The sequence below is a fragment of the Leopardus geoffroyi genome, chromosome B4 (assembly GCF_018350155.1).
Source record: "Leopardus geoffroyi isolate Oge1 chromosome B4, O.geoffroyi_Oge1_pat1.0, whole genome shotgun sequence".
Lineage (NCBI taxonomy): Eukaryota > Metazoa > Chordata > Mammalia > Carnivora > Felidae > Leopardus > Leopardus geoffroyi.
In genome coordinates this window covers 28,771,526-29,025,329 of record NC_059341.1, presented here as the reverse complement: position 1 = coordinate 29,025,329, position 253,804 = coordinate 28,771,526, and the positions used below count along the sequence as shown (strand labels likewise).

Below are 253,804 nucleotides of genomic sequence, written 5' to 3'. Positions count from 1 at the left end.
TGCTTTCATAATGTGAGCATTGTAAATAATGCTGCGGTAAACACAGGGATGCATGTATCCCTTTGAATTAATGTTTTTGTATTTTGGAAGTAAATACCCAGTTAGTGCAATTGCTGATCATAGGACAGTTCCATTTTTAACTTTTTGAGGAACCTCCATACTGTCTTCCAGAGTGGCTGTAATAGTTTGCATTCCCATGAACCATACAAGAGGGTTCCTTTGTCTCCACATTCCCACCAATACCTGTTGCTTGTGTTTTTTATTTTAGCCATCCCGACAGGTGTGAGATGATATCTCATGGTGGCTTTGATTTGCATTTTCCCTGATGATGAATGATGTTGAGCAAATTTTCATGTGTTGTCTGTTGGCCATAGGAGTCTTTGGAGAAATGTCTGTTCATTTCTTCCAGCCATTTTTTTATTTGGATTTTTTGTTTTTTGAGTATTGAATTGTATCAGTTCTTTATAGATACTGGTTATCAGATACATCGTTTACAAATATCTTCTCCCATTCAGTAGATCGTCTTATAGTTTTGTTGACTATTTTCTTTGCTGTGCTGAAGCTTTTTATTTTGGTGTAGTTGCCAATAGTTTATTTTTGTTTTTGTTTCCCTTGCCTCAGGAGACATATCTAGAAAGATGTTGCTACAGTCGATGTCAGAAAAATTACTGAGGATTTCTCTCTAGGATTTTTATGGTTTCCTGTTTCACATTTACATTCTTAATCCATTTTGAGTTTATTTTTGTGTCCAGTTTCATTCTTTTGCATGTAACTGCAATTTTCCCAACTCCCATTTGTTGAAGAGACTGTCTTTTTCCTATTGCATACCTCTTTGTTGAAGATTAATTGACCATATAGTTGTGGGTTTATTTCTGGTTTTCTATTTTGTTCCATTGATCTGTGCATCTGTTTTTGTGCCAGTACCATACTCTTTTGATTACTGCAGCTTTGTAATATAATTTGAAGTCTGGAATTGTGTTACTAACAGTTTTGTTTTTTCAAGATTGCTCTGGCTATTCAAGGTCTTTTGTGGTTCCGTACAAATTTCAGGATTATTCTACCTCTGTGAAGAATCCTGTTGGCATTTTGATAGTGATTGCATTACATTTGTAGATTGCTTTGGGTAGCATAGATATAACAATACTTGTTCTTCCAGTCCATGAATGTATGCAGTATAAGAGCACTTAACACATACATTTATAATTTGATCAACACTGATGTTTATTACTGTGCCTGTACATGCTTTCCTCCCCCTCTCCCCACCATGATGATGCTTCAGACCCCTGAGTGTCAGTGCCAACCCAGACTGTGTCCAACAGCCTCCCATCCAAAACATTGGATATATCTATCCCTCTCTCCAGTGTACAGTTCTGAGTAAATGGCCAGAATTCCGTTTGGGGTCAGATAGGGAATTGCTTTAGTCTGTGCATGCTGTGTTGTTGCCAGGTCCTTCCTCCTGGGTACCAAACCTCTTCATTTTGTGTTCTGGGTTGAAAAACTGGGTTGGGTAACTGGGAAAGGTATTGTGACTTTATTAGGGCAACTGCCCTTAGCTTCCTTGTTGTCTTCCATCATTAATATTCTGATGGTAAAAACTGAATAGTATCCTTATTTGCTGCCCATATATGTTGCCCTTAGACATACTGTGTTCTATTAGCCATATCCATAATTGTGAATCCAGGCCCCTAAGCTGCCAGGTCAGCCCTGCTACAGGGTATGATAATTATATCCTTCTGTCTTCTGGTCGTTAGGTATCACCACCTGGTCTTTATATTGGAGAGGGTAGGGAGAATTTTGTCATCTCCATCGCTATCAGTAATTCTAGTGGGTTTTTTTTTTTTTTTTTGGTTTTTTGTTTTTTGTGGGTTTTTTTTAGCTTTTTTAATGTTTATTTTTGAGAGAAAGAGAGCATGCACGCAAGCAGGGGAAGAATAGAGAGAGGGAGACAGAGGTTCCAAGGCAGGCTCCATGCTGACAGCAGAGCCCCTGTGGGGCTCATACTCCCCAAACCACAAGATCATGACCTAAGCCAAAGTAGGAGGGCTCAACCAACTGAGCCACCCAGGCACCCCAGTGAATCTTGTTCTATAACAGCCTCATTTACCATCAGGCATCGGGCCCTACCATACAGAAGAAAGTCACCGCTGAACTTTTTACCTTAACCAAGTGATCACCAATGATACATGTGGATATCCTGTACCCTTGATATGTAATGAGAGCACTTTCCTGTTATTCTCCCTCAAAACTCCTAACCCTAATCTGATCATGAGAAAAACATCAAACCAAATAGAAGATCATTCTACAGAATGCCTGACCAGTACTTTTCCAAAGTGTCAAGGTCATGAAAAACAAGGAAAGACAAACTCACAAATCACAGGAGACTATGGATTCTTGACAACCAAATGCAGTATGGTATCCTAGATTGGATCCTGGAACAAAAAGCCATCAGTGGAAAACCTGGTGAATAAGTAATGTATCACTTAGTTTCTTAATTTTGAAGCATTGGTGATGAAAGATGTTAACATCGGGAGAAACTGAGTAAAGGGTATAAGGGAATTCCCTGTATTACCTTTGCAACTTTGTAAATCTAAAATTACTCCAAGAGAAAAGGTTTACTTAATAATTTATAAAGCGGTAAGAAACAGAGATAAGCAGTAACATTCTGGAAACTAAAGCAGACTCCAGAAACCTGACATTGAAGTCAACAGTGAAAAGATTGCTAAGAAGCAACCCAATATCTCGCCTCCCGTAGAACTCCCAAGTGTTCATGAATATGACATCAGGTACCAGTAGAAGGAACTTGAATATAGGATGAGTTGAAAGTATTTAGGACTTTCAGTTTGATCCCCAGATGGGCTCTTCAATACTATACAGCTTGGCAACAGCATCCCAGCATAACCCTGTGTGTTTATTTAGAAGGGGTAAAACAAGGTCTCTATACTAGGAAACACCACAAAGAGTTGAGGGGAGCGTAACATACTGAAGACAAAGAGTAAGGAGCATGACAATATATCAATTTATTGCCTCTTATCCCCAAACTCAGCCTTCATTGCTAATAGAAGTTGAATTGTGCTCCTCCCCCGCCCGCCCAAATTCCTATATTAAAGTCCTAACCCCTAGTGCCTTAGAATGTGACCTTACTTGAAGATGGGGGTCTTTTCAGAGGTAATCAAGTTAAAGGTCACCAGAGTAGCTCTAACCCAATATGGCTGGGGTCCTTGTAAAAGACGAATTTGATACACAGAGAAGATGATGTGAGGAGACATGGGGAACAGCGATCTACAAGCCAAGGAGAGGTCTGGCACAGATTCTTCCCTAAGCCCTTAGAAGAAGTCAACCCTGCCAACACCCTGATTTTGAACTTCCAGCCTCCACAGCTGTGAGACCATAAGTTTCTGAGAAGTTAACTAGGCTGTGGTACTTGATTACGGCAGCCCTAGCAAACTACTACAATTGGCTACACTACAATATTGAGTTGGACCCTCAAGCATTTTTCCTTTTCTCGTTTCTTAGCTGGCATGCTTTCATTTGCTTTTCTTGTTAACACTATCCAGTTTTTAGTGGTGTGTTTGTGGTTTTGGATGGAGACATCCAGTGGCTCTCAACCCCAGGGTACAAAGTCTCTAAGCGAGCTTGCAGCCCTGCAGCATGTAACCACCTCTCTGGTTGGCAAATAGACTTCCAAAGTCCTGACTCCCTCTGAGCCTGCCCTTCAGCCTCGTGGAGAGGCATTTCCTGCTCACCTGTACTCTGGAGGGATGTGCTAGTCTCAACCCTGTTGTATCCCAGTGAGGTGTTTCCTTTTTCCCAGTTCCAGTCATGGTTCCCCGCTTGCCAACCTTGGCCTGACTGCAACCCAGAGGGATGGTTCTTGCTTGCCTGGCGACTGTGGTCCAGTTCTAGCCTGAGAACCCTAGCAAACTTCATTCAGTGGGCTGCAATCACCTTCACCAATTAAATCTGAATCCCAGACATGGGGACAGGGGGCCCCCTTCTAAGTTTGTTCCATTCTTGGGTACTCTCCCTTAGCCCTAGACTGTTCTTTAAAGTTCTCTGTACCCAAACCCATGGGGGAGGGGAAGGAAAAAAAAAAAGAGGTTAGAGTGGAAGAGAGCCAAAGCATAAGAGACTCTTAAAAACTGAGAACAAACTGAGGGTTGATGGGGGGTGGGAGGGAGGGGAGGGTGGGTGATGGGTATTGAGGAGGGCACCTTTTGGGATGAGCACTGGGTGTTGTATGGAAACCAATTTGACAATAAATTTCATATATTATAAAAAATAAATAAAAGTTATCTGTACCCATTTATACTTAATCCCCTTGGACCATGACTGATACAGAGAGTAATATGAAAGTTTATAATGTGAGTATTTAGAACCTCAGCCCTTTATTCCCTCACTTGGCTACCTGAATGCTGGCAGCCAGGCTTAGGCTCTCCATCCAGGAGATTAGAAGATTGCTCTGTGAACAATTTGACAGCTGATACTGGGGGTACCCAAGGAAGCAATTTCAGAAATGCAGGCAAATCCTATTCATACGAACCAATTGCTTCCAGTCAGCTTCTTTGTGTCCACATCTTAAATATGTACAGTCAAGGATCATCAGACATTTGAGGAAAGCCCTTAAAAGGTGAAAGAATCAAAACAAACAGAATTAAAAAAAAATATTATGACAGGGAGGGAGGCAAACTGTAAGAGACTCATACTGAGAACAAACTGCGGGTTGATGGAGGGTGGGAGAGAGGGGAAAGTGGGTGATGGGCATTGAGGAGAGCACCTGTTGGCATGAGCACTGGGTGTTGAATGGAAACCAATTTGACAATAAATTATATTTAATTAAAAATAAATATTATGACAAAGAGTGGCTCTATGAAGGGAGAATAGAATATTTTAAAGAAATGCCACTAATATTCTCAGGTTTTAAAATAGTAAAAAAGTTTGTCTCCACTAAAAAAGAAATTAAAAACCAAGGGACCATAAAAAAGAAATATTCAAAAAACAAAATATCTTGAAAATAGAAATGAAGGGGCACCTGGGTGGCTCAGTCGGTTAAGGTCATGATCTCACGGTTTGTGGGTTCGAGCCCCACGTTAGGCTCTGTGCTGACAGCTCAGAGCCTGGAGCCTGCTTGGGATTCTGTGTGTCCCTCTCTCTCTGCCCCTCCTCCACTCATGCTCTGTCTCTCAAAAATAAATAAAAATGTTTAAAAAAAAGAAAAGAGGGGCGCCTGGGTGGCTCAGTTGGTTAAACGTCCGACTTCGGCTCAGGTCATGATCTCACAGTCCATGAGTTCAAGCCCCGCATTGGGCTCTGTGCTGACAGCTCAGAGCCTGGAACCTGCTTCAGATTCTGTGTCTCCCTCTCTCTCTGCCCCTCCCCTGCCCATGCTCTGTCTCTCTCTGTCTCAAAAATAAATAAATAAATAACATTTTTAAAAAATTTAAAAAAATAGAAAATAGAAGTGAAAAACTCAATAGAAGGGTTAGAAGATGAAGTTGAGGAAACTGCTACCAAAATAGTACCCAAAAAAGTTGGAAAATAGGGGGAAAAAAGAAATTAGAAGACTAGAACAAAAGGACCCACATGGGAATAATTAAGCATCCCACAAAGATAGAACAGAGGAAATAATCAATGAAATAATTCAAGAAAGTTTAACAAAAGGTCATCAGTTTCTAATGTACAGCACAATGGGTAAAAATAGACCCACACTAAGGTACATCATTGTGATATCTCAGTACAAAGAAGACCTTAAAAAAACAACAGATTTCATACAAAGGACTGAGAATCTGAATGCATCAACCAACACTGGAAATTACAAGAAAATGTATTACTACCGTCAAAATTCTCAGGGAAAATGATCTCAATTCATATAAAGGAAGTAAAAGGTTTCCAGACACACAAGTTCTCATAATTTTACTTCTTAGAACCCTTTACTGGGAAACTATTGCTAACCAAAATGAGGGATTAAACTAAGAAAGAAGGTGTGGGACATGCAAAAGAAGGGTTCAACAAAAGAAGGGAATCATCAAGGTGACACATGAAGTGCAACCAGTCCAGATTGGGGCCAGTTAGAAAGCTACCAGCGATATGTTTCCAAAATAAAACAGATTAATTGATGTGTTTAAAGATTTGGAGAGGAAATTTATATAACTGAAGAGTAAGGTTAACCAAATGATTGGTACATAGAACCATGAAAGAAGGTAAATTACTGATTCAAAAAGGAACCCTAAGTGAGAAAGGAAAAGTTGCCATAATATTTAACATGGCTCAGCTGTGAGTGGCACATTTCATTGTCACAGTATATAAACACTGATTATTAAATTCATAAACATGAATTATTAAATTCATGATATGACCTTATTGAGAAGAAGAGGGGTTAAGGGTGTGGTGTGTATGTGTGTGGGGGGGTGTGGGGTGTGTTTGTGTATGTGGGGTGTGTGTGGGGTGCACTGGTGTGGGGAGTGTGGGGTGGGTGGAAGGGGTGTATTTGTGTGTGGTGGGAGGGGTGTGTGTGTATGTGTGCGTGTGTGTGTGTGTAGTAATGAAAAGGGTTCATTCTTCATCTTCCATAGTGATAACTGATGATGCTTAACCATGAATAATCAAGAAGTAGCAGGGATTTGGAGATGAAAAAAACGAAAAAGGCTGCTTCTGGAGAGTGGGAAAGAGTGAGGTGGGGCAGGGGACCACTTTTTAGTTTTGTTTATTTTGATTGGGGGGGAACCACCGTTTTTGAAACAAGTTTTCTACAGCACGTTTGACTTTTCGGGCTCAGCTCTGTATTCTGTCATCAACAGCTCTGCTGTGAAGATGGCTTTGGAGGCTAGCCCCAGGTTCTTGACCTAACAGACTTTAACTTGTTCATTTGTAGAACAAAGAATTGTCATTTGAAAACCGCAAGGTGACTCTTAGATCTCTTGTTGCTCTATAATTCTTTGATGCCAACTAACCTTTCCTGGAGATATAAATATAGCAACTGGTGCCTGCTTCAGCAGCACATATACTAAAAATTGGAATAATACAGAGAAGATGAACATGACCCCTGTGTAAAGATGACATGCAAATTTGAAGCATTCCGTATTTTTAAGTAAAATGCTTGTCTGAGTTCAAATATATATATAAGATAAATATATATATCTCACATCTGAAGGGTTCATTTTAAATTAAGCCTTTATAATCACTGACGATGTGCAAAAACAAATCCACAAGTTCTCTGAAATGGAAAGTTATTGAAATTACTTCTTTATGAAATAAATGTTTCTAAAGTTTGAAAATTTAGAAGGGAAATTTTGTAAATTGTGGTAAAATGCACATAAAATAAAATTTACCATTTTAATAATTGTTAAGTGTACAATTCAGTAGTGTTGGAAAAGAAGTGCTTTCTAAAGAAAAATGTATACGGATATTAGCTCAGGACTAGAATTATTTGTGTCATGATCTATACCAGAATATTTATTTAATGCTCTTCATATTAGTTTAATGAATTAATGTTAACATTACGAACTTTCAAATGTGTCCACTGAAGCTAAGATTAGAACCTATGACAACTATTTAAAATATCCAAGAAATTAATTCATTTTTTCACCCACTTAACAGTTGACAGCCATTTGAAATAAAAAATAAAGTAGCGTAACTAAATCTAAGCAATCCCAAATAAATGCTCATTGTTTCTGGAGAGATAGACAAGACATCACCAGTGTGAGCTACAGAAAACACCCACATTAACATCTTGGATATATTATTTTCTTGCTGAATAAAAAGTTAGGCACACAGCTTTTCTATACAATAACTGGAATTGTGCACAGTCCCCCTCCACACTGCTCTGAAAATGAACTTTTGTTTTATGCAGATGTAGGCGAGTTAGAATGAACAAAAGGCACACATTTGAAGGCTGAGAACATTCAACTGAAAGGGAAAAACAGATTTTTCTCTCATTAGACAGGAGACCAGATGCAAATGGTTTACAGATTGTTTTGCAGTGGGCAGGTTAGAGGCAGACCAGAGGTCTTCAAACTGTCCTATCTTTGACAGTGGCTGTCCACCAGCAAGTGTTTTCTAACTGCTCCTGCCAAGGTTCCCAACGTGGCCTATCTGAAAGAATACACAGGAACAAGCCTGGCCTCCTTTCTGGTCTCCTCTGGCCCAGTATCTGTGTCCAGGACCCTATACCCAGTATTGCAATACCTTGCTCATTTTGGGGTCTGAGTAACTTGCTAGAGGATTGAGCTCAACAGAGAGCTGATGGGACTGGAAAACTGCAGCAGACCCTTGAACTTTTATGGGAGAAGAAGCATGTATAACCCTTCTTAAGAAGACTGATGGAAAGATGCTTGGTTACCAGGAATGTGGAGGTCAGATCCCTGAGCCTGGACGCAGAGGCAACTGTGAGCCCTTCCTACCCCATCCTCCACACACGTGCTCCAAAAGTCTAAGTTCACTCTGACATCTGACAATAACTCCACTGAGAACTAGGAAGCCAGAAAAGTGTGCTGTGTCTTTCCTTGGCCACTGCTAGTGGTCACGGTCCAGAATGATCACACCCTCTGCTCCGTCCAATTCAAGCTTTCTTCTCCACATTTCTTTTTTTTTTTTTTTTTTTTGACGTTTATTTTTGAGACAGAGAGAGACAGAGCATGAACAGGGGAGGGGCAGAGAGAGAGGGAGACACAGAATCTGAAACGGGCTCCAGGCTCTGAGCGGTCAGCACAGAGCCCGACGCGGGGCTCGAACTCACCGACCGTGAGATCGTGACCTGAGCCGAAGTCGGATGCCCAACCGACTGAGCCACCCAGGCGCCCCACTTCTCCACATTTCTTGATCCATCCCTTAAACACTGATGTTCCCATTGCTCTTCTGGCAATGCATGGTTTCTGTTACAGGCTTTCATGATTCTAATGCAACCATTATCTATATGTCGATAAATGCAAAATCTGCTTCTCTAACCCTAAGCTCTCCCTTAAATTTCTAACTCATACGTCAACAGCATGCAGCCCATATATACTTGAAGACCTCACAGACACTAAAAATCCCCCAAGCATTATGTGTGTAAATAAACTCCACAATCTCTTAGTTGAAATCCTTGGGGACAAACATTTTATGGAATTTTGAGTTTCACGAATTTAGAAAAGATAATAATACACAGTATATAAATACCACCACCAGTGAGGTCTAGACCAGTATCTTATAATCAGTTTTTTTCTTCAGCAAAATGTACCACTACTCACATTAAGTGGAATTTACAAAGGCTAAAAGTAGTCTTATGTCAGCAGAGGTTACATTTTGTTATCAAATGAGTTTGCACCAAATTTACTAAAAACTTCAGAGCTTCTCAGATGTTGGAATTGTGAATAAGTGATTCAACCTTATTTGTTCCATATATGATATTAAAGGGCTAATGTCCCTAATATACACAGAGCTCTTAGAAATCAATAAGTAAAACAAAGATGAAACCTAAAAGGAAACTGGATGAAGGATACAAGTAGACTGTTTAAAGACAATATTTTTTAAATGTTTGACCATACTAACTATAAGCTGCAAAGATATGAAACCTGAAATAGTAAATTATTTTCTGCTTATCAGATAAGCAGAGACAAAAAATAAATAACTCAGCAGGGAACCTGGGTGGCTCAGTCAGTTAAGTGTCCAACTCTTGGTTTCAGCTCAGGTCATGATCTCACAGTTCATGGAATCGAGCTCCACGTCAGGCTCTGCACTGACAGCATGCAGCCTGCATGGGATTCTCTCTCCCCTTCTCTCTGTCCCTCCCCTGCTCGTGCTTTCTCTCTCAAAATAAATAAATAAACATTAAAAAAAAATAATTTAGCAAAGGTAGAGAAACAGGCACTTACATATACTATTAGTGAGCTTATATTTGTAAAAGCCTTAGAATATTGCCTAGCACATAGAAAGCTTTACATACGTGCTTATTAAATAAATATTGGTAGACATTTTTATTGGTAAAAACTTTTGGGAAGACAAGTTTTCAATAATTGATATTTATTAAAATTTTAAATGTGTATATGCTGATATCCAGCACCTCCAGTTCTAAGAATTTATTCCACCAAAAGACTCAAACAAATATATTTTACATAGAAAGATGTTCATCAAATCACTGTAATCATGAAATTTGGAAACATCATTTCCTTAGGGGAAGAAGAGAATATCTTCCTGGGGCTTACATTTAGGAGTAGAAAAGCTTTTCCCAGAAGCTTCCCAGTAGACTTTTCTCTTGTCTCATTGGACATTTTCGGAGTCCATGAACATTCCCATACCAATCCACAGCAAAAAGAATGGCATTCCTCCAGGCCAGTGGTTCTCAAACATTTTTATCTTGGGACCAACCCAGAGGCTCAAAAAAATTTATCTCCCCTGGTCGCGCTCTCTCCCAAACAAAAAATTAAAAAGAAAATAGCAACAATAAACCCGTTAAATGTTAATATAAGTTAACATAGTTATATTTTCCAAAGCAAAAGCATTTTTTAAATGTTCATTTTTGAGAGAAAGACAGAGCATAAGAGGGGAGGGGCAGAGAGATAGGGACACACAGAATCTGAAGCAGACTCCAGGCTCTGAGCCGTGCACAGAGCCCGACGCAGAGCCTAGACCCATGAACTGTGAGACTATGACCTGAGCCCAAAATCAAGAGCCAGATGCTTAACCGACTGAGCCAACCAGGCACCCCGAAAGCAAAAGCATTGTTAAAATAAAAACTGTAAGTATTTAAGGTGTACAACAGGATGATTTGACATACATATAAGTGGTGAAATAATTACTACAATCAAGCTAATTAATAAACTTGTCCTCTCATAGTTACCATTTGTGTGTGTGATGAGAGCACCTGAAATCTATTCTCTCAGCAAATTTCCAGTATTCAAGACAATATTATTAACTGCAGTCATCATGCTGTATGTTAGATCTCTAGACTTACTTATCCTACATACCTGCAACCTTGTACCCTTTGGCCAACATCTCCCCATTTCCCTTACCTCTAGACCCTGGAAACTACCTTTCTACTCTCTGCTTCTATGTATTTGCCTCTTTTAGAGTCAACATACAAATGAGATCATGCAGGAGTTTTTTGTTGTTGTTGTTTGTTTTTGTTTTGTTTTGTTTTTGTTTCTTCTGTGTCTGGATTATTTCACTTGGCATAGTGTCCTCCAAGTTCATACATGTTGTCACAAGTGGCAAGATTTCCTTCTTTTTTAAGGCTGAATAATATTCTATTGTATGTACATATCACCATTTCTTTATCAATTCATCTGTCAACAAACACTGAGGTTGTTTCCATATCTTGGCTTTTGTGAATAATGCTGCATGAACATGGGAGTGCAGGTATCTCTTTGAAATGACAATTTCATTTTGTGTGTGGGGGAGGCCGGGGGTGGGTGGGTTATACTCAGAAGAGGGATTTCTGGATCATATGGTAGTTGCTTTTAGCCATATAGTAAACATATTTGATGAGAACAGTGGCCTTGCTTTCCATCTTTGCAAAGCACCTTAATATTTGGTTTAGTGTAAGACAGCTCAATTCTCATACATGCTTTTGTATTCATTCAATCTGTTGGGATCTATCAGTAGTAGTATTTTTTTTTTTTTAATGTATATTTATTTTTGAGAGAGAGAGGGAGACAGAGAGGAGAAAGGAGAGAGGGAGACAGAGGATCCGAAGCAGGCTCTGTGCTGACAGCAGAAAGCCTGATGTAGGGCTCCAACTCACAAACTGTGAGAGCACGAGATGAACTGAAGTCAGACTCTTGACCGATTGAGTCACCCAGACGCCTCAGTAGAAGTATTTTTTAAAAATCCAGGCTCATTCAGGGGCACCTGGGTGACAGCTCAGAGCCTGGAGCCTGCCTCAAATTCTGTGTCTCCCTCTGCCCATCCCCCCACTTGCTTGCTCTCTCTCTCTCTCTCTCTCTGTCTTTCTCTCAAAAATAAATAAACATTAAAAATAAATAAATAAGAATCCAGGCTCATTCAGATATGTAGCCGGAAATGGGAGAAACTCACAGACCCTCGAAAAGGATCTCAGAAACCCCAGGGACTCCGGCTGCATTTTAGGAAGCTCTCCCCTGACGGGAGGCCCACCCCTGGAGGAGGGGGTAGATCATTAGGGCCTAGGGCTGTTAGGAGAATGGGTGGATATGTAAACTAAGTCACACTGTGTTGGGAAGGAGAGAGGAGAAAATAGATTCTGTCAGGAAGAAGAGAGGACAACCAGCCAGCCACGCCCCTCTACAAACTTTTCTCCAGAACACATCGAGAACAAGGTTTGGTTGTTTGTTTCTGTTTCCCAATTGTGGTTAAATACGCACAACATGCACTCTTCCATTTTAACCATTTTTAAGCATACAGGCGTCAAGTACACTCCCACTGTTGTGCAACTGTCCCCACCACCTATCCACAGAACTCTTCATCTTGCAAAACTGAAACTCTGTCCCCATTAAGCAACCCTCCATTCCCCGTTTCCCCTGGCCCCTGACAGCCACCACTCCACTTTCTGTCTCTAAGAGTTTCATGACTCTGAGTACCTCGCATAAGTGGAATCGCACAGCATTTGTCCATTTATACCTAACTTATGTCACTTAGCGTAATGTCCTCCAGGTTCATCCACGCTGTAACATGTGTCAGAATTTCCTTCTTTTTCAAAGCTGGAGAATATTCCATTTATGCACGTATATTTAGTTTATCCATCCTGGTGATGGGCAATGGGGTTATTTCCACCTTTTGGTTATTGTAAATAATGCTATTATGAACATGGGCCTACAAATAGGTATTCAAGTCCCTGCTTTCAATATTTTGGGGCAGACACCCAGGAGTGGAATTGCTGAATCCTACTGTAATTCTATTTTTAACTTTTTGACGAACAGTCATACTGTTTTCCATAGTGTCTGTACCATTTTACGTTCGCACTGACAGCGCACAAGGGTCTCAATTTCTCCACATTTTCACCAATACTTGTTATGTATTTATAAATTCCTAGTAAGTATGAGGTGGTCAGAGTAATCTTTTAAAAACATAAACCAGATCATGTCATTTTCCTGGTAAAACCACAATGCCTTTCAGCTATCTTGTAAAAGTGAAACTCCTTGTTATGAGTGCTGAGAAGGCCTTGTGGATCTGGCCCCATCCTCTTCTCCAACCTCCTCTCCTACACTGTCCCCTTGCTCACTGTCCTCCAGCCCATGAACTTTCTGGTTTATTATTATTATTATTATCAATGTTTATTTATTTTTGAGAGACAGAGAGAGGCAGAGCACAAGTGGGGGAGGGGCAGAGAGAGAAGGAGACACAGAATCCGAAGCAGGCTCCAGGCTCTGAGCTGTCAGCACAGAGCCCGACCCCGGGCTCGAACTCTCGGACCATGAGATCATGACCTGAGCCACAGTCAGAAGCTTAACCGACTGAACCGCCCAGATGCCCCCCTTCCTGTTTTTCAAACATGCCAAGGCGTTTCCACCTCTCAGCCTTTGCACAGCCTCTTCCCTCTGCCTGGAAACCCCTAGAAACCCCGACCCTTCCCAAGGCTGGCTCTCTCCCCCTCACTCAGGTCTGAGCTTAAATATAGGTATTTCCTGAGTGCTGCTCCCAATCACTTGTATCAGACATTTCACAAATGTTTCTTAAGCATCTACTATATGACAGGCCCTATTCTAACTGCTGGGGGTATAGGGTGGACAAAACACTAAAATCCCTACCCTTATGAGACTTCTATTCTGGTGACTGTCTACAAGGTGCTAATCACCACTGCAATTGTCTTGTTCATCTTTTCAATGTTTATTTTATTGGCTGGTCATTTTGGCATCATTTATAAAGCAAAAGTTGGAAACAACCCAAATGCCTGACAGTGGGAACTAGTTTAAAAATTTATCATTCATCCTTAATAATATAAAGTCATACGTCTGTTTTAAAGAATGAGTAGACCTATACGTACTGCCATGAAAAGGCAGCCACAATATACTTACATGGGACACATGGATGTACGCTTTCTGAGTTCCCTCTGCACCAGCCTCCTCTCAGACCCTCAGCTTCCTCTTCACCTCAGCACATGGTTCTACCATCTGGGCCCAACACATGGGCTCAATCCCTGGGCCTGGGAGAGCAAGGCTGTATCCTCTTGCTGCCTCTACACAAACAGGCCAAACACTTGCCCAGAGTTTACCTGCTCCTGCTACTTCTGCCCTTGGATGAGACCACATGGCAGGGCATGGGCTCTGACATCCTAAGTGGCCACACAAGAGGACAGGTGAGGCAACATGGAAATGTGGGGGTTAACACCCCCTGGGAGACTTTTGCCTTTACTGAGTATTTCAAAAAGCTTTTCTTCATATGGCTTACATCTCTCCATATTTATCATATTAGAAATTAAAAGTGAAAAAACATTTAAGTATTTATTAATTGATTTTAAACATCAGCAAACCATGCAAACATAAATAGCATATTTTATATGAAAACAAAATATATTTTCCAGAACAAAAAAATTAAGCAAGAAGAGTGGTATTGCTTTACACTTTAGCAGGTCTCTTACCAGAAAGCTCAATTCTCATATCTGCTTCTGCATTCAATCTGTTGCAGTATCTTACTTTTTTATTATTTAAAAAAAAATTTTTTTATTGATTTTATTTTGAGACAGAGAGAGACAGAGCATGAGCAGGGGAGGGGCAGAGAGAGGGAGACACAGAATCCGAAGCAGGCTCCAGGCTCTGAGCTGTCGGCACAGAGCCCAATGTGGGGCTCGAACCCACAGACTGTGAGATCATGACCTGAGCCGAAGTCGGAAGCTTAACCGAAGTCGGAAGCTTAACAGGTGTCCCTGTTGCAGTATCTCATTTTGGTTTAAGTTCATGAAGATAATCTGGCTGCAGATGTGCAATTGGAAAAAGCAGACATAGCATTTTCAGATAACTGGATATTCTTCTTTGATACTGCACCAAAACTTGACAAGTATTAGTTTCTGAAAGGTTAACTGCAACATGGAATCTAAAACCGTATCAATAAACTCTCTGCACTCCATTATATTAAAACACATTGTTCATTTGTACTTTGGGTGGATATTTCACCCAAGTGTAATACTGATCTTACAGACACCTGAAAGGGTCTTGGGGATTCTCAAAAGTCCATGGACCACACTTTGAGGAGTGATGATTTATTTATTTACTTGTTGATAGTTTGTTCTTCCCAATCCTACCCTCCAGAAAGTCAGCTTCACAGGAGCAGGAACATTGTTCATCTTCAATCCCTTGAACCTAGAACAGTACTCAACAATCACTAGTTCAATGAATGCACCTCAGTGATTCTTTAAGAGAGGCATCCCATAAAGTTATCTTATCACCCTACAGGGATGGCTCATGGTTCTACATGACTTGAGACTACATTAAATTATTTCCCCAGGATTTAAAAAATTGATGTCATAAAGATAAATTAATTTAAAACTAACTAGCTTTAAAATTCACAAATTTTGCCCTTAAGAAACAGATTGTGACTTTCCATAATAAATATTTATTTCCATAAACATTAAATAAAATACAGTATAATACAATGTCAAGTACCCTTTAAGAAATATGTGGTACAAAATTCTACATATGGGGTCTATCTAACCAATGCTTTATGAAGGAATTCTTCCTTCTTTACAGGAAGTATGCAGAAAGAAGAGTAAATGAGATTAGGCTAAAAGAATGTTGTAAGAAAAAGATGAAAACAAAATAAGAAAAAGTTACATGGCATCTTTTAAGAATATTCATAAAAGCTCTGGTATTTCCTGGAAGTTAGAAATGAAGAGTCTCGGGCCCCACCAGACCTACTGTGCAGATGATGTTTTCCAAATACAGCCGTACAATATGTTCCATTCCACATGTTGTGAAGTTGACCCTTCTCCCATCAAGTGATGGGGGCAAAGTCTCTTCCCCTTAAAAATGGGAATACCTTTTGGACTGACTCAACCAATAGATTATGGTAGAAGTGACACTAGGTGACTTCTGAGATTACATCATAAAAATGCCAGGCACTTCCACCTTGCTTTCTTGGGCCACTTGGTGAAACCCAGCCACTATGCTGAAGGGAGCCACGCATACACTTGGAAGGGATACACGTGAGCTTCTGGTCAAGAGCCTCATCTTGGGTCTCATTCAACAGACAGCATCAACCACTAGACTGTGTGAGTAAATATTCAGATGATTTCAGTTCCCAGCTGTTAAGTTATCCTCAGTATCCAACTTTCCCATCTAAGCATGTATGGGGACAAGCTTTCCCTACCAGGCCCTGTTCAAATTGCAGGTTTGTGAGCAAAATAAATGAGTAATCACTTAATGGCTGTTTTAAGCCACTAATTTGGGATGATCTGCTGTCCAACAGATAACGAGAACACCCACTGAATCAGTATCTGCATTTTAACACAATCCTTCAATAATTCATATGCACATTTCAAATGTGGGAAGTATTGTGCTCGCTTTGGCAGCACATATACTAAAATGTGGGAAGTATTGATTTTTTAAAAGTTTTTATTTAGACAGAAAGAGAGGGAGAGAGAGAAAGAGAGAGAATGCAATCAAGGGAGGGGCAGAGAGAGAGGGAGAGAATCTGAGTTGACAGTCTAGAGCCCAATGTGGGGCTCGAGCCCAGGCACTGTGAGATCATGACCTGAGCTGAAATCAAGAGTTGGCACTCAACCAACTGAGCCACCAGGCACGCCAAGAAGTATTGATTTAAAGTAAAATTGTGTGACATGTAATTCTCCTACTGCCTTTAACAACACTGATTGCAAATTATGAAAAACTTCATACTGAGTTAAAATTGTATTTACAGTAATTATTCCCAGAAAGCTAGATGTGCTGTGTTCTCTAGGTGTTAAAACTTGTCCAGATCATGGGTCTGACTCACAGTTGGAGGGTATTTTCTCCATGAGAGATGGAGAAAACTGGCTAAGTAATCGAGGCAAGTCAAAAGATTTTAGAAGCCAAGATTCCTGAAATGTTGTAAAGATGAGGACTGAGGATGTGTGACTGTCTAGCAAACTTACTCATGTCAAGTGCAGTAATCATTTTAATAGCAGGTGGCTTAAAACTTTTAAAAACAGATGGTGTCATGCTACCAAAATGAAATGCAGATGAACATATGCAGGTGTTTGCTATTGTTAAAGTATAAGAACAAAACTGTAATTCATCGCATTCTCTGGGGGCAGGTTTTAAAAGTGTGTTAGCTAAAGGCCTATGGTTTCCTAAAGCAGTGTAGAGGATAGCTTTCATTCCTACTTGTGCATGTGGTTAACATCACCATGGTTAAGTTCTTTGTTCAGTGAAGTTGAACATTTCACTCATAGTGCTCTAAGTTCTAAGTCAATCCAAATCACAAAGATCCGTGAATAATAATCATCAGCTGTCACATGATGTCAAACAACTGGATATTTGGGAACATCTAAATTTTTAAATTCGTTTTTCCAGTTTCCAACCAGATATTTGGCATCCTGTGACCACAGCCAGGTCATTTAGCATTTCCTCCTATCCCTATCAAACTCACCTGCGTTTAGACTATTCCTGCAAAGAATAGCCCTGCAGCTGCTGTTACATTAATGTGCAGCTTGCTTTATTCCTTTTCCAGTTATAAACAATAACTCATTAGTAAGGGTTCTTGGTTGCAAACAACAGAAACACATTCTGGCTAATGTAAGCAGAAAAGGATTTATTGGAAGACTAATAGGGGCTCATGAACACACTAGGGGGAGGAGTTCCAGGCTTGGGAAAGGGCAGGGGTCAAAGAAGTCCCAGCCCCACCCACTTCCTCACCTACAGTGCTACCACCACAGGGAGACTATCCTCCAAAAGATCTAGCGGCCTCCTGGGTCAAAGTCCTCCTGGCTTCTGTAAGAGAGAGGTGGATGTGAGATGGGCAAGCTAAAATTTCCCCTTCTGCTGAGATTCCTCACTGAGGAAGAAATACTATTTCCCATAAGAAAACTGGGATGTTATAAGGAAATAGGATGATGTTGGGCATCCAAAACCCTCTATACATCTGCTATAAATAATGTGTAAGACTTGTTTACATTATGAAATAATGCATGTTCATTGTGGGAATATATAGTATTGGTTTTTTAATGTTTATTTGAGAGAGAAAGTGTGCGTGAGCAGGGGAGGGGCAGAGAGAGAGAGAGAGAGAGAGAGAGAGAGAGAGATAGAGAATCCCAAGCAGGCCCCTCGGGGTCAGCCTAGAGCCCAAAATGAGGCTCTATTTCATGAACTGTGAGATCATGACCTGAGCTGAAATCAGGAATCAGATGCTCAACCCACTGAGCCACCCAGGCACCCCTATAGTATTTTCTTTCTATATTTTTTTTTCTAAAATTGGAATTATATTGAATGTACTATTTATAACCAACTTTTTTCTCCCAACACATTGTGATTATTTTCCATGTCATTAAACTATTCATCTGCTTTTCAATTGGTTTTCAGTGTTGGCATAGTATTTCTTCTCTGTATGTATTTTAATCACTTAGGCAATTTTTACTTTACCTTCTACTATTGTAAATAATGCTGAGCTGAACATACACTTCTTTTTTTTTTCTCTTTTGCTTAAGTATGTTGAAGGCTTACCATATATCAGGTAATATGCTAAGGTGCTTCGTGTGCATTTCCTCATTTACTCCCCACAATGCCCTGTGTGGTAAATCCTATTATTATCACCATTTTCCAGATGAGGAACATGCTGCTTAGAGGCTATAAAGAATGTGCCTAAAATGACACGGACACTGAGGGACACTAATTAATGTGAAGGTCACACAGCCAGCAGAAGCAGAACCAGCCTGCAAAGCTACATATAGCTCAGGCTCTGAACTTCTTAAGTTCCTTCTTATGTAGCAGTTGTTGGATAATCCACAAATAGTTCCTTAGGATAATAAATAAATCAAGAGAAGTGGCACTGAGGGAGTAAAGGCCTTTGATACATATTATGAGCTGCTCTCCTAAGAGCACCAATTTTATACAACCCCAGAAATCAATTAAAGGGCCTATTTTCCCACACTCTCGGGAAGGGCCTAGATGGAATACCTGCTAGGTATTACCTTTATTAGAGAACCTTTGTAAATCTACCTGGTAGGAAAAAAGGTACCGTGGTTTTTAAATTTTGCATGTTTTGTATTATATGATAATGCTACCTATGATTTATGATGTTTTACTATGTGTCAGTCAAATGTAAGCCCCAAGAAGGTAAAGATTATGTCTGTTTTGTTTATTGCTGTATCCCCAGCACCTAACAGAGTGCTTGGGACACAGCAGTCACGTGATAAAAATTTTCAGAGTAGAATAAATAAGGGAATGTGCCAGGCATTGAGTTTAGCACTTTATGTGGGTTATCTCAATCTCATAACACTCTATGCTTTAGCTAGTATTGACACCATTAATACCTTCACTAGTATGTCTGATGCAGTAGGAACTGCCAATGCCTTGCTTTGAACCTCAGGTTCAGCTGTTCTAAAGTAGGACTGCCCATCTCCCTCGGTCTTTCCCCAAATGGATTCCTTGTACAATACATGAGCTATATTTTAGGTCGAATCACCCTGAAATCATTCCAAACTTGGTGAAAATATGCCCATCCACTTTCCATGAAGTAGTAATGGAAACTTAATTTTTTAGGAGTCTTTTGCTTTTTTTATTAGTTAGAAAAGGTCCATTTTTTATTATTTTTTAAATTTTTTAAATGTTTTATTTATATTTGACAGAGAGACAAAGCAGGAGCAGGGAAGGGGCAGAGAGAGATGGAGACAGAATCTGAAGCAGGCTCCAGGCTTTGAGCTGTCAGCACAGAGCCTGACATGGGGTTTGAACTCACCAACCATGAGATCATGACCTGAGCTGAAGTTGTTTGCTTAACCGACTGAGCCACCCAGGAGCCCCAGAAAAGGTCCATTTTTTTAATTTAGCTTTCTGATTCTGTGTTTGTGCCTTCAACACTTTCATAATGATTTTCTGCTCCTCAATCAGAAAAGCACTCTTGATCCTGTCCTGGAGACATTTAGCAACCACGGAAGCGCCACAGGCCTGGAGGACCTGTTTTTTTGGTTTTAGACAGTATCATGAAAACTTTAGATCTCATTGCACAAACCCCTTGAAGTTGGCCTGGGCACATGCCACATGTGGATTTTGTGTACTGTCCCCACTCTTCTTGTTTTAAAGAGAAACAATTCTAATACCAGGGGCTCAGGGCAGCCTAGTTTTGCTAGAGGTTGTATTTGTAAAATCGCCTACAATGGTATGTCAAATGCTGGACCATTTGAATGCCTCTAGATACTATCCTTAAAAGGGAAAAAACAGAAACCTAATTTTATTTATAGAAGTTGGAAAGAACTCTCCATGTCTTAAAAACATTAGCCCTAATCCTCTGTCATCCTTTGTCATATAGTTTGCAAATACCTTCCAATATTTTTATTTGCCTTTTAGTTTTATTTATGGTATTTTTTTACTTGTAAATATGTTCCCTTTTTTGTAGCAAAATCTATCTGTCTTCCCCTTTATGGTTTCTTTCTTTGCTGTTATGCATAAAAATCTTTTCTACTTTAAGTAGGCTAATAATCATATATAATAACCATTTCTTGATGGAATTATCTGGATATAGAATAAAAACTCTGGCTTTCCAATTCAAAATCAAGCTGGTGGTGCACAGAATCCCTCTATTTCCATGTAATGGCATGAGATTAGCTTTGAAACTGCTCCAGGGCAATCTAACCCACTCAAGGGCCTGGGATGTCAAAGTTCTCTACTCTGGAAGAGAAGATGGGAGCATCAGTTTTGTTTCCTCTCCAGATCCTACAGACTGGTTATATGTTCTCCAAAGAGCATCTATCATCACAAGCACTACTTCAGTTCCTTGGAATCAATAACTTCGGGTATGTTAAAAAAGAAACATTAGGATTTCCAAAATGGAGCCATGTGCTAAACCCCACATCAGCAAGCCAAGAGAGGTTAATACCTAAACTAAGTGCAGTTTCAGCCCCTCCTAGGATGTAATCTTAACCAGTCAGTCTGAAATGTCCTAATCGGCACTAGTGAGGTAATCCTAGTGACTTTGACTTTGCTTGAAACAATCCATTCTTTTCCCCCTTCTGCCTATAAAAGCCTTCCATATTGTAGAGCTCCTTGGAGGTCCTTTCTATTTGCTAAATGGGATTCATGAATCCTTGAAAAAAGCCAATTAGATCTTCAAGCTTACTCAGTTGATTTTTTTAGCACAGTAGGAAATGAGAAGGGATGTCTGTATGTACATGTGTATATTCATACAATTTTCCTTATAAAGCTCAAAGGACTGAACAACAACAATAAAAATTAAATAGCATTAAAACAGTTCTCTATAATAGTGGAAAGTTAAATAAGGAAGAGGAAAAAAAACTCAACCAAATGTAATGTGTGAAAACGGAATTTTCTATGCACATGAGTGAGAATTGCTTAGGATGAATGAATTTGTACCATACAATGAGTTAACTGGTAACAAACAGTGAATTCCAGGTATTCACTGAATTCCAATGAATTCCAAGTAAAGGCCCCTGCTTCCAGTCCTGTAGGAGAAAACCTGGAGCCTGAAGATGGTGGCCAAGGAAGACCATGACTGAACTCAACTTCCCCCACTGATACCAAATCTATAGCTACAAAAGGGATAATTCCCTCTAAAAGAGAACAGAAACCTAGCTGAACAGCTCTCTCCATAATGAAGGATAAAGAGGCCACCCTGAGAAAGGACGGAGAGGCAGAAATACAATCTCACCAAAAACTTCATTCCCCACACAACACGCAGCAACCCATACACAATAGGGAGGGATCTCACAGGTCTGGAGTCTCTCCCTGAGAAGTGAGAGGTTTATGCCCCATATCAAGCACTCCAACCCTAAGGATCTGCACCAGAGAGATAAGACCCCCAAAACATTGACTCTGAAAATCAAAGAGGCTTATATCCGGGGAAACTGGGGGGCTGTGGGAATCTGAGATATTTCCTATGAGGGGCTCACATGCAGAGTTACTCATCCCAGGAACCAGCACAAAGATAGAAATTTGAGAGGTGACTGGATTACATGTGAAGGACACTCATTTGCTAACCTTAAAGCATCTGCCAGAGGGGCCAGGGATGAGTTGAGACATTCTTTGGGGATGGAGGCACCAGCTAGTGCCATTTTTGCACTCTCCCTCTATTTTGCTAGTACAGGCAAATATGTGTGGACACAGCCTCACTAAAGCCACCAACGAGCTGCACGCCCAGCATTCCCACATCTCCCTAAACCTGTGGACATGTATGGCCCTTGGCACACTCATGCAGCTTTCCCCAAGCCTGTGTGTGAGTGCAGTCTAAACAGGGGGTGTCTCTTGATGGTCTGGCCCTGGCAGCCTGAGTAACTTGTGTTTCTGAGTCCCAAAAGACTATAACAATTGGAAAGTTAGTTCTGGGCCGGCTATAGCACCCAGGGCACTGCACAGATAGCAAACTGAAATGTACTCTCAGTGTACCTGAGAAAAAGGCCCATCTACTTGTCCTGGAGCTTCAATCAGAGGGATAGCCTTCAACTTTGCCCCACTTTAGAGGTTACAGAGGCACTTTGAGGGAACATAGCAGGGAAACACCATCTTTGAGCCCTTCCTTGGTCTCACCACAGCTTAGCTGGTACCTCCCAAAAAGGAATTTATATACCAATCTGAAGCTGATTTTTGCAACACGGTTGATGATGATGATGCAGATGATGATGATGATTCTACAGGTCTGTATATATTTGCATACCTTATTTTTATTTTTTTAATGTCTTTTTTTAAATGTTTTTATTTATTTTCAAGGGAGAGAAAGAGAGAGAATGCAAGCGGAGGAGGGCCAGAGGGTGGGCAGAGGGTCCGATGTGGGCTCTGTGCTGACAGCAGAGAGCCCTGTGTGGGGCTCAAACTCATGAACTGCAAGATCATGACCTGAGCTGAAGTCAGACACTCAACTGACTGAGCCACCCAGAAGCCCCTGTCTTTTTTTTTTTTTTTTAAAGAGAGTCACTTCAGATCCAAGGACACACACACACAAACTGAAAATAAAGGGATGGAAAAAGATATATCATGCAAGAAAGCTGGTGTAGCTACACTTATATCAGAAAAAATAGACCTTAAAACAAAGACTGTAATAAAATACAAGGAAGGGTATTACATAATCATAAAAGAATCAATCTAGCAAGGAAATACAACATTAATAAATATGTGTGTACCCAACATAGGAGCACTAAATATATAGAGCAAATATTAACAGATCTAAAGGGAGAATACACCAATACAATAGTAGAGGACTTTAATACCTCACCTTCGTTACTGGGATAGACTACCCAGACATAAATTCAATAAGGAAACATCAACCTTAAAAGACACATTAGACCAGATGGATTTAATACATATATACAGAACATTTTATCCAAAAGCAGCAGAATACACATTCTTCTCAAGTGCATGTGAAATATGCTCTGAAATAGATCATATGTGAGGCCATAAAACAAACCTCAATAAACTTAAGAAGACTGACATTATATCAAATATCTTCCCTGACCACAAGAGTGTGAAACCAGGAATCAATTACAAGAAGAAAACTAAACAAAATCACAAAATGTGGAGATTAAACAACACACCACTGGACAGCCAATGAGTCAATGAAGAAATCAAAGGAGAAATTAAAAAAAAAAAAACCTTGAGACAAATGAAAATGGAAATACAACAATCCAAAACCTGTAAGATTTAGCAAAAGCAGTCCTAAGAGGAAAGTTCATAGTGATACAGACATTGCTCAGGAAACGAGAAAAATATCAAATAAACAATTTAACCTTACACTCAAAGGAACTAGAAAATGAAGAACAAATGGAGCCCAACATTAGGAGAAGGAAAGACATAATCAAGATATGAGCAGAAATAAATGAAATAGAGACTAAAAAAACAATAGAAAAGATTAATGAAACTAAGATCTAGTTCTTTGAAAAGATAAACATAACTGACAAACCTTTAGCTAGATTCACCAAGAAAAAAAGAGACAAGTTCAAATAAACACAAGGAGAAATTAAAGAGAAGTAATAGTTGACATCACAGAAATACAAAAGATCATAAGAGACTACTATGCACAATTATATGCCAGCAAACTCAATAACAAAGAAGAAATGGATAAATTTGTAGAAACATACAATATTCCAAGACTGAATAGACGAATTACTAGTACAGAGATTGAATCAGTAATCAAAAACCTCCCAACAAACAGAAGTCCAGGACCAGATGGCTTCACTGGTGAATTCTATCAAACATTCAAAGGAGATTTAATACCTGTCCTTCTCAAACTCTACTAAAAATTGAAGAGGAATGAAGGCTTCCATACTCATTTTATAAAGCCATTTTAATTACCTTGATACCAAAACCAGACAAGGCCACCACTACAAAGAAGTACAGGTCAATATCCCTGATGAGCACAGATGAAAAAATCTTAACAAAATAGTAGTAAACTTAATCCAATAATACATTAAAAGGATTATACACCATGATCAAGTAGGATTTATTCCAGGGATGCAAGGATTGATCAATATCCACAAATCAATCAACATGATACATCGCGTTAACAAAATGAAGGATAAAAATCATATGATCATCTCAATAGATACAGAAAAAACATTTGACAAACTTCAACATCCATTTATGATAAAGATTCCCAGCAAAGTGGGTTTACAAGGAATGCACCTCAACATGATAGAGGCCATATATGACAGGCCCACAACTAACATCATAAGCAATAAGAAGCTGAAAGCTTTCCAAGACCAAGAATAAGACAAGGGTGCTCACTCTTGTCACGTTTATTCAGACAGTATTGGACGTCCTAGTCATAGCAATTAGGCAAGAGAAAGAAAAAAAAAGGCATCCAAATTGGAAAGAAAGAAGTAAAATTGTCACCATATGCATATGACATAATACTATATGCATAGAAAACCCTAAAGACTCCACCAAAAAAACCTGTTAGAACTAATAAATGAATTCAATAAAGTTGCAGGAAACAAATAAATATACAAAAATGCGCTGCATTTCGATACACTAATAACAAATTAGCAGAAAGAGAAATTAAGAAAACAAACCCAATTATAATTGTATCAAAAAGAATTAAATACCTAGGAATAAATTTAACCAAAGAAGTGAAAGACTTGTATACTGAAAACTATAAGACACTGATGAAAGAAATTGAAGAAGACAAAAAATGTAAAGATATTCGACACTTATGGGTTGGAAGAATTAACATTCTTAAAATGTCCATACTACCCAAAGCAATCTATGGATTCCATAACATCTCTACTAAAATTCCAATAGCATTTTGCTATTGGAACTAGAACTAGAATAATTCTAAAATTTGTATGGAACACAAATAACCCTGAATAGCCAAAGCAATCTTGAGAAAGAAGAACAAAGCTGAAGGTATCATGCTCCCTGATTTCAAAGTATACCACAAAGCTACAGTAACCAAAACAGTATTGTATTGGCATAAAAACAGACATATAGATCAATAGAACAGAATAGAAAGCCAGAAAAAACCCACACATATATCATAAGTTAACTTACCATAAAGGAGCCAAGAATATACAGTAGGGATAAGATAATCAAGAAATCATGTTAGGGAAATTGGACAGCCACATGCAAAAGAATGATATGCCATATACAAAGGTTAACTCAAAACGGATCAAAGACTTCAATATAAGACCTGAAATCATAGAACTCCTAGAAGAAAAAATAGGTAGCAAGCTCTTTGACATTGGTCTTGGTGTTAACTTCTTGGATCTGACCCCATAAGCAAAGACAACAAAAGCAAAAATAAACAATTGGAACTATAAAAAGTGTCAGGAGCACCTGGGTGGCTCAGTCAGTTAAGTGTCCAACTCTTGATCTCAGCTCAGGTCTTGATCTCAGGGTAGTGAGCTCAAGCCCTGCACTGGGCTCTGTGCTGGGCGTTAAACCTACTTAAAACAAAAAACTAAAAAGAAACTAAAAAGCTCTGTACACCAAAGGAAACCATCAACAAAATGAAAAGGCAAACTACTGAATGGTAGAAAATATTTGCAAATCATACATCTGATAAGGGGTTAATATCCAACACATATAAAGAACTCAAACAACTCAATAGCAAAAAAAAAAATCCAATTTAAAAATGGGATAGGTTTTAACTAGACATTTTTTGAAAGAAGATATACAGATGGCCAACAAGCACATAGTGATATTCAATATCACTAATCATCAGGGAAATGCAAGTCAAAACCACAAGGAGGTATCACCTCACGACTGTCAGAATGGCTATTATCAAGAAAGCAATAAATAACAAGTGTTGGCAAAGATGTGGAAAAAAGGGAACCCTTGTGCACTGTTGGTGGGAATGTAAATTGGTGCAACCACTATGGAAAACATTTCACATGTTCCTAAAAAAATTAATAACAGAGCTAACATATGATCTACCTATTTCACTTTTGAGTATCTGAAGAAAATGAAAACACTAATTTGGAGAGATTTATGCACCCCTAAGTTCACTGCAGCATTATTTGCAATAGCCAATGTAAATAATTTCAATGTACATTGATGGGTGAATGGGTAGGGAAGATGTAATGTGTATATATATATATATATATATATATATATATATACACATAATATATATATTATTTTTTAGATGTAGCTAAAAATATTTTTATATTATTTGTTTATTTATATGTAAGTTTATAAATTATATAAAAATTTATTTATAAATAAATATATTCTATATATTCTATTATATATATTTATGTATAAATTTATTTATATTTATACATGTTTATGAATATATATTATATACATATAATATATATATGAGTTTTTCATCTATACAATGGATAGTAGTCCAGTGTGTGTGTGTGTGTGTGTGTACACAATGGACTACATGCAATCATAAAAAAGAAGGAAATCTTGTCATTTGCAACAACATGTATGGACCATGAGGGTATTATGTCAACTGAAATAAGTCAGACAAAGAAAGTCATGTGATTTCATTTATATATGGGACTTGGTGGTTATCTAAGAAGAGAGAGTTGGGAAGTGGGTGAAATGGGTAAAGGGGGTCAATTGTATGCTGATGGACGGAAACTAGATTTATTGTGGTGATCACTTTGTAGTGTACACAAATATTAAATTATTACATTGTACACCCCAAGCTTGTATAATGTTATATGCCAATTTTACCTCAGTTAAAAAAAATAACCTGTAGCCTACAAGTAGATGGGAGCATATTTTAGGCTCACTTTGAGACACTGATCTCCCAAAATAACCAAATCAACTTTGTTTTGGATTCTACATTGAACACACTATCTGCATATAGTTATATCTTACAGAAATTATAGCAAAGGTTGTGCCGTTCCTGGTGTTATGTAGTTATCAAAAACACTTTCAGAACTTGTTGGAGCCTCCATCTGTCATATTTGAAGACAAGGAGTTACAGCAGTAGTGTCAGGGTTGTGTGATGACAGGGTGGATTGGTAATTAGTTGCTAATTAGAATTTTCTGAAATATTAGGGTAATCATCACAGGAAAATCCCATTCAACATTATATGTAAGTTAAAAATGCCGCAGGGTAGCTATTAACTTCTGAAAATAGTAGCAGGTAAAAGTACTTCAGTTGAAGGTAATCAATATTTCTATTACCTACTTAGTTTTTAGAGATTAAAACTTGATTTTTTTTAACGTTTATTTATTTTTGAGACAGAGAGAGACAGAGCATGAACGGGGGAGGGTCAGAGAGAGGGAGATACAGAATCCGAAACAGGCTCCAGGCTCTGAGCTGTCAGCATAGAACCCGACGCGGGGCTCGAACTCAGGGACCACGAGATCATGACCTGAGCCGAAGTCAGCCGCCCAACCAACTGAGCCACCCAGGCGCCCCAAAACTTGATATTTTTTTATTGGGCTACATCAGTCTGGTGTTTATACCCAGGTTTATAAATCTATAAATTAAAAAATATCTTTCATTTTATTGTGAAGCTGCTGCTAATGAAAATTGGCTTTAATAAACATCATTTTGATATTGGACTTAGTCCTCTTTATTTTTCACTTGGAGATTTTTTTTTAGACTTTTCATCAGGGAGAGGTACTTAGGTAACCTACAAACATGAAGACATAAACAGATCTCAAAGACAAGTCATGTTGACCTTATTTGGACCTTAACTTCGTGGTGATTTATTTCAGATCTTTTAAACAATGAGTCAAAGGAAACTTGGCAAAATGATTCTTTTTTAACCTCAGATTACAATTGAAACCTCATTTGAACCACTAAAAAATTAGAGAAACAGCAAAGAACATAGCCAAATAATGTAGTCTAGACTTTACCTAGTTACAGAACGCTGTAATTACTGTATCTTAATTTAAGATTTAAATGTTTAATTTTGTAGAGAGATAGAGCAAGCAAGCAGGGGAGGGGCATAGAGAGAAAGAGAGAGAATCTCAAGCAGGCACCGCACTGTCAGTGCAGGGCTCGAACCCCTGAACCGTAAGATCATAACAAGCCGAAATCTAGAGTTGGATGCTCAACCGACTGAGCCACCCAGGTGCCCCAGGTATCTTCATTTAAGATTTAAATTTAGGGGTGCTTGTCAGTAGGTAGAGCATGTGACTCTTGATCTCAAGACTCGATCTCAGGGCATTGATATTACCTAAAAAATTTTTTTAATAAATAAGATAATATGCAGCTACTAGGTATTCAGTCTGTTCATGGATAAAAATAATACCTGATAGTTTCTTCTAGGGGCAGAAAGTTAGTTTTCTTCAAATTCAACACAGAAAATATTAAAACATGACAGAAGTCATATTTGACATTTTTACAGATTTTTTATTTTTTTTGCCTCATCCTGTAGGTTTTTTTTTTTTTTGGTCATTTGCACATAAGACCATAAATATTACCTAATAATGGATCAACCCCAGTGTATTAGTTGTCTATTGCTCTTTAACAAATATCCCCCAAACTTAGTGACTTATAACAACAAAAATGTATGATCTCTCAGTTTCTGTGGATCAGGAATCTGGGTACAACTTAGTTGGCTGCCTCTAGCTCTAGGTCTCTCAGGAGGTTGCAATTGAGCTGTCAGCCAAGTCTGTTGTCTCATCAAAAGACTAGACTGGGGAAGGATCCACTTCCAAGTTCATACACCTGGTTATTATCAGTCTTAGAAAACCCACTTCCAAGCTCACTTACAAGAACCTCTCCATGGGACTGACTCACAACATGGTAGCTGGCTTCTACACAGGGTGAGCGATCCAAGAGAAAGCCAGAAAGTCAGAACATCCAAGATGGAACCTGCAATCTTATAACCGAATCTCAAAAGTGACACACCATTACTTCTATCATACTCTTTTCTTTAGAAGTGAGTCACTAAATCTAGCCTTTGAAAGAGAGAGGATTACAAAAGTACATGGATACTAGGAGGTGGGGATTATAAGGGGGGGGGGGTGTATCTTTGAGGCTTCTATCATAACTGTAATCAGTCAATGATGATCTTTTAGAGAAGTAGATCATTTTTCTCTCTTATTTTTTGTCTGCCTGCCATATTTTTAGAAAATGATTTCTTCCTCATTTTCAATCTGTGTGGTTCTGAGAGCCTTACTACCTAACCTCATCACCCTGGTTTTTGTGGGAGGCACTGGGGTGCCCTGGCCTTGCCAGTAAGAATGCTTAAACTTTTTGGCCACAGTGAGTGGTACAGGGATGGGCCATTTGGTATCTCTTTTCAGGAACTGACACGGGTGCTGAGAGAAAAAGGGTTTCCTAAGATCCTAGGTGCAGTAGAACATTGAAAATTGGAATTTCTTCCATCTCCCATACCTATATACAGGCTACCTTTGCTCCATGTGGAAATATTTTTAGAATAATACCATACAGAATTAAATGGAACTCAGAAGTGGAAAGTGAGCGAGTTACACCAAGTTCTCATGACACCTTCTGCCTCTCTATACCCAGCTACACCTAAAGCCAGGCTCTCCTTTTTTTTTTTAAATTAGTTTTGATGTGGCTTTCTGTTGCTTCTGACAAAAATGGTCCTAATATACTAATATATCCAGATATTATGGGTGTAGCTCCAAATATTCTAGGCTACCTTAACAATACCATCACAGCAGTGCCTTTTATGAAATTATCTAAATATTGAGAATATTTATATGCTTCAACCTTATCAGCTTAACTCTTAGAACCTAAGCTCCAAGTGTTTCTTATTATGTGAATTACTTCCTTTATCCACCTTAAATTTACTTTTCTCAAGATTCAGGAAAAATCTTCTTGTTGTATTAAGTTCTCTAAAAGCAGGGAGAAATGCCTTCTTAATTATTAATTTCCTCCCCAAATTGCAGCACAATATCTGGCCACGTAGTCAATCCTCAATAAACCTTTAATGAGTGAATGGGTACATGAATATTCTAAGTACACTTCAGATTATTTTTGTCTAAGTTCAATACTTTATTTTTGCCCAAAGATCAATTCAATACTTTCTGCCTATTCACATAGCTTCATACTAACTTCAGATTATCCCCACATACTTGAGCTTTTCATACTCAGAAGAACTTGTTGTCATTATGCCTTCCCTCCTCCAAATAATTAATAAAAATATTAAACAGGGCAAGTTAGAGAGGAATGCCATGTTTATACTTCTTCCTCCAAGAATGCCCTTTTATCCTAAACCATTGTTTCTTGTCTCTAAGCAACTTCCCTGTGCATTACACCAGTCTCCATCATACCATGATGACTCAATTTTTAAAATAGCCTTTTGTGTGGAGCTCTGTGAAAGGCTTTTTGAAAATCTAAATAGACGCCATTCATGAGCTTTGTCCATATGCATATGTGCCTCCTAAAAGAACTTTAATAAACTGATGAGGCCTCATTTCCTCTTATGGAAACCATACATTTTTCTCCAGCTCCTTCCTTGCCTCCCCCAGTTATATTGCCATACAATTAATTGTCTTTTGGGGAAAAGTTCTTTTCTGTTGATCTGCTCTCATTGGGTCTTTAATCTTTACTAGGTATTGTAGAATTAAGCAGGGTTAAGATAGCGCAAATCTATCCTAAAAGAGATTCACATCTATGGTTAAGTTAGCATGTTGAGGTCAGAAACAGGGAAGTATGGACTAATGCGTGGTTAACTATGGGCAAAAAACCAGAAGTAAGTTTAGAAATGTTGGAAGCCAGGGGCGCCTGGGTGGCTCAGTCGGTTAAGTGGCCAACTTCGGCTCAGGTCATGATCTCGTGGTTCTCAAGTTGAAGCCCCATGTCGGGCTCTGTGCAGACAGCTCAGAGCCTGGAGCCTGTTTCAGATTCTGTGTTTCTGTCTCTCTCTGCGCCTCCTGTTCATGCTCTGTCTCTCTCTCTATCAAATATAAATAAATAAATAAATTTTAAAAAATATAAATAAGTAAATGATGGAAACCAATCAGAGTCAAGGATGTTTTAGGTCCTTCAGGAATCTGACAATGTTACTGATTTCTCTTTTTTTTTTTTTTTTTTTTTTCAACGTTTATTTATTTTGGGACAGAGAGAGACAGAGCATGAACGGGGGAGGGGCAGAGAGAGAGGGAGACACAGAATCGGAAACAGGCTCCAGGCTCTGAGCCATCAGCCCAGAGCCTGACGCGGGGCTCGAACTCACGCACCGCGAGATCGTGACCTGGCTGAAGTCGGACGCTTAACCGACTGCGCCACCCAGGCGCCCCTGATTTCTCTTTTCTTTAGATTCTCCCTTCCTTTGATTTCTCTACATCATGCTCTCACCCTGCCTTGGTAAACAGTCTTTCTCCGAGTCTTTCCCTGGATGCTCTTTTTCTTTTTAATATGATTGTTTTCCAGGTCCCATTATTGTTTTTGTGTCTCTTCTACATATTCTCTATTCTCAATTTCATATAATCCAATGGATTTAGGTAAACTCTTATGGATTTAGGTACTCTATTTATTCTGTAGAATCAAAATGTAAATTTGGGGCACATGCTTCTTCCCTGAGCTTCAGAGAAGTCTATTCACGTACCTAGTGGACATTTCCACACTGTTATTCCATAGACATTCCAAACATGCATCCAAAAATCAAATAACATTTTAACATGCCCAAACTCAAATGCATCACCTGTATATAATTTAAGACCTTTTTTCATTATATGTGACAAAACTTACATCTCGTGGAATCTGAGAGGGAGCTGAACAGACATGGATACAACTAAGCTCAGAAAAAACTGAACCTAGGACCTGGAAAACTTGATGATTTCTCTCTCCAAATTATACCTCTACTTTCCTCTGTATGTCTCTTTTTCCCCTTGTTACAGACTAACTTCTGCTTCTCAGTCTACTTGGTGGGAAATAATGAAGATTTCTATGTTCTTACTTCAGTCAACAGAATGAGACTGGCTTTATTCCCTTTGGGTTCTAAATTCAAAATATCAAAAAAGAAAGCCCTTGGCTCAGCCACGGCCAAGGTGTCCACTCATAAAGCAATCAACTTTGGCCTCAGGTACAGAGTTACAATGTATGCAACTTGAAATTTTCCCATAGCTCACTGATACTCTGGTCATTTTACTTTCAACACTTTTTCTCTGTTTGTTTCATTTTAGATAAATTTCTATTGCTATGTATTCAAGTTTACTATGCTTTTCTTCTGTTGGGTCTAATCTGCCATTAATCCCATTCAGTATATGGGGTGCCTGGGTGGCTCAATCAGTTAAGCACCTGACTTCGGCTCAGGTCACTATCTTGTGGCCTGTGAGTTCGAGTCCCACATCAGGCTCTATGCTTACAGCTCAGAGCCTGGAGCCTGCTTTGGATTCTGTGTCCTCCTCACTCTCTGCCTCTCCCCCACTCAGGCTCTGTCTCTCTCTCTCTCAAAAATAAATAAAACTTCAAGAAAAATTTAATCCCATTCAGTATATTTTTCACCATAGATATATTTCTCATATCTAGAGTTTATTCTTAATATCTCCCATTTCTCTACTTACTATGCTCCATGTTTCCTTTAGGTTCTTATACTTATGGAACATAGCTATAATAACTTTTAATGTCCTTGTCTACTAATTCTGTCTTTGTATAAATTAATATCCATGTCATTTCTGGGTTTGCTTCTATTGATTGATTTTTTTCCTCATCATTCATTGTATTCTCCTGCTTGTTTGCATGCCTAGTCCTTTTTCACTGGATGCCAGACATTGTCAATTTTACCTTCTTAGGTGCTATTTTTTATCCCTATAAATATTTTCTTGAACCTTATTCTGGGAAGTGGTTAAATTACTTGGACATAGTTTGATGTTTTCAAAGCTTCTTTCAGGCTTTGTTAGGCAGGATGAGCAGCCTTTAATTCAGAGCTAATTTTGCCACACTACTGAGGCAATAACATCCTTTTCATCCAAGGATTATTCCCTCTGTTCCTATCCTGGAGTAGTTTCCATATGCTCAGGTGCTGATCAGTACTCAGCTGAGGACTCTTGGGGGCCTCCTCTAGGAGCTCTCTCCCTGTGTGACACTCCTCTCCCTGCTCCTGTGCCTGGGAGCTCAAGATGCCATGGCCCCCTCGGACACTCAAGGCCCACACAGATTCCCACTCTCTAAATCGCACCGTGGAAACTCTCTCCAGGCAGTAAGCCAGGACCATCACAGGGCTCACTTCATTTGTTCTCCCAGTCTCAGGGATCACCATCCTCTGCTGCCTGGCACACAGCGCCTGAGAACAGTTGTTTTCTGTGTTTTGCCTCTTTTTAAAGTTGTGCCAGATGCGAGGAGGGTAAATCTAGTTCCTTCTCAATCCATCTTGGTCAGAAGTGGAAGTCCAGTTTTTCAGAACCCTGGGCCCTTGCACGTCCAGCATTCCACTTCTGTGCTCCGTGGCTTTAGACACACACCATACAGTTGGTTCCCCTCACAGAACTCTATGTCCTGTGCCCACAGATCATAGCTGATTCCTCTTTGTATTTTTGAACTGAGCATGGCTGAAGCATAGCAGGTGCTCCGCATATGCTTTGCAGAATGAATAAAACATTGTAGATAATTACACCAAAACAGAGAACAATCTTCACTGTTTTTTTCAGAGTAGTTTATGAGCTGTTACCTGAAAAATGAGTTATAACTTAAGCATCTCTATATTCTGAAGTTCTCGTATTACATCTCTGTGAGTCAAGTAAGTCATTAGCAAATTTCTCAGCCATTAGACACGATTCTCAACAAAAGTGGTTTAATTAGAAGTGTCTATTTGCCTTCCTTTGAGGAGGGCTGGGGATTGTTTGGCACATGACTGTGCATTTGGTTTGGTCGCATATACTGAGCATGAAATCTTTTCAATGTGTCATAGATTTTGAAAAAGCATTTGTGTATTTACAGCTCATGCTGACCAGAATGCAACCAGACTGCCAAACATACAACCTCATTATTTGCTTCTCATGATTGCCCTCTCTGATTCCAAACAAAGTCACGCCACAATCTGTAGCTGTGCATTGTATTTCATTTCAGTCCCATGGTCTTCTCAGTGGAGATACATGGAAAACTTTACATTACATTTGTCAAGAGTTAGATCTCTGAGATTCTGTAATAGGTCCTTCCCAGGCCACACATGTTCTCTTTTGCTAAAATGTGACACCTCTCTCAGCACTGCCTTCCCCAGATCTCTGGAGCATTCTGAGCTGAAAGCTACTTGACACCTTGGTGCTTTCTTTTTTGACCTAAAATGTTAAGTTTATAAAAAACTGACATAGATAGGACTGGTGTTAACTGTAAATGAAACTAAATATTTGTGTATGAGTAAATAAATAATAAATGTCACATATAATGATGCCAGTCAGAATGTATTATATATCACATATTATATATGTTGTATACATGTTATATACATTATACATATTATATATCTTATGTTGTATCTACTACTCGGTAAATGGTAATCTGTTTTCCATCCCCCCCATATCTTTCCAAGTCAATGAATATCTTTTTTAATTCCCCAAAATAAAATCTTTTACAAATATTACTTTTTGTTATGTTTCCACTCTTTCTCTTTCTTTCTGGAGTGTCTATATTTTAATAAAAAAGCCTTGAAGGCATAACACCTAACATAAAGGTATTAATTACTCTCAAGTGGTGGAATTTAAAGCAGGATGGGGATAGAATTTTGAGTGTTTTTAAGTTGCTGTATTCACTTCATTCATGCAGAAGGCCAGTTCTGCCATATTATGAGTAACCATAACAGTGTCATTGAATAAAAGGAGCAAAACTAGAAGAGACCATTGTAAAAATTCCAAACGTAATGTTCCACTATGTTCTAAGTGACAACTACTTTTAGTGACAGCAGTGATAGTTGTGAAACTTTACTACCTAAAGGAAAAGAGAAAAGAAAAATCTGTGGTTTGACAATTCCAACATTTTCCAATAGCCTTCTAAAGCCAACAGTGAGCAATTTAATTGATTTCTTAATTTTATATTTGTATCTTGAGTTGGGGCAGTGTGCAGCCAATTTTCTTGTCTCCTTTTGGGGGAAAATATCTATCTTTGAAATAGTCTAATATAGGAAGATAAAAGCATTAATGTTAAGGTCTCTTTGGTAAGATATACTAAGTTCCAAGATAGTAGGAATGATGTCTACCTCTAGTGTCTAACATGGTGCCTCACAAAGAATAGGTGCACAACACATATTTACAGAATCTAATCAAGTGTCAGTATGTTTGTAAGAGTCACTATTTGCATTTGAAAACAAAGTATCATCTAAAAATTAATTTTTTAAAAAAAATTTTTTTTTCAACGTTTATTTATTTTGGGGACAGAGAGAGACAGAGCATGAATGGGGGAGGGGCAGAGAGAGAGGGAGATGCAGAATCGGAAACAGGCTCCAGGCTCTGAGCCATCAGCCCAGAGCCTGACCCGGGGCTCGAACTCCCGGACCGCGAGATCGTGATCTGGCTGAAGTCGGACGCTCAACCGACTGCGCCACCCAGGCGCCCCTAAAAATTAATTTTTTTCTTACCCTTTTTTTTAGAATGACATTGATATACATACAAATTATACAAACACACATATCAGGGTTTCTAACCTTGATACTATTAACACTCTTTGTTGTGAGGGGCTGTCTGTGCACTGTGCACTATAGGATGTTTAGTCGTCTCTCTGGCCCCAACCCACTAAATGCCAGTAGCACCTTGCTCTCCTCCATGTTGTGACAATCAAAAAATATCTGTAGATATTGCCTAATATCCCCTGGATGGAGGGGGGGGGTTGCCTACACATACACACACATACACACAGACACATGCACACCCACATATACACACAAAGTCAGGACTGTTGAGAAACAATTACAATGACTCTTTAAAAAGACATCATTCAAGTGACATATTACTAGTAACACATCAATTCAAAGGAAAAATTACCCAGCACCTTTGCGGCTCAGTTGGTTAAGCATCTTCTGACTCTTGACATTGGCTCAGGTCATGATGTCTCAGTCATGAGATTGAGCCTGATTTGGGCTCCGCCCTGAGTGCAGAGCCTGCTTAATATTCTCTCCCTCTCTCTCTGCCCCTCCCCTGTCCTCTCTCTCTCTCTCAAAATAAATAAATAAACATTTTTTTAAAAAAGAAGGAGAAATTACAAGGGTGCCTGACTGTCTGAGTTGGTAGAGCATGTGAACTTGATCTCTGGGTGGTGAGTTCCAGCCATATGTTGGATGTAGAGCTTACTTTAAAAATAAACAGCTTTAAAAAAATAAATGAGCAAATAAAAATGAAAAGAAAATGAAAGATTACTTTAAGAAGTAGGAATATTTACCTCAATTTGCACAAAAATGGCTCGTTATCTTGACAATATTAACTGGGTTCTGAAAAATAAAAAGACCTGTACCATGTAAAAAAACAACCCCTTTGCAATAGTCATGCATTCGCATCCAGTTATGTACTTGAACTTTAAGAAAAATATCTGAAATCAAATCGGCACCAATATCCTAGTGATTCAAGTAGACTACTTTTCAATGCCTTCAAATTCAGATTCTTTCATAATTAATGGCATTCTTGTTTACTTCACTATGTAAAAGTTAATTCTCAATGATCCATGCATTGATTATTCTGGTTCTGCCAGTGACACACAGGGCCTCAGTTTCTTCATCTGCAAAATAAAGGTAATACTAATATTGACTCTTAATTGTGTTGTCAGACTTGAAAGAGTACCCACAAGTGCACAGAACAATGACTGACCCTCAGAGAACACCCGGTGAAAATAAATAAAATTATTAACATCTACCAATTTGTAACCAGTTTTTCATATCAGAGGACTCATTCTTCTCTGTCTTTGCCACACATTATTTTTGGCTAATCCATCCCATCAAATTATACTAAGCAAAGTAAACTTATTTCAAGATTATCTTACATAAAATATAATTGGATGTATACAGCTGTCTCACTATTCTATTAATGCTATTATTCTTTTCTTTAATATAAGTAAAAAATTAAGAATTCATGAGAAAAGGGAAGACTGGCTGGTTTAGTTGGTAGAGCAGGTGACTATTGATCTTGGGGTTGTGAGTTCAAACCCCATGTTGGGCACAGAGATTACTTAAAACAACAACAACAAAAGATTTATGAGAAAAGAACAATAGTCGCTATCCTAGATTCTCAATTTATTTCTCCCCAAGTTAAAAAGCAGTTTTAAATTCACTTTTTTCAGGTGATATGCTTTTTTTCTGTGTGAAACAAGAACAACAATAATGAGTACAATTGACACTTGAATAATATGGGTTCGAACTGCCAAGGTCCAATTATATGTGGATTTTTAAAAATAAATATAGTACAGTACTGTAAAAGTATTTCCTCTCATACTTTTCTTACTAACATTCTTTTCTCTAGCTTACTTTATTGAAATACAATATATGATACATATACAAAATATATTAATTTTCAATGTTATCAATAAGGCTTCTGGCCAATGGTAGGCAATTAGGAGTTAAGTTTTGGGGGAGTCAAAAGTTATATAAGGATTTTTGATTGTGCAGGGGGTTGGCAATCCTAACTGTTCAAGGGTCAATTACTTACACAGCATTTATCCTCTTTCAGGTACTTTCCTAAGCATAAAATTTAATCCTAACCCCTATAAGATAGGTATTTTATTATGCCCATTTTACAGATGAGAAGCTGTAGCAAGACAGATTACATGACGTGCTCAAGGACATTCAGCTAATAAGTGGCAGAACTTGTGGAAGAGTCTAGGAAGTCTGAGTCTGTGCTCACAAGTGTATATGACTGAAAACAACAGCAGCAGCAAAGACACAGACATAAAATTAAAAGCTCTTTTCTCTTGACTTTCATGTATCTTCTTAAAATAATGACTTCTCATTGTCACTGTGAAGCTGAATGACAATATCCCAATTCAATCACTTATTTGCAATTGAAATGGTTAAGTGAATTTTCGGTTGCAGCCAAGGGAGCAAAATTAGCTCTCAGTCCAAAAATAAGCACATTGTATTACACTTAAAAATAAAGCTCTAGAGGGTGGGACATCAGCAAGATGGCAAAATAGGAAGCCCCAGGCCTTTGTTCCCCACAGAGACACCAACTTAACAACAACATCCAGATCAAACTGCTTTTGTCAGACTTCCAGAAACTAGTTAAGAGTCTGTGGTACCTAGGCTAAGACAAAGCCAAGAGAGCCACAGTGAAGTGTGTAGGAAAGTTTGTTCCATTTTGCCTGCCCTCACTTCTTCCCTACCCACCCCACCCACCCTACAGTATGGTGCAATTGGGAGAAAATTCCCGAAGACCAGTTTTTCGTTCAGGAAGGAAAGAGAAGATTGGAACATTTGTCTAAAGATTTTATGGGGCTCCTTGAGGGAATATTCTGTCTCACTTGACTAAGTGCTGATGCGAACTAGTGACATAATTGCTTGCTAGGTTGGGGGCCATTGAGAAGAAAGGCAAGCATCAAGATGTTGTAGCAGTAGGGAGACTGCAGTACCTCAGGCAGACACCAGCAGGAGAAAGAGATTACACTCTCATGAAAAGAAATAGGAAAAAGACTTATTAAGTAAACAATCGCATGCAAAAGCTCAGAGGAGACATATCTCTAGAGAAATTTTGAGACGTCCCAGAATCTTTACTGGGTTGATTGGTGATGGTCTTCCCCTGCATAGAGGCAGTCTATAAAGACTGGGAGAGGTGACTTTTTTCAAATGCCAAAATCTCGACAAAAGATCACAAGGTATACAAAGAAATAGGGAAACATGGTCCAATCAAAAGACCAAAATAAATCTCCAGAAACTGACTCTAACGAACCAGAGATTAATGGACTACCTAACACAGAATTCAAAACAACTATCTTAAAGATGCTTAATAAGGTAAAAGAGAACACAGACAAACAAAATCAGGAAAATGATCATAAACAAAATGAGAATATCAACAAGGAGATAGAAACTATAACAAAAAAAAAACAAATAGAAATTCTTAAACTGGAAAATACAATAACTGAATTAAAAAATTTACTAGAGGGGTTTAACAGCAGACTTGATAAAGCTGAAGGAAGAATCTGTAAACTTGAAGATATTGAAATTATTTTTTAATGTTTATTTTATTTTTGAGAGAGAGAGAGAGAGACAAAGGGAGGGGAAGAGAGAGAGAGGGAGACACAGGATACAAAGCAGGTGCCAGGCTCTGAGCTGTCAGCACAGAGCCCAATGTGGGGCTCGAACTCACAAACTCATGAGATCATGACATGAACCAAAGGTGGCGCTCAACCGACTGAGCCACCCAGGTGCCCCATAAGATATTGAGACCCTCCCCAGAAGACCAGTGCAGCCCCTGCCCACACTACATCCCTAAATCCTGGAGTTTTAAAAGTCAGCAGGCTTAGCTGGGACAGAGGCAGGAGGGCACTGTACTGCTCCTGGAGAGAAGGCAGGCAAACAACCCAGAGGCAGACCTCATGAAAACCACCGTCTCAAAAACACTGAAACACACAGCAGGGAGATTATTCGCTCTTCTGGGAGTGCTTCCCTGAGAATAGGAAGCACGGAGACCCCTCTCCCAGGATGAAGGAGCTGGCTGGCACCATCTCCCTCCCCTGCCCCTCAGCATAAACACAGAATCACCTTCAGTAAACAGCACAGCACTGACACTGGCTGCCTAACTTGCTTGCGCCAGGTAACAGCCCACTGCTCTCTATTGGTACTGCCCAGTAAAGTGTACCTCAGTCCCAGCACAACAAACCCCCCACCCTAGAAGACCAGCAGAAACCTCCTGCTCACACCACATTTCTCAACATAAGAGTTTTTGGCAAGGCTTCAGTTCTTGTGGAAGTAGCATCAGGTCTCAGTTAACAAGCACACCAGAGAAAACCAAGTTAAAATTCGCCACATTCTGGCCAAGGGCCAAACACTGCCCACTGCAGGCAAGGAGAGCCTCTGTAGATGACTAACCTAAGAGACAGAGCAGCCAAAACACAATAGCAGAGTACATGTAGCACACACCAAAGATATTCCCTGAAGCACCAGGCCATGGACACTATATGACCTCTTCTTCATAAAGCCATAACTCTCAGGAGCAGGAAACATAATGGGCTTTTCTAACACACAGAAGAAGACAGATATTTAGACAAAATGCCAAGACAAAGGAATTCATCCAAATGAAAGAACAAGATAAGGTCATGGCCAGAGATTTAAGCAAAACAGATATAAGTAATATGCCTGATGGCCTGATGGAGAATTTAAAGATACAATCATAAAGATACTTGATGGGTTTGAGAAAAGAATAGAAGGCTTCTGGGAGTCCCTTACCACAGAGATAAAAGAGATAAAAACAATGAGTCAGAAATGAAAAATACAATAACTGAGATTCAAAACAGACTGAATGCAGTAAGCACAAGGATGGAAGAAACAGAGGAATGAATAAGTGATATAGAAGATAGAATAATGAAAAATAATGAAGCTCAACCAAAGAGAGAAAGAAGGATTATGCAACACAAAAATAGACTTAGGGAACTCAGTGACTTCATCAAACATAATAACATAAGTCCCAGAAGAAGAAGAGAGAAAAGGGGGCAGAAAATTTATTTGAAGAAATCATAGCTGAAAACTTTCCTAATCTGGAGAAGGAAACAACCATACAGATCCAGGAGGCACAGAGAACTCTTATCAACATCAACAAAAGCAGGCCAACACCAAGACATACTGTAATTAAATTTGCAAAATATAGTGATAAAGAAAAACATCCTAAAAGCAGCAAGAAAAAAGAAGTCCCTACCTTACAAGGAAGGACCTATAAGGTTAGCTGCAGATCTCTCCACAGAAATTTGGCAAGCCAGAGGGGAGTGGCATAATATATTCAATGTGCTGAAGTGGAAAATTCTGCAGCCAACTCTATCCAGCAAAGCTATAATTCAGAATAGAAGGAGAGATAAAGAGTTTCCCAGACAAACAAAACCTAAAGGAGTTCATGACCACTAAACCAGACCTACAAGAAATATTAAAGGGGACCTCTGTGACTGGAAGGGAAAGAACAAAAGTGACAAAGACAAGAAAGGAACAGAGATCTCTAGAAACAATGTCAAAACAAGTAATAAAATGGCACTAAATATATATCTATCATTAATTACTCTGAATGTAAATGGACTAAACACTCCAATCAAAAGACACAGGGTGGGGGCGCCTGGGTGGCGCAGTCAGTTAAGCGTCCGACTTCAGCCAGGTCACGATCTCGCGGTCCGTGAGTTCGAGCCCCGCGTCGGGCTCTGGGCTGATGGCTCGGAGCCTGGAGCCTGTTTCCGATTCTGTGTCTCCCTCTCTCTCTGCCCTTCCCCCGTTCATGCTCTGTCTCTCTCTGTCCCAAAAATAAATAAACGTTGAAAAAAAAAAATTTTAAAAGACACAGGGTGTCAGCGTGGAAAAAAAAAAAAGCATGACCCATCTGTATGTTGCTTATAAGACGGTCATTTTAGACCTAAAGACACCTGTAGATTGAAAATGAGGGGATGGAGAAACATTTATCATGCAAATGGAAATCAAAAGAAAGCTGGAGTAGCAGTACTTACACCAGAAAACTAGACTTTAAATCAGAGACTTTAACAAGAGACAAAGGACACTATATCATAATAAAGGGGACTGCCCAACAAGAAGATCTAACAATTGTAAATATTTATGCACCCAACGTGAAAGCACCCAAATATACAAATGATTAATAACAAACATAAAGGAACTCATTGATAATAATACATAATAGTAGGAGACTTTAACAACCCACTTACATCAATGGACAGATCACCTAAGCAGAAAATTAACAAGGACACAATGGCTTTGAATGGAGAGCAACACGCAGAGGAATGAAACTGGATCACTTTCTTTAATTTTTTTTTTTAATATTTGTTTTTGAGAGAAAGAGACAGAGTGCAAGTGGGGGAGGGGAAGAGAGAGAGGGAGACACAGAACTCGAAGCTGGCTCTAGGCTCTGAGATGTCTGCACAGAGTCCGATGCGGGGCTTGAACTCATGAACTGAGATCATGACCTGAGCCAAAGTTGGATGCTTAACTGACTGAACCATCCAGCCTCCCTGAAACTGTCTCACTTTCTTACACCATACACAAAAATAAATTCAAGATGGATAAAAGACCTAAATGTGAGACTTGAAACCATTAAAGTCCTAGAGAAGAACACAGTCAGTAACCTCTTTGATCTTGGCTATAGCAACTTCTTACTAGTTATGTCTCCTAGGGCAAGGAAAACAAAAGCAAAAATGAACTACTGGGACTTCATCAAAATAAAAAGCTTCTGGGGCGCCTGGGTGGCGCAGTCGGTTAAGCGTCCGACTTCAGCCAGGTCACGATCTCGCGGTCCGTGAGTTCGAGCCCCGCGTCAGGCTCTGGGCTGATGGCTCAGAGCCTGGAGCCTGTTTCCGATTCTGTGTCTCCCTCTCTCTGTGCCCCTCCCCCGTTCATGCTCTGTCTCTCTCTGTCCCAAAAATAAATCAACGTTGAAAAAAAAATTCAAAATAAAAAGCTTCTGCACAGTGAAGGAAACAATCAACAAAACTAAAAGGCAACCTACGGAATTGGAGAAGATACTTGCAAGTGACATATATGATACAACATTAGTATCCAAAATATTTAAAGAACTTATCAAACTCAACACCCAAAAACCAAATAATCCGATTAAAAAATGGGCAGAAGTCAGGAACAGACATTTTTCCAAAGAAGGCATCCAGATGGCCAACAGACACATGAAAAGATGCTCAACATCACTCATCATCAGGGAAATACAAATCAAAACTACAATGAAATATCACCTCACACTAGTCAAAAGGACTAAAATTAACAATGCAGGAAATAACAAGTGTTGGCAAGCATGTGGAAAAAGGAGAACCCGTTTACACTGTTGGTGGGAATGCAAACTGCTGCAGGAACTCTGGAAAACAGTATGGAGGTTCCCCATAAAGTTAATATAGAACTACCCTATGATCCAGTAATTGCACTACTAGGTATTTACCCAAAGGCTACAAAAATACTGATTCGAAGGGACAAATACACCCCAGTGCTTAAAGACGCACCATTAACAACAGCCAAATAATGGAAAGAGCCCAAATGACCATCAACTGATGAATGGATAAAGAAGATGTAGTATATATACACACAATGGAATACTACTCAGCCATCAAAAAGAATGAAATCTTGCCATTTGCAATGACATGGATGGAGCTAGAGAGCATTATGCTAGCAAAATAAGCCAATCAGAGAAAGACAAATACCATATGATTTCACTCATATGTGGAATTTAGGAAACAAAACAAAGGACCATAGAGGGGAAGAGAAAAGAGGAAAACCGAGAAAGAGAGCCTAAAGACAGAGAATTAAATGATGGCTACCAGAGGAGAGGTGGGTGGGGCAATGGGTTAAATAAATGACGGGTTTTTTTTTTTTAAATGTTTATTTATGTTTGAGAGAGAGAGAGTGCATGCACCAGCACAAGTGGGGAGGGGCAGAGAAAGATAGGGAGACAGAATCTGAAGCAGCCTCCAGACTCTGAGCTGACAGCAGTGAGCCTGATGTGGGGCTTGAACTCACACACCGTGAGATCATGACTGAAGCCAAAGTTGGACGCTCAACCAATTGATCCACTCAGGTGCCCCTAGGTGATGTGTTTTAAGGAGTGTACTTGTGATGAGCACTAGGCGCTGTATGCAAGTGTTGAATCACCATATTGTACACCTGAAACTAATATTACACTGTATGCTAACTAAATGGAATTTAATAAAAACTTGGGAAAAAAAAAGGATCACTGATTGTCTTCTGTCAGATTCCTCCACAGTGTTAGCAGTATTTGTTATGCTTTTTATTTGTTTAGTAACTATTTGTTGAAATAAAAAAAAACTGTCAAAAGTCACAGATAAAGAGAGGATCCTAAAATTAGCAAGAGAAAAGTGATTTGTCATCTGTAAGGGAGCATCTTTTTTTTTTATTTTTTTTTAAATTTTTTTTTTTTCAACGTTTATTTATTTTTGGGACAGAGAGAGACAGAGCATGAACGGGGGAGGGGCAGAGAGAGAGGGAGACACAGAATCGGAAACAGGCTCCAGGCTCTGAGCCATCAGCCCAGAGCCCGACGCGGGGCTCGAACTCACGGACCGCAAGATCGTGACCTGGCTGAAGTCGGACGCTTAACCGACTGCGCCACCCAGGCGCCTAAGGGAGCATCTTTAAGATTACTAGTGAATTTCTCAGCAGAAACCTTATAGAATAGAAGGGATTGTGATGATTTAATCAAGGTATGTAAGAAAAAACTACCAGCCAAGAATAACATATTTAGCAAACCTTCCTTCAAAAATGAAGGAGAAATTAAGATTTTCCTAGATAAACAAAAGCCGGGGGAGTTTATTACCATTAAATTTGCTCTAATGTTAAAGGGAGTCCTTTAAGTTGAAATGAAAGGACACTAGACAGAAACATGAAACTATATGAAAATATAAGACTTCCTGGTAAAGATAAATATATGAACACATACGGAATCCTGTAGTATTGTACTATTGGTGTGTCAGCCACTTTTACTTCTTCTATAGAATTTAAAACATGAAAGCATAAAAAGTAACTACAAACCTATGTTAATGAATACACAATATAAAAAGATGTAATTTGTGACATCAATAACATAAAATGGGTGAGGATAAACATGTAAAGGAGTAGAGCTTCATATTTACTTGAAGTTAAGGTGTTATCAGTTTAAAATAGGTTGTTATAACCTTAAGATGTTTTATACAATTGCCATGGTAACCACAAAGAAATTACCTATGTAAGTACACAAAAGGAAACGAGAGACCTACAGTTTCTGGTCCAGCATGTAAGAAGCTTAGAAGCATGTAAAGAGCTTAGAAGTTGCCACTTTCTCCTAACACATAAAGAGCTGAACAAAATGAAAAATCAACAATTCTTCTAAGATCTAGAAGAAAAGTGAGGTCACAGGGCAAATCACTGCCCCCAGGGTTGGAGAAACAGGCACATACAGAGATTCACAACTACTGGAGTAGAAATCCATGAGCAAAAATCTCAGCAGGAACCAGTGCCTAAGTAGGAAAACCTGAATAGTAATTGGCAATTTGCTGGAGACTCAATGTGGACAAGTATGAAAGTTAAAAACTATAGAGGAGCCCAGTCATTGGGGAGGTGGGATCTCATCCTTTTGTGACTTTTACCCCATGGAGCTCTACTGGATTGTCACAGTGAGCACTGGGCAAAAAACCTCTCATGCCTCATGGTAGGAGGAGGAGAAAAGTACGCATTCTGAAGGACACTAGAGCATTGTTTATTTTTCTTTTTTAATGTTTATTTACTTATATTTGAGAGACAGAGAGAGATAGACAGTTGGGGAGGAGCAGAGAGAAAGGGAGACAGAGATTCCCAAGCAGGCTCCGCAGCTGTCAGTGCAGGGTCTGATGTGGGGCTCGAACCCACAAATCCTGAGATCATGACCTGAACCAAAACCAAGAGTTGGACGCTCAACTGACTGAGCCACCCAGGTGCCCCTGGACCATTCTGTTCTTCATAATAAGGACTGTCCTCAGGAGAAGCTATCTACCAGAGACTAACTTGAATCTAGAATCTTGAATCTTGAATCTAATCTAGACTAACTAGATTAGACTAACTCTATCAGAGTCTAATCTATCTGAAGGAAGGGAAACATCCATTTCCAGCTATTTCTAGGCTTCCATTTGGGGGAAGGGGAATATGAAACTCTAACCCCCTCTTGCCATTTGTCCCAGGTAAGGGGAAAAAAACCCCTAAGAAGTACTGGTCAATTTCATAGTCTAAGGGCACAGGTATACCAAAAGACTGAGGCCTAGTCATACTGCCATAAAATACTTACCCTCCCCTCAACACCTTACCATCACATTATTAATGGCCTGTTTACAGTAGTTCTTTTTGCCCAGTACATCATGTCTGCTTTCCAACAAAAAATCATGAAACATGTTAAAAGGCAAAAAACAGTTTGATCAGTGAAAAAAACATCAGAATCAGAGTCAGATAGGGCAGGAATGTTGAAATTAACAACCTGGAAATAAAAAAAATTTTGATGAATATGCTAAGGACTTTAATGGAAAGAGTAAAGAATCTGCAAGAAGAGATGGATAATGTAGCAAAGAGATAGAATTTCTAAAAAAATAAATAAAAGAGAAATGCTAGAGTTCAAAAACACTGTAACAGAAATGAAGAATGTTAAGATGGACACTAAATTACAGATCCAGGAAGCTCAGAGAACACCATTGGCAAAAAAACTACACCGATGCATATCATATTAAATTGCAAAAAATCAAAAGAAAGAGTGTGCAGATAAGACAGAAAAATCTTCAAGGAAGCCAAAGGGAAAAAAAAAAAAACACCTTACACAGAGAAAAGTAAAGATAAGAATTACATTTTCTCCTCAGAAATCAAGCAAGCAAGAAGAAAATGGAATGAAAATATTCAAAGTATTGAGAGAAAACCCATCAATCTAGAATTTCATAAACTGTGAAAATATCCTTCAAAAGTGAAGGAAAAGTCTTTCTCAGAAAAACAAACACTGAATGAATTTGTTGCCAATAGATTTTTCTTATAAAAAATGTTAAAAGAAGTTCTTTGGAGTGAAGGAAAATGATATAGATCAGAAAGGAATCTATATAAAGAAAGGAATTGTATTAGATAAGGAATAAGTAAAAGAAAAATAAAAACTTTGATTTTTCTTATTCTTACTCTTATACTCTACCGACTGAACCAGGCAGGCACCCCTGATTTTTCTTATTCTTAATTTAACTAACAGATAACAGTCAAAATAATACCAATGATGTATTCAATCATGTATGTGTAACTACTTATCATACTTATGTATAAATGAAATAAATGATAACAATCAAGAGACAGGAGGAAGGAGTTAGGAGTATTTTGTTTTCATAAGGTACTTGCACTACCAGTAAAATGTTACAGAGCTATTTGAAAGTGGACTTGGATTAGTTGTATATAGCAAGCTCTAGATCAACACTAATTAAAGTTTAAAAATTAAGTATAATTGATATGCTAATAAGGAGGAAATAGAATCTCATAAAATGCTCAGTTAAAACCATAAAGGGCAGAAAAAGTGTTAAAGATAAAAATAGGAACAAAGAACAAGAGCAACAAATAGAACACAGTAATAAATATGGTAGATATTAATCCAACTATATCAATAAGCACTTTATGTGTCAATGGTCTAGGGGTACATGGGTGGCTCAGTTGGTTAATTGTCTGACTTCAGCTCAGGTCATGATCTCCCAGTTTGTGAGTTCAAGTCCCACGTCAGGCTCTGTGTTGACAGCTCAGAGCCTGGAGCCCACTTCAGATTCTGTGTCTCCCTCTCTCTCTGCCCCTCCCCCACTTGCGCTCGCTCTCTCTCTCTCTCTCTCCCTCCCCCAAAAATAAACATTGAAATTTTTTTTAATGTCAATGATCTAAATACACTAACTAAATGACAGAGATTGTTGGAGTGGATCAAAAAGCAAGATCCAACTATATGTTGTCTGCAAGAAACCCACTTAAAATATAAAGACACATATAGATTAAGAGAAAAGGTATGGACCACATGATTTCATTCAAATGGGGAATTTAACAAACAAAACAGATGAACATACTGGGGGAAAAAGAGAGAGGCAAACAGATTCTTAACTATAGAGAATAAACTGAGGGTGCTAGAGGGAAGGTGGGCAGGGGGATGTGCAGAATGGAGAGCCCAGAGATATACTCACAAAAATATACTTAACTAATCTTTCACTAAGAAGCAAAGGTAACACAATGCAGACAAACTGTCTTTTCAACAAATAGAGGTGGAAAAACTGGATATCTACATGCAAATAAAAGGATCTAGACAGACCTCACATCCTTCACAAAAACTCAGAATGAATCATAGAACTAAATGCAAAATTGAGAACTATAAAACTCCTAGAAGATAATATAGAAACTCCAGATGATCTTTAGTATGCCAATGACTTTTCAAATATAACAGCAAAACACAATCCATGAAAGAAATAATTGACTTCATTAAAATTAAAAATTTCTGCTCTGTGAAAGCATCTGGGTGGCTTAACTCGTTAAGCATCTGGCTCTTGATTTTGGCTCAGGCCATCATCTCACGGTTCATGAGATGGAGCCCCATATTGGGCTCTGCAGTGATAGCATGGAGCCTGCTTGGGATTCTCTCTCTCTCCCTCTCTCTCTCTCTCTGCCCCTCACTCACTCTCTCTCTCAAAATAAATAAACATTAAAAAAATTTCTGCTCTGTGTAACACAATGTGAAGAGAATGGGCAAACAAGGGACAGACTGGGAAAAAAATATTTGCAAAAGACATATACGATCAAGGACTATTATCCAGAACATACAAAGAGCTCTTTTAAAAAAAATTATTTTAAGTAGACTCCACACACAATGTGATAATTGAACTCATGACCCTGAGATCAAGAGTCCCAGGCTCCACTGACTGAGCCAGCCAGGAACCCCATACAAAGAACTCTTAGAACACAACACTAGGAAACAAAAACTTGATTTAAAAAATAGGCTAAAGACCTGAACAGACACTCACCAAAGAAATTAAGCAGATGTCAGGTAAGTGTAAGTATATGAAAAGATGTTCAGCATTATACATCATTAGGAAACTGCAAATTAAAACAACAGTGAGACACCACTACATTCCTGTTAGAAAGGCCAAAAAAACTGACACCATATACTGACATGGATGTGCAGCAACAGGAGCTCTCATTTATTTCTGATGGGAATGTAAAGTGATTTAGCCACTTTGGAAGACAGTTTGGCAGTTTCTTACAAAACTAAACACACTCTTACCATATGACATAACAATCGCTCCTTGGTATTGAAAATTTATGTTCACACAAAAACCTACACACAGATATTTATAGCAACTTTATGCATAACTGCCAAAACTCAAAAGCAACCAACATTTTCCTTCAGTAGGTGAATAGATAAATAAACTGTAGTGTATCCAGACAATGCAATATTATTCAGTGTTGAAAAGAAATGAGCTATCAAGACTTGGAAAGACATGAAGGAAACTTAAGTGCATAATACTAAGTGAAAGAAGCTAGCTTAAAAGGTTACAAACTGTATGATTCCATGTATGTGACATTCTTGAAAATGCCAAAGTATGGAGTCATTGAAAAAATTAGTGGTAACCAAGAGTTAGTGGGGGAGAGTGGGATGAATTGACAGAGAATAGAGGACTTCTAGGGCAATGAAACTATTCTGTATGATACTATATTGGTGGATACATGTCATTGTACATGCCCAAACTCAGAATTTGCAGCACCAATAACGATCCCTAATGTGAATATGGCCTTTGGATGACAATATATCAATGTAGGTTTATCAATTGTAACAATGTACCACTGTGGCGCAAGATGTCAATTGTAGGGTAACTTTTGCCTGTGTGGGGACAGGAGTATATGGGAATGCTCTGTAGTTTCCCCTCAATTTTGCTATGAACCTAAAAATGCTCTAAAAAGTAAAACTTTTTTTTCACAAAAGCATAACCTAAAAAACGATAAAAACCCAACCCCCTTGTAACAAAAAAGAAAATAAATGACAAAGCATGCCACTGCAAAAAATAAGTGGAGCACAAAGAAAGGAAGTAAAAGAGGGATAGGTTCAGACATACAGAAAATAATGAACAAAATGGCAATATTAAGTCATTCCCTATCAGTAACTATTTAAATGTGAAAGTATCAAACCACAATTAAATGACATATACTGGCTAAATGGATAAAAAAAGTACACACTGTCCACAAGAGACTCACTTTAGATCTAATGACATGCATAGGCTGAAAGTGAAAGGATGGAAAAAAGATATTCTACACAAATGCTAATCAAAAGACAGCAGGGGTAGCATGCTTATATTAGACAAAATATAATTTCAGTCAAAAACTCACAAGAGACAAAGGACATTATATAATAAAGGGTCAATTCACCAGAAAGATATAATGAAAAAATATATATATATATATATATCTCCGCCTAACATCAGAGCTCTTAAATACAGGAAACAAACATTGACAGACTTGAAAGGAATAATAGCAACACAAAAATACTAGGAGCTTTCAATACCTCATATTTAACAATGGATGGAAAAACCAGGCAGAAGGTAAATAACAAAACAGAGGACTTGAACGAGAATACAAACCAATTGTAATAAAGAGACGTATGCAGAACAATCCATCCAGCAAAAGAATATACCTTCTCACATGTACATGGAACATTCCCCAGAATAGATTACATGTTAGGCCACAAAAGAAGTCTTAAAAACTTCAAGAAGGTGGAAATTATACAAAGTATGTTTTCTGAATACAAGGGAATAAAATGAGACATTAATAGTAGAAGGAAAACGGAAAGATTTACACATATTTGGAAATTTAACAGCACACTTTTAAACAACCAATGGGTGAAAGAATAAATCACAAGGAAAATTAATAATTAATATATATTATATATGTAATACATATACATATTTATATATATAAATTATAACATCTAAAATATTTTTAGTGTTTCCTATTAAGGGTTACAATTTATATCTTTAACTTCTCACAATCTACCTTCAAATAGAATTTCACATAAATTTAAGAATCTGACAATAATTTATGTACATTTCTTTTTTCTCAATTTTTCCAGTATTAGTTATTCATTTTACATGTAAATATGTACTAAACACCAAGATTCAGTTTTACTACTTTTTCTTTAAAGAATACAAAATAGGGGACACCTGGGTGGCTCAGTCAGTTAAGCATCCAACTCTTGATTTAGGCTCAGATCATGATCTCATGGTTGGTGAGATCAAGACCCACGTTGGGTTCGGTGCTGACAGTGCAGAGCCTGTTAGGGATATTCTCTCTCTCTCTCTCTCTCTCTCTCTCTCTCTCTCTCTCTCTCTCTCTCTCTCTCTCTCTCTCTCTCTCTCCCTCAACTCCTTTCTGTCAAAATAAAGAAATAAACTTAAAAAAAAAAGAGTAAAAACTATTTACTCACATATTTACCATACCCTGTGCTCTTCATTCCTTTTTGTTCATCCAAATTTTTATGTGGTTTCACTTCCCTCTGCCTGAAGGACTTCTTATGTGGTTTCATTTCCATCTGCCTGAAGGACTTTCACATATCTTGGTGTTGGTGATGAATTCTTTCAACATTTATATGCCTCCAAATGTCTTTATTTACCTTCATTGTGAAAGATATTTTCACCAAGTAAAGAATTCTAGGTTGGCTATTTTTTAGTTTCATTACTTTTAGGATATTGCTTTATTCTTTTCTGGTTTGTATTGTTTCCAATGAGATGTTTGTGTACTTAATGTCGGTTTTCTCTGGCTGCTTTTAAGATTCTTTTTTCTCTTTATCAGTAGTTTTAAGCAATTTAATTATAAGGTCTTATAAACTGCATCATGTTTCTTGTTCTTGGGCTTCATTGAGCTACATAGATCTTGTAGATGTATACTTTTCATCACATACAGAAAATGTTTGGTCATTATTCTTTAAATAGTCTTTCTGCTTCCACTCTCCTATATCACATTCTCTTCTTCTGCGACTGTAATCACACGTATATTAGGTTGCTTGATGTTGTCCCACAGCTCACTGAACTGAACTGTGTTCATTTTCATATCCAATCTCTCTTCTCTTTGTTTTTTATTTTGGATAGGGTTTTTTTTGCTTTGTCTTCAAATTCACTAATCTTTTCTTCTGTGGTGTCTGATCTGCTGCTAATCTCATCTGGTATAATTTTTTGTATTTTCCATATTTGGAAGTTTATATGGGTTATATCTTTTATATATCTCTTTGCAATGCTTCTTTAAAATATGCAGAATATTTATAATAACAGTTTTAATGTCCTTTTCTCCCACTTCTATCATGTGCTCCATATGTGAGTCTGCTTCTTTCTATTGATTGATTTTTCCTCTCACTATGGGTTGTATTTTCCTGTGTCTTTTTATGTTATAATTTTGTTTAAATGGGAGACTTTGTGGATTTTACATTGTTAGGTGCTGGATTTTTTTTTTTAATTCTCTTAAATACTTTTGAGCTTTGCCCTGGGATGCAATCTAGTAAAACCTGAAACCGTCTGATCCTGTCAATGCTTACTTTTACACTTGCAAGGTAGAACCAAAACAGCCTTTACTCTAAAGCTATTTTGGCTTTTCTCCTAAAGCAATAAATACCCTTCTGAGCATTCTATTTAATGTCTAATAATTATGAGGTTTTCATTCTGGCTAGTGGGAACAATAACCATTCCCAACCCTGTTTGATCTCTGAAGATCATTCTGCCTTTTTCCTTCAGGTGGTCTTTTCTCTAGCCTCAAGGAGTTTCCTCTCAGGTGTGTGCTGATCAATACTCAGCTGGAGACCTGAGAGGAACCCTCTGCAGTTCCCTGTAGTTCTCTTTCTATATAATTCTTTCTTCTCCAGTACTTCACCCTGCAAATTCTAACCACCTTCACCTCAATTCTGTCATTTCAACTCTCTTTCTTCACTCAGGCTCTGTTTCAGTTTATCCCTCTTTGAGCTATGGCCTGGGAAGTATAGAACAGTAAGCTGAGACAATGGTAGGGCTAACCTCATTTGTTTTCCTTCCCTTAGGGAACACTGTCCTGAGCTTTCTGTTGTCCAATATCTGTGAACCAATGTTTCATATACTTTGTCCAATTTCTTATTTGAGGTACGAGGGTAAATCCGATTCTTGTTCCATCATGGTTGGAAGAAAAAACTACTTGGTGCTTTTTGGTTCTACTAAATGACTTTACTGACAGTCTGACATCTAGTAATAAGACAAAGAGGCCTATAATGAGAGTAATACACAGTCAAATATCCACTGTGTATCACTGACATTTTGTATTATGTGCTGATAAAGAAATACTGCCCCCTTTAAGGTTTTTTAAAAGAATATTCTCTTCAGTTTTGTGTTTTTTCTCTCCCAACTTTTGATTTTGAAAAATGTGAACCCTTTTTTGGAGAATTTGAAAAAAATTGAAAAATGAAAATCTGTAAGCTTTCACCTAGAATCAAAAATTAATATTCTACTGCATATGCTTTATCTCTGTAAATAAATTGAAAGTAAGTTTCACACCTAAATATTTATCCTTTATCTTTCAAGGAAAGGATATTCTCATACATAACCACAATAGTATTATTCTATCTAAGAAATTCAATAGGGGTTCCTGGGTGACTCAGTTGGTTAAGCATCCAACTTCAGCTCAGGTCATGATCTCATGATTCATGGGTTTGAGCCCTGTGTTGGGCTCTGTGCTGACAGCTCAGAGCCAAAGCCTGCTTGGTGTTCTGTGTCTCCCTCTCTCTCTGCCCCTCCCCAACTCGTGCTGTGTGTGTGTGTGTGTGTGTGTGTGCTTGTCTCCCTCAAAAACAAACATTAAAAAAATAAAAAAAAAAAGAAATTTAATACCAATACCGTAATATTAGGTAATACATAGCCCATATTTGAATTTCTCTAATTATCCTTTTCTCTTTCCACAATCACAATCCAATCAAAAATTACTCACTGAATTTGGTAATTATAGTCTCATTAATCTCTTTTGTCTGAAACAATCCCCCTGCTATTTTCTGTTATTTATGATGTTGGCATTTTTGAGGAGCTCAGGCCTGCTATCCTGTTTAATTTCAATTTTTAAAGATTGTGATAATCTTAGTAAATTTTATGACAACTGGGAAAGAGAAACTCTTCATTATTCTAGAATTATATTCATCCTGTCACTTTGAAGACTATGCTAAATTTTGAATATGAATAAAACTCATTTAAAGAACTAATACACTTGAAAGTTGCCCAGTGACTCAAATGTGCTATTATAGAATTTAGAAGTGGAAAATATCTCATAGTGCATTTCTCCCTGGCAAAGGGAAAGGCAATTGAGACATTTAGCTTCATTTTGTGTTGTCATGTTTGTTTTATAGTACTAGGGTTAAAAATGTAGCCCAACTTTTTCACAAGTACTATTCTTGGGTGATTGTTATAGAAAGTCAAATTTTTTCATCTATTCAGCAGCTGAACCTATTGTATACTCCCCCAAGTGAAATGGAAAAGGAAAATGCTCATTGATTTAGAACCCCAGAATATGCATGAGAGAAATAAATGCATATTTTCCCCTGATGAAAAGTATTTCACTTTACTTCTGGATATTTCAAAACTCCCATCTGGTAGTCCACCCTGTTTTTCCACCAGATGGCAATAATCCATAATGGGTGAGCAGGACAAATGGAATGTACACAAGGGCGTGAGCGTTAAAGGGCTATGAGCTTGCAATGTGGTAATGTAGGAAAAATGATGAGTCCCAGGAGAAGAGGATAAATAATGAGTTGCTAAGTCTGGCATGCTAAAAGCTAACAACCACCATCATAAAAGGGATCGTATCATTCATCTTTAATTTATTAGTGTAAAATTTAAGAAGAAAACAAGTTGTGGCATTGTTATATTTTTTTGTTTGTTTTTAGAATCACATAGGAAAGAAAAGCTGATAGAGTGGAGAAGTTGTTGATTTTCAAGTAGAGTTTCTCAAATTCAGCACCAAAAAGACACTGTATATTCCTAACAGAAGTCACAAATTGAGGGATGCCTGGCTAGCTCAGTCAGTAGAGCTTGAGACTCTTGATCTTGAGGTTGTAAGTTTGAGCCCCACATTGGGTGTAGAGTTTACTTGAAATAGATAAATAACCTCATTAAAAAAAAAGTCATAAGTTCAGAGCATTCAAAGAAAAGGGAGGGAGAAAGGAATCTGCAGGAGCTGCTCAGGAAACCTGGAGACCATTTCTCTTCCCCAGCACCATGGCTTGATGGGGAATCCTGCTGACACCTCACAAGTCTATCAAAATCTGTTGAACTGAATATTCCTTCTTGGTTTTGGTTTTAGGTGGTATCATACAAATCCAACCCAATGCTACACCATCTCATGCAAATAATTCCCAGTGTGTTATAGTGCAAAATTACTGTACAATTCTACACGTTGGCAGGTTTCCTTTCAAAAGACTTTTCCCCCACTGGATATCTGTCATTTTCTTCTCCTCTGGGTTCCTTTTTCTAAGTACTGAATATTCCTGTGATAAAGGCCAGGCTGCTCTTTTTGAAGACTAAATAGTACTAACTTTTATCATTGTTTTTACTATTTTCCTTTCTTTCATTTTGAAAAATAACAATATAGAGTTCAAAGGAAACTGGAAAGAATCTAAATGAAGTTGTTTATTGGAACACAATCATACAAAATTTCTAAGGAAACTGTTAGGAACATTTTGCTGTTGGTGTTTTGAGAAATTGATCAATTATCTATTTAACGTAGGTAAAGATGGTATATAAAGAAAAAAGACCAAGATAACAGTGAGAAGAGATGAAATCCAGGGAATTCAGTTTTTTGTTTAGACAATGCTTTTTTTAAAGGGGGCTATGATTAAAAAGCTCTTATCCTTTTTTAAGTACATTTTTGTCTACATTATAAGTGATCAATATAAAAACATTAAGAATGAAGAAAAGTAAAGAGTTACCAATCTGAAGACAATTGCTATTAACATTTTAGTGTATTTTCTTCCATTGTTTTTTTCCGGAAATAAGTTTATTTTTGTCTTTTGAAAAAATCTGTTTTCATGATTGTTTCATGTTTTTCATGAACTGATTTCTTACATTGCATGATAACGTATGTATTTTCCTATGTGATTAGAAACAATAAAATTATTTTATTTTTATTTTATTTAAAGGAATATTTAAAAATTTTTAATGTTCACTTATTTGTTTTAAAATTTTTTTTAACATTTTATTTATTTTTGAGAGACAGAGAGACAGACCATGAATGGGGGAGGGGCAGACAGAGAGGGAGACCCGGAAACTGGAGCAGGCTCTAGGCTCTGAGCTGTCAGCACAGAGCCTGATGCAGGGCTCGAACCCACAAACCGTGATATCATGACCTGAGCTGAAGTGAAGTCAGACGCTTAACAGACGAAGCCATCCAGGCACCCCTAAAATAATTTTAATTGCTTCATAATGCTTTGGTAAGGATAAGCCATACTTTAATTAGCCTATTATTAGATATTTATTTAGTTTCTCCTTTTTGATTTAACAAATAGCACAGTGATAAACATGTTGGTGTATACAAAATATTTTCCATATTTAAACTTTCTTAGAAAGGATTCCCAAGAGTGAAATCGCTAGTTCAACAATGATAAAATATTTTAATGCTTTAATTTTATTTGTATCACTGCCAATTTTCTTTTCAATAGAGCTAAGTCAGTTTACACAGCTAATCGCAGTGTGCAAGAATGCAGCTTTCACACTAATGTCGTTGCTGAGGATTATAAAAAACAAGCAACCAAACACTTTACTAAATGGCCTCTTACTAGTGCTTTAATTTGCATATCCTTGGTTACTAGTGAGATGGAACCTTTTCCCACTGTTTGCTAAACAGTTGAATTTCCTCTTTTATTAATTGTTCATCCTTTGATCATCTTACGTCCTTTGTTCATCTCTTGGGGTCTCTGTAATCTCCGTTTACAAAGAGAACTAACAAGCACTATCTAGAGAAAGGCCTTCTGTATGCAACACTGTGGAATTCTTCCTCTTTTAAGTCTTTTCAGAGGCAGCATTGGAACTGCAATGTGAAGAGGAATCCAGGAAGGGCAGGAAAGATATATATTTCCTGTGATATATTTCCGTCTGCTGTACCAGTGAAATAGAAGTCCATGTTACCGTGGTGAAATCGCTCTCTTCTTTATTAAGCCGGTACTCACTCGAAAACTGCATTCTAATAAGTTTTGACCACTTTTCCAATATCATGTTTATGTGTTATATAACACCAGAAATACACGTCATATAAGTCACTGTGGAGCCATGGTGGTTCCACAAAATGTTGCCATTCCAGAGTCTTTTAAAATGATTTACTTAGACATAATTTAATTTAACTTAGCTTGGAACCAAGTTATTATCCTTTATTCTGTAGCCACTTCCTGGGAGGCTGGCACTTCATATATAATTTTTTTTTAATTTTTTTTAACGTTTATTTATTTTTGAGACAGAGACAGAGCACGAACGGGGAAGGGGCAGAGAGAGAGAGGGAGACACAGAATCGGAAGCAGGCTCCAGGCTCTGAGCCATCAGCCCAGAGCCCGATGCGGGGCTCGAACTCACGGAGTGCGAGATCGTGACTTGAGCTGAAGTCAGACACCCAACCGACTGAGCCACCCAGGCGCCCCTGTAATTTTTCTTATATGGATACAACTAGAGCAAGTACTGAAAGGGGCATAAACACAGAGTCCTGTCTCTGAAGTGACAGTGGATGAGCTGAACTTTTCCCTGCATAGGTTGACTATCCAGACCCAGGCTCTAAGAACATTCCTCCTCCTGGCAATGACAGGGCTTAAGACCAGTGAATAGGACTCTAATGCTGACAGCGACTTGAAACAGCCTAAATTCCCTATATGAAACACCCAGATAATCATAGTTCCTCTTATCCAACGGATATTTTAAAGATTACAAAAGAAAAATCTTTGAGGTTGAAAGGAATAGCATTAAGTATTACTATATTGCAGTAAATGTTATTTTAAAACCTAAGTCAAGACTCAAAAATGATCTCCTTTGTCAAGTATCTTGAGATCATAAAGAGAATCAAGGAATATTGGGAATGGATAGGGTCATGGAATCGTCACAGCTAACTCTCTCCTTTGACAGAGGAAGAAACCAAGTCTCTGAGAGGTTTCAGCCAAGATGACACTTGAATAAAGTGACAATGCTAATTAAAGACAGAACTTGCATGCTAGTGTGGGGGTCCTGAGTTTCCTCCAGATATCTTTCTACCACCTCCCTCTTCATCTAGTGGGTAGAAAGTTACCATGCATCATCTTTAATAGAAGTGTTTCAAGCTCCCTCTTTATTCTGAGAGCTAATTTTTTTGAGAGAGAGAGAGAGAGCATGTGTGCACGCGAGCGTGGGGGCAGGGGTGGAGAGAGAGAGAAAGAAAGAGAATCGCAAGCAGGCTCCATGCTGAGTGTGGAGCCACTGGATCCCATGACCCTGAGTCACAGGACCCAGTGGAGCCACTGGATCATGATCGGAGTTGAACTCGAGTGTCTGATGCTCAACCTACTGAGCTACCCAGGTGCCCCCTAAGAGCTAAATTTCTGTTCACAGTAAAAATAATTACTTCAGGGGGACCCTGGCTGGTTCAGTGGGTAGAGCATGCAACTCTTGATCTCAGGATCATGAGTTCAAGCCCCACGTTGGGCGTGGAGACTACTTTAAAAACAAAAAACAACAACAACAAAAAAAAAAACAAGTGCTTCAATAGGCTAAAATATGTATATAAAGTTCTCTGACAAAAAGACTGTAAGTTTATTTAAAGATAAAATATTTTATGTCTAAAAGCTTAAGAAATAGGCATCAAAGAGCAGGTTTTAATCAAACCGAAGCATCTTTTTAGCTTGTGTGCTGCTGTAAACACAAGAGGACAAAGGTCACTGAAATGAAGTGGAACCAGTTTGACAGAGAGCATTCAATCTGGTTTCAACAGTTTGATTAATATCAGAAGAAATAAATTTGTTACACTAAGGAAGAGGGCTCTGGAATCCTTGTGATTTAAGAGGCTACACCCCTCTTTTTAGCTGGTCAGTTAAGTGAATGTGTTAACTCTCTATGGAAATAATGCAGGTTGCAATGAGGAAATTGCATATCAGTACATCAGAGAAGCGTCTTCATCAAACACTGGGAAAACAGGCAAGTTGATTTATTTGTGTGAAGCTAAGGGGAATTGTATTAGTAGATACTTTTTTTTTTTTTTACAGTTTATTTATTTTGAGACACAGAGAAGAGTGACCAGGGGAAGGGCAGAGAGAGAGGGAGAGAGAATGTCAAGCAGGTCCCGCACCGTCAGTACAGAGCCTGATGTGGGGCTCGAACTCACAAACCATGAGATATGACCTGAGCTGAAACCAAGAGTCAGACAGACGCTCAACCAACTGGGCCATCCAGGCGCCCCTGTATTAGTAGATACATCTAATGATCCAGAGTTCAAACTTGTAAGTGTTGCTCATGAAGCTACATGCTTAGATAGAGAGGAGACAAACTGTAAAATCAAGAGAGAGAGTATTTTCCCCTCCCCCCAATTTCTTTAAATATTAAAGAACTTTTGCTTTCTTTTATATATTTTCCCCCAACTTAAGTAGGATTTAATATATATTTAGATACACAAGAATCTGTCTTCTTTCATTCCGTGCATGCACATAAACACACACACATGAAATAGTATGAGTTAATCAAATGAAAAACACAGTAAGAAAGTTCTACGTGGCAAGAACTTTTTTTTAAGAGAGAGAGAGACACACAGAGAGAGAGAGAGAGGGAGGGAGGGAGAGTGAGCATGAGCAGGGAAGGGGCAGGAGGAGAGGGAGACAGAATCTTAAGCAGGTTCCACACCCAGTGCAGATCCTGCCGTGGGACCTCTGTCTCACAACCATGAGATTATGACCTGAACCAAAATCAAGAGTTACACACACAAACGACTGAGCCACCAAGGAGCCCCTCTTTTCTTGCTTTCAAACAAAACTGGTAAGGCAGCAAAAAGAACTGTTTTACTTTCTCTCTGGCCTTGCACCCAAAAGAAAGTGAAGAATATGTTTTGAATTGCCTAAAAACAAAAGGAAGAGACATAAAGGCTGCACATGAGCACAAAGTGAAAATGTCTCAAAATCCATGAAAATAGACGACAGGGATATTTAAGGAAACCAACACCTTGCTCATGTGGAAACTGTCACAGATCATGTAGTGGCTGCATTTTACATCTTCTATGCTGAGTGAGAACATTGGTATTTTCGTGACTCACAAGGACAGGGGTGTGCTGCCTGCTGAATCACCCACCCTCCTCTCTTCCTGGGGTGCCAGAATGTTCCAAGACACTAATGGAGGATTAAATCGTGGTTACCATGACAGCTACTTAAATGCTGTCATGATAATATCAATAGAGGTAGTACAGTGTTCCCCGAAAATTGAAATTTTATTTTACCCCCTTCAAAAACTTCAATAATTTTAATCATTGAAGTTCTTTAATAACTATGCAAAGTTGGTCTAAAGAATTAGTAGTATTTTTCTTAACTAGATAGATTGCTATATTAAGATATAAGTCATCTCTTAAAATTTATTTCATCTAGTGAACACTGATTGATAAATGATGTTGCCTATTGTATTTTTAGAAATTAAAATAATATCAAAGTAGAAATAAGAATGCAGTTTTATCAATTTTTTTGAAGTCTAGAAACTCAAATTTACAAAAACAAATCTGAATACTTTAAGCATTAGCCAGCATCTTGTGGTAACGGGCTGTTTTTTTATGTGTGCCAGCAGTTTATGCAAACTGTAACATGTAAAAACCTGCCTGTGGAGGGTTTGTATGTGGTAGGCTGATGTTCTGTCCCTCTCTTCCCCCGGTTCCAATGATTAGATAATCAGCAGCAGATTTTTATGTATATTTTAAAAATCTTATTTTCGGGGAAGTTTAAAATATCTTTTGGGATTACCGTGAAGCCTCAACTACTGAGGAGCACTTAGACTCATTAAAATGAACAGCAGGAAAAGTTCAATGACCTTGAGGGTTCTTGAAATGCCTTTACTAAATGTTTTCAAAACTCGGCTCAAGCATTTGCTGCTGCTTTTCTGATAGAGTGTTTTTCTCCTTTCATTTCACCTGCCCTCAGGGTATTGGTTATTCTTTTTTTGCTGGAGTGTCACTAGGAATCCTAATTTCAGTGGGACAAATTATCCAAATTATCAAAGGCTAAACTGTTCCTTAGGCACATGTTTAATCAAATGTGTCAGTCAGGGACCTATCAGGAAAAGGTCCACTTAAATGAATTTAATGAAAGTTAATTTAATGATGGCACTATTCACAGAGGTGTGGGTAGGGTTAAAGGAACCAACAAGAGGGTGGTGAGGCACTCAGAGATTAGTACAACCAGGAGTCATTCCACCATCCAGACCTCTAGGTGGAGGAGGAAAGCCCAATTAATGCTCCAGTGCCTGTACAGAGCAGGAACTGTGAGAGAAGAGTTCTTAAAGGGAGTCACATGTGCAGAGGTGAGCAGCTTCCCCACCACCAGAATCTTGGAAAGACAGGGCATGGAGAGGAATAAATACCCTGGCCCTTTCTCTCTTTCCACCTTCTATCTTCTGTCACTGCCTCCCAACCAAAAACCAACAGGGCAAGGGAGCCTGGTTTTGATACAATTCCAAGGGATTGGCCTCCAGGGCATAACGCAGGACACCAAGGGGTGGAGAATGAATCCAGGGATGATGGTTGGGTATGGAGAATAACCAGCCTATTAAACATAGAATTTCAGATTGAGTAAATTTTGTGCATGAATTCTGTTCCGAGCTCTGCTTTAAAAAAAAAAAAAATTTCTTGGTTCTTGGCTATTTGGGTAGTCTATATTGCCAGATATCTGATTTATAATTAATCCGACTTATGGTTTTGTAGTCACATCATCACATCTGGATTCATACTGGGAAATGATAAAGTTATACTTCATGGAGCAATAAAGATGACAATATGCATTTTAATATTCTAATATTTTTAACATAATTCTGGCCACACAAAAACAAACGTTTCTTCTTAAGTATGGGACAGAGAAAATCCTCCAGGATTGACTCTTCAAACCATTATTATACACAACTATAAGACTGAATTGGTAGACATACACTGAAAGCAATGCAAATTTCACATGCTCACCTAAAGGAGTATAGGGCCCCTGCTACCATGGAGTTGGAGAATTCATCTAGCATCTTTTGGAAAATATGATTATGATGGTTAGTTCCATCTTGCACATGTATTTAGAAAATTTCACAAACTCACACTTAGGGCTGTTACTGAAAATAAAAGAGAAGTTATTGTTGCTCGGTTCCCAAAATTTCCCTGGTGGGGTTAACCTCCAACTACCCACTGTACGCATCCTTTACTAATTTCCCTCTTCTCTGCCTCCTTTCCTCACTCCCCTGTTTCTTCCATCCCCTCCCAAATAAACTATCTGCACTTTAATCCTTGCCTCAAGGTCAGTTTCTGGAGGAACTTAAACTAAGAAAAGTATATTTTCATCCCTTGCCTGTGTAAAGGTCTAATTTCCACAATTTTATAACAAATTACTCTTTTACAAAGAGTTGAAAAATTCCACAGAACCTCAACTTTATCATTTACTGACCACCTACCAAATGCCAAGTCTGGGGCTATCTTCTTTAATCCTTCCATCCAATCATATGGATTTCAATAATGTGATTTGTTTGGGTGTTTTATCTACTGTACCAAATTGTATAAACATACATAAAGTTTTATCTACAAACTTACTTATTGCCAGATACTCGGTACAACCGCCAGTACAATGTTGACTCAAGGTGGTGAAAGCAGATATTTTTGTCTTATTCCCAAAGTTAGAGAAGTATCTCCACTTTTAAATCAAGAAATATTATTTCTATATTACCTGTGTTTCACACTGAAACATTGTACTACTGCTTAATTATGACAAATACTAAAGGTTTTCATGTAGTGTAAATAGACTTCAATAATGAGTTATTGGTCATTGCTTTTAATTAATTTTAAGGTAATTTCTTAGTGCCTATATCTGAGTTATAAAGTTTAAATGGCTGCATATATAATTTAAAGGATATAAGCAGAACAAATTAAAATATACCTTTAATTATTGATTGGCTGATTACATAGTTTAAATGTTAAAGTCAATTACTAATTTTCTGGTGTTAGGTAGCCCTGGCTATACAATTTTGGAAATATTTCGAGGTGGCAGTTTGCCTTTTAGTCCTAATTACTTATGCCTGAATTTGTCTCTAACAAAAAGTGTGAAAACACTTATCATGTAAGTTTATATTATGAAAACTGAGATTTCACAAGAATATATTAACAAAGCCCTTAAAATCCTCAAGGAGATGGTGTTTTGTAAACTTGAATGCTACTGTAGTCTATGATTATAATTCTTTTTGAAATTTCTGGAAATTAAGTCTAGGAATAAATATAATAAAATTCTGAAACACAGTAGGCAAAGTAATTTCCAGGGCACCTAGGTAATCTTTGGAAAACAGAAGGTAGTTGACATTACAAAGTGGGCAAACTAACAGATATACACAGAAACACATGCTTTCAGTGTTTTTTTCCCAAATATTTTTTTTCTTAATTTTAATTAAGAGATAAATAAATGATCCACAAAATTCTAATTTTATTACTTATTCAGAGGATCCAAGTCATTAAAAAGTGTCCAAATAAGGCTCTATTTCAAGAAAAATAAAGTTCTTTTGAAAATACACATATATTTGATATGATGTAACCATACTTCAAAGTAAGTATAGTACCTGGGTCTTAAATTATTTCAGTAAGGCACAGTTATTGTTCAATCAAAACTTAATGAAAATAACTGATTTTTTAAAAAGTTTACCTTATAGGGGTGCCTGGGTGGCTCAGTTGGTTGAGTATCAGACTTTGGCTCAGGTCATGATCTCACAGTTTGTGAGTTCGAACCCTGTTATCGGGCTCTGTGTTGACAGCTCGGAGCCTGGAGCCTGGAGCCTGCTTTGGATTCTTGTCTCCCTCTCTCTCTCTCTGCCCCTCCCCAGCTCGTGCTCTTTCTCTTGCTCTCTCTCAAATATAAATTAATTAAAAAAAATGTTTACCTTATTTATGTACTAGTTTACCTGATAGGCTTATTTGATTAGGTAAACTTTGATAAAATAGGTGAAGCCTGACTGTTTTAATAACACAATAAAGATAACAGAAAAAAATTAAATATTTTAATTTAAATTTTTTTTTTTAATTTAAAAAAAATTTTTTTTTTTCAACGTTTATTTATTTTTGGGACAGAGAGAGACAGAGCATGAACGGGGGAGGGGCAGAGAGAGAGGGAGACACAGAATCGGAAACAGGCTCCAGGCTCTGAGCCATCAGCCCACAGCCCGACGCGGGGCTTGAACTCATGGACCGCGAGATCGTGACCTGGCTGAAGTCGGATGCTTAACCGACTGCGCCACCCAGGCGCCCCAAAATTTTTGAGTAGTTAAATCACTCACATGGTTTGAATATCAAAAAGTTTAGATACAAAAAAAAAGTTCAGATATGAATACAGTGAAGGATCTTTCTCAGGCCTTCCATCCACAGTTGGATGGAAGTTATACATCACAGTTATACATCAACAGTTAGTTTGTCCTAGTTTAATGCATATACAAGGAAATAGATTATTTTGCACCATTTTCCTGCTTTTGTTCATTTAACAAAAAAACTTGGAGACTGTGATATTAAAACACAAAGAATTTTGTCTTTTCTTTGTTAACAGCCATGCAGTGTTTGCATGTATGGATTTATCATAATTTAATTAGTTATTCCCAATCATTTGCTATTCTCAACAACATTATAAGAAATACCTTATCATTTCTCATGTATAGAAATACATCTGCAGGATAAATCCCTAGAAGTGAATTGGAGTTCAGAATATGTATGCATTTGTAATTTTGATAGGGACTGCCAAATTCCTGTTTCTCTAGAACCTAGCCAAAGCAGGGATGCCAGATATAATTTTATGCCTTTTCATTTAGAAATACAAAATGAAAAGTCGGTTACCTATTACAGAATTAGAAAGCAGGGCATATTCAGCAATTTACAGAGTACATTTCAACAGAAATCTATTGTGCATCTATCACATGCCAAGTACTTTCAGGCACTTTGGATACACACACACACACACACACACACACACACACACACACCCCAAACTCAAATCTCTGCCTTTGTGGAGCTTACATTTGAAATCTACATTTTGGAACTTCATGCTACCTCATTAGAAGTCAGTTAAATGTCAATATCCTGAAAGTGATCTGTTGAGATCCTGAGCACAGGAGCCAGACATATGCTGCTAGTCTTATTTAAAAACTAACTAGAGGCAGTGTTGCAAATGATTTCATAGCTCTCCATCAGGCCCTTCTCAAACAACACACTTGAGTGAGAGCTCTTTTTATCTGACTCCATCTGCTGTTGGTAGTGATCAGCATACTGTGGGCATTGTGGTATCATCTGAGATTATGTTGTGAAATAGGAAGTAGAAGTTACAGGCAGATCAGCAAGTATGCAAACTGTTCAGTTTTCTCCTGCTGAAACCAAGGGTGCCCAGTTTAGGTTTGGGGAGTAGGGAAGATAAAGTTATCAGCACATTCCCATCAGGGCACAGTTTACTTTTTGTGGCCTGTCCTTGTTTTGGTTCTAGAAAGAGATCACAGGGATTCTATGGAAAAGTTTCGGAAGCATACAGCAGCAACACTCTGTATGCTGAATAAGTGCATGGAAAAGAGAACATGTTAGAAACTGAGGGAGACAGGAAAAACCATTAGTGTCAAGGAAGGGGTGGTGGAAAGTGCAATGATAGAGACAGTCCTTGGCTTCTTTAGAAAGTGTCTTTCCTTTCTAAAATGAAAATATTTTAAAACTGTAGTGCCGCCCACCCATTAAATTTAATAAGAAGGTGGAAAACTATGGCTGTTAAAATCTTGTCAATAACCCAGTGGGTTCTCTGTAGTCATTAAAGAACAAATGGGAATTCAGCTTATGATAAGGAAGCCAGACACAGTGGCATCTTCAAGTATGAGGTGAAGAACAGAAAAGGGCCAATTCCCCAGAGTGACTTTCCAACCATATCCTCCCACTTTTTTTTTTTTTTTTTCAAATTCTGGTATCGTTAAAATTTAATCCTGGCACCATAATAGACACAACAATTGGTTACTGAATGAGTGGTTCCTTATGACCTAATAATGCTGATCAGTTTTCCTCACAGTCATTAAATTTAGGGCTAGAAGAAGGAGCCTTTGAGTTCAGTGAACACACTCCTTTGACAGCTGAGGTCGAGAAGTGTGAAGGGACAATGGTAGAAGCTAGGTGTCTTTTCCAGATTCTCTGTCGAGTACAACTCCTGCCATAGGATCACCATGAAAAACCTTTAGTGCCTCTGACTTCTGGATTCTGTGCTGCCAAAGTGCAAACGCTGCAAACAGTGATGACTTTGGCCAATGACACTGTGGCCCCGGGGCTTGCACACAGCTGGCCCCATGGACAGCCATTGGGCTGCTTCAGCATTCAGCTGAATGCTGAACGAGGGGTCATGCTGCTTTGCAGCAGCCTGACCACGGAGCGGCCGTTCTCGGGTCCCCAGGGCCCTCTTCAGCCCTGAGTGTGTGTGCACAGCTGGTGTAGCAATCTGCCCTGGTGGCCCCAGCGAAGGACAGCTCCTCATGGACCCAGTAAATGGACTCACTGTCTCCAGTGTTCCATTTCGTCCCCAGGAGGTAGCTGGTGGCACTTTTTCCGAGTCTTCCCGAGGGATTTCCGGGGCGGTGGACGACTGACCTAAGCCTGGCAGCAGCTCCCAGCAGGCCAGTGGGCCGAGAAAGGGAGCGGGCAGGGCCCACCGCCCCGCTGTCTTTCCCTGGGCTCCATTCCTGTCACCCTAGTGCTCGCTCCGTTTCCCGTTCGCCCTTCCCTCGTTTTCTCCCGAGCGTTTTCTCTCAACGTTTCCCACTTCATGTTTACAAAGTGCTTACGCCCACTTGGCAGGCAACAACCTCGCCAGCCCGAGTCCCTCAGCCAGTGCCTCGGACCGCCCCCCTCCTCCCGGATCCACCTCAGCCGATTCACCCGGCGCCCGCCCGGGTCGTCACGTGAGCCCCGCCCCGCCCCCTGCCATCACGTGAGCCGCCAGCCCCGCCCCGCCCCCGCGCCGGCGCGCTCCGACGTGCCCTGGAACTTACCCTCCCTCGGAGACCAGCCTGCGGGGACGGGCTGGCCGCGGCCGCCGCGGTGTGAGCGCCCTTCGGGCTCGCCTAGGCGTCCTGCAGACCCCGTGCTAGTACAAGAGGGAGCTGCCTCCCGCGAGGCCGCCGTCCTCTCGGTAAGGTGGGGGACACAGGTTCCCGCGGACGGAGGGCAGGTTGGTGAGGTGCTGCACAAAGGCGTCCGCGGCCGGGGCTGTGCCCGCCGAGGGCGGCGGAGTTAGGGGGAGGTGTGTGCGGGAGGCGCGTCGGCGCCGAGGTGAGCGCGAGGTGCGGTCGGGAGCGTCGCGGAGGGGGCGCGGCGCGGGGCGCGAGGTTGGCGCGGGGGACAGGGGGGCCGTGGCCAGCCCATTGGCTGACGTGGGCGAGAGGGTTTAAATGGCTCTAAAGTTGTGGCTCCTCTGTCCCCCGGGTTTCCTGACTTCCTGTGTGAGGGCAGCGCCCGCCCGCCCCGCCCCTAGGAAGGAGGGCGTCGGGGTGTGTGTGTGTGTGTGTGTGTGTCTGTGTGTGTAAGAGGCAGGCTGGTGCCGCCCTCCTTCCTCGCCTTCTGCAGCTGCGTGTGTCCGCTCTCTAATTGCTGTGGGGTGTGCAAACCTCCGCCCATCCAGGCAGCCCACCTGGGGCCTCCCCTCGACTGCTGACCTTAAACTGGGCACTTTGGTCTCCGCAGTCTTTAGAGGTGCTCCGCCCCTGTTGAATGGACACTTGCTACTCTAGCTCTTCTGGGAGCAATCTCCTCAAAGTCCTTGAATTAAAAAAAAAAAAAAAATGCTCCTTATGAGCGTGCTGCCCTCCTGCCGTTTCAACGCAGTTGATTGTCTTCCAAGAATGGCTGTCCTTTAAGTGTTGGATCTTAAGTTACCGCAGACCCTCTGAGAAGAAATGTCCGCAGGGTCAGCATTACAGAAAAACTCAATGGCCTTCAGTTTTAGAGGCTTGCGATGTTTTCCTTCGACTGCAGCAGCGGTTATAAATGCATTTGCAAAGGCTAAAGCAAAATGTTTAAAGCATATCTTTAGGAAAGTTCTAATGCCGTTCCAAGTGAAGTGTTTATTATGGGTAAAGGCACCTAACGCTCGAATTGTTTTATGGTTAATTACGACCTATGAGCAGATTTTATTGAGCATTTATGCACATATTCCAAAGGGGAGGAAATGTGGAGGAAGGAGCAGCAAGCGAGGAGTCACTCGGCTTCTGGTTCAGATTCTGCCACCCCTTCTGAATTCAGGTGAGACCTCGGAAGACTGTGTTACAGTGGAAGGTTGTTAAAAAGTATCTAGCCCCTGGCCACGCCTGTTTCCTACTGAAAAGTTGGGAAATGGTGGCCTCGAGCTGTTATTTATTTGTCCATATCCAGTGTTCCTTCCCTGGTCTGTAGAAGGGTGTGTTACAGAATGGGTCATCTTTCTGTACATTTTCTTGTCTGAGTAGACATTCTGGCTGCTGGTGCTAGTATTTTTCTCTTTTTCTCTGTTTTGAAATGGCTTGGAAAGGTTTCAAAATAGGGATTTGGGAGCCCGGAGAAGTGCCTAAAAGCAGGCTGTGAAATTTTAACCCTGAGCAGTGCAGCGTGAAGAGCCAGACAAGCCCGATGCACATGTGGGACCCGCGGTTGCGTGTAGCTCCGCGGCTCTGGAGGGGTTTGTGCTTGGGGGAAAAAATGAAGTGTAATGAACAGATTATGTGTTTGTGTATGTGTATGTCCAGGATTTGTTGATAGGATTCTGTTCAACTTTATCCACCATAAAAGTTGGAAAAGATTGCTAACGCACTAATTCTTGATATAATGCCATTTGTAAAGGTTATTCATATATAGACAGTAACTTACATATTTTTATTTTTTACTTACTCTACTAGTTGTGCGGCACAAGTGAAAACGTGTACTATAAATGCTGTAGAAAAACAGCGTATTATTTGCAGTTAATCACTTGGTTTTCATTTCATTAATTAGAAAGTATCTGTTGGGTGCTTTTTTTTTTTTTTTTTTTTTTGTAAATAGGTGGCTAGACAGTGGGCTTTACAAACTTAAGTACTTGAAGTTATGAAGTTGACATTCCTGAGAAAAGGAGGGTAATAAAATGTTTAAATTGATTGAAATAAAGCAGTGAATATAGTGAGGTATAAGTGGTAGTACCAATATTTTGCTTATCTGAGAAAATTGGTACTGAGAAAAGGTAACTTAAGGTGAATCTGGCCCAAATGGGCATTACAGTTTTCTAATAGTGGGAGAGAAAAGTGAAATTAAACTTTTATTTTATCTCATATTTAACATTTTTAGTTTTAATTGCAAATATGCAGTGTTTTGTGGATTGAATCATACCTGAAAAGGTATGATTATCACATACCATCATTTTACTTCAAATCATGCTTTTCAAATCTCTCTTTTGAGGAACCCATTGGGCCACTATCTTTGTGGTTTTTCTTTTCTTCTGTTGTTAACTGGTCTAAGTATGATACATCCTCAATTGTGGACGGCTTTGCTGTGATTCAGCCATTTTCCATTTACTTTCATTGACTTAAATATTTTGCAGTTTCAGTTTGCAGTTCATTAGCTTTTTATTTGAACCAAACTGCCAAATGCTGACATCTCTAAGCACCCCTCCCTTGTTGATAATTAGTGTTTCTCAAACTTTAATGTGCATGGGGATCACCTGAACTTCTAACGATCCCCCAGGTGATAGATACCCTTGCTGCTCTTCTGCCCAGGCCACACAAACTATTGTCCAAAAGAAATGTAATACCAGTCACCTGTGTATTTAATGTAATGTAATTTTTTATGTAAGTAATCTCTACACCCAACATGGGTCTTGAACTCACAACCACGAGATCAAAAGTTTCATGCTGCTGCAGCTGAGCCAGCCAGTCAGGCGCACCTCACCTGTGTAATTTTAAAGCTTTTAGTAGTCACATGATAAAAAGTTAAAAAAAAAAGGGGAGAACCCAAGTGAAATAAATTTTGCCATATCATGTAATCCACATGATTCTTTTATTCAGACTAAGTGTTCAAATCCTATGTGTATTTTACACATCCAGCACATCTCATTTTAGATTAGCCACACTTAAAGTGCTCAGTAGCCACATTTGGCTAGTGGCTCCTGCATTGGACATCACTTCTGGAGTCTAGAATCTAGACCACTGCTCTTCTAAGTGTATTTTTACATTAGCCCCATCAGCATCCTTTGGGAACTTGATAGGAATGCAGATTTTGGGGCCTCACCTCATACTGCTCTCATTATATTGTCTGGGTTTCAGTAACTGGTGTTTAAAAAAAATTTTTTTTAATGTTTATTACTTATTTTTGAGGGAGGGGAGGGGCAGAGAGAGAGGGAGACACAGGATTCAAAGCAGGCTTCTTCTGGCTCCCAGCTGTCGGGACAGAGCCCACCATGGTACTCGATCCCATGAACCATTTAAACCATGATCTTATCATGATCACAACCTGAGCTAGAGTCAGATGCCCAACCAACTTAGCCACCCAGGCTCCCCAGTAACTTGTGTTTTAAAAGCTACAGGATATGGGGCGCCTGGGTGGCTCAGTAGGTTAAGTGTCTGACTTCTGTTCAGGTCATGATCTCACAGTTCATGGGTTCGAGCCCTGCGTCTGGCTGTGTGCTGACAGCTCAGAGCCTGGAGCCTGCTTTGAGTTCTGTGTCTCCCTCTGTCTCTGCACCTCTCTCTCTGCTTCCCTGCTCATGCTCTGTCTCTCTCACTCCCTCAAAACTAAACATTAAAAATATCTTAAAAAAGAAAAAAGCTACAGGATATGATTACAAAATGTATATGTGGTATTCTGAATGGAATTCTAGAGCAGAAGAAGTCCATTAGGGGAAAACTAAGGAAATCTGAACAGAGCATGGTTATTGTGTCAGTGACAAATGTACCATACATACATATATAAGATGTTAAAGGTAGAGGAGACTGTATACAGGGTATATGGGAACTCTCTGTTTATCTTTGCAATAATTCTGTAAGTGTAGAACTCATCTAAAAAAGTTTTTATTAAATGTTTATTTATTTTTGAGATAGAGAACATGAGTGGGGGAGGGAGGGAGGGAGAGAGAGAGAGAAAAAGAGGATGAATCCCAAACAGGCTCCTCGCTGTCAGAGCAGAGCCCTGCAGGGGGCTCAAAACCCATGAGCTGTGAGATGACGACCTGATCCAAAACCAAGAGTCAGACACTTAACCGACTGAGCCACCCAGGCACCCCGCAACTTTTGCATTTTTGAATAAGTGATTAGTGTGGATACTCTGTATCATGCCTTATAGTTGACAGAGTGCTTTTTTCTCTTTCCATTCTCACAAGGATCTTTTGAGGTTTGTATTGTCTGTTTTACAGGTAAGTTAAGGTGCTCATAAATGGCAAATCCTAGATCTAAATTTCAGACCTCTAACCTTGATTTCTGTGCTTTTTTGCCACAGGAGAATTTAGAATACATTTTACGTTAGAGTGGTAGCTTTAAAAGTTTGTTGAAAATTACGACTATTTTGCTATATATTACTGGTTTGTTTAAAAAAAATCAGTTTTGTATACATTAACATATAATAACATTTAACAGTAGAAGTGAACTATAGATACATGCAACTACATGGATGAATCTCAAAAGCATTGTTCTAAGTGAAATAAGCCAGATGTAGAAGGCTACATACAGTATGATTCGTGGGTTCTTTTCTTTCACCACTTTGTTTCCTTTTTTTTTTTTTTTTAATTTTTTTTTTTAACGTTTATTTATTTTTGAGACAGAGAGACACAGAGCATGAACGGGGGAGGGGCAGAGAGAGAGGGAGACACAGAATCGGAAGCAGGCTCCAGGCTCTGAGCCATCAGCCCAGAGCCCGACGCGGGGCTCGAACTCACGAACCACGAGATCATGACCTGAGCTGAAGTCGGACACCCAACCGACTGAGCCACCCAGGCGCCCCGACCACCACTTTGTTTCCTTTAGTGAACAGTGATTAATATGATGGTCTGTATCAGGCTTTATAGTTTAAGTACTTTTTCACATTTTCTCTTTCCATTTTCACAAGGATGTCTCAAAGTTTGAGTATAGTTGACGCACAATGTTACATTAGGTTCAGGTGTACAACATAGTGTTTTGAAAAGTTATATGTTATACTCTGCTCACCCACAAGTGTAGCTACCATCTGTCACCATACAACACTATTACTGTAGCATTGACTATATTCGTCGTGCTTTGCCTTTTAATTCCATGACCTATTCATTCCATAATTAGAAGCTTGTATCTCCCGGTCCCCTTCACCCATTTTGCCCATCCCCCTCCACTCCTCCTCCCTTCCCAGGATCTCTTAAGGTTTCCATTCTTTCCTATTTTACACATGGATGTACCACAGTTAGTCTAGGGTTTCATTAGTTGATAGGCCTTTTTTTTAAAAAAATTTTTAAATGTTTATTTTTTTTTTTCAACGTTTATTTATTTTTGGGACAGAGAGAGACAGAGCATGAACGGGGGAGGGGCAGAGAGAGAGGGAGACACAGAATCAGAAACAGGCTCCAGGCTCTGAGCCATCAGCCCAGAGCCTGACGCGGGGCTCGAACTCACGGACCGCGAGATCGTGACCTGGCTGAAGTCGGACGCTTAACCGACTGAGCCACCCAGGTGCCCCAGTTGATAGGCCTTTGAGTTGTTTCCAGTTTCTGGCACTTATGAATAAAGCTGTTATGAATGTTGATGTAAGGCCTTTGTATGGACTTATGGTTTCACTTTTCTTGGGTAAATACCTAGAGGTATTGAAAAGGAATGGCTAGATCATATGGTAAATGTATACTTTATGAGAAACTGACAAAATGTTTTCCAGAGTGTCTGTACCATTTTGCATTCCCATTAGCAGTGAATGAAAATTCCAGTTGCTAGTATTCTTACCATGCAAGATATCCTTTATATATACTTAAAGTCATTGTAGTATAGGGGAAAGTAATATTTGGTGCTTTAAATTTGTATTATTAGAGGGTTTTTTAACAGGTTTATTGAGGTATAATTGCTGTCTAATAAGCTGCATATATTTTAAATGTGTAACTTAATGAGTTTTGATGTATGTGTATATGTGTGTGTATACATACATATATATGTATGTATATATATAACCTGTGAAACCATCACCACTATAAAGAACATGTTAATCTCCTTCCCCCCCCCCCCAAATTTTCTTGAGCTCAGGATAGTTCATTCCCTTGTTCTCTGGTCAATATTGATTTGTTTTCTGGGGTTTAGATTCATTTCCATTTTCTAGAATATTATGTAGATAGACCCATATAGTATGCAGTCTTTCTTGTCTGGATTTTTTTTCACTCAGCAAAATTATTGTGAGATCCAGTTTGTTGTGTGTATTAGTAGTTCATTCCTTTTTGTTGCTAAGTGATATCCCATTGTGTGGATATACCACAATTTATCCATTCACCCTTTTTTTTTTTAATGTTTGTTTATTTTTGAGGGGACAGAGTGCGAGTGGGGGATGGGCAGAGAGAGAGAGGAAGACACAGAATTTGAAGCAGGCTCCAGGCTCTGAGCTGTCAGCACAGAGCCGGATGCAGGGCTTGAACCCACAAACTGCGAGATCATGACCTGTGCCAAAGTCCAGCTGACTGAGCCACCCAGGCGCCCCTGTCCATTCACCGCTTGATGGACATTTGGATTGTTTCCAGTTTGGGGCTGTTACAAATAAAGCTGCTGTGAACATTTACACACAGGTCTTTGTGTGGACACCTGCTTTCATTTCTCTTGGGTAAATACCTAGCAGTAGAATCCCTGGGTCATATGGTAGATATATATATATTTAAATTTTTAAGAACCTCTCAGACTATTTCCAAATTTTACCATTTTACAGGTCCACCAGCAGTGTTGAGTTCTGGTTGCTCCACATTCCAGAAAACAGTGGTATATGGTCAGTCTTTTAAATATTAGTCATTCTAATAAATGTGTAGTATTATTTCTTTGTGACTTTAATTTGCATTTCCCTAATAACCAAAGATGTTGGGCGTCTTCTCATGGACTTATTTACCATCTGTAGATCCTCTTTGGATAAGTATATCTTCTACCTATTTTTTATTGGGTTGTCTTTTTTTTGTTTATTTATTTATTTTGAGAGAGTTGGGGGACAGAGGGTGAGAGTGAGTGTGTGTGGGAGGGAGGGAGGGAGGGAGGGAGGGGAGAGAGAGAGAGAGAGAGAGAGAGAGAGAGAGAGAGAGAATCCCAAGCAAGCTCCACACTGTCAGCGCAGAGCGTGATGTGGGGCTCAAACCTGTGAACTGTGAGATTATGATCTGAGCTGAGATCAAGAGTTGGACACCTAACCTCCTGAGCCACCCAGGCACTCAGAGTTTTTATTGGGTTGTCTTATTGACTTGAATAGTTCTGTATATATTTAAATGTGAGTCCTTTCTTGGGGATAAGTTTGTATGTATGTTCATGAGGGATGTTAGGTCTTTAGTTTTTCTTACAATGTCTTTGTCTGGTTTTGGTATGAGGATAATGTTGACCTGACAGAATGAATTGGGATGTTTTTTCTCTGTTGCAATTTTCTTCAAAAGGTTTGTGTAGAATTGGTATTATCTTCCTTATATTTTTGGTAAAATTCTCTAGTGAAGCCATCTGGGCTAGGACTTTGTGGGAAGATTTTTAAAGAGATGTCAATTTATTTAACAGACACAGGGCTTTTTAGGTTATCGAGCCTTGGCAATTTGTCTTTCAGGAAATTTGTCTGGTTCATCTAAGTTGTTGGATTTATTGGGTTAAAGTTGTTAAAGCTGTAGTTGTGTTCCCTGTCTGAATGCCTGATATTGGTAATTCATGGTTTTCCCCCTTGTGTTCTGGATCAATTTGACTAGAGGGTTATTAGTACTACTGATCTTTAAGAACCAGCTTCTGATTTCATCTAACACTTTTCTGTTTTCTCTCTCAGTGATTTCTGCTCTGATCTTTATCATGTGATATCTTCTGCCTACTTGCTGTTTAATTTGCTTGATGTTCATCTTGTAGTTTCTCAGAGGGGAAGTGTACATCATTGATTTGAGACTTTTTTCGTTTCTAATATGGCCATTTAGTGCTATAAATTTTCTCTGAGCACTACTTTAGCTGCATCCCAAAAGTTTTGAGATGTCATGTTTTCATTTTTATTCAGTTTAGATTTCCTGTTTGATTTCTTCTTTGACTTCTGAGTTATTTAGAAGTGTGTTGTTTAGATTCCAACAACAAATTTGCAGCTAAGTTTTTGTTAATTTATAACTTAATTCATTTGTTAGAGAATATACTTAGTATGATTTTAGTCCTTTGACATTTATTGAGATTTGTTTCATGGCCCAGGAACAATTTGTTTCAGGCTGCAGAAAATCTTTGTTTATAGGAAACTACTGAACTGGCTGCACTGTTTTTAGTATTTCCATTAGCACTGTGTGTCTGATTCAGTTGTTGGTAGACTTATCAGCATTTTGTATTGTCTTTATTTTTGAAAATAACTTTATTGTGGTTGGTGTGTAGTAATAATCTTGTTTTGGTTTAATTTGCATGTTTGGATTTTCAATGTTTTGTAAAATAATTTAAATCTGAATAAAAATTAAGAATCATAGTGTGCTTTCTTTTTTTCAATCTGAGGGATTGGTAGTAGTAATAATTCATCATTTGTATGCCACATAAGTGCTACTTTCAGTTTTCTAAAAGTTTGAATGTGTTTTTGCCTTTTAAAATTTACTTTGAAAGCGTATCTGTAAAAGCTATGTGAGGATTTTAGTGACTTTTGTGGTTTGGGGGTAGGCAGGTGTAAGGTGATTTAAATTGTATTCTGCAATGACTATTGTGGTAATATATACACAGTAGTATTTTATGTATGTACCACATTTTGTTTAGGCATTTATCTGTCCACAGACATTTGGTTTTTCTTTCCATCTTTTGGCTATTGTGATTAGTGCTGCTGTTAACATGGGTGTACATATATGTTTACAAGTCCCTGCTTTTGGATATATACCCAGAAATGGAATTGCTGGATGTTTTAAAAAATCACCATACTGTTTACCCCTGTGCTGCTACTGTTTTGCACTTCTACGAGCAGTGCAAAGAATTGCAATTTCTCCACATCCTCACTAGCACTTGTTATTTTGGGGTTTTTTTGGTTGTTGTGGTTTGATTTCCATTTCCCTAATGATTAGTGATGTTGAGCATCTTTCCATGTTCTTTTTTTTTTTTTTTTTAATATTTATTTTTGAGAGACAGAGACAGAGTGTTAGCCGGGGAGGGGCAGAGGGAGAGGGAGACACAGAATCTGAAGTAGGCTCCAGGCTCAGAGCTGTCAGTGCAGAGCCTGATGTGGGCCTTGAAATCACAAACTGTGAGATCATGACCTGAGTTGAAGTTGGGAGCTTAACTGACTACGCCACCCAGGCGCCCCCATCTTTCCTTGTTATTGGCCACTTGTGTTATCTTCTTTGGAAAAATATCTATTCAAGTCCTTTGCCAACATTGGCTCTTATCATGATGTTAATTTGGAGTAGGTTGGTATAATGTAAGCATTAAACAGAATAGTTTTTCCTTTTTTGAAAAGTTACTGAGGTCTGACTAGAGCTTTGCAATGGCCAGATGTTAATAATCACTATTCTTGTATTTGCCTTTGTTTTGTAGATTGTATCTTTTTTTTAAAGCACAGGATTTGGTAAACATTTGAAAGTAGTTGAATGTAAATAGTCATTTCAAAGATTTTAAGAGGGTAATGTGTATAGTTTTGGAGGAATATCTGAATGGGTTGGGGGAGAGGGTGGTTAATACCGAGGTAACCAATAGAATTGTGAAGTGAATGAAGTTTTTCTTCTAGAGTAAATTATTAGAGGATTAGAAATCCTATTAAACTTTATAAAGACCAAGGTTATGATTTTCTTTTCTTTTTTTAAGTTTATTTTGAGAGAAAGCGAGAGAGTGAGGGAGAGTGAACAAGGGAGGGGCAGAGAGAGGGAGAAAGAGAACCTGAAGCAGGCTCCGTGCTGTCAGCACAGAGCCCAACTTGTGGCTGGATCTCACAAACCACGAGATCATGACCTGAGTAGAAAGTAAGAGTTGGACACTTAAACTGACTGAGCCACCCTGGTGCCCTGATACTCTTATTAATATATGACAACTTGTGTAATGATATGGACTGAGATCATGAGCATGGGTGCTTCCCCAAAGGAAAATCAAGGTGTTGTTACTATAAGGGGGGACAGGTTTGATGCCACCAAGGCAAGATCAAATTTATGTGACCTGTAAAAAAGGTTACTTTCTTTTTTTTTAATTAAAAATAGTTATTATAGAAATTTCTTAATAAGAAATTAAAATATGGGACTCAGATGTTGAGGGTATAGAAGGAAGAACCCATTGTTTGGAGTGCATTCAGAAAGAAGTAATAAGAAAGCTGAAAAATACAGAAGCAGAATTGATTATTGTAGAAGGGTGGTTTTAAAGGTTAACATGGAGCCAGTATCCATATAGGTAGCTTATGAAATAGAATCTGAAGGAAAAGGAAGTTAACCTATTGGCTCAAGAAAATTTTTTGATCCTTAGACTTTTTACTAGGTCTGAGTTTGTTTTTTGTTTTTTTTTTTTTAACCTTATAGGCTGTCTTCTGGTGTGTGCAAATGGATCTGAAAGGATTAAATTCTAGTTTAATCCTTTTTGGTTTGAAAGGGCTTGATCAGGATGGTTTACTGAAGTACTGAGTGTGTGAAATTTTTAATACAGTAGGCTCCTCACTTTCTGCTCTGTCATATATCAGCTGGATCAGTATTTACTCTCCACGTATAAGAGATTATTTTAGAATGATTTTGAACCCTACTGCCTCTTAAGTAATTGTAATTTATATTTTGTTGAGAAAAACAGGCACTGTGATTCTCCATAAATGCAGTGTGTAAAAGTAAAGAATTACAGAAATGTGAGTTTTTATTTAAATTATTCAAATGTGGGGCAGCATAATGTAAGATTTTTTTTTTTTTTAATTTTTGAGAGAGAGCTCCATGAGTGGGGGAGGGGCAGAGAGAGAGGGAGACAGAGGATCTAAAGCAGGCTCTGTGCTGACAGCAGAGAGCCCAATGTGGGGCTCGAACTCCACGAACTGTGAGATCATGACCTGACATGAATTTGGACACTTAACCTACTGAGCCACCCAGGCCCCCCCTAAGATACTTTAATATGAATTTGAAACGTGCGCCATATCACTTTGAATTATAGTTTAAGAAGACAGTAGTTTAATAATAAGCATTAAAAAAATGGTAAGCATTTAAATCTAAGGACTAGATAGTCCTTAAAAAAAAGTAAATATAGTCCTTAAAATCCAGAGGGGGAAGGGTCACTATGGCACTACAAGGAGCTTGGGGCTCATCTTGTATATTTTCTGCCCCAGTCCTTGAATCAGTCATCTCTCCAAAGAGCCTTGTTTCCTTTATTTGGAGAATGGTATTAGAAACCATATCTGGCTGTTAGGTGTACTTGTTGCTGTTAGGTATCATTTTTACTGACAGCAAAATGTGTATACTAAGCAATATATAGATACATATCTGTAGTATTTCTTTATAAAATCACCTTTATTTTTGTTGTTATTGTTCTATTTATTTATTTTTATTATTTTAGTTTATTTATTCTCAAATTAGCTAACATAACAGTGCAGTCTTGGCTTCAGGAGTAGATTCCAGCGATTCATCACTTACATACAACACCCAGTGCTCATCCCAACAAGTGTCCTCCTTAATGCCCCTCACCCATTTTCTCCATCCCCATCAACCCTCAGTTTGTTCTCTGTATTTAAGAGTCTCTTACGGTTTGCCTCCCTCTCTGTTTTTATCTTACTTTTCCTACCTGTCCTCTACGATCATCTGTTAAGTTTCACATATGAGTGAAATCATATGATATTGATTGATTTATTTTGCTTAGCATAATACCCTCCAGTTCCATCCACATTGTTGCAAATGGTAAGATTTTGTTCTTTTTTTTATCACCAAGTAGTATTCCATTGTATGTATAAACCGCATCTTCTTTATCCATTCAATAGTTGATGGACATTTGGGCTCTTTCCATAATTGGCTATTGTTGATAGCACTGCTATAAACATTGGGGTTCATGAGCCCCATTGAATCAGCATTTTTGTATCCTTTGGATAAATTTCTAGCGTGGTTGCTGGGTTGTAGGTTAATACTATTTTTAATTTTGTGAGGAACTCTACACTGTGGCTACACCAGTTTGCATTCCCACCAACAGTGCAAGAGGGTTCCCCTTTCTCCACATCCTTGCCAACATCTGTTGTTTCCTGAGTAGTTAATTTTAGCCATTTGATGGATGTGAGGTGGTATCTCAGTGTGGTTTTGATCTCTGTTTCCCTGATGATGAGTGATGTTGAGCATCTTTTCATGTGTCTGTTTGCCATCTGGATGTCTTCTTTGGAAAAGTGTCTATTCGTGTTTTCTGTCCATTACAGAATCACCTTTGTTATTTTATCTGTAGTAAGCTAAAAATGAGTTCGTATTGATGTTTCCAAGTTTAATCCATGGATAATTCTAGTCTTTTCCCCATGATTATAAATTTCCACTCCATCACTGAGAAACCTGGTTCCTCTCATCCATATTCCATTTAATTATTTTGTTACAATACACAAATATGGCTGTATCAGAATTTTTGACTTGTACCCCCATGGGATGTGTTTTTTATCAAGCTAGAATACAGTATTTATGTTCAATTCCTTTGCCTATATTCTTACAAACTTCACTTATTTTCAAAATAAGTTAGATCAGCATCCTCTTCCCACCCTCCATCCATTCAGTGAGGTTGTTCCATGCATTTGTCATACTATTAGACTATCTTGTCTTAATCTGCTTTCCTGGGAAATCCTGGCATTCCCCCAACTGCCTAAATGAATTTTTAAAATTTGCATACATTAAAGTTCATTATTTGTGTTATAAAGATTAATGGCTTTTGACATGTACATTGTCTTACACCCACCATTACAGTATCATACAAAATAGTTTTATTGACCTAAAAGAATCCCCTGTGCTTTGCTTGTAGAACCCTCCGTCTCCTCCTCCTGTCCCTGGCAATTACTGTCTGTATGGTTTTGACTTTCCCAGAACGTGATATAATTGAAGTCATTCAGTGTGTAGCATTTTCAGACTGGCCTCTTTCGCTTTGCCAAATATATTTAAGATTAGTTTGTATCTGTTCTTAGCTTGATACCTTATTTTTATCACTGAAGAATATTCCATTGTGTGGATGTCTCACACATAGTTGGTTTATCCTTTGTCCTATTGAAGGATTTCTTTGTTGCTTCCGGGTTTTGGCAGTGATACATAAAGCTGCTGTAAACATTTGCCTGCAGGACTTTTTGTGGACATAAGGTTTCAACTTATTTGGGTAAATACCTTGGAGTGTGATTGCTAGATCGTATGGCAAGACTATGTTTAGCTTTGTAAGAAACTGCTAAGCTGTCTTCAAAGTAGCTGAACCATTTTGCATTCCTACCAGCAGTGAATGAAAGTTCCTGTTGCTCTACATCCTCACTAGCTCTTGTGTTGTCAGCTTTTTTTGGATTGTAGCTATTGTAAGAGGTGTGCTGTGGTGTCTTGTTTTAATTTGTAATTCCCTAATGGCATGATGAGCACTTTTTCATGTGCTTATTTGTCATTTGTCTGGTTTTTTTCATGATTTGTCTTTTCAGATTCTTTTTCCATTTAAAATGTTAGGTTCTTTTTATTGACTTTTAAGAATTCTTTGTATATTTTGGACACTAGTCCTTAATCAGGTATGTATTTTGAAAATATTTTCTCCTTGTGTGTGGTTTGTGTTTTCATTCTTTTAGCAGTGTCTGCCACAAAGGAGTTCTTAATTTTAATAAACTCCTATTTTTTTTCTTTCATGGATTGTATATTTGGTGGTATAACTAAAACTCATTGTAAACCCCAATATCATATTTCTTCCCTTTTAAATTAGAGTATTTTCTCCATTCTTGTAACAATCCAAGAAGTTATTACGTCCACCCTTATTTCTGACTAAGACTTTATGGCACAAATCATTCTAAAATACCCTATGCAAATGTAATTTTTAGTAAAAAATGCTTGCTTCCTCAAATGCTTTGTTGTTTCCTCATTTTTGTTTCAGATTTAAATCTCAGTTTTTAAATTTCTTTTACTACTCTATGTTTGTGTTCTCTCCTGCTTTCCAGTTACCCAAATATTTCCTGTATCCTTCTTCTGTCCCTGTTTTTGCTATTTCTTCATGGCCAATGTAGTTGATAATATTAATCACTATATTTTTCTTCTCTTCTTTAGGCCTAAAGAAATGGCTTACATCCTACACATTTTTATTATTAGAAAACAGGTGTCATGCATTGTGAAAAACTCTAAGTGCCTGATAAGTGGCCTATGATTTTTTGTTGTGCAAGTGTACAATTTAAAAAATCATTTGCTGGTATAATTCTTTATACTAGAACTTAATGCTGGAATTGTTCTTAAGTATTTTATTGTGCTCATTATGTTTAACTGATTTCTTCAGTAGAGGCCTGTTTACGGATTGTTCATTTCATTTATTTTTAATTTTTTAGGGGGATTATTCATTTTAAACAAGTACTTTTAAAACTATGTGGAGGGCTTCATGTCAAAAAAAAGTGGCCTAAATTGTACTTTTTAAGTTGGTTAATATTTACTTATATTTTTAAATGTTTCTTTTTTTTTTTTAATTTTTTTAAATGTTTATTTGTTTCTGAGACAGAGAGACAGAGCACGAGTGGGGGAGGGGCAGAGAGAGAGGGAGACACAGAATCTGAAGCAGGCTCCAGGCTCTGAGCTGTCAGCACAGAGCCCGACGCAGGGCTTGAACTCACAAACCATAAGATCATGACCTGAGTGGAAGTAGGACGCTTAACCGACTGAGCCACTCAGGCGCCCCTGGTTTCTTTTTTTTTTTTTTAATGTTTGTTTCTTTTTGATAGAATGAGAGAGAGACAGAGCGTGTGCAGAGGAGGGGCAGAGAGAGGGAGACACTTTGAATCAGAAGTGGGCTCCAGGCTCTGAGCTGTCAGCACACAGCCTGACGTGGGGCTCAAACTCACGAACCGCGAGATCATGACATGAGCCAAAGTCAGATGCTTAACCGACTGAGCCACCCAGGTGCTCCAAAGTTGGTTAATATTTATGCACATGAGGCTATATTAATATTTTGTTGCTCATGGCATTACAATTGCTATACTCATTGTACATATATGTATTAGATTTAAATGGTAGACTCATCCCCCTAAAATTATAGACTCATTAATTATGGATGCAGTTACTGTATTTCTCTTAAGATTATGTTCATTTGTTTACTTTTTTGATATACCTAGTAAAGATACCATGCTGAGAGATGTAGTTGATTCAAACAGATGTCCTGGGGGAGGAAGATAACATGTGCTGAGCTGTGTAATTTGCCGTGGGAAAGAAAATGAGGGGGAAAAAAAAGGCAGACAGAAAGGAGGAGGCTATTAGATTTTAAAATAGCATGGTAGAAAGTTCTGAAGCTGACGTGGAAGAAGAGAAGTAAAAGATGTAAGGAGTTGTGTATATCTGTTCTTGTTGAAACATGAGTTAGAAAACTGGTAAGAGTCATGGAAAGCCTACATGGGTGGTGTTGAAAGTGCCAAGTAAAGCAGTGGTTGGTACTGGGTCAGTAGATACGCAAGAACTTTATATATATTGGTGGTTGGGTACTTAGTTTTAAGGTGTGTGTGTGATGAGTGTGGATGGGGGAGTGTGGTGATGAGTACAGAATGTATTTCAGTTCGAGGAGAGCTGTGCTCAGAGCATTATAGCTGGATGAGTAAGATTCTAATCAGAATACTTGAGAGGGTAAAATAGCAGGATAAACAGTGCTTAACCTATCTAAAGAGAAGAATCCACAAGTTTGGAGAGTAGAGAAAAAGATAAATGTTTGTTTTAATATAGCTTATGTTTTTTTTTTTAATTTTTTTTTTGTTTTTTCAACGTTTATTTATTTTTGGGACAGAGAGAGACAGAGCATGAACGGGGGAGGGGCAGAGAGAGAGGGAGACACAGAATCGGAAACAGGCTCCAGGCTCTGAGCCATCAGCCCAGAGCCTGACGCGGGGCTCGAACTCCCGGACGCTCAACCGACTGCGCCACCCAGGCGCCCCTAGCTTATGTTTTTAAATAAAATTAGGCAATATAATATACTTGCAGATAATTTTCACTTAGATCTCAGTTTTTAGAGCTACCCCATAATTATTTTAATTTTCTTTGAATCCACAACTTAAAATAAGGCTTTCCTCTTTTTTATTTTATGTAACTTTTCCTAGACCTTGGGTTGTGATACATAATTCCTGCTATGTGACTTTCTAGAAGTTTATAATTTTAATAGTCTCTCTTAGGGGCTTCCCAGTTTCATTCCCCACCTCACCACCCCAGTATTATAACTAGAAAACTATGTCAGCTCCATTTCCCCTATTCTTATCCCATGTGTCTACTCCTGTTCATGTTGTCTGCCTTGATATCCAATTTCTTTTTCTATGTAGAAGTCTTTTGGCTACTTCTCCATCTTCTTTGTCCTCCCAGTCTCATTTTTTTTTAAACTTTAGATTGCATGTCTCATGTTGAACATAGTGAACTGACTACTTCATCTTTCTCTCTAACTTCTCCTTCATATTTATCTTTGTAGTCACAGGGCAGGGTGTAGTCATAAAGCCTGGCAGTGAAAGGGACTGAGCATGGATTGGTTTTTAACCTATTGTTGGTCCCCACTGCCCAGCCTCTCTCCTACTAGCGTGACATACAGTTTTCTTGTTATTCTTCATACTTTCCTTTTCTTCATTGCTGTGGATAAATACCTGACTGCTTATGGTATGTATGAGCTTAGAGGTGTTGCTTAAGTTACTTTATTACTTCCTGGAAAGCAAAAGAAAAAAAAAATCACCTGAGGAGAAGTATTTCAGTGTGGAATTTTAAAAAGTTGTAGTGAAAAACTTTTATGTAGGTAAAAGGATTAAAGCACATACTGACTAATGTCCTGGTAACGCATGAAAGTAAAGGCTGAACATTTGGAAGGTTAGACTTTCTATTTACCGCTATTGGAAAGACCATGCAGATCTGGTGGGGCTCGGGTGGGATAGAGATAGGAAGTAGATTTTGCATGTTGTAAGTTTTAGGTACCTACTAAAATACCAAGTGGATTTTGTTGTTGTGGTCCAATAATCTCTTTTGATCTAGAAGACTCTTCCTCCCTTATTCATTTTTCCATGAAATTGTATTTCTTGAAGAGTTCAGGTCTGTTATCTAATAGAATGTCTTATACTTTGGAATTAATTGTTTCTTAACAATTAACAAGATTTAACATGTTTTTGACAAGAATACAACTTAGGCAACATTGTGTACATCACATTAGGAGGCATATATCATCAAGGTTGTCCCACTGTTGGTGTTACTGCATTTGATCCCTTGGTTAAGCTCATGACTGCCAGATTTCTCTGTTGTAAAGGTGTATTCGTCTATTTATAATTAGTAAGTAATCTGTGGGGAAACATGTTAGGACTCCCAATAGCTTGGAGTGTTTGTTGTCATTCTCTTTATCCATTCAGTACAATAAACTTGAAAACCAGTTCTGTCATTTTAACAATTTTAGAAAGGTTGCTTTCATATTATTAAAAATTTTTAAAGATATTTGTTAGAATAAAAAATAAGGGGCAGAAATGAAATTGAAACCATGTGAAAGTGAAGTAGGAGGGGCAGTGGTGAAGCATACCTTGTATTTGTCCATGTTTGGAGGGTGGTGTGGCACAGTCTTGAGATATAAAATTGTACTGTTTCATAGAGCTGTTATAAAAATATGAGCAACACATCGCAGCTATTCTAAATCATGAACAATATTATTAGCCTTCTTAAAGCAATCCTGGTTAAAGTTAATGAACTTTATTATTTTTTTATAGGTTTAAATGAAATACTGGATATTTATTTCTTCCTTTAAGGTAAGTTTTTTATTTTTAATCTTTTTCAAAACATTATTAAATTTGTTATCCAAGTACTTTGTCCAGAAAGTAAAAGTTTTAGTTACTGAAGTTGTGTCACTAATTTATCATCTGGACTTATGGGCTTTATCTATTACAGAGAAGAAAAATGTCCTCAAGGAAATGATTGTTACTGTACATACAGCACCCAGTAATACTATGCCCAGCATTTGGGTGCTGAAGAGAATTGGTAGGTTATCATGGGACCTTAGGTTTACACATTTGTGGTGTATCTCGGTATTCAGAATTGCTTAGCTTTGCCTTAGGATCCTTGAGCCTTGGGTTAATATTAGTTTCCTAGGGCTGCAATAACAAAGTGCCACACACTGGGTGGCTTAAAACAATAGAAACTTATTCTCTCCCAGTTCTGGAGGCTAGATGTCCCAAATAAAGGCAGGGTTGTCCTCCATTTGTGAAGGCTTTAGCAAAGACTCTTTGCCTCTATCTTCTGGTAGCTGCTGGGTGTCCTTGGGGTTCCTTGCTTATAGCTGCTTCACTCCATTTTCTGCCTCTGACTTCACGTAGTTTTTCCTCTATGTGTTTCCTTTCTCTGCCTCCAGATCCCCCTCTCCTTATAAAAACACCAGTCATTGGATTTTGGTCCTATCCTAATGACATATAACCTCATCTTAAATTGATTACATCTGCAAAGATCCTATTTCCAAATAAGGTCACATTCATAGGTCCTGGGTTTATGACTTAAACATACCTTTTTTGGGGAACACAGTTCATCCTACAGCAGTTGGTACTTGAATTGAGTTGTAGTAATATCGAGATGCTATGATCACTTTGAAGCTTGAATACTGTATTCTATGAAGTACTAAAGTATTTTGGAATTGATATAGAAATAAAAGTGAATCCCTAGATTTCTCAAGCCAAGTTAGAACTCATTCTGCAACAGACTTTGAGTGGTAGAGAGGGTAAGAATTTTTAACATTTATAAATAAAAAGATCGGGGGCACCTGGGCAGGCTCAGTCTGGCTCGATTTTTGGCTCAGGTCATGATCCCCGAGTCATGGAATGGAGCCCCACTTCGGGTTTTGTGCTATGCATGGAACCTGCTTAAGAGTCTTTCCCTCTCCCACCCCCTCCACTCCCCCTTCCCACCCACCCTACCAGCTCCTGCTCTCTGTCTCTCAAAAAAAAAATTATAAGACTGGTTATTTATTTCCATTTGTGGGATTCAGCCTGACAAGGATTGTGGCCCTCCTGAGGTACAACATGGAAACAAAGTAAACTAGGAGTTTTGTTTTCTTCATGTGCGTACTTTGTCTGGAAATAACAGTGTTCTCCTTTTTATCCATTTATGTTAGACGAAACTCATATAATTGGATAATTTTTTAAAGCACATTAATACTCTTGACCATTTTAGAAAATAGTACAGGGTTACTGAAATTCAGTTCCAGCTTCAAAGAAGGACTTAGATAAGTGAACCTAGCTCAGTTCTTGGCTCTTGGTAAGTGCCTAAGATGTATTTGTTATTATTAGTGAGCCTTTCTAAGAAAGTGAAGGAGGTTTTAGGTAGTCATGAAAAGAAGGAAAATTCTCACCTCTTATTTATTATTATTTTTTTCTGTCTGGCTGGTTAGGATATTTACTGTTCCAGTAATTGGTTTGGTTTTGCTTATAAATGACTGGAAAATGTAGATTACAGTTAGAATGAATGTTTTTAATGTAGGAAAATACATATGATATTAGACACATGCTTACTTTTTGGAGGGTGAAGGTAATATTTTTTAAAACTGTTTATTTATTTTGAGAAGGAAAGAGTGCACTCCCATGTTAGCAGGGTAGGGGGCAGAGAGAGGGAGAGGGAGAGGGAGAGAATCCCAAGCAGGCTCTGTGCTGTCAGCACAGTCTGTCAGCTCATGAACCGTGAGATCATGACCTCAGCCGAAGTCAAGAGTCGGACGTGTAACCGACTGAGCCACCCAGGCGCCCTGGTAGTATTCTTTAAATACCTTGATTATATGATGCTTTTGGATAAATATTAAAAATCCAGGCTGTGTTAACTTTTTCTTTATTCTCTTCTTCCATGTAAATAAAAATAGCTGTATTAATCCAACAAGGCATAAAGCCATAATGTGGCATACCATCCTGTTTGAGAGGTGAACATTACTGAATAAAAATGGCTGACAGAAGTGGGAAGACTATTCCAGGACAAGTGTATATTGAAGTGGAATATGATTATGAATATGAAGCTAAGGACAGAAAGATCGTGATAAAACAAGGGGAACGATACATCTTGGTGAAAAAGACCAATGACGACTGGTGGCAAGTCAAACCAGATGAGAACTCTAAAGCATTTTATGTGCCAGCTCAGTATGTCAAGGAGGTCACCCGTAAAGCTCTCATGCCGCCTGTTAAACAGGCAGTTGGACTGCCAAATAATTCTATGAAAATGATACAGAGTCTCCATCTTCAGAGGTCAACAGAAAATGTGAACAAATTGCCTGAGCTTTCGAGCTTCGGAAAGCCATCATCGTCTGTTCAAGGAACAGGTCTTATTCGTGATGCCAATCAGAATTTTGGACCCAACTATAATCCATGTCAGACTGTGAACCTAAGCCTGGACCTGACCCATAATAATGGAAAGTTTAACAGTGATTCACATTCTCCTAAAGTTTCTGGCCAGAATAGGACGCGCTTATTTGGTCACTTTCCCGGCCCGGAGTTCTTGGACATAGAGAAAACTAGCTTCTCCCAGGAACAGTCTTGTGATTCAGCAGGAGAAGGCTCAGAAAGAGTACATCAGGATTCTGAATCTGGTGATGAACTTAGCAGCAGCTCCACTGAGCAGATAAGGGTAAGATGAAAAGTAGAATGATGGAACACTTGTACTACCATAACAAAAATATTGCAGATTTTAATTAAAATCTTTGTAGGAGTTAGGCATTGTTCATTTTGCTTTGTTATTAGAATAGGTTCCATCCTGACCTAATGAGGTGGAGAATAGTGTAATAACTTGTAGAGTTCGTAAAGGTTGGCCTTATGGTTTCCATAGTTCTCGTACCTTTGTGGGACTAGAGCTGCCTCAAGTGTGGAAAAGTTTTTTTTGGTCTTCTCTATTAATAATGCATAGGGTAGAAAGGATTTACTTACCCAGTGATATTTCTTTTACTAGACCAACTTTGTTTTCTAATTGTACTCATTTGGCTTATTTGTGATAAGTTTTCAGGTAATAGTGGGAATATGAGGAAAGGTGTCACTGGAATGTTAGCTGCTAACTCTTGTTCTTTAAAACTTGTTTATTAACCTCTAATATTTAAAAACTAGCTGACAAATCTTTGCCTTCATTCATGCACTTTGGTGTCTTAAGTGTTTAAATATACACACTTGTTTGCATGGAGCATTGGCCTGAAAAAGATTGTGTGTCAGTGATTTGATTTTTTTCCTCCTTATCCAACTTTATTTTGAGATTAGTTTATGCCAGTTTGTCATATAAAGTGAAATAAAATTAAAAGCAATTGCATGAAATCAAAACTTGAATGTATTTGGATAAGTCTAATTAAAAAATTTTTTTTTAATGTTTTATTTATTTTTAAGAGAGAGAGAGAGAGAGAGATGGAACGAGTGGGGGAGGGACAGAGCGAGAGGGAGACACAGAATCTGAAGCAGGCTTCAGGCTTCAAGCTGTCAGCACAGAGCTTGATGCAGGGCTTGAACCCATGAACTGGGAGATTATGACCTGAGCTGAAGTTGTTTGCTTAACTGACTGAGCCACCCAGGTACCCTGGAGAAGTCTAATTTTAAGTGAAATTGTAAATTGATAAATTTTTGGTCTAAAGCTCTGTTGTAAGATTTATTCATCAAGTTAAGTCAGTAATTGTGAGGCTGGTCTTAGATGTGGTCTGACTCTGATGGAACTAGTTTGTTCTTACTATAGCTTTTAATTTTTTTGTGACATTTTGAATGGAAAAGGGAAGATTCTCTAGAAAAATTTCTGATGTTTGAGATCAGGGCAGTTAATGAAGTAGCACTGCCAGTTTACCATCATGTGTCTTAGGAGGCTTCTATTTCTTTAGTCTTTATGTGATACTTTGACATAGGATATACAGTGTTTCCTGGAATTTTTCTGTTCATAGCTTCTTTTTGAACTAGCGGGACTTAGGAAAGATGCGTTTTCTATTACTGATAGCCATCACAGTTCACGGTATGTTTTATGTATCCCAGCAATCCTGTGTTCTCTTCATTATGGTCATCTTAAATTCACTGCATGGAAGTTCATGGCTCCTGACCTCTCCTGAGCCCTTAACACTGCTTGGAAATCCTGCTAAATTTCTCTAGCAGGTCCTTTTCCTAACTGTTCATGACAAGTATTTCAAAACTTTATCATTTCTCTCATTCACCTGCTTTTCCCTGCTCTCTTAGGTCAAATAACTTTACCTTCTATTACCTTCTATTAGTCTGTAGCCTAAATAAAAGCTTTAGGATGGAAATGCTTCAGCTGTGGGGAGGATGTATTGCACAGCAGTTAATAGCACTGGCTTTAGATTTGGATCTGATTCCATACCACTTACCAGCTCTGCCATAATTGGGGCAAAGTGCTTAACCTCTGTGTCTCAGTTTCCTCATTTTAAAATGGGGATCACAGGGTTGTTGAGGATTAAGTGGGCTACTATATCTAATATGCTTACAAATATGCTTTGCGTATAAGTACATTATGTATCTATTGCTATTTAATAAATTCCTCCCAAGTCTAGTGGCTTAAAACTGTAACATCTTCTCAGAGTTTCTGTGGTCCATAACTCAGAAGCAGGTTAAATGACTGGTTTTAAAGGCACAGGGTCTCATGAGGTTGTAGTCTTGTGAAGGCTTGGCTTGGGCTGGAGGAGCTGCCTCTAAAATGGTTCACTCACATGAAATTAGTTGGGCCTCTTCACAGGTGCTTGTGTTGTAGACCAGCTTTCCCTCAGAAGGAGCAGTCCAAGACAGAGCAAGGTAGAAGCTACATTGTCTTTTATGCCAGTCTTAGAAGTCATACACTGTCATTTCCTATTAATTACACATCTCACTTCTATTCTGTGTGGCAGGAGACCATAAAGGGTATGTGTATCAGGAGATGAGGATCATTGGGGTCCATGTTGGGGCTGGCTAGCATAGTAAATATTCAGTAAAATAGAGCTGTTGTTGTTATTTCTATTATTATTTCCACCATCAAATCTATAGGTGCACCTGTATCAGCAGTCCCCTTTCCCCTTGTGTGGTGCAAGCATTGTCTCTCTTCTCCCCTCCATATCTGCTAAATATTATGCAGCATTGTGCTCATGTGGTTGATTATTTACCATGTTTTCTCCCTCATTTAAATCTCATGTTTTTCACATTTTAGTAAAGCACTTCAATAGTACCTTCCCCTCTGAGTATCACTTTATCACCCTTTTCTTTTATTGACAACTCCCAGGAAGAGTTGTATGTATATGCTTCTCTGCATTTTGTTGTTTCTCACTCACTCCTTAACCTATTCTAATAGGACTTCTAGCTCCACCATTCTACCTAAACTGCTTCTGCTAAAAGGTACTCAGGTAAATAAATCTACAGACAATTGAAAACATTCATACACAACCAATGCCATCATCATGGTGAACAAGATTAATAATCATATGACAATTTAAAATAATCTTTTACTGAGGCAGAGCATACAATCAAGTGTGTAAATTGCAGCAGTCTTAAATGCACAGCTTGATGGATTTGATTTACGTATACACCTCTGTAACCTTGAGCTGCTCCCCTGCCCCTCATGTGTCTGCTAGGAGATTGTCATTTTTCTGACTTACAGTGTCATTGGTCAATCTGCTTTAATTAAACTTTTCATTTTGAGATGCTTGTAGATTCATAAAAGCAGTTGTAAGACATAATACAGAGAGATTCCCTTGTGTCCTCTATCCAGTTGCAAAACTATACTGTCATATCACGATCAAGATATTGTCATTTGTTGGGCGCCTGGCTGGCTCAGTTGGATGAGCGACTGACTTCGGCTCAGGTCATGATCTTGCAGTTTATGAGTTCCAGCCCCGCATCGGGCTCTGTGCTGATGGCTCAGAGCCTGGAGCCTGCCTCAGATTCTGTGTCTCCCTCTCTCTGCCCCATCCCTGCTCATGCTCTGTCTCTCAAAAATGAATAAACGTTAAAAAAAAAAAAAGATATTGTCATTTGTACAATCTAGATACTGAACATTTCCATCACCACAAGGATCCTATATATTGCCCTTCTATAACCACATCCTCTTTCCTCCCATCCCCATCCCTCCTTAACCCTGGTTACTACTAATTTGTTCTCCATCTTCATAATTTTGTCATTTCAAGAATATTATATAAATGGAATCATATGCTATATACCTTTTGAGGTTGGCTTTTTCATTCAGCGTAATTCTCTGGAGATTGATCCAGGTGACTGTATCAGTGTTTGCTGTTTTTGTTGTTGACAAGTATTCTGAGATATGGATGTACCACACTTTGTTTCACCATTAACCCATTGAAGAAAATCTAGGTTTCCAGTTTTCTGCTGTTGTAAACAAAGCTGCTATATATAAACATTTCTGCACAGGTTTTTGAGTGAACATAACTTTTTGTTTGTCTGGCATAAGTGCCCATGAGTATTGCTAATGGTATGGTAGATGTGTGTTTAATTTTTTAAAGAGACTGTTAAACTGTTTTCCAGAGTGGCTGTACCATTTATATGCCTACCAGCAATATATGTGATCCAGTTTCTCTGCATGCTCACTAGCATTTGATGTTGCACTGTGTTTTTGTTTTTGTTTTTGTTTTTTTTTTAGCCATTCTGAAAGGTGTGTAATAATATCTTGTGGTTATAATTTGCATTTCTTAACAGCTAATGATGTTGAACATCTTTTCATATGCTCATTTGCCATCAATAGATCCTTTTAATTGAAATGTCCTTCATATCTTTTGCCCATTTTTTAATTGGACTGTTTGTTTTTGTACTCTTGAGTGTAGAGAGTTCTTTATATTGTCTAGATACTAGTCATTTGCCAGATACATGGTTTGCAAATATTTTCTCCCAGTCTATAGTTTGTCTTTTTATACTCTTAACAGCATAGCTAGTTTAGTCAGGGTTCTCCAGAGGGTGTGTGTGTGTGTGTGTGTGTGTGTAAACTGCTTTTATATCTTTGTGAAAAATCAGTAGGCCATATTTGTATGGATCTATTTCTGGATCCTCTATTGTGTTTCACTCATATATGTGTCTTTCCGTACTCTAATATCAGACATCCTTGATTTTTTTTAATATTTAATTTTATTTATTTTGAAAGAGGGTGAGTGGGGGAAGGGCAGAGAGGAAGAGAGAATCCCAAGCAGGCTCCACTCTGTCAGTGCAGAGCCCAATGTGGGGCTCAGACCCACAGATCATGACCCAAGTCGAAACCAAGAGTCAGATGCTTACCTGGCACCTCTCAGACATCGTTGATTACAGTAGCTATATAATATGTCTTAAAATTGGTAGACTGATTCCTCCCAATTTGTTCTTCAAAATTGTTTTAGTTATTGTAGTAGGCTAAATGATATTCACCAGAGATATCAGATCCTAATCCCTGGAACATTTCTTTTTCAAGAAAAAGATCTTTATACAGATAAGATTAAGTTAAGGATTTTGAGATGAAGAAATTATCCTGGACCCTGCATGTAATCACAAATGTGCTTACAAGAGAAGAGCAGAGGGGGCATTGCACACAAAGAAGAAGGCTATGTGAAGATGGAGCACAGAGAGATTTGAAGATGCTGGCCTTGAAGACATGAGTGATGTGGCCACAAGCCAAGGAATACTGGCAGCCACCGGAAGTTGGAAGAGGCAAAGAAAGCATTGTTTACTAGAGACTCTGGAGGAAGTGCAGCCCTGCCAGTTCCTTGATTTCAGCCTGGTGATACTGATTTTGGACTTCTGGCCTCCACACCTGGCAAGGAATAAATTTTTGTTGTTTTAAGCCGTTTTGTATTAAGTTCTTACGGCAGCCACAGGAAACTACTCAGCTATTCTAATTCCTTTGCTTTTCCTCATACATTTTAGAAGAGTCTGATCCATATCTATAAAACATCTTGCTGGGATTTTGATAGGAAGTGCATTAACTTCCATGTCATTTTGGAGAAGATGAACATTTTTACTATGTTGTGTCTTTAATCTGTGTATATTGTGTGTCTCTTTCCACTTACTTAGATCTAATTTGATTTTTTTTCATCAGCATTTTGTAGTTTTCAGTAAAAGTCCTGTATGTGTTTTGTTGTATTTACACGTAAGTATTTAAATTTTTTAGAGCAATTGTAAGTGATACTGAGTTTTTAATTTTGGTATTCACATATTCATTACTAGTATATAGAAATACAGTTGATTTAATTTTTTAAAGATTATATTTTTAAGTAATGTTTACACCAAATGTGGGGCTTGAACCTACAACCCTGAGGTGAAGAGTCGCATGCTCCACTGACAGTCACTCAGGCGCCCACGATTTGTTTTTATTCTTACTTTTGAACTTTTTTAATGCACCTTTAGACTTAAAGAAATATTGTGAAGAAATTATAGACTTCTGATATACCCCACACCTAGTTTTCACTGTTGTTAACATATTAGTATGATTTGTCATAATTAATGAACTAATATTGATACATTATTAGCTAAAGTCCATACTTTTTTCAGGAGTTCTTTATTTTCTATTAATGTTCTTTTTTATCTCTTCCTGAATACCACATCACATTTAGTAGTTATGTGTCCTTAGCTTCTTCTTGGTTTTGATAGTTTTTCTGAGTTTCCTTGTTTATAATGACCTTGACAGTTTGGAGGAGTGTTGGTCAGGTGTTGTGGAATGACCCTATTTTGGAATTTGTCTCATGTTTTTCTCATGATTGGACTGTAGTTCTAGACTTTTGGGCAGGAAGACACAGAGGTAAAATGTCATTTTCATCACATCTTGTCAAGGGTAAATAACTACCAACATCATTTATCAGTGTTGATAGTGACCTTGATCACCTGATAGCTGTTATTGTCAGATTTTTCCACTGTAAAGTTACTCTTTTTCTCCCTCCCTTTCCATACCATGGTCTTTAGAAGGAAGTTGCTGTAGTGGCCCATACATAAGAAGGGGAGGAATTATGCCCTACCTCTTTGAGTGTACAGTGTCTACATAAATTATTTGGAATTATTTTATATGAGAAATTTGTATGTTTTGCACCATTTATTCAGTTATTAATTTTATCTGTATAGACTCACAGATTTTTTCTTTATACCTTGCATTATAATCAATACTACTATATTTTGTTCCTCAATTATTTCAGTTTTGGCCTTTGAGAACTCTTTCAGGTGTGTGTATGTGTGTTTTAGCCATTCCTTACTTGCTGGCACTTCAGGATGCTCCATGCTCATCCTCTGTATTTTATGCCCCAGCCCTAGAATCAGCCATTTCTCCATGGGGTCCCTTGTTTCTTTAACCGGAGAATGGTATTAGAAACCAAGTTCTGGGTGTTAGTGTGCTGATGCTACTAGGATGTCATGGCTTCTAGGCCCTCTGAGCTGACAGAGCAAGGAAATAAACATAGATATGCTAACTCGTATATATACCCAATCTATAATTATTTCCATATGTAATCATCTGCATCTATGTTGAGCTAAACCTGGGTTCATATTGATGTCTTCCACTCTGTAATCTCTTCCTGCATGGATCATTGCTTATCTATAAACTTCCTCCCCAACATTGAGAAATGGGGCTTCCATTGTCCACTATCCATTTGCATAATTGTTCAATACAAGTGTAAGTGTATAGGAGTATCAGAATTGTTAACTTGTATCCCTGTGGAAAGAACTTTATTAAATAGAATATAGTACTTCATATGCAGTTATTTTTTTTTACTTTATTTTTAAAGTTTTTATTTATTTTTGAGAAAGAGCACAAGTCAGGGAGGGACAGAGAGAGGGAGAAAGAGAGAAAGAGAGCGAGCACGCCAAGCAGACCCTGCTCTGCCAGCACAGAGCCCCCACACGGGGCTCAAACTCATGAAACCGTGAGATCATGACCTGAGCCGAAACCAAGAGTCAGACGCTTAACTGACTGAGCCACCCAGGCGCTCCAGTTGTTTTTGTTTTTGTTTCCTAATGTTTGTTTATTTTGAGAGAAAGCAAGAGAGTAGGAGCTCACAAGCTGGGGAGTGGCAACAAGAGAGAATCCCAGGTTGGTCCCATGCCCAGTGCGGAGCCCGTCATGGGGCTCGACCCCAGCCAGTATCAAGAGTTGGATAGCTAGCTCACTGAGCCACCCAAGCACCCCAAAATGCAGTTCTTTTTGATTTTAGTTTTACAGACTCATTTTCAAAGTTTCTTTGATCATCACCCTACCCACCCCCGCCCCCCCCATTTTAATGAGGTTGCTGCATACATTTATAACATTTAAAAAAATCATATTCTGCTTTCTGTTTTGGGATTCCCCACCCCACCTTGAATTTCTATTTTAAAAAATTGCATACATTGAGACATTGAGGTTTGCTCTTTGTGCTGTAAAGTTCAGTGGGATTTGACAAATGCATACTATTGTGTATCCATAATTACAGTATCACACTGAATAGTTTCATTGCCCTAATTCCTTGTACTTCGGCTATTCACCCTCTCTCACCTTCCCTTCCCTCCCACTCTTGGCAACCACTCATTATTTTACTCTCTCTGTAGTTTTGCCTTTTTTGGAGTATCTTTTAATTGGAGTCCTACAGTAGGTAGGTAGCCTTTTTCAATTGGCTTCTTTAATTAGCAATGTGTATTTAAGACTTATCCATGTCTTTTCATGGCTTGATAGCTCATTGCTTTTATTGCTGAATGTTTTGTAGGGATATACCACAATTTGTTTATCCATTCATCTTTTGGACTGGTGGTTGTTTCCAATTTTTGACAATTGTGAATAAAGCTGCAATAAATATTTGCATAAAGTTTTTTTTGTATGGACATAAATGTCAGATGAGTTGGGAAATACCTAAGAACAATTGGGTAATACCTTGGATAAATATCTAAGATTGCTGGATAGTATGGTAAGACCATGTTTACCTTTTTTTTTTTTTTTAATATGTATTTATTCTTTTAGAGAGAGAGAGAGAGAAAGCACAAGCAGGAGAGGGGCAGAGAGAGGGAGACAGAGAATCTTAGCAGGCTCCAGGCTCTGAGCTGTCAGCACAGAGCCCAGCACGGGGCTTGAACTCACGAACCATGAGATCATGACCTGAGCCAAAGTCTGACGCTTAACAGACTGAGCCACCCAGGCACCCCAAGACTATGTTTACCTTTGTAAGAAACTGTCAAATTATCTTTTAAAGTGCCTATACCATTTTGTATTCCCATCAGTAGTAGAGTTCCTGTTCTGCATGAACATGAAGATGATGAACCAGCATTTGGTATTGTTAGTTTTTTGGATTTTAGTCATTCTAATAGATGTGTAGGATCTGATTGTTTTAATTTGTGTTCCCCAATGACAAATGATATTGAGGATCCTTTCCTGTGCTTACTTTGCTGTCTTTTTATCTTCTTTGGTGAGATGTCTAGATCTTTTGCTCATTTTAAAATTGTGTTTATTGTTGAGTTTTAGGAGGTTTTTCTAAAATCACATTGTATGTTTTGGATACAAATCCTTTATCAGAAATCTCTCTCTCTCTCTTTCTATATATATGTATGTATATATCTATATATATCTACAAATATTTTCTCCTAGTCTGTAGCTTATCTTTTTATTTTCATAACGGTGACCTTCACAGAGTAGAATTTTTTAATTTTAATAAAGTGCAAAATTTAATTTTTTTTCTCCCAGACCGTGTTTTTACTGTTGTATCCAAAAACTCATTGCCAAATCTAAGATCATCTAGATTTTCTGTTTTCTAGAATATGTATAGTTTTGCATTTTATGTTTACGTCTGTGACCCATTTTGAGTTAATTCTTGTGAAAGGTGTAAAGTTTTTGTCTAGATTCTTTGTGTATATATGTGTATATATGTATATATATTATATATGTATTTTATATGTATATTATATATATATAATATATATACATATATATATCTCCATGTATATATACATATATATATATCTCCAGTTGTTCCCACTATGTACGGAAAGACTTTCCTTTCTCTGTTGAATTGCCTTTGTTCCTTTGTCAGTGGTCAGTTGACCATTTGTGTGTGATATATTTCTGGGCTGTTTTGTTCCATTGATCTTTGTGTCATTCTTTTGCCAATAACATGCTGTGTGGATTAGTGTAATTTTATAGAAAGTGTTGAAACTAGGGAGTGCATGTCTTCCAGCTTTATCATTCGTCAGTATTGTGTTGACTCTTCTAGCTCTTTTGCCTTTCCATATTAAGTTTAGATTCAATTTGTTATCTATAAAAGAGTTAATCGGGATTTTGACTGGAATTATATTGAATCTATAGATCAAGTTGGAAAGAATTGATGTTTTAACACTATTGAAGCTTCCAATCCATGGGCAAGGAATATGTGTTCATTTATTTAGACTTGTTCTTGATGTCTTTCCATTAGAATTTTGTAGTTTTTTGTACCCTTTAGCTATCACTTCGCTATTCCTCTATCCACCCCTGCCCCAAACAACCTTTAATCTGCTTCCTATTTCTGTAAATTTTCCTGTTCTGAATGTTTCATTTTAGTGGAATCATATAAGATGTGCTCTTCTGTGATTGGCTTCTTTCACTTAGCGTAATGTTTTCAGTGTTCATCTATGTTGTAGCATGTATCATACATCTTTCCTTTTTATGGTGGAATAATAATCTATTGTTTATCCATCACTTGTTAGGCATTTTGCTTGTTTTCATCCTTTTTTTTTTTTTTTTTTTGCTACTGTGAATAATATTGTTATAAACACTTGTGTGCAAGTTTTTGTGTGGGTATATGTTTTTACTTCTCTTGGGTAAATACCTAGGAGTGGAATTGCTAGGTGATAGGGTAACTCAGTGTTTAACTGTTTGAGTAACTGCCAGACTATTTTCCAAAGTGCCTATACTGTTTTGCATTCCCACCAGCAATATATGAGGGTTCCAATTTTTCCATATCTTCTTTAGGACTGGTTAGTATCTGACTTATCACAGCTGTCCTGGTGGGTGTGAAGTGGTATTCCATTGTGGCTTTGATTTGCATTTCCCTCATGATTAATGATGTTAAGTATCTTTTCATAGGTTCATTGACTACTTGTGTATTTTCCTTGGAGAAATGTCTGTTCAGATCTTTGGCCCGTTATTAAGTTGTCTTTTTATTTGAGTTGTAAGAGTTCTTTATATAGCCTAGGTATAGCCCACTACCACATGATTTGCAGATACTTCTCCCATTTTGTGGGTTGTCTTCTCATTTTCTTGATAATATGCTTTTAAGTACAAGTTTTAAATTTTGATCAAGTCCAATTTACCCATTTTTTTTTTTTTTAATTTTGTGCTTTTAGTGTCTTTGTTGCTAGTGCTTTTCGTGCAACTCCATCGCAAAATATGAGGTCAGGAAGATAGTCCTTCATTTTCTCCCAATAGTTTTAGCTCATAAATTTAGTTTTGATCCATTTTGAGTTCATTTTTATGTATGGTATAAAGTAAGGGTCCAACTTAATTTTTTTTGTTCCAGGACCATTCCTCGAAAAGACTTTCTTTCCCCTCATTGAATGGTCTTGGCAACTTTGTTGAAAATCATTTGACCATAGACATGTGTTTATTTCTGAACTATTCAACTCCAGTGATTTATATGTATATCCTTATGCCTGTGCTAGATAGACTGTCTTGATTACTGTTTTGAAAGTTCAAAGTGTTGCCCCTTCTACTTTATTATTCTTTTTCAAGAGTGTTTTGTCTGTTCTGGCTCCTTTGTAATTTTATGTGGATTTTAGAATCAGCTTGTCAGTTTCTGCAAAGAAGACAGCTGGAAGTCTGATAAAGATGGCCGGAAGTCTGTAGATAGTTTGGGGAATGATGCCATTTTAACAATGTTAATGTTTCTTTCAGGGCAGATGTGGTGCTGAATTCCTTGTTTTGTTTGTTAAAGCAGGTGTTTATTTCTGCTTCATTTTGCTGCATAATTTCCTTGGATACAAAGAAAATTGGTGATTTTGTTTCTTTCAACACTTTAAATATTTCATCCTTCTCTTTTTGTTTGTTTGGTTTCTGATGAGAAGTATGCTATAATTCTTCAGTAGTTCAGGTGTTTTTTTCCTTTGGCTTCTTTCAAGCTTTTCTCTTGATCTTTGTTTTTTTGCAGTTTGCATATGACCTGCCTTTCTGTAGGTTTTTTGATATTTATCCTGTTTTCAGTTTGGGACATTTCTTTTGACATATCTTCATGCTCATTGATTCTTTTCCCTGCCATGTCCATTCTAGTGATCATCCCATCAAAGGCATTTTCTATTTTTTTTTTAACAGTGCTTTAATTTCTGGAATTTGTTTTTGATTCTGTTTTAGCTTTTCCATCTCTCTGCTTACATTACTTGGTTTTGAATTTTTTTCTTTTATATCTCTTTTTTTATTTTTTTTTAAATTTTTTTTTTCAACGTTTATTTTGGGGACAGAGAGAGACAGAGCATGAACGGGGGAGGGGCAGAGAGAGAGGGAGACACAGAATCGGAAACAGGCTCCAGGCTCTGAGCCATCAGCCCAGAGCCTGACGCGGGGCTCGAACTCACGGACCGCGAGATCGTGACCTGGCTGAAGTCGGACGCTTAACCGACTGTGCCACCCAGGCGCCCCATCTTTTATATCTCTTAAGATATTAATAGAAGTTAAATTCCCTGATAATTTGAAGATCTGTGCCATATCTGATGCTTGCTTTATGTTATCTCTGCAAATTTTTTTCTTGTCTTTTGCCATATCTTCTGATTTTTTGTTGAAAGCCAGACATGTTCTATTGGGTAAGGGGAACTGAAGTGACTAGACCTCTAGTGTTAGGCTAATCTGGCAAGAAATTGAATTGTGTTTAAATTTTGCTGTGGTTGTAGGTAGCAGAGGCTTTAAATTTCTCAATTATTCATGTTTGGGAGCTTTTCTGAGAGTTTCTCATTAATGTCTGGTTCCTCACTAAATCTCTTTGCTACCTCCCTGGCTAGGAGGTGTTGAATTACCTCATTACTTGGTCCACCTGGCTTCCACTAACACCGCGGGTTAGAGGATGGCTTCCTTGCTGCTTGGCAGTAATGTAAGTTCTGATTCTCCCAGTAGGCCGTGTGTGTGTGTGTGTGTGTGTGTGTGTGTGTGTGCGTGCGTGAGTGTGTGTTGGGGGTGGAGGTTATCTTGTTACTGTCTGGTAATGACTCCTAGTTTCTTCTTCTGCCTTTTCTGACACCACTCAGCTGGGCATTTTTGAGTGCCTTGTTCCAGCCTGGTAAGTGTGAAGATCTAGGTTACCTGTTTGCCATTGTTGGTGATATGTGGTGAGACTGTTGGGGTTTTTTTCTATGTAGCATTTGGCTGATGCAGAGTGGTTATGTATAAAAGTTTTCAGTCTTGCTAAATCTTCCTCTTTTTTGGTCCTTTTGTTAGAGCAGGGATTTGTTGGGGCCTTTTAGTCTGTCAGTGTTTCTGTTTTTTGCTGACTTCTGCCTTCAAATCTGGGATATATGAAGCCAAAATTAAACATAGGAAACTCACCACCATGTTGTTCGTTGGGTCCAGAGGTCACTAGTTGGTCTACTTTCTCTCTACTTTTCAGAGTCTCTGTGTGTTTTAATAATTTAATAATAGTAATTCCTAATCCATTCTCCTCACTCTCTTCCCTCTGGCAACAACTGGTTTGTGCTCTATTTATGAGTCTGTGTCTGTTTATTTGTTTTGCTTTTCAGATCCCACATGTAAGTAAAATCATATGGTATTTGTCTTTCTCTGTTTGGCTTATTTCACTTAGCATGATACTCTCTAGGGCCATCCATGTTATTGTAATAATGGCAGATCTCATTCTTTCTTATGGCTGAGAGTGTGTGTGTATGTGTGTACCACATCTTTATCCGTTCATCTGTGGGTGGACAGATGTGTTCTTGTGTTTGTTTTGTATTACATCCAGTGTTTTTATTTGTACTTAGTGTGAGGAATAGGGAAAAATACATTTACTTCTTTTTCCCAGAATGGAAGGTAATTGATAAGTTTTCAGTGGTACTTTTTAAGTATTAATACTTTTTAAGTATTAATTTTCTTTAAAAAAATTTTTTATGTTTATTTTTGAGAGAGAGAGAGAGAACATGAGCTAGGGAGGGGGCAGAGAGAGGGAAACAGAGAATCCCAAGAAGGCTCTGCACTGTCAGCGCAAAGCCTGATGTGGGGCTCAAACCCAAGAATTGTGAGATCATGACTTGAGCTGAAGTTGGATGCTCAACCGACTGAGTCACCCAGCTGCCCCAAGTATTAATTTTCTTGACCTCCTAACAGTCTTGTTAGTTTTGGCATCTCTGAGATACCCTCTCATCATAAACTACCATTGCGTCCTGTACTCCTCCTTTGTTGTACTCACTGCATTTATGATTATTTTCTTCTTTTTCTTTAGTCAGTCTGTAATCTCCAGGCCATACTAGTTATTATGTCTTGTCTATCTCTGCATATCGAGTGCCCTTAGTGTAGTACATGGTACGTAATACATATGCTGAATGTTTCTGGAATGTTGACCAGTGTTTAGCTACAAATGCATGAAGTCATAGGGGAAAGGGAAACCTAGATTAATGTCCCATCAAAGGCATGTTCCTTTTTGAAAAGTAACCTAGAAGTATTGTGACCCTTGCTTACAGCATAGATTTTATCAAAGAATATTAGGGAGATGAAGTTGGAGGAGTTGGTTTTAGAGATTCCAGAATTTGAGTCAAAAATTATAAAATTCAGTTTGGCCCTTCACTCGCAGTGAAATGGACACATATTTATTGTCTTCCTTAGAGCAGTAGGTTTTTAGGTCATTTCAAAGTTCATATTAATGGTTGATAAGAATATGAAACTTTGAAAATTAGTACGTTAGTTCAGAGCTCTAAAACTTTAAATAGCCTTGAAAACTGTACATTTTGCTCCTGATACCCTGTTTTCCCTTCATGATCTCACTAATGCCCCTTTTTTTTTTAAAAAATTTTTTTAACGTTTATTTATTTTTGAGACAGAGAGAGACAGAGCATGAACGGGGGAGGGGCAGAGAGAGAGGGAGACACAGAATCGGAAGCAGGCTCCAGGCTCTGAGCCATCAGCCCAGAGCCCGACGCGGGGCTCGAACTCACGGACCGGGAGATCGTGACCTGAGCTGAAGTCGGACGCTTAACCGACTGAGCCACCCAGGCGCCCCACTAATGCCCCTTTAATATATGACATATCAACCTGGAGTATCAAGTTTCCCAGTTCCCTATAGTTAGAAAGTGTGGTCTTAAACTGGAGAGTAAGGGGTGCCTGGGTGGCTCAATCAGTTAAGCATCCAACTCTTGATTTAGGCTCAGGTTATGATCGCAAGGTTCATGAGTTCGAGCCTGGAGTTTGGGTTCCATGCTGACAGTGCAGAGCCTGCTTGGGATTCTCTCTCCCTCCCTCTCTCTTCCCCTCAGCCACCCACTTCTTTCTTTCTTTCTGTTTCTCTCTCTCTCTCTCTCTCTCTCTCTCCCCCAGTAAATAAATAAACAAACAAACTTTTAAAAAAAACCCACAAAAACTGGAGAGTAGAAATGGTATTTTGTAGACCTTTACCTATGGGCTCGTGCCAGACAGAGAAGTGAGGACTGACAACCTGCCATAAATTTAGGAAGGCCAAACAACTCTAATGCCTAGAATCATTATTTTAAAAATACAATATGAATGTTTATCATGATGACCATAAATCTAGAAATGTTTGGATTAAGTTCTAGCTTTTTATGTTGGCAGATATGTTTATAAAGGAGTGTCTTCACTGACCATGATAAGCTAATGCATTTGAAACCTAATCTTAAATTAATCTGGAAAATTTTATATATGGAGCAGTTCATCAACATTTTGAGGTGTTATTCTTCTCTGGGTTCACAAGATCAGTTCCTTATTTGTTATAGATTTACACTTCGTTTCTAATTGAAAAAACATTTAAATATTTCCTTTTAGTCCCTTTATTGCCAAATTGTGTTGACTGTTGAAATAGATGTTTATTCAAATTTAACTATATGTATGTACGTTTGTATATTTACAAACATTTATATTGTATGTGCAGTTTCACTATAGGGAATATTTTAAAAACTAACATACAAATAGAATATCTGTTATGCAAAGAAGAATGCTTGAGGAATGTAATTTTTCAGGCTAATTGGATTTTCTGGTTAATACAAGAATAGGTATAAAATGTTTCAGGATTTGTTAGAGATTTTCCTAAATCCATTTCCACATAGATGGTGCTGACTCTAAAAACAGATCTAAATTAGCTTTGTATAGCAAAAACTAATAATGTCTCCTGTCATCCAAATCTTTGTTCACTGTTAATAGATCTTTTTGTTAAATCCTTCCGCTGCCACACTGCTGGAACCAGTGGAGTCATTACTTAGCTGCATCTAGGCAGAATGTTGATGTTTTAAAACTATTTAGTGTCCTTAACTTTCCTTTGTTTATATTTTCCTCCCTGAATGACATCTGTTTCTGCTTCACAGGATCATCTTCTAGTCACACCTTTCTACTTAATTAAATAGGAAAGAAAAATAGTTTTGAAAGTTGGTTTTATTTTTATTATTATTAAAACAATTTTTTTAATGTTTATTTTTGAGAGAGAGGGACCGAGTGGGAACGGGGGAGGGGCAGAGAGGGACACACAGAATCCAAAGCAGGCTCCAGGCTCCATGCTGTTGGCACAGAGCTCGATGTGGGGCTTGAACCCATGGACTTCGAGATCACAGCCTGAGCTGAAATTGTACACTTAACTTACTGAGCCACCCAGGTGCCCCCAGAAACCTGGATTCTTAAAGTGGAAGTTTTAGGCTGAGTAATTATGGAGTAAAAATTCATAAATCTTCTTTAAGGAAATTTAGGCATAAATATCTGGGTAGATGGCAGTTTGGTAGAGGAGCTAGATGAGCTTGAAGTTGTATTTGGGGTGAAGCTGAAGGCAAAATTGATTGAGGTCTTTTAGGATAACTGATCTTAGCTTCCTTCTGGAACAAAGAGCCTGTTTTATTTTAGCATAGATCTGTTTATCGGGCTCCTTCTTTCTAAATTGTTTTTTTGTTTTGATCTTTTGAGGATCTAGGGAAAGGAATGAATCGTCTAAGAAAGTGCCTCCATGTGCATTCATGCATACAGTTTCATTGGGCTCACAGTTCACCTTTTATGTCCACCTCCCTTTCACCTCTTCTCTGACCTTTTCTCACTTTTTCATTTTCTAAGGTGTCTTTCAACTTTCTTCTAAACTCTACCTGTCCTTCTACTTTGATTCCTAATGCATTTGGTCTATTTTACATTCATTTACTTTTTTCTGCTTTAATCCCTGTGATTAGTCAGAATGTAGCTGTTAAGTGGTAGACACCAGCTGTGACTAGGTGAGGCAGAAGGGAGTTTAGTGGCTCATGTAACCAGGCTACAGGAAGTGTTTATTCATTAGAGCTAGGGCTTTGTTCACTGTTAGGATTCCTTTTATCACTTGTGTCTCATATCTCCGATTCTGTCTCCATGATTTTGTTATTCTTCCAAACAGACTTCTTCCTCATGGCTGTAGATGAGTTGCTGGCAACTACTAGGATCACATCCTCAGTTTTATAGTAAAGTATCTTATTTTCTTTTCTTAGTTCTAGTTTAGAAAATCTCAGAGAAGGAATTGGGCTTGGCTTGTGACATGCTTGTACTTATGGCCAGGGACCCTACCCAAACTGCATAGTTGGAATTTACAGGGAAACAGTTCTCCCAAAGAAATAGTAGGTATGCTGTTCCCAGGATAAGGGAGAGGTGCCAGGCAGACAGTATAGTTATCAACCATATCCTCTGTTTCTGAGATTGATTCTCTGGGTCTTCCCACATTGTATCTCTTCATATCAGGTCAGTCATTGACACCAGCTGTTCTGAAAGCCAGGGATGGAGCTAGCAAGGATGGAATACCCAGACTGATTCTGGTTCAGCATATGAAGTTTTGAAGATCCAGATTTCAAATGGAGAGGAATTCTCGGTGCCAAAAAATAGGAAGAGCAAATTTTTGTGCATATCTTGTTCTCTTCAGAGTATAGTCTTTAAAGCCAAAGATTGTGTCCTACCTATTTCTTCCAGTAAACTTTTGACAACAAATAATGTAGTGAATAATCTGTATAGTGAAGCCAGTACTGATTAAAAACAAAACAAAACAAAACACCACCACCTTAATATGATATGCCTACAGTTGACAAGAGGTGAACTTGTGATGACGAACTGAATTTTATGTGTCAACTTGGCTGGACCATGGTGCCCAGATATTTGGTTAAATATTATTCTGAATGTTTCTGTGAAGGTGTTTTTTGGATGAGATTTACATATAAGTCAATGAACTTTGAGTAAAGCAGATTACTCTCCATAATGTGGATGGGCTTAATGGAGCAGACGATAGACCCTCCCCAAAATGAGAAGAAATTCTGCCTGCAGACTGCCTTTGAACTCAAACTGGTACTCTTCCCTTAGTCTCCAGCTTGCCAGCCTACCCTGCAGATTTTGGATTTGCCAGTCCTCCACAATTGCATGAGCCAATTCTTTAAAATAAATCTCTCTTTCTCTGTATATACACACATATATCCTGTTGGATCTGTTTCTCTGGAGAACCCTATTTCACCAGATATGCAACTGAATATTCCAGACTTTTGTCATCACAGTTAGAGCCAGAAGAAAGATATGAAGTTCATATCTCAAGTCCTTTGCAGGGACATCTGAACCTAGCTTAATTAAGCCTGTATTCATCTCTGTATAGTGTAGGTTGGTTGAGTATTCTGATTTGTCAGAAATCACTGTGTTTTGTGCCAATCCTTCACAAACGTGTGAGGTGTGCAGGGTAGAGTTACCTATTTGGGGGAAGGCACATAACCAAAGAAAGGAAAGGTGCTGGTGCTAGCACAGGAAAAGGACAGAAACAATACATGTTCAGATAGCACAGTTATTTGTTGTACACTGGGATCTATCTTTTGGAATATGGAATTAATGTATTTATGTTTCAGAATTTTTGCATACTGTGTAAGATCAATTACATATACATTTTTTTCACTTCTGTAGATGGATTCTGATATACTTAAATGCCTGAATATTCTATTCTATGACTTTAAAAAGTCGACATATTTTAAGATTAAAGTCATTGCAAGTCAGTTGACTTGCAATATTGGGAATTTCTTTCTCTGTCTCTTGATGTATATATGTGTATGTGTATATACATACCTATAATTGTAGTATGATTGTAGTAGAGTAGTAATGGAAAATGTGGTTGAAAAGATAATCTTAATAGAGTCATTAAAAAATGTGTACATTATACATGTTTTGTGTTTTCACCCTGTTTTCTTCCTAGGAAAGAATTTGCTAATCTAGGTGACATATCAACAAAAACAACAGATGTGGAAACATTTTTGCATTTTTCTTCAGAAAAATCTCATCTGTATGCATAGAATATCTTTAGCAATTGCTTTAGTAAATGCCAGACAGATGGTTTAGACTCAGAATGACTACCAAATAATTTTATCACCATAATTATTTTGAAGTGGGGTATAGTAACACCACTCAGATTTCTGGAAAATCATGAATGTAATTTGGTACATTAAGGAAAGAGGTGCAGGAATAGGCTTCCAAACCAGAGAAATTTTTGTCTCAGAGCCTTTCTACAAGATATTTGACTTCTGAAGTCCTCTTTCTGTAACCTGTGATTGAACATTACTTACTTGCCTGCTTTTCTGACTCAGAGCAGTGTAAAATTCAGTAGTTCCAAAGTGATTTGAAGTGGGTGAATGGCAACTTGAATTTTAGTGAGAGATACAAAAATAGAGGGGATTCACAAAAATAACCAATACTGTAGTGAGAGAGAGGAAGGTGAATGGATCTAGCCATTGCTGAGCATCTTTAATGTATCAGGCACCGGGAGAGATGCGTACATATGCGCTTGCTTCACCACTGCTTTGTAAGGTAGATAGAGATGACTTCCTTACTACTCTGAAGAAACAATTCCATATTCTCAGTTTGCACAGTCAAGGGAATACTTACACCTTTAAAAAGTACTTAAATATAACTATATAAAAAATCTGACATTCTTGTTTGTGTTAGGAGTTGAACCAGTCACTTTTAATGGAACACCAGTTTTACCTGAAAGAATGAGAAGCGGTATTCACACTAGGGCATATGTTAGATATTTTCTCAGATATGAACTAAGTAAGCCCATTACTTTCAGGAAAACAACAGTTGTTGCAAATGATAAAATTCAAGCTTTAAAGTGAAAATTAGAATTTTATTTTATTTTATATTTTTAAAGTTTATTTATTTTGAGAGAGTGAGAGCAAGAGTGGGCAAGCATGAACTGGGGAGGGGCAGACACACACACACACACACACACACAAACCGAAGCAGGCTCCATGCTGTCAGTGCAGAGCCTGATGTTGGGCTAGATCCCACGAACCATGAAATCATGACCTGATCTGAAATCAAGTGTCAGGTGCTTAACTGACTGAGCCATCCAGATGCCCCGAAAATGAGAATTTTAAAAACTTATATCTGCTTCCGTGAGCTTATAGCTTCTCAGTCTCAAGACCGACCTTTTTTCCTCCCTCCCTCCCTCCCTCCCTCCCTCCTTCCCCCTTCCTTCCTTCCTTCCTTCCTTCCTTCCTTCCTTCCTTCCTTCCTTCCTTCCTTTCTTTTTATTTATTTATTTTGAGAGAGAGAATGCAGGAGGGGCAGAGACAAGGAGAGAGACAGAATCCCAAGCAGAGCCTGATGTGGGGCTTGAACTCATGAACTATGAGATCATGACCTGAGCTGAAGTCAAGAGCCAGACATTTAACCAACTGAGCCACCCAGGCGCCCCAGTCTCAAGACTTTTCTGATGAAACACTGGTGGTATTAAGAATTGTGTTTTGTTTTTTGTTTTTGATACTGTCTAATGAAATGTTTCAACATTTGGAAGATAAATGTAACTCAGTGAATTAGTATTTTTCAAATGACCAAAGCATGGTGAATTCAAGAGTCATTCAAAGGCAAGCTAGACCAATGGACTTTTAATGTGCCAACGAACAAATAATTGATCGTTGCAATTTTAGATTCCACATTGCAGGTAATCTTTAGAATCTATCACTTGTTGAGTTTTGGCAGAGTGACAGAGAAGAATGTTCACAGTTATCTGGAAGGACTACTAAAATACTTCCCCCTTTTCCATTTCCATATCTGTATAAAACCATTTTCCCTTCATGTAGTTCAAAACAACATATTACAAAAGACTTCATGTAGAAGTAGATATGTGAATCCAGACAATAAAGAGATTTGTAAATGTAAAACAATGCCATCTTTCTCACTAATTTTGGGGGGAGACTGTTTTTAGTTTTCATAAATATATATTTATGTTAACATAATGGAGCTTATTATTTTTAAATGAATTTAACAAATAATTTAAAATTTCTTTGTCTTAATTCCTAATAACTAAATAGCAATTGATAGAACATAGATAAACAAAAGCCCTTTGGTGTTCCCAAGTAATTATTAAGAATATAAAGGGACTCTGGGACCAAAAAGTTTGAGAATTGCTGTTGTGGTGAAAGTCTGCATTTGGCTTTGTGAAATGGTATTTGATTGAGGCCTTGCAGAATTCTTCCCTTAGAAGGAAAAGGGTATATGTGAGTGGTTTAGTGGTTGATGATAATAAACATTTTTGATAAAATGTCTTAAAATTTGACTATATACTTTTTGGCTAAACTCTTTTTTTCAGTTAGAGAGATTGGTAGGTGGATTCTTTGTTAAAATCTGCATCAGTTAGATCAGAAAGCATATATTCAGTGGTCTTTTAATAATATATAGAATTAATTTTTGCTGTAAACCCATATGAAATATTATGAATAATGGCAATACTAAAATGTTGGAAATTTCATGCCTTAGAAGTAGTTTATACTTAAATCAGTTATTGTACGTAGGGTCACATTCCCACAAGGAAAGCATTGTGAAAATACTCAGTTTCAAGACCTGAAAACCTTGAGTAAGCAGAAATAGAAATGACAAGAAGTGAAAGACTTAATGTCTCTAGTAAGGATGGAAAAGAGGAAGGAGTCAGACTGCTTTAAATATTTTCATGCTGAAGTTAGAAAATAGAAAACTTACCAAAAGAAAAAAAAAAGCCTGCCTACTATATTGGTTCTGCCTTAAACATAGCATACAGTTTGAGAGATACCTTAGTTAGTGATGGAACTTTTTCACTACTTTGTTATAAGATGAATTCATAGCATTTCTCTCCTTTTATTTGTCATGCTTTTGAGCTGAACTTTGAAGCAAGTTTGGGTAAGGGGATAATTAATATAAGTCTTAGGGGATAAATATTTCTTAATGTAATGAAATTTCAGTCCATTTTCTTGGGATACAGAAATTTTAGCCTAATTTCCCTTGGTAAGGTAGGGATGTCCAGTATCTATGTTTCCTTCTCCACTTACTAAAAACTTTCTCTGTGCCTGATAAAATGAAGTCTTGTCTAGTTTCTGCCTGTAGGAGGCTTATAATTTAGTGTATTGTAAGCCATGCTTAGTGTATTAGTATCAGTAATATATGAAAGATTATTGAACCCTTCTTTAAAGAAACCAAGACTGTTGTTATCATAATTATTACCGTTAGTTATCTCCATAGTAATATGTTAGTTTGTAGTGTTTCGAGGACATACTCAATGCGGTTTTGGGGGAAAAAATAATTATACTACCAGATATCATTTGCCTAATTCCTCTCTCATGAAAACTCTGAGAAGTTACAGGTAACAGTTTTGGTTAGGTAGGCTCTGATTACTACAGTTTTTAATGTAGATTTTCACTTTTCTTTCTATCTGATTAAAACAAAATCTAAACAAAACTCTCTAAGTTTGAAACACTTGTTTCTTCTACTGTATTAACTCTTAGTGTGTTTATTATTTCTGACATTCATTTAAAATTCTGTGGCTGTAGACTTAGTCTTATTTTGGAGATTCTATCCTCTGAATGTTACTTACCATTTTTGGCCTCTTAGAGCCCAGAGCATACATCTGGCCTTCTTTGGTCTTGTGTCTAGTAGCTTCTCTGCAGATGAGGACCATATGTTAATTAAAATCTCAGTACCTAAGCACATAATCTAGCCAAATGTTACACAGTGGGAGAATTGTTCTGCCTCCCCTCTCTTTGAGAAACTGATAGAGTGGGAAGGTATCCAGTCCCTTACTTTGGGAGGGTAGACAGAATGTGCGCTACAGTCAGAAATGTATTCAAAACTTATTTTAAAAAAGAAATTGGTGGGTGTGTCATGACCGTTATTTTGTAATTTCCAAAGTACTAGAGAACCATGAATACAAACCTTGAGAATGATCTTTTTCTGCTCAAAACTGCCTAATGCCCTATACTTACAGGCACTAAGTTAGATGACTCTGTGTAATGAATCAAGTAGTAATCTGGTTCCTAGTGGAATACACTTTTGCACCATTAATTATTCTACTTTCATTGTGCACAGCAAAATTAGTTAATTAATTAAATTAATTTAAAAATTTTGAGCTTGGATATTTGGTAGTGTCATGGATGTGGCAACCATACTGTAGGAACCAAAAATCAGAACATTGTTGTGACAAGTATGGGAAGTGAGAATGAACTTCTGGGGGCAGTAGGAGGCACTGAAATCTGAACTGAACTGTATGGTTGTCATGCTCGTAGAAAGAAAAGTATTATTTAATTACTTAAGATATTTATTACTTATGCTGTGCCAGTCATGTTATACAAAGTATGGAACAGTATTCTCAGATCTTTTACTAAAAGGTAGGCAAACTGAAATGAAAGTGGAATAATTTAGTACTTAGTATTTCCTGTTAGTGTTTTCCTGTTTGCAGTTTCAGGGAAAGACAATGTGTCAGTTCCTAAATGCGAAAATATTTCGCACTGTGGTAACAAAAGTATTTGTTAAACACAACTCCAAGAAATGGTTACTTTTACTTCTACTTGGTAGCAACAATATAGGTACTAAGTAATAGCCCGGACTTTTGTAATCAAATAGACCTAGTTTTGATCTTGGTTCAGCAACTTCCTCATGAGGAGGAGTAATTAAACTCCTGGGTGTTGACAAGATTAAGGAGATGAGTTAAGTGTTTTGAGCAGAGTTTATGCTTAATAAATACTAACTGCTATGTATTATTTTTGTTCCTGCCTAAGGAAAATTTTATTGGAAAAAAAGTACAAAACTTTTTGGATTTTTCTTCCTTCCTTCCTTCCTTCCTTCCTTCCTTCCTTCCTTCCTTCCTTCCCCTCTCTCTCTCTCTCTCTCTCTCTCTCTCTCTCTTTCTCATTCTTTTTCTTTTTTAAAGGTTTGAGAGGGAGGGGAGGGGCAGAGATAGGGAGAGAGAAAATCCCAGGCAGTCTCTGTGCTGTCAGTGGAGAGCCGGTTGTGGGTTTCAATCCCACAAACCATGCGATCATGAGCTGAGCCAAAGTCAAGAGTCAGACATATAACTGAGCCACCTGGTGTCCCAACTTTGTGGATTTCTATTTGAGACCCTTCAAAAAAACGTTTCTGAGACCAGCAAAAATTCTTTTTTTTAAAGGTTTTTTTTTTTAATGTTTATTTAATTTTGAGAGAGAGAGCACTAGTGGGAGAGGAGTTGGACACTTAACCGACTGAGCCACCCAGGCACCCCAACAAGCACAAATTCTTAAATGTATTATTGGTATATTACTTTGGAATTGATTTGTTTGGAGTGTGTACTTATGTATTTTTTATAGTGTATTGGGCCTTTTGTAATATATCATTGGGCCCAGGGCATTTATTTGTGTTTTTCCACCTATAGAGACAGTGTTACTGCTTTAGGCAGTTTTTATTTTTTATTTTTTAACATAGCATTGCTTTCTGCACTTTTATTATATTAGATAATTTTTTGTCAATTTTAATATTCTTATGGAAAACTGATACGGTACAGTTTTTTGGAGGAACTTATGATGTAAAGTCTGGAAAGTACACTCAACTGCATTGAGTCTTGCTTCCCATACCTGAGTTGCCACACTTCTCAAGGACTCTGATTTGTCTGTTACTTTTTTCTTATCCTTTTAGTCAAGGATGTGAACATTTCTTGAATGAGTAAGTGAATGATGGAGAGCATAAAAGATTACTAGTGAAATCAAAAGACCTAGACATTAAAGAATATGATTTCTCAGTTCTTTTTCCTAATTAATGTATACATTGCCAGACAGACATGTTACTTTATTCACTGGCACAAGTCCTTTCCTTGGTTTTCCAGTTTAGTCTTTACTCCGAAGAAGACTTGAATTTTGGTATGGTATACTTTCTATAGCTCATAACTGTTAGCCATGTCTAAAATTTCAGTATTATATTTATAACTTTAATACACTTTTTACCCATTAATAAAGTGTAGAGGCAGCGTTGTGTAAGACAGGCACAGAGCATGGGTTCTAGAGCCAGGTTGCCTGGGTTCAAAGATCACTTTCTAGTTGTCTGACAATAAATGAGTACCTGAACTTTTCTGGCAGTATTTCCTCATCTGTAAAGTGGGAATAAGAGTACCTATGTCATAGGGTTTTTATAGGGTTAAATGAATTAATATAAGTACTTAGACTAGTGCCTGGTCCATAAAATATATGATATAAGTGGTTTCTGTTATTTGTAGATGTACTTTTGTTAACTGATCTCAAGCATATAGATAGAACTACACACACACACACACACACACACACACACACACACATTAATCTGTGAGTAAAGACAGTTTGTTTTTTCTTCTCAATCTGCACACAAGAAAATTTCTTTTCTTGTCTGGTTGTACTAGCTGGGTCTTCAAGTATGATGTTGATAGGAATGGTGAGAGGGAACGTGATTGCCTTTATTCCAGTCTTAGCAGAGAAAACATTCAGTTTCTCACCATTAAGTTGTTAGAGGTTAGCTGTAGACTTTTTGCAGATTAGAGCTACATATTTTTTGACATTTTAATTAAAAATAGAAGAAAGGAAAAATAGCTAAAGCCTATTTTAATACCTACTTAGGAAATAAAATTTACTTATGAAGTAAATGTATGAATGTTGTAGAAATACCATTATATGTCTGGTTGAAGTAGTAAAGGTGGAACTTAGTTAATTACTAGGGATAATTTGATATTGACATTCATATGTGTCTGTATTTGGTTATTTTACATGAGGAGATGTGAGCCTGTGTTTTTTACGTAAGCATTTTTTGGAGACCATAACAAGGTAGGGTATTTGAAAATTGAATCTGCAGTATCTTCCCTGTGTTTCAGAGAAGTTTGAACTCCTCAAGTGAAACAAGAATTTTTTAATACCCATTATCAGCTAGGGGCTTTCAAAAAACTGGTTTCTTTCCCATACATATTTGTTAAATATCTGAATATTTTTTATTTGGAAAGGAAGGGAAGATACTGATGGAGAAGAATAAAATAAAGCAAAAAATCATGACTTTAGATTTACTGGAATAATTCATTCATTCATGCATTCACTAAATAAATGTTTATTGGGCACCAGCTACATACTTTGTATAGTGCAAGGTTCTAGGGATATGATGATGAGTAAAGGATCATGTCTTATAATAAAACCATGCTTTATAAACGAATACTACATACCATTGTGTAATAGTAGATCATTTCTACTGCTTCCTAGTGATCTCCCATAAGAAAAAAATTTCAATTTGGACATTCCTGCCCTTTAGGGGTTGTTAAAAGTACCTGCAGAGACTAGAATGACCAGCAACCTTCTAGAAGCATGTAGGAGCATTACTGTAAACATCAAGGAACTATATAGGAGATTCCAATACGATTCTGGTACTGTAAGTGGAGATGATTTTAGTTATGATACTTACCTGATATAAAGACTGCTAGTCTATGCTTGGCAGTGATGTACAGTTCAGATGTTTCAGGTGTTCCTCCCCGCCCCCCAGCTTTCAAATGTTTAGAGGTCACAACATTTTGAGTGTCTTTCTCTCTGTATATAAATCATAGAAAAAAATTAAATCACACACATTAATTTTTATTGACTCCTCCAGGAGACTTTGGAGGAAATGGGAGAGGTGGAGTGCTTAGAAAACCAAGATAATCAAGTGACTTCAACTTAACTTGGAGAACAATTAAATGGTTTTGAATAGACAGTTAAGCGTAAGTGTATTTAGACAAAGGAAAATGTCATTGTTAATCAGGAAATGAAGTTGCAACACATCATTTATCCTCTAATATTTATTACTATAGAGCTTTTTTTTTTTTAAAAGTTTGTTTACTTATTTTGAGAGGAGCGAACGAGCATGAGGGGAGGAGGGGCAGAGAGAGGGAGACAGGATCCAAAGCAGGGTCTACGCTGACAGCAGAGAGCGTGACATTGGGTTTGAACTCAGGAACTGTGAGATCATGACCTGAGCCGAAATCAGGAGTTGGCCATGTGCCCCACAGCACTAATTTTCTGTTCTGCGAATGCAAAGAACTAAAATATAGTAGTACAAAAATAAGAATTAGATCCAAAATATGAAGAGTACCCATTCATTATCTTAAAAATTCCTGACATGTAGGAAATAGAAATAATACCACTTAATATACTTTTAGTAAGTAAACTAGGGGGGAAAAACCCTGCCAGCCTAGTGTCAGTCTGTTAATCTGTATTGACTTTTTTTTTTTTTAAACTAGAGCCAACTGTGAGCATGTTAGGTGATTTGTTGGAATGCAGGTAATAAGTAGGATAAGGCAATGAATAGGATATGAGGTCAGAGGGAAAATATGTGGGGAAGAATAAGTTAAATAATTTTTACAACTAGAGATTCTACACTTAATTTGTGTGTCTGATTTGGTCTAGGTACTAATGTTGTATTTTTATTTATTTTTAATTTTTTAATGTTTATTTTTGAGAGAGAGAGAGACAGAGTGTGGAGAAGGGGCAGAGAGGGAGGGAGACACATAATCCAAAGCAGGCTCTAGGCTCTGAACTGTCAGCACAGAGCCTGATGCAGGGCTTAAACTCACAAACTGCAAGATCATGACCTGAGCCGAAGTCGGACGCTTAATTGACCCAGCCACCTAGATGTCCCACCTTACCTTTTTAAAATAAAAATGTTTTTAAATAAAAAAATTTTTAAGGGAACTCACTAAAGGCCTTTGTGAGAACTCTTTCTGTAGCTAAGAGAACTATGCTTGTCTTTTTAAATAGGTAAAACTTGCATGTGAATTATGAAAATCAGTTGAAACTCACTGGTAACCTAAAAGCTGAAGATTGTAGCTTTTCATCTTTTCTGAGGTTTATAGGATAATGTCAATGCTGAACAGATCTAAATTTTGTAATTATTGAAACTAATTACTTTGGAAGAATGCAGTAAAATACATACCCATCTAATTCTTGTGTACTTGGTTTTAATAAAATCTAGCTTAATACAAGGAGGGCATTTTCACAGGAGTTGGCAGACTTTTTCTGTAAGGAACCAGATAGTGAATACTTTAGGTATTGTGAGCTTATATGATTTCTGTTACAAGAATCCAACTCGCATTGTAGCATAAAATAGCCATAGACCATATGGAAACGGTATGCTTCAATAAAACTGTGTTTTACTGAAAACAGCTATGTTTCAATAAAACTTAATTTACCAAAATAGACTACAAGCTACATTTGGATTATAGTTTGCCTTCTCTGTATCATAAGGAAATCTAGGGGAATGCTATACTATACTATTATTTTTCGCCTCATTTTAATAAGTGTAAAATACAATAAAATGCTCACATACCAAATTATAATGGTCACTTGCTTTGCTGTATCACTATTGTTATGTAATAGTTTTCATGTTAGTGCATTCACTGAAATAGAATATGAAGACTGAAAACTGTGATAACCAGACTTGTTCCTTCCTACGGTTAGCAGTTTCTTCTATTAAAAGGAACGAGGCATCTTTATGCCACTTTCAGTATGTGTCATTCAGAAGAGCAACAGTATCCTAAACAGACACAGTAAACAAGAAGTTAGTAAATCTTAATTTAGATCTCTGTCACAGATTTTCTCATTTGTCTGTTTTTATATGTAGAGACTTCTGAAGCCTGAATGAAATGTTTTTATTTCTCCTTGAACATTCAGATACCTGATGAAAAGGAGCAAACATATAAATAACTGATTCGGAAGCAAAGGGGACTGACATGTCTCAAGTGAGTCTTGGAATAGGATAGAGTAATTCTGAGCCTTTAGATGAGAGTCAGTAGTTGATTTGACTTAGAGGAAATGTATCTTTTGTATTTAAGAGCTTTTAAAAAAATTCCAACTGAGAACTAGTTTTGATGAGGAAGAGAGGTTGGAAAGGCCCTAAAAGGAGACTAAAGATCTTGGAAAACAAACTGCAGCTTTGGCTAGCATTAACTCTAGAATTCAAGTGCATTTACTGGATGAATTTTGTTTCATGTACTTTGGGATATAACTAGAATGTTTTATATTTTTCTCTTTTACAATGAGGATATATGAGGAGGTCAAGAGGAACAAGATTAAATTGCTTTTAAACTTAGCTGCTGATTTTTCCCTCTTTAAAAATTTTTTAAAAAGTATTTATTTTTTTGAGAGACAAAGAATGCAAGTGGGGAGAGGCAGAGAGAGAGAGGGAGACACAGAATCTGAAGCAGGCTCCAGGCTCTGAGCTGTCAGCACAGAGCTGGATGTGGGGCTGGAACTCACAAACTGTGGGATCATGACCGGAGCCAAAGTTGGACGCTTAACTGAATGAACTACCTAGGCGTCCCTGATTTTTCCTTCTTTTAGATTAATGGTCTTTCATATATATGTAAGATGTCAGGAAGTGGAAAACATGCCAAGGTATCAATGTTATTTTTTGAATGATGACCTTTAGAGCTAATGGTAAGTTTACTGAGGAGTTTGAGAAGAAAAGGGCTCTTATTGGTATTGGGGTTCTCAAGAGAAAAAGAACCAATAGGGTATAAATAGGTATATATATGAGATTTATTATAGGAATTGACTCATGCAGTCATGGAAGCTAAGAAGTCCCAGATCTGCTGTCTGCAACCTGTAGAACCAAGGAAGCCAATAGTGTAATTCAGTCCATGGCTGAAGGTCTGAGAGCTGAGGAAGTCTGATGGTGTAACTCCTTGTCTAAGTCTTTAAAAAAAATTGTTTTTTAATGTTTATTTTTGAGAGACAGAGAGACTGAGCACCAGTGGGGGAAGGGCAGAGAGAGAGAGGGAGACACAGAATCTGAAGCAGGCTCCAGGCTTTGAGCTAGCACAGGGCCTGACATGGGCCTCAAACTCACCATGAGATCGTAACCTGAGCTGAAGTTGAACACTTAACCAAGTGAGCTACCCAGGCATCCCAGTCTTTGTGTACGTCTTAAGACTCAAGAAACAAGAGAGTCATCATGCAAGAGAGTGATTTTGCCCTTCCTCTGCCTTTTTCTTCTATTTAGGCCCTTAGCAGATTTGGAGGATGCCAGCTTCCTTTGGTGAGGACAGTCTTCTTGACTTAGTCTGCTGATGTAAATGCTGATCTCTTCCGGAGGCACACAGATATAATGTTTTTCCAGCTATTTGGGCATCCTCTTAATCCAGTCAAGTTGACTAAATTAATCATCACAGTACCCAAAAGAATTGAATGCAGGGATTTGAACAGATATGTCCATGTTTATAGCAGCATTATTTTTAATAGCAAAAGGTAGAAGCAACCCAAGTTTCCATCAACAGATGAGTAAACAAAATATAGTATGTACATTCAGTGGGATAGTATTCAGCCTTAAAAAGGAAGGAAATTCTGACACCTGCCACAGCATGAATGAATCTTGAAGAAATTATGTTAAATGAAATAAACCAGTCACAAAAAGACAAATATTGTATGATTCCACTACTCGAGTAGTCAAATTCATAGAGACAGAAAGTGGAATGTTGGTTGCCAGGGGCTGGGGAGTGAGGGGATGGAGAGTTATTGTGTAATGTGTACAGTTTCAGTTTTGCAAGATGAAGAAAGTTCTGGAAATGGATGGTGGTGATGGTTACAAAGAGAGAATGGCTGGGAATGATTACCTAGTGTCTAGACAGGCCTCAGTTTATGAAACTTTAGGATGAACTGCTCAAAGAGGTGTTAGACTTTTCACTGCTGTCATTATAAAACATTCTCATTCTCTCTCACCCATTTTACCTTTCCCTTCTCTCCCCTGTCCTGTTTTATCCTTTAGCAACTTGGAAAACTTGCTAATGGGAATCGTATTCTCATTGTGACTTATGAGGATTTTAATTCTAAGGACAGTGACTACATTTGTCATTTAGAATGAACCCAAAATACTCATGACTGTGAACTAGCCCTTCTTCCTTGCCTACTCTAGATTTTCTGGGTAAACTTAAAGTTTTGAATTTTGAACTCCATGGGTATCATCAGTGTGTTCTTGCTTTTGTAGCTTATGTTGTAGAATTTCTTAAAGATCATTCCAGAATTGTTGTATAGATTTAAAACTAATGGCCTATTTCTCTTCCACAAATTTTTTCTTTTTAATCTCATTTCAGAATAAATAAGAGAATACAGGTAAGCCAAGCCAGCCATAATTCCATGAAATAAGTTACAAAACTTATAATCTTGATTTTTTTTCATGCATCTATGAATGCATATGTGTGTGAATTTATGGATATATTTTTATATTTTTAGGTTCATCTATATGTGTCTAAATACCTATTTAGAATATCTTTTAAGGAATTCAGGGCTTAAATGTTTCTTGTTTTAGTATAAAGTGGCCATTAAAATGATAGAAAATCATCTACTTTTTATTTGCTTTGTATAGGTATAAGGTGTTCAATACAGTTTTAAGGGTATAATACTTTAAACCTTGTAAACTATGCACTCAGTTTAGAATTAATATAATAATAGATTATCCAAGTACCTGTCATACGGACTTGTTAACAAATTGGTACATGAAGTAAATTAGAAACCCATTTATTTGGTTGTGCTCTTTTGAAGTGAAAATTTATATTTTCCTTAGATAATGAGTTTTTCAGAATATTTTACTTCAGAATCTTATTTTTGAAAAAACAAAAGAACAGTCATGAAAATGACAGGATGGTATGTCAACCATTTAAATGTGTACCATGTAACTTTGGGTTGATCTTGTATTTGTTTTTAATTTATTATATTTTTGGCTATTACCAGAAACCTCAACATCTAAGCTTAAACTTGTATTTATATTAAATGCTTTCTAACAAGTAAAGCCAGATGCATTTTTTTCCATGGGTGATTTTACCACAAACTTTTTACTGTCTAGAAATTTCACAACAGAGTATTCTTTATTCTTTAGTCATCCTCTGAATGCTGATCATACAGTTACCATTCAAGTCCCTAGGGAGAGAGATTTGCGATAGTGAATGGCAGCATACCAGGCCATTGCATGTTGCTTCATCAGTATAAATTAGTAGCTAAGTCTTGCTCTTTCAGCATAATGTCGTAGTGGAGAATTTTGTTTGCTTAACTGACCAAGGACAGGCATATCTGGTTGAGTACTTTCAACACAATAATGAGGTTTCATCAATAAATATTCTTAGCTGTTTCATTTATCTTTCTGTTTTTTAAAATATTCTATGTATTGGGAAAGCAGTTACTGGGAAAATTGTCAGTGTTTGAGTCAGGGCTTGAGAAGACATCTTAAATTTATTAATTTGTTTCTACATTTTGAAAATACAGTGTGTTTAAGACATGATCTTGCTCTAAACTCTTGGGGGGCTTCAGGTTTAGTTGGAGAGACTGAAAAATAACAACTAAGTACAATGTAGTATGGGGGGGAATTAGTAGAGGTGGATACAAAACACTGTGGATTGATACTGTTTAATACAGTAGCCAGTTGCCATGTGTGGTTATTGAGCACTTGAATATGGCTAATGAGACTGAGGGACTGAATTTATTTTAGTTTTAGTTTCTATAAGTTAAATTTAAAAACAGATATAGAATAATTTGCGTATGTGAATTTGCTTAATTGTAAATTTTATGATATCTACAAACAGATTAAGTACTTTGAAAATTTGGGATCTAAATTGAAATATGCTATAAAATACTGGATTTTAAAGACTTAGAATTTTTATATTGATTATATGGTAAAATACTGGTATTTTGGATATATTGGGCTAAATGTATATATTATTACAATTCATTTCACCTCGTTTTGCCTTTTTAATGTGGCTACTAGAAAATTTTAAATGACGTATCTGGCTGTCATTATATTTGTATTTGTGCTACTGTAGATGCATAGGAAACCTGTGCATTCTGCATTGAGGAATAGAGGAGTGTCTCAGAGAGAAAGTGACCTTTGAACCAGCTCTTTATGGTTTTATATATGGTTTACTCGTTGGTGATTAGGGACAGGATATCCCAGATAGAAGGATAAAGAAATGTTTGAAGGTAATGGTTGGAGGTGGGGGAATAGCATGACATTCATAATAGATGTGTGAGTAACATGGGGTTTTGGAGCAAAGAATGTGAAGAGAATGAAAAGAAAGGAGGCAGAAAAGATTCTTCGGGACTGGAGTGTTCAAGAGTCTTAAATTCTCTGCTATGGTATTTGAACTTCTTTTATAGTCAGTGAAATATTCATTGATGTTTTTAAAAGCAGGTGAGTAGAAGATCAGATTTGTGATTTTAGAGAATAATTATTGGTACTGTGAAAGACCAATTGGACAGGGTGAAGAAATGGAGGCAGTTGACCCCCAAGGGTGCTTGTAATCATTTAGCAAAATAGATGAAGAGGACCTAGACTAAGGTAGTTATCTTAGGGTAAGAGAGGAAAGAATTTAAGGTATATTAGGAAGAATTCATGGAACGTATTGGAGTAAAGAGAAGAGACACAAGATGACTTTGAGATTTCTGCTTGAGTAGCTTATGATGCTGTTATTTGAACTGGCAAATATTCAAAGATAGTGTGTTACAGAAAAAAAAAAGTTTAGGAAGAAGATGTAAGGAATTTAAGGTATGTGTGGAGGATCCATAGTAGTAGGTCTTTCAAAATACATGTCTGTCATTTAGGGGAGAGAGGTGGATGTTAGAGAGGGAGTTTGATTTTATTGAAGCAGTAAAATTAGGTAAGATTTCCCAAGGAGACTATGAAAACAGTGGTAAGGAGTTAATTTCAGTGTATGGATTCCATGATAGCTTCTTTAGTTATATGAAATAATTTTCATTAAGGGGTGCATTGAGTGCTTACTGTGTGCAGGTGCTGTATTAGGCACTGTGGATGAAGAGATAATCAAGGCAAACATTTCTGCCTTGAAGATCATCAAGTGTTAGAAGGAAAGGCAGACAAGTAAATCTGCGATCGTAGTGCAGTCTAATGAGTACCCCAGAAATAAGCTGCAGCATAGTAAGGCTGTAGGAAGAGATGCATGTGAGGGCACAACAGAGAATTATTGAAAGAGCTGTGGGCTTAATTTTTTTGTGTGTGGGGGCCTAGTTTTTAAGGGAAATAGGTCTTTTGTTCTTTTTTGGCAAATCTTTTACCTGTGACAGACTTCCTAATTGTACACACCCTTATGACTATGTCTGTATGGGTCCCTTTTATTGTGGTGTCTGTCAGCTCTTATCTGTCCACCCTCTGATTATCTTCAGCTCCCAGTGATTTTAGTTGACAGCACGGCACATTTGCACTGTTGTCAGTTGGCATCTGGTTTTGCAGGTCGGCAGCACAGAAATGACTTCATCAGTATGTTTGTTTATGGCTTCCTACAAATAAGCCTTTATGGGGCCTCACAGCTCTCGTACTTGTGGCCTGCCTTCTTACTGTCTGTCAAGGGAGAGGCAGAAATGGTGACAGATCTCTGATGTTGGGAAGCTGTTGTTGAGGTTTGTCAGTTACGGTGATCCAAGGGGAGGGAAAGAGGATGGCAACAAGGTGAAAGATAAGCAGCTAAAATGTTTTAATGTATGAATATAAGGTATCAAACTCTAGAGGAGCTGAGCAACCTTGAGTGCAATAAATAGGAAAAAAATAATACAGAAAAGAGGCTTTTTGTTTTTAAACCATGAAAATAATATTTGTTAAAGCTTTTCACAGTACTGACTTCCTTTAGCTACCAGTTATGTTTTATTATGCAAAGGCTGCTTTTTATTTTTTTGTGTTATGCTAGCTAAAAACAGATTTTGAAATGTACTCAGAGTGCCCTTCAGCACTTCCTTTGACCTCCTTGGCTCCCTCCTGCTTCCCTCTGCTTCCCTCTGCTTCCCTTTATAGATCCAGTTAAACCTGTGTTGTGAACCTTTCTTCCACACTATGTCTCACCCTCTCCTCCTTGCTTATTGCCACTTTTTTTGTGTGTGCTCCTAGAGTATCCTGTACACATAGCTCGCTGTAGCACTTAGCTTGTGCCATTGGAATCATTTTATTATCTGTCTCTTCCTCTTTACTAGGTTGCTGGCCCTTAAGGATAGGGACTGTCACAATTTCATCTCCCACCCAGCTCATAATTAGTTCTTAAATGTTAGTTAAGTAAGTAAAATCATAGAATACTCCATAGTAAACTCTATAAACACTGAAATCTTAATGTAGGCATGCTTTAAAGATACAAACATTAGAGGGGTGCCTGGGTGGTTCAGTTGGTTAAGCATCTGGCTCTTATGATTTTGGCTCAGGTCATGATCTTACAGTTCATGAGTTCCAGCCCCACATTGGGCTCTGCACTGATGGTGTGCAGCCTGCTTGGGATTCTCTCCCTCCTTCTCTCTGCCCCTTCCTGGCTCATGCTGTCTCTCTTAAAATAAATAAATCAAACTTTAAAAAAGAGAGATATAAACATTAAAGCTTGTAAGTTTTTATATTTTAAAATTATCAAACAAAGGGTAATATATGTTTTTCTCCCTAAAATTTGGCTTTAAGTGAATAGATTTCTTTTGGAAAGTAACATTTTTCAGTTAAAATTAACATGCAGTTTTCAGTTGTGAAACTAAAACAAATTTTACCACCTATTTTTTATTATTACTATCTTTTAATGTTTGTTTATTTTTGAGAGAGAGTATGACAGAGTGTGAGTGGGGGAGTAGCAGAGAGAGAGGGAAACACCGAATCTGAAGCAGGCTCCAGGCTCTGAGCTGTCAGCACAGAGCCCGACATGGGGCTAGAACTCAAAAACTGTGAGATCATGACCTTAGCCGAAGTTGGACACTTAACCAATTGAGTCACCCAGGTGCCCCTTACTGTTACTTTAACTGAATGTTGGCTTGTTGGCTATTTTTTGTCCTTTATTCTGTTGACTGGACCAATGTTATCATAATTGGCAATTATGGTAAGGCAGAGTTTAAGCAGGTAATGGTACCAAAGGCATATAAATATCTTTTCTCCACATCAATTAAAATAGAGTTAGGGGCGCCTGGGTGGTGCAGTCGGTTAAGCGTCCGACTTCAGCCAGGTCACGATCTCGCAGTCCGTGAGTTCGAGCCCCGCGTCGGGCTCTGGGCTGATGGCTCGGAGCCTGGAGCCTGTTTCCGATTCTGTGTCTCCCTCTCTCTCTGCCCCTCCCCTGTTCATGCTCTGTCTCTCTCTGTCCCAAAAATAAACGTTGAAAAAAAAAATTAAAAAAAAAAATAGAGGGGCACCTGGGTGGCGCAGTCGGTTAAGCGTCCGACTTCAGCCAGGTCACGATCTCGCGGTCCGTGAGTTCGAGCCCCGCATCAGGCTCTGGGCTGATGGCTCAGAGCCTGGAGCCTGTTTCCGATTCTGTGTCTCCCTCTCTCTCTGCCCCTCCCCCGTTCATGCTCTGTCTCTCTCTGTCCCAAAAATAAATAAACGTTGAAAAAAAAAAATTAAAAAAAAAAAAAAATAGAGTTAAAAAATAATTTAAATTTTGTTTTGGAGTCTGATACTGTGGTAAATTTTTTGTTTTATTTTACCCATACTAAGTCAGAGATATGATTATAGGCTGCTGGGACTTATATTGGTTGAATAATCAACTATATTACTAAATAGCAATATAAATACAAGCATATTTATATAAATGTAATTCATTATTATTATGAAGGTAGATACTAAGTATTAGTACTGAGTGGCATATGCTATTTAAGAAACAAGGGCCCTAGCTCCTTAGTTAATACATTTTCTGCCATTCTCTGAAGTTTATTTTAGAAGCAATACTTTAATGTTAAAAAGTAAAAAGAGAGCAAATCTCCATGTTTTTGGTGTTAAAAAAGTAAGGATTCAGGTAGAGTCTAAGTTTAAAGTTACCTTCTTATATATATGTGTGTGGTTCCCCAGTTTTTTCTTTCTGTGCATAGTGGGAGGACTATTTTAGTCTATGTATAGACAAAGTGGAACAGGCCAAGTCTTTTTTTAAATATAAAATTGGGTCATGTGCAGAGGTACTAGTCCCAATTCAGTTGTTAATTAATGACAGATATATGGCCCATAAAATTAACTTTGTTTCTTTGTTCTCCTTTTAAAGTTTTTTTTTGTTTTGTTTTGTATGAAAAATCACTTATTTTGTTGTCTACAATTCATGAGCAAGGTTTTTTGCTCAGTTTAAGGGCACAATGCATAAGTCTTATAAATATTAGAAAATTAATTTTTATGTGATTCGTATGTTGGAAGAACTTCTTGTTGCTTATTCTTATATTTTAATTCTTTGACTTATCTGCAGACTAAGACACAACTGGAGGTGTAGAGTTCAGAATTATCTTTAAGCCTTTTAGAATACAAACTTGTTGGACCAAGGGTACCAGTTTGCCCTGAGTCCATTCGGGAAGATTTAATTTTATCAGTGTGTTCCAAACAATAGTACACATAAGGATCCCATAGAGTATTTAAAAATACAGATTCTTGACTACCACTTCCCAGTGTCTCTGGGATATGACTCAAGAATTTTAAATTTTATTTTATTTTATTATTATTTTTTTAACGTTTATTTATTTTTGAGACAGAGAGAGACAGAGTATGAACAGGGGAGGAGCAGAGAGAGAGGGAGACACAGAATCTGAAACAGGCTCCAGGCTCTGAGCTGTCAGCACAGAGCCCAACACGGGGCTCGAACTCACAGACCTTGAGATCATGACCTGAGCCGAAGTCGGACGCTTAACCGACCAAGCCACCCAGGTGCCCCAAGAATTTTAAATTTTAAAAAGCATTCCTAAATGAGGCTGATCTAGATCATCCTTTGACCACCTGTTAAGAAACACTAGTTTACATAGTGTTAATACTGTTGCTGTCACTTTTGTGAGTCCCCTGGACTAGGCAAGTGCCCCAGATTATTGAGGAAAATAAAATTGGGAAATAAAGCACATAAAAAATCATACATAATCCTATTATCCAGAGAAAAATGACCGTGTTTAGTTGGTTTTTCTTCATACTTTAAAATTTTTAGTTGGAACTTAGTTGGGTGTTAGAAGCAGCTTTATATTCTGCTATTCTCATTAACCTCAAAATTTTTATTGTGGTTATTAAAAATCATTAACATTTTCAGTGCCTCACTGAAAAAAAATATATTATTGCCTCATATATCATTATTTACTTAACCATTCCTCTGTTGCTGAATGTTTAGATGATTTCTAATTTATTTCTGATAAATAACATTGGAATGAACATCTTTGTGGGAAAAACTTTTTTCTATACTTAGGATTTCCCCCCCCCTCTCTGCTCAGGGTTCTAAAAATATATTTAAAAGCTTTTGAAACATACTTGCCAAACTGTTTGCCAAAAAGGTTCAGCTAATTGAAGTCACCGGCAGTAAACTGAAGCTCTTACATTCAACCTTCACCAGCATTGAGTGTGTTTGTTAAAAAAAAAAAAAAAAAAATATATATATATATATATATATATATATTTGGTTCACTAGACAAAATGGTGTATAATTATTTGCATTCCTCTTTGTAGTTAATCTGTATTTATTTATGTGTAAAATTAGTTTGATATTTTATACTATTTTTTCTATCAGGAATTTATATTTTTAAAAGTTCTTGAGGAAAATCCTTAGTGATCTCTAAGGAAATGCCTTACAGAAATGGCATTTTCCTTCAGTTTTTCTCAATGATTTGAGCAATTGAAATAAACATACACAGTTTTCTTTTTGTCAGAGATGAGAGTATTAATAAAAATACTGAATCCTCTGTTCTCTTTCTGTATACTTTGGAAGTTAAAGTATAAACTGATTTTAATCATGAAGTTAATTCTTTTTTATTCTTTTTTTAATGTTTATTTCTGAGACGGAGCATGAGTGGGGGAGGGGCAGAGAGAGAGGGAGACACAGAATCTGAAGCAGGCTTGAGGCTCTGAGCTGTCCACACAGAGCCCGATGCAGGGCTGGAACTCACAGACTGCAAGATCATGACCTGAGCCGAAGTCAGACGCTTAACTGACTGAGCCACCCAGGCGCCCTTTAAGTTAATTCATAATTAAGAAAACAAAAGTCTTCTACCAGAACCTGTTTCTGACAGTAGATGAGCAACATTTCAAATGAACATCTGTCAAAAATTTTAACTGGTAGTAAGAATGTGAAATATTAAAATTTTACCATTCATTCATTGTCAATAAACCTCTTCTAACTACATGTCATTCTGTTTAAAATTACTATTATATTTCTTGATTTCAGACATAACTCTCCTTGATTTCTTAGTTTATCAATTTTGAAGAACATCAACAAAATTTGGAGATTCCTGGAAAAATTAGAGACCATTCTCCTTGTCCTCTCTTTGCAATATTTGATACTTACATAATTATTTTCATTTGTTGTATTTTTCCCTTTGATATTTTAAATAAGAAATGTAAACCTTATCTCTGTACTGTTTAGTCAGTGAAACTGTATAGGTTTCCCCTTCCTGTGCTGATTTCTGGAAACTACCTCCAGGCAGAAAGCCTTGGAGTGGTCAGGGGACACCTCATTTGTTTCTTCTTTCTTGAGATCACAGTCCTGTGCTGCTTGTTGTTCCAATGCCTGAAAATGCCCGTTTCCTGTATTTCATTCCCTTTTCTGAATGTTGGTGGCAGGGAGATAATTTGGGATCTTCATGACTGGAAGTTGAAGTCTTCTAATGACTCCTTAATTGTTAAATCTAATACTTGTTCCAGAGCCCTTATATTGAATTCTTTGGAATGATACTGTCAAATTCCCCTTCTTTTGAAATTTTCTTCTCTTTGATTTTTTTAAATACCACCTTTTCCTGTTTAGCTCTTCTATTTCAGACTTTCCTTTCTTCCTTTTTTATTAGATCCTCTAACTTTGGTACTTTAATTATAGTAATTGCAATAATAATTATAATAATAACAACACTAGAGGTCACCATATTAAACCCTGTGCTAACTTTATACCTATATTTACATTTTAATTCATAAAGCAACTGCTTAGTATTCTCCACAGTTCTCCACAGTTCCTCCTCCTCACATTCTGGATACTCTACTCTCTTAAGGTAATGGCCCCACCTGTATGCTGATGACTTACATTTATATTTTTAGCTCTCATTTCTATACTGAACTCCCCATCCTTGTAGCCAACAAACAATCTGTGAATATTTTCAAAAGGCGCATCAACCTAATTCAATCTGAATGGAATTCACTTCTTTTTATCCTGTTCTTTATCTTGGCATTATTTAACCTGTAGTTAAACACACAGGCAAAATAAAAATATACTTCACATAAACAAACATACAGTCCATATGTTAATGTAACCTCATTATTTCTCCAGTCTGGCCTTGCTGCTTCATTCCTACCATACTTGTCTCATTGTAGCTTTCTTCATCTTCTGTCTGTACCTTTGTGCCAGCGTTAACAGCGCTCCGCCTCTGGTTGTGTCCCTCCGTAATATTTCTAAATTTTAAATCAGAATGTATTTCCTGCCTTAAAGTCTTCAGCCCTCCTTGTTCTGTCGTTGCTTCTCCTTAGATCTCCATCTTGCTGCTCCTTTTACGTACTGTAGGAGTCACATCCTTCCTTGACTGTGCCATGCTTTTTCCCCACACTTTTGTTTGTGTTGCCTCCTGTATCCCCAACTTTTGCCTGGCTGACTCTTATTATTTATTCATTTCTAGAACTCAGTCACTTGTTTCCAGGTCTTTTTCCTTTTAGCTCCCACAGCATCCCATGCATAGCTCTAGAGTCTTGTTGATTAGCCACTTAAATGAGCTTTTGTTTCAGTTTCTTTTGCTGTATCACGAAGTCCCAGAAGACAGTACATTTTTTAGTTCATGTTTGTAACGTTAGCACCTAGTTAAGTACTTGGCTCCCAATTCATTTTTAGATAGTTTCTTTTCTTAAGATACTTTTTTAAAGTTTATTTATTTTTGAGAGGGGAAAACATGAGTGGGACAGGGACAGAGAGAGAGAGAGAGAGAGAAAGAAAGAGAGAGAATCCCAAGTAGTCTCTGCACTTCAACGTAGAGCCCAGTGCAGGGCTCAAACTCACAAACTGGCAAGATCGTGACCTGAGCTGAAATCTAGAGTTGGACGCTTAACCGACTGAACCACGTAGGCGCCCCTAGATAGTTTCTGTCTTAAATGGTGACACAACCCTCCATCCTTTCCCAAGACTAGAAATATAGATGTTTTTCTAGTTTCTTCTCTATCACATGTAGCCAGTTCCAAGTCCTTGAATTTCACTTTCACTTGGGCGTTAGGTGTTTGTATTTTTTTGTTCACATGTTTGTTCGTTCATTCAACGAATTTCATTAAGTGCTACTTTGTGCTGGGCAGTGTACTAACTATACTGCTTGCTGGACATAGTGTTGAATTTGTAGGATTTATAGATTTTTTTTTGCAGAAATCACATGTTTACAAGATAACTTTTTCCCTTTAGAAACAAAGGTTTATCTGAATAGATAAATATAATTTTAGGCATCTAAGGAAGGTTTTATAAGTACATAATCCTCATTTGATTTTATACATTTCTTTTAAAGCTTATTTATATTCTTTTCCTGTTGTGAATGAGGTTTTTTTACATTGTTACATTTTCCACTGTGTCATTGCTCGTGTATGAGAAACTGATCAGATGATCTTTTATCTGGCCGACTTATTAAATTTCTTAGTAGTTTTTCTGGACTTGGGTTTCCAGATATTTCTTATGTCATTGTCAGATATCAGGGTTTTTTTTCCTCTAGGTATTTATGAATTTAATTCATTTTTTATATCTTAGTACATTGCTTAGAATCTCCAATACAGTGTTGAATAAAAGCAGTGATATTTAGCATCCTAGTTTTTATTCTTTTAATGAAAATGCTTCTTATCAATCCTTGCTGTGATGCTTATTTTATTTTTTAAAAAAATTTTTAAATGTTTATTTTTTTGAGATAGAGGAAGCACGCGCAAGCGGGCAGGGGGCAGAGAGAGGGAGACACGGAATCTGAAGCAGCTCCAGGCTCTGAGCTGTCAGCACAGAGTCGTATGTAGGGCTTGAACTCATGAGCTGTGAGATCATCACCCAAGCCAAAGTCGGACACTTAACTGACTGAGCCACCCACTCAGCTTAACTGACTGAGTGCCCCTGTGATATTCATTTTAAATAGTAATTTCTAAAGTCACATTAAGGAGACATCACACTTATTCCTTACTTGCTAAGAGTTTTATCCCGAATCCACGTTGAATTTTATCAAATGGTGTCTGTGGAGAGGATTATGTGAATCTGTTAATGTAAAGAATTATAGTATGAGAGTTCCTAAAGATGGACTTTCTTAACATTTCTGGGTTTTTTTCTGATTTACTTACTTAGTACAGTGCTAGATTTGATTACTAATGTTTTACTTAGTATATTTTCATTTATAACCAAGGTTGGTTTATAATTTTCTTCCATTTAGAATAACGCTAGTCTTATAAACTGTGTTGAAGCATTTCAATTTTTTTTCATGTTTATTTTGAGAGACAACATGAGTGGGGGAGTGGCAGAGGCTGAGTAGAGAGAGAATCCCAAGCGTGCTCCACTTTGTCAGCCCAGAGCCTGATGCGGGGCTCGAACTCACATAAGATCATGACCTGAGCCAAAATCGAGGAGTTGGGCACCCAACCAACTGTGCCACCCAGGTGCCCCGAAGCATTTCAGTTTTTTTTAAGTAGAAAAACTGTTTAAATTTGCACTGTTTAAATAATAGGACTTGGTGGTTTCTTAAAGATAGAGTAGAATTTTCTATCAGTAGAATTTTCTATGAACATCTTTTAGAAAGTGGCTGTCTCTTGGCTCTTTGTTTCCCTAAGTCTAGTAACATATCAGGAGCAAAGTAAGAATTTCTTTTAACACTGTTGAATAAATATTCTCTAGAAAAGGTTCTGGGAAATGATTTGCTACATAGAATTATTTGTTGTATTAACAGAGTTCATTGTAGTCAGAGAAAAACATTGTTACCTTGGCTAATTCACCAGGATATGGAATTACTCTCAAAGAGAAATACTACATGGAAATCTGTCTTCATGGATAGATTTTCTTCATAGAAAGATGCTGTTCGGTGGTAGTCTAAATTCACAGCTAACATTTCAAGGAAAACAGTCTTAATTTGTATCATTGTGCATAATTACTATGTGTAAAAAAACCAAGGTAACAATTTTACATATGTATTCATGTTTGGAGTTATTTTACTGTTTTCTCTTTTAAATCTTATTCTTTGATTTAGATTCATTATAATTACTTTATAGGCAGGTAATATTTTAGAAGTTAAAGTACTTTAATTTTAATATAACTGACTCTGTATCCATCCACATTTCCCTTTTTAAATTCAGTATTTTTAAGCATTCATTAAAACTCTGGGTACATTATAGATGTAATTAAACATCTGCATATAATGCTAGGATTTATATAGTAAAGCAGTGGTTCTCAGTCAAGGTTAGTTTTGTCCCCAGGGGACATTTGGCAATGTCTGGAGACTTTTTAGTTGACACAGTGGGGGAATGCTGCTATCATCTAGTGGGTGGAGGCCAGAGATACCAGTAAACATTTTGTAACACACAAGATAGACCCCCCACAGCAAAGAATTATCAGTCCCAAAATGTTATGGTGCCCAGGTTGAGAAACCCTGTGGTAAAAGGAAAGATAAATATACAAATATGAATACACAGTGTAGAAAGGTGTTCTCAGACATGTGCCTTTTTTCTTCAGCTATTAGAATTTTAAATTCAGTCATAGTGTCCTTATGCAAAGTGTCTGAAGAATATTCTGCTCTTGACTGACATCTAGTGAGACATTTAAAAATAAAAAGTAAAGCTGGAAGTTGAGATTAAGCATGTAAATCAGTTCCTGCTAATGCTTATTTTTCCACTGTTAGGAAATTCACAAATGAGGAATCTAGGAAGAGATTAAATGATTTGTTTATGGCAACTGAGAAATTATTAGTTGAGAAGGAATAGAATGTACTAAACTCTTAGCTGAAAAATTTATCTCCTTTATCTTTCACTTATGTATTCCTGATTTAATATTAGAGCTTAGAATGTAAAATCTTTCTTTTGGTAGTTTTTTGAGTTACCCAGGTGTAAGGCTTTTTGTGTTTTAAAAGATTGTCTGAAATGATAGACTTTTAGAGACAAAGGAGACTGGTGTGATTTAATCTGATCCCCTCATATACAGAGATGTAAAAAATCAGTTTTGGAGAGATGAGATGATCTAATCCAATGTCATACAACTTGTTAGTGCCAGATCTTGAACTGAAACCCACAGATCCTGACTTCTAGTGCACGATTCTTTTAGGATAAGGAAAAGTTACTAAGTACACTTTGGATTCTATTTGAAACTTTTATGTTTTCTTTAACCAAATCATGAATATTAATACCATTGCATTGCTTTTTCTTTAGAAAGAATATATACATCTGTATGTATGTTTTAAATAAATTTGTATGTATTTTCTGTGTCTCATGTTTCATTCAATTTTTATTTGTAAATGTTATGTCAGTTTAAACATGAATATTTCACATTTTCCACAGGCCACAACCCCTCCAAATCAAGGACGCCCAGATTCTCCTGTCTATGCTAATCTACAAGAACTGAAAATATCCCAGTCTGCGCTCCCCCCGCTGCCTGGGAGCCCAGCAATTCAGATTAACGGAGAATGGGAAACTCATAAAGATAGTTCAGGGCGATGTTACTACTATAACAGAGGAACACAGGAAAGAACCTGGAAACCACCTCGTTGGACTCGGGACACAAGCATAAGCAAAGGAGATTTCCAGAGTCCAGGAGACCAAGAGGTATGAGTGATTAAGGAAATCAACCAGTGACTTACCAAATTTTCTCTGTTTCTATTATTCAAGATAAAAGAAGTGAATAGGTTTGTTTCTTGGTATTAAAATAGTAGAACACTTGAAATCTCTAAGATACTAAATGTTCTTTCCAAGTTTAATTATATTAATGCTACTTTCTAATATCTAACTAATAGACAGTAGCTAACCTTATAATGTACTTACTAGTTCCAGAATTAACTCAAAGTTGCTTAGTGCCAGTTATAGAAGATACTAATTTGGTTATTGTTATTGCTGAATCAGTGACATTTTATAGAAAAAGGAAAGAAAATACAGATATGACTTAGCCAAACAAATAAAAACAAAGTTATTAACTGGTTAAAACAGACATTTTTCTATATTGGTGTGGTATGACTAAGATACTTTGCCAGTTTTTGTCAGTCAGAGGTACAACATCACTTTTTATTTATATGTAAGGAAAATAAGTAAATGTAATCCTTTGCTATAAATGAGCCACCCTGTAAAGTTTGACCATTCACTTTCAAGTCATTATTTTCTCTATCAAGTGTTCATACTACCTGTCCCTTACCTTTGTCTCACCTCTTTGAGGCTGGTGCAGTGAACTTGGCCAGCCATATTTTGAGTAACTCTCATGTCAGAAGTCTGGAGGGATTCCTTAGGACTGTTCAAACGTGCAGGAGAGGCTTGGGTAGAATTGATAGAACAGAATTAAAATCTCCTGTTTGATAGACGGAAGCCCCTATGCCCGCATAGGACACCTTGGTCTTACAGAAAGTAGCTGGATTGTGTAATAAAAACAGAACTCCAGTCACATAGGAGCTGGAAAAATCAGGTAGCACATCTTGTATTTAGCAGAATCTAAAAGCTTTTTGTAGTTAATAACTCCTCTTGTCCTATTTTTCAGTTGGTTATTTATAGCTTTGGTTTGGTGGTAACTTGTACTTTTAGTGTTCAAGAATGAGATCGAGAATAGTGAGAGAAATTTGCTCATGTGTTACTATAATAAAAATGTTGGGAAAATTATTTGAATTGTAGATCTAGAAAGATTTAAAATTATATTGTCCTGTGTATGAATAATAAAGTAAAATCTAATAATTTGGAAGAATTCGGGATTAAATTAAATTATAGAATAATTTAAAGGAATTTGAAGTATACACAGGAATTTTCAGTATGTTTTTTAGCTTTCCATTTTAATAAATACATGAGATGGATTTGTATATGAGAGTCTCAGTCTCTGCACAGATTGTTTCAAAATAGTTATTTCCATAGTAGCTGGAGCACGTTTTCCAGTAACCTCTTGAGAAAGGTTGCATACATTATATAATATTGAGACTTTATGTGTGAAAATGTTTATATATTTTTTTAATGTTTATTTATTTATTTTGAGAGAACGAGAAGGGCAGGGGCAAAGAGGAAAAGCAAGAATCCCAAGTAGGCTCAGCACTGTCAGCATAGAGCCCTTCGCAGGGCTCCATCTCAAAAAGCATGAGATCATGACCTGAGCTGAAGTTAAGAGTCGGCTGCTTACGATCTCGCGGTCCGTGAGTTCGAGCCCCGCGTAGGGCTCTGGGCTGATGGCTCAGAGCCTGGAGCCTGTTTCCGATTCTGTGTCTCCCTTTCTCTCTGCCTCTCCCCCGTTCATGCTCTGTCTCTCTCTGTCCCAAAAATAAATAAAAACATAGAAAAAAAATAAAAAATTAAAGAGTCGGCTGCTTAACTGACTGAGCCACCCAGGTGCCCCGAGAAGGTTTATATTCTGCTCTTATATTTAATTGATAGGTTGCCTGAGTGAGTATAGAATTCTAGGTTGGAAATCATTTTTTCTCAAAATCGGAAAGCATTTTGAACTTCACTTTATGGCCATATGGATCAACTGCTTGTAGGGAGTCTCCAATGTCAGAACCATTAGGTCTTTCCTTTTAGACTAATGAGTCTTCACAGAAGTTTTAAAATCTTCCAGGAAAGTAAGGGTTGCCAGGGTCTTGGTAGTCAGCATTTAGTGTGCGTTTAGTCTCTCCTCTTTCTGCTTGGTACTCATGTCCCAGTTGTGCGTGTTGCCTTTCAAATCAGAATCTTTTTTCCCTCTTAAGAGGGAGTGAATTCCTGTACTTCTGCTGGGAAAAGGGAAGGGTGCACACCTAGCGGTCAGGCCTGAAGGAAAGGGATTCTGGCAATTTTAGTGCTCATTGCAATACCCTCTCTTCATCCCCAGTTCAAAGAGGACCTAATACTGTCAGTTCCTGAGCCATTTGAAGATTCTGCTCTGTAAAGTGGTTGGATTTCACTTCCCTCTCCAACTCCACCCACTACCCCCACCATTTTAGACTTTGCTCTTTGCAGATAATTTAGTCTTTTGTTCATCTGCTTCTCAGCTTCCAGAGTTTTGTGACTATTGTCTCTTCTTGTGTTCTCCCTGTTCTTGGGAGTTTAGGTCTTTTTATTAAAGCATATTTGAGTACTTCTAGTGGGGATTGAGAGGAAATAAGTGTTCAATCATCCATCTAATTCAGGCTTATTATTTTAGTGTTTAGCTAGAACCCTTGTTCTCAGCTGGAGATGGTTTTGCCTCCTGGTGACACTCCATGTCTGGGGACATTTTTGGTTGTTAGAACTCGGGGAGGGCTATTGGCATTGATTGGGTGGGTAGAAGCCAGAGGTGCTATCAAACACCCTATAGTATGAAAGAAAGCTCCCACAATGAAGAATTATCTGGTCCTAAATGTCAGTAGTGCTGCTGTTGAGAACCCTGCCTTATAAGTGTTAACGTGCATGTATATCAAAGTCGAAAGTTAGTATCTTCTTGCTCGTTAAAGCCATACGTATAAGAACCGTGTGCTGTTTGCTGTTCTTTTATTTCTGTTTTTAGCCCCTTCTTTGTACATGGTGTCCTCTTAAAATTTGTCCTTGTATTTAGCACTTTCTTTTCTCACACTCCTTTATGCAAATTAGATATCTTGGTTAACTTTTGGTTAACTACTGTCTTAAGTATGTACTTTTAAATTTTCTTAGTGAAGATTTATTAGTGATAGAATATAGTTTTGTCTGAAAATTTAATTTTCCTCATTTTTGAAGAATATCTTTACTTGATAAATAGTTCTGAGTTGACTGTTTTTTCCTAGTTCACTATTTTATTCTCCTGTTTTCAGGCTTTCATTGTTGATATTGCAAATTCAGCTCTCAGTTTGATTGTCATTCCTTGTCTCTTCTCGCTGGCAGCTCTTAAATTCCATGTCTGTAATTTTCCTATGATGTGATTAGGTGAGGGTATCTTTATTTCCTGCCAGGGTTTTTTTTGAGGTTCTTGAACTTGAGGAGCCCTGTCTTTGATTAGTTCTAGAAAATTCTTGGTCATCTATATATAGCCTCTGTCCCATTTTCTCTTTCCTCTCATTCTGGAACTTTGATTAGAGGAACATTTAATCTGCTTACATTGGTCATGTCTCTTGATTTCCCTTATACTTGTGTATTATGTCTCTAGGTCTCTCTGTGCTTCTCAATTTTTAGATGTAGTTCCAGTTCACTATTCTTCACCTTTATTTGTTTTTGCATCTTTTTTCTGTAAGTTTATTTATGTTTTGAGAGAGACAGAGACAGTGTGAGCAGGAGAGGTCAGGGAGAGGGAGACATAGAATCCCAAGCAAGCTCTGCACTGACAGTCCCAATAGGGGGCTCAAACTCACAAATGGTGAGATCATGACCTGAGCCGAGATTAAGAGTTGGACACTGAACCGACTGAGCCACCCAGGGTCCCCCTTCTTTATTTGATATTAAACCAATCCTTGAATTTTAAAAACCTGTTAGTTTTTATTTATCTGGGGGAGCTTCTCCATCTTGTTACTTTGGAAAGTTTTAAACCTAAAGAATAGAATAGTGAACATCCATATACTAGATAGCCTTATTAGTCAAGATTTACCGGTTTTAAATTTTGCTACATTTGCTTTATTTCTCTCCCTCCTTCTGCTCTCTACCCTCCAGTAATTTTCTTCTGAACCTTTTGGATAAGACAACATAATATTTTATTTTCTAAGGATAAGGACATTTTCTAGCAAAACTTTTTTTTTGGTGAAAAATAATTTATCATACTCAAGTTTAATATTGGAATACTATTTAATACATAGTTAATATTCAGTGTTTCTCATTTGTCAAGTAATATCCTTTACATTTTTTTTCCTGCAATAAAAGATCCAGTAAAGGATCATATATTTCATTTGTCCTATCTTTCTTTAGTCTTTTATTTTTTACAATTCTAGTATATAAAGTCTTTAAGAGTTGGATTATGCTGCTTTTTTGCTGACTCTGACTTACAGTGTTTTGTTTCACATCTTGTCCGTGTGTGTGTATTTTAAGATGAGATTATAGTTCATATATAGGAAGTCTTTAGTGCTGGGGTTGACAGTCTGTTCCATCAGAGAGGATTTGCTTTTGTTTCTGCCAGGAAGTTAGTATCCTGTGAACATTTGAAACTGAATTTTCAGCTTTAGTTTTTACAGGCCACCTAGATAGTAGTAATTTGGATTGCATGAAGATTGGTTTGTGGCTGGAGATTCTCCCATTTTCCCTCCCATTCTTCCATTATTTGGGAAGATTCCCGTGATTTCTCTTGTGTGGAATAAAGGGACAAAATTTGTTTCTGGTTAACTGATAATCTGAGGGTATACTTCTTTGGGGTCCCAGTTCTTTATTTTCAGGGGGGAATTCTGTTAGACTCCCTACTTTTGGTAGTCTTGAGTTCTGTTTCCCAATGCTTCATGACTTTGAAAAGTAATGTTCTAGTTTGGGGATTGGCAAATGCCTTCAAAGAGAAAGCTGGTCTTTATATTCTACTTATACTTTTGGATTCTTGCTTCTACTTAGTTTTGACTTCTGAGTATTTCTTAGTCAGTTTCTTCTTGATAATTTTTTTAAAAAATTTGGGGCACCTGGATGGCTCAGTCTGTTAAGTGTCCAACTTCAGCTCAGGTCATGATCTCGTGGTTCATGAGTTCGAGCCCTGCATCAGGCTCCTGTGCTGACAGCTCAGAGCCTGGAAACTGCTTTGGATTCTGTGTCTCCCTCTCTCTACCCCTACCCTGCTCGTTCTTTGTCTCTGTCTCTCTCAAAAATAAACTTTTTTTTTTAAAGAATGTGTTAAAAAATTTAATATATTAGGGGTGCCTGGGTGGCTCCGTCAGTTAAGCGTCAGACTCTTGGATTTGACTCAGGTCATGATCCTACGGGTTTGTGAGATCGAGCCCCACATCAGGCTCTGTGTTGACACAGTCCTTGCTTGGGATTCACTCTCTGCTCCTCCCCTGCTCATTTTCTCTCTCAAAATAAAAAAACTTAAAAAAATTAATATTTTAAATTATTTTAATCCAGGTACACATTTCAGTACCTCCCTGTCATTCCCCTGTAAATGGGACATCTGTGTAGCCCCCTTTATTTCTACTAGGCCATGTTTGCTGCAAAATATATACCCCAAAGTTACTGAGCTAAGTATGCTGCTGAATGGAGTTATGAGTATATAGCACAGTTAACATTGACAATGCTTGCCAAAAATAATCTTACTTTTATTTAATTGCCACTAAATAGCTCCTTTCTAGCAGTAAACAATCAAGATCTTCAAAGTACTCCTGGTTCTGTAATGAAACACATTGAGATACTGGAGGTTTCTTTTCATGGAAGAAAGGAACATCTTACTGCACAAAAATTGGGAAATGATGGGAGCATTTTGCCAAGTAGAAAGTCATATTTACAAAAAAATTGATTTCGTAACTTTGTTTCCTAAATTAATTTTACTAGTTTTTTTATTCAGGTATAATTAACATATAATATTTTGTTAGCTTCAGGTATACAACCTAATGATTCAATATTTGTAAATATTATAAAATGATCACCACTATCTAGTTAATATCTGTCACCACTTGATTATAGAAGTTTTTGTCTTGTGATGAGAAGTTTTAATATCTACTCTCTTTGCAACTTTCACATATGCAATACAGTATTATTAACTGTGGTTACCATGCAGTACATTATATCCCCATGACTTACTCACTTTGTAACTGAGTTTCGTGCCTTTTGTCTCCTTTGCTCATTCAACCTGCCTTCCCCATCTCTGGCAATCACCAGTTTGTTCTCTGCATCCATGAACTTGTTTTGTTTGGTTTTGAGGACTCTACGTAAGTGAGATCATATAGTATTTGTCTTCTCGCTCTGATTTACTTCACTTAGCATAATGCCCTTAAGGTCCATCCATGTTGTCACAAATGGTAAAATTTCATTCTCTTTTAGGGCTGAATATTATTCTGCTGTATAGATTTCTTTTCTGTATTTCTAAAAGATTTTATTGTACTTTGCCTACATGAACTTATATTTTAAGTGGCCTCAATTAAATAAAAATAAATTCTGATTTTTGCAATAAGTTTTCATTAAAAAAAATTCCTGTTACAGAACATATATAGCGCACTTTATGCAAGGCTTCTGTAAAGTTGTTTATGTCAGTTTTTGTGTTATGTTATTATTAGTATGTTTGTATCTTTAAGTTACTTCTAAAACATTGAGAATCTACACATTTTACTATTTTAGACCATTTAGTATTTTAGTATTCTGTGGTGGGAGAAAATGCAGTCTGATTAAGTAAGATTTAATTGTAGAAACTATTTTACCTAAAAGTGACCCAGGAAAGGTCATTTGCACCTGAGAGTTAATCTAGTAAATATTTGTTGAATTAATGACATTTAAGGGCAGTAAGTAAATTGCTACTCACATTATGATACGTCTTGTTTGAAAAAAGCAGAGATTAGGTTTTCTCTGTCTCAATCGCTTGTCTTCTATGTCTGGATTCTGTCATGCTTTTATTTATTTTTATTTGTTTTTAAAAATTTTTAATGCTTATTTTTGAGAGAGAGAGAGACAGAGTGTGAGCAGGGGAAGGGCAGAGAGAGAGGGAGACACAGAATCTGAAGCTCCAGGCTGTGAGTTGTCATCACAGAGCCCCACACGGGGCTTGAACTCATGAACTGTGAGATACGACCTGAGCCAAAGTCGGAAGCGCAACCGACTGAGCCACCCAGGCGTCCCTCTCTCATGCTTTTAAAAGTAAAGTATACCTAAGTTACTTCCATACTGAATTTTTTCATCTATCATGTTTGAATTTTTTTAATATTATTTTTTCTTGTTTTGGAGTTCAGTTCCCAACCATCTTTAATAAACGTTTGGTTGAATGAGTTAGGAAATCTTGCCAATAATTTAGAATATAAAATACAGTATTATAAAACTAATGTCTCTTACCTCTCAGTTTCACACATTTAAAAAAATAATTCAAGGTCTATTTTTTGAACACTGTCAGGCATTTGTCTAGGAACTTGTATATATAGGTGAGTGAGAATTTTTAAGAAACTCAGTCTAATGAAGTACCCTCATCCCCTATTTTGCTTACACATGGATGTGTCTACCCATACACACATTCCTGTCAGTTTTTAACCTGATTTTGGTTCAAAAGCAGCATTAAATAGAAGGCAGCATTTTTATCTCTCAGTCTGAAAACATTGTTTTCAGTTTTATTATAGAGAATTTTTCCAGGGTTGCATTATTGTGCTAAAATAACCATTATTAATTTCACCTTACCACTTACAGTGTACTCTTTGAAAGACTAACAATTTGTTTTGAAAATATTGAGATATAGTCAAGATATCTTAGTGCTTCAGCCAAATACAGTTTATTGCTTAGATTTGCAACTGCTGCATATATATTTTTTTTTTCAAAGAAGAAAAATACTTATGTTTCTGACTATTTATAGCTTCTTTCATCAGAAGAAAACTACCACAGCATTTGTTACAGCCAGTCAGATAGGCAGTGTGGTTCTCCTCCAAGGGGTTGGTCAGAAGAGTTGGATGAACGTGGGCATACCTTATATACCAGTGACTATACTAATGAAAAGGTACATTCTTTTTTTCTCATCTAGTTTTCTTGGCAGAATCTTCTCATAAAATAGTTGTGTACTCAAGTTTGGTATTTTAAAAATTCATGAAAATATTCTTTATTGTAATTTTGTAGTCATGGCAATTGACAACATGAAAACTCACTATAACTACTGATTCATGGTTTTAAACTTTATAATTACAGTGATTCTTGTGGTGTCAAAACCCATTTAAGACAAATCTTTATAAGAGTAGACCTATTGAGTGTCATTCTGTTTAAACTTCTTCAATAAACATATTTCTTTATATTTTTTGGGGGGGGAATGGTTTTTAGGGAATCGTTTTCTCAGCATGTGTCACTATGATATACCGCTTCACTTTCTATGCTTTTTATTTTATAACCAAGTTACGTAAAACAAAAACCATGAATCTAGTTATTTTATGATTGATTAACTATTTTGGGAATGCATATTGAAATTTTATGTATTATATCTCGTGTCATCAGAGAAGGTAAGGTTGTGCTTGCCTAGAGAATAGACCTTTGGGAATAAATGGAGATGGGCTTTTACCCCTCATTTCTGCTTTAATTATTTCACTCTAGAACATAAGGAAACATTAGTTTTCATTTATTTCACAATTTTGTTTATATTAGCAGTGCTTAGTCTTTTGCCCCTCATATTCCCTGTATTATTTTATACGAAGTTTTATTAGTATTACTTAAATCATGTTGAGTAAGAAATTTGTTGGCTACAGGAGGTAATTCCTAAGGGTTTGCATTAAGTTTGGCTTAAATTGTTCAATAGTTTTATATTTGAAGATTAAAAAAAATTTTCTCTTGTTAATTTCTCAACCTTGTTTTCAGAGTGAGTGTGGCTCTGTGTCTGGTGTATATGTGTATCTGTGTATCTTTGTTACATATTTCTTACATTAAGTGGTGCTTGACATTGGAACTAGCTTGACACACTGGAAGAAAGAGAGAGAAAAGAAATTCAATTAAAGAAATTAATATTGAGTTTACTTATTTTTACCAAACTTAAAATACAAATCTATTACAAATCTAGTATAAGTTTGTAAATTTCTTTTATAGTGTTCTTGAGCAAGTAGAATAAAATTCCTAAGAAAATATCTAATATCTCTGGTTGTATAAGCTTAAACTCACTTTTACTTAAATTGAAAAAGTAACACCTATTTTGTTTTTATAGTGGCTCAAGCATGTTGATGATCAAGGTAGACAATATTACTACAGTGCAGATGGATCTCGGTCAGAATGGGAATTGCCAAAGGTAATAAACCTTAACACTGAATTTCTGTTTTAAATAGCAGATAAAATATTATCTGAAAATGGCTTCAGCAGATTTACTTAAAATTTTTATTCAACCTTTAAAGAACAAGACTTTTTTTTCAGAATTCACTGAGAATCTTTTTGGTAAATTTTTCTAAGATGTGTATTATCTTTATAATACTATATAATACTGATAATTTCTATTCAAAAATTCTGGTTTAACTTGAAATCAGTTTTTCATCGTTCCTAGAGATAAGCATCCCCTTCAGTGCCAATAATGACATCTTATACCTAGTTATCTTGAATATATTGAATTTTCTACGTGAGGTTGGTTTTACGTTTAATCTTTTTTTTTTTTTTTTTTTAGTGTTTATTTATTTTTGAGGGAGGATAGAGCACACGAAAGTGGGGGGTGGGCAGAGACAGAGCGACAGAGGATCCAGAGCTGGCTCTGCACTGACAGCAGCAAGCCTGACGCGGGGCTTGAACTCACAAACCGTGAAATCATGACCTGAGCCAAAGTCAGATACTTTACCGACTGAGCCATCCAGGTGCCCCTAATCTTTTTTTTTTTTTTTTTTAGGAGGAAAAAAAAAAAGAAGCTCAATATTCCAGTTTATTCTCATATGTAAATATGTGTTGTAATTGTGTCAGTAATTAGCAGCATGTGCTGATAAGATATTCTGGGCTCTCACTGGATATCTCCTTTCAGATAAGTACACTAGGGCTGAGTTTAAAAGGCAGCAGGTTTCAGAGTGGTCATGTACTTGTCACTAGTAGTATTGAGATAATTTTAAATGATATCGAGCAGGCTTTTAAATTTTAATTGGTATATTATTTTGATGTTTTAGAAAACAGCCATAGTCAGCAGATGTATCTGTAGTGTTAATTATCAGGTAAACTTCAGTTTTTAAAAAAATTTGTCTCTTTACCAAAGTCAGTCAATTTAAAGAAAAGTATTAGTATAAAGATACATATAGAGGGGCGCCTGGGTTGCGCAGTCGGTTAAGCGTCCGACTTCAGCCAGGTCACGATCTCACGGTCCGTGAGTTCGAGCCCCGCGTCGGGCTCTGGGCTGATGGCTCAGAGCCTGGAGCCTGCTTCCGATTCTGTGTCTCCCTCTCTCTCTGCCCCTCCCCCGTTCATGCTCTGTCTCTCTCTGTCCCAAAAATAAATAAAAGTTGAAAAAAAAAATTTTAAGATACATATAGAAAAACTCACTATGTGTTACTAAATTGAAGATTGGGAAACACTATCTAGTAAAGTAGTAATGATGGTGGTTTCTTCCTATGTGAAGGTTATCTGCCTCTAATTCTTTTATGAAATTATAAGGGTTGATATTAGTAGAAAAAGATGAACCACTTGTACTTGACTTTTAAGAACATCTTTGTGGTCTATCTTGAGCCACTAGCATAAGAACTCCATTATAAGTCTGACAGCTTTTATTTTTAGTATTATCTTTTAATTTTGAGAGAGAGAAAGAGAGAGAGAGAGAGAGAGAGAATAAGAATGACAAGCAAGCTCCATGCTATCAGCATAGAGCCTGACCTGGGGCTCGATCTCATGAACCGTGAGATCATAACCTGAGCTGGAATAAAGAGTCAGACACTTAACCCATTGAACCACCCAGGTGCCCTTAAGTCTGACACCTTTTAAAATGTTTACATTTCAGGGCGCCTGGGTGGCTCAGTCATTGAAGTGTCTGACTTCCACTCAGGTCATGATCTCATGGTTTCTGAGTTCAGGCCCCACCTCAGGCTCTCTGCTGTCAACACAGAGCCTGCTCTGGATCCTCTGTCTCCTTCTCTGTCTGCCTCTCCCTCCCCTCTCTCTCTCAAAAATAAACATTAAAAAATTTTTTGTAAATAAAATAAAATGTTAAGATCTCAAAGAACGATGTAAATTGCTATAATGCAAACTTGATAACATTCGGGGATAAGGGTTGGGGATAAAGGAAATAATAGCTCTTTTGGTTAATTTGACTATCAAGTGCAGCTCTGGATTTTTCTTGTGTTTAAAAAAAGCCTTGTCGGGGCGCCTGGGTGGCGCAGTCGGTTAAGCGTCCGACTTCAGCCAGGTCACGATCTCGCGGTCCGTGAGTTCGAGCCCCGCGTCGGGCTCTGGGCTGATGGCTCAGAGCCTGGAGCCTGTTTCCGATTCTGTGTCTCCCTCTCTCTCTGCCCCTCCCCCGTTCATGCTCTGTCTCTCTCTGTCCCAAAAATAAATAAACGTTGAAAAAAAAAAAAAAAATTAAAAAAAAAAAAAAAAAAAAACCCTTGTCAAATCTTCAAGTGACTATTTATATTCACATATTTTAGCACTTATTTTACACAGGTACTTTCTCTTTTGTCCAGCTCAGCAGAAAAAAGTATTTCATATTTTTAACCATTTTTAGTAGTTTCAAAATGAGAAGTTGTATTAAAATTTATGCATAGACAATAGGTACTACTTGTTGGGCGCCTGGGTGGCTCAGTTGGTTAAGCCTCCGGCTTCAACTTAGTTCATGATCTCATGGTTTTGTGAGTTCGAGCCCCACATCAGGCTCTGTGCTGACAGCTCAGAGCCTGGAGCCTGCTTCGGATTCTGTGTCTCCCTCTCTCTGCCCCTCCCCCACTTGTGTTCTGTCTGTCTCAAAGATAAACACTTAAAAAAACACAAATGCTATCTGCAACATAATGTATTACTGGTTTTTTTTGTTTTGTTTTATGTTTTTATTTTTTTTAAACATTTTTTTTTAACGTTTATTTATTTTTGAGACAGAGAGAGACAGAGCATGAACGGGGGAGGGTCAGAGAAAGGGAGACACAGAATCTGAAACAGGCTCCAGGCTCTGAGCTGTCAGCACAGAGCCCGACACAGGGCTCGAACTCGCGGACCGTGAGATCATGACCTGAGCTGAAGTCGGCTGCTTAACCGACTGAGCCACCCAGGCGCCCCTATGTTTTTATTTTTGAGAGAGAGCAATAGTGGCAGATGGGCAGAGAGACACAGAATCCTTATCAGGCTCCAGGCTCTGAGGTTTCAGCCCAGAATCTGATGCAGGGCTTGAACCCACGAACTGTTAGATCATGACCCGAGCCGAAGTCAGACACCTAACTGACTGAGCCACCCAGGCGCCTCCATGACATATTACTGTTGATAACGATAAGTTTTATATTTTAATTACAAAACTCCTTTATGCAAAGAGTTTTGAAGATATCACATTGTGGGTTTTCTTTTTCTTTTTAAGACTTAAGTTTTTTAAACAGTTTTAGGTTTACAACAAAATTGAGAGGAAGGTACAGAGATTTCTCAGATATCCCCTAAATATGCATAGCCTCCCCCATTATCAACATTGCTTACCAGAATGGTATATTTCTTACTAAGGATGAACCCACATTGACACATCATAATCCCTGAAGTCCATAGTCTACTTTAGGGTTCATTCTTGGTATTGTATATTCTGTGTGTTTGGTTAAAAGTATACTGACATGTCCATGATTATAATATTGTATGATGTATTTTCACTGCCCTGAAAATCTTGAAAATCTTGAAAATCTTATGGATGGTGAGAGTCAAAATATGTAATACCTATGTGCTGGGAAAAGAATATGTATTTGGGGACATAATTATTCAATATTGAGAACTATGTAACAATGATTGGTTGTATTGGGCTTATAAAATATGAGATCTGCTTTTACTTAAAGACATCAGAAGATAAATCTGCTGGAAATTTAGTTCACTGAAAGTGATTTAGATTATAGAAGGCCAATATTTTATTAATATATTATTAATTAAATAATTTAAACATATATTAAATTTTTGTTCCACTTGACAAATTCTCATTGTAGCTCATATAAGTATGTCAAATATCATTTGAGTTATAGAAAAATCTTATTGTATTACATCTTCTTTCATAGTAGTTTCTGATTACCTGGAGTAATGAGATCAAACACAAGCTGCCTTTTGAGCGATTTGTCTCAGGTCAGGGTCCATTGAAAGAAGAGGCTTCCAGGATGACCTTATGTAAGGAGCAATTTGGAATCTATACTTAACTGGTAGCTAAATATTTGTTTGTTTTTGTATTAACTCCTATACTTTCCTTGGTCAAAAGACTTAAAAGTTCACTATTAAGAAACTTGTTTGTGGAGATGCCCTGGATGAAAGAAAGAAGAGAGGCAAGGGACTAAGTGATATTAAAACCTTTAAGGATAGTTCCACAACAATGGAAGTGAGTGCTGATTGTGACCAGGAGTGAGGCATTAGTTTTGTGTTATTATCTCATTTTCTGCCAATATTTGCCACTTGGACAAAGTCAGAATGGGCAGTTTCTTGAACTTCTAACTGAATTGGATGTAGGGAGGTTTGATTTGGGTACAGTGGGAATGAGGAAAAAAGGCAAAATGTTTTAGAACCATTATTTAAAGGATTTTTACTGTATGATAAAGAAAATTATAGGTTAAATTTTGTACTCTAAGCATTTTACCACTTAGTAAATCCAAAATAAATTCTATCAGATAGGTTTGTAACTCCCAGGGCAGATAGATATTAGAAACTTAGCTAACTATTTTATAAATATATCTTTGTCAGCTCTGTGTAGGTATTATAATGGATCCAAATGCATAGGGCATGGTCTTTACCCTCAAGGAGTTTGCTGTAAATTTGGAAAGAAGAAACATGTTCATATGACAGCTAAGTGAGACAGAATACATACACACATACATTTATGCATACCTGGTTCTAAATTGGGTGTAGGTGAAGGGGATCATAAAACTAGACAGGAGCAGGGTGCCTGGGGGCTCAGTCGGTTGAATGTCCGTCCAACTTCGGCTCAGGTCATGATCTCACATTTTGTGAGTGCAAGCCCTGTGTTGGGCTCTCTGCTGTCAGCATAGAGCCTGCTTTGGGTCCTCTGCCCATCTCTCCTTTTCCTCCCCCACTCGTGTCCTCTCTTTCTCTCTCTCTCTCTCAAAAATAAATAAACTAAAACAAACAAAAAACTAGACAGGAGGAAGGACTGGGAGAGAAAAATAAGGATGAATGAAAAGAGAACAAAACAAAATATCTCCCACTCAAAATGAGTCTGGTATCCAAAATTCTAAGTAAAACACACAAAGAACCCCAGCGCTTATATAAACATGAAAAAATCCAGAATCGGAACATTGTACTCCAGTTGAAATTACTTTTTAAAATAACTTAATGAAGACTTTATAAATATGTTGTAGATGTCTAGAGTTAAATGAAGCCTTTCATTTAAAAAGAACAAGAAATTATGAAAAATAAATACAAATGATATTTTAATAGGTGAATATGATAAAAAATAAATTGGAAATATTTCAGATGAGGGACGCCTGGGTGGCATAGTCGGTTGAACATCTGACTTTGGCTTAGGTCATGATCTCATGGTTTATTGAATTTGAGCCTGGCATCTGGCTCTCTGCGATCAGCATGGAGCCCACTTTGAATTCTCTGTCCCCCTGCCCCTCTCTGCCCCTCCTCCGCTTATGTGCACTCTTTCTCTCTCTCTTAAAAATAAATAAAACATTTTCAAAAAAGAAATATTTCAGATGAAGAGATAGTGCAATAAAAAATGTAGGTAGTCAGTAGTGTGAACTACAGACAGAAGGGCAGAAAGATAACAAATATTAAAGCATAGTTAAGAGAAATGGAAGATGGATGAGAGGTTTCCTGTATTCATATACTAGGAATTCCAGAAAAGGAGAATGGAGAAAAGATAGGGAAATAATATTTAAAAATATAATTTCTAGGAATTTTCTAAAATTGAATGAAGGCATGAGTCTTTAACTAGAAAATATGCCTTAAATACTGACTAGGATATATAAAAATAAATCTACGTGTTGACAAACTTTACTGGATATTCAGAACTTCAATATAGGGAGACAGTTGTAACAACCATCAAAGGGTAAAGGACCATATTACCTACTGTGGTAGAGTGCATCATTGGATCTGTTCTGCACCCACTCCTGTATCAGTGCTCTTTGCTGTGTGCCTTGTAGAGGCCTCCCACTGTGAGTGGAGGTATATTCTGCTGTTAACTGAGTTCAGTCATGTGACTTGCTTTCCCAGATGATTTTTTTTAAGTTTATTTTTTTTATTTGAAAGAGATACAGTGTGAGTGGGAGAGGGGCAGAGAGAGAGAATCCCAAGCAAGCTCTGTGCTGCCAACACAGAACGATGCGGGGCTTGAACTCATGAAACCATGAGATCCTGACCTGAGCTGAACAAGAATTGGATGCTCAACTGACTTAGCCACCCAGGTGCCCCAGCTTTCCCTAATGATTTTGAGCAAACGTGTCACAAGTATAGTATTGAAATGAGCATGTGCACCAAAAAATAAAGTTTTAAAAAATGAACAGAGCATCAGAGATCTGTGGGGAAAATACAAAAGTGTTAGATATTTATGATATTCATTTTATTGGAGTTCTAGAAGAAGAGGAGAAAGAGCGTGAAGCTGAAAAATATTTGCAGTAACGGTGTTTGAAGACATCTCAAATTTGGCAAAAGGCAAACCAAGAATCTGAGCAACACTAAACAGGATAGACCCAAAGAAACCCACATCTAGACATAGTAGTCAGATTTCTGTAAACTAAAGACTTCTCTTTCCTTTCCTGCTAAAATAATCTCGAAAGCAAGTCAACACAGTAGCTGTAGGGTAATAGTGGTTTCAAAGGCAGTGGATGTCTTATCAGAAGCCATGAAGCTAGAAGGAAGTGGTATAACATTTTTCAAATGCTGAAAGAAAAAACTGTAAACCCATAATTGTACATCCAACAAAAATGCCCTTCAAGAATGAAAATAAAAGAGACATTTTCAAAGGAAAGGAAACTAAGAATTTTATTACCAGTATCACGTTCTTAAAGAATTACTATAGGAAGTCCTTCACATAGAAGGGAAATGATAACTGAAGAAAACCTGGAACATCAAGAATGAAGAAAGTACAGTGGAAAGGGTGAATATCTGAGGAGACTTGTCTTGAGTTTTAAAACTTATGTTTGACATTCAAAACAAAAATTAAAACATTTCTGAAGTACTCATTGCAGTTAGAAATGATACTTTTTAAAAGTTTATTTTGAGAGAGAGAAAGTGCATGTGCATGAGCAGGGGAAGGGCAGAGAGAGAGGGAGAGAGAATCCCAAGTAGGCTCCCCACTGACAGCACAGAGCCCAACATGGGGCTCAATCTCACAAACCATGAGATCATGACCCGAGCCGAAATCAAGAGTCAGCGCTTAACCAACTGAGCCACCCAGGCGCCCTGGTAGAGATGATACTTAAAACAGCCAAATACAGTACCATAAAGAGGGGAGAGTAAAGTGGTATCACTGTTAATAAGTTTTCTGCATTTCACTTGAAATAGTAAAATGTTGATACTAGTAGACTGTGGTAAATTAAGCATGTAAATTGTAATTCCTAGAGCAGTCACTAAAAACCAACAAAAGATATATTCAAGAAACTATAGATGAATTAAAATCTAATAGTGAAAACTTTTCAAGTAGTCCATAGGAAGGTAAGAAGAAATGTGAATGATAAACAGGATAAAAAACAAAATGGCAGCCTTAAATCTCATGGTTTGTGAGATCAAGCCCTGCATCAGGCTCTGAGCTGACAGTGCAGATCCTACTTGGGATTCTCTCTCTCCCTCTCTTTCTGCCTGTACTCTACTCATGGGGGTACTCTCTCTCTTTCTAAAAATAAATAAAGAACCTTAAAAGAAAAAAAAAACAACTACCCATTTCTCTAGTAAAAAGTCAGGTTTGAAATGTGATAGAAATAAAGATCCTCTTTACATTAGCAGCAGTGACAACAAGAAGAGTTGTAACTACTGATACACCTATTAAAGGTTTGTAAGATCTTAATGAAGAAAATTGCAGAGCAGAATGGAAGAACATAAAACCTGAATAAATGGTGCAATATGCCATTGTGGTTTTGGACAGGGAGGCCCAGTGTTAGTGCAGTGTCCACATTAATCTATAAATTCACTGCATTTCCACTTACTTTTTCCCTCTCCACCTTTTTTGGAACTGATGCTAAATGTTGTTGACAAAGGTCTATGAAGAACCAAAGTATTTCTGAAAATGGGAGGTGGGGCATGTGAGGGATGAGGTTCATGAAAATAAGTGATTAAGATGGGTAGTAAGAGCACACATACAGAGAAATAGACCAGAATAGAAAGCTCAGATCTGGCATTACAAATCGATGAGTTAAGCATGGACTATGCAATAAATGTTGCTAAGATTATTGGTTATTCTCATGGAAAAAAAAATGAAGTGTAGATCTTGACTCATGTCATACTTAATGATTAATTCCAGGTAGATGAGAGATGTAAATTTAATCAGCAAAACTTTAAAAGCTATATAAAAATATCTTTGACTTCAGAATGGGAAGGATTTCTTAAAAAGACTACAATAACGAAAACCTATAAAAGGAAAGATTGACAGATGTGATTACATCAAATTAAACAAAACACTAATATAAAAGGTACCTTTTAGGGGAAAAGCTGAGCTATGGACTAGGAAAAGGTATATTAAACTCAAGAACTCAAGTAGCTTACAAATATTTAGAAGCAAAATATATAAAGAACTTCCTGATCCTTTCTGTATGTAAGAGAAAGTCCAGTTGAAATTAGGCAAAATACATGACTAAGCAATACACAGAGAGGAAATACATGAAATAAGTATATGAAAAGATGTCCAAATTTATAGGTAATCAGAAAATGTAAATTAAAACACTGAGCTAGCATTTCACCTTTCACATATTTTTTTAATATGTATGTATACTTAACATTTATTTTATATATACAAATGCATATAAAGTCAGCAATTCCAAGTAGGGCAGTGCAAAGCATTATGTTCTGCTGGTAGAACTATAAATAAATTAGTACTGCCACCTTAGCCATATCCATTTGTAGCATAATGGTTAAATTGTGGTGTTTACATATAATGTAATATTCTATAGAAGTGAAAATACGTGAGTCAGAACTGCATAGTCACCAGCATGGATATGTTTTTTACAATAACATGTTGAATGCAAAAAGCAAGTTGAAGAATGATGCAATATGTGGTCTGATTCCATTTATATCACTTTTATAAACATTTTTTTTTCAACGTTTATTTATTTTTTTGGGACAGAGAGAGACAGAGCATGAACGGGGGAGGGGCAGAGAGAGAGGGAGACACAGAATCGGAAACAGGCTCCAGGCTCTGAGCCATCAGCCCAGAGCCCAACGCGGGGCTCGAACTCACGGACCGTGAGATCGTGACCTGGCTGAAGTCGGACGCTTAACCGACTGCGCCACCCAGGCGCCCCCCATTTATATCACTTTTAAAACTCCACAGGTAAATATATTTATAGGTGCATAAGTATATATCAAAGTGTGATGAGAATGATGACCACTGAATTATATGATGCTGCTGGGAAAAGAGGGAGAGGAATGGAATCTCAAAGATGTGTTCAGAGGGTCTCTAACATGTCTATAATATTTTCCTTTTTTTTTTTTTAAAGGGTACCTAACGCAGTGTCTTCTATTAGATATGCTAAAACTTGATGGTGGGTTTTCATTAGAGTCTTTATTCTTTTGTATATGTTTGAAATAATTCAAATAAAATTTCATTTAAGATTGTTAAAAAGGTGTTTTTAATGGGATTAGAAAAGTTTTAAACTTAGCCGTCTTTTTGACTAGATGCGCGTGTGTGTGTGCATGTGTTTTAACTGTGGGGTAGTTATTTTCTGTTCTTTGCACACAACTGTGCAAAAATAACAATTATTTTTCCTTTCTCTAATTATGTGGCACCTTGTTTTTGTCTTCTGTCTATGCAGTATTTTCTGTTTGACATTTTATTTATGCTTTGTTTTTATGAACTTACTATGCCCTAGTAAAACCACCAACACATTTACAATTGTGCTTATTACCCAGTTTAGTTTTATGTTATCTTTGATACCATGTAGAAAGGATTTCTCAGCAACTATAGTAATTATAAAGCTCATAAGCTAAGGTAGGTATCTGTTATGGTTTGTATACATGTCTCTACACAGCTATACATTTTAGTTCTTGCAATGTTTGTATTGAAGAGAAAGTGTATTTCTGTTTTCACTTAGAGACTTCTGGCAAAGAATTTTTGGGGGTGTAGCCTTTAAGTTTCATCTTTGTTCATTCTAGAAATGATCCCTTTGTGAACTTCTGTGACAGATTTTAAGATTGCTAATTGTTAAGCAACAGTGATTTAAAAACAAATGCCATATGTGACTGCCTGGCTTTGGCAAATTTTAATGTGAGGAATGAAGTAACAGATTTGGGAGACAGTTTAAGGGGCCTATATAGGCTCATTTTGGGGACTAAAAAAATGGCATAGAGAAACATGTTGGAAGATTTTTTTAATATTAAAAACATTCCTATAATATAATTTTACTGGAATTGTAATGAATCATTAAAATTTTAAGATTTGATGGGTTTTTTATGGGTGAGAGAAGTAGATAGGTATTAGGTGTCCTTTGCTTTCAGGAGAAGAATGTAGCCTGTAATTTTTTGTCATTTAATTATGTTTTATGACTTATAATTTATTAAAATTGGCTGTATAAATCAGTATAACTCCTAAACGTCACATTTCTGAAATGTTTATGCTTGCTGATCTACTTGACATTTCAAACACATGATATAATACCTTACTGATAATACATTCTTAATTTTCTGTGTAATTTTAGGGGGTAGTTATTTTCTGTTCTTTGCACACAACTGATATATTCAGGATTGGTCTTTCCAACCAATACCATCTCTATCTTCTGGTCTGCTATGTTTTACCGCTTCAGAGAAACAAATAATAATATGTTTGGCTTATAAATGAAAGCAAAAATAAAAACAAACAACCCTTTAAATGTGAGGATACTGTTTTATATGTAATAATTATTTTAAAAACCTAAACCAAAAATTGAATTCATGTGGATTTTTGAATTAGAAGGAACCTTAAAATAATAAATTTGTTCAACAACTTCATTCTACAAATTATACTAATATTTACTGAGAATCTACTATTAGGGCAATATTTAGCACTTTTTACATTGCTTAAGTTTTTTTTTTAAGTTTATTTTGAGAGAGAGAGAGAGAGAGAGAGAGAGAGAGGCACACAGGGAGGGGCAGAGAGAGGGGGAAGGAGAGAGAATCCCAAGCACTCTCCGTGCTGTCAGCCCATAGCCCCACATGGGGCTCCATCTCACAAACTGTGAGATCAGGGCCTGAGCTGAAACCAAGAGTCTGACACTCAACCCAGTGAGCCACCCAGGTGCCGCCATACTGCTTAACTTTTATAACACCGGTGTGAATGAGACGGTGTTTCTGTTATGCCTGTTTTACAGTTGGTGAAACGGAGACCCACGGAGACTGAATATTTATTTTGCCAAGCTAACGTTAACTTTGTCCAACACCAAAACCCCTGATCATCTCAGTTGTGCCACAGTGTGGTCAAAGATGAGAAAACTGAGACAAGAAAAATTCCTGTGATGAACTTCGCCTAACATTATGTGTCATTTGGAGCCTGCATGTTTAGATTCCACTTTTGTTTCTATTATTTATGAGGTATAATTTTTTTTTTTTTTTAGTATAATGCTTCATCCCAACAACAAAGAGAAATAATTAAAAGTAGGAGCCTGGACAGGCGGCTGCAAGAACCGATAGTTTTAACAAAGTGGAGACATAGCACCATTGTTTTGGACACCAATGACAAGGTAGGACTTCTTGAGAAAAACTGTTGACAATATTGGCATGTTCTTTATTCTTTATACTTTTATCTTTTTCCTTAGGTGGGTCTCCTATTTTGGTGACTACTGTTTTATTATATATAGACAGCAGCAATTTATCCTAGAATGGGTTTTGGTTTTGAAGCTTACTGATTTTTGCACAGTGGACTGACTTATCTGTGGCTTAATAATGTATACGTTTGAGCCTAGTAGGTGATAAATACTTTTGATAACCCTTTTTAAAAATCATATATCTGTTACTGTTTATCTTCAGTCTTCCAGAAGTTTTATAGTAAAGACATTAGTTAATTTTCTTCATCCGCTGGGAAGATCAGAATCCCACTCCTCTGTTTCCCTAATTGTTCTCTGCACGAAGGACTTTTATCAATCTGAGAAGTAGTGTTCTCTGTTTCAAATAAGGGATAAATTTTGATGCAATCAAATCAGAATGGAAAAGCCATAATGCTTTTAACTTCCTTGTGAGTTTTCTCTTTATGTTGTATCTTCATTTTGGGGATGGAGTAGGAAATTCATGTGAATTTGTAGAACATCAGCCATACTAATGTAAAAATGAAAGGGCAGTAGTAACACTCTAAAACTAAAAAACTTATTTTAAAAAGATATCTGTCACTGGGGACTCTTTTATTTTATCATAATCAGACTTTTCTTTAGCATAATTAACAGGCTTCCTACGTTTTCAGGTGTGTGAGTGAAAATAGAATGAACTCTCCTAAGGTGTGTTTCTCTATGCCTAGGTACTTTCAGATGTAAATTCCTTTATAAATTATATCAATCAGTCAAAACAAGTTGGTTTTTTGTGTTTGTTTGTTTTTTTAGTGACTTTAATATTTTTGTGAAATTAAATGTAAGGCTTTTTGTGCAGCTGTAGAAACAGTCTACACACATTATGTTTGTAAGATAAACTGATAGAACAACGACGGAAGTAGTAGATCAGTTTGTAATTTATATTTTTTTAAGAATATTATGTGATTTGAAAGTAGAGGGCATATCAAAGGAATGAAATTCTGGAACCTGTGCTGTTGAAGAATGCTTCAATATTTTAGCATTGGGATTAATGTGAGTAGGTGGGATTCCTAGAGATTTTTAATAGAAAAATTTATTTAACTCCAAAAACCAGATTATAATTCATTGTAGACACAAAGCTTGTGTATGTTGTCATATATAATGCTCTAAGGCAAAAGCCATTTTTTAAAAAAATTTTGTTTATTTTTGAGAGCTAGAGAGACAGAGCATGAGTGGGGGAGGGGCAGAGAGAGAGGGAGACACAGAATCTCGAAGCAGGGTCCAGGCTCTGAGCTGTCAGCACAGGGCCCAATGCAGGGCTCGAACTCACGGACCGTGAGATGACCTGAGCCAGAGTTGGCCAAAGTTGGCCAAAGTTGGCCCATTGAGCCACCCAGGTGCCCCAAAAGCCATTGTTGAAACAACCCCACTCCCTCTTCATTCTCGAGTAAAAGGGATGATTACTTTGCAGATGGAGACTTAGTTTCTTACTCTTGTAAAATCTTTTTTGAGATTTATTTTCAGTCTGTTGTTAGAATAACTTGCCTGAAGTTCTTACGACATTCCTTCTTTTTTAATGTTTATTTTCGAGAGAGAGAGAGAGAGAAGAGAAGAGAGAAGAGAGAGACAGAGTAAGAGGGGGACAGAGGATATGAAGTGGGCTCTGTGCTGACAGCAGAGAGCCGAGAGCCCGATGCAGGGCTTGAACTCATGAACCATGAGATCATGACCTGAGCCAAAGTTGGACACTTTTAACCAACAGAGCCCCCAGTTGCCCCAGACATTTCTTTTTTTACCTGATTGTTTCAGAGTTCTGATAGCCTGATTTTCTTGCGACCAGAGATTTACTTATTTTTGGTAGAAAGGTCTTTTTTTTTAATACCCACACTTTAAACTTTATAAATGAAATCATAGATAATAACTTCAAGTAAGCTTTTGTATTTATTATCACCACCTAGTATATACATTAAGATTTGAGGAACTATGCCAGAACAAACTAGCTGAGTAATGTATGATGAGGGTTAAAGGATGTGTCACTTGAAATGTAATAGAAAGTGGGGTGCTTGGGTGGCTCAGTCAGTTAAGTGTCCAACTCTTGATCTTGGCTCAGGTCATGATCTCACTGTTCATGGGATCAAGCCTCGCTTTGGGCTCTCTGCTGGCAGCTTGGAGCATACTTAGGATTCTCTGTGTGTCTGTCTGTGTGTCTGTCTGTCTCTCTCTCTCTCTCTCTCTCTCTCTCTGCACCCCCCTCCCCGCCCCTTGCTTGTTCTCTCTCTCAAAATGAATGAATAGACTTTGAAAAGAGGAAAAAAGAAATAATTAAGAAACCTAATACTATGTAGCAAATGTTGTCATGATGATACAAGTCCTAATTCAGATGTCAGACAACTTTGGAGAAGGTAGATATGTGTATATCTGTGTGTATATGTATATGTGTGGGTGCACTGTTCCTGCCTATGTATGTTTTTTTTTACTAAAACCTCATTGTAGACATTTAGATATACATGCACATACATTTATAAATATACATAAATAAGTGTAAAACTTTTGTTATGGAATTCTACTTGTTGTACATATATTATTACTTCATTTGCTGTGGTTTTTATTTCTGTAGGACTGATAATGTCATGAAAAAAATCATAATTACCATTCACTTATTTTTTAGTTTGTGGGTCATCAAATCTATCTTTTCTCTTTTTTTCAAACTCTTAATATTAGACACACAAGAAATTAAAAAGTGAAACATCTGAAGCAGTCAGAAAAATACTTAAGTGAAGCTATACTAGATATGTGTAATTTCTTTTTCTAAAGATACATTTGATATGCTTTTAACGTGTCTTCATTAGTAATATAGGCTTTGAATGTTTGATTTGTAAGATTGTCCCTTCAGGGATTTTCTCTGTAAACTTTCACTACTATCTAGTTTCTCTGTTTACAAACTTTATATGGTATAAACCTGAATATTTTTTTCCACGTGAATGGATATGGAGTGGATGTTTTTTTTTATCGTGTTTTAATACAAGTTTCCAGGTTTGTTAACAGTACCTGATTTCATAACCATGGTAGACTGATAGAGATGTGAAGATGAATGTGCAAACACATTATTTAGTTTTATAAGAAAACTAATAATAAGTGTTGGCATATGATTTTTCTAATTCTCTTTTCCTAAGATTATTCATAAAGCATTTAGGGGAATGGAAAAAATTAAGTGGAGTTTGGCTGTGGGTACCAAAAATGTTTTTTCAGTCTTGTCTTCTATGAAGAGTCTTGTAAACATCTGTGGTGGAAATCACATAACATGTCTTTAATATTGACAAACCAGAATTGCTTTTAAAATACACACCATCGATTTGCTCCTGTTATATATTCTTGTAGGCTTAGACATTAAAACATTTTTTTTCTGGAGAGTTATTAATCTTTAAAGTTTTTTTGTGTGTTTTAAAAAATCTTGTTTATTTCTAGTAATTGAAAGTTAGCTAGAAATTACTTTAAATATTAATAGCCATTTAATTTAATTTACGTAGATAACCATTAACCAAAAAAGTTTTCATTCTGGCAGTTGCCACGTCATTCCTGTGACTGTTGCTTGCCTAATCCCGGGTATTCATACCTGCTATACCAAGAGTCAGTTAGTATGGTGACTAATACATTTTTATCCATAAGTGTTTAGATTTTACCTATTTTAAATGTGGTCAGTTGAAGCTGATACAACATCATGGTATTAAGGCAACATGCATCATTTCTTTTGAGTAATTCTGTATGCACTATTTAAGTTTAACTGTAATTAGAATAAAATATGTCATATTTCATTAACTTTAAGACATCTGTATTTTATAAATCAATACCATACTAGTTTCAGAGCTGAATATAGAAAGAAAATAACTAGGAAGAAAATTTTTTAGCTTCCCTTATTAAGCTCTCCCACTGCGAATAGAGGGAGAAATATAATGCTATAAAATAGAGTAACATTTTTCATTACTTATTTCTTGTAGGAATCTCCAACTGCCTCAAAACCCTGCTTTCCTGAAAATGAATCTTCTCCCTCTTCACCAAAGCACCAAGATACAGTTAGTATGATAGCATATAGTATAATATAGTCCAGTTATTTCAATCAGTTTCAATAAGTTAATTTTCTCTAAGTATAATGTTTAAATATTTCTTGGGCTTCTATTAACTTTCTTTGTTTTTTTAGATAATAATCATAAAATAGGTTTAAATTAAGAATTTAATCATTTTATAGACTTAAAAGCCCCCTTTTTATGCAAAATATGGTATCTTTATGATTAAATAATTTATATACCATATTTGTAAGTGACAAATTTATATTTGGTTTTTTAAAATAAATATAACATCCCTGGAAAATACTGTCAAATTATACTTCACTCTTTTTTCCTCAGGACAGCAGTCCAAAGGTAAGCAGTTTCCCTTCTTCCTAATGAGCACAGACACCACTTTTGTTCTGTGCTGTACAATTCAATGACGGGTCTAAGCCAGAAGAATATTAGAGGTCTGTAACTCAGCTTTAAGGTTGCCCTAAACCGAAAACCTCCAGATGACTTCTCTTCAGAGACCTGGTTTGACTTGGATGAAAGTTTACTTAATCTGTGTATTGCAGTCCCTCCTGGTCTTCCCTGTATTGGGCTGATCCTGCTAGACCCCTTCAGTGGCTTTCCTTTTCTTTTAGAATGAAGATCGCCATTTGTAATGAGGACTACAGGACTGAGCATGCTCCAGCCTTCCCTCGCACTTCTTGTGTCCTCCTTTTCCCTCCTTGCTTGTTTTCCCTCAGCTGCACTGCACTTCTTTCCTCAAAAGAGCCTGCTTTTCAGCTCAAGGTCCTGGCACATGTTATTTCTCTGTCCGCTGAACCATTTCTCTCCCACATCTTTGCCTGTTAACGTCCGTTCGTTTGTTGAAGTTCATTTCCGATTTTGCTTCCTCAGAGAATCTCATTGGAATCTTCTAGATTTGGTCAGATTTCTCTGTGATACTCTTTGTAGTATGTAATTATATGTTACTTGATTATAGAAAATAAGATAACACTTCTCATTTTTATTTCTTATAGGAACCTCAGACCCTCTATTTGTGTTTTGTCTTCCCTGCTAGACAAAGAAAAGCTTTATTAGAGCAGTAATAGAGGAGCCCTAGTACTTCTGTGGGTACACAGAGTAGTAGCTTTTCAGTAAATACTTATTGAATGAATGAATAAAACTTTTAAAGCTTTTTAAAAGGCAGACTTTTATTGTTACTTCCTTATTTTATGGAACTGTAGTAGACTTACTTATATGATACTTCTGATTTTTTAGAGGCAAAGGCTTCCACAGATGCCATTTTATTTTTGTAACTCTTTCTCCATTCCCTAACTGAATCACATCTTTTATGGTTCATATCACATGTTGTACACAGTTCCTTCTGACATTCATTGTCAGAGTCAGGACTGACTCTTTCAGAGGCCTTGCCAGACTAACCTTAGCATAATAATGGTCTCTTCCTTTTAAAAAAATTTTTTTTGATGTTTATTTTTCAGAGAGAGTGAGCAAGCAGGGGAGGGGTAGAGAGAGAGGGAGACACAGAATCTGAAGCAGTCTCCAGGCTCTGAGCTGTCAGCACGGAGCCTGACGCGGTGCTCAAACCCACAAACTGCGAGATCATGACCTGAGCTGAATTCAGACGCTCAACTGACTGAGCCACCCAGGCGCCCCATGATCTCTTCTTTTTTTCCTGAATTGCCAAGTCTCTTATTGCATCGAATAGTGTAAATGTTAACTCATGTACCTGTCATCTCCCTACTAAGGTTTTAAACTCCCAAGGGATACATAGTGACTACTTTTTTTAGTTTCTATTTTTGATCTTTTGCATTATGTAACATAGTACTGGGTACATAAACATTAAAGATAAAAGTGAACATGACTTTAGTGGTGGTGTCAGGAATTAGTGTATGAATCTAAGGTGTTGTTACCCTAATACTCTTTATTAGCACATCTAGAAAAAAAGCAGAAATCCTTTCTAACTTATTTTAAATACAGGTAATACATAATTATTAAGGAGACCTTTTATAAATTATTTACATTTTGGTAAAAGCGAATCCCTAGGTTAGACTAGAAACACAAATTTGCAAATGTTCCACATAGAGTTAAAAGGACAATTTGCAAATTATTTCCCAAACCATTGACCCCTTTTCTCCAGAGTTTGACAGCAACTAGACCATCCTGGACTCATGGTACCCCCTGATGGCCATCACAGGGAACTGTCTCGCCACTATTTTCCTCTTTGATTCTTTTATCTTCAAGTGAAAAGTTGAATAGGTTTGTTAGTTCTGCGTGACTCCATTCTTTTTTCCACATAATCATACAACTCTTCTTTCCTGTTCTGGAGTACACCTCTTCCAGGCCATCTGGCCCCTTCCCATTGAGGCTTTTGCCCTCCTTGACTTTTCCCTTTCTTGGCCCTCCACTCCCTATTCTCAACTTGTGCTTTTTTCCACCAAGTCTTTTTTCCACCAAGCCTGCCTTTCCCACTCTTAATGGGTTAATACGGGTTAATACTTCCTTTTTGTGAGTTAAAATCTGGTTAGTATAATGCCTTAGCAGTAAGAAAAAGAAAGCTACAAATTTAGGAATGAAAATAATACTGTAATCATTGTTAGCTTCCTGATGTCATCTTAAAATCTCTGCAAAGTGCCCATCTATCTCTTCAGATCCTGTTTTGTTTTTATAAAAAGCTTTACTGAAATATAATTCATGTACTGTACAATTTACCTACTTACATGTATAGTTAAATGGTTTTTAGTATATTCAGGTTTGTGTAGCCATCATCACAGTCAATTTTAGAATTTTTTCATCACCTCAGGAAAAAACCACATACTATTAGGTATCACTCCTCTACCTCCACATCTCACCCAGCCCTGAACAACTAGGAATCGCACTTTCCGTCTCTGTAGATTTGCCTATCCTGGACGTTTCATAAGAATGGAATCATACAATATGTGGTCATTTCTGACAGGCTTTGTTCACTCAGCGTGATATTTTCATTTAACCTCTTCTAATCAAACCAGATTTAAAATTCCATCCCTCAGTATAAATTTTAAACATGTTCTTTTTTTTTCTTGTTTCATTTCCATTCAAATGCATTACTGTTGTTTTTAATGCCCCCTTCAAGTCCTTTTTTGAGATATGCCGCATATGCTTTTTAAGAAGATCGGTGTTAATATTTCCGTGAAGTATGAGTACAGTGTGGATTAAATAGGTGTGGGCTGATGCAAGAACCCAATCTCTTTCCCAGTGTGTCTGTGACAGATGTGCATTTTTTTTAAGTTTTTATTTAAATTTGAGTTAGTTAACTACAGTATAGTATTAGTTTCAGGTGTACAGTACAGTGATTTAACAATTCCATGCATCACCTGGTGCTCATCACAACAAGTGCCCCCGTCCTCACACCCACCTCCTTTCTGGGAACCATCAGATTCTTTTCTGTAATTAAGAGTGTGCTCCTTGGATTGGCATTCTTATAGGCTTGACTCCCTCTCCTCTGTTCTTCCAATTCCTGTGTCCCCTAGCTCACATAAGCAGTGCCCTCCTGGCAGTTGTTGTTACTTAGTTCCTGTATCATTGAAAGGGTTTTTTTCCCCCCTCCCTGCTCCTGATAGTAAGTTGGGAATATTCTTACTTAAATGTGCATACTTAAAATTGTGTAATTGATGTTTTTGTTAAGAGGCAATAGAGAACTGTTAGAAGTATCAGGCTTGCATGTCTAAGGAGATCTAACCTGTGTTTCATGAAAAAATTATAGTAAAACTTCACATGGTATTTCCCGAGTCTTCATTATACCACAAATGATGAACATTAATACTTTATCAGCTTTGTCTATAGATGAGAATTTTTGGCAGAGTAGGCAAAACTTTCAAACGTTATTTTTTAGACATTATTGAGAAAACAGTCCACATCATGTTTATCTCTCATACAAGAAAGATTTATCTTTTTCTAATGGAAATACATTGAGAAAATAGCTGAGGGATAAATTAAGTAGAAATAAATTCTGAATTGGGAATATTTTTTCTTTGGTGTGTATGTGTGTGTGTGTGTGTTTTGGTTGAAGTAAAATTGTTCTGTCATATACATACAGTGCTTACTTATTTGGACGATTGATATAGACATCAACTCATGTACATTAAATTCAGTTGAATATTGGAAGCTAAGCAATGAGAAAGTGTTTCCTTTCTTCCACCTGGAAGAATTTTAAGATCAAATTTAACTTCAGCAAAGTGGTTTTGCCTTCAAGGGGTTTGATGATAAAGCTGTGTCACTATTTGACATCAGCTAACTACTATATCTGGTTTGTCCAGAGCCCAATTTACCATCTGATAGTATGTTTAATGAAGCACATACTTAATTTTTTAATGCCACATTAAGGCCAGTTCTATGCATAGAAACATTGACTTTTGAGTAATTTATTAATACAGTTACTGCATTTGTTTTATTTAGTTTTTTACATTCTGACAAAGGAGGTTAGTATCTTAACTAATTTTCAGGCAGTACTGCTGTAAAATAATACAAAGCAAATAATTTCTTTTTGTAGTATTTATCATTATAGCATTGTATTACTTTCTTTGAATAGGAAGTCATAAATCATTTTCCCAATACTGACTAGTAGTGTTCATGTGGAAACCTAATTTGACAGCAAAGTACTTTATGGCTGCTGTGACTTGAGAAGAAGAAAGGTTTAATTGTAAAGTTACCGAAAATAACCTTACGGAAGTACTAGGAAATTGTATTCCTAACATACTTTAGAACTAAGCATATTACGTACTGACTAATCTTTTTTTAAGCTGATTTTTAGAGTACCAGATCATTTTGTCTTAATCATATATAAGAATTTAGATTTTGCTGTCTAGATGAGTGATGTGTAAATGGTATTACTCTGTTACATAGGGTCAAGAAAAATATGGATTATTAAACGTAACAAAAATTACTGAAAATGGGAAAAAGGTTCGGTAAGTATAAAAATCATTAATATTCTGACATGTATTATTTGATTGAAATTAAAAGCTATGAATATAGTTATAGTAGAAATGATTAAAAGGTTCATAAGAATTTCAAATAATGTATTTTCTAATATAACGTATGTGGGATTGTCACGAAATGTATGAAAATCTCCCTTTGTCTTGGCATTTCTAAAGGTGGTACTAGATTCAGAGGTGATAAAGCAGAGGATTCTGATCAAGCATTACCTTTATTTAAACATTTTTTTCAGGAAGTCGTAAGTGCACATGGTAAAAAACAAAGATATGCATAATATTTAGCCAAAAGTCAGTCATCCATGAGTTCCCTTCCCTAGAAGCAACTAGTTAAGTCTAATGAGAAATAGTGTTTTCTTCCACAGTTAGAAGATATATACATCTGTATATGCATAGATTAATTTTTTAAACAGTCTTTGAAGAGTTTATTTTGGAGATGGTTCTGTTTCGTTCATGTAGAGCTGCCCATTGGTTTTAACTGCTGCAGTATTGTGTGGCTGTACCCTAGTTTATTTAACCATTATTTGCAGGTAGGTAAATAGGCCTTGTCTATTGGTAGACATTTAGAATGATTACATTTTTTTTTTGCTATTGCAAACAGTATTATACATTACATCTTACATAGTTCATTTTGCAAGTATGTAAATATACTTGTAGAATAAATTACAAAAGTGGACTTGCTAAGCCATATGCAGTAGTCATTTTGATAGTGTTCCAAGTTATGCTCTATGGCACTGAATCGGTTCATACCTCTAATAGCAGTGGATTTCTCCGCACCTTTGCCAATTCAATATATTGCCCACTTTTTTGATCTTTGCTAATAGAGATTAGAGAGAAAATGATATTTTTAATTTGTATTATTTTTAATGTGGTAGAACATCATAAGCCACTTGTAGGTCTTTTTGTTGTTGTTGAATTGCTAGTTCATCCCCTTTGTCTGCTTATCTATTGGGTTGCTGGCTTTTTTGGTTAATGTGTAGTAACTCCTAATGAATCAAGGAAATTAACTCTATAAGCTAAGTTGGATTTTCCCCAGTTTTTAAAAACTGCTAAAATGCTATGATTTTATAGTCAACAGAGATCAGTCTGTTGTGTAAAGAAGAGTTTAAAATTTACATATAGTTGAGTTTTTAAGATTTGCTTTAACTGAACTGTCTTTGTCCCATTTTAGTACTTGGAAGTTTTTCTTTTAAGTGGTCTGAAATAGCTTTGCAAATACTGCAATTATTTGTTCCTTCATCTGTTCTTTGGGTGGAGTCACTTGTGAATGGGGTCTTTATTTTTCCTTTTCTCCCTTTTGAGCATGTGTAGTGCAGATAGTTCTTTGGCCACTTTCTCTGTTTTTGTTTTTCCTGTGGTAGTCTTTTAGATTTTCGACTTCTTTTGGAATACTTTTGGTGATTTATGTTTTCTAAGAAAATCATCCATTTCATCTTCAGATTTATTTGTGTGGAGTTGAACAAAATAGTTTTTTTACTTTTGTGTATATCCAGGGTTCTCAAACATTTTGATCTGAGAACCCCTTTAAACTCTTAAAAATTACTGAATACTGCAAAGAACTTTTGTCTATGTAGTTTATAGCTATAGCTATTTACTTTAAGAAATTAAAACTAAGAAATTTTAAGTATTGCAACTCTTAAAACTATAACCCATTATCTGCTAACACAGATAACACAATTACACATTTTTATGAAGGAAAATACCTGCATTTTCCAACACAAAAGATTTCCCTGAGAGGTGTGGCATTGTTCTACATTTTTGCAAATCTTTGAAATCTGATTTGCTGGAAAACAGCTGGATTCTCATCTATGCTGGCAGTCCGTCTGCTGTGACACATTGTTTTGGCTGAAGTATATGAAGAGAATCCTCCCTTTCATATATAAAGCTGGCAAAGGGAGGAGTAGTTTAATATTCTTAGGTTATTGCACATATTTCTCTGCTACACCATAACTCCACACGTGTTAGTTGCAGTTAGTGAACTTTCCTACTTAGTCACGTCAGAGTCCATCGGTCTGTGTTGCACTTTGAATGAATCTTTACCCATGCACAATTTTGTAGCATCTTGTGGATCATTTGGAAAATACTGGTTCACTAAAGTTTGCTGATTTTTTCAAATGTTTTATATTTTATATTATCAAAGAATCACAAATCTGTAACATCATCAGAAAAATCATTAAGGATTGGAAAATCGTCCATATCACAGTGGTGGGTATGCCAGGTTTTCCCAAATTCTACTTACCCTTTGAAAGCTTTAATTTTTTATTGTCAACAAATACTGTCATTTAAATGACACGCTCACTTCATTTATTTTTGAGATAATGTCTACCTGCCAAATGCTCAAGACTAAATAACCATAGTATGATCATCAGTCTTGTTTTTGTTGTTTTTTTCCAGGAAAAAATTCCTGGGGAAAAAATTGTGACTAATTCCGCTTGCAGCTCAGTCCCACGAGTGCTTCAGTCTTTGAGACAACTATTGTTAATTCACTATTTAATATTCAATATTCTTAATATGTTTACTAGTTCTATAGTTTTTCTAATTTTGAGAACTAAATTCAAAAAGTTTATTTAAAATAGAAATACACTAATTTTAGCATTTTTCAGAGGAGGGAATCAGTAGATGATCTCTCTAGAAATAGAAGATTGAGTATAAAAAAAATTTACAAATAAAAATAAATCTCTTCAAAATATCTTAAGAGATCCACACAAAACAAAAAATAAAATGAAATGAAAATATAGCAAAAAGATGACACAAGGACTAAACATATGTCAATGTCTATACTCCTCTATTAACAGAAAAAGATAACTCAGATGAAGCACAAAACAAAACCCACCTAAATATTATATATAAAAGAGACACCTGAAAAATGATTCAGAAAAGTTTAAAAAAAAAAAAAAGGGCATGTCCAAGATACAAAAAGTAAAGCAAGAATGGGGCTTTTAATAGCAGACATGTTCAGTTCGGAGGGGGCAGGGGGAAGGAAAGCATTAAGCATCACAAAGATGGGGACTTAAGATGATAAAAACTGTGGATAAATCCACAATAAAGATCTAATCATTAGGAATAGCCGTTCACCAAGTAAGTAGCATTAACTACCATAAACAAAAACACCAGGAAATAAAAGGAAAATTAGATAGAAACTTAGTAGTAGTAAACTTTATTTTACTTTTAATCCATGAAGTTCAAGTATACATAAAAACTAATAAAGTAGGTCTAATTGATATGTATTGAGTTCTGCATTCTGAAAAAGGAAAATAAACCTTTTTAGTACCCATAGAATTTTCACAAAACCGTCAGTATGTTTGGCAGTAAGGTAGGCCTTAATAAATTTCTGTAGTAGACCTATTTGACATTCATTTTAGCCTGCCAGCAGTTGAATTTCCTTATAAGGTAAATATTGCTTGTCTTTGGAATGTGGGTTGAAGGAGAAGAAATAGGGACTTTTCTCTTTATACATTTTTTTCTTCATACATTTTATATTTAGAGTTTTATATATGTGTTAATTTTGTAATTTAGGACAATAAAAAAACCCTCATCTTAGTAACCTCATTGATCAATGAATATGTAATTTATTGTATACTTGTACCTAGTATCTATCACTTACATTGTGTAGCTGTATTAGGGGAAGGGAGAATACTAAGAAATATAAAACAATATGTATCTATAAAGAATTAGGTGAAGGGGGCATGTTTGCCTAATTTTTAATCATGGGTAATTCTTGCCAGATAAAGGGTTCAGTTCATGTTACTTCAAAATAAATTCATACCGTTGATCACAGGTGTGCTGGATTAGTCCATGAGAACTTAATTAGGTATATAGTTATTCTGATAACTTCTATCTCTATTAGCTTCATTTATTTGGGGCATTATATTCTCAGTAAATACAATTAGAATGTCAATAATGAGTATACATTGTGGAAAACATTGTTAAGTAGGTTTTAATATTTTAAATGCAGTTGGAAAAACTAAGTAGCAAAGTTTTAGTTGGTCATATTTATAATTACAGAAAGAACTGGTTGTCTTCTTGGGCCGTGTTGCAAGGTTCATCTTTACTCTTTACCAAAACTCAAGGAAGCAGCACAAGTTGGGTAAGTATTTCTTCTCTTTGAGGGCTTTATACATTTAAATTTTGTGGAAGGTATTTCACCTGAATTTCATGTAGTATTTCAAAGTCCTTCTAGCTACAGCTGGTATGCAAATAAAAGTAAATGAAATCTTTAAAAAGATGCATTTTGACTCATAACAAGAGGGCTAATTAGAAGTCTGATAAGTTGTATTATTTAAATCATCAAAGTCTGTTGTATCCATTGGACTGAAAGGTGAGCTTGCTACTTGGACATAATAGAACAAAATATCTCTCTTTATTCACCTCCAGGATGTTATAGGTTGTCCGAAAGCAGAGCATTCCAATGAAACTTCATAAAGCAAAGAAGCAATTACCATTAATTTATATGGAAAAATTTTTGGGCATTTTCATCCCTCCCCCCACCCCACCCCCATCCCTCTTTTAGGCTTTTCTGATACCTTAGGAAATATCTTGCTAATGGATGCACAAACGAGCTAAAGCACAGATGCTTACACAGTCAAAACCATGGTGGATTGATGCTCAGGTGCTAGTGTGGTTCCCTGAGAGGGAGCTTGGGGTGTGAGTTTGCCTCCACAGTTGCTCACTGACAACAAATGTCCAACGCTATTTTCACTCTTCACCTTTTTTTTTTTTTTAATTTTTTTTTTCAACGTTTATTTATTTTTGAGACAGAGCATGAACAGGGGAGGGGCAGAGAGAGAGGGAGACACAGAATCTGAAACAGGCCGCAGGCTCTGAGCGGTCAGCACAGAGCCCGACGCGGGGCTCGAATTCACGGGCCGTGAGATCATGACCTGAGCTGAAGTCGGACGATAAACCGACCAAGCCACCCAGGCGCCCCACTCTTCACCTTTTTTAATGAAAGTGCAAATACTCATCAGATTTGTTTTGGTTAACAAAAACAGGTACTAATGTAGGTCTTTTGTAAAAGCAAAGTGGTATAAAACTTCCAAAAAGCAGGGGACACCTGTAAAAGCTTTCTTATGCTTTGTGGTTTTGCCAGTTCAGATGATTACTCAGAAAATAAACAGTAATGTGTCAAGCCCCACCTTGAATTGTGATCTGATCCTTGGATTACTAGTCAGTGATTACATATCTGTGTATGTCAGCCAGCATTTAGAAGAATAAGTAAATGTCCCATTACTTGTGGGATTTTTGAAGTTTTTTGTATATCTGAGTGTTTGCTATTGTTACCCCTCAGTTAATTTGTAATAGAAATATTAAAAATTACAGTTTGTGACATAATAGTTAACAGGGTACTCCTTTAAGGGCAGAAGATTATGCATATATTATTACCCTTTTAAGTCTGAGATAGCTACTGTTTATCATCCCCTCTTCCCCTGTTGTAGATGAGAAAATGAGGTGTAAAACAGTTAAGGAGCTTGCTGAAGGTCATATAGCTAGCTACTAAGTGGCAGAAGTAGGTGGCATTTTGTCTCCAAAGTCCACCCTCAGAATATTTCCAAAAATTTTTGGTAATTGAATTTGAAAAGTCAAGCTTAAATAAAATTTAAAATGAAATCAATCTAACGTCTTTAGTCTGCTTTATACCCTACCTTAACCAGTATTTTCTTATATTTACTGTTGCTTTAAAATTAACAGGACTTATGGGCCTTATGTTTGATAAAAAAAAGAAATCCATTTATAAAATTCAAGCAAATTCTACTCATTTACATTTATAATGCAGCCATTTAACTTATTGCTCAGAACCAGGAATGCATAGAACATGTTAGAACTCTGATATGGCAACAACCCCCAAATCCTCTGGATTAGGCACTAATATGAACATTCTAGAATGTTTCTTCTGTTTTGTTCACCAATTTTTTGATTTGCTTCATTGTTTAACCAGAATGGTGGAACAGACCTGTGATCTGCTTTCCATATTTAAAGATTGAAATTTATCTTAAAGTAAATGGATAATTATGTGTTTCTCCTTTTTTTTTCTGAGGTAAAGCATATGGTACTTTTTGTTTGTGCTAATGCATTTCTAGAGGGTTATGCAATTCTTCTTCCTGCTTGTGGCTCAAGCTTTCTTTGAAATCGAGTGCAGGAAATGAATGCAAGAAGAGGAATGGAGAAGCAATTAGAGATTAATAAGTAATAAAAAAGTACCTAAAGAAAGCCGAGTAATGGTTATTTGTTTGATAATTTCTGGTACTTAAAGATTGGAGGTTGTGGTATGTGCAGATAAAGTAGAGAACATTGTGGTAAGAGGTGTCATTTAGCTAGGCAGATTTGTATGTTATTTAAAGAAAATGAAAACTTTTTTAAATTTAAAGATGTTAAGTGAATACCTCAGCTCATGATCATCAGTGCAGGCTGGTTGCATTTTACTTAAGGTTTTCACTCTTGAAGATCTTACATAATTCAGAACTCATAATTAAATCTAATCTTGACAAAGGATGTGAGGTATTTCTGTTCATCAGCTAAAGTTGTGTTACTGTATTACCATGTGGCAATAACGGAAACAGTGTAAAATTCAGTGAGCCAGCCAATTTTGAAACTGTAGAATTCTTAATTAATTTTTAAGTTTAGGGATTCACTGTTTGAACTACTGCCTTTAAATGAAATTTTATTAATGTATTTTGAATTATAGAATATATTGTAATCATTTCAAATTGGTATAATTAAATAAAACTAAACAGATGTGAGATGATAAAATGCTTGGATTTGCAGTTAATTCTTAAATTTTATTTTATGGCAAATTTAAAAATCAGACTTTCTTTCCATATGTAACATTTATGAAGTGAATGAAAACTAATTTAAATGGGCTAAGTAAAAGCAAGTCAAGATGATTCAAATAAAAAGTATATGAGTGTGTACAATATATTTTGGCACATACAACATTCATAAATATTAAAAAATTGGTGAAATATGTGAAAGGCTTCTTAATTAACTCTGTAATTAGGATTGTTAAAAAGGATTTGAAAAAATCACAGCTTTGTTTCTCTGCTCAGTCACCGAGTAGATCTATTGTAGGTAAAAGGTATCCTGTTTATATAATGAAATCACACCTTACCTGAGGATGAGATTCTAAGGCTAGATTTAAGCCAAAATGACAAAAATCACTTGCAGTGAAAATGTCCTTGAGTATCTCTTAGAAAGGTGTTAGAAGTTGGTCTCTAGCAGAGATATTTTCTGCCTTTGATGTTGGAAGGTTGCTTGCCCTCCACTTGGTTTATGTTAAGGGGCTAGTTGGTCCCCAGTCCAGTTGGTTCTTTAAAAATTAGTTTCACAATTAGTGCGAAAACCTATACCTAGATCTACTTGAAGAAAGAGCAGGTTCAAATCTTATGCTCACTCCAGGGCATATACTCATTGATTGAAGGCTGAGCAAAATCACTCACACTATTTGAAATTGATTTTTGTTTTAATTAATTCATACTTAGCATTTATTTTTGGTTCCATGGATAGTTAATATTAAGTAAACAAAACGTACATATGCACCATGCAACTCCACTATATAAGATAAATTTTACATAGGTGATACATGATCCAGTGAGCCTTTCTTTCCCCTTTAGGATATATTCCAGTTGTTTTCTGTATAATTAGTTATCCACTGGATTGTAATATCAATAACATAAATTATACTTGTTTTTTTTCTTACTTCATTTCACCTGATTTGTTCAACAGACCTTAAAGCCTATTTTGTTCTGGGCATTGTGTTAAGTTTGGGGAGTTACAAGTAAGTAACATGGTCTTTATCCTCATGACTTACACTATAATGGGGAAGACTGACAAGTGCACAGTTATAATGTGACATGACATGTATTGTGCTACCTTTCGGGATATCATTCATCATATTCCTTGAGTATTATAAAAATCACCCCACAAATATTAGTAATTATTCAAATTTATTTATATGTGCTTTTAAATATCTAAAAATTGTCATTTTGGGGGGGCAGATAATTCTTTGTTGTGGGGGCTTTCCTGTAAATTTTGTATTTAGCAGAAGATAGTAGCATCCTCACCTCCAGGTGTGACAACCACAAATGTCTCCAGACATTGCCAGATGTCCCCTGGGGGACAGAATTGCCTGTGGTTGAGAACCACTTGTCCTAAAGGAAGAGAAGGCAAACTGGATGGTAGGGCCACTGGGGGACATTGCCCAGCAGGTTGCAAGGAGGAAGCTCCCAGATTCAGGGGCTGCTGGGTAAGGTGGTGGTGGGCCAGATGTGACTCCCGTCTGTGACCCTTCAGGTCTTCTGTTGTGAATACAGACGAAGATATTTAATGTAATTTCTGTTTAATGTAATTTCTATAAAGCATTCACCTTAAAAATAAAGCATGAACTTACATAGTAACAGAGTCAGAAAATAATTCTGAGATATAAATGCTTAGTGTAATGTTTAATGTAATTTCTATAAAGCATTCATGTTAAAAATAAAGCATGAACTTACATAGTAACAGAATCAGAAAATAATTCTGAGATATAAATGCTAGGGCCTTCGCAAAATATTTGGAAGTTAAGCTTTGTGTTGTGTCTGCTTGTGGAATTGTATTTTTGTCCCATTTGTTTCCATATGCTTTTCTCTTATGTGTCATTTTGCCGTTGTGCATTATTATGACATCATCACTTTCTTCCCTTTTTCCATCAAGTCATTCTGCCAACAGGGCTCTGTCTCTGAGCTCTTGCTTTCGCTGCTTTCTTCTTGGAAAAATTCTGTCAGTCGTCGGCCTGCATATGTAAAATCTGATCCTGTTTCGGCTGTCACTGTATGTGTTCTTGTTGCATGCCCCTTGCCACAATTATTCCATTTTCTTTGCCATGAATTTATTGGAGGGATGTATGATAAAGTGGGACTAAAGTTTGAAAAAGAATGAGTAACAAACACAAAATTTTGCCAACCGCATTGAATGTACTTTTACCAGCATTCCATGTCCTGTCATTGCATTTGTTATTTGGTTGCTATATCTTACTTGGTTAGTTATTTAAGCTAAGTATCTTAGCTTATAGCTAACCATTTACAGGCATGTAATGACAATTTGTACATGGATTTTTATCATTCAGTTAAATGTGTACATTTAAGTTTTACAACTTTTGAGATCATCATTTTTGCTCAGAAAGTTCTCTTTGCCCATTGTAGCTCCTATGGTTAATTAAATGTCTTTTGAATGACAATGACAAAGACATTTAAGGCCAAGACTCTGTAAATTAGTCAAAATTTTTGTGATTGTTCTTATGATTCCACTAATAAAAATTCCATATAACACCCTAAGCTTTGTTTTGATTCCACTAATAAATGCCATATAATATCCTAAATGTTGTTTTGTTATAACAAGTGCATTATTTAAGTCCACGTTGCTAGCTGAAAAGATGAAGTAGAAGGGAACAGATGAAGTTGAACCATTCATTAAATGGGAAGCTACTGAGTAGTTATTGACGTTATGAACAGTGACTAAGATATCACTCGGTTGCTGGGGTAATATCCATTTCCAGTGACAAACATAATTTGACTTGAAAATATTTTAAGAAACAAAATCTTCTGTAATAAATCTTTGGCCTTAAGATTACAGCCCTTAAAGATTTAAAACCTCTAAACCTTTCAATAAATGGGAATGCTATTTTCTGTTCTTAGTTCTGTTGTCTATTCTTAGTTAAATTTCTAAACAAAAATTTAAGTTAATGATGACAAAGTGCAGAGTACGTCTGTATTTAACATGAATTTTCTGCTGCTTGCTAATCTTTTCCTTATCTGGTTAACAAAATCTAACAGCTAGCTAAGTGCTTTTTCTTTTCATGTCAGCTGTCTTCCTATTCTTTTCACAGTTTTTTATTAAATTGCTGAGGCTTCATAGCATCTGGCTCCAGGTATAATTTCTAACAAAGGCTAAATAAAAGAACATGAGGCTTAGAGTTTTCTGTTTTTATAAGTTACTGTTAGTTGTTGACAACATAAATAGTCAATAAGGAAATAACTCTTGAAAGCACAATCAAGTTTATAGAATGTTTATTGAGTGGAAAACAACTTGATATCTGCCAGATATTATTTATACATATGTAAGAATAATGCCTTGCCTTTTGAACACATCATTTTACCTAGTCCTATATAGTCTAGGTTCAGTTCCAAGCCAAGGATACATGCGTTTGTAAATTTCCAAATAAAGTATTACAATTTTCCCTCTCTAGGCATTGTTCCAATTTGTAGTGTACTTGCATATGAAGGCCTATTTCTCTATGCAAAACATAGTTTTTCATCTAACTTTTAGAATTTTTTTTCTACACTGATGGGTGAAAAAAGATTTTAGTGTGGCTTTATTTTGTGTTTTTCTTATTAAGATGCAAGTCGAGCCATTTCCTTTTCTGTGAACGATATATTCATGTCTTGTAGACATTTCAGTTTTAAGGTATGAATTGTTATTTTATAATAAAGACAAGAATTTGAGGTAATCACCTATTTGATTTATTGTTCATAATATAAAATTGGTCTAAATTGTTTTTGATACTCTCGTGTACATGAATATCACAAGGGTTTTTCCTTTTTTTCTAAAATGAAGTTTGGGAGTAATCAGTCCAAGCCAGAGTTCACAGTGGACCTGAAGGGGGCGACAGTGGAGATGGCTTCAAAGGACAAATCTAGCAAAAAGAATGTATTTGAGGTAATACATTTTTTTTCTAAGTATAATTCACCTTCTTTAAATTTTCTTTAATGTTTATTTTTGAGAGAGATTGAGAGAGAGAACAGGGGAGGAGCAAAGAGACAGGGAGACACAGAATCAGAAGCAGGCTTCAGGCTCCAAGCTGTCAGCACAGAGCCCGACCCGGGACTCGAACCCACAAACTGCGAGATCATGACCTGAGCCGAAGTCGGACACTCAACCGACTGAACCACCCAGGCACCCCTATAATTCACCTTCTTAACCATAGTAATTGGGTGTTCTTTTTTTTGAGTTCTTTTGAGCTATATTTTAGTGCAGCTGATTAAGGCAAAGTTGGTCTTTAAATCAGTTTGGTGTCATAATTTAAGGGGAAAAAAGCTGGTATAAATTCACTTGCATAAATTATTGGGTCTCAGACTATATATTACAAGCCTTTGTTCCACAGTCTTGCCTTTCCCTACCAACAATAAAAAAGGTGTGGATTCCTTTACCTACCAAATCTAATATTGAAAAATAAGTTGAAACCTTTCCATTTTGTCATTAAAAATCCCCCACAGTAATATATGATTCTGTATCTGTTATTACTGCTGCATATCAGACCACCTTAGAATTTAGAAGCTTAGGAGAAAAGAACCATTTTTTTTAGTTGGGTTTGGCCTTTACTGAGCTGAGTGGTTCTTCTGATCTCACATGGGACCATTCATGAGGCTTTAGTAGTGGCTTGACTGCGTCTGGGCAGTCTACTCACATGTCTGGTGTTGTGCCAGCTGCTAGACCTCTTTCTTTCCAGGTTCTCTCACTCTTCAGGAGGCTACGCCAGGCTTCTTCACGGGGCCGTGTCAGGGTTCCAAGAGGGTAAGAGTGGAAGATATAAGACTTCCTGAGGCCTAGATTTAGGAGTCACACATCAGTGGATTCCATTGGTTAAAGCAAGTCCGAAAGCCAGCCGAGTGTTGAGGGTTGTGGGGAACTAGAACCCACCTGTTGATGGAGGAACAGTAAAGGCACATTGCAGAAGGGTGTGTATTCGGAGATTGGAGGAATTTTCCAGACTGTCTTTGCAAACAGTCTTCCCAATCCCAGCCTTCCTTTAGAGCCTCATGTGTCAGTCCTTTCCTGTCTTGTCCAGGCATTTGCTGTTTTCCAAGTGAGACCTAGGCTTTCCTGCTCCTATGATTTTTATTCTTAGTACCCGTGGCAGTCTCTGCTTATCACATGTTACCTGTCTTCCAAGACCCATGAGAAATGTGACCACAACACTGATGCTTCTTTTTTATTATGCTTTTAAAATAGCATTTAATTGGGGCGCCTGCGTGGCTCAGTCGGTTGAGCGTCCGACTTCGGCTCGGGTCACGATCTCGCAGTCTGTGAGTTCGAGCCCCGCGTCGGGCTCTGGGCTGATGGCTCGGAGCCTGGAGCCTGCTTCGGATTCTGTGTCTCCCTCTCTCTCTGCCCCTCCCCCATTCATGCTCTGTCTCTCTCTGTCTCAAAAATAAACGTTAAAAAAATTTTAAAAATAAATAAATAAAATAGCATTTAATGGAGTGTGCCTTAGTTTACCATCATGTGTAAATTACGCTTCCCACTAGATAATTACTATTTTTTCAGCAGAGAGACTATTTTTCCTTATCTTGAAGTAAGAACTGACAGTATCTCATGTGCAGTGAATATTCAGTATTGGTAGACTGGCTTGACAGACTCTGGGAAAGTAGTACAAGAAAGGAAGTCAGTGTTTACTGAATTAACCTTGTAGTTTTAAGAAGTAATTTAGAGTGAAAGTGAATCCATGGTCAAATAAATGCAGGCAATGGTGCATATTGTTATTCTTTCCTTAGAAAATCAGTGTACCCTGGAATATCAAAGCCCTGCAATATCTTGAAGGAGAGAATCTTGTTTAACTTTCTTCAATCCAGTATTTCCCAAATTAATATCTTAAATATCACTGAGGAATACCAGTGATATTTTTTTTTAAACATTACTTTGGGAACTATATTTGAGGCATATGTCTCAGAATGTTGTATGGGAAACAATGCAATATGTTCCTCAAGGAAAAAAATAAACAGTTACTAACCACAAAATAGGAGGAAGGCTTTCTCCCAATACCTCATAATTTTTCTTAGTCAAGTGGAAGAAACTTTGAAGCAAAGTGATTACACATAATCTGGCAGTAGCCTTCATGTAGAATAATACATAGTATCCTTACTTGAGTAGTTCATGATTTGACACTTAATTTAGTACTGTTTCTTTCCAAAAGTGATGTAACATTTATTGTCTGTGCCTTCTCTTTATACCAAGCCATTATATTTATTTGCCTATTAAATAGGAAATAATGAATATTTCACTCTTTCATATATTTTTTCCTACATTTATTTTCTAACTGGGGAGAGAAAAAAGTTCCTCAGATTTACATAAAAAGATCACAGATTTTATTTCTTTACAAATCAATTTTGTTTTGGGGCACCTGGGTGGCTCAGTCAGTTGAGTGTCTGATTCTTGATTTCAGCTCAGGTCATGATCCTGAGGTTGTAGGATTGGGTCCTGCACCAGGTTCTGCACTGAGCATGGAGGCTGCTTGGGATTCTCTCTCTCTTTCTCTCTTTCTCTCTCTCTCTCTCTCTCTCTCTCTCTCTCTCCCTCCCTCCCTCCCTCCCCTACTTGTACATGTGTGTATGTGCTCCCTGTAACATAAAAAACATAAATTAAAATGAATTTTGTTTCAATTCTAATTGAAAACACACAGCTTTGATACTTATTTTTTTTTCTGTTTATTTTATTTTATTTTTTGTTCTCATTAATTTTATTTTTTTAATTTACATCCAAATTAGTTGGTGTATAGTACAACAATGACTTCAGGAGTAGATTCCTTAATGCCCCTTACCCGTTTAGCCCACTCCCCCCACACCTCCTCCAGTAACCCGCTGTTCTCCATATTGATGAGTCTCCTATACTTTGTCCTCCTCCCTGTTTTTTATATTATTTTTGTTTTCCTTCCCTTATGTTCATCTGTTTTGTATCTTAAAGTCCTCATATGAGTGAAGTCATATGGTATTTGTCTTTCTCTGACTAATTTCACTTAGCATAATACCCTCCAGTTCCATCCACGTAGTTGCAAATGGCAAAATTTCATTCTTCTTGATTGCCGAATAATACTCCATTGTGTGTGTGTGTGTGTACATATCACATCATCTTTATCCATTCATCCATCGATGGACGTTTGGGCTCTTTCCATACTTTGGCTATTGTCGATAGTACTGCTATCATTGGGGTGCATGTATCCCTTCGAAACTGCACACCTGTATCCCTTGGGTAAATGCCTAGTAGTGCAATTGCTGGGTCATAGGTTGGTTCTATTTTTAGTTTTTTGAGGAACCTCCATACTGTTTTTCAGAATGGCTGCACCAGCTTGCATTCCCATACTTGAACTTATTATTTTTTAATGAAAAAGTACACTAGATTTCAGCAAGTTTTATTGCATTTGTGTGATGGAATTTGGGACCCTAAGTTATTAGATTTTTGTTGAGAATTTTTTTGTGAAAAAAAATTTCATGTTTTATAAAATAATTCCTCTGGGATTATTTTATATTAAAGTAAAAAATACTCTATTGCTATGCAGCATTACTTTAACCTTTCATCACTTAATGTAACGTCTTTTGCTGGTGGTTTTGTAGACTTTAGCTTAAATATATTCATTTATTTGGGGGCTCCTGGCCGGCTCAGTTTCTGGAACATGAGACTCTTGATCTTAGGGTTGTGAGTTTGAGTCCCATGTTGAGGGTAGAGATGACTTAAAATTAAAAAAAAAAAAATATATATACACACACACACACACACACACACACATACACATACACACACACATGCGCGCACACACACACACCCACACACACACACGTGGCTTAGATGAACATCTGACTCTTGATTTCAACTCAGGTCACAATCCCAGGGTTGTGGGGTCAAGCCCTGCATCAGGCTCTGGGCTGAGCATGGAGCCTGCTTGGGATTCTCACTCTCTCTTTAATAATTGTGTGTGTGTGTGTGTGCGTGTGCGTGCGTGTGTGCACATGTGCATTCATTTATTTGGTTGAAAGCACTAACTGTACTTTTTTTTTTCCTTTTCTCTAAAGCTGAAAACCCGTCAAGGAACAGAACTGCTAATTCAGTCTGATAATGACACTGTTATTAATGATTGGTTTAAAGTTCTTAGTAGTACTATCAATAATCAGGTATGTGTTTGACTTAGGTAAATGTTTTTACTTCAGAGCTGTTTTTCTTTTCTGCTTTCTAATTGACTGTTGCATATCTAGTTTCCAATTTATATGTGATAAAACAGGTGGGAAAGGCACTGGTCAGTTTAGCAATTCCCCAGGGCTCATGGAGACTTAACATTCTCAATTCTATAATATTTGCTATTAGTGGATTTTAAATAATTTTCAGATTGAAGGATTGGTCCTAAAAGAAATCGTTCAAGAAGAGGGACAAACCATTCCTAGTGCATAGTATTTATTCAATGATTGATGAATTGGGAATAGTGCTATTTGGTGGAGGCAGGTCCTAGGCAGTTATAAAATGAATAAAGCTATAGTCTCTTCATGAGCACCTTTTCTTTCCTCATGATAGCTCTCTAGCTACCCCTTAGGCGTTCTAGTTCCTCCCTTCACCCCCCTAATCATGGAGGTGTTCAGTACCCTCCCATTCCTGGTAAGTCTCCTCGTGTGTGTGTGTGTGTGTGTGTAACATATATATATATATATTACACACACACATATACACACACACACACACACACATACATATATATATATATATATATATATATATATATATATATATATATATATATTCTTCCTTTGCAGTTTGTAATATTGTATATTTCTGAATCTTGTCTCTTCCTTTCCATTTATTCCTGAAACCTGATCAGGACTTTATATGTTAGATAAGAGTCACTTCCCAGTTTTTCTTATTTCATCTCATCCCCCACCAATATGTTCCTAATAGTATTGCTGTATGAAACTTCCTAATGTTAACTTTATAATCCTCTCCTGCTCAGAAACCTTCTGTAACTCTCATTAAAATTCAACAACCTGAGCCCAGTCTGTCTTTTCAAATGTACCTTCTTTCTACTCTACCCAATATGGGCTTTCAGCTCTAGTCACTGTAATCTGTTCCCAATCCCTTGAAAAGCAAGTATGGCTGCATTCATTTAATAAATGTGAGAGTGCTTTATGCACTGGGGAGATATAGCAGCATGCAACCACATGCTACACATTTCTATATGGAGTTTACAGCCAAAGACAGAAGATTACTGAAGACAGATGACTGAATAGTTAATACAGTGGAATGTGGTGAGGTTTATGATGGTAAGGGATATACAACTTACTATGAAAATACCAATTAAGGAGGGGCTAACCTAGTGTAGGGGTCCAGGAGAGCCTTGCAGAGAGAAAAAGGGTTTTTTTTTTTTTTCCTTTCCATTTAAGCCTTATAGGATCAGGGGATAAGCCAAGTGAAAAGAGAGTAACATCAACTATGAAATTTAAAATATATACTGTTTACAAAGTGGCAAAAGATACTGTAGAAATATGCACAATAAATGTAGAAAGAAGCACAAGACTCCTGCAGGGAAGATTGTAAAACTTGACTGAGAGACATGGGAGAAAATCTCATTATATGTTCATGGATTGAAAGATTCAGTAATGTGGAGTGCCTAGGTGGCCCATTCGGTTAAGCATCTGACTTTGGCTCAGGTCATGATCTCCTGGTTCACGAGTTTGAGCCCCGTATTGGGCTCTGTGCTGACAGCTCAGAGCCTGGAGCCGGCTTCGGATTCTGTGTCTTCCCCTGCTCACGTTCTGTCTCTCAAAAATAAATATTAAAAAATATTTTAAAGTTTCAGTAATGTAGGGGCGCCTGGGTGGCTCAGTCAGTTGAGTGTCTGACTTCGGCTCAGGTCATGATCTCGTGGTCTTTGAGTTCGAGCCCCGCATCGGGCTCTGTGCTGACAGCTCAGAGCCTGGAGCCTGCTTCCGATTCTGTATTTCCCTCTCTCTCTGTCCCTCCCCCGCTCATGCTCTGTCTCTCTCTCTCTGTCAAAAATAAACATTTTAGAAAAAATTTAAAAAAATAGATTGAATAATGTAAAGATATATTCTTTCAAATGATTTATAAATTTCTATATTTGAGATTTTTGAACCTCCTTCAAAATCTCATGGAACTTGACAAGCTTGTTCTAAAATTCATACAGGAATATAAATTTGGTAAAAGTAAGACACTCTTGAAGAAGAAAGTGGAAGGACTTGTTCTGTCAGATGTCAAGACTTTATAAAGCTGTATTAATTAATAGAACATGGTATCCATACCAGGCTAGATATGCAGATCTATGGAACAGAATAAAGAACACATACCTTTGGACACTTTATGCTAGATTTAGCGCTGTAAATAAGGAAGAATAAGCTTTAAAATAAATGGTACTGGGTCAACTGGACATCTAAGAAGAAATTAGAACTTTTTTTATGCTCTACACAAAAATAAGTTAAGTGGAGTAAAGACATCAGTGTGAAAGGCAAAGCAATGCTTCTAGCTTTGAGAACCCACTTCAGTTTTTTAACCCGTAAAAGTGACTGGTCAGGCTGTACATGAGCCCTGGGATTTCTTTCAATGCCTAAAATCCATGAATTGTGAGTAATTACTAGCTATTGATTCAAAGTATAATTTGCAACATTTGTTGGTGTGAAAAATTAATGTGCCCTAGGCTAGTTAGCTTTATCTTGTAGTATTAGCACAGAATGTAGCTTCATCATGTTCTGTCACCACAGATTATAGTCTGACCTTTTAAGTCTTGTTACTATAATTCTTATGCAGTCGATCTACACAAGGGAAGATAGCCTCATCATCAGTATATAAACCCATTGTCATGTGAATTATTAGCATTTTTTCTCTTTTGAAATCAGAATTAATTTCCCCTATCTAGAGGAAAAAGAATACTTTTAAAGAGTTATCAAGTATCTAAATCATATATATCATATACTAATTAGTTCCCTAAAATCATTTAGGAGGATCAGTTACTGATTATAATGAGAACTATGCTATCACATCTAAAAATAGTTTCAAAAGTAATATGTGTTTGGGAAATCTGTAATCAATAGACAGTAGAAACTGATGAAACAATTGAAGAGGAGATACCAGATTCACCAGGAATAGAAAAGCATGATAAAGAGAAGGACCATAAAGACCCTAAGAAACTTCGTGGTAAGTTATTCTTTATATGTTTTGCTAGTAACCTTCAGATTAATTGAATGATTAGAAAATCATTTCTGCTTTTGTTCTCCCACATTCTGAAGAAGGTTAGGCCTATTACAGGCATTGTCACGGACATATAACAATGTAAACACATGAAAATTTGATTATTTTAATTCTTTACTATCTATTGTTTGTGCTCTCAACTTTCCTCATATACAGTTCCTTTCAAGAAATTTACTTTTTGGATATTTTTTATGGTAACCAAAAAAGAAATCAGATAGGACATTATTCACGTGGTCCCATTCTTAGTGTAGAAGTAATTATGATGAGATTTTGTTAGCTTAAAGTACAAATAATTGTGACGGATATACATATCTCCAGACTCCTAGTCCAGTAAGGATACTGCAGGATAGGGACTTGTTTATGTTTTATAGACATTTTTTTCTGGTCATTTTACCTTCTAAAACTGATAGTCGAAGAAGGTATAAGTAGTGTCATTTATGAAACACTGAATATAAATTAAAATAACCAGTGTCTTAGCACATATACCAAAGAAGGTATTGTTCATTGTCAGTGTTTAGTGATAAAAATGAAATGTTTTGCCTGGTTTATCACTTTGAAATTGGGTCTGTGTTAGCTTGATTCTTCACATATTACTCTCAAACTATGTTAAAGTTACAATAACTGAATTTATAACTGATTTTTACATTTGAGATTAATATGTTTTGAGTGCTAGGTGGAAAAACTTTCATCAAGAAGTTCTTATTTTATGAAATGCCTAATATCTGTTTGTCTTAAGCCATGAAAGTGTCCAGCATAGATTCTTCAGAACAGAAAAAAACGAAGAAAAACTTAAAGAAGTTTCTTACACGGCGCCCCACTTTGCAAGCTGTTCGTGAAAAAGGTTATATCAAAGGTAGATAGAAGTGATGTTTTTACTAATGTTGGCCAAAATCAGAAATAAGACATTTTAAAATAAAAACTGAAAAATTTTTGACTAGTAAAAATGTTTTAATTCTTTAGAGTTACCAGGTTCATTGGTTAAAATTCATTTGAGTGATTAAAGTTGATATTTTAATGCACATGAAGGGTTTAACTAAAACATTGAACAGACCTAAATACCAGACAACCCTGTACCAGAGGAATTACAGGGATGTGATGGATGGATAGGAGACATGACAATAAAGATTTTTAGTTTTGAGATGAACAGATCAGAATAAATTTTGAATAATTGGTCCCTAACACAGTAGAAAGAAAAATATTGAACAATTTTATCTTGATTGTTTGCTTTCAGTTTTCATTTCAGGTGATTTTAAAATTCATATAAGGTGTGTTTTCCTAATTAACTTTTATATTTGTTACTTCATTTATAAGCAGTAATAGCAGTAATGCACTAACAGGATCTTTTTTTAATAAGAGTATTCTTTAAAATCACATATACTTGTGTATGCCTTTAGTTTTTACAAGCACTTTTAATTTCAATGATTTCTAGTACATGACTCAGTGACATTAATTAGTAAATAAAGATATAGGTAAAGGTAATATATAACACATACATGTCTTTGAAATTTCAAACAAAGACCATCACTGGAACATCTGTTTGCAAAGCATCTAAAATACGCAAATGGGTTTCATTAAAAAGATACTTAAAACTAGGTGGAGTTCAGCCAATTAAGGGATTCAAATTAGCAACCTTAAGAGTTATCAGTAAACAGGGACTCTGAGATGATGCATATGAATTTTGTATATTGAGTTTAGAACCTTAAAAAAAACCTGACAAGTCAATGAAAAGAAACTGCTATTAATTTGTTCACCAGGCTTTTTCATTGAGAAATATAAACTGTTGGTGCTTTATAGTGTTATGCTGCCTTATGGTGATAGGAGATTGTGTTTAGCACTTCGAGTATTTTCTTTTCCTGGATACTTAGCACAAATGTGTCATGTCAGAACTGTGCTTTTTTCTTTTTTTAATGTTTATTTTTGAGAGAGAGAGAGAGAGAGAGAGAGAGAGCGTGAGCAGGGGAGGGGCAGAGAGAAAGGGAGACACTGAATCCAAAGCAGGCTGCGGGCTCTGAGCTGTCAGCACAGGGCCCGATGTGGGGCTCGAACCCACAAACCACGAGATCATGACCTGAGCCAAAGTCAGACACTGAACCAACTGAATCACCCAGGCACCCTGTGCCGTGCACCATGCTTGTTTTAATACTTAAAGAAATATTTCAGTATTTACTAAGTGTTAAGTGTTCACCTAGGTGCCATGAATACCTACTGGTGTTCAAGAATTGCAAGGTCCCTGCCCTCATGAAACTTATATAAAAATGAGAAATGGACAAGATAACTTCAAATAGTGCTGACTACTCTGAAGAATTTACCATAGTAATAGAATAGAGAGTGATTGTAACTGGGTTACCTTAGGCTGCTCCTAAGGTTTTTCTAAGTAGATGATACTTTAGCTGAGGGTGGGAGTGAAAAGAAGGAGCCACGTTTGGGAGAGAGGATGGATCTCTGCAAAAGGTGTAGAACACAAAAAGACTCTCAGGTAGAAATGAGTCAGGGTGTTTGTGGAGTTTAATAAAAGCAGGACAGTTGAGTTGTTTGAAGTGGCATTGGAAAAGGGCAGGCAGATCACAGAAGGCGTAAGTCACAGTTGACGGTGTCTGGCACGGAAATGTCTTGATGGCACTGTGAATGGTTACCACCATGTTGCAAACTAAGTTTTAGCAAGATGGTTTATTTTAAAAAATAAATCTCTTTCAGATCAAGTATTTGGAGCCAATCTTGCTAATCTGTGTCAGAGAGAAAATGGCACAGTGCCAAAATTTGTGAAGTTATGTATTGAACATGTTGAAGCATATGGTAAGAGAATGATTTTTTTTATGTTAAACATACTAACCCATTGTTTTGCCATCAAAATCCCTAGGATTTTTATGAGTTTTGAGTGATAGAACAGTTGTAAGATATTAAGAAAAGCATCTTGTTTGCAAAAAACTTACGTGTTTATACTTATTTTAAATTAAGACCTTTGCAGGCACCTGTTGAATGTTCTGCACTTCTAGTTGATTAAGCATATGGTATTCTTTGAAGCCATTTGGAGTTGGCATTTGCTTGAAATGAAGAAGGTGATTATGAAACTGAGTTTATTAAGAAGTAGTAGTGTAGAAGGTTGTGTTTACTTATCAAGAGAGTGTTCTTTCTCTTTAAAATAAAAATGAGATCACAGTTTAAAACTGTTAAATCAACTATGAAGTGTCTCAATAGACCAACCTTCTTATGTCATTTCCTGTTAAATAAGACTTAAACCAATTTATATTTTGGTTAATGTTAACATGTTTATAATACTTATACCTTTATTATATAAATATTATACTTAGAATTTATATTATACAAATATATAATATTTTTAATAAAATAATATCTTGATGGTAATCACATTAACTTGTATCTGTACATCATCAAAAACATCTTGTATAGTTAAAACATTTGCATAATTTGTAATTTCTGCCAGTTTCAGATCTTGTCTCTGATTTTTCTTGACAACACGCCTTTATTTGAAGTTATATGAAGAAGCACATTAGATAGTGTGTGCTTTGTTAAATGTGTACAACCTTATCATTTAATGAACATTTGAATTTTTTAGGCTTAATGGGATGAATTTCAAATGATTCTATTCCATATATAAAATAAGTTAATAAACTCTGTCAAATTATCAATAGTTTTTATAGAACCTTTACTTTTTAATTGCTAGCTTATATTAAGTTTATTACAAGCACTTAATAGGACAGCCATGTTTGAAAGAGTGCTTTAAGATGTACATCCACATTATAAAACGTGCAAAAAAATGGATGGGCTGATTTTACTGGTTTCCTTTACCTGTTGAACTATCCGCAGGTGCAGAAGTTTATCTTAAATTGTTAGTATTTCAAGTTTGATGAGGTGATTTTTTTTGAAATGATCCACCAGCTTCATGATAAACAAAGTAGAATTGTTGCTGTTTATTAAACATTTCCACCCCCTCTGTCTCTGCCAAGCATCTATGAAAAGCCAGTTAGAGGAAAAGAGTATTTGCCCATTTGATTTTAGGCTAATGTTAATGAAGAACGATTCTGAAACATGCAAGCATCTTTAGAAGAGGCAAACACCTACTTTAAACACAAAAATACTGTAATTTTCTTTTAGGTTTGGATGTTGATGGGATATACAGAGTAAGTGGCAACCTTGCTGTGATCCAGAAACTGAGATTCGCAGTCAATCATGGTAAGATTGTACTCCCTATTGTTATGTGCAAAAACTCTCATAACTGTTAGAATAAGTTTAAAGTAAGTTTTAAAAATTTCCTATTCTGTTTTTCAGATGAGAAGTTGGACTTGAATGATAGTAAATGGGAAGATATTCATGTTATCACTGGAGCACTCAAAATGTTTTTTCGAGAATTACCAGAACCTCTTTTTACATTTAACCATTTTAATGATTTTGTTAATGCAATTAGTAAGTATGTCATTACACTCAGTTTTTTTTTTCTAGATGTTGAAAGTCCTCTGTACTGATTAAGCTACTACATTCTGTTTGATCTTTTAAATTTTTTCAAAGGTTTTACTTCAGAAATTTTAAATGTGACCACCAGATGTCACTGTGTATTACCAAATATCAGGTTCTAAAATATGTCACTGTTTTCAATTTCATGCAAAATCTCCAGTTATTATCTCTTTTTCAGAACAAGAACCAAGACAGCGAGTTGCTGCTGTTAAGGACCTAATCAGACAGTTGCCAAAGCCAAATCAAGATACAATGCAAATTCTTTTTAGACATCTCAAAAGGTAAGAGGTTTACCACGAAAGAAAGAGAGAGAGAGAGAGAGAAAGAAAGAAAGAAAGAAAGGGAGAGAGAGAGAGAGAGAGAGAGAGAGAGAGAGAAAGAAAGAAGAGAAAGAAAGAAAGAAAGGGAGAGAGAGAGAGAAAGAGAAAGAGAGAGAAAGAAAGAAAGAGAAAGAAAGAAAGAAAGAAAGAAAGAAAGAAAGAAAGAAAGAAAGAAAGAAAGAAAGAAAGAAAGAAAGAAAGAAAGTAATTAGGGTGAAAAAAAAGAAAAAAGTAAGACAAATGCATGGTTATGAGATGTGGCGTGGTACCCCCAAGGCCAGGTCAATGTCACTGAGACGTTGGTTCAGGTCCCAGCTGAGTTAATTGCTATCTTTGTAACTTGAAAAAGACCATTCCTTTGGGCCTAGTACCCCATAGGCAAATGGTCTGCTATGAAAGATATTTACTTAAAGTAAATATTATATGTAAGCATTTATATAATACCTAGCACATAAGTGTCCAGAAATTGTTGAAGTTAGTTAATATGAAGATGAGATTGGTTAAGTGATGAATATTAAATTTAAATTACCCTTAAAGCCATCGTAGCTTACTGCTGTAGTTGTTACTGTAGTTACTACAGTACTATATTTATATAGTTAGTATAGTACTATATACTGTAGTTACTATAGTTACTGCTTAGCCATTTTAATAACTGATTTTTGTCTTCTGATAGAACACTAGAATACTAAAATAAATTATCCCAACGAAGGAGATTTAAAACACACATAAAATGAGTAAAATGAAAAATTAATCTCTATACCCTAATGAAATTTTTTTCCCCATCAATCTGGTGGAGTAATTATTGTTACCTGAATTGTAGCTCATACTTACATCTGTGTCTTAATTTTGTTAGAGTATATACAGTTGTACCTTTCAGCTGTGTTTATCCAAAAGAAACTTTCACATGGTGTTTGGACTGAGTTCTACTTGGTTAAGTAGCTTAGTTTAGGAAAATGAGCATTATTTCTCATTTCTCTTTTTTTAAAATTTTTTTTGTTTATGAGAGAGAGAGCAAGAGCACGAGTGGGGAGGGGCAGAGAGAGAGAGAGAGAGAGAGACACAGAGGCAAGCAGGCTCTGTGCACAACCTGAGCTGAAGTTGAACACTCAATAGACTGAACCACCCAGGCGCCCCATTATTTCTCGTTTCTAAATGCAAACTGTTTATAATACAATTTGAAGAATTTTTCCTCTCTGCTTACTCTTTTAACAATTTATTTTTTCCTTCTTAGAGTTATAGAAAACGGAGAAAAAAACCGAATGACCTATCAGAGTATAGCAATTGTTTTTGGTCCCACTCTGTTAAAGCCAGAGAAAGAGACTGGTAACATAGCAGTTCATACTGTCTACCAAAATCAGATCGTAGAATTAATTCTTCTGGAAATAAATTCCATCTTCGGGCGTTGATTCTTACTGAAGACAACCTGTGGAATAGAAGTTGGATTCGATCAGATTTCAAACCCTTAATATGATGTGTTTAATTTTGGACCAAGCAGTTACTCTTTGATTTTGCACTTTTTGGAGGGATCACAAGGGAATGGGAGAGTCAAGATGTGTGTTAGGCCCTCATATTTGCTGCTTTGTTGCAAGTTGATACAACTGTGTGTAATTTTGAATTAATTTTATCCTGAATGTGTGCATTTCATACTCTGAATTTCAGTAAAAATCAAAACTTGCAATTCTAACCAGTCGTATACACTGGATAATTTGGTAAGAAAAGTATGTTTTTTTGTTTTTTTGTTTTTTTCAAACTGGATAATGTAGAATTTCTTCTCATGATTCGTTAGATTCATCACTTGATAGAACAGTACTCACTATCAGTTATTTTGAAGACGCTCTTGGGCATTCTAAACGAAATGAAGTACATCCTTTTTGAAACCTGTGTATTTTTTTTTTCAGGGTTTCTGCATGCAGTGGTAGTCTAAGTACTACAAGTCACTATAACCCAGATGTAATCCCTTGTGCAGCCTTGCTGCCTGTTAACTGTGTTGCACAGCATCCTTACTGGATGGATGTCTTAGTTGTTTGTTTGGGCAGCACACTAATATTACTTAACACACTGTGATACTGGAGTTTAACTTGGCATAAGTCAGTTCAGGGTATTTTTGGGCTGTCTGTGCTATACTGATTTGTAGCTAAGCATCCTAATTCTGTCTAGTGCCATACTGAGTTCTTGGTATGACCCTGTGGAAACAGACATTAGTTGATGTAAATATAAGCTAAAGACAATGTCCTTTAGCTTATGTATATAATTTTGTTGTATAGTCTCAGAGTACATCCTAACCTGACATTTCTAATCATGATATTGGTAATCTTTTCCGTGAATATTAGGTTTCCTCCAGAAATAGGCTGTTATTTGAGAAACTTAACTGTGTGCACTTTTAGATTTTAATTACATTTACAGGCAAATCACTGTAATGCAAATGGTACTGGAAAAATACTGAATAGACTTGCTAAATGGCAAATGCACTACAAGAGGAACCTTTTAGATAATTTAATATGTACAGAATACATTAGAAAAAATTTATTACAGAATTCTAACTGCAGTATGAATAGTGGAAACCCATATGTAAATTAGATGGATGTCAAATGGAAAATGACATTGCTAAATTTGAGAATTTCTTTTTACATTACTAATGTAGGTTGATTTGTACAATAAAACAGGGTTTGGAAGGTTTTGTTACAGAGAGCATGGTCTGTTAAAGATATTTTAAGATGTATTTTTCTAGATTAACTGATGTATATGAAATGTCTAATCTGAATAAAGAAAACTATAAGAGGTTTAGAGATTTTCCATTGGAAATGTGCATTTTGGTTTTACTTTTTTCTTGTTTTTGCATTTACTGGCATACTCTTATACCTCATTTTTAAAAAATCAATTGAATCCAGCATTTCATGTGGTAAATATGTTTTCCTCATTTTCCACACCTTTTCTGCTCCCTGCCATGCCAATACCTCCTCCACTATCCCCCCTCCAATTTTTATTTCTTCATCAATATTTAAAAGCGGATACTTTTGTAATTGAGACTCTTTTCTTAGAATTGCATTTGTAATTTACAGATTGCCTTCCTTGGGAACAAATAGTTTTTGTATGATCTGCCTAAAAATCTCTCACCTGAGTTTTGTGGTAAAAATATTGTTTGTTGTTGTGATCTTGTTAGATTGGTAACAAACCAAACTACTTGATAGCTATGAAAAGCAGATTGTTTTGGGCAGGGAGAAAAAGCCCCAAAATGAGAATGTTTATATTTGCCTAACAATGTCCTGAACAATACAATATGCTTTAGAACTGACCCATATAGTGATTGTATGCCAGCAAAACAATTAGACTCAAATCAGTGATGCTCTTTTTCTTGGTAGCTGTGGACATAACAAAGATTAAAATTGTCCTGTGTTTCTTGTTTCAAAGTACATACGTGTGTACGTGGGGTCTTAAATGTTTTATTAGTCTACAGCTAATTCGTTTATTGTAATATTGTATGTACAGTGAGATAAATGTCTTGTGTTTTCATCCTTTGTGAATTAAAAATTCTCACTTTTTTTTGTAATAGCAAAACCAGTAATATTTTCCTGTCTTGATAACTTGATTTTTAGTAGAAAACATGTTAAAGGCTGAAATAAATTGTCAGTGGAATTTCATTTGCTAATAGGCCTTTTCCTTCAAAATGTCATTTTAAAAAGTAGTTGGAAATTGAAAGGAAAAGTATATTCCAATATGAATTAGAAGAAAAATGTTCATTTAAATTTTACAGAAGTAAAACTACCTTTTACTCTGGAAAAATGATGTTGTCTTTTAGGTAGAGGCAAATCTGCAAAAAAAAAAAAAAAAAAATATATATATATATATATATATATATATATTTTTTTTTTTTTTTTTTCTTATGGGAAAAGCACCAATGGGATAATTCAGCCAAACTGGGCTGAGGCACATGTATGTGTATATAAATGTGTGTGTGTGTGTGTGTGTGTGTGTGTGTGTGTGTGTGTGCCATTGCTTACATACAAATGAAAATTTCATTAATAATAATGGCAGATATCTGGAGATCTTTGTGTTATTTTAGTTCTATCCCATGATTCTTTGTAAGCCTGTAATATTAGATGTTAAGATAGCAGTAAGAGGAGAAAGAGTTATTCTGTAATTTTGCCAAGAGATTCTTTTTCAGCTCATGGGAGAGATCCTCTAATTAAATATTTAAAGTAAACATGCAGTTTCCCATGACACTAATTTCTCCAACATATTTAGGCTTTTAAAAGACACAGAGGAGTCTACAACATGTCATTTTAGTAAAGAAGAAAATAAAAATAGTCAAATGGGCATCATGCTGTCAGTGGCCTAATAAAAGTCAAATGTTCAAAGATTACATCTATATAGAGACCTGAAAATGGGTAGAAAATAAGATTTTGTGGAATTTTCTAGTTTCTCTGAACTCTAGCCATCAGCTCTAATGATCCTCTTTTATAGAAAGCACTCTGTAGTACAAGACTAGAGAAGGTGTTTAATAGGGACTGTAGCCTGTAACAATCCTAGATGCAGGGCATAGTCTTGTTTTTGTTTGTTTTTTAAACAGTATTTCAATATAACTACTACAGTTGTGTTAAATGCAACTTTCGTTTTAAACCAGAACCCCCCCCCCCCACACACACACACAAAACCAAATAGCAAAGGGGGCTGCAAAACAAAATCAAGTTTTACAATAATGGTGTATTAGAATCTATTGGAAATTCACAGGCTGCAAACCCAGGCCAAGCAGAGTCAGACTTCGTATTCTAGAGAAGGGGGAGGTACAGAATGCCTAATGAGACATTCTATAACTACTAAAGACAAGGGAGTTCTCCTGAAGAATCTCAATTAGTCTTCTCAACTGAAGTTTTGTGGGCCAGTGGTGGCTGTAAATATATTCAGCTGGATTGAGCTTTTACAAATTAGCCTTATGTGAATATGGCACTTAAATGAAGTCTTTCATTTCCTTCATTGCTTCCCTTCTCCCACAGGAAAAAAAGGAAAGAAAAAAAGCACTTTCATGGTACTTTCATAAACAGAGCACTTGTAGAACAAGGTAACTGTTTAACAAACCATTACAAAATGTATTTAGAAAAGTCTGATTTCTTAGTTTTTTCTCATCAACCCCCCCCCCTTTATTTTACTTCCTCTCTGTGTTTTCAGAAAAACAGTTTTTGGTAAAGATTTTTAAATTATTAATGCTGGTAGCTAAGTCTTTCAGGTAGTTTTCTAATAGTTGTAATGTCATGAACCTTGTAACGCTAAAATTTGTGGTGACATCATACCAACAAATGATGCTGTGGAAGCTCTTATCAGCAGGGCCTTTGCAGAGGTGAACATCAAACACTCATCTATCTCATGGTGGAGTGACCGGTGAAGATTCAGCATAGCATTCAAGGCCTTCTTTCTCCTCCTGGACATTTTGAGAGATTGTTTATATTTAGGCAAGAGAAATGGGACTCTTAGACACTCAAGTAAAACTGAGTCTAACTGATTGATAAAGCAGGACAGAACAAATAGGGGCCCTAACATTCACAGCCTTACTTTATGGAAGCACAAAATAAGAAGCTTAAGGCTGGAAGGAAGACTTATCTTGATTAGTTACGTTATTGTCTCTTTAAACTTCACAATCAATTTTAAGTAAAGCGTATTTTGCCATGTTCAAATACTATCATTTGAAGAACAAACTAGTAACTTCCCTACCTATTCTGACCATCTGTTTTCAAGCTAAGTTAGTTTTTATTTATGTGGTGTATTGAAACTTCATTTACTTATTATTTACATTTTAAAAATTTTTTAAACTTTTAATTTTTTTACTTTTATATATTATGTACATCTATTATGAATATAGATGTGGCAGAGAGGGTATGTATTGCTTTCTGCTGGTCTCTCCTAGTTCTAGTTGTATAATCAGGCTTGAGTGGTTGTATTTCTACCTGCTGACATTCTGGATTAGCCATTGTGTTCATTAATCTCTTTAATATGGATGTCTGCTTTCACTGGAGTTCTAGAACTATGCTGTCCAGTACTATAGCCACTGCACACATGTGGCAACTTAAATTTTCATTAAAATTAAGTAAAATGAAATTCAGTCACAGTAGCCACATTTAAAATGTTCAGTAGAAATGTGGAGTCTATGGCCACCATATTGGACAATGCAGGTATAGAATATTTTTTATCCTTACAGAAAATTCTTCTGCACAGTGTTGTTATAGAAGGTTGGTTGTGAGGAATAAGCAATTACAAAATACAAAATTCTTTCAAAAATATATGCTCTAAAGCATTATATTTCATAATTCTCCCTCATGCGCATCTCAAGTACATGACACTAAAAGAATTTAAAATCAAGAAGAGATAATATTTTTATACAAGGGCTGCCAAACTTTGAATATTTGTCCCATTATATGCTGTCATTATAGGGGGCTGGGAGAGTAGTAAATGTGATTAGACTTCTAATACAGCTCCATCAAAATGCTTGCAATTTGGTGAAAATCAGTTTGAAACTGTGGCTTAAAAGCTTCAGTTGACATTGTTCTCTGGAAATTTAGGAACTATGAGGTAATTAACATTTCTGATGCTATGTCACAGTATTCTTGCATTCAGATTTTAGGGACTTTTCACCTTGGTGGGAAAGATTTGCTGAAAGATTTTCAAATCTTTCAAGATTTTCTGAAATCTTACTTTTTTTTTATTCTTTTATGCAATCTTTATTTATAAAACTTTTTTTAAAAAATTAGATTCAAGCTAGTTAACATACAGTGTAGTATTGATTTTAGGATCAGAATTTAGTGATTCATCACTTACATATAACACCCAATGCTCTTCCCAACAAGTGCCTTCCTTAATGCCCATCACCTATTTAGCCCATCCTCCTCCCCACCTCCCTTCCAGCAACCCTCTGTTTGTTTTCTATATTTAATGGTCTCTTATGGTTTGCCTCCCTCTGTTTTAATTTTATTTTCCCTTCCATTCCCCTATGTTCATCTGTTTTGTTTCCTAAATTTCATATATGAGTGAAATCATATAATATGTCTTTCTCTGATTGACTAATTTTGCTTAGCATAATACACTCTAATTCATCCCTGTTGTTGCAAATGGCAAGATTTCATTCTTTTTCATCGCAGAGTAATATTCCGTGTGTGTGTGTATACACATACACCACTTCTTTATCCATTCATCAATTAATGGACATTTGGGCTCTTCCCATACTTTGGCTATTATTTTTATTTTTTTTTTAATGTTTATTTATTTTGAGAGAGACTGAGCATGAGTGAGGGAGGGCAGAGAGAGAGGGAGATTCAGAGTCAGAAGCAGGCTTCAGGCTCTGAGCTGTCAGCACAGAGCCTGATGTGGAGCTTGAACTCAAACCATGAGATCATGACCTGAGCCGAAGCCAGACACCCTACTTTGGCTATTATTGATGGCACTGCTATAAACATTGGGGTGCATTTGCCCCTTCGAACCAGCATTTTTGTATTCTTTGGATAAATACCTAGTAGTGTAACTGCTGGGTGGTAGAGCAGTTCTATTTTTAACTTTGCGAGGAACCTCCATACCATTTTCCAGAATGGCTGCACCAGTTTGCACCCACCAACAGTGCGAAAGGATTCCCCCTTATAGGTATCCTCAGCAACATCTGTTGTTTCCTGAGTTGTTAATTTTAGCCATTCTGACGGGTGTGAAATGGTATCTTCTTGTGGTTTTGATTTGTATTTCCCTGATGATGAGTGATGTTGAGCATCTTTTCATGTATCTCTTAGCTATTTAGATGTCTTTGGAAAATTGTCTATTCGTGTCCTCAGCCCATTTCTTCACTGGATTATTTTTTGGGTGTTGAGTTTGATAAATTCTTTATAGATTTTGGATACTAACCCTTTATCTGATCTGTCATTTGCAAATATCTTCTCCCATTCTGTTGGCTGCCCTTTAGTTTTGTTGATTGTTTTCTTTGCAGTGGGAAGCTTTTTACCTTGATGAGTCTCTAATAGTTCATTTTTGCTTTTGTTTCCCTTGCTCCAGAGACATGCCTAGTAAGCAGTTGCTGCTGCCAAGGTCAAAGAGGTTGTTGCCTGTTTTCTCCTCTAGGATCTTGCTGGATTCCTGTCTTACATTTAGGTCTTCTATCCATTTTGAATTTATTTTTGTGTATGGTGTAAGAAAGTGGTCCAGTTTCATTCTTCTGCATGTTGCTGTCCAGTTTTCCCAGCACCATTTGCTGAAGAGGCTGTCTTTTTTCCACTGGATATTCTTTCCTGCTGTGTCGAAGATTAGTTGGCCATATATCTGTGGGTCACTTTCTGGGTTCTCTATTCTGTTCCATTGATCTATGTCTGTTTTTGTGCCAATACCATATTGTCTTCAAGCTTTGTAATACAGCTTGAAGTCTGGGAATTAGGATGCCTCCCACTTTGGTTTTCTTTTTCAAGATTGCTTTGGCTATTCAGGATCTTTTCTAGTTCCATACAAATTTTAGGATTGTTTGTTCTAGCTCTGTGAAGAATGCTGGTGTAATTTTGATGGGAATTGCATTGAATGTGTAGATTGCTTTGGGTAATATAGACATTTTTAACAATATTTGTTTCAGTCCATGAGCATGGATTGTTCTTCCATTTCTTTGTGTCTTCCTCAGTTTTTTTTTCATAGTGTTCTTATAGTTTTCAGCATACAGATCTTTTATCTCTTTGATTAGGTTTATTCCTAGGTATCTTAAGGTTCTTGGTGAAGTTGTAAATGGGATCAGTTCCTTGATTTCTCTTTATATTGCTTCATTATTGGTATATAGAAATGCAAGAGATTTCTGCACATTGATTTTATATCCTGCAACTTTGCTGAATTCATATATCAATTCTAGCAATTTTTTGGTGGAATGTTTCAGATTTTCCATGTAGAGTATTGTGTTGTCAGCAAAGAGTGAAAGTTTGGCTTCTTCCTTGCCAATTTGTATGCCTTTTATTTCTTTTTCTTGTCTGATTGCTGAGGCTAGGACTGCCAGTACTGTGTTGAACAGTAGTAAGAGTGGACATTCCTGTCATGTTCCTGACCTTAGGGAGAAAATTCTCAGCTTTTCCCCATTGAGGATGATATCAGCTATGGGTCTTTTATATATGGCCTTTATGATGTTGAGGTATATTCCTTCTATCCCTACTTCCTTGAGGGTTTTTATCAAGAAAGGATGCTGTATTTTGTCTAATGCTTTTTCTGCATCTACTGAGAAGTCATGTGGTTCTTACCCTTTCTTTTATTAATGTGATATATCACATTGATTGATTTGAGAATATTGAACCACCCAACAGCCCAGGAATAAATCCCACTTGATCGTGGTGAATAATTCTTTCTATGTATTGTTGGATTCTATTTGCTAGTATCTTGTTGAGAATTTTTGTGTCCATGTTCATCAAGGAAATTGGTCTTTCTCTTTTATAGCAGGGTCTTTGGTTTAGAATCAAGGTAATGCTGGCTTCATAGAGTTTGGAAGTTTTCCTTACATTTCTATTTTTGGAAAAGTTTCAAAAGAATGGGTGTTCTTCTTTAAATGTTTGGTAGAATTCCCCTGGGAAGCTATCTGGCCCTAGACTCTTTATTGTTGGGAAGTTTTTGATTAGTGATTCAATTTCTTCAATGGTTATGGGTCTGTTCAAATTTTCTATTTCTTCCTGTTTCAGTTTTGGTAGTTTATATATTTATAGGAATTTGTCCCCTTCTTGCAGATTGCCCAATTTGTTGGCATATAATTGCTCATAATATTTTCTCATAATTGTTTGTATTTCTGTGATGTTGGTTGTGAGCTCTCTTCTTTCATTCATGATTGTATTTATTTGGGTCCTTTCTTTTTTCCCTCTTCTTGAATGTACATGGAACATTCTCCAGAATAGATCACATACTGGGTCACAAATCAGCCTTCAACAAGTACAAAAAGATTGAGATCATATCATGCATACTTTCAGGCCACAATCTTTGAAACATGAAATTGACCACAAGAAAAAATTTGGAAAGACCACAAATACCTGGAGGTTAAAGAATATCCTACTAAATAATGAATGGGTTAACCAAGAAATGAAAGAGGAAACTAAAAAGTACATGGAAGCCAATGAAAATGAAAACACAACAGTCTAAAACCTTTGGGATGCAGCAAAGGCAGTCATAAGAGGGAAGTGTATAGGCTTTCCTAAAGAAGGAAGAAATGTCTCAAATATACAATCTAACCTTACACCTAAAGGAGCTGGAAAAAGAACAGCAAAGCCCAAAACGAGTAGAAGAAGGTAAATAATAAAGATTAGAGCAGAAATCAATGATACCAAAATCAAAAAAAAACAGAAAAGATCAACGAAACTAGGAGCTGGTTCTTTGAAAGAATTAACAAAATTGATAAACCCCCTAGCCAGACTTATCAAAATGAAATCTTATTTTAGAAACAATAATTAAAGAAATGGTTCTAATGAGAACTTTCCCTTGAGATCCAAGTTTCTTCACCTTGTATTTACTTCTGATTTTTAATAGTACCTTGTAAGAGATGGAGATCTTGACAAACTGACGTACAAAATTTCTCTTTAAATGAGAGCTGACAGGTAGTCATGGATACAGGGAAATTTTTGGTTGTCTCAAAGTTAAGTAGGTCTGTATGTGACTTCACCAGATGTTTGCTTGAGTATGGACAGTGACATGGTACATAGGTTCTATACACTGTATGGTAATTAGCATTTTTCATTTTTGTCTCTATCAGAATGTTTATTTTAAGGGTCCCAGGCCAGATTCTTTCAGAGATGGTACTTCTATGCGTAGCTGACATATATAATGCTCTGACTGAAGAAAATGCTACTGTTGTATTTTCAACCTTGTAAGGCTTTCTGTTAAGAAGTATCTTAACATTTCTAGTGAGTATAATAGTTTGTTTTTCTAATTAAACCAACTCATTGACAGAATGCTTCAGTTCAGACTTAAGCAAAACCTAGGGTGAAGAAGCTTTGCTGTCTAGTAAAATTAACTCACAAAACTCTCTTCTTATCTTCTCATTAAGAAGTACATGGGAACATGAAATGCTACTTTCTGTGTCTTTTCCTCTTTTATCTCCCCTCCCCTTCTCTGTCTCAGTAGTTGCTGTTTGCTTTATTTAGATGATCAAATGAGTGGCTACTCACAGAGGCTGTTTGGGGACTTATTGAGGCCCTTGTGTCCACAGTGTCCAGGTTTCCTGAAGGGGAGTTAGACTTAAAGAGGAATCAAAGGCCTCTAGGGAAGCCAACACAACAGCATCAAGGTGGAAACTAAACCTTTTATAAAGAGCAATCCCAGTATCTTTGGATGACATAGTTCTATAAGATACCCAGAATTCAACCCCTTATGCTAGATGACCAGATTTTTTTTTAAATTTTACATGTTTATTTTTGAGAGACAGAGCGTAAGCAGGGGAGGGGTAGAGACAGAGGGAGACACAGAATCTGAAGCAGGCTGCAGGCTCTGTGCTGACAGCAGAGAGCCTGACGCAGGACAACTGCGAGATCATGACCTGAACCGAAGTCAGATGCTTATCCAACTGAGCCACCCAGGGGCCGCTAGATCACCAGATTTGATGTAACATTTCTGACATCTGGCTACATCTTATGAATGCCCTCTCTGATCATGTCCTTGTTTCCTGACTTGTTAGATTAGCCAAATTGATCGCCTGAGCATTGCCAAAACAGTGACAACCTTCTTACCCATTGGATCACTCATTAACGGCTGTAGCATATTCAGTTGGCATTAATGGTTCTACAAAGCCAGCATCAGGCAAGATGCAATTGCTATTTTAAATGAAGGGTAGTGCTGAAACATCTCTCACTGAATAAAAGGTTGTGAAGAGAGTTAATATAAACAATCTGCTAAGAGTCCATTTGTTCAACAAATTCAGTGAATGTGTTTTAGGTATTTAAGCATAGTGTTAACCTCTGGGGATAAAATGGTAAACCAAACAGATGGAATCCTTGCTTTTATGTTTACAGTTCTGAGGTTGATAATATGATAACTGGTATATATTTAATTCTGACACCTGTTTTGAGTAGGTGCACTCAGAATGGCCAATCTCAAGTAGTTTTATTAGTGTGTCTTCCAAATTGCCTATTTGTGTTGTGGTCATGCCAGTCTACTGAGATTGAGCTAGCATTTATTGCTACGTAATTGAGTAACATGTTGAGAATGACATAATTCTTGAGTGCTTTTTCAGGTGAAGTAAGGCAAAGCTTGTCAAATACAAGAAATGTTGAAGACTGTGATGAAGCATAGTTTAAAGAGGTGTGGTTTTAAACTGCAAATGGATCACCCTGGCATGAAACAATAAAATGTGAACTGGAACATTCTCACCGAAAGTGTTAGGAAAAGCATGGATTTAATAACAGTAGTGGCCCCACAAGAGATTCACATCATACTTCATATAAAATTAAATGTGGAGAGGATTCTGGAAAGATGGTGGTGGTGAGAGCATTCTTTTTCAATTCATACATTAAAACAACAATATAATCACATTGACCCTAAAACTACGTAACAAGGTATCTTCATACCTCCAAATACTAGTAGGTGGGATTAAAGCACCAACACCTCCAAGGTCTGCAATGATATTGGTGTCTCAGAGGAACAAGGAAGAAGAAACAGGGTAGCATCTGCTAGGTCTGAGAACAGAAGAACCACAATATAATCATCAGGAATTAAGGGGCTAAAACATTAGCCTCTGGGAATTCTCAAAACCAACTTGGCAAAGCTTTCTTCCAGGACAAGTCACATCAAAGAAAAGTTGCTGAGAGTGGAATCAAAATTGAACAGGATAGAGACAATAGACCAAAAAGGTGGTCTAGTTCAAAGTGGGGAAGGGAAGTAGAGCCAGGAAACCCCAGGAATCAAGCTGTCATATTTTTTAACGCAATGCAAAAACAAGGATGAATCTGTTAACAAAGCTTTCCTGAATCCTATTTCAAAAGTTTGAGTTAATTTTACACAAATTATTAATAATTACACAATAATTATAAGTACCAAAAAATAAATTTACACAAAAACAAGCAAAATAATAGTATCAAGGCCAAATCCCGTATTAAGTTATAAGAAAATAAGGAGCAGAATAACATCCAAGTGGAAAATGGAAGTCTGCCAAAAACACATGCCCACAAAACTGAAACCTATGATTGCAAAAGGAACTCAGTCTCTAAGAAATGGTAAAGACATAAAAGAAGAACATAAAACAGAATTACAAGAAATAAGGTGACAACTCAGGAAAGAATTAGAAATAGGAGGAGATATTTCAGAATTGTAAATAGAAACCTAAGAGCAGACAAAACAATGCCCTGAAGGAAGTAGGTGTAAAAAAGAAAACAATTTTAAATCAAAAATAAAGATTTAAGAAAACATCATTTTAAGATTAAAAAGTGTCATTGAAGATAGGCAAAGAAGATCAAACATGTAATTAATAGGAGTTTATAAAAAAAAAAGACAAGCAAAAGACATAAAAATATTTCAAGAACCCTGGAATTGGGAAAGACATTGAAATTCTGTATCGGAAAAGCACAGCAAATAATTAACATTGACCTAAAATAACCAATACCAAGACATCATCTAGTGAAATTACTGGACTATAAAGAAAAAGAAGCAAATCTTTTGGGCATCCATTTAAAAAGGGCATGTGATTTGTATTAGATTATCAGAATTTTCAAAAGCAACACTTTATACTAGATGGAAATGGAGAAATATATTTAAGATTCAATTCAAGGGAAACAGATTGAATAGAAAAGGTAAATTCTGTGATACCTAAATAAGACATTAATTTGTAAAGAAATGTAAAGAGAAACTAAAAGATATGTAGCACTGTAGTATAATTACATAATGCCACTTACTATTTGGAAAATATGAATGATGATTGCTTAATATAGATTATATAACACAGAAATAATCCATTGAATTAAGACCTTCAACTTTCCTGATCTCTGCTAAAAGCAGAGGCCTGGAATCGAATCCGACCTTGCTGACACTTTCAGAAGGGGAGCAGCTATGTGGATAATTTTAATAAATAAGAGCTAGTTGGTTGCCTGGAAATGATAGGACACTGAGAGACAGCCTTTTATCCTAAAGTTCATGACAGCAGGGAAATGGAATACTGGGACTGAAAAAGGTAGTAACTGAAATTAAAACCCCAGTAGGTGAGCTTACATATTACATACAGCTAAAGAGAGAATTGTACCAGAAGATACGTCAAAAGGAAATATCCAGACTGAAACTTGGAGAGACAAAAGGATAAAAAATAAAGAATCGAACATAAGGGTTGTATGGAACACAGTGAAAAAAATTTAACATGTGTAGTAGGAGTTCCAGGCAAGGTGGAGAGAGAACATGGCAGAAGCATTATTTGAAGAGATAATAGCTGGGAATTTTCTAAAATAGATTGAAAATCAGCCATAAATTGAGGAAGTTTTATAAATCCAAGCAGAATAAACACAAAGAAAACTACATCTTAGGGCATCATGGAGAAACTGCCAGAAATTAAACACAAAAGAAAAAGGACATTACCTTCAAATGAGCAATAATAAAATTGGCTGTGGACTTCTCAACAAAAATAGTAGTGTTAAAAGTAAACTGCCAACCTAGAATCCAATACTTGTACATTATGATTTATGAGAAATAAATGACCCAACATATATTTCTCATGTGTTTAGTTTTTGCCCACAGTTCCTGGCTTACAGCTCCCCAAACCCTTGTAATTTATTGAGCAATGAGAGCATCTTTTGTTATTAATATTTGGTCTCATGTCCTCAGTTCCTAAAATCTCTTCAGAGCCATAAAGGTGAAATGGAGATCTTCATGACAAGCCCTTTCCACCAAAACTGGGTTTATGTTGGTGAATTGACTTTTGAAGCACCAAAGGATAAGGCTGTTTTCCATGGGAACCAAACATGATTAGAGGGTTGGAACTTTCAGTCCCACCATCCTGATTTCCAGGGAGGGGAGATGGGCTGGAGGTTAAATCAATCACCAATGGCAGTGATTTGGTTATTTACGCCCATGAAATGGAGCCTCCATTAAACCCCAAAAGGACAGGATTTGGAGTGTTTCCATGTTGGTGAACACATAGAGGTGCTGGGAGGGTGGTGCACCTGAAGAGGGCATGAGAGTTTTGCATCCCTTCCCATATACCCTGCTCTATGCATTTCCTCCATCTGGCTGTTCTTGAGTTGTATCCTTTTACAATAAAGTAGTAATTTATTAGATAAAATGCTTCTCTGAGTTCTGTGAGCTGCTCTAGCAAGTTAATTGAACCCCAAAAGAGGGTAATTGGAACCTCCAATTGATAAGCAGTCTGTCAGAAGCCCAGATGATATAGCCTGGGCTTGCCAGCTGGCATTTAAAGATGGGGAGGTGAAGCACTCTTGTAGGATTGAACCCTTAACATGTGGGATCTGACACTGTCTCCTGGTACGTAACGTCAGAATTGAGTTGAACTGTAGGACCCCAATTTGTGTCCAAGAATTGTTTATTGTTGCTGTGAGGAACCAGCCCCCTCCTTCCCACATACTGGACTTGTGTCCAGAGCCCTCTTAATACTCCACAATAATATCCTTCACAGAGGAGGAGAAATAAAGACAACTTTCAGAATGATGAAATTGGAGAGAATTTGTTACTGGTATTTTCTTGATAAACAAAATAACAAATGTAGTTCCATAGGCAGAAGGAAAAATAACCTCAAATGAAACTATGGAGATTAAGGAAGAAGGTACAAAAACAGTAAATATGTGGGTATGATTTGTGGGGCACACATGTATGTGCATATGTGTGGGTACTCACATGTCTAAAATATGGCAATAATAATATGAATGATGAGAGGCAAGTAAATATAGTCAAATGTTCTGGAAGTGGTGAAAGTACTAATTTATATCAGATTTAATAAATCAAGAGACTTGCTGTAATCTCTGATCTCTCTTATAATCAAGAGTAGTAAAAAGACTTAGATACAGAGGACAAACTAGGGGTTGCTAGAGGGGAGGTGGGTGGGGGGGATGGGCTAAATGGATGATGGGTATTAAGGAGGGCACTTGTTGGGATGAACACTGGGTGTCCTATGGAAGTGATGAATCACTGTGTTCTACTCCTGAAACCAATACTACACTGTATGTTAACTAACTTGAATTAAACAAAAAAAAAATAAATTAAAAAAAAGAGTAGTAAAAAATATACAGTTAATAAGCTATAGTAAAGGAAGTGAAATACTGAAAACCATAAGATTAAAAAAAAGGCAAAAAAGGGGAGACAAACAGTAATGTAGGATAGGTGGGAAAAGAGAAAACATAACAAATAGATAATAAAACATAAAAATAATACATGAAATGTAAACAGATTAAATGTTTCACTTAAAAGTTTATCGTACTAGATGAAACAAAACCAAAACTTACAAATATACCTTTTATAGGAGTATGCAAATATAAAAATACAAAAAATGTTTAAAGTAAAAGAATGGAGAAGATATACCATGTAAACATTAACAAAATGAAGCTGTTGGAGTTACAAATTAGACTTAGCGCAAAAAAGCATCATCAGAGATAAGGAGGGATATTTCATATTAATAACAGAGTCAGTATACAGAAAGATACAAAAATTCTAAATTTAATGCAGCTGTTTACATAGCCTCAAAATATGGAAATCTAGAACTGTCAGAACTGAAAGAAGAAATATGCATATTCACAAACATGGTGGGAAATTTTAACACATCTCTCCCTTAATAACAGAACTTGTTGAGAAAAAATCAGCAAGGATATAAAAAATTTAAATGATACCATTAATTAATTTGCCCTAATTGATACAATAGTAGAATGCATGTTCATTTAAAGTGCGTATGTAACATTTACAATATTGTCCATATGTTGGGCAATAAAGAAAATTTCAACAACTTTCAGTGGATTCAAATCATACAGAAAATGCTCTCAGACTAGAGTGGAGTTACATAAGAAATCAGTATCAAAGGGAACTATAAAAGTCACATGTGCATGGATACACTTTTTTCGTTTGTGTTTTGAGAGAGAGTGGTTGGGGAGAGGGGCAGAGGGGCAGAAGGAGAGGCAGAGAATCTTAAGCAGGCTTCATGCCCAGCGATGAGCCTGACATGGGTCTTGATTGCACAACTGTGAGAGCCAAAATCAAGAGTCAGATGTATAACCAACTGAGCCACCCAGGTGCCCTGAAGCAGTACATTTTTGAATAACCCAGAGGTCCAAGAAGAAATCACAATGGAAATTTAAAAATATTGTAACTGAATGATCTTGGAAATGTGACAGTTCACCTTCTATAAATAAGCAAAGGACAGCAAATTAAACCCACAGAAGTAGAAGGATGGAAGTAATAACATTAAAAGAAAAAAAATAGTAAGTGTACAAGAGTAGAGATTAGTAAAACCAAAAAATAGTCATTTGAAAAAAAAACTAATAAAACGGATGATAGAGAATAACCCATAAAGCAAAAAACAGTTGGCCATCATCACAAATTCTAGAGATATGTAAAAGGCAATAAGAGGATCTTATGGAAATATTCCAACAAATTTGAGAATTTAGATAAAATGGGCAAATTCCAGGGGGAAAAACTTCCCAAGACTGACACAAAACAAATAGAAAGGAGAGAATCTGTCCTAGACAAAGGGTAATCTCTCTCATATTTAAAGAGCCCTTAGAAATTAAGAAGTGAAAGACCAACAATCCAGTAGAAGAATGAACAAAGGAAAGAAGAGAATAGCAGCTATGTAAGTAATAAGGGATTCATTATAGGTGGGTGCTAACCTAGTGAGTGAGAGTTGAATGAGAAGGGGGATATGCACCACCCTCTTCTTTCAGTCATTCCCAATTGTAAATGCTTTGGTTTCTGCAGTTTGGAGACCTTGCTATAACTCTATTATTATTACTACTACTGCTGTTCTTATTTGAGACCTCAATTCACTCTTCTCTTGGTAGATGCTGCTAGATGGACCTTATCAAGCCTTAGAAACTGTATTTTACTGCCATTCAGCTTTGGAATTCTTGTAATTATTTATCTTTCCACTCCCAAGAAGACGCTATCTTAGAACTCATCTTGGATTCTCAGCTTCTTCGTTTGGTAATTGGTTAAAGGGGACACAATGGGAAAATTACATTTGAAATGTAAGGGATCTGATTTTTTTTCAGAGTTGTATTTCACTATTTTTTCAAAACAGATCATTGGAAAGAAAAACTTCCCCATATGACAGAGATATTTGTATCTGAGGCTAATTTCAAACAACTTACCTATTTTTGAAAACTCAATTTCTGAGAAGTCTGTTAGGCAGTAAGATCTATTAAGACTCTTGTCTCAGTCACTTTTGGATGAGTTTATACCTGGGCTCAAGGCACCAGAGTATGTGTGACATTTACTGATATAGTCTCTATTGACATAGATTTTCAAGTCTCTGTCCTATGCTGCTTTGGGTTGGGATAAGCAACACAGAACTGTTAACTCATTTTGAAAATGACTACATTTTTCATGGCATTCAAAAGGGAAGGAGAAAAACATCTTTCACTTAGTGAATATGGAAGTTATTTGTCCAGAGACTGCCCTGTTTCCCTTCATTTCACCTAAACAGAGAGATCAATCTGCATGGTTTTCGCTTGTCACACCAGTCATCAATAAAAGGCACATGGTGTCTTTCTCCAAGTAGCTGAGTCTGCTTGAAACTTTAATAGTACTATTTTATGAGCTGAACTGCTTCAAGTTTTTCTCTTAGAGAATGGTTATATTTTATTGAGAATAATTGTGCTGCCAGGTAATGGAAAATAAACATTAAACACTGATACTATCATCCTCTTGACTTGTCTAATTTTCCTAGTTCATAATGCATTGTGGCTAGACTGATGAAATCAAACCGTTAATGGTAAATTACCTGTCAGACTGATTTGTCTGCTCTGTTCATTATCTTTGGTGAAAATACGGCTGAGATGGTGTGTGTATGTGTGTGTGTGTGTGTGTGTGTGTGTGTGTGTGTTGTTTTAATTTACTTGAGTTTAGTGTAGAATTTGGAAATGCCTCTTTACAGAAAGTAAACTTAGTGTGTGTATGTTTAAAATAAAATAGCTACCCACTCATAACCGATGTTCAAAATATAGTCATCAAGCTCTTACTGTTTCGGATTTATCTTGGGGTCCTAGAAAACAATAGTGGAAACTCTTCTGGTTGTCCCTCTTTACTACCCAGAGGGATTTTAAGACAGGCCTATACATATCACTGTGCTAGGCACTGAACACAGAAGGTTTTCCAGCTCCTTCGGTGATTGAAGATGAAAACAGCTTTGCCATAACTACATGAAGGCCTTTCAAAGAACAAAATGGAAGCCATAAACTGATTCCTAAGTAGACCAAAGTGTAGTTCTACTCAAAAACTTAGGAAACAGTTCTTTTGGATCTGGAGACGAGTGCAAAAATTTTAAGCTGTTTTTTTGTTTGTTTGTTTTGTTTTGTTGCCTTAAGTTTGAAATATCATTTTTGAAAAATCCTTTTGTTAAATGAGGAAGAACTTCCTTCAGTATCAGCCTCTCCCGCCATGAGATTTTGGACACTCAAGGACTGCTTGAACTGTGTGTCTGTGAGTGGAAGACAGGAGGAAAGCCATCATGGACTGAAGCAGATCTTGGACAAGAGGAAGAAAGTGGCTCCGTCACCATAGTCATGGGGACACCTCTGTGGGGCGGCCAGACTCAGAACCCTCTGCAAAACTGGGTTTCCCCAGCTCATCCAGGTTCTCTATGCTAGGGAGTGCTGTGCTTTGGTATATTTATTCTAGTGAAGTTGGGAAGGACATGGTTCAGAGAGGACCTCCAATGTTCGCTCCTTGATTCCTAGCCAACCAGACAGTAGGTTCCAGAGTAGATGCTGCTGCCTCAGAGCAGTGCTGGGCTCAGTGGGGCTCTGGGATGACACTGAGGCATGGGGGTTAAGAGTGTGCAGCCGCCAGGATCAGAGACTGAGTTCTGACCCCAAATTTCTCAGTTGAAGATGAAGCAAATTTCTTGAACATTTTAGGACTTCGATTTCTTTGTTTGTAGAATGAAGACATTAATATCTTCTTCACAGTTTTTAAAATAAAGATTAGATGAGATCATGTATTTGGAGCACTTTGCATAGTGCCTGGTTTATAGTAAGTACTCAATAAGTACTTATTAGTCATATAGCATAATGTGATATTGTTCCAGCTACAATCCTATAGTAAAATTTTTCATATATTGGGTTTTATTTGGACCTTATAAGAACCCTGAGAAGTAGGTGGGTGGGTCTTATTATTCCATTATACAAGAGGAGAAACTAAATTGCAGAAAGATCAGTGCCTGGCAAAGGGCAAAAGATAAGTGGCAAAGTTGGGGCAAGCTCTGTGTTCTGAGCTCCCACAATTCAGCCATTCAAAAATAATTTTGAGTATTTCCTATGTGTTAAATACTAGAATTTATGATGAATATTACCAGATATATTTCCTGCTACCAAGGTGTTTATAGTCTTGTGAGGGACAGAGATATTAATCAAATAAGCCCACTAATAAATGTCTAATTCAAAACTGATTTAAGTGCTCTGGCAGCAAGGAAGGAAGTTTTATAAAGGTGTATTTACAAAGGGGCCTGACTTAGACTTGAGGTCAGATCAAGCTTCCCTGAGGAAATGCCGCTGGAGCCAAGGTCAAAAGGATGAGTATGGGTCAGCTGATCATGGAGCAAATGTTGAGCCCCAAGGGGAAGTCCAGGGGCGGGAGAGTGTGGGAGCTTCCAGGAAATGGGAGGAAGCCAGTGAAGCTGGAAGACACAAAAGGCAGAGAGGAGGCAGGGAGTGGTGAGATGGAGGTGGTGATGGGAGGTGGTAATGGTGGTTGCTAATATTTATTGACTCTGTGCATACCACGTAAGCTGGGCCCATCTGGGACCACCTTCCACTAGATTCTGAGGGTGAGTTTCCTTGTGAATCTGGGCTGCAAATCCATTCTAGGGCCAGTGACCAAGGATGTGTTCCTTTTGTTTTTTTTCCTTGCCTTGCCTGCTAGCTGCAGAAGCGATCTACCCTATGACCCCTGGGTTGTGTGTTTATGTGGGGTGGGGAGAATGGATTTAGGCCCAAGTGGAGGCCTCCATGTGGGGAGGGTGTCCTGTTGGGTTCCCTGTCTCGGTGGATCCCCAAGCCTTGGTTTCCGTTTTCTTGCCCCAACAGGCTGTTAAAGTAAAACCCATTTAGTTTGCCCATTTTTAGCTCTGAAGGTGAAAACAGCTGAGATGCTTTCATGTTCTGCTACCTCTGTGGGTTCCCATTTCTGCTTTGAGTCCAGCCTGGTAGTTACTATCTGGTCAGCTTAGTGATGCTTTTAAGGAATTTGCTTCTATTTTATCCAGTATGTTTTTTTTTCCCCCCCAGTGGACATCTTGGTCTGAAAATCCAGTGTGCCATTGAAGGAATCAAAAATCCACCTATTACTGGCTTCTTCTCCCTCTGCCTGTGGAAATCTTATGTAATATAAGAGTGATATGGGGCTTTTTTTTCCCCCAGGAGGAATTAAGTAACCGAAGAATTGTTTTTACTGTGGAAACACACATATTACACAAAATTTACTATTTTAACCATTTTAATTGTATAATTCAGTGGCATTAAGTACATTCACAATGTTGTGCAGCCATTGCCAGAACTTTTTCATCATTCCAAATAGGAATTTTACACCCATAACCATAACTCCTATTTTCCCGACCCCAGCCCTTAGTAACCTCTAATCTATGGTCTCCATGAATTTAATGACTTTATGTGCCTCAGATAAGTGAATCACACAATATTTGTCATTTTGTGTCTGGCTTATTTCACGTACCAGAATGTTTTCAAGGTCCATCTATGTTGTAGCATGTCAGAATTTCTTCCACTTTATGGATGAATAATACTAATTGTACATATACATGCCACATTTTGTTTATCCATTCATCTGTTAATGGAAACTGATTTGTTTCCACCTGTAGGCTATTGTGAATAATGGTGCTGTAAACATTAGTGTGCAGATATCTGAGTCCCTGCTTTCAGTTCTTTTGGGTATGTACCTAGGAGTGGAATTGCTGGGCCATATGATAAATCAGTGTTTAACTTTTGGAGGAACCAATACTCTATTTTTTTGAAGTCACTCTTTCTGACATAAACTTTATGCCCTGGGGCTCTCCCAGCACAGATCCTCAAACCCAAGCTTCTCTGAGACAGCATCCTGCCCATGTGCTCCTGTAACTCTTATGCCTGCCCTGTGACTACACAGATGGTACTTACATGCGTCTCCCGGGGCTTCCAGGAGGGCAAGGTCTGTCTGTGTCTAGCATGGTGCCTGGCATGCTGAATGAATTAATTCCTTTGATGAGTGTTATTATACTCTGCCCTTACAAAGGTTGTGGCCTTGGAACATGGCCTCTGAGAATCAGTTCCCCCTTGATCTAGACTGAGTATAGAAGTAGCCTGGACCAAAGGCTCTGAGCTCAGCCACACCCTGTGGACACAGGAATTTCAGATCTGCCCTGGATTCTAAGGGTGAGGATTCTTTTTTTTTCTTTTAATTTTTTAAAATGTTTATTTATACTTGAGAGAGAGAGAGACAGAGAGAGACAAAGTGTGAGTGTGGAAGGGGCAGAGAGAGAGAGAGGGAGACGCAGAATCTGAAGCAGGCTCCAGGCTCCAAGCTGTCAGCAGAGCCCGATGCGGGGCTCAAACCCATGAACTGTGAGACCACGACCTGAGCCGAAGTCGGAGACTCAACCGACTGAGCCACCCAGGCACCTCAGATTCTTTTTTTTTTCTTTAATGTTTATTTATTTTTGAGAGAGAAAGAGAGGGAGAGAGCGGGAAGAGGGCAGAGAAAGAGCGGAACAGAGGATCCAAAGCTGGCTTTCTGTTGACAGCAGAGAACCCTATGCAGGGCTTGAACTCACAAACTGTGAGATCATGACCTGTACCCAAGTCGGACGCTTAACCAAGTAACCCACAGGGCTCCCCTAAGGGTGAGGATTCTAAGTGTGAGGGCGATCCACCTGGAGCAGGGCACCCACAGCAGAGTTACGCCCATGCTGGGTGTTAATCACTGGCCAAGGCTGGGAGCTCTCGCTGGCCTGAGTGCTTTTCCTTACTCTTAAGAGCATCAGCGGGCTTGTACAGGAATCTTTCCAGAGGCTAGATCTGGAAACAACTGAACACTTTTCTTTTTATTCCCATTAGGTTTTTCTTCCTTTTAAACAATTGCAGTGAAGTATACATAATATAAAATTAACCATTCTGACCATCTTTACAGTGTCGTGAAACTTTCCCATTCATTTTGAAAAGATCTCTGTAGTCAAAAGAGATTTTGCCTTGGGGCGCCTGGGTGGCGCAGTCGGTTAGGTGTCCGACTTCAGCCAGGTCACGATCTCGCGGTCTGCGAGTTTGAGCCCCGCATCGGGCTCTGGGCTGATGGCTCAGAGCCTGGAGCCTGCTTCCGATTCTGTGTCTCCCTCTCTCTCTGCCCCTCCCCCGTTCATGCTCTGTCTCTCTCTGTCCCAAAAATAAATAAACGTTGAAAAAAAAAATTAAAAAAAAAAAAAAAAGAGATTTTGCCTTTCTAAATACTAAAAAGAGCTTTTCCCTTAAGGAAGCAGAATGCTCCCCCAGGTATGTGATTTTCAACAATGTGCACAGCATTACAAATAGAATAGGTAGACACGACAAGGCAGACCCTGGGCTGTTGAAGAGAGAGCCACAGTTCCTCCTTCTTCTTTCCCTTCTCTCCTCACCTTCCCTTTGTTTCCATAGTACTGGAAGTCAATACAAGTGAGGTTGTTCACCTCCTCCCAGAGGCATCAGCATCTTTGATGATGTCTGCAGGAACCCGTGCTGCTCTGTGAATAATAGTGATTAATTCCTGCTTTTGTCTGCAGTAGGTGATGGGGGTGGGGGGCGGGAAGCCAAAGCAAAACTAAAGAGAGGGAGCTGAAGGCTCTATTTATGTATTTATTTATTTATTTTTACCAAACTAACAGTTTTTAAGTGATTAACCTGTTAGGTTTTATTTCGGTGTCACTGTTTCGGAGCAAGTGCCATTTCAGAAATGTTGCAGCTGCAAAGCAGAGCCCTGACGTGGTCAGAGACGTGGGCTCAATGTCTGCGTTGGTCTGTCCCGCTCCAGTGGTGGGACAACCTTGCTTCCACCATTCGAGGGGGAATGTCACCCCCAATCTCCGTGGTCATGGAATCAGAATTGATAGATCTGGAAGGACCAGAGGGAACAGATCCAGGGTCCCATTTTGCAGACTAGTTCATTGTGGCTGTCAGTGAGAAGTGCCTTTTAGCTGAGGCAGACCCAGGAGCAGAGGCAAACTGTCCTGAAGGAACCAGCACACTCCACTCCCCGCCAGACTGCAGGACTGTCTGCACCAGGTTGGGTAGTGTGGGGTCCAAGGCGGCAGCTCTAGGGCCCAAGATTCTCCCAGGGCTCTGGCGCAGGAGGTTGGGGGGTCCCTGGGCTTCTTGCCCCACCTCTGCTGCTCAAAGCCTGGCTTTCAAAGTTGTAGGACAGTCACAGACCCCCTTCTTCCTTTCTTTTTCTTCCTTTTGACCCAGGCGGTGGGCCTGTTCAGACCCCCCAGGCTTACAGGAGCCTTCCCAAAGACGTGGGCCTGTTGTTGATTTACGGGGACACGGCTCCTCTGTGTGCGCCTGGCTGCATAACTTAACGGGATCTGTCACCTTCAATAGACTGCCACACAGCTGCGCGCGGGAGCAGCTGCCTTCTCTGCCTTTGTTTGGTCTCAGCGCTCCTCTCCTCCAGCAGCGGGGCCCTCTCTCCTCCCGGCACCTTGATTAGTACTGACTGTCTCTGCCCTCCAAGTGCTTCGCTTGGTCCCCGTATATACAGTGTCTTGCACTCAGTTTACGATAGTGACAGTGAGCAAAGGTCGTCCATAAACACTGAGTCGTGGGTGGTAGCATTAGCTCTTAAAAATCATAATCAGCTCTCCTGGTGGCCTCTTAAATTCGTGTGCGGCTTTTCTTCTCACCCATAAAATAGGCTCCTTTAGACAGAGGCCCCAGAGTTGGCAAGCGTACAGAGCACATGTTTGGCCATGGGTGCCTCAAATGACAGTACAATCCCCAATTTGGGCTGAGAGTCCGTGTGCCCCTCTAAACACACGCGTGCGTGCACATACATTCTGTCACACATGAACACCCATGCACGTGCATTCCCTCTCGTGCATCCAGAGTCCGTGGTGCAGCGGGCGGGCAGCCAGGCCGGGAAGCTGGTGCATGGGCCACAGCAGGCTCGGACGTGCACAAACGGCTTCCCCTTTCACTCCGTGATGGCTCGCTCTCTACTGTCAGATCTCAGTGCCGGCGACCTGTCCCTCGCCCCATCTCAGGGAGCATCTGATATCATTTAAGAAGGCCTCACCCAGGGGCACTTGTGTTGGCTGCTGGGGTTGTGGAGTGAAAGCGCCTGGAGTAGATGGCCGGGGTGTCTGAGAGCGTCATGCCTGCTGCCGCCAGCCGCTTGTCGCTAAGTGCCACCGGTTCCTCATGGGCACCAGAGTGGACCTTGGGACAGGAGCTAAAACGGCATGCTGACTGGTCACAACCTAGGCAGTGCTGCCCAGAGGAAGGAACGCGGGATCCCCAGACGGATGCATGCGGGCTCACCAGCTCCTGGCCATTCCACCTCCTGGCTGTGAGACCTCGGGTGAATTATTAACTTAACCCTGGAGCCTCAGTTTCCTCATCTATAAAAAATGAAAATGAAAGAACCTACCCTCAAGGCGCTGTTAATAGGAGTTAAAAAAAAAGAATATGTGTAAAGGGCCAATTGTTTTATTGGGGCTCGATACATGGCAGCTATAATAAATACTATTATTATTTTATGATCTCTTTGGCCCAAGGCTTTCATCCCGGGATAAGAAAACAAGTGTTGGGCCACATACAGCCCTGACAGACCCAGGGCTGATTTCAGCAGCAGGGCCAGTAAAAACCTCACCTTTTCGATGTGTGTGTAACAGGAAGGAAGCCCCCAGGTATGGCAATGACAGGCAACCCAGGGCTTCTGTCCGACTCATTCCCTAACTCTTCTGGGGCTCATGTGCTCCACCTGGCACTGGTGTCTCTTGGTTTGGGACCCAGCCCTCCTCTGTGGTGAGTGCAGGAAGAGAGGGGGAATGTGGGACTCTGAATAGCCATGGCCAAGGATGGGCCGTGAGTCCTAGGTCACCTCAGATATCTGCCCTAGGCTCCCATCAGTCCCAGAAGAGCTGCTAAAATAGGTGTGGAGAGGCCAGGTGCACTCACCAGCCATTCGGTGTCAGCATCAACAAGAAACCAAAGCAAGCCCCCACCTTCAGAGGTGGGAAGACTGGAGATGAGGGACCACAGGGATGTGAGGGCTGAGCAGAACCCGCGGGAACACAGTTTGGGACCCATTACCTCAGGCCAAAGACTTAACATTTCCCAGATGCTAGACGCGCCATTTCGGTTTAGCACATAAAGAGCAACTCTCTCCTCTTGACATGACGATCCCAACTCACGTTGTCTGGCATGTGAAGAGAACAAGCCATGAAGTCTTGTGAGGTTCCTTGGAAGAACCGTGTTATAATGACACAAGTCATTACTTAAGGCCAAGCTGACAGAAAGTCTGCCCCAGGACCGAGCTGGATGCTGGGAAATGTGCCTGCTGACTCACACTTTCTTCTCCCCCTCCGCCCAAGTACCTGGTGCCCATCCAGTTTTCAGGCAGCTCATGGCTCACCTGGACTGCTCTCATGAAGCTGAGTCTTGACTCCAGGCCTCCCCCTCCTCCTTCCCCCACTCACGTGAGCTCATCTCTGCTGAAGTGTTAGCGCTGAAGGTCAGACGTGTTCTCTTATCCTTTTCCAGGGTGAAATGTGCCCTCCACACACACTTCACCCAGAAGGATGCAGGTTGGTACAGGTGCAGATGAGCATGAAGTATTGTTGGACAAACATTTGAATTTGCCTCCTGCCATTTATGTGAGCAACTATCATATATGTGGTATACACTTTCATGTAGAAAATTAAATTATCATATATATCCTGTTTCTGAAACTTTTACCAGTCAGTATATTGTGACTATTTCCCCCATGTCTTTATATATAGTCTTCTATAACATAATTATTTATTTATTTATTTATTTATTTTATTTTTTTTTATTATATGAAATTTATTGTCAAATTGGTTTCCATACAACAACCAGTGCTCATCCCAATAACATAATTTTTTGATAACTGAAAAGTAGTCTCTTGTGGGGTGCATGAATGACAATCCCTCAGGATGAGGGAAGAAAATATTGCAACTTCCTCCCATATGTCTTTTTTATCCAAGTATAAGAAAGAACTGGTTTACTGATACTCTAATACCTGGACTCACCATGCTGTTGCACCCAGTCTGCTAGTCCCCTGGTTATCTGTGGCCAATGCGGGTCCAACAGCGTTTTTTGCTTTTAGCAAATTCTGATTTACTGTAGTTTTTGAGTCTGGCTTAGAGATTTTGCCAGATTATATTCTTTTAGATAATAACCTTCATAAAATGAACAGGTAGCCAAAAAATCTTCCTCCAAAGAAAATGTAGAGCATGAGAAGAGAACAAGAAAATGGCAGAGTGGATTCTTCTTCAGCTTTGAGCATGAGCTCATCATAATTCTGATTAGGTGTCAAAGAAAAAAAACCCAATAGCATCAGATCTGAAAGTCAGCCAGAAATATATTCATATCTTGAGAAGATTATGTAAATAATGGATATATATTCATTTCATTCATGATGGCCTTACCTTAACTCTATATTACATACAGAGATATTAGCTTCTAAGGTATGAGCTAAGGAGAGTGTCACCACAGGCAAAATGTTAAAAAGTAAACATCGAAAACATTCTCCCACCAATGTTTAAAGTCATGCAATATTTCAGTACTTAAACATTTTTGCTAAACTACTAATAATACATGCTCAGCAGCTTAAGAGCCACATACCATGGTAAAACTGGGCAAAGTAACACATGGAAAAATACAGGGATGAACTTAAATGTAGTATTTTGTCAGAAAATACTGTTGGAAGATGCAAGGAGAACAATTGCTGAATGTTTGAAGAAACAAGTATGAGAATACATAATGCCGTGCGGGAGTTTTGCCACAGAGTTGGATGAAAGTACACGTGTTTCCAACATGATTCAGTTATGGCAGTTGCCAAATGCTGCTTCCGAAACAAAACACATGAATTTTGTTTTTGTAAGCCACTACAGGGAGGATAATTGAAGGACATATATTCTGAATATCAAATGAGATCTTTAACAATGGTTAAAACAACAACAACAACAACAACAACAACAACCAAGGATGGAAGTAATAAGTGCAGACAGGGCACCTGCTTTGACTTCAGAAACAAGATTCTTGAGCGTCATTGCACAGATAATGGTCTAGCATGGTGGGGAATAGCGCCGTCCCTCGATCCTGGATGTCACAGTTCAAAATCCAGTGCTGCTGCTTGTCAGTGGTGTGACCTTGGGCCAGTTACCTAACTTCCCTGTGTCTGTTTCCTTCCCTGTAAAATAGGGATAGTAATTGTGTCTACATGAGGGCTAGTTGCAAAAAGCAAATGAATTCATATAGGTAGGGTGCTTAAACTATGCCTGGCACATAGTAAGTGCTCAACAAACATCAGCTAATAATTTATGCCACACTTGAAATTTATTTACAAACCTCTATAGCAAAGGATTTGAAGCTGGAAGTTCTACACTGAGTATCAGTGATGCGGTTCAGGTAATAAAATGAAGCTTTTAATATATAGTAGAACCTTTGTAATATTTTACATAATTTTAATACATTACATAAATACATATAATTTATATAATATGTTTATATAATATAAAATATTAAATATATATTATAATATAAAATATTCTAACGTATAGTACGTTAGAATAGAAAGGTCACAGAGAATGAACAAAAAATCTTTTATGTACACAAAATTAGATGTGTATCATGTAGCAAATTACTTGAGTTAATAAATATAAAAATGACTTAGATATTTTTGTGCTTTCCCATATTATGTTACTTGACTCTTAAAATATATAATTACATGGAATTTGTCTCATCAAATTATGGTGAAATTTAAAAAAATAAATAAAACATAAAGCTTTTTGAAAGAAATAGAGCATTTAGATTTCCAATGTTCTATGACTTTATTGCTGGAAAAAAGTGCAGTTGTATGTAAAAACTCTCATATACTCACTTTAAAATGTGGAAACAGAATTTGCTACCTTGTTTAAATACCTTCCAGTTAAGTTTTTAGTGTTTTGGAAGCATTTGTTTAAAATATAAAGAATGTAAGACCTATTGATTGACATCATAGCAATAGAAAATTTACTCAGCCTAATTTCAATAAAAGTCTGTATACTTAGTACATGAGAAAGAAAAATTAATTTATTAATAAGTGTGTCCAATTATGCCTTTCTTCTATTTGTATGTGTCTTTATAAAAGATTGCTTCCAGTTATGGCAACTATTACAACCAAATATAGAAATATACTGACCTTTCCATTGTTGCATCACCAAATGTGAAGATAGGATTTTAAAAAATAATGAAGCATATCCAAAATCATGTCGCCCAAAGCCAAAATGTTTCTGTAGTATTAATGAATAAAATAAAAAAATTTGAATATTGGCCAAAATTTCCACATTGTATGTTTTGTAGTGCACATAACGTCTTTAGTTCAGTAGTACCCATATGTGACTCATTATCAACAAATATGTATTTATCAGGATGTGAACTAAAAAATTATATTTGATAGGAGTATGTGACTGTTGACTCGAAGTACAAGAGACCACTTAACTCTCTATTGTCGGGCACTTAAGTTATTTATAATTTTTTCCCTTTTGCCACATTCCTGCTTGTTTTCTGGGATAGATTCCTGGAAGTGGAATCAAAGAGTATTTGAAGGGAATATTTTTATAGTTATGTATTACAAGTTGCCTAGAGAGAGATAGTAAATCTGTAGTAATTGATGTGTTCACTGCCATCAATGAGAATGTATATCCCCTGTCCTTGGGTTTCTTCTAATCTGATTTCATGCTAGTAGGAGGAGAGGGCTGTGGTCTGTCTTAGGGCAGTCAGGTTGCCCAGGGGCTCTGGGGAAGACAGTTTTGGGCAGGGAGCCCAAGTGACCACAGACAATGGCCACCAAGGGCATCCTTTGCTTCAGGCATTTCCTCTCTGGATGATGAGCTCCCTGGGGACTTGGCATGGCTCTTGGGTCGGCAGCAGGGTGGGGTGCAGGATGGTGTGGGAACATGGTCATCTTGCTCGGAGGTGGGGGTAGGAGGTCAGCGAGTGAAGTTCTGTTTCTGGAAACTGTCTGTGGGATGATGATTGTTTACATGCTGCAGTGTCTAAGGATCAAAAGCGAGTGGAAAGAAGCCTCCTCCACTCTCAGGCCATGTGGAAAGCATTTATCTCCTTCTGAAAACCTTGCATGAGAACAAAAGCAAACCTTGCAGAATGCTTTCAGGCACTGCATCTTGTTTCCGGGTCTCTCAGCCTTTTGCTAACAGAGCAGAGTGGGACTTCCCGCCAGAATCAGAAATGCCAGATTTTTCCAAGCAGAGTGGATGCACAGCAAATTGGTGGCATTTTGTTCTCCATTTTCCAGTCCTGCTAAGCTAGCACATTGTTCCATCTCAAGCTTTTTTCTCTGTCTGGAGACCAAGACAGAGTGGCTCCTAGTTGAAGGAGGTGTTAACCTCACAGACTGCATTTGTTTCTTGGCCTTGGATTCCCTTCTTAAGGGGCAGTTTGGGAGTGGGGGACAATGACTTGGTCAGATAAGCCTTTTTGGTACTACTGCTTACCACGCTGGCACCCAATAGCCTTGCCTTTGTGCAGGTGGGTCCTTGGGAGGCACAGAACCAGCCTTGCAGTGAGGGTGGGAGGGTTCTGCTTCTACCTTTGTCTCTGACCCCACAGGGAACCCTAATCTGGTGTCTCAGCAGCCCCATACTTCTCTCTTTCTGGGTCTTCCTAACCTGAAATCTATATTCCCAGCAAGGGGTGAATGCAGCTGCAGGGTCTGAAGAGAGGATAGTTGAACTTGCCCTCCAGGAGCAAAGGGCTTGGAGGTGACCACTGCTTCATGTCATTTCCTTAGGTGTCCAGGCAGCCAAAGAGACAGGAAGGCTTATTGAGGGATCTTCCAGAATAAGTAGGGAGTGGCTTTAGAGGCCAGATTAGCTTCTCCACTGGCCCTCTTAATCTATCCTCTCCCTCTCCTCTGAGACCTTACCTGGTCTGTCTCCAACTTGCCCAAACTCTTTCTCTTTCTCCATGCATATATGTGTACACACACACACACACACACACACACACACACACAGGTTCCTTCCTTCCATCTATCCATCCATTCAAGAAGCCAACCAGCCAGCCATTTATCTTTTTTTTTCCCCGATTTGTTCCTTCCTTCACCTACTCCTTCAGTCAATAAACATGAGGCTATTTTAAAGCAGATGGCTGTGGCTGAGAGAGGTTTGAGGGCTCTGACCCACTGCTCATAGGACCTCCCAGGACTTTGGACAGAATCTAGTTCAGAGCTTTGCAGGTCTAGAAACTCATTTTTGTCCACTAGCCCAGAGGTTCATTCCAAAGAAGTCATAAGTGACTGATTTGTAAACCTAAAGGCCAAAATTAATTACAGCCCAAGTTAGACTGGGTGGGATAACCAGTACCAATGTTTCCTCCTGGGGCAAATTAAAGTCCAGAACGGGGATGTCGACTCAAGATAATTGAATGGATTGCTTTTCCTCATGCCAAGAAGATTCCTCTCTAGATAACGCTACGCTCCATTAGCCACACAGCAGCCAGAGTGGTGTTTACAAAATGTAAATCAGATCGTGCCTCTCCCCTGCTTAAAACCCTGCAATTGTTTTTCATTGGACTTAAAATTAAATTACAGCTCCTTAATAGGAGTACGGAGTTCTGAAAGATCTGGCCCTGCCTCCCCTTTCCAAACTTCACCTCCTACCACCGTACCTCTGAGCACTTTGCTCCAGCCATCCACCCTCCTTTCTGTTCCTTCACTATCCAACTGAATGCTTCACACCGTTCCTGCACTGGAAGTCTCTGCCAGCAGCTCCCACTACAGCCTGGAGCCTGTGTGCTCTAGGGGCAAGGGTTTTCGTATCTGCCTTGTTCACCAGCGTATCCCCGGTGCCAGCACAGAATAGGTGTTCAAAGGTTAGTTAAATGAATGGGCAGTACCAATTACTGATGGGGTAGGCTCCGCTTTGAACGTGGTGGAAAAGATTTTGAACTTTGCTCTATAGGATGCATTTTATAGTCCTTTATCTTTATTTTGTTTCTCCTCCTTCTCCCCCCCTCCTCCTCCCTCTCCTCTTCCTCCTCCTTTTCTTTCTTTCTTTGGTTAGGCATCACCATGAACTTCCAATTTCTGTGCAGATGGTTAACCAATTTAACTGCTGTTTGTCTATTTTAGAACAGCATTGGAGAAATTATGAAACAAAAGGAAAAGTTGGATTTTAAGAATTAACCAGAAAACTAGGAGAAAATCATGGGGGCCTGAAAGCTGTTTTAAATTGGTACGTGTGGTGGGGGAGGCAGGTGGCTGAAGGTGGGCAGAGACAGCAAGACAAGAATAGGCCAGAGGAAAGCTTCTGAGATTCTTCCCTTGCCTCACAAAAGCCTTTACCATCGATGAGATTGTAGGGGAGTTCAGTAAATGCCTGATGCTGGGGTAGAGGAGGTGGTCCAAGATGCCAAGATCTTTGGTGCCTTTGGTAAAATGAGGAAATCTATCCTTGGATGGCTGCCAGATTTTACAGGTACCCGATCCCACTGATTCTATGTTGTGGGTATGGGATATTTGGAAATTAAGAGAATCCAGCCATTAGCCACTATACTGCTGATGCAATGCTTCATCACTCTGCCTTTTAAGGTTTGGAAATTTTGTGAAATCATCTGCAAGTCCTGCAGAGTCAAAGCCTATGTGTTGTAGAATCACTGGAATGCTTCAGAGCTTCAGATTGCGGCCAAGTTAAAGGCACTTTCTTCAAGGAATCTACCTTGACTAATATCAGAAAACTCAGCTTGGTCCTTGTCTCCAGTTTCTGAGGGCTGGATGTGTATGTTGCCAATTATTATTGGACAGTATGAGAGGATGAAGAAGAGGGGGAGGCACAGCAAACCTGAGTCCCTGAGGAAAGCAGATGGTCCGAGCTGTCCAGCATGATGGGACAGAAAGGGCGTAGTATTTCTGCTCTGAAAGCTGGGCTGCCTTGTGCAAGGTGCCCAGCATCTCTGAGCCTCAGACTTTTTATCTGTAAAGCGAGGGGGTGAGGGAGATTATTTATCATCCCTGCGGGCTGACACCTGACACTTCAATCAAACCTCAGCCCAGAGCCATTCCACATCTCCTTGGGTTGAAGGGAAATTCATCTCCCTTGCAGATTAAACACCTATTGATTTTTTTTTCTTCTGGCAAGGGGGAATGAGACAGCTATTTCTTCCTCTGTAGACAGAAGGACAGAAAAAAAGTCAAACCAGACTCCCATTCTGTGATTTTCTGTTCAGGCCTGAATGCTAAACAGCGTTGGCTCCCAGGGGGTGACTCAGCTTCCGCAGCTCATAGAAATTTAGAATTGGAAGGGTCCCGACAGACTATCCAGTCCTCTCTAAATTGAGGAAACAGAGACCCCCGGATGGAAGTGACACGGAATTAGGTGGTGATGGAACCCGAACTAGAGTGTACATAGTATATAGGATGAGCACATCTGATGGCCCTTTGCCACAGAAACCTTTCCAGGGCCAGCTGTTAGGGGCTGCTCAGGTTCTCGTATTGCTCCTTTATGTAAATACGATAATCCCGCTCGCGTTTTGCCTCTCTGATTGGAGTTTTCATTAACCTCAATTGAGCCATCAGCCTAGCTTTCCTGTACAGAGAGAGCATGGCTTCAGGAAGGCGACTCTCCACCCTTTGTAAGAAAACGCGGCCGGTGATTGGTGGCTTCAGGAGCGCCGGAGCCGACCACCAATGGAGAGCGCGAGGAGGCGGGGCATCCTGGGGCGGGGCGGGGCGGAGCCGCGGAGCGGCGGGTTCCTGGGCTGGGGGTGGTGCGAGGCCCGGCGCGGTCGCCGTGGTTACCGCACCCCGGCTGCGGCTGATCAGTAAACACTAATTACGCCCGCCACCCAGGTGCCGGGGCGGCTTGCTGAAGACTGAAAAACACCTCAATCCCACTCCGGGACTTTGGTATGGTTTTTAATTTTACGGCTCCTGTCCTCGAATCTGTCCAAGCGCATTAGTATTACGTGCGAGGTTTCCCGACAGGACTTTGACGGATGTTGCCCGGAGAGAAGCTGCTTTCCCGGGCAGAGAAAAGCTTCCTTTAGAGGCCTGGATGGACGAGCCCTGCTGTACCCGCCTGGACCTGATGCAAGCGCTTGGGTGGAGCAGTCCTTGATGGAGCAGAAACATCGTTTTCTGTGTGAGGGCCCGTCATGGCCCAGGTGGACAGCCACGCGCCACCTCCCCCAGAAATAAGTCCCAGGCCAGGGGTGCAGGGGAGCGGCTTCGCCCGGGAGACTCACGAAGAGCGCCACCGCAAAACTCAGACTCTTCCGCCCCAGCACGCTGTCGCTGCCCCCGCTGTCCTGCCCGCGAGCAGTGGGGACACAGACGCGTGCACACAGACCGCCAGGGCCACTTCATGGGCACGCCTAGTCTCACGCACGCGGGCGGGCGTTCACCATACTGCTCCAGTCCCCTCCCAGCCCCATAGCACCCTCTAGCGGGGATAACGTGCTCCCTCGTAGGCGCACCGACCGACCGGACTTGAACCTAGCACCAAGCGCCCACCCTCCTCCTCCCTTAGCCCGGTGCTGCAGCTGAGGCTTCTGCAGGTTTGTTTGATCACCTGCCTTTCTACTTCTTCTGCGTTTATGACACTGCTGACGCCCGGGGAGAGGGCAGCACAGCTAGCCAATCAGGATGCTCTAAAGGTCAAGGTGATGCCCATTTCCCAATTTGATTCACAGACTTCACAATTCTTGTTCTCATGACAAAACGTGGCAGTCAGCACTAAATGTGATGTATCCCCTATCTTCTGGCAACCGAAAGAATAAAATGCTGAAAATATAAACAAACCCTTTTTATTAGAATTAGAGGTCAGTTCTCTTAAATGGTTATAATTCTTCTCACCTGGGACCTGTCTTCAGTCTTAACGCGCTGACATGAGATGAGTTGGTCTGCATCCCAGGCAGCCCTTGTTTCCCTTATCACTTTTTAAAAAGTCTTTTTAAGTGCGGGGAAGGGGCAGAGAGCAGAGGGAGAGAGAATTCTAAGCAGGGTCTGTGCTGTCAGCAGGAAACCAGACGCGGGGCTCAAACTCTCAGAACTGGAAAGATCATGACCTGAGCCAAAATTCAAGAGTCCATGGCTTAACCCACTGAGCCACCCAGGGGCCTCTCCCTCATCAATTTAGGTAATTTTTTTTTCCTTCAGCTGTCAAAACACAGACCCCCCTTTTATGAACTTTACCCTGTAGAAAAATGACCCATTTGAAATCCTTCAGTTTGTAAGCTTAAATTTCATTGGAGGTTAGAGTAGGTTCGCGGATGAAGGGACTGGAAGGATAGGAATGAATGTACACCTGTGGAGTCACTTTCTTTCATATAAGGTGCCTGAGCCTTTCAGTACACTGAACCCACTCTCTTTGCCACCTTTGAAAAAAAAAAAGTGTGCTTTCATCATAGTTTCTGTGCTTGAAAACCCAAGGCAACTCCTGGTTTCGCCCTAATGTACTAAAAACAAACTCCTGCCTCTGCAATCTGAGGCCTGGAGCTACAGGTCTTGTGAAACCAACCTGACTGCAGATGTTGTTCTGACTTCAACGCTTCGCCCTGCTCAGGACACCTTCCTTTTATCCCTCCAACTCCACCTGCACATTCCCCATCTCCATTCACATCTGGTCGGTCCCGCAGTTCAGCCCTTCGCTGCTTTTGCCTCCTTAAGTAGCAGAGTAAGGGCCTTTCAGATGGGAGGGTTAGTCCAGTCCTGGGTTAGAGGCCTCTGGTTCCCACAGGGTCTGGTTCTAGCCTTCATGTGGTCCTTGGTGTGTGGAGCCGTTTGGGAAGGTTTGAGGAAGAAGGAATTCATTTGTGGTCGGCAGAGAGGAATGAAGCTGAGGTAGGAAAGTTGAGAGGTGCCAGGTGAGGTCGGCAGTTGAGACCTGTTTGGGATTTGTCCCAAGCTCCATAAGAACCCTAGGCTAGACACCAAAATAATTTGGAGAGCTGTGTTTTTCCCTGTCAATTTATGACTGGCCATGTCTGGCCAAGAAAAAGGAGGTGGGGGAAGCACGCCAGGAGCCGTTTGCCAGACAGCTCGGCAAATAAGGCTGAGTCTGAAACTGAGGCAGGCTAGAAATTGCAATTAGCGTGGAAATGAAGATCTTTTCAGAAAAGAAAATGGCCCCAGCATTGTTCTCTATTGTCTCTCCCATCCTCTGGCGCCCACCCAGACAGCCCTGAGACAGCCCCTTGGCTCACAGACTTGTGAATACCCAGCCAGGATAAGGGGGAGCACCCACCCATCCTCACCTGCTTCTGGAAGGGCTGTGCTGCCTGTGAGGAAGGGAAACCCAGGGAGGCTGGCAGCAGGCAGGTCCGCAGCAGGGAGGAGGAAGATCTGTTCTGCGAATACATTTGGATAGGTTTATTGCACACCCCCAAATCACAGCGAGTATAAAATGGTGTCCTTGGGGTGCTTGGGTGGCTTAACCGGTTATGTGAAGGACTTTGGCTCAGGTTATGATCTTGCGGTTCATGGGTTAGAGCCCCGCGTTAGGCTCTGTGCTGACAGCTCAGAGCCTGGAGCCTGCTTGGGATTCTGTGTCTCCCTCTCTCTCTCTGCCCCTCCCCTGCTCACACTCTGTTTCTCTCTCTCTCAAAAATAAAGAAACTTTAAAAAAAAAGTAAAATAAATAAATAAAATGGTGTCTTTGAGAGTTTGTCTCTCTCTTTCCCATCCGGAAGGTATTAACTTACCTAAAAAGTGCATGCTCTCTGGAAGAAGGCTGGGAACTCTGAGCTCAAGTTAGAGGATACAAACTTAGTCAACATTTTTTGGCAATGAAAAGGATAGGATGTTTTGTTGATTTTCATTCTAATTTTGTTTATATAATATGGGTGGTAGGTCCTGCTAGCCTACATTATACTCCTTCTAACGAAGCCATCCATCATTTCAGCATTTACCACTGACAGATTCAGGGCTAAGTGCTTTGTATGCATAGTTTTGTTTTATCCCACGCCAGTCCCACCCAGTGGGCTTTAATCGCCCTGTGAATGACAGAGGAAGTGGAGTTTGAGAGGTTAAGCGACCCACTCAAGGCCATACAGCCCCAGGGTGGTAGTCCAGGACTCAAACTGGGGATTTTGACCCGCACAGCCCAGCAGCTCTGGGCACGACCCTGCAGGTACCGGGCCGTGGGAGCCGAGGCAAGGGAGACTCGTGTCCCTAGCGGCCTTGCAGGAAGCGTCTGCAGTGCCCAGCAGGGAAAGGCCTAAAGGTCCCAGACAAAAATACTGCAGAAACAGCCCCTGGTGGCAGGAAAGAGCCAGCCCTGCGCTAGGATGGGTCGGTGGCTGAAGGGTGGCGGGCGGCGAGCGGGAGGTGGCTGAGAGCCGGGCTTTGGGCCATGGCCAGGATTTGGGCTCCAGCGCGGCCTTCCCACGACCGAGGCCCGGGGGGGCCCCACAGGCCGAGATTCTCTCCCGCCGCCCCGCGGCGCCCCAGGCTCCGTGTCTAGCGGCTGCGGCCTGTCCCCTCCCCTGTGGCCCAGGAAGGCTGCGAAGCGAGCTAGTTCCTGGGCCTGTGCATGTTTCCCTGGGTGGGGCCTAGGTGCCGCCGTCTGTTTCCTGCGGGGACCCAGCACCCAGCTCCCGGTTCCTGACCAGCTCATACTGCTTGGACACCCGGGTCGGCGTGACCAGGATGCAAACGTGGTTACGTAGGCCCATTGCAGGAAGAGTGATTATCCACGATGGAGTGGCATACGCGTGCTCTGCGATTATAGGTTCTCGCTCAACTCCGCAACAACCGTGGCGGGTGGAGGGGGGTGGGGGTGGGAATATAATCCTTATTCTTGTTTCACAGATAAAGAGGGAGTCCAGGGTAGTGAAATAACTAGCCCAAGGACATTCTGCTGGGAAGTCAGGACATGCAAGCTTTGGTAACTGGAGAGGAGTTAGAAAAGTTGTGGACTGTTAGGCTCTGTCGGGAGGGCAAGGGGTGTGGGGATGTGGGGGCTCACGTGTGCTTCTAAGTGTGTGTGGTGGGGAGGCATGGGGCTGGGAAGGCCGTGAAACCACTTTCCTACTTCCATTTGCTCAGGTTCAAGGCAGTCAACAGTTGATATTGACACTGTCCTCAAACTATATTTTCAACCACTTTTTATCACCTTTTTGCCGTGGTCAAGCCACTATTAAACCTCCCCAGGACTACCGAATCCCTGCAGTGGTCTCCCTGCTCCTGCCCTTCCCTTCCTTTAGTCTGTATTCAACAAGACAGACACAGACATCCAGCTAGAACGCAAGTCCCGGCACTCCTCTGCCAAACCCTCCAGAATTTCCTCTACGAGAATTATCTCCTCTCCCCACCTGAGGGCCCTCATCTCCCATTGTCCCAGTCTCTCCCCTCTGCCTCCTGCCTCCAAGCCTTGGCAATTGCTCTTCTGAGTAGAATACTACTCCCCACCCCCCCCCCCCCCATATCCACATGGTTGTTTCTTCACTTCTTCATGGTTTTCTTCTGTTTTGTTTTGTTTTGAACAGTAACTCAAAGAAGGCTTTCCCTGGTCTCCTTTAAATCACCCCTCACACTTATCACTTACTTGCTTATTACTTACTTACTTATCCTTATCACTTACTTACTTTACACTTTCTTATTTTTCTTATTCACCTTCTATCTCCCCAGCTAGAGTGGAAGCTCCGTGATGCAGGGAGGGCATTTTGTCTGTGTTGTTGTTTGGCTGGTGTCTTTCATTCACTGCTGTATCTCCCCATGCCTAGAACAGTGACTGGCACACGTGATGAACTTAATAAATATTTGCTGGACAAAAGGATGAATGAATGAACAGACCCATTTCTGTCAATCAAAGAAGCTAGAATCTTCTGATAGGACAGGGAGTGGGGGAGGGTGGGGATTAGGGGGGTTGTTGAAGGAGGCCATGTTGAAGGATGAGGAGAGCAAAGACCTATGAACTAAAAATGGTTGTCATGAAAGGCAGTGGGTGTGGGGGAAACCCCCTCTGTGTCACCCACACCCTCTCCTCCATCATGTACTGGGTCACTGTGACTGGGCCCTGGCAGCTGGTATCAGCTTGGGGAGTCCCACAGGAAGCTGTTCTGTAGGTCCAGGAAGAGAATGAGATATGTCAGATGACAGTGTGTGAAATGTAACCTCCGCGGTCAAAGCTGATGTGAAGTGGCCCCATCTTGAAGAACAGGAGGTCAAGAGAAAGCCAAGGACTCTCTTGGAAACCAGATGCCATTGGCATTAGGGCGGGAAGTATCTTCTCCTCTGGTGGAGCTGCCCTGGCTCCTGGCATAGGTGTTGCTGCCCTGCCCACCTCATCAAAGGTGTCATCTGTGACCTGCCAGGAAAGACCTGTGCGCCCAGCAAGAGAGTCCTGGTGTTCTTCCGGCTCTTGGCAGCAGTTACAAAAATTTTTTTATGTTTATTTATTTTGAGAAAGAGAGAGTATGCACACAAGTTGGGGAGGGGCAGAGAGAAGGAGAGACAGAATCCCAAGTAGACTCCACACCATCAGCACAGAGCCCAATGCAGGGCTCGAACTCAGGAACCACAGTATCATGACCTGAGCCAGATGGAGAGTCGGATGTTTAACCGACTGAGCCACCCAGGCACCCTCTGGCAGTAGTTCAAAAAGTACAAGCTTAAGATAAGGAAACAACCCAAATGCTCATCAATGAATGAATGAATGGATAAAAAAGATGTGGTGCATATACATAACGGAATATTATTCAGCCACGAGAAAGGAGATATCCTGCTATTTGCAACAACAAGGATGGACCTTGGAAACATTGTGCTAAGTGAGAGAAATCGGACAGATAAAGACAAGTACTATATGATATCACTTATATTTTGAATCTAAAAAAGTCAAGCCCATAAAAAAACAGAGAGTAAAATCGTTACCTGGGGATGGGGGGCATGGTAAAGAGTGATGGTATTTAAGGTACATACTTGTAAGTATGTACTAAATAAGCCATAGAAATCAAGTACAGTGTAATGGATATAGACAATAAGATTGTACTGTAACTATGTAATGTGGCAAGTATCACTACATGGGCAATCATATTACAATATATAAAATGTATCAAAGTAACAGGCTGTGCACCTTCAACTTACACAATTTTATATGTCAAATTTGTTTTTATTTATATTTTTTTAACATTTATTCATTTTTTGAGAGACAGAGAGAGACAGAGCATGAGTAGGGGAGGGGCAGAGAGAAGAGGGAGACACAGAATCTGAAGCATAAGCTCCAGGCTCTGAACTGACAGCACGGAGCCCGATACGGGGCTCGAACCACAAACCGTGAGATCATGACCTGAGCCGAAGTTGGATGCTTAACCGACTGACCCACCCAGGTGCCCCCATATTTATTTTTTAAAAAGTACAGGCTTCGTGTCCTCAGATTATGGGTTATCTGGGACTTGGAGTTAGGCAGGCCTGGGATGAATCCTAAATGCAACTTTATTGTGTGTGTGATATCGGACAGGCTCTCTAATAAAAAGCGTGGGGGATGAGGTCTACTGAGAGGCTATCGTGAGAACTAATGACATAATGCATACGATGTGCCAGGCATACAGGTGCTCAATAAGTCATATTGGAGCCTTATTTTCTTTACTGTCAGAGTCACATTCAGAAGCTGGAATGGTGTTTAAGAGTGCAGTCGAGAAAGCAAGAACCCAACAAGGAATCTGGAAACCTGTGCTGGCTTCCAGCTCCAGCTGGTTATGTGGCCTGAGCAGGCTACTTGGCCTCCCAACAGCAGTCTCTATAGGAAAATGGAGAGGCTTGAGCTCCATGACCCCTTATGGTGCCCGGATATAGCTCCAGTATTCTATGATATGGGGCTCTGAGAAATCATTTTTAATTGGACTTCACTGAAGGGAGGAAATAAGAGGCAAGGGCCCATCGGACTTCACACAGAGGGGCTTCTCAGAGGTCTTCTTCTCCGGAGTTGGTGGGCATTTGTGTGTTAATGCACTATGAACTTTGGGGAGCTCTGTTAACAATATCCTAACTGCCATTCTCCCTCACACATGGGACCCAACCTCAAAGTGGCCTATGAAACACAGGGGCATCCTTCACACAAAGGCAGCTAGGTCAGCGATTCTTGAAACCGGCTGTGCTTCAGGTTCACCTCAAAGCAGATTCTCAGACTCCACCGCATGCTTACTGATTTAGAATCTCTGTGGGCAAGCTCAGGAGTCTGTACTGTTATCAGGTTCTCCAGGTGATACCCACAGCTATTTAAGCCTGTGCATTTGGGACCCATTGCAGCAGGGGACTGCCAGTTGTGTAGGGTAGGAGACGGACAGGACACGTGTTCTCCTAAATGTCTTCGCAGTGTGACAGAAGTGGACATCTTGCCTGACAGTGTCCCCTTGTTGACGTGTCCTGGCCTGACAGATGTGAGAGCATGGTGACCAGGCATTGTGCATTTGCTTCTCTGGTGCTTTGTTAGGCTGGCTAGGGGAGCAGCTCTTTGGGGGACACCAGCACCCAGTGGGCAAGAGGATGAGTAGAAAGGCGGGAAGGGGCTGTGTGAGTCCACTAGGACAGCCATAAAAACGTACTACATGCTGAGTGGCTTAATCAACACAAATCTATTTCCTCACAGCTCTGGAGGCTGGAAGTCTGAGATCTGGTGTCGGCCGGTTGGTTCCTCCTGAGGGTCTCTCTTGGCATGTAGATGTCTGCCTTCTTCCAGTGTGTTAGCATTTGTCTGTGCCCCAGTCTCTTCTTATAGGGACACCAGTCATATGGGATCAGGGCCCAACCATATGACCACATTTTAACTTGATAACCTCTTTAAGGATCCCATCTCCAAACACAGCCACATTCCGAGATACTGGGGGTTAGGGTGTCAACATGTGAATTTGGGGGAGAACACGACTGAGCCCACAGCAGGAACACTCAGGGGCAGCATGGAGGAGAGGAAGCGAGGAAAGGGGCAGTGTCTTTTTGTTTCTAGGCTTGTCCCAGGGCCCGCCTGGCCTTTCCTACACACCAGCCTCTGGAGGCTCATCACCTCCACACTTTCCTTGGAAGGAGTGCTGGACTCTCCCTCTCCTGGTTCTGATCCCATTTATTCCTCACAACCCTCCTGTGAGGCAGGCAGGGCAGGCTTATCATTATTTTGCAGGAAAACATGGGTTCAGAGAAGCCAAGTGTTGTATTCCAGAATGTATCCCATGATTGGTATCCAGATTTTCCTGCACCCAGAGCAGTGTTCTTCCCATGGGTGCACTGGGCACCTGCTATGTGCACTACGTCTGTTTCTGTGGCTTCCAGGGACTTGGGGACAATGTCTGAGGAGGGCTGAGTGCTGGCAAGGGGTGGTTCGAAGAGAGATCCCATGTCTCCCTCCCTGCCCCCTCTTCTCTCCTTTCTTTTTTATTTTTTGTTTGGTTGGGATTTTGTTGTTGTTGTTAGTTCTCTCCTTTCTTTTTTATTTTTTGTTTGGGATTTTGTTGTTGTTAGTTTTTGTTGTTTGATCACCTCTTATATTGTATTCTCTGATGGAACTCCTAGGAGAATAAAGCCTGTTCTGTGTATACAGATAAGTGTTTTTCCATTTTTGGCCTATTAAAAGCATGGGGCTTGCCTAATTCATTAAAAATTCATGCTCCATTTGCTTGGGTGTGGATGGTGAGAAGGCTGAAGAGCCAAGGAGACCAGGCTAGCTCATGTCTCGTTGACACGAGGGGGTGGATGGCTGAGCTGGGAATTAGAGAACACTCTGGAAGAGTCGATTCACAAACACTCGCTGGGAAGTGCTCGTTGCCCTAGGCCACAAACAAGACACAGCCTCTGCTGTCACTTCACGGAGCTAGAGAGGTCAAATGAATGGATGATGCTATGATGCTATGATGGAGATGTGCTCATCAAGGATCTTGGTTAAGCGCAGGATAAATTGGGGCAGCTGAGGGTGAGCGGGGGTGCTAAGGAAGGAGTCAGGCTGGGAGTGCTGGTTCCCCCCAGCCTCACACACACACACACTCACACACACACTGGCTCTTGTGATGTTATGATGCACAATGCTTGTTCTGATCTGTATTCTCTGTGTATCCAGGCAGGTGGAAACTCTGAGAGCCATAGAATTCCCAGGCCACCTGCCAGCCCTTAGCCAGCCTGGGGGTGCTCAGAGGCCAGTAGACTGCAGGAGGCTGATGACCAGTGCAGGGAAATGACATGGGCTGGAGTGTTACAGGGCTCCCAGCCCTGTGGTCACCTAGAAAACAAGCTCAACTTTCTACGAGTTTTCTGATGTATCTCTGCGTCACCAGGAGGATGGCCCAAACTGCAAAACCCAGAAACCAGAAGCAATTGGACAATGATTACAAGCTGCCAAAGGATGGCCTGTTTTGGGGGTGTGAGTGTGGGCGTGGTCTTGTCCTTCTGCTGTTGTACCCTGATTTGGGGACTTCCGAAAAGGAGTGTTCTTGGATTGCTTAGGCCAGCAGGACAGTACTGTCTTGTAGACAGGGTTCCACTAGTCTCTGGGGACAAGATTCCCAGAGTGACTGGACCTGGAGGTCCCGCATGTTGTTGCCTCCTGCATGATCTCTGCTTGTACTCTGGGCTCAGTCGGCAGTGTTCCTGGAGAAAAAACCCCAGGTTGCCTGAGAGTCTTGGGCAACATAAATGTCTGGGCAAGGCCAAGGGCAGAACTGCTTGTTTGTTGGTTTTTAAATCCTTATGCTAATCAAGGTGTGATGACAGGCTCTTTCTTTGCTCCCAACCAGGCTGGTAGAATTGGCGTGGGGTCGCTGATAGAACTTTCGCCCAAAAGCCAACTCCCCCGGCTCAGGGGATTGAAGCCCCCATCCACCCCATTCAGTCCAGGAGCTGTGGCCAAGAGAGAGAGATCCAACAGAGGTGGAGGGGCCGCTTCTTCAAGAGCCGCCAGGGAGGCTCCAGACTGGTGATTTAGTGAGAAGAAGTCCCCTTGTTCATCTGTCACTTCCGTCCCCGAGGGCCCAGTACTGCAGCCCAGCAATCCTCCCGGCATCTGACAGGGGCGGCAGACCAGACCGGAGAGCAAGAAGGGGTCCTGCACTGACCTGGCCGGGGGCCCAGAGCTGCTCGGGGTGGGGGAGCCGCGTGTCAGGAAGGGGCCGCGGTGGGGGTGGGCAGGGGAGCCCAGGCAAGCTGGGACGGCCGCCAGCAGACAGCTTTGTTTTTCCGTGGCAGTTTGCTGGTGATACTTCTATTTCCCGAGCCGCCAGCTGAGGGGGGGAGGGGAGAAGAGCGAGGCTTGAAAGGGACAGACTGTGGCCACGAAGAGTGGGAGCCGGTGCTTGGCACAGCTGCGGGGTAGGGGCTGCCTTGACGCCCCGCCCCCTCGGATCTCCTGCATCCGCCCTTCAGATCTCGCGGCCAGGGGAGCAGATGTCTTGCTGGAGAGACTCCCCCATCAAGAGGCCCCCCGCCCCCCCCCCCCCGCCCCTTCCCCCGGGACTGCCCTCCTCCCTGAGGCTCAGCAGGGCAGGCGCCGGGCTGAGAGATGGCCTGCCAGCTGTTGGCTCCCTCGGGCGCTGGCCCGGGCCCTGCTGTGTGTGCCAGGCGGCAGGTGCCACGCAGGGGGTGCTGCTTGAGTCTAGGGGCTGTAGTGTGTAGGGCGGGGGCGAAGGAGGGGGGGGGGGCTGTGCTAAGGGGCCGCTGGAAGGGCAGCAGGTTGTTAAGAGGCAGGGCGGCTTCCTCTTCGGGATTCGAGCCTAGCGGCTGTGCCGAAGGCCCTGCACCAGCGACAGTTACAACATGGACAAAATACTGGGTGGACAAGCTAACAAAGTCTTGGCCTAAACCTAAGATTCCACGTCATTCTGTTTTCACTTGAAAAAAATGGCCTTCAGCCGTGGTCTCTTTTCCAGGCCTCAGACTTTCCCAGGGCAGTGAGTGGTGGAGGAAGGAGTATGTTAGCGCCAGGAGACATTTCTCAGGCTGTTCTGGCAAAGCTTGCTCCGAAGCTGACCCTGCATTCGGCTGGGAGCCCCAGAAGAGGCCACTGGCTGTGCAGAGCAAGTCCCAGGACTTCCCTAGGCTTCGGCCACTTCTGGGACCGCCCACCGCCCCCAGCCTGCCTCCGGAACCCTTCCCACATCTTCAGATGGTGGGGAGAGCAGCTGCGGGCTGCGAGGTCACCATGGTGACTGGCGACAGCCGGCAGCCCCTGACTCCATCCTCCAGGCTGGCAGACCAGCCCCCAGCCCCCAGCCCCCAGCCTGCAGCCCCCAGGGAGCAGGAGGACTGCAGGGCCAGGGCCTGCCCACCGGCTGCCTCTGGGGCTTGCTTTCAGTGGCAGATTCCTCTCTGGCAGCCCTGATTCAAAGGCAGGGTTCCGAGTTGAGGCAAATGGGCATAAACATGTCCCTGGAGAACTCTAAGACGTTACAAATGTAACGTATTGTTGGTACAAATAAAATCAAACTCATTATCCAGGAGATAATAAAGATTATGATGTTAGAGAGAACCTAGTCTAGTCAGAATATCCTAATTCTCCTCTTGAGTGTCCCCCTGGCCTTGTGATTCATTCATTTAATGAGTCTTTCTGGTCTGCTGAAATCTTTGCTTTATTTTAAGATCATTTATTTTCAATTTGTCAGAGGTAAAGAATGACTGATGAACTTCCTTCTTAGAAATCTTCAGCTATTTTAAGGCCAATCAAGTCTTCTCTTCCTTAAGCTCAGCCACCCCAATTATTCTGACTGGTACTTTTTAATGACCTAACATCTTTTTTCTTTTAGAATGACATGGACATATCTGCTCAATAAATTAACATCGGCTGACGTATTTGGCTTTTACAAGTCCACCTGCCAATAAAGAAGAGGCAGATGGGGCAAAGAACTCGAGGAAAGGGTTGGGGAGTCATGTGACCATTTATCAAGCGAAGAGAACCAGCACCCAACCAAAAAAAAAAAAAAAAAAAAAAGCACTACTTTTAACCTTTTTTTAAAGTCTATTTCCCATATCTTTAATTACCTCTATTGCTCTTCTCTGAATCCTCTCTGGTTTTCAATGTCCTTTTGAAGGGATGTTAATCAAAACTACCCATTTTTCTGATCACAGTTCAAGTAGCTACACTGTAGCATAGAAGAATTACTTTACAATCGCTGTAAGTCATACAGCTATCCTTTATTATAGCCCAAGTTATCAGGTGATCTTTGTTTCTTTGCTTCTAATAACACTGACTTATTATTTCAGTTCAGCTTGTGGTCAGCTAGGGCCCCTGGATTTTCATTTTTGTTTTCTGTCCTCTATACCTGGGTCTAACTACCAAGTATTTTTGTGTTAGTACGAGCCCTCTGCCATTTCATTTAACATGTTTTTATTGAAGCAAAATAAACACACAAACCTGGACGTGTAGTTAAGTACACATCCCGATAAATTCCAAAGACGCAGCCCACATAACCAACATTCAGATTAAGCAACCTTACGTTATCAGCAACCCCGAAGCCTCTCTTGTGCCCCCTTTCCACCTTTGCTTCCACCACCCCACCTGTGTTAACCACTATCCTGATTGCTAACACTGTATGTTACATTAGCCTGTTTTTATTCTTTATAAAATATAATCACAGACTGTGCACTATTTTGTGTCTGGTTCATTCATGTTGCCACTCACTTCCACTCTCCTTTCTTGAACTCACCCTTTTCATTAGTGGGCCTAGAAGGATGTAGGGGTTTGAGAACCAAGGCATTTCAAGCTCAGACCTGTCAATGTTGACTGCAGCTAGGTAACATAGTTCCTGTGACATGCCAGATTTCTGAGTTAGAATTTTACTCGAACCATTTACTGGTCATTTTGTCCCTTTCACTCTTCAGAATCAACCCTCTCCTCCCCAGGTCAATTTATACTCCCATATCAGGGTAATCTCTGAGGACATAATGTGTGTATGTGACTGCATTAGCCCCATGGGGAATTATTTCTGTCTTTATGAGGGAAAGGATTAGAGAGAGTTGTGTCTATGTTTAGGGAAGCCTTTAATTCAGATGTTCAGTTCAAGGTTTAATCCCTAGTTGTGGTTTGTGCTAATATGCTGTGGGCATGACAGGTATGGGAGGTGGGGAAATCACGTGTGTTGTTACCGTAGAGAAGTGCTTCCCAGACCTTTTCACAACATGGCACCACAGAGATGATAACATTTATATGGAAAACTGTGGCCGATGGAGAAGATGTGTATGTATAATAGGCAACAAAATGTAAGACAATGTTTTACACCATCCCAATATTTACAACACTTACATTTATGTATATATTTATATTTAAGCAGATCTAGTATATATTTAAATGTATTTAGTGAGTAAATCTAATACATATATTTATATTATTATATATGTTTATGTTTAAGGAATCTAATAGCTCTTCTTTTTCTTTGTGACATATGTAATGTTGATTTGTGTGTGTGTGATGTAAATAGAATTCCAAATCCAAACTAATTTATTTCATATCAACTATTTCAGAATAAAGAAGTTCTAATTTGCAGAATAAACATGCATTGTTAGGGATGCCTGGGTGTCGCAGTGGGTTAAGCGTCCAATTCTTGATTTCGGCTCAGGTCCTGATCTCACTGTCTGTGAATTTGAGTCCCTCAGTGGGCTCCATGCTGACAGTGCAGAGCCTGCTTAGGATTCTCTCTCTGTCCCTCCCCCACTAGAGTGCGAGGTCTCTCTCTCTCTCTCTCTCTCTCTCTCTCAGAATAAATAAATAAACTTAAAAAAAACACGCATTGTCATCGGCTCACTTGGGCACCACTAAAAGGCATATCAACCAAAATAACAACAAAAGTATCCAGTATAGACAAAGCTGGAGATAGAGCTGTGCCTGCAGGAACCCCTGCCACCCTAGGGGCCTTCTCTGGGCTGTGGGCCACGCCCCCTGGCACGTGGAACGCGAAGTCCTGGAGTAGCTCATGGTCGTGTCCATGAACAGCAGGTGCAGACTTTGTGGCTGGCTGCCGGAGTCCTTGGGCAAGTGGTGGAGGCAAAACCACAGGTGTGGGGTATTTCTCATTGTGCAAGCTACCTGCAGGACCAAGTGCATGCCACTTCCCTGGGGGCTGCCCTTCGAGGATTCAGAGGTGAGGCTGCTCCAGCTACTCAGGCCCTGCTCAGCTGCCCAGAAGGATGAGGGGATCATCTCCCATGGCATTCTTGGAGCTCATCTGCAGCACTCCAGTTGGCTTACCATTTGGGACATTCTTCCTAAGATGTTTTAGTGACAGAGGCCAATGCTCTAGAATTGTCACCTTAGTGTGTCTGAGCTGCTACCATAAGTACAGTAGGCTGGGTGGCTTATAAATAGCAGAAACACAGTTTTGGAGTCTGGAAGTCTGAGACCAGGGTACCAACATGGTCAGGTTCTGGTGAGGACCTCTTCCAGCCCATAGACTGATGACTTCTCATTGTATCCTCACATGGCATAGAGAAGAGTCTCTGTGGTCCTTTTTTTTTGGTAGGCCACTAATTCCATTCATGAGGGTTCCACCCTCCTGACCTACTTACCTCCCAAAGTTTCCACCTCCTTATACCATCATAGTGGGGGTTAAGATTTCAACATACACATTTCGGGGAGACACAGACATTCAGTCCATTGCAACTCTTCCCCAAGCAAGCTAGTCACACCAGTTGAGGCTAGGAGAGCTTTTTTTTTTTTTGTAATTTTTTTTAATATTTATTTATGAGAGACCGAGAGAGACAGAGCATGAGCAGGAGAGGGGCAGAGAGAGAGTGAGACACAGAGCCCGAAGGAGGCTCCAGGCTCTGAGCTGTCAGCATAGAGCCTGATGCGAGGCTCGAACTCACAAACAGTGAGATCATGACCCGCACCAAAGCTGGACGCTTAACCAGCTGAGCCACAAAGACACCCCTAGGAGAGCTTTGTTGAACAAGTTCCTGATTATTTATTCAGAAGGCTGGTGAAAAAGTGTCTGAATATGTGTGGCACTGAAAACTTTTATACAGAATATAGACAGGTGAATCACAAATTCAAGAGCCTTGAATTAGGCCCACTCAGAACAGGTGAGGATGGGCACTAATCTGAGAAAATATCTGCTCTAGATTCAGCCTGACTGAACTGGGCTGTGTTGGTGAGGACTGTGATAGATTATCCAAATGGAATAATTGAGAAGCGTTTAATAAAGGGACTACTTACAAGAGTATTTGTCGGGTCAGGGGAAATCAGCAACATTTAGTGAATCATCTTGGGAGTAGAGTGCCATTACCACCCCTCTGCTTGAGGAGAAGAAGAGGAGGTGTGGGGACTAGAACCTGGAGGGTAAAGTACTGTAACCTTTAGTAAAGGAATGTGGCCACTGACAACCTGTGATGTTATGGAAGGATCTGATGGAAACTAAGGAGCTGATGGCTATGACCTCATTGTCTTCTTCCTCCAGCCTCCTGTCAGAGCCTCCCATGGCCAAACCCAAGTGGATGCTGAAGACAAAGGAGCCCATAGACCTGGTCCACAGAGGCCAGTTTCCAGGAACAGAGTACAGAGTGGAAGAAAGAGAATATCCAACACTTTTCACACCTTTTGCCCTTCATCATCCACCTTGTCCAGATGAAGACGTCATGTCCCCAGCCCCAGGACGTACAAAGTCCCATTAGTTACTGAATGACATCGTACTCCCACCTGAAACCTAAAGTGTTAACCATAATGCTCTTCATGTAAGGTTTGGGGGTAAAAGTGAAGGAAGAGAATCAAGTAATTAACATAAAAGCTTCTATTATCCCTCCTTCTATACCTGGTCATGAGACTCAAGTTGATAATTGTGTCTTCCTTCTTTTATTACCTATTACACATTTCCTAACTCTTTGCTACCACCTCAACGGATCAGGTTTTTTTTACCCTCATTTCTTCATAATCTGTGTCCTTTGGTGGCACTATCTTTTTTGGGTTGCCTCAGTTTTCCACTGATGAGTAATTTAGTGAAGAGAATACTCAATGGTGGTCTATGAAGTCTTGGATTCTGCATTTGGTCCTTCCTGACCTCATTGTATAGTGGTGACCCAATTTCTCCTTGGTAAGCAGATCACCTTGGTGAGTGGCACGCCCTCTTTTCTGATTATTGGTTCAGTAGAATGAGAAGCTGAAAATGGTTAGAAGGTAGTAGCAGCTTCTGACTTAACAGAACCTCACCCATGTTTTCTGGTTTACAGGGACCTCCACTGAGGCCAATGAGCCCAAGGTTGCCAGGATCAGAAGCAAACATCCCTTAAGAAGATACAACAGTGAGAGGCCATGCCCACATCCATGCTCCCAGTCTGGTTTCCAGACTTGGGCATTCCGTCTATGGGACAGCACCATACATTGGCTGCTGGTTTAAGGTATGTACCGTGTCCAATAGCAGGTTTTGCAGACTGCGGTCTTCCAGCAGGCACAGTAACTGAGCCTTCAGTGGGCCATTCAACTGGAATATGAAGCCATCTATTTTCTGAGGCATGTGGAAAGACCACATGAATTTAATTGGAACAAACTCTCTACTGTACTTTCTTTTTACTTTTAAGAAATGAGTTTCCTGGTCATAGGCAATGTGATTTACAGTGATGAATAAGGCATTCTTTAGGGAAGGATGGTGCTGACAGAGCATTATGAGCGGGTAAAGCACAAATAAATGTAGAGTATGTATCTATTCATTTTAAGGACAAGTCACTGCCCCCACAATGCCGGAAGAGATTCAGTGTCATCAACCTGTCACTAGGTGACTGGCTATTCAGTTTAGGGAATAATCCCATATTGGGAACTCAGCACTGACCTCTGCTGATGGCAGCAAGGGCATTCAGCTGTGGCACTGATTATGTTAACCTTGGGGAGATGAAGGGCATGTTGTTGAGACTACCATAGCTTCTATCTCAGGAAAGGGTGGAGCAAACTACTTTTTCATGGTTCCATTGAGTTAGTCCCAATATGCCCTCTGGTAGGCACTCACATAGAACGTAAATATTTTCACAACCTTGGCCCATTCATTGAAGTCTATCCATATATCCCTTCCCAGTTCTCTTTGTCACCAATCTACCCTCACAGAAACATCAAGAATAATTTTTGACTGAATATCAGGGCACTTTGCCCCAGCTAAGGTGATATGTAGATTAACCATCACTGTGCTCATGCAATTTGCTTGTGCCTGAATTGGTAGATAAGATAATGCTCAGCTCACAATGGTGGTGTCTGTCACATAGTCACATGATATTGTGTGACCAGGTCTAGGTTCTATCAGAGCCTAGTGACAAGTGGGGAACTGCTTTGTCAATGAAGAATAGTCAGCAAAAGAGGCCACACACCTCACACCTTAGAGATATCCATGTAGTTCTCCCATTAGAGTTCTCCTGAGGCTACAGACAGCATTTTATAGTCTATGTCTGAACACTTTCTCTACCACTGGGTCTGCTTACTTGTGTAGTCCCAGAGGCAGAGCAGCTTGTATTTCTTGATCTGGCATCCCTCAAAACTGGTGGCTTGAATGGGTCAGAGCAGCGTACCTAAGGGTGGTATATGTTATTCCCCAAAATCCACAGATCTACCAAATATCAAATCACTTTGTGGTAGGAAGTGCAAGATGGAGCAATTTGTCACTCATTCTTGACATCGTTCACACCCCTGGGTCCCTAGAAATTTCACAATGTGGAAGGCCTCTGAACTTTCATGGGGTTTATCTCCTATCTCCCAAAATGCATACTTCTTATTAAGGCACCGAAAATATTTGCCACTTCCTGTGCACCAGGTGCAATTGGCACAATGTCACCAATGAAATACAGTGATTTGTTTTTATTTTTTATTTATTTATTTTTTTAATGTTTTATTTATTTTTGAGACAGAGAGAGACAGAGCATGAACGGGGAAGGGACAGAGAGAGAGGGAGACACAGAATCGGAAGCAGGCTCCAGGCTCTGAGCCATCAGCCCAGAGCCCGACGCGGGGCTCGAACTCACGGACCGTGAGATCGTGACCTGAGCTGAAGTCAGACGCTTAACCGACTGAGCCACTCAGGCGCCCCACTGATTTGTTTTTAGATATCAAAATGATCAAGTTCTGTGGACTGTAGTACAATAGTGCAATAGCAAGGTAGTGGATGAAGCCTTGTCATAAAAACCTCAGGTGGAAGTGTACTGCTGTCCTTGCCATGTGAAGGCAACTAGCTTTGCTGCTGGGAATTGGAAAAAAACCCTTTTCTAGGCCTGTAGCTGCACCTAGCAGGTGCCAAGGGTGTTTTTATTTGTTTTGGTTGAGATACCCATCTGGAACTACAGTTGCGATTGGCATCACTATGTGACTGAATTCTCCACAATCTATAGTCATTCTCTACAATCCATCTGGTTTCTACACCAGTCAAACATGAGTTAGATGTTAATGTGGTAGTAATTACCACTCCTGCATCTTTTAAGTATTTGATGGTTACATTAATCTGTGCAATTCTGACAGGGTTACTATATTTCTTTGGGTTCACTGTCTTGGTGTGGGGGAGAGGGAAGTTCCATTTGGAAGGGGACATTTCCCACTTGGAACTGCCATAATGGCCTCATTCCATGGGTCAGGAAGCCAGTGTGAGATTCTGTGAGTAGGTAACATATCTATTATTATTATACATTCTGGCACTGGGAAGGTAAGACGAGTGTGGTTTCTCAGTCTTATTGGACCCACCGTAAGATAGACTTGGACTACTGCTATTCCATTTATCACCTGATCTCCTTGAGCTCACACTATGACTTGTGGACCACTGTGCCAGTTTGAATCTCCTGTGGTTAGCATGAGTTCAGAAACAGAATCTAACAGTCCCTGAAAGTTCTGGATCGTTCCCTTTCCCCATTTCGTTTAATGGCCTCTGGTCTCTCTGGGGAAAGATTGGGGAAGATTCACAGCATAGAGGTATGGCCACATTTCAGGTGCTTGTTCAAAGAGACTCCCTCACCTTTGCCCCCAAGTCAAAGGATTCTGGGCCTCTGGGTCCAAACACGGTAAATCCTGATTGTCCACCATGATTTTCTCCACTAGACCCAGAATTATATATGTCAAGTAGCACCTAAATAGTCTGTACATCCACTGCAGTCCTGAGGAACCCATGATTAGGTAGCCAGTGCCAGAGATCCCTACAGACCCAAACTTTCTAATTACCACTCCAGTTTCACACCTTATTGTGGTAATTGTGTCCACTGTGGCTTTGAGACTCCTGACCCCTACTACACTGGGATCCCGTTTTTTCCCTTTAAACCAAGGAGTCTAATTTCATTGCAACCTCTCCCATTGTCATTTCCTGCTTACAGAAAACAGCCAAAAGCTTTTCAAGGAGGTCTGTGAACACTTCACAATGGAATTCTTCTGGCCTTGAGAGGAGAGTATCCTCTGGCCTCCTGGGGAGTGTGGTTAAGGTGTGGCTGTGCATGTTGTGCAGAATAGATCCCCTCCAACATTCTTAACCTCCCAAACCTTCAGTTTCCTTCTCAGAATGCTAGAAAAGTCCTCATTAACGGCCAGCCACTGTTGAGTCCAGGCTTTTGTTGGCCAGTATAGCTATGACTGCCACTCCCAGCTGCTCAAGCCAGCACATGAAGTCCTGAATCTTGGGTGAGCACGCCTGTACCATTAAATTCTCCCATTCAATGCTCTTACGACTCCCTCCTATATATGCTTCCCAGGCTCCTCCTGGGGATTCTGCAACCCTTTTGATGTATAGGCTCTCTCTCCCCTGTACCATGCTTTGTCCTTCTCCATCTGGGCTATACTAGGACATAATTCTTGCTATGAGCCTGGAGGCAATGAGGGCTGTGGAACAAGTCCTGAGGTGACTTTGCCACATCTGTGTCTGCTCAAATGTCCTATGAATCAGCGTCTCACTTTTGTACCAGTGGAAGGCATAAGAATTCTAGTGGGATTGAACATTTAATGGACTCTGTATGTATGTCACCTTTATAATCAGTCCCTGGGCATAGCTGCCCAACAAGAGATCTGTGACTCTCTCAAAGCTACCATCAAGGCTTTCTGCATTTCCATCCATGTTCCAAGTATTCAGGACCTTCGATTTATCCCTCCTCTGTATATGGTCTCTGGGACTATCATAGATCAGCCACCCCACACCACAGTAATCACCACTGTCAGCATAGCTAAGCCACTGGATCTGCCAACATTGTGTCTTCCATCCGCATTCTTTTAATGCCACTCATGGTGATAATTGGAACAACTATGATGCCACTGTATTTTATTTTATTTTATTTTATTTTTTGAAATGTTTATTTATTTTTGAGAGAAACAGAGAGAGTATGAGCTAGGGAAGGACAGAGAGAGAGGGGAGCAGATGATCAAAAGGGGCTCTGTGCTGACAGCAGGGAGTCCAATGTGGGGCTTGAACTCATGAACCATGAGATCATGACCTGAGCCAAATCAGATGCTTAACTGACTGAGCCACCCATGTGCCCTGATGCTACTGTATTTTATGGATTAACTGCATTCTGTTTCCCTCTGTATGGCAAGAGGATATCCCTGCCATACATCTCAAATATGTGAGCAACCCAATTCTAGAATCTCATCTGAGGGTTATTTTCCTATAGGGCCATCCCTGGTACCATTACTTTATCAGTCAGTGTCCCAATGGGACACTGAAGTGGGGTAATTGCAGAGGGTTTAACAAAGATATTTACAAAGTTGTGAGCAGTGGTTAAGGGAAATCAACAGGGTATGGTATAATACCCTTGGGCTAGAAAAAGCTGAGATCCCTGGTCTTATCTAGGTCTGAGTGGTTACCAGAACCTGGAGAGGGGGCTGTAGTTCTAGGAAGAGGCCACAGAAGAGGCTCTGTGGCCTTGGTAAAGGGAATGCCGTTACTGTCAATCCTCAGCTCAAAAGGGCAAGAGCCTGAGACAGGGAGGCCCAGACTCCAGGGGAAAACCAGACTCTCATCCATGTTCTTGTTCAGGTACAGAAAACCTAGGGGACTCCCATCAGCACATCACCCTGGAAATCCTCTAGCTCTGTGTAGACTAGCTGCATGAAAATGGATAGAGCATACTTCCTGATTTTGGAAAAAAAAAGTCACCTATTAAAGATATTTGGGGGAAACTTGGGGAAATTTGAATATAAGAATTGATATTAGATGATCTCAAAAAATTTCATTAAGTGTGATTGTTTCTTGCGGACAACAGGAAAATGTCCTTATTTTTAAAATGCAGTTTTAAAAAAATGGCATGGTGTCTGTAATATACTTTAGGACAGTTCAGCCAAAAAGGAAAATATGTGGTTCTAGAGAGATGCAGGAAATAGGGCAAAATGCTAGTAGTTCTCTAATCTAGGTGGTGGGTAAATGAGTGGTCATTAATTAATTCTTCTTTCTGTATGTTCAAAATTTTTCAAAATATAAAGGTAACAACATAACAGGGCATCTGTGGCCTCCCATTTCCTCCAAGAAGTGGAAGCAGATAGAAGCATTCAGCAGTTGGACAGCTGTTCAGTAAACAGGGCAGGGTACCATTTCTCAGTGTAGGGTTACTAGACCAGCCTGTATAAAAAGTACCTACAGGGGCGCCTGGGTGGCGCAGTCGGTTAAGCGTCCGACTTCAGCCAGGTCACGATCTCGCGGTCCGTGAGTTCGAGCCCCGCATCGGGCTCTGGGCTGATGGCTCAGAGCCTGGAGCCTGTTTCCGATTCTGTGTCTCCCTCTCTCTCTGCCCCTCCCCCATTCATGCTCTGTCTCTCTCTGTCTCAAAAATAAATAAACGTTAAAAAAAATTAAAAAAAAAAAAGTAACTACAGAGCTTGATAAAATGCAGATTCCTGGGCCAGATTTTTCTGGGCATCTGCATATTTAACAGATTTCCTGGGTGAGAAGCACAAGGGTAATAAAGTACCACTGAACTAAAAGCCAACAGTGTGGGACTGCTGGGTGGCCCAAGTTGGGTAGGCATCTGACTTCAGCTCAGGAACTATCTTGTCGTTCATGAGTTCAAGCCCCGCATTGGGCTCTGTGCTGACCGCTCAGAGCCTGGAGCCTGTTTCAGATTCTGTGTCTCCCTCTCTCTCTGCCTCTCCCCAGCTTGTTTTCTGTTTGTCTCTCTCTCTCAAAAATAAACATTAAAAAAAAAAAAGTCAAGAGTGAAACATCTTCTCTTTGCCACCTAATAGCTGTGTGATCTTAGACAATTTGCTTAACTTCCCCCATCCCTGATGGTGTCATATGTAAAGCGGTGACATTATATACATGCTACTTTCCCTACCTCACTGATTAGTTTATTCCATATTGTATGTTTCTCATGTGCTCTACAAAATGCTATTCAGCTGTAAGGTGATCTCCTACAGGGTGAGAAAGAATAACTATTGCTTACTGAATGCTTGTTATGCGTATTAGTAAGCATGGCAAGTACAGTATTTGGTTTGATGCTCATAACGATGAGGAGAGACACAAATGACACGCTTCTCTTTACAGATGAGGAAATAGGCTTGTTCACAGTTGTTGTATCCATTTCCTATTGCTGTGCTAACAAACTGCCACAAACTTAGTGGCTCAGATTACTCATTCATTTGTTCATTCATTCATTCATTTACATTTGTTCCGGAGGTCAGAAGTCCTAAAATCAAGGTGTCGACAAGGCTGTGTTCCTTCTCGAAGCTCTGGGGGAGAATCTAGTCCCTTGCCTTTTCTAGATTCTGAAGGCTAGGCGTGCTTGGCTAGGGCCCCTTCTTCCGTCTTCAAACCCAAAGTGCAGCATCTTCAAATCCCTCTCTTCTCCGCCTTTCTCTCACTCTGTGACCTTTGATTTGTATGTACCGTCACACCTTCTCTTTTCCTCCAGTCCTCCTGCCTCCCTCTTAGAAGGGCACTTGTGGTTACATTGGGTCTTCCTGAATAATACAGGATACTTTCCCCACCTCAAAATCCTTAAACTAATCACCTCTGCAAGGTCCCTTTTGCCATGTAAGGTAACACATTTACAGATTCTGGAGATTAGGACGCAAACATCTTTGGGGGCCATTATTCTACCTACTGCCATTGTATAACTAGCGAGTACCCATCTGATTCCAAAGCCCATGGCCCTGGGCTGCTCCCTCAAAGATAACTTGCGCCAGTGACATGCCAGACACCCTCCAAGCCTCCTCTTCTTCCATTCGTTAGGATCCCCCATACTATGGTTTATCAAACAAGGGGCTGGTCTGGATTTCACCCCAGCTGTCGAATGAATGTTGAATGGTAGATAGCCAACGCCACAAGTAATGAGTCAGAACAGTCCCAGCAGCCACACAGGTGCAACAGAGGCTTCGGATGAAAATGAAGCCATGTGGCAGGGCTCTGAACTATACGGTCACATCATCTGGGATGCTGGGACCTAAGGTTTCCCATTGCCCTCCACAACACCACTGAGGCACACACGTGCTTTTCTTTCCTTGATTGTAGAAGCAGTATTTACTCATTTTGGAAACTGAAAATAGAAATGAGCATAAAGGAGGAAACATCACAAAATTCTCAAAATTCAGCCAGATTTTTTAACATGGTCTGGTTTGCTCCACTTTTTTCCTATACATTTTTACACAGTCTAGATCATACTATATATGTAATTTTGCTTCTTACTTTTTCCCCTCAACATTATATTGTGAATATTTCTCCAAATCATTGAAAACTCTTTGTAAACATCATTTTTAATGACTGCATAATGATTCATTGTCAAAATGTATCATTGCTTACTTAATCAATACATTCTTTTTGGACAATTAGGTTAGATTTTTTTCCAATTTTTTTTGTGCCATTAACTGCTTCAGTTAATATTTTTGTGCATCAATCTGTGCATTATGAAGTTGCACCTGATGCTGGAGTTAAGCTTTAAAATCAAAATGTAAAACAAAAATTGAGGATAGGTAAAATTAATCTTGAAAGAAATCCCTTAAATCAACCTTAATCCATTAAGGCCGCCAGAAGCTCAAAAGGTAAGAATTAACTATTTGTATTTCTCTTTGCATTTAAGCTGTGGCTGTTTTCCCTGGGGCAGTGGATAACATATGGTTGAATAGGAAAGCTTAATGGGGTAAAGACATTTTTCCTCCCTCCTTCCATCTTTGTTTTCCTCCCTCCAGCCCTTTCAGATATAGTTAAGTACATACGTCACCCCTATTTTGATTACAGCTGACCCTTGAACAACATGATGGTTAGGGGTGCTTGATGCCCCACACGTTTGAAAATCTGTATATAACTTTGGACTTTCCTCAAACTTAATGACTAATAGCCCACTGTTGACTGAAAACCTTATCAATAACATAAATAGTTGATGAATATATAGTTTGCATGGTATATGTATTATATACTGTATTCTTATGATAAAGCTAGAGAAGGGGAACCTGGGTGGTTCAGTCGGTTAAGCATCCAACTTTTGCTCAGGTCACGATCTCGAGGTTCGTGGGTTTGAGCCTCGCATCGGGTTCTGTGCTGACAGCTCAGAGCCTGGAGCCTGCTTCGGATACTGTGTCTCCCTCTCTCTCTGCACCTCCCCCACTCACACTCTGTCTCTTTCTCTCTCTCAACAATAAATAAAAATGTAAAAAAAAATTTTTTTAAAAGCTAGAGAAAAGAAAATGTTGTTAAGAAAATTGTAAGGAAGAGAAAATACATTTAGAGTACTGCCCTGTATTTATCAATACCACAAGTTTGTGTCCTCTATGAATCATCTGTCAGTATGTACATCAATATAGCCTTATGTGACATAAAACACTGCAGATGTCATATGTATAACTGATGCTAGACGTCAAAAATGAAAAGATAATGTACAGTCTGTGTATGTATAAGTTTTTTTTTAATGTTTATTTATTTTTGAGAGAGAGAGAGAGACAGGGTGTGAGTGGGGGAGGGACAGAGAAAGAGGGAGACATAGAATCCCAAGCAGGCTCCAGGCTCTGAGCTGTCAGCACAGAGCCCAATGCAGGGCTCAAACACATGAACCGTGAGATCATGACCTGAGCTGAAGTTGGACGCTCAACCGACTGAGCCACACCCAAGTGCCCCTAAATTTTAACTTTTTATAATAGACGTGTGTATCCTTTATGGTAGCAAATGATAAAATAGGCTAGTATATCTATATTTTATGCATTCATACATGACCTACCTCACCTTTCCTTATTTTTTTTTTTTTACATTTCTAGACTGCACTGTTTATTTGTGAGTTTTTTCAAACTGTCACAGATCTCCAAAAAACTTCCCAATATGTTTGCTGAAAAAAATTCACGTATGAGTGGACCCACGCAGTTCTAACCTGTGTTGTCCAAGCTGTGTTTCCCTAAGTGGATGCTCTGAAGGGTGATTCCTGAGACCAAGTGCATGCTGTGTGGTCAGTGGGGTGTTTCAAACACTGCTTCAGTCTGCTGGGCCCTGCCTCTTGTTCCTTCATTCCTTTGACCAGCTATGTGAGGGGCAACCTGACAACCTTCCTGTGGCCTCTAGATTCCTCTTTAGGGCATTTCTAAAGCCTTGGAACACCCAAGTGTGCAATCTGGAAGCATTAGTGCCTGCGAGCCCACTTGAACCTTCGGTGATGGGGCCAGTAGATGATTGCTTCCCCTCCCTGCCCAGGGTGAGAACTTTTTTTGTGTGTGTTCATTTATTTATTTTGAGAGAGACAGTGCAAGTGGGGGAGGGGCAGAGACAGAGGGAGAGAGAGAGAGAGAGAGAGAGAACCCCAAGCAGTCTCCCTGCTGCCAGCGCAAAGCCTGACATGAGGCTCAATCCCACGAATCGTGAGATCATGACCTGAGCTGAAATCAAGAGTTGGATGCTTGGGGCACCTGGGTGGCTCAGTTGGTTGAGCGTCTGACTTCGGCTCAGGTCATGATCTCACAGTTTGTGAGTTTGAGCCCCACATCAGGCTCTGTGCTGACAGCTCAGAGCCTGCTTCGGATTCTGTGTCTCCCTCTCTCTGCTCCTCCCCTGAAGCACCCAAGTGACTCAGGGTGGGAACTTTTTTTTTTTTTTTTTTTTTAATTTTTTTTTCAACATTCATTTATTTTTGGGACAGAGAGAGACAGAGTATGAACGGGGGAGGGGCAGAGAGAGAGGGAGACACAGAATCGGAAACAGGCTCCAGGCTCTGAGCCATCAGCCCAGAGCCCGACGCGGGGCTCGAACTCACGGACCGCGAGATCGTGACCTGGCTGAAGTCGGACGCTTAACCGACTGCGCCACCCAGGCGCCCCGAGGGTGGGAACTTTTAAGATGCATTTCACGAGCCTCCTCAGAAGGTCCTGCAGGTTTGAGCCCCAGCCACCAACTGTGGAGTTACCTGATAACACAACCCCGGGCTGGCGTCTCTCCTTTGGTTTCCCTGTGGGTGTTCTGCACTGCTTCCTGGGATCACCATCAAGCCACCATGCCAGGCTTTGCTTCAGGGACACCCAAGGCAAGACATCAGGTGTACCCTACTGGCAGGTGACAAAGGTCCAGTTATCCTCACTCTTAGAACCTTGAGTATCACCACTCTGTAATGGTTGATAATTGTTATGCCAAACAAGGGTACCACATTGTTGTTCCAACTTAAATTTCTGTGGCTAATAGTGAGGTTGAACATTCTTTTTCCATGGAAAAGTTTTTTTTTTTTCTCCATGTGTTGTAATTCTTTCTTTGATGTGTTAATTATTTAAAGTATCTTTATGATTCTGGAGTTCTAATCTTGCTGTTTATTGACAATTGTCTTTTCACATATAATGTAATCTTGGATAATATGCCCTGTCACCTGGCCTGCTGGGGCTGCTCAGAGAGGTTTTTTCTTTTTTAAGTTTATTTATTTTTGAGAGACAGACACACACACACAGAGAAAGCTAGAGCATGCAGGGGGAGGAGCAGAGAGAGAAGGAGACATAGAATCCCAAGCAGGCTCTGTGCTGACAGCCTGATAGCATGGATGCTGATGCAGGGCTTGAACCCAGGGCTCGAACCCTGAGATCATGACCTGAGCTGAAATCAGGAGTTGGACCTTCAACTGACTGCACCACCAAGGCACCTCTCCTCAGAGCAGTTTTGCATTTGTCATTCTATGATCACTTTTTATATTCTGTCCTTGGCTTGGAGTTCTTGGATTACTATGAGATAATACTCTTCAATGTAAAAAAAAAAAAAATCCTGTGGCATTTCTTCCACCAAAAGGTTAAGACCAGCTTCCTCATTGTCCCAGTTTGCCAGTGGACTAATTTTTTTTTCTGGTGCACCCTTTCACTTCAAAGACTCCTGTGGGGGTCTTAATTCCAACTCCCTCCCTTTCTCAGGCCCAGGGCTGCAGCCATTAATACTCAAATCTTTGGGTTTCCAAGGCCAGCCAACCCCTAGAGATAAGATAAAGTGAGAGCTCTCCCAGGCCAATGTGGTTTTGTTTTCTCTTCATTTTTTGGCCTTTGGGGGTTTCTCTTACCACGACCACCCCCCATCCCCTACCCCAACCTCAGCTATGCATTTAAAAAGGGTTTGTCATGTTTTACCCAGAATTGTCTTCATTTTCTAACAGGAAAGCATTCGGGCTATCTAGTTCTATGTTGGTGGAAACAGATGTTCTCACTCCAGCAAATCTTTGAGGCTTGGAAAGGGAGGCTGTGCTGATGCCTGATGAGGATAAATCTCAGAGGGATGAATCTTGGGCTCCTGGCTCAGCTGGCCTCCTCCACATGAAGATTCCGGAACAGACTTCCTCTCCGCTCCAGTGCTAGGGGGTTTTGTAGTTTATTTCCCAGGAGCCTAGCACAGTACCTGGCCTACCATTAGTGTTTTGTAAATGCTTGTAGGAAATGGTGTTCCTTACCCTTTTCCATTATGAAACTTCTCAACATTCAGGCTTTGGGGATCTGTGTTCAGTTCCTATTTTTCTTGGAAATATGCACAGGAGTCAAGCTTAGGACTAATGTCCTTATGGTTTTTCCACATTCAATCTATCAGCAAGGCCTTTTGTTTCTACTCCAAAAATATGTCTTGAATGTTCCATTTCTTTCCATGTCCACCGCCACTCCTTCACAAAGGGTGCCATTGATGGGCCAGGGCAAGCATTTCATGAGGGGGAAGTTGGTAGTCTCCCTCCAGACCCACCCACTGCCAGCCCATTCTCCTTTATCAGAGCAGAATAATTAGGCTGCCTGACTGCTTCCAGTCCTTCCAATATCTCCCAGTGCACTTAGATTAAAATTAGGATGCCTTACCATGGCCTCAAGGCCATCGGTTCCTGGTGACGGCTACCTCTCTTAATTTACCATCCGCTCCCCCACCCTCTTGGCTCCCATCCAACATTTACTTTGAGTTACTCAAATCCATGAGTTCTTTACTGCCTCAGGGTGCACGGCACTCTGCTCAATCTTGGAATTGGAGTTTTTTACTAGAATTTAGGAATGCACTAAAATGTCAACAGTCTTTGCTTCCCTCAGGGGGGTAATTACAATTTATAACTATTTTTCCAGTTTGGTTGTTTTATGTTTTTTTTGTGTGTGGTTATCTGTCTACCCCTTTAGGATGTAAGCTCCATGTAGGGAGAGACATTCTCTCTCTTTGTCATTGCTGGGTCCATAGCATATAGTATGTGCTCAATAAATACATGTTGAATGACAGAGTGAACAAATGAATTGTAGGTTCTCTTTAAGGGGTTCAGCCTTCCTCAGCTGTTTTCCTGGATCTCTAGCCAAGGACAGTCAGGGCCTTCCATGATTTGTAGAGATAATTATCTCTTGGAGATCCCTGAATGGGATCTGCCCTGAATTTTCCTTCCCTTCCCTCCCCTCCCCTCCCCTCCCTTCCCCTTCTCTCCCCTTTCCTTTCCTTTCTTTTTTCTTTTCAGACAAAAATCATATTCAGGACTAGAATGAGAATTCTTCCTAGAGAGGGAATTTTCTTTGTTGGGATAAATAGCTTGACTCAGCTCTTGGGGATACAAGATGAGACTATGCAAGGGCTGGTTTTGGGCAGGGACCCAAGCAATAATAAGAGTTGTTTGACCTGCTTTTCAGGAGAAAATGAGGAAAATTTTGTCTCAGTTTGAGAGGAATGGAGAGAGGAGACAAGAGATGACTAGGAGATGGTGACAAGCTGTTTGTGGTCAAGATTTTGACCAGAAGAAGCAGAAGCTCTCTCATGAAGTGGCTGGAAAAACGGAGATTCTGAGGAGGGTCCGGAGAGCAGTGGTTCCAGAGCTGCAGGCCCAGGCTCCTCCCATCTCTCTGCATCGCTATCCTCCACTTGTGGACTCTCCCACCTGGCTGTGTCACATCTATGTAACTCTGGACACAGGTCCTCATGTGACTGCCTTGTAAGGCAGAAGGTGGAAAGGGAGCGGGAGAGAGATTTTCCTTTTGTATCTTTTTATTTTCACTAAGAAGGAAAATATTTTCCGGAAGCTTCTAGGACACTCCCCTTCAGAACACTGGCTAGATCTGGTATTTCTGAGTTCAGCCGCCTACACCTAAACCCACCCGGCAGCAGGCAAATTGGGTTGTCATGATCACTCAGGCCCATCATGGTTCACCTCCTGGTCTCTCCTGGTCCTTCCTGTTGGAGAGCTCACCTTTGGAGAACATCGACCCTATGCTGGAATAAAAATGAGTTTTCATTAGCAAGAAAAAAGCAGGAGATGTATGGTACAGAAACAACCTCTCTTCTGAGCTTTCAAGAATTTGTAAAGTGCACTGTCTTCAGCATCACTGGGCATATGAATGCCTATGTGGGACCCTTCGCAGAGCTCATGCTCACCTGCCCTGCAGTGGTGGCTTCACCCCCAGGGTTAACAGCTGATGTCTGCCCTGATTGCCAGTGGCTATTCCATGATGGTTAAATATTTCCAGTGTCACCCTGGTTGTGTGCAAATCACATGTCGGTCAGCACAATGTGAGTCCAAGCTGTCGGGTAGAGGCCGATTGGACCATAAAACTTAAGTCTCCAAATGGATATGTGAAATCTCTAGGGATGACATGACATCCTCGAGTCATGGAAAAGATGTGTGAGCCAACCTCACTTAGATTTTCAGTGGCCGGAGGATTTAGCTGACAAGTAGGTTATAACTGCACTGTACCACCTACTTCCTGAGGAGGAGGACATCCAGGCTCTGAGGAATTCTCAGAGCAGACTCACAAGAGTCTCCCAGGGGTGTTGTTAAGTTGGCCCGGCTCCTCCTCCTCTCTTTACACTTGCCTGGATTCTTCTTGCCCCTCCTTCCAGGAGTCCGTCAAAGTTTGGGGGAGGTCTGTGCAGCCTTAGCCCCCTGAGTCTTCTTCAGACCAGCCAGCCAGCTTGGGGTGAAGGTGTGGAGTCCCATTCCCCTTTCCAGCTCTGGAAAGAACAGTGAGAGCTTCTGCCCTAGCGAGACCCCCTGAGGGAGTGTGGGGGGCAGGAGTTAGATGTCCACACCTGGAAGGATGTGAGAAGGGGGTCCCCACACCAGGATATTCCTCAGGGATTGGGCCCTTTGTCTAAAAGGAATTCTTGGGCACATCATCCTCCATTGATAATTCCCATTTGGGCTTCTGAGGCTCAGCTGTAGTTGATTGTCCAAGTGTAAAGCCAAAGGAGCCGTTAGGTAGCAATTGTGTAGCAATTAGGTAGCTCAGAATAAGACCTCCAAAGACAGTTATTAAACCAACTGGGATAAAGGCAAGAAGGGGTGCTAATTCTACCTAGCTTAACAGCAGTATAATTTTTCTGGCATTGTTCTACAATTTGAAAGTGGGTAGGAGCTCCAGCTGATACAAAGCAGAATGGTGGCAGGTGATGCAGAACAGGTGACTGCTGATGTTGCTGCCTTAGGAGGATCAGCATCTCACCCAAGCCTTTGCTGGGATGGGCAGCCTTTCCTCCTTAGCAAAGAAGGATCCAGTCCTGCTGGGTTCCTATGCTCTCCTAGCAGGCAGGAGGCAGAAATTCCCCTGAGGAGGCCAGTGCTGGGCCAATCTCTTCTCTTTGGTGCCTCAGATTTACACAGCCTTTGCGCGTATATATATCTGCTCCACTGTGTTGGGCTCTATTCCCCAAGTTTACCTGATGATCCATGGATGCTTCAGCTTTAGTCCTCATGTCTGCATTCCAGCCAGCAGGAAGGAGAAAAAGGGAAGATAATTTCCTGCCTCTTCCTTTAATGACATCTTGAAATTGCACACACCACTTCTGTCAATATCCAACTGGCCAGAACCTAGTGACATGGCTTCACAAAGCTGTGAAGGGGCCTGTTTGCCAAATGAGACAAAAGGGGCACCTGGAGGGGCGCCTGGGTGGCGCAGTCGGTTAAGCGTCCGACTTCAGCCAGGTCACGATCTCGCGGTCCGTGAGTTCGAGCCCCGCGTCGGGCTCTGGGCTGATGGCTCAGAGCCTGGAGCCTGTTTCCGATTCTGTGTCTCCCTCTCTCTCTGCCCCTCCCCCGTTCATGCTCTGTCTCTCTCTGTCCCAAAAATAAATAAACGTTGAAAAAAAAAAATTAAAAAAAAAAAAAAAAAAAAAAAAAAAGGGGCACCTGGAAATAAAAATTACAGTAAATGACAAATGAGTCAGGAGCGGTGGGATAGAATAAGCACAGAACCTGGGGGAAGAAGGCAGCAGGGCTCTGGGCTGAACATCCGGACTTTTCCCTGGGCATCTGCAGGCCTGGGAAGGAGAAACCGAGGAGCAGAAGGTTATCCCTGGCAGAGATGGGCCAAGGTAGTCAAGGTAGGTTGGCAACGTCTCTTTCTGCAGGCTTCATGATTGGAACTTCAGAGGTAATGGCACATAATATAAACACTGTTTTGTTCTGGTACTATCTCATCATAAGTGGTAATGCTGTTGGCAGCCAGGTTATATCCTCCATGGTATACCTCACTCACAGGAGGCAGAAACATAAAAAGAGTTGTTTCCAGGAACGTTGAAAGTTTCTACTTTCCTGTCCTCTTGCAGACTGCTCTCTGCCTCGGTGGGATCTATCACAAGGTGTGTGGGGGCGGGCGAAGGGGTGGTGTGTGTGTGTGTGTGTGTGTGTGTGTGTGTGTGGAGGGGCTGTTGCTGAAAGGATCTCCCTTCTTTAAAGCCTTCGCTTTTACTCTTGGCATTATCGCCACATGATGTTCTAACACAGTTGTATTTGTCTTTATTTTTATAACTATTGAAAGTGTTTATCGTTAAATGTTGTTATATTTGAAAAATTGTTTTGTCATTTCTTAATTAAAAAAAAATTTTTTTTATACATAGAGGCTCAAAAACGGAAGTGACTCATGTCTGCCTGTGTCCACCCTTCCGGTTTTATCTTGGCATTTCCTCTATCTCACCCCAGCACGAAGAGATCAGTGATCTGGATGGCTCACCTGGCATTTTCCAACCCTGCATGGCGTTCGCCAATGATTCTCTGCCCTTGTACCTTCTCCCTTCATCAGATTTTGGTGTCGGGGTTATGTGATTTGTTAAATAAATTAATAACTTTCCTTCCTTTTTTTGGTACTTTCTGAAAATGTTTATGTAACAGAGGAGCTACTCTAACCTTGGCAATTTAAAGAAATCGACCAGGAAGTCTGTCAGGTGCTGAGTCTACTTTGAAGGTGGTTCCTGCCAAACTTTCTTAGGTCTTGTCGATTTCAAACTTTCCACATCTTGTGGCATTGCTTTTGGCAATTTATATTTACCAGAAAAAGCGTTTTTTAAAGATCTCCAGATTTATATTTATTTAATCTTTTTGTCTCTGATGTTTATCAGTTTCTAATTTCTCATCTTTTTTTATTAAAATTGTTTTCTTTATTATACTTGCCAAATGTTAATCAATTTTGTTTCTTGTCAAAGAACTAGATTTTAATTTACTTATTCAATTCATTTTTCTACAAATTTATTTTTTTCTACTGTTAAGTTCACTTTATAGTCTATTTACTTTCTTTTTATTTTTTATCATTTTTAAAATAATAAACATAATTAAGGTCATGATGTTTCCTTTGAGTTTAACTCTTTTTTTTTTTAAATAGACTTTATTTTTTTAGGATAAGTTTAGATAGACAGTAAAATTGAGTGGAAGGTCAACAGAGAGGTCCTATATACAGGTTCCTTCTGTTATGCATAAGTAGAGAGTTTTTATTATTCAACCATAAAAAAGAAGGAAATCTTGCCATTTGTGACAACATGGATGGATCTTGAGGGCATTCTGTTAAGTGAAATAAGTCAGAGAAAGAGAAATACAATATTTTTTTTTTAATTTTTTTTCAACGTTTATTTATTTTTGGGACAGAGAGAGACAGAGCATGAACGGGGGAGGGGCAGAGAGAGAGGGAGACACAGAATCGGAAACAGGCTCCAGGCTCTGAGCCATCAGCCCAGAGCCCGACGCAGGGCTCGAACTCACGGACCACGAGATCGTGACCTGACTGAAGTCGGACGCTTAACCGACTGCGCCACCCAGGCGCCCCAAGAGAAATACAATATGATCTCACCTATATGTGGAATCTAAGAAAGAAAAAAAAAAAATGGTTGCAAGTGGCAGAAGGTAGGGCAAAATAGGTGAAAAGGGTCAAAAGGTACAAACTTTCCAGTTATAAACTAAATAAGTCCTGGGGATGTGATGTACAACACGGTGACTATAGTTAATAATACTGTATTGCATATTTGAAAGTTCCCTAAGAGAGTAAATCTTAAATGTTCTCATCACACACAAACAATTTTTTTAACTATGTTTGGTGACGGATGCTAACTGGAGTTATTGTGGTCATCATTATGCAATATATACAAATATAAAATCACTATGTTGTACACCTGAAAATATGATAGTGTTATATGTCAATTTCAATAAAAAATAAAATAATTTTATTCTCACAAACACCCACAAAAAAACAAAAGTAAAGAAGTTTCATGAAACCTTTCATAAAATGTCATAAAGTAGGGGTGCCTGGGTGGCTCAGTTGGTTAAGCATCCGACCTGGCTAGGTCATGATCTTGTGGTTCAGGGGTCCGAGGTCCACCTTGGGCTCTGTGCCGAGGGCTCAGAGTCTGGAGCTTGCTTCAGATTCCTTGTCTCTCTCTCTCTCTGCTCCCCCCCGACTTGTGCTCTGTCCCCCCCACCCCAAAATAAAATAAGCATTAAAAAAATGGCATAAAGCAAAGAGCATCTCCCTTAAAGCAAAATTCATGCTCCACCCATTTGCAAAAGACTTACTTTGAGGTACCTGTACTCCCTGCCCCCATACATGAGCAGCCTCCTCCACCATATCAACATCCGCCACCTGAATTGGTACATTTGTTACAACCAGTGAACCTACACTGATCCATCATATTCACCTGAATTCCAGAGCTTACCAAAGTCTTCAGTCTTAATACTATCATTCTATGGGTTTGGACAAGTTTATGATGACACGTCTCC

General features: G+C 38.7%; 1 protein-coding gene, 2 long non-coding RNA genes, 1 other non-coding gene and 1 pseudogene across 11 annotated transcripts; 3 read left to right on the top strand and 2 right to left on the bottom strand.

Moving 5' to 3' along the window:
• The first annotated feature begins 6,976 nt into the window (after positions 1 to 6,976).
• On the top strand, positions 6,977 to 7,082 carry LOC123592284. The gene has a single exon (XR_006709681.1). It is a non-coding gene; the product is annotated as a U6 spliceosomal RNA (small nuclear RNA).
• Positions 7,083 to 17,815: 10,733 nt separating this feature from the next.
• On the bottom strand, positions 17,816 to 20,678 carry LOC123591761 (annotated as a pseudogene).
• A 46,560-nt stretch (positions 20,679 to 67,238) lies between these two features.
• Positions 67,239 to 188,841, top strand: ARHGAP12 (Rho GTPase activating protein 12). 7 transcript variants are annotated; one of them, XM_045466086.1, is made up of 20 exons: positions 67,239 to 67,418; positions 85,223 to 85,261; positions 87,352 to 88,106; positions 132,207 to 132,470; positions 140,260 to 140,400; positions 141,583 to 141,663; positions 153,251 to 153,376; positions 157,408 to 157,482; positions 157,813 to 157,827; positions 162,343 to 162,404; positions 166,434 to 166,515; positions 173,013 to 173,114; positions 177,239 to 177,337; positions 180,257 to 180,359; positions 181,150 to 181,266; positions 183,108 to 183,206; positions 184,527 to 184,604; positions 184,701 to 184,835; positions 185,062 to 185,164; positions 186,435 to 188,841. In XM_045466086.1, exons 3-20 carry the CDS (start codon positions 87,429 to 87,431, stop codon positions 186,607 to 186,609), a joined length of 2,535 nt encoding a protein of 844 aa, XP_045322042.1. In that variant the 5' UTR covers positions 67,239 to 67,418; positions 85,223 to 85,261; positions 87,352 to 87,428; the 3' UTR covers positions 186,610 to 188,841. The 7 variants fall into 7 exon arrangements, with proteins under 7 accessions (XP_045322042.1, XP_045322046.1, XP_045322043.1 ...); XM_045466090.1 differs by lacking the exon at positions 140,260 to 140,400; XM_045466087.1 differs by lacking the exon at positions 157,813 to 157,827.
• Positions 188,842 to 213,478: 24,637 nt separating this feature from the next.
• On the bottom strand, positions 213,479 to 219,266 carry LOC123590604. The gene is made up of 3 exons (XR_006708866.1): positions 217,234 to 219,266; positions 214,745 to 214,835; positions 213,479 to 213,754 (listed from the first exon to the last, which is right to left on the bottom strand). It is a non-coding gene; the product is annotated as an uncharacterized LOC123590604 (long non-coding RNA).
• A 36-nt stretch (positions 219,267 to 219,302) lies between these two features.
• On the top strand, positions 219,303 to 251,894 carry LOC123590603. Of its 2 annotated transcripts, none has more exons than XR_006708865.1 (3): positions 219,303 to 220,224; positions 235,688 to 235,855; positions 251,662 to 251,894. It is a non-coding gene; the product is annotated as an uncharacterized LOC123590603 (long non-coding RNA). The 2 variants fall into 2 exon arrangements; XR_006708864.1 differs by having other exon boundaries at positions 219,304 to 220,119.
• Positions 251,895 to 253,804: the final 1,910 nt, after the last annotated feature.

Bases quoted from the DNA above. Each gene is read 5' to 3' on its own strand.
- ARHGAP12 (XM_045466086.1), top strand. From the start codon at position 87,429: ATGGCTGACAGAAGTGGGAAGACTATTCCAGGACAAGTGTATATTGAA. The intron at 141,664-153,250 runs GTAATAAACCTT...TTTTTTTTTTAG, and splicing joins CAGAATGGGAATTGCCAAAG to TATAATGCTTCATCCCAACA. The intron at 153,377-157,407 runs GTAGGACTTCTT...TATTTCTTGTAG, and splicing joins TTTTGGACACCAATGACAAG to GAATCTCCAACTGCCTCAAA.